The 248,506-nt window shown below is 41.2% G+C and overlaps 8 protein-coding genes and 4 long non-coding RNA genes across 14 annotated transcripts; 8 read left to right on the top strand and 4 right to left on the bottom strand.

Moving 5' to 3' along the window:
• Positions 1–5,688: 5,688 nt before the first annotated feature.
• Positions 5,689–7,300, top strand: LOC306824611 (hepcidin-like). The gene is made up of 4 exons (XM_079344795.1): positions 5,689–5,837; positions 5,919–5,996; positions 6,755–6,829; positions 7,001–7,300. The coding sequence occupies exons 1-4, from the start codon at positions 5,751–5,753 to the stop codon at positions 7,097–7,099; spliced, it is 339 nt and encodes a 112-aa protein (XP_079200921.1). The 5' UTR covers positions 5,689–5,750; the 3' UTR covers positions 7,100–7,300.
• Positions 7,301–15,612: 8,312 nt separating this feature from the next.
• On the top strand, positions 15,613–17,041 carry LOC306824524 (uncharacterized protein). The gene is made up of 4 exons (XM_079344701.1): positions 15,613–15,761; positions 15,846–15,923; positions 16,429–16,503; positions 16,675–17,041. Exons 1-4 carry the CDS (start codon positions 15,675–15,677, stop codon positions 16,774–16,776), a joined length of 342 nt encoding a protein of 113 aa, XP_079200827.1. The 5' UTR covers positions 15,613–15,674; the 3' UTR covers positions 16,777–17,041.
• Positions 17,042–19,642: 2,601 nt separating this feature from the next.
• Positions 19,643–21,007, top strand: LOC306824323 (uncharacterized protein). Its single transcript, XM_079344418.1, has 4 exons — positions 19,643–19,803; positions 19,888–19,965; positions 20,465–20,539; positions 20,711–21,007. Exons 1-4 carry the CDS (start codon positions 19,717–19,719, stop codon positions 20,810–20,812), a joined length of 342 nt encoding a protein of 113 aa, XP_079200544.1. The 5' UTR covers positions 19,643–19,716; the 3' UTR covers positions 20,813–21,007.
• A 6,812-nt stretch (positions 21,008–27,819) lies between these two features.
• LOC306823992 lies at positions 27,820–28,898 on the top strand. The gene is made up of 3 exons (XR_013779080.1): positions 27,820–28,030; positions 28,108–28,359; positions 28,645–28,898. It is a non-coding gene; the product is annotated as an uncharacterized lncRNA (long non-coding RNA).
• A 7,081-nt stretch (positions 28,899–35,979) lies between these two features.
• rspo2 (R-spondin 2) lies at positions 35,980–94,568 on the bottom strand. 2 transcript variants are annotated; one of them, XM_079344430.1, is made up of 6 exons: positions 94,142–94,568; positions 93,577–93,892; positions 68,848–69,036; positions 59,927–60,070; positions 59,474–59,662; positions 35,980–37,449 (listed from the first exon to the last, which is right to left on the bottom strand). In XM_079344430.1, the coding sequence occupies exons 2-6, from the start codon at positions 93,674–93,676 to the stop codon at positions 37,334–37,336; spliced, it is 738 nt and encodes a 245-aa protein (XP_079200556.1). In that variant the 5' UTR covers positions 93,677–93,892; positions 94,142–94,568; the 3' UTR covers positions 35,980–37,333. The 2 variants fall into 2 exon arrangements, with proteins under 2 accessions (XP_079200556.1, XP_079200555.1); XM_079344429.1 differs by having other exon boundaries at positions 93,577–94,568.
• A 3,589-nt stretch (positions 94,569–98,157) lies between these two features.
• Positions 98,158–127,259, bottom strand: eif3ea (eukaryotic translation initiation factor 3, subunit E, a). Its single transcript, XM_079345113.1, has 13 exons — positions 127,114–127,259; positions 125,739–125,856; positions 125,378–125,495; positions 123,174–123,216; positions 121,697–121,801; positions 116,747–116,872; positions 116,277–116,401; positions 112,850–112,976; positions 111,338–111,439; positions 106,698–106,807; positions 101,690–101,792; positions 99,596–99,730; positions 98,158–98,326 (listed from the first exon to the last, which is right to left on the bottom strand). The coding sequence occupies exons 1-13, from the start codon at positions 127,201–127,203 to the stop codon at positions 98,291–98,293; spliced, it is 1,338 nt and encodes a 445-aa protein (XP_079201239.1). The 5' UTR covers positions 127,204–127,259; the 3' UTR covers positions 98,158–98,290.
• A 7,970-nt stretch (positions 127,260–135,229) lies between these two features.
• On the top strand, positions 135,230–161,589 carry emc2 (ER membrane protein complex subunit 2). The gene is made up of 11 exons (XM_079343662.1): positions 135,230–135,317; positions 136,064–136,177; positions 139,560–139,624; positions 140,685–140,770; positions 142,533–142,590; positions 149,346–149,431; positions 149,635–149,694; positions 153,174–153,255; positions 153,493–153,603; positions 155,515–155,619; positions 160,996–161,589. Exons 1-11 carry the CDS (start codon positions 135,278–135,280, stop codon positions 161,080–161,082), a joined length of 894 nt encoding a protein of 297 aa, XP_079199788.1. The 5' UTR covers positions 135,230–135,277; the 3' UTR covers positions 161,083–161,589.
• On the top strand, positions 153,628–154,909 carry LOC306823819. Its single transcript, XR_013779061.1, has 2 exons — positions 153,628–153,780; positions 153,932–154,909. It is a non-coding gene; the product is annotated as an uncharacterized lncRNA (long non-coding RNA).
• An 8,561-nt stretch (positions 161,590–170,150) lies between the features above and the next one.
• On the top strand, positions 170,151–181,574 carry LOC306823984. Of its 2 annotated transcripts, none has more exons than XR_013779076.1 (3): positions 170,151–170,308; positions 177,808–177,868; positions 180,473–181,574. It is a non-coding gene; the product is annotated as an uncharacterized lncRNA (long non-coding RNA). The 2 variants fall into 2 exon arrangements; XR_013779077.1 differs by lacking the exon at positions 180,473–181,574 and adding an exon at positions 178,356–179,791.
• An 11,937-nt stretch (positions 181,575–193,511) lies between these two features.
• LOC306824625 lies at positions 193,512–196,672 on the bottom strand. Its single transcript, XR_013779163.1, has 2 exons — positions 196,547–196,672; positions 193,512–193,995 (listed from the first exon to the last, which is right to left on the bottom strand). It is a non-coding gene; the product is annotated as an uncharacterized lncRNA (long non-coding RNA).
• A 14,398-nt stretch (positions 196,673–211,070) lies between these two features.
• On the bottom strand, positions 211,071–214,767 carry tmem74 (transmembrane protein 74). Its single transcript, XM_079344370.1, has 2 exons — positions 214,589–214,767; positions 211,071–213,919 (listed from the first exon to the last, which is right to left on the bottom strand). The coding sequence occupies exon 2, from the start codon at positions 213,850–213,852 to the stop codon at positions 213,004–213,006; it is 849 nt and encodes a 282-aa protein (XP_079200496.1). The 5' UTR covers positions 213,853–213,919; positions 214,589–214,767; the 3' UTR covers positions 211,071–213,003.
• A 16,442-nt stretch (positions 214,768–231,209) lies between these two features.
• On the top strand, positions 231,210–239,172 carry trhra (thyrotropin-releasing hormone receptor a). The gene is made up of 2 exons (XM_079343404.1): positions 231,210–232,378; positions 237,909–239,172. Exons 1-2 carry the CDS (start codon positions 231,572–231,574, stop codon positions 238,347–238,349), a joined length of 1,248 nt encoding a protein of 415 aa, XP_079199530.1. The 5' UTR covers positions 231,210–231,571; the 3' UTR covers positions 238,350–239,172.
• Positions 239,173–248,506: the final 9,334 nt, after the last annotated feature.

The raw sequence follows: 248,506 nt of genomic DNA, 5'->3' as shown, positions 1-248,506 counted from the left end.
CCTGTCAGCTCAATGAGTTAATTAGGAAAATGAGGCACCACACCTATTTAAGTGTCAGATAATGCTTTACCAAGATAGTGTAAACTATGGAGGAACATCACATAACCATGGATGTAATTGCGGACACCACTGCAATTATACAACTCCATCAAGAGCATCGTCGCAGAAGGCGAGCAAGGCTGCCACACACTATTCAGTGTTTTGAAGAGGTAAGAATCAAGCAAACTTCTGAATTTAAAATCATGTCGCTCACATGCATCTCACACACCACTGTTACCTGTTGCCAGAACAATAACACATCATGGAATTTGTGAAAAGATTACAGAAGTGCATGCTCAAGCATGCCAACACATTGTTTTGCAACCCAAAAAACAGTCCAGTTAGATGGATGAAACAACAATCAAACCAGACACTCAGACTTTGTGTGTGGCTAAACATGGTCACTGCCAGGTTTTTCAGATAAGTGTTGTAATTATTTAAAGGCAGACATGAACATTAAACTTGTATCCTTTGTGTTGTAGATGGAAAGAGAGCCAGTACACCGTTGTATAAATGCCCATGTGCCAGTCCTTGATGTGTACTTTGATGGTCAGGATCCCATGGCCAATTATTGGCTTTCAAGGCCATCCTTGGAAGCTCTATTGAGGATTCTGCCATCAAAGTCCACTCAAGGCTGGTCACATGAGGTACATGTCCTGCTTACGGTTTACTGGCTGGCACACGGCCTCTCGTAAACTGTGGTGTCCCGAGCCTTCCATGTGCCAAAGTCTACAGTCTGCCGACTGGTGCACAGTGGAATGGAGAAGATTGCAGCCCTTCGCCAGAAGGTCATCAGGTTGCCCACCGCTGGAGAACTTGATGCGGTTGGCCAGGCATTTGCACAGCTGGCCAACACACAAGTGTTCTCCAGATGTGTGGGCTCCATTGATGGCTGACATGTCCGCATTAAGACCCCCCCTGGACCCGGGGGCCAGGATTACCTCAACAGGAAGCTTGCCCACTTGTTTATTAACACCTTTGTGGGGTATCCTGGCTCCGTCCATGACACGAGAGTCTTGAAGAACAGCAGGTTGTACAAAGAGGCTCTGTATCCTCCCCCAGGTAAGACTAATACATTTTACTAATGCTATTCCCTATTCATCAAACACATAGTAATGATTTTATTTCCTCTCTCGTTGCAGGGTACTTTATTGTGGGTGATGGTGGCGACCCCTGCACAGAAACACCTGTGGCCATCATCACCCCATATATAGAACCACTGCAAGGGACGGTGCAGAGCCGCTTCAACCATCATCATGCCAAGGCCCGTTATGTCATAGAGCGGGCCTTCGGCATGTTGAAGACCCGTTGGAGGTCGCTGTTCTTCAAGGCTCTAGAGGTCAACCACACCTTTGTTCCCACAGTCATCACTGCCTGTGTAGTGCTGCACAACATTTGCATAACAGCAGGGGACGTCCTCCAGCCTGTGGAACACATTGGGGACATTGGTGTGGGTCCACCACGTCCAGTGAGGGGGCCACAAAGTGGACTTGGCCAGCGAAACCAACTGGAAGGGCTGCTCTCTGCTCCACTTGTGCACCCGGTAGCACTGCAGGAGCATGACTATTTGTAGACTTTGGGACATGGATGGCCTGGGACACAGGCCACCACACTGTATGATAGGCTGTGTGCCTTTTATTTTATGTTTCTCAACCAACTTTTGTTAGTTATGTCATTCCTGAGTATTATTATTTATATTACTTTAGACAAGTGACATAACATCATCTGGCTAGAATCCTTGACAAGCATTTTAATGTGTTAATCTTACAATGTCTAAATGTGTTTAACACGTTTGAATCTGCAAGTATGATTTAGATATTGTGCCCTGTAATAAAGCACTGAACATTGTATCCTGAGTAATTCTTTTTACCATAGCCTTGTTTGTGAAGTAAACCTTTCTGAACCATATGTGCACTACATCATTAAAAGTGATTGACACCAACGTGTGACACTTATACAGTCACACGTTGGTGTTTGTTATTTCTTGGCATCATCAGGTTACATTGGTATGAAATGTAACCAAGTGAAGCACTGAAAACTCACATCCTACCTTCATGCCCACAATAGAGGGGTCTGGACATGGTGATATAACCCTGGAAAGTCTCCCTTTCATCTTCATTGTGCACACTATCTGTCAGACTTAACAAAAATAGCTCACTTACCCTTTGGTGTTGAACCTAATAGCGTTGTTTGGTTTTCTTTCAACTTTATCTATAATGTCTTCGGAATAACTACTGTACTAACCTGCATTGCATAGCTGTAGTCCCAGAATGTCAATTACAGAACAACATGTTTACCAATAGGAAACAGAACCATACGTTAAACAACAATGATGAAATTATGATTTTTTATTAAGATTTTCTGCGAGGAGCAGGAGGAGGTCTGTCTGAGGTTTTTTGTAGCCTCTCATAGTGGGCGTCCTCCTTTGCCTACTCCTGCATGAATGCCAGGAGGTCACGGCGGATTGTCACGGCGCATTGAAAACATACAGAATATATATCTCACCTTATATTTCCTTTTTAAATTGTCCCACTTTTTGCTGACCTGGGAGACCGAGACCTGTCCCGCCAGGTCTAGCAATGTGATGATTTCCCTATGGAGAAGACAAATTGTGTCAGCCTCATCACTTCTTGTTTTGTCAGCCACAATAAAAGTGGCTGTGGAACGCCTGGCCTGCCGGTACCCGTCAGCTGCCTCAGGAGTCCTATGAGCTAGCAACGCCCAATAGGACTCCTCCTTCAGCTTGATGTAAGTAAGTAAGTAAGTAAGTAAATTTTATTTATCTTGATTTATTCTTGAAAGTGTCAACTGAATCAATTGAGCGCAAAGATGACGGAAGTTCATTCCAGAGCCTCGGAGCAACAACCTGGAAAGACCGGTCACCTCGAGTGCGAAAATGAGCTCGAGGGACCTTCAACAGATTGTGATCCATAGACCTCAGCGCTCGCACAGGAGCGTAAGGCTGGATCAGCTCACTAAGGTAAGAGGGAACCTGACCATGCAAGGCTCTGAAAACCAGAACCAGAATTTTAAACCTCAACCTAAAAGGACACTGGCAGCCAGTGAAATTCTTTCAGAATAGGGGATATGTGGGTCCTCCTATTTGTGCGGGTCAGAATTCTTGCTGCAGAATTTTGAACTAATTGGAGTTTCGAGAGCTCTTTCTTGTTTAGACAGGAAAACAAACTGTTGCAATAGTCTAAACGTGAAGACACAAAGGCGTGGAAAATGAGCTCCAAATTGTTCTGAGAAAACCATGTTTCTGAGTTTGGAGATCTTCCTCAGTTGAAAAAAGCAGTTCCTTAACAGCTGTTTACAGTGCTGCACTAAAGACATGTCTTTGTCGAAGATTAGTCCCAGGTTTCTAAGACTAGGCTTCACGGACTGGCCTAGGTCCCCCAAGAACTGCTTAATCCCTGGAATTGAGTCATCAGGGGCGAGAATCAATGTTTCTGTTTTGTCTGCATTGAGCTGCAGAGAATTTTCGCTGAGCCATTGTTTGATTTCCATCAGACAATGACGTAGGGAGCACAGCTTCTGGATATTCTGGATGGCCTCCCTTACTTCCGATGTCCACCACAGGGTTTGGGGATTGTCGCCACGACAGGCACCAGAGACCTTGCGACCACAGCTCAGAGCAGCTGCTTTGACAATGGATGTGGAGAACATGGTAAACTCGGACTCCATGTCTCCAGCCTCCCCTGGGGTCTGTGAGAAGCTCGTCCGGGGGTGGGAGTTGAAGAACCCGCTAACAGAGGGTTCTGCCAGACGTTCCCAGCAGACCACCACTACATTTTTGGGCCTGCCGAGTCTGACCGGCTTCCTCCCCCTCCAGCGCATCCCACTCACCACCAGGTGATAATCAGTTGACAGCTCAGCCCCTCTCCTCACCCGAGTGTTCGAGACAAATGGCTGGAGGTCAGATGACACAACCACAAAGTCTATCATCAACCTCCACCCAAGGGTGTCCTGGTGCCACGTGCACTTATGGACATCCCTGTGCTCGAACATGGTGTTTGTAATGGACAAACTGTGACTGGCACAGAAGTCCAATAACAGAACACCGCTCTGTTTCAGATCAGGGAGGCCGTTCATCCCAATCACCCCCCTCCAAGTCTCACTGTCGTAGCCCACATGAGCGCTGAAGTCCCCCAGTAGAACAATGGAGTCCTCAGTCGGAGCACTGTCCTCCCAAGGAGTCCAAGTCGGCTGGGTACTCCGTACTGCTATTCGGACCGTAGGCTGTGACGAAAGTGAGAGACCTGTCCCCTACCAGAAGGCATAGGGACACGACCCTCTCATTCAGCAGGTTAAACTCCAACACCTGGTGACTGAGCTGTGGGGCTATGAGCAAGCCCAGACTAGCCCACCACCTCTCAGAGTTGACAAATCCCGAGGAATTAAGAGTCTAAACCCTCTCGAGGAGCTGAGTTCCAGAGCCAAAAAAACAGACAATCAGAAAAGGTCCTTCGATCAAAGATTGTAAGTCCCTGTAAGGAATAAAGCAGGTAGACCTCAAATAGACAGATAACCAGATAAGAATATTCCAGTTTAATCTAAATGACCAACAGGGCAACGTGCACAGTCAATCTCTGTTCTCAGGTGCCAGTCAGTAGTAGAAACATACAATGATAAGAATAAGTTAGTGATTAAGTCTGCATGTTGTCCAAGAAATCCATCCCACACGTGCATCCAACAAACAGTGATAAGGGAGGGATTCAAAACAAGATTTACTACATTGTTCTTGGATGTTGACCTTTAATCATCTTCCAAACATCTCATGTCATGACTGCATCTTTTATAAATATCTTTTTCTGCATTCATTAAGCATTTTCTGGGACTATGATGAATCCCAATATCATTGATGATGTTTTGCTGTATATTATATTCAAAAAAAGTTTCAGGTATATGATGGCCCTGCAGCCTGGAATCTCCTGCAGGATGATTTGTGTCTCAGGGATCCTGTCTCTTTAAATCTTTTGAAGAGTGGATTGAAGGTGTTGCAGGCAAATGTTTCAGGTTGTAGAAGCTTTGAAATCACTCTGTGTTTTAGGTCTGTAACTTGTGTATTGTGCTGCTACACTACTCAGCCATGAACGCTCTTGTAATTGAGATTCGTCATCTCAATGAGGTTTTCCTTGGAAAAAAAGAGAGTTAAGAAAACAAACAAACCCTGCACCCAAGTAAAAGCCTGTACAGTTCATTTTATATTAATCTTTTTTATTTAACCTTTATTTATCCAAGATTGTCCCATTGAAGTGAAGTTTTTCTAGAAAGGCTCCCTTCCACTGAATAAATAATATAGTGTAAAAATGTGTTGTTCTCCATACACTCTCACAAGTGAGCAAAGACTGTAAATAAACAAGAATGAAGTCTCAAGGATGTCACCCATTGGTTACTGAATGTGACACCTGATGCCCGTTGATGGTGGTTTTGGTGGAGCAGGAAGTATATTAATGATTAATTGATTCATCTCATATAAACAACAAAACAAGACTGTCCTTATCTTCCATTCCTGGAATTGTTACAGTAGTTTCCTTATTCGTATTCTCAGCATCCCTCAGAGAGTGATAAGCATCAGTGATAAAAAAAACTTCATGAGTATAAATATCAACAGATTCCCATGTAAACCATCAGACAGAAGAAGAACTTGAGAAAGTCAAGAGGACTCTCAAACCGAGTGAAAGAATCCAACAACAGATCAAACCAAGATGAAGGCATTCAGTCTTTTAGTCGTTGTGGCCACTATGCTCACATTTATGTGTGTTCAGCAGAACTCTGCTGTACCATTAACTGAGGTAAGAACTGTTTTTTATTTACTCTTTTATTTGTCATGAATTTTCAACAAACATAATAACACCTGGTTTCATCTTTAACAGGTTCAAGAAGTGGAGGAACCAATGAGCAAAGACAATCCAGTGGCTGAACTTCCAGACGTATCAGAGGACTCAAACACGGTACATTAAGTGAACTGAATGAATGAAACTAATCTTCATGACATTATCAGATACTGGTACACTATTTTCTTCAAATCAGTTTTTTGGTATTTTTTGTGTTAAGAAAAACAAGTTTCAGTCTTTGATATATAAACAGAAATCCTCCATACTAAGGCACAAACTCCTTCTTCATAGAGAGACACATTGGATCCATTCTCTGGGTACTCTCATTCCTAATGGATTGAATGAGGAGATTTGGTTTATTTGTTTCGTATGATTGTTACTGTTGTGCCTTTTCTTTCTGCATTTAGGTTTTGATCACAATTTTTCCATGACATAAAAATGTTAATTGAGGCTTCTCGTAACTACCTCTGTGATTGAAAAAAAGTGTGTGGTGACTCCCCCTGCTGGGATGGCCTGGTATCCGTTTTGGACATGTATACTGTAATTAGTCCAACCTGTGTCGATATTATTTGTCATGAATTTTCAACAAACTTGATAAAATGTGAGGAGATTTGGTTTATTTGTTTCATATGATTGTTACTATAGTGCCTTTTTCTGCTGCATTTAGGTTTTTGTTACAATTTTTCCATGACATAAACAAGTTAATTGATTCTTCTTGTTAACTACCATTGTGATGGAAAAAAAAGGTGTGTGACTCTCCCTGCTGGGATGGACTGGTATCTGTTTTGGACATGTATAATTAGTCCAACCTGTGTTGATATTATTTCTCATGAATTTTCAACAAACTTGATAAAATGTGTTTTAATCATTAACAGGTTGAACTAGAGGAGCCAATGAGCAATGAGAATCAAGTCGCTGAACTTCCAGAGATCCCAGTGGACTCATCGATGGTACATTAACTGAATGAATTAAATTAATTTTCAGAACATAATCACATACGATTGTTCTTATGTGTTTTGACGAGTGCCAGCAGTTGTGTTCATGTAAGCAGAGTGAATAAACTGACTGAGTGATAATGCTGGAGATGAACACTTTCCTCATGTCTTTTGTCTTCCTTGCAGATGCCATATTTCTACAACACACAGAACCGTCGCATTAAGTGGAGATTTTGCTGTGGCTGCTGCAGCAAAGAGATCTGTTGCCTGAAGATCATATCCTAAAGATTGAGTTTGGACAAGCTGTTTATTTGTGTTCAATTATCAGCGCTGTGAATATGTAATTAATGTACCATGTAATGCTCTTATTGTATGTTTTTTTTATTATTATTATTATTTTTCTCTTATTTACAAGACGTACTTCCTATCAGTTTGAGGAAAGTAATGACTCTGAGGGGGAATAACACATGTAAAAGTAAAAATGCTGTTTGTATTGATTCCCTTCTTGTTTGCTGTGTCACAATATCTCCCATTTCTCAGTCGCACACACGCACAATTTCACAGGGCGAACCTCTCACTACCTCTGAAGGTGAGATAATGAGTCAGCACTGGACACTCAGAGTATATAAAACCTCCCCACACCTGAGCTCAATCAAAGCCAATCAGAGCCACACACACATCTGACTGCAGTGAGTTGATTCTCTCAATGAGTAGAAAGAGTGACTGCACTCACAGGTTTACTAATTTTCAATTTATCGATCAATACTTCTTTACACATGTTCAATCTAGTATTGGTCCTCCATGGGACCGCTCTGTATTTGAGAATATGATAAAAAAAAACCTATGGAAGCTTTTTTAGTAACTACAGAGATTCTTCCACTGAGCTACAGCCACCCCATATTGTGCAAGAACAATTGTCCTTACTTTACTCATCTGTATTTATCAGAGATCATCCCCAACAAATACAAGTCTTTTAAACTGGAAAGATGTGGCAGACACATGAGCTTCAAGTTTACAATGATATGATTGTAAACAGAAATTCTGAAAAAAAGATAAAGAAGGCCAATATGACCTGTTAAAAGAATTTAAAGAATAAATACTTCCAAATGCTTAAAACATTTTTGGATTAAAATTAGCATTATCCTCAACATTACCCATTGAAAGAAATCTGCTGATTTACTTATCAATTTTATTAAATTAAATAATGTAACCAGGAAAAAAACTCATTGAGATAAAAAAATCTACTTTCAAACAGGCATCCACACATTCACGTACAAAAAAATATATATTTTTAAAGACATAAAAACTGAAATTCAATGAGCAAATGTTTATCAAGATCATCTGAAAACACATCAATTGTTTTAATCTATTGATTTCCTCTTGAAAGTGTTCAAGAAGTCCAGCTTGTGCAGTCTTGTTTTTTTCCAGGTAAAGATCCAGGTAAAGTGAGCAGCAAACTTGCAAACATTTTTCTCCAGTACAGTTCTGACCTTCAGAAAAGACAGTGAGAAAAGGTCCTGGGATCAAAGATTGTAAGTCCCTGTGAGGAAGAAAGCAAGTAGACCTCAAATAGACTTGCAGATTAGAATACTCCAGTTTAATCTAAATGACCAACAGGGGAACGTGCACAGTCAACCTCTGTTCTCAGGTGCCAGTCAGTAGCAGAAACATACAATGATAAGAACAAGTCAGTGATTAAGTCTGCGTCCAAGAAGTCCATCCCACACGTGCGTACAACAAACAGTGATGAGGGAGGGATTCAAAACGAGATTTAAAACATCATTATTGAATGTTGACCTTTCATCATCTTCCAAACATATCAGTTTTTGACTGCGTCTTTCATGAATATCTGTTTCAACATTCATTAAGCACATTCTGGGATTATGATGAATCCCAATATCATTGATGATGTTGTTTCGCTATATCTTCAGAATCCTGATCAATATTTTCCTTACATATACCTTATTATTATTGCTTCGTCACCTTGGCATTAAATCTGATTCATCATGCAAATCAGAAGTATCGGCCTCATGGAGGAGTCCTCCAAAGCTTGGTCCGATCTTCAAGGCCTTTTGAGCTCTGGCTCTGTAAAAAGCTGAATATGTTACATCATACACATTTGCATAAATCCAGTGTTACTTCTGCAAATATCTCTGATAAGAATAAGTCATTGATGAAGTCTGCGTCCAAGACATCCATCCCACACGTGCGTACAACAAACAGTGAAAAGGGAGGGATTCAAAACGAGATTTACAACACCATTATTGAATTTTGACCCATCATCTAGCAAACATCTCATCTTGTGACTGTGTCTTTCATAAATACATTTTTCAACATTCATTAAGCATAATCTGGGATTATGATGAATCCCATTATCATTGATGATGATGTTTTGCTGTATATTAAAAATCCTGATCAATTTTTTCCGTACATATACCCCAATATTATTATTACTCAAATATCTCCGAGTCCTGACTGTCCACATGACTATGACACCTAAGTCCCGCTGTCTGTTATGTTGTCTGAGCCGTATCTACACCGGGTTAACATGGATTGGGACGGTCAGCAGGCCGGCTCATCCCTTTACTCTTTAACTGACGGACTAGAAAAAAGAACAACCTACTGTACTCACTGCTTATGTGAATGTCACATATGCGTTTTTAGATCAGTCATTTTGTGTAAATTTACACAGATGTGGTGTTGATATTTTTGTCTTTGTTTGCAGAAACACACTCTTTATGTGAATTTGTGTTTTCATTGCAGATAAGTGATGGCAGGATATCTAAAATGCACAGTCAGAGCTTACAGATGGATGCTGTGGTGGGGATGCGTCTTTACAATCAAGGTTTCCTTGATAGGCCCAAAGTCCACCAAGCACATTCTATTTTCTCACTTGCTTTAGCCACGTGGAATGGGTGAACGTGGCCTTTATCATTACTGAGCACAATAACAACTTTCCACTCTTCACACTCAAACTTGCTGCAGATTTGTTTAAATGCCCCTTGTCTTCATCTAACCTACATACCTGAAGCCCAATGGCTACAATCACCATCTGAACTGTACTAGAACAGGATAATTTGATTCCAACTGTCAGTTTTTACGTCCACAGGGCTTAACTCACACCTAGCCACACACAGCTACCTTCAAGGGGCAAACTAACTGGGAACAGCAGGTGCTTATTTACTTTATGATCTGCGTGATTGGGATGGTGGTGGGACAAGATGACAGAAGAGGGGCTCACCTATTAAATATACAAGCACTGAACTGTACTGAGAATTTAAAAAATACAACAAAAATGGAACCTGATAAACTGCAACATGCATGGATTACAGTGTTTTTGTCAGTGTCATCAAACTCAGTAATAAACAGAATGATTTTATTCAGAAAGCTGCAGCAGCTGTATTCTGACGCTCTTGTAATTGAGATTCTTCATTTCAAATGAGGTTTTCCTGGGAATAAAAGAGAGTTAAGAAAACAAACAAACCCTGCACCCAAGTAAAAGCCTGTACAGTTCATTTTATTTTATTTTATTTTTATTCAACATTTATTTATCCAGGAATGTCCCATTGAAGTTAAAAACCTCTTTTTCAAGAAAGGCTCCCTTCCACTGAATAAATGTAAAAGATAATTGTCCTCCACACACTCCTACATGTGAGCAAAGACTTTAAATAAACATGAATGAAGTCTCAAGGATGTCACCCATTGGTTACTGAATGTGACACCTGATGCCCGTTGATGGTGGTTTTGGTGGAGTGGGAAGTATATTAATGATTAATGTATTCATTACATATAAACAACATAACAAGACTGTCCTTATCTTCCATTCCTGGAATAGTTACAGTAGTTCCCTTGTTCTCATTCTCAGCATCCCTCAGAGAGTGATAAGCATCAGTGATAACAAAACCTATGGAGTATAAATATCAACAGATTCCCATGTAAACCATCAGACAGAAGAAGAACTTGAGAAAGTGAACAGGAGTCACAAAACCGAGTGAAAGAATCCAACAACAGATCAAACCAAGATGAAGGCATTCAATCTTTTATTCGTTGTGGCCACTATGCTCACATTTATGTGTGTTCAGCAGAACTCTGCTGTAGCATTACCTGAGGTAAGAACTTTTTATTTTTGTCTTTGCTTTTATTTGTCATGAATTTTCATCAAACATATTAACATCTGGTTTCTTCTTTAACAGGTTCAAGAAGTGGAGGAACCAATGAGCAAAGACAATCCAGTGGCTGAACTTCCAGATGTATCAGAGGACTCAAACATGGTACATAAAGTGAACTGAATGAGTGAAACTAATCTTTATGACATTATCAGATACTGGTTCACTTTTTTCTTCAAATCAGTTTTTTGGTATATTTTAGGTTAAGAAAAACAAGTTTCAGTCTTTGATATGGAAACAGAAATCCTCCATACTAAGGCACAAACTCCTTCTTTATACAGAGACACATTGGATCCATTCTCTGGGTACTCTCATTCCTAATGGATTGAATGAGGAGATTTGGTTTATTTGTTTCGTATGATTGTTACTATTGTGCCTTTTCTTTCTGCACTTAGGTTTTGATTACAATTTTCCCATGACATAAAAAAGTTTATTGATGCTTCTTGTAACTACCTCTGTGATTGAAAAAAAGTATGTGGTGACTCTCCCTGCTGGGATGGACTGGTATCCGTTTTGGACATGTACAATTAGTCCAACCTGTGTCGATATTCTTTGTCATGAATTTCCAACAAACTTGATAAAATGTGTTTTAATCATTAACAGGTTGAACTAGAGGAGCCAATGAGCAATGAGAATCAAGTCGCTGAACTTCCAGAGATCCCAGTGGACTCATCGATGGTACATTAACTGAATGAATTAAATTAATTTTCAGAACATAATCACATACGATTGTTCTTATGTGTTTTGATGAGTGCCAGCAGTTGTGTTCATGTAAGCAGAGTGAATAAACTGACTGAGTGATAATGCTGGAGATGAACACTTTCCTCATGTCTTTTGTCTTCCTTGCAGATGCCATATTTCTACAACACACAGAACCGACGCATTAAGTGGAGATTTTGCTGTGGCTGCTGCAGCAAAGGGATTGCATGTTGCCTGAAGATCAAATTCTAAAGATTGAGTTTGGACAAGCTGTTTATTTTTGTTCAATTATCAGCGCTGTGAATATGTAATTAATGTACCATGTAATGCTCTTATTGTATTTTTTTTTTATTATTATTTTTGTCTTACTTACAAGATTTACTTCCTATCAGTTTGAGGAAAGTAATGACTCTGAGGGGGAATAAAACATGTAAAAGTAAAAATGCTGTTTGTATTGATTCCCTTCTTGTTTGCTGTGTCACAATATCTCCCATTTCTCAGTCGCACATGCGCACACACAATTTCACAGGGCGAACCTCTCACTACCTCTGAAGGTGAGATAATGAGTCAGCACAGAGCACTGGACACTCAGAGTATATAAAACCTCCCCACACCTGAGCTCAATCAAAGCCAATCAGAGCCACACACACGTCTGACTGCAGTGAGTTGATTCTCTCAATGAGTAGAAAGAGTGACTGCACTCACAGGTTTACTAATTTTCAATTTATCGATCAATACTTCTTTACACATGTTCAATCTAGTATTGGTCCTCCATGGGACTGCTCTGTATTTGAGAATATGATAAAAAAAAAACCTATGGAAGCTTTTTTAGTAACTACAGAGATTCTTCCACTGAGCTACAGCCACCCCATATTGTGCAAGAACAATTGTCCTTACTTTACTCATCTGTATTTATCAGAGATCATCCCCAACAAATACAAGTCTTTTAAACTGGAAAGATGTGGCAGACACATGAGCTTCAAGTTTACAATGATATGATTGTAAACAGAAATTCTGAAAAAAGATAAAGAAGGCCAATATGACCTGTTAAAAGAATTTAAAGAATAAATACTTCCAAATGCTTAAAACATTTTTGGATTAAAATTAGCATTATCCTCAACATTACCCATTGAAAGAAATCTGCTGATTTACTTGTTAATTTTATTAAATTGAATAATGTAACCAGGAAAAAAACTCATTGAGATAAAAAAATCTACTTTCAAACAGGCATCCACACATTCACGTACAAAAAAAATATATATTTTTAAAGACATAAAAACTGAAATTCAATGAGCAAATGTTTATCAAGATCATCTGAAAACACATCAATTGTTTTAATCTATTGATTTCCTCTTGAAAGTGTTCAAGAAGTCCAGCTTGTGCAGTCTTGTTTTTTTCCAGGTAAAGATCCAGGTAAAGTGAGCAGCAAACTTGCAAACATTTTTCTCCAGTACAGTTCTGACCTTCAGAAAAGACAGTGAGAAAAGGTCCTGGGATCAAAGATTGTAAATCCCTGTAAGGAAGAAAGCAAGTAGACCTCAAATAGACTTGCAGATTAGAATACTCCAGTTTAATCTAAATGACCAACAGGGGAACGTGCACAGTCAACCTCTGTTCTCAGGTGCCAGTCAGTAGCAGAAACATACAATGATAAGAACAAGTCAGTGATTAAGTCTGCGTCCAAGAAGTCCATCCCACACGTGCGTACAACAAACAGTGATGAGGGAGGGATTCAAAACGAGATTTAAAACATCATTATTGAATGTTGACCTTTCATCATCTTCCAAACATATCAGTTTTTGACTGCGTCTTTCATGAATATCTGTTTCAACATTCATTAAGCACATTCTGGGATTATGATGAATCCCAATATCATTGATGATGTTGTTTCGCTATATCTTCAGAATCCTGATCAATATTTTCCTTACATATACCTTATTATTATTGCTTCGTCACCTTGGCATTAAATCTGATTCATAATGCAAATCAGAAGTATCGGCCTCATGGAGGAGTCCTCCAATGCTCGATCAGACCTTCAAGGCCTTTTGAGCTCTGGCTCTGTAAAAAGCTGAATATGTTACATCTTACACATTTGCATAAATCCAGTATTACTTCTGCAAATATCTCTGATAAGAATAAGTCATTAATGAAGTCTGCGTCCAAGACATCCATCCCACACGTGCGTACAACAAACAGTGAAAAGGGAGGGATTCAAAACGAGATTTACAACACCATTATTGAATTTTGACCCATCATCTAGCAAACATCTCATCTTGTGACTGTGTCTTTCATCAATAAATTTTTCAACATTCATTAAGCATAATCTGGGATTATGATGAATCCCATTATCATTGATGATAATGTTTTGCTGTATATTAAAAATCCTGATCAATTTTTTCCGTACATATACCCCAATATTATTATTACTCAAATATCTCCGAGTCCTGACTGTCCACATGACTATGAGACCTAAGTCCCGCTGTCTGTTATGTTGTCTGAGCCGTATCTACACCGGGTTAACATGGATTGGGACGGTCAGCAGGCCGGCTCATCCCTTTACTCTTTAACTGACGGACTAGAAAAAAGAACAACCTACTGTACTCACTGCTTATGTGAATGTCACATATGCGTTTCTAGATCAGTCATTTTGTGTAAATTTACACAGATGTGGTGTTGATATTTTTGTCTTTGTTTGCAGAAACACACTCTTTATGTGAATTTGTGTTTTCATTGCAGATAAGTGATGGCAGGATATCTAAAATGCACAGTCAGAGCTTACAGATGGATGCTGTGGTGGGGATGCTTCTTTACAATCAAGGTTTCCTTGATAGGCCCAAAGTCCACCAAGCACATTCTATTTTCTCACTTGCTTTAGCCACGTGGAATGGGTGAACGTGGCCTTTATCATTACTGAGCACAATAACAACTTTCCACTCTTCACACTCAAACTTGCTGCAGATTTGTTTAAATGCCCCTTGTCTTCATCTAACCTACATACCTGAAGCCCAATGGCTACAATCACCATCTGAACTGTACTATAACAGGATAATTTGATTCCAACTGACAGTTTTTACGTCCACAGGGCTTAACTCACACCTAGCCACACACAGCTACCTTCAAGGGGCAAACTAACTGGGAACAGCAGGTGCTTATTTACTTCATGATCTGCGTGATTGGGATGGTGGTGGGACAAGATGACAGAAGAGGGGCTCACCTATTAAATATACAAGCACTGAACTGTACTGAGAATTTAAAAAATACAACAAAAATGGAACCTGATAAACTGTAACATGCATGGATTACAGTGTTTTTGTCAGTGTCATCAAACTCAGTAATAAACAGAATGATTTTATTCAGAAAGCTGCAGCAGCTGTATTCTGACGCTCTTGTAATTGAGATTCTTCATTTCAGATGAGGTTTTCCTGGGAATAAAAGAGAGTTAAGAAAACAAACAAACCCTGCACCCAAGTAAAAGCCTGTACAGTTCATTTTATTTTATTTTATTTTTATTCAACATTTATTTATCCAGGAATGTCCCATTGAAGTTAAAAACCTCTTTTTCAAGAAAGGCTCCCTTCCACTGAATAAATGTAAAAGATAATTGTCCTCCACACACTCCTACATGTGAGCAAAGACTTTAAATAAACATGAATGAAGTCTCAAGGATGTCACCCATTGGTTACTGAATGTGACACCTGATGCCCGTTGATGGTGGTTTTGGTGGAGCAGGAAGTATATTAATGATTAATGTATTCATTACATATAAACAACATAACAAGACTGTCCTTATCTTCCATTCCTGGAATTGTTACAGTAGTTCCCTTGTTCTCATTCTCAGCATCCCTCAGAGAGTGATAAGCATCAGTGATAACAAAACCTATGGAGTATAAATATCAACAGATTCCCATGTAAACCATCAGACAGAAGAAGAACTTGAGAAAGTGAACAGGAGTCACAAAACCGAGTGAAAGAATCCAACAACAGATCAAACCAAGATGAAGGCATTCAATCTTTTATTCGTTGTGGCCACTATGCTCACATTTATGTGTGTTCAGCAGAACTCTGCTGTAGCATTACCTGAGGTAAGAACTTTTTATTTTTGTCTTTGCTTTTATTTGTCATGAATTTTCATCAAACATAATAACATCTGGTTTCTTCTTTAACAGGTTCAAGAAGTGGAGGAACCAATGAGCAAAGACAATCCAGTGGCTGAACTTCCAGACGTATCAGAGGACTCAAACACGGTACATTAAGTGAACTGAATGAGTGAAACTAATCTTTATGACATTATCAGATACAGGTACACTTTTTTCTTAAAATTAGTTTTTTGGTATTTTTTTATGTTAAGAAAAACAAACATAAGTTTCAGTCTGTGATGTATAAACAGAAATCCTCCATACTAAGGCACAAACTCCTTCTTGATACAGAGACACATTGGATCCATTCTCTGGGTACTCTCATTCCTAATGGATTGAATGAGGAGATTTGGTTTATTTGTTTCGTATGATTGTTACTATAGTGCCTTTTCTTGCTGCATTTAGGTTTTGATTACAATTTTCCCATGACATAAAAAAGTTTATTGATGCTTCTTGTAACTACCTCTGTGATTGAAACAAAGTGTGTGGTGACTCTCCCTGCTGGGATGGACTGGTATCCGTTTTGGACATGTACAATTAGTCCAACCTGTGTCGATATTCTTTTTCATGAATTTCCAACAAACTTGATAAAATGTATTTTAATCATTAACAGGTTGAACTGGAGGAGCCAATGAGCAATGAGAATCAAGTCGCTGAACTTCCAGAGATCCCAGTGGACTCATCGATGGTACATTAACTGAATGAATTAAATTAATTTTCAGAACATAATCACATACGAGTGTTCTTATGTGTTTTGATGAGTGCCAGCAGTTGTGTTCATGTAAGCAGAGTGAATAAACTGACTGAGTGATAATGCTGGAGATGAACACTTTCCTCATGTCTTTTGTCTTCCTTGCAGATGCCATATTTCTACAACACACAGAACCGACGCATTAAGTGGAGATTTTGCTGTGGCTGCTGCAGCAAAGGGATTGCATGTTGCCTGAAGATCAAATTCTAAAGATTGAGTTTGGACAAGCTGTTTATTTGTGTTCAATTATCAGCGCTGTGAATATGTAATTAATGTACCATGTAATGCTCTTATTGTATGTTTTTTTTATTATTATTTTTGTCTTACTTACAAGACTTACTTCCTATCAGTTTGAGGAAAGTAATGACTCTGAGGGGGAATAAAACATGTAAAAGTAAAAATGCTGTTTGTATTGATTCCCTTCTTGTTTGCTGTGTCACAATATCTCCCATTTCTCAGTCGCACACACGCACAATTTCACAGGGCGAACCACTCACTACCTCTGAAGGTGAGATAATGAGTCAGCACAGAGCACTGGACACTCAGAGTATATAAAACCTCCCCACACCTGAGCTCAATCAAAGCCAATCAGAGCCACACACACATCTGACTGCAGTGAGTTGATTCTCTCAATGAGTAGAAAGAGTGACTGCACTCACAGGTTTACTAATTTTCAATTTATCGATCAATACTTCTTTACACATGTTCAATCTAGTATTGGTCCTCCATGGGACCGCTCTGTATTTGAGAATATGATAAAAAAAAAAATATGGAAGCTTTTTTAGTAACTACAGAGATTCTTCCACTGAGCTACAGCCACCCCATGTTGTGCAAGAACAATTGTCCTTACTTTACTCATCTGTATTTATCAGAGATCATCCCCAACAAATACAAGTCTTTTAAACTGGAAAGATGTGGCAGACACATGAGCTTCAAGTTTACAATGATATGATTGTAAACAGAAATTCTGAAAAAAGATAAAGAAGGCCAATATGACCTGTTAAAAGAATTTAAAGAATAAATACTTCCAAATGCTTAAATCATTTTTGGATTAAAATTAGCATTATCCTCAACAATACCCATTGAAAGAAATCTGCTGATTTACTTATTAATTTTATTAAATTAAATAATGTAACCAGGAAAAAAACTAATTGAGATAAAAAAATCTACTTTCAAACAGGCATCCACACATTCACGTACAAAAAAAAATATATTTTTAAAGACATAAAAACTGAAATTCAATGAGCAAATGTTTATCAAGATCATCTGAAAACACATCAATTGTTTTAATCTATTGATTTCCTCTTGAAAGTGTTCAAGAAGTCCATCCCACACGTGCGTACAACAAACAGTGAAAAGGGAGGGATTCAAAACGAGATTTAAAAAATCATTATTGAATGTTGACCTTTCATCATCTTCCAAACATATCAGTTTTTGACTGCGTCTTTCATGAATATCTGTTTCAACATTCATTAAGCACATTCTGGGATTATGATGAATCCCAATATCATTGATGATGTTGTTTCGCTATATCTTCAGAATCCTGATCAATTTTTTCCGTACATATACCCCAATATTATTATTACTCAAATATCTCCGAGTCCTGACTGTCCACATGACTATGACACCTAAGTCCCGCTGTCTGTTATGTTGTCTGAGCCGTATCTACACCGGGTTAACATGGATTGGGACGGTCAGCAGGCCGGCTCATCCCTTTACTCTTTAACTGACGGACTAGAAAAAAGAACAACCTACTGTACTCACTGCTTATGTGAATGTCACATATGCGTTTTTAGATCAGTCATTTTGTGTAAATTTACACAGATGTGGTGTTGATATTTTTGTCTTTGTTTGCAGAAACACACTCTTTATGTGAATTTGTGTTTTCATTGCAGATAAGTGATGGCAGGATATCTAAAATGCACAGTCAGAGCTTACAGATGGATGCTGTGGTGGGGATGCTTCTTTACAATCAAGGTTTCCTTGATAGGCCCAAAGTCCACCAAGCACATTCTATTTTCTCACTTGCTTTAGCCACGTGGAATGGGTGAACGTGGCCTTTATCATTACTGAGCACAATAACAACTTTCCACTCTTCGCACTCAAACTCGCTGCAGATTTGTTTAAATGCCCCTTGTCTTCATCTAACCTACATACCTGAAGCCCAATGGCTCCAATCACCATCTGAACTGTACTATAACAGGATAATTTGATTCCAACTGTCAGTTTTTACGTCCACAGGGCTTAACTCACACCTAGCCACACACAGCTACCTTCAAGGGGCAAACTAACTGGGAACAGCAGGTGCTTGTTTACTTCATGATCTGCATGAATGGGATGGTGGTGGGACAAGATGACAGAAGAGGGGCTCACCTATTAAATATACAAGCACTGAACTGTACTGAGAATTTAAAAAATACAGCAAAAATGGAACCTGATAAACTGCAACATGCATGGATTACAGTGTTTTTGTCAGTGTCATCAAACTCAGTAATAAACAGAATGATTTTATTCAGAAAGCTGCAGCAGCTGTATTCTGACGCTCTTGTAATTGAGATTCTTCATTTCAAATGAGGTTTTCCTGGGAATAAAAGAGAGTTAAGAAAACAAACCCTGCACCCAAGTAAAAGCCTGTACAGTTCATTTTATTTTATTTTATTTTTATTCAACATTTATTTATCCAGGAATGTCCCATTGAAGTTAAAAACCTCTTTTTCAAGAAAGGCTCCCTTCCACTGAATAAATGTAAAAGATAATTGTCCTCCACACACTCCTACATGTGAGCAAAGACTTTAAATAAACATGAATGAAGTTTCAAGGATGTCACCCATTGGTTACTGAATGTGACACCTGATGCCCGTTGATGGTGGTTTTGGTGGAGCAGGAAGTATATTAATGATTGATGTATTCATTACATATAAACAACATAACAAGACTGTCCTTATCATGCATTCCTGGAATTGTTACAGTAGTTCCCTTGTTCTCATTCTCAGCATCCCTCAGAGAGTGATAAGCATCAGTGATAACAAAACCTATGGAGTATAAATATCAACAGATTCCCATGTAAACCATCAGACAGAAGAAGAACTTGAGAAAGTGAACAGGAGTCACAAAACCGAGAGAAAGAATCCAACAACAGATCAAACCAAGATGAAGGCATTCAATCTTTTAGTCGTTGTGGCCACTATGCTGACATTTATGTGTGTTCAGCAGAACTCTGCTGTAGCATTACCTGAGGTAAGAACTTTTTATTTTTGTCTTTGCTTTTATTTGTCATGAATTTTCATCAAACATAGTAGCATCTGGTTTCTTCTTTAACAGGTTCAAGAAGTGGAGGAACCAATGAGCAAAGACAATCCAGTGGCTGAACTTCCAGACGTATCAGAGGACTCAAACACGGTACATTAAGTGAACTGAATGAGTGAAACTAATCTTTATGACATTATCAGATACTGGTTCACTTTTTTCTTCAAATCAGTTTTTTGGTATATTTTAGGTTAAGAAAAACAAGTTTCAGTCTTTGATATATAAACAGAAATCCTCCATACTAAGGCACAAACTCCTTCTTAATACAGAGACACATTGGATCCATTCTCTGGGTACTCTCATTCCTAATGGATTGAATGAGGAGATTTGGTTTATTTGTTTTCGTATGATTGTTACTATTGTGCCATTTCTTTCTGCACTTAGGTTTTGATTACAATTTTTCCATGACATAAAAAAGTTAATTGATGCTTCTCGTAACTACCTCTGTGATTGAAAAAAAGTGTGTGGTGACTCTCCCTGCTGGGATGGACTGGTATCCGTTTTGGACATGTACAATTAGTCCAACCTGTGTCGATATTCTTTGTCATGAATTTCCAACAAACTTGATAACATGTGTTTTAATCATTAACAGGTTGAACTGGAGGAGCCAATGAGCAATGAGAATCAAGTCGCTGATCTTCCAGAGATCCCAGTGGACTCATCGATGGTACATTAACTGAATGAATTAAATTAATTTTCAGAACATAATCACATACGATTGTTCTTATTTGTTTTGATGAGTGCCAGCAGTTGTGTTCATGTAAGCAGAGTGAATAAACTGACTGAGTGATAATGCTGGAGATGAACACTTTCCTCATGTCTTTTGTCTTCCTTGCAGATGCCATATTTCTACAACACACAGAACCGTCGCATTAAGTGGAGATTTTGCTGTGGCTGCTGCAGCAAAGGGATTGCATGTTGCCTGAAGATCAAATTCTAAAGATTGAGTTTGGACAAGCTGTTTATTTGTGTTCAATTATCAGCGCTGTGAATATGTAATTAATGTACCATGTAATGCTCTTATTGTATGTTTTTTTTATTATTATTTTTGTCTTACTTACAAGACTTACTTCCTATCAGTTTGAGGAAAGTAATGACTCTGAGGGGGAATAAAACATGTAAAAGTAAAAATGCTGTTTGTATTGATTCCCTTCTTGTTTGCTGTGTCACAATATCTCCCATTTCTCAGTCGCACACACGCACAATTTCACAGGGCGAACCTCTCACTACCTCTGAAGGTGAGATAATGAGTCAGCACAGAGCACTGGACACTCAGAGTATATAAAACCTCCCCACACCTGAGCTCAATCAAAGCCAATCAGAGCCACACACACATCTGACTGCAGTGAGTTGATTCTCTCAATGAGTAGAAAGAGTGACTGCACTCACAGGTTTACTAATTTTCAATTTATCGATCAATACTTCTTTACACATGTTCAATCTAGTATTGGTCCTCCATGGGACCGCTCTGTATTTGAGAATATGATAAAAAAAAAAACCTATGGAAGCTTTTTTAGTAACTACAGAGATTCTTCCACTGAGCTACAGCCACCCTATATTGTGCAAGAACAATTGTCCTTACTTTACTCATCTGTATTTATCAGAGATCATCCCCAACAAATACAAGTCTTTTAAACTGGAAAGATGTGGCAGACACATGAGCTTCAAGTTTACAATGATATGATTGTAAACAGAAATTCTGAAAAAAGATAAAGAAGGCCAATATGACCTGTTAAAAGAATTTAAAGAATAAATACTTCCAAATGCTTAAAACATTTTTGGATTAAAATTAGCATTATCCTCAACAATACCCATTGAAAGAAATCTGCTGATTTACTTATTAATTTTATATCTACTTTCAAACAGGCATCCACACATTCACGTACAAAAAAATATATATTTTTAAAGACATAAAAACTGAAATTCAATGAGCAAATGTTTATCAAGATCATCTGAAAACACATCAATTGTTTTAATCTATTGATTTCCTCTTGAAAGTGTTCAAGAAGTCCAGCTTGTGCAGTCTTGTTTTTTTCCAGGTAAAGTGAGCAGCAAACTTGCAAACATTTTTCTCCAGTACAGTTCTGACCTTCAGAAAAGACAGTGAGAAAAGGTCCTGGGATCAAAGATTGTAAGTCCCTGTAAGGAAGAAAGCAAGTAGACCTCAAATAGACTTGCAGATTAGAATACTCCAGTTTAATCTAAATGACCAACAGGGGAACGTGCACAGTCAACCTCTGTTCTCAGGTGCCAGTCAGTAGCAGAAACATACAATGATAAGAACAAGTCAGTGATTAAGTCTGCGTCCAAGAAGTCCATCCCACATGTGCGTACAACAAACAGTGATGAGGGAGGGATTCAAAACGAGATTTAAAACATCATTATTGAATGTTGACCTTTCATCATCTTCCAAACATATCAGTTTTTGACTGCGTCTTTCATGAATATCTGTTTCAACATTCATTAAGCACATTCTGGGATTATGATGAATCCCAATATCATTGATGATGTTGTTTCGCTATATCTTCAGAATCCTGATCAATATTTTCCTTACATATACCTTATTATTATTGCTTCGTCACCTTGGCATTAAATCTGATTCATCATGCAAATCAGAAGTATCGGCTTCATGGAGGAGTCCTCCAAAGCTTGATCAGATCTTCAAGGCCTTTTGAGCTCTGGCTCTGTAAAAAGCTGAATATGTTACATCATACACATTTGCATAAATCCAGTGTTACTTCTGCAAATATCTCTGATAAGAATAAGTCATTGATGAAGTCTGCGTCCAAGACATCCATCCCACACGTGCGTACAACAAACAGTGAAAAGGGAGGGATTCAAAACGAGATTTACAACACCATTATTGAATTTTGACCCATCATCTAGCAAACATCTCATCTTGTGACTGTGTCTTTCATAAATACATTTTTCAACATTCATTAAGCATAATCTGGGATTATGATGAATGCCAATATCATTGATGATGATGTTTTGCTGTATATTAAAAATCCTGATCAATTTTTTCCGTACATATACCCCAATATTATTATTACTCAAATATCTCCGAGTCCTGACTGTCCACATGACTATGACACCTAAGTCCCGCTGTCTGTTATGTTGTCTGAGCCGTATCTACACCGGGTTAACATGGATTGGGACGGTCAGCAGGCCGGCTCATCCCTTTACTCTTTAACTGACGGACTAGAAAAAAGAACAACCTACTGTACTCACTGCTTATGTGAATGTCACATATGCGTTTTTAGATCAGTCATTTTGTGTAAATTTACACAGATGTGGTGTTGATATTTTTGTCTTTGTTTGCAGAAACACACTCTTTATGTGAATTTGTGTTTTCATTGCAGATAAGTGATGGCAGGATATCTAAAATGCACAGTCAGAGCTTACAGATGGATGCTGTGGTGGGGATGCTTCTTTACAATCAAGGTTTCCTTGATAGGCCCAAAGTCCACCAAGCACATTCTATTTTCTCACTTGCTTTAGCCACGTGGAATGGGTGAACGTGGCCTTTATCATTACTGAGCACAATAACAACTTTCCACTCTTCGCACTCAAACTCGCTGCAGATTTGTTTAAATGCCCCTTGTCTTCATCTAACCTACATACCTGAAGCCCAATGGCTACAATCAATCAATCAATCAATCTTTATTTGTATAGTGTCAATTCATAACAGGCGTTATCTCGAAACACTTTACAAAAGCAGGTAAAGGACCTTACTGTTTATACAATCACCATCTGAACTGTACTATAACAGGATAATTTGATTACAACTGTCTTTTTTTACGTCCACAGGGCTTAACTCACACCTAGCCACACACAGCTACCTTCAAGGGGCAAACTAACTGGGAACAGCAGGTGCTTGTTTACTTCATGATCTGCATGAATGGGATGGTGGTGGGACAAGATGACAGAAGAGGGGCTCACCTATTAAATATACAAGCACTGAACTATACTGAGAATTTAAAAAATACAACAAAAATAGAACCTGATTAACTGCAACATGCATGGATTACAGTGTTTTTGTCAGTGTCATCAAACTCAGTAATAAACAGAATTTTATTCAAAAAGCTGCAGCAGCTGTATTCCGTTTATTCAGACAACTACATATCAGGTCACTGTTCTTTGGCACATGCTGGTGTGGAGAGTTTTTGTTATTACGCAAGATATTTGAAGAAACCTGGATTTGTCAACCAATGTAAACTGCACATATTGACTTCCTAATGTTGACATTTTTGTAGTCTTATTTTTAAATGATTAGATTATCAGGTTGGTGCAAACACAGCTGAGAGGGCCTGAAAGCCGACTGATGAGAGTGGAGCTGGAGAAAGTCAAAGTTTATCACATTAAAAGGCAACAACAGAGTCCTTACAGTCAACGATGGAAGTAAGTTGGGATGAAGCTGTGTATGTGAAAAGTGCTAGAAACCATGCTCTGTACCCCAGTCAAAATGTATGGTAGTGATCTGTTCTCGAAGTGTGTATTGAAATGGGGGACACAAGTTTCAGGTATATGATGGCCCTGCAGCCTGGAATCTCCTGCAGGATTATTTGTGTCTCAGGGATCCTGTCTCTTTAAATCTTTTGAAGAGTGGATTGAAGGTGTTGGAGGCAAATTCTTCATTCTGTAGAAGCTTTCAAAACTGGCTTTCCTTCTCTGTGACTCAGAACATGTTGATCTGTGTGAATTCACTCGGTGTTTTATGTCTGTAACTTGTGTATTGTGCTGCTACCCACTAGGCCATGGAAGCTCCTGTAATTGAGATTCTTCATTTTTAAATGATTTTTTCCTGGGAAAAAAAGAGAGTTCAAATACAAACAAACCCTGCACCCAAGTAAAAGCCTGTTCCGTTTATTATACTTTTTATTCAACCTTTATTTCTCCAGGAATGTCCCATTGAAGTTAAAAACCTCTTTTTCAAGAAAGGCTCCCTTCCACTGAATAAATAATGTAAAAGATAATTGTCCTCCACACACTCCTACATGTGAGCAAAGACTTTAAATAAACATGAATGAAGTCTCAAGGATGTCTCCCATTGGTTACTGAATGTGACACCTGATGCCCGTTGATGGTGGTTCTGGTGGGGCAGGAAGTGTATTAATTATTAATTTATTTTTCACATATAAACAACATAACAAGACTGTCCTTATCTTCCATTCCTGGAATTGTTGCAGTAGTTTCCTTGTTCTCATTCTCAGCATCCCTCAGAGAGTGATAAGCATCAGTGATAACAAAACCTATGGAGTATAAATATCAACAGATTCCCATGTCAACCATCAGACAGAAGAAGAACTTGAGAAAGTGAACAGGAGTCACAAAACCGAGTAAAAGAATCCAACAACAGATCAAACCAAGATGAAGGCATTCAATCTTTTGTTCGTTTTTGCCACTATGCTCACATTTATGTGTGTTCAGCAAAGCTCTGCTGTAGCATTACCTGAGGTAAGAACTTTTTTTTTTGTCTTTGCTTTTATTCGTCATGAATTTTCATCAAACATAATAACACCTGGTTTCTTCTTTAACAGGTTCAAGAAGTGGAGGAACCAATGAGCAAAGACAATCCAGTGGCTGAACTTCCAGACGTATCAGAGGACTCAAACACGGTACATTAAGTGAACTGAATGAGTGAAACTAATCTTTATGACATTATCAGATACAGGTACACTTTTTTCTTCAAATCAGTTTTTTGGTATATTTTAGGTTAAGAAAAACAAGTTTCAGTCTTTGATATGGAAACAGAAATCCTCCATACTAAGGCACAAACTCCTTCTTTATACAGAGACACATTGGATCCGTTCTCTGGGTACTCTCATTCCTAATGGATTGAATGAGGAGATTTGGTTTATTTGTTTCTCATGATTGTTACTGTTGTGCCTTTTTCTGCTGCATTTAGGTTTTTGTTACAATTTTTCCATGACATAAACAAGTTAATTGATGCTTCTTGTTAACTACCTGTATGATAGAATATATAAGGTGTGTGGTGACTCCCCCTGCTGGGATGGACTGGTATCCGTTTTGGACATGTATAATTAGTTCCACCTGCTTCAATATTATTTGTCATGAATTTCCAACAAACTTGATAAAATGTGTTTTAATCATTAACAGGTTGAACTGGAGGAGCCAATGAGCAATGAGAATCAAGTCGCTGAACTTCCAGAGATCCCAGTGGACTCATCGATGGTACATTAACTGAATGAATTAAATTAATTTTCAGGACACAATCACATACGATTGTTCTTATGTGTTTTGATGAGTGCCAGCAGTTGTGTTCATGTAAGCAGAGTGAATAAACTGACTGAGTGATAATGCTGGAGATGAACACTTTCCTCATGTCTTTTGTCTTCCTTGCAGATGCCATATTTCTACAACACACAGAACCGACGCATTAAGTGGAGATTTTGCTGTGGCTGCTGCAGCGAAGGGATTGCATGTTGCTTGAAGATCAAATTCTAAAGATTGAGTTTGGACAAGCTGTTTATTTGTGTTCAATTATCAGCGCTGTGAATATGTAATTAATGTACCATGTAATGCTCTTATTGTATGTTTTTTTTAGTTGAATCTGACTTACAAGAAGTACTTCCTATCAGTTTGGAGAAAGTAATGACACTTAGGGGGGAATAAAACGTGAAAGTACAAATGCAGCTTCTATTGATTCCCTTCTTGTTTGCTATATCTTCCATTTCTCAGTCTCACGCAGAGACACAATTTCACAGGGCGAACCTCTCACTACCTCTGAACGTGAGATAATGAGTCAGCACAGAGCACTGGACACTCAGAGTATATGAAAGCCCCCCACACCTGAGCTCAATCATAGCCAATCAGAGCCACACACACACCTGACTGCAAAACAACTACCATTGACAGATTCTTAGCTAGAGCCACCCCATATTGTGCAAGAACAATGGTCCTTACTTTACTCATCTGTATTTATCTCTGACATGAAATGACGGTAAATATTTTAAAGGGAGAGTCAACCTACACATTCCCCACTTGCTACAGTAGTAACACATTCAGAAGCCTGTCAGAATTCTTGGAAACCCAGAGATCATCCCCGACATACACAAGTCTTTTAAACTATATGTGAAAATTTGTGGCAGACACATGAGCTTCAATTTTAAAAAGATATGAATGTAAACAGACTTGATAAAATAAGTTAAAGAAGGCAAAGTACAATGCACACGCTCACACGCTCATCTACGTGTCTTGGACTTTTAACAGTAAACAATATCAAACACAATTGTTCACTTTTTTACAAGATTGCTATGTTGGTATTTAATTAAAGGTCATCCAACACTGCTGAAAGAACTCTAAACTGCATCGTGATTACCCTGGTGCTGAAGAAGCAACACGAAGAATCTTTTTACTGACATTGTTAAGCAAATAGTCAAAGAAAGGGAACAGACAGGTGCAGCAGATCAGAGGCTGATGGAACAAAACAATGTAAGGTTTGCTCATTACAGCATGCAGGTTAATTTGGTATCTGGGTTTATGTAAAACAATACTTCACACAATGCAGAGACCTTCAGTAAGTGTGAATTTGTTCAGGACATTTATTGACAAATAAAAATATGATGTGAGATCATTGGTCTATGTAAGATTGAAACTGTTGTCTGAATAGAACTCAATTGAAATGTAATCTGATATACAGTAACTCCTGTCATTGTTATCATTGCAGTAAATGTAAGAAATATGAAAAGTGTTTGTAAAATCTTCTGTCCTTTATTGACTGTTGTTTGGCTTCTTCAGTCCATTAGTTTAAAACATTTGAAAGTTGATCACTATCAGGAGAGACTGTAAGAAGTGCAATTAAAGTAAACATTGACAGATTCAAAAAGGTAATCATTTATCAGTTGAACAGACAAACAAAGTTCAGGTCCTATCTTCCATCCAGGGTAATGTCCCCGTCCTCATGCCCAGAACCGCCCAGTGACGCACATTTGGTCCAGACAGCAGATATGCAGCTGTCGTATAAATAGATGCAAAAATTTCATCCCAACATTCTGAGAAAGGGAAAAGATAGAGGAACTGAAAGGAGTCGCCTACAAATGCAAACAACTCAAAGATGAGGACAACCTGTGTTCTTGTGGCTGCCATGCTCACACTTAGTTGTGATCAGGAGAGCTCTGCTGCCCCAGCCCCTCAGGTAAGAACTTTACTTTAACTCATACAAGTTTCTTTTTTTCTTTAAGAGATATCAATCAGAGATGTTAATCTTTACAGTTTGGGAGTTCATTTGGTCAAGAAAATCCCTTCAACAGTCCATTTGGTCAACCAGATCCATTTGGCAGTCCATTTGGTCAACCAAATCCATTCGGCAGTCCATTTGGTCAACCAGATCCATTTGGCAGTCCATTTGGTCAACCAGATCCATTTGGCAGTCCATTTGATCGACCAAAGCTCCCCAACCTTCATATTGAAATTCCAGAAGAACCAAAGCCCTTTGACTTTCCATTCATACCAGACGTGTTGAAGGTGGGTGTATTGTTACCATCTTGTTTTGTATTGTCTCATCTTTTTCATTCATTTTTGTGTTCACTTTTTTCTTTTGAATTGTTGTCAGTTTTCATTTTCTTTTTGTTGTCTTGTAAATGTCATTAGGACCCCCTTGACCCCTTACATCTCAAGTGGCTCATCTTATCAGATGAGAATAAACAATAGATTGAAAGTTTTTGGTTGCTCTGATGCCACAAAGCAAAGCGAATAAGTGAGTGAGCAATGACACATGAAGATAAACAATCTGTTTTTGTCTTTGGACAGGATGCATTTTCCAAAAAACCCGGTCGCCCCTGTCGCTTATGCTCATCAGGTGGCATTGGATTCTGCTGCGATTTCTGAAGATTCCTGTCACAACAAGAACTCAATTCTGTCTTTGAGCAGATTTCCTCTTGGTGATGAGTTATTGGGTATCCTCTTTAGATTGTGACGGTGATGTGATAGTATCACCCACAAATTGTGTAATATCACTTGCCACATGAAAGAGCTTGATCAATAAACATTGACAGTTCCATAAAGAGTGTGTGAATTGTGTAGTTGACTTCTTCAATCATTACATTGTCTATACACTGCAAACCCCTGAATAGAAACTTGAGAAAACTATCTTGACATGATTCGTAAATTCATTAGCAGGTTTTTTTTCTTTCCTGCAGATTGTATTTATTATTTTTTTTATAAAAAAAAAATATGTTGCACCTATGCTCAATAAAGCAAAACAATTTCATCATCACTCATGGCTCTTTAGATCAATGATCAGTAACACACAGCAACACAGAAGTGAATAGCAATAAACAGCCACTGATCCTCTGACTTGACCAAATCACAGACAATAGGTCTACTACCAACTTAGCTCTCATGACCTACACACAACTGCTGCTTCAAACATCTTGACATGACTTACTCTATCTCTTATTTCAAATATTGAAGTTGAAAAAAAGAGTAACAGATTGACTTAAATGCAAAATAAAAGACAGACAGAAGACGTAACAATAAATACACACAAACGTTTTGATATTTTGAGATTGTGAAAAAGGCGGCACTGGATTCAATCAGATATGTACTGGTCGATCTTGATCTTGGTAGTGCTGGATCCTGTTCCAGAAGGATCTGGCACAAGTTAAGCCCTAATGACACAACTTTGGAGATTCTAAGAAACTAATCTATTTTCACTTCAGAATGAATCTATTTGACTTAAAAATAGAGCAGCCTAAAAAATGTAAATATAGACTTAATCAAAAGTAATGCCAATTTGTCACGTATGGGTCTCTTTACATGTGTGCTGGTGACCGTCTGCACAGACTCTATCCTCTGAGTGTATTTTGATGTTTTGTTTTGACACAGGACATTTCTGGATGGGAAGTTGGTGTGTTATGACAGCGCACAGGTGAATATGGGAGTGAATACAATTTTGTGGATGAATTGGTTTTAATCCAGCGACTATAGCAGAGTAGCAAAGAAAAGAAAATAATCATAGAGTGGCAAAACACCAAGCAGATATCGCTCCACTTTGAGTATTATTTACATAAAACACTTCCCGGTCACGATGACAATCAAAAGAAGGGAGAACAAGGACCTGACAATAGGAGAAAAGAGGGAATTTGCAGTCACACTTCATATATGTTTCTGCGCAGGCCAAAATACAGTGTTGTTAAGGACATAACATACTCCACTGGCCTCAAACAAACAACACTACTAGAGGCTGCTTTGTATTCAAAGGGTGGTCTTCCGTCTAAGCAAGTGCTAAGCAGGCCCAGCTAAGCAGGCCCAGCTAAGCAGGCCCAGCTCAGCTTTGCTGCTCTGCTAGTTATCCCGTACAGCTCAGGGAGGTATGGCATCCAGCCATGGTGATATGCATGCTATTGTGTTACTTACAGCATGACCATATTGCAGCTCACAATTATAATGGCCACAAAGGTCAAGTAAATGGTCTGGTGTTAAATCAGTGCAGAAATGATTGGCCAACAAACTTGCTCAGATGGACTCTGTGATAGTGTTCTTGTGAAGCAACATCCAGAGCGGTCAACATATTGCAAGTGACAAGCAAAACAATGGACAAACTATGGTTGCTGTTCAAATGATTTAATGACCCACCCACACACAGAGGTGCATGTACACGCCAAAAACTTACACACACACACACACACACGCACACATAAACACACAAACTATAGCAGTCTGGAGCCTGGCGGACGCTCTGATCCCCCCACCCTCATGCAGCCTTGCAGGGGTTGAGCAGCATGCCAGGCCTGCCTCGCGCCCAGACGGATGCCCGTTGCACGCCCCCATGCGAGCAGACCTACTGCCAAACCACACAAGGAGATAGTAAATAGGAGTGGAGGGTTCTGTTCAGCTTCCTCACACACACAACCACACGCCATGTGTTTTGTTTTATCTGAGTCTCACACACAAACACACACACACACACAAAACACAATGAAGGCAGGCACCATTAGGGGCCTGTTCATCGTTGAACTACAGTATACTTGGTCCATAAATCGTCAAGCCATAGCATTGAAATTGACTTAACTAAAGAGGTTGGGGAAGTATAGAGTCGGATGTTGCTGTTCTTTTGATTGGCAGACAGTCCTGGCAACAACATCAGTGCATGGATGTGATGTTGCTTAACCCTTTGCCTCTAATTTAGCTTTTCAATGTTTCAGTTTGACCAAAGGGCTAGCTTTATTTACATTAGTTTTAATGTAATAATAAAGAAATATGATGCACAACATCAGGCATTATGAAGTATATGAACAATGTGTGTGCTGTATGGCAAAGCTGACTACTCCTACTGGGAAACGATGAATTGTGAGTTGTACTCATGAATATCTAACACTGGAGTAAAACGCTGAGATTCATTGATATTTATTTTTCCTTTAGATTAGGTCCAGAAAGCCACACACAATTCAATATTGCCTGTCGTATGTCATTCAAGAACAATTGTTTTATACTTAACCGACAGATTAGTCATCACTTTCTACAGTTAATCATTTAAACCAACAACAGCGGAGAGCAGAGTGTGAACCAGAGGCTCCACCGCAGGTCACACTCCATGGAAAAGGCTGGGAGCCATTCACACACACACATACACACACAGTCACACAAAACAAACAGAAACACACACAATCAAGCCGTGGAACCACTGACATGAGGTCAAGACCTCCCCTACAGCTAAGTTGATTAAACACGTCTCTACAACCCACACACTGGCCAATAAAACATGCTGGGCTAAGGATGATGACTGTGTGGAACACATTTGGAGCATCACCGCCTCCAGCCGTCTCAGAGAGCTCAGCCCAGCGAACAAGATTGCTCTACAACACTCTTCTGCGGCGGCTCCACTTCCACCTACTCGTCAAACCTGGAGGGAGCAATCAACCTGGCTTCTTATTAAGAGGATAATGCCTTTTTGTGCATGTGTATTTGTATGAATGAATATTTCCTCCAAGGACCCTCCAAGTGGAAGCAAAGGTTGCTCCAGAAGCATGGCGCTGCATAATCCGGCCCTGAATGAAGGTGGGGGGCAAGACAAACATTCCTGGACAATGAGACCCTCCTTTACCCCCTGCTGTACTCATACCCACTTAAAATCTGCTTACCCACAATGCAACACTTGGCTCAAGCAAAAAGCCCCCCTGGAAACAGAGCAGTGGCACTACAGAATAACACAGCCCGACTCCTTAGAGCCACAAGTGTCAGCTAAGGCTCAGATACAGTCCCTCTGGGCCCTTACTGGGCACATTATATCCAATTCAACTGGCCTTAATATACTTTAATAAGACCTGTTTCCGATTAATTCTCCCTTGAAACCGGTTGTAACACGGCTACTAGGCCCATATAAAATTTGAATGAATGGAGTTGGGCTGCCAGAGAGTCAGGAGGGGGAAACTAGGAATCCTAGTGGATTTGTCCTCACCAGCTGGCTCTTGAGCCCAATATAATGGCTGTGCCCATAGCTCTCAGAGCACCAGTGAGAGGAAATATTTGCACAGCCTGTAATGCCTTTAAGGTGCGCATTATGAGTCGGTTCAAGCCATAAAGAACTCGTGTGTCACATCCTGCGAGTGAGGACAGAGCTGCTCTGGATATATTCCCCTGAAATGAATGGGGACAATGGCTTTGTGTTGGGTTTGATTCCCAGTGCCAGATATTTTAGAGCAATATTAGGTTAAATCACCCCAAAAAATACTTACAGCACCCTTAGGACACTACACCAAGTTGGAATAGAAATGCCTGTCTGTTCCATGTAATGAATGACAATAAAAAAGCATATGCACTTGCTGTCCTGAATCTGAGCTATACCACAGAAAGTGGATCATAAATATCCCCCATTTGTCACCCAAGTTTGAAAAAATGAACACAGCTCAGTGGTATTAATGCACACAGTGATCATGGAGAACATGAATATTTTTCTGCTTCCTGTCCAGCAGGTGAGGCAGCTGGAGAAAGGCCAAATCACTGTGATCATCATGTATTTTCAGTGCAGCTCCGAATATTTTTACTGTTTCCCTTTTTAAACGTCCCGAAAGCAAAGCAAATAACTGTCACAGACAATTTGCTTTTATTGAGGTACATATTTATTTTTGGGATTAACTTGTTACTTAGCAACTCCACATGAAGCCAAAAGCTGCACTGAGAGTTGACTTTGGATTGCAATTTTGCAATTAGGACCAAGTTTAGTAATAAAAGTCACCCGTTAATGCCACCATTTCGTGGGCTTGTACACACCATGACGGCTAACATATGGCAAACTTGTTCAAAATATTAAGGTCTGCTTTTCCTTTGACACCACTATGTTCCTACTCATTGCCGTTTCGCTCCGTGCCAAACACCATGGCTAACCCATATGAAGATTAATGATTCCAGATTTTCCTCAACTCAAAGGGCAAGTGCTGGCTCATTATACAGTTATTAAAAACAGCACATTACTGCAAAAAGAAAATATCCTGGGTAATCTTATTTGCCCCACCAAAGTCATAACTGCTATTTTGAAGTAACAAATGTATCACATGTGCCACAACTGAAAAGTATCAGCACAGTTTATGAATGAAAGCTAAAAAAAATGAAGACATCTCTGCACCAATCCGTTGAACATTCTAATGTCTTATTAGGCGTAAACTGTGTGCAATGGATACAGTTATGTGCCACAATAACGTGTTTTTAAAGCTCAGATTGGAATCACTGATCCATACAGTGTTGAGCCCACTGGATCATTTCCTGTTGGTGGTTTCACTTGTCGTGTCTTTGAAGCAGACTTTAATAATAGGACCCAACAGAACTAATGAAAATGCTTCTGTCAGATTAAAAGGGAGCTTCAGTCTCAGGCACCTAACCACATTCAGCATGAACATTAAAACACACACGCAGACACTGAGGCATGTGTGCACAGATACACACAGTTTACAGAAGTGGTTTACACAAGGAGGCCATTCTCTCTGATGTGTGTACGACTGTTAGCCCTCTTAACAACACTAAGAATACCATCAGTGGTCTGTTTTCCAAGGCAGTAGAAAAAAAAAAGAGGATTTATGTCGACTGGGAAAGGTGAAGGGAAACAAAGAGACTCATTTCAACAAAAAGCACTGTGATGGTATTCTTTTATACCTCTCTTTGCAGACCCTACAATGTGCACTATAGTGGTGGTCTTGAGCTTAATGAATCCACTTCAGCACAGTTCCTCTCCATAAGCCTTAAGGTTTAATCCCCCAGTCTGGAGCAGTGATAGTCTGGTTTAGGGGATGACATCTGTGAATCGTTCATTAACTTGTAACCAGCAGCAGATGTCTTAAAAAACAACTTTCTACCTCCTCGCCCTATTCCATTTAATGTAAACGTTTTTTTTTGCTTTCTTTCATTCACCAGAAGACTTGTAATACTTTTTTTTTAAATGACAATAATGTCAGGCATTATGGAACATCCAGAATGTTACCAGCTTTCATGCAAAAACGGCATTTTTACTTACACAGCAGTAATTAACAGTATTCACACATTAGTCATCTTCCTTAGACATCAAACTCAGGTTGTGAAGCTAAAATGCTGGAAAAATTCATTCAATTCCTGTCCATCCCTAAAATCCCTAAAGCCTTCTTCTATGCAATAACACTAAATAGATTGTTTTCCTGTTTATTAATCAAAAGAAACTCTCAGTGTTGCCACATTTGTCTGTGTGCATCATGTGGACACTTGTCTGATGATCCCTCACAATATCTAACTCGCTCCAACTAACTTTCTGCCATTCACTCCATATTGCATTAGCTTAAACCCAGTTCACTAAGCCAAGCCCCTGCAGGCCCAGTCCATTGATCCTATGGCTACGATTGAACTGAACCATTTTATTACCTGCTAATTTGTTCCTGTTGATGCTTTTGGTCAAGATTATTACAACGATCCCTTTTTCCATGTTTACTGCATTTCGGTGGGAACACCATCCATTACAATGTTTACTGATTTAGGGTTCATAATGAGGAGTGAGTGGCTTGCTACTTTAACTGAAAGCCAATTAACTGTGCTTAACATGCAAACTAAGCACACTGAACTGTATGTTGCTAGCAAAACATTTCTAACTTTAAGCTAAGACTATAAAAAAGTTGAAGAATAGGAAGTTTTTAAGATTAAAGTTTTCTTTAACTGTGATGCTTATGGTATTCTTGTGTATTTACAGTATCTATTCAGTTATATTTTCTGACTTGTTTGATACTTTTTCCATATTTTAGTATTCATGGTTTTATAATGAAGATGTCTGTCACTTGAAGTTCTAAGGTGTGAAAATGTATGGCTTTTGTGTAAAATATGACGTGCCACTCTGAACACCTGTGACAGATGTTCAGGCATTTAAAACTGCCTTAAGATGTACATGGAGCATAAATACCATGATATTTCAAAACTGACAGCTTCCCTTTGGAAATGTCATGTATGATTTCAGTGGGGTGATCCAAAGCAGGAAGACTGTGCACTGTGTTTTCCAGGGTGATATAACTGTGACAGAATGTGATTCATCGGCTTCTGTGCATCCATAAGCTGTCTCGAAGTTTCTACACTTTTTTTCTTTTCTGGGAAAATAATTATGCTGTACAGTATGTATTTCAGGCTACATTATCCATGACTTGTATTACAACCTTTCTCTATGCTGCTTCTTCGGGTGATTATGTTCATTTAAGATTTAACAATACACTTGGATGTGTTCAATTGGTATTCTTAAGACACTAAAGGTAAACAACTTAAAGAACAGCATCAAATCTTTCCTCTATCGTGGATGCTTGATGAAAGTGGCAAAGCACATTGCATGTAACTTAAGGACTACAGCATTGTATTTTTTTTTAATTGGACACTGATGGAATGCATCACAGTGGTGATTTTCACTAGGATGCAGTATGTCATACTGAATTACAAACCCTTAACAGTGCTGTCATGCTATTGAAGCCCAATCGCTCATATTCGATGCTTTGGCTGGAGGTAGCTCTTGTGCCATGCAGTGCACCATGATGGATTTCACAAATGGTGTAGAAATCACATAATTGCACACCGGAGTGAAACAAGGAAATTACAGTTTTGGTCTTTAGGCACATAAAGCTATAAGCAATAATGAGGGGCTTTATCATACAGTCACATGAAATGTATTTTAATAAAACACAATGTACACATATGCAGTCCTATGACCATACATTTGCTGGATCCTAATCATTTAACCTAGAATACGTCAAAGCATAGTTTTGTCTTTTTTTTCTTCTTCAAAACATTGAAATCAGTAGATTAGCTCAAATGAATGTAACACAACACGGCGTGACATCAGACAGAAATCTTTTCCATGTGTTAAAGATATGCACTGTTATAAGAAACTCAAAGAATATTTCAGCATATAAGAATAACAATATGAGGCAAAAAAAAAAAATCTCACGGAACAAAAAAAAGTACAAAAAAAGAATTAATAAATAAATCAAATATATACCATATAAATGAAATAGCTATGTTGCGGCTATGTTTTTTATTTGTTTTTAATCATTTTACTCTGTAGCTTGGTATTACAACCTTTTTATCTCTAAAACATTTAGAACGGTGAACGAGTCAATACTGAAAATACAGTAATAAGCTTTCTTAATTAGATAAACTATGTACACATGAGTCTTTTGCCATGCTAGTCAAACAACTAAATTTCTTCTTTTTTTATACACAATATACAGTTAGAGCATAAAGCGGTCCCAACGTAAACAGTTTGTGCTGAGAATAAAATACTTTGCAACTATGCATGGTAACGTTTCTTAATATTACTCTCAAAAATGTACAGAACATAAAGGCCACACATGGAAAAAAAAAAAACTTGGTTTCATTTAGAGGGAAAGGTGAGGGTAGTTTTAAATATATAGGAATGAAAGAAAAAAACAGTCTGAGTTCAAGATGCCATTTTCTTGTCCATCAGCATCGTTTGCATTAATTTATCTCTTTTGTCACTTCATCTTTCTCCGTTATTTTCATCCTCCCATGCTCCCACTTTTCTGCAAGCTTATCAGCTTGCCAACTACCTCACCACCTCTCCTATCTACCTCCTGACCTCCTGCCCCTGCAGTCTCTGCTTGCCTCTTCATCTTCCATCACCCTGCTCGTTTAATGACACTTTTAATGATGGGAAATGAGTTCAGTAATGTCAATAGTAAAGATCCACAAGGCTCGGCAAGGGGTGTGGCAGACTTAGAGTCACATGGCTGGTCACTGTAGCAGGGGGGAGAAGCAACAGGTGGAAGAGGCATGAAGAATGCATTTAATGTGGTGAGACCGGTATCAAATGATATACATATACTTTGGAGACAGAGTTGTGAGTCATGGTTCTGTCCAGGTGTGACAGAGAGAGGCCATGGTGAGCTTAGGTGGGTTGTGATAGTCTTCAGATAGATTATGGGTGCAGCAGTGGCTAGCAGCTTTGCGTTTGTTTCTTTGTTCAATGGGAAGTCCGTTGGTTTAGTTTTCACTGGCTGGTGCGTGCAGAGGCCAAGTGATCGCTGTGCTGGTTCTGGGCTCGAAACCGCAGCCTCTGCTTGTTCTTCTTCTTTGGTTCTTTGGGTCGTTGCTTCCCTGAGCCACCTGCGGGCGAAGATAGAGAGAAAAAAAAAGGAAATGGTTATTCCCTTTACAGCCCTTCTGTATTTCTAACAACCTCAGATCAAACACAAACTACTTTTTTCAGCGAATGTCACTGGATGATCACAGCTGATTTACCACCAGAACAAAGATTGGGATGTCGTACCCTGATGGCCCTGAAGACCAAAGTTATTTGTTTGGTCAATTACTTAGTGGTATAATAATTTTGAAAGAGAATAAAAAGTAAATTTTAATGCAATGTTTTTTTAATCCCCGGTTGCATTGAAAACTCTTTATCTTTATGTTGTGTGGCTTTTGTTTTCATCTCTTTAGCTTAAAAGTATATTATTTACCACATTGAATAAGTATAGGTTGGCATCTTTGGCTCTGATTTGGGGGAAATGTTGCTGTGGGGGGTCAACAGGGTGGTCACAACATGCTTTAGCCCATTGGCCCATCATAGTTTAATATGGCCCTGCAGGAAATTTTGCCTGCTTGTTTAGTACTAAATTCCCTGTTTTTGGACTAAGATGTGATGAAGTGTTGGCTAAGTTCTTGTTGGGAGACGGTTAGAAGATGCTCTGCAGAGCACATTTTCTTTTAGTGCATCATTCATGCAACTCACTGCACTCCCCTGAATATTCATCAGTGAGACCAAGAAGAATGGGACATCTTACACATGTTAAGTTAAATACCTAAACTAATCATCCGACAACCACTGATGCAATGATGCAGCACATTGATGGGTGCAACAAGATTGATGAGCTCCATTCCTTTTCCTTTTTTTTTTTTTTTCACTGTAAAACAGCGGTTTGTAAAAGCACATGCATGCAACCGACTACTGTGGAATGCATTACATGAAGTCAACCTGGTTATTTTGGGGCTGGAGTACTTAGGATGAGGGACTTGAAGTCGATTTGATCACACTGTCTACATTTCAAAGTGTGCTGACAGTATTTAGACATATTCCAACTCAGCATTAAATGACGTCTTTCAAATATAGCAACTTCTGCCAATGAGAAAGGCTGCAAATGCAAACTCATCAGCGGGAACATCAGATATATGGTCTTCATTTTCTCCAGCCCTTTCAGAACTAAACCTTGGTCTTTGACAAATATCTACTCAGCCCAACACTTTTCACCGTTGCTGCAATAGATACAGAAGATAAGTACGGGGAGGTTGCATAACTCTATTTTCCAACTTGAAAAGGTCCCCAAGCCCAAGGTTAATCCATCCCAGGCACAGATGGGCAAAGCATGCTGGGAACTTACTTCCCGCACTCATGGAGCGCTTGTGCGGTGGAGTCTCTTCACCCACGGCTCTCTGTGACATAGAAAACTCTGGCTACCGAACCACAAGGCAACAATCTGGCTGCCAAAGGCCGCAAATAAGATAACGAGGTGAGTGTGCAAGATGTATGTGTACGAAGGGGAGTGAGTGTGAGGGAATTTAAGGGAAAATCTAATGGAGGAAAAGTGGAGTAAGGTTTGGATGATGGGACTATATCTGGATTTTGATCTAGAACACAAAGAGCTGTATTACGGTTCGCTGCGTGGAGAAGCACATTATCAAAAAAATCAAGTGCTATTACTTTGACTGATTCTGGGTCTTATTACTGCACTTGTTCCACATGTTAGTCTCAGGGAAAATAGGTAACGGTGTGTAAAATTTGGCATTATCTCTAATTACCTTCTTTGGTGGCATTGCGGTGGCCCTTTAAGCACCCCTACAAAAGGACCTAATTCCCATTCGCCGAGCCACACTATGAGGTAGATTTGAAAATATTCTCTCGTCTAAGTCGACATGCATGAGAAAGCAAGGTATTGCTCTGCTAATAGGGTCTGCCAATGAATAATGCAGATGCATGCAAACATCAAACCATTTTAGAGCTATTTCCTGCAATTAATCCAATCTTGTTATTTTGAATCACATTCCCAATCTGAGCCATGGCTATAAAGTTTCTCGCACAGAGCTCCTAGTTAAAATCACCCTTTGAGAAAAACGTTCACATCTCTTCCATCAAAATGTAATGCATTTTAACAGAAAAACATTACCAGGGTACTTTGAACACTTGCTTAACTGAAGCCACTTTAGATTTGTTTGCATGACTTCCTTAGATAATGTTTGTTAAAGTAAATGTGGAGCTGAAAGGCATTTGGCCTATAGATTCATTTTCCTAATTGCTCTTAAAATGTAGGAAATTTCATTCTAAACAGTGTTGCTAGGTGCCTGATAAACAGGACTTTCGGAACAATCAACTCAAAATATATTACATTTGACAGCAATAAAGTACATGGTCTAGCTTTATGATCCCTCTAAATGCTTCATGGGCAAAGTATTTGAAGCAAATGTTCTTTTAGTGTGAAAAGGCGTCCATTTACAGCAATTGCGTGTAACATAAATATGTGACTGGAGCTGAAGGAGTACTTTACCCAGCCTGTTCAAGACTGGGCCTGCCATCTGTAGTCCAGAGTTTTAAACTGCAGGGAGGAAACACCTTCAGTAGTTGAACATGCAGTGAGCTGTAGAGAAGTTGAAAAGGCAGACCTTTCAAACAGGTTCACTTAAACCCTGTTCCGTTTTTCCCTTTTTTAAATTTGATGATCCTTTCTTCAGTTCTATTCAATATGATGAAAGGTTGAATTCTCTGTACAACAAAGGCAAAACATGTAGTAACTACTTTGTTATTTCAAAAAACTGAGTTAGGAAATATGTCTGACTGACGTATCGTTTCCTGAAACCTAAAATAAAACTCACAATTAAAAGTATTCTATGTAATGAAAAAATAATGAAACAATCGCAAGACTGAGCTTTGCCAAACACGACTCCAGTGAAGTTGACAGCGAATTAAAGCTAGTAATGTCACGCGACACATATTGACTGAGATACACTACTGTAGGCTAAACTTAATGAAAACCCCAATACTAACTTTGCTTGTTGGCTTTTCCCTCCTTTGTTTCTGTAAATGATTCAAATCCATATCAATGAGCAATGAACATGTTGTTCCTTTGAAGAACTAAATAAGGAGTTGTGTAAATCTTGTTATGACAAAGAAATCCCCGGAGTAAAAGGTAACTCTAACGAGCGTTTGACCTATTTGGAATTCATACAATGAATGGTAGATAAGCTTACTTCAAGTCATCTATTTTACTATATTGAGTTGTAAAATATTCATGAAGATTGCTTTTAACTCACATTTTCAAAATGGACAGCCACAAATTAAACAGATCTGAATTTCATCCATACAAGTTGCGTAATCATAATTTATATGTAAATATTATTTTATAACACATGACATATAGAAGAAAAGGAGACTACATGTGAGTCATTTTTAGGTATTGTGTAGGTTAAATGAATTTTAGGATAAGATAAGAAATAAAGTCTTTTTCAAAATCAGTTTTGTTGCATTTTCAACCAGTCTGGTCACTGAAAGCCCATCACCGACTACTTTTTTTGAGGTGTTCTTTTCCATTTTAGGCTGCTTCTAATGCTTTTTTTTTCTTTTTCCTGTCATAATCTAGGTTGAAGGAAATTAACAACAACTGTCAAGACAGCATAGATGTTATCTACAGTATACTGTTGCACATGTAAAATAGTAAACTATTTTTGCTTAAGAAAAGAGAGACATAACTCTTTATACCAGGGATCAAATATTACATAAGATAATCCTTTATTCATCTCACGAGCTGAGAAAATTACATTATGCTTTCAGCAGTTTTAAACTGCACCTTAATGATTGACCAGCTACTAGATATTGGAACAATATTGTTTTATCTAAGGATCAACATATCCAGTGGACCGACAGATCCACTCCATAGTGAAATTTAGCTTTACAGAAACTCTAACACACACAAAACGTGTGTCCATTGGATATCTCTGTTTTATTTATGATCAGTAAGCTAAACACTTAAACTCAAAGCCCCGAAACAAACTAATCTCGCTCTATAAACGGATCTCCACAACAATTCCAGACATATTTCATAACCTGATCTCAATGCTGACAGCTAGAGGGCAACCAATCCCCACACTCGCCTCTTCCTCCAGCATCTGATACAGACAGAGATCTGTCGTATCATATCTATCTGAGATCTTCTATGTAGCCTTTCCACAGGGCGCTGAGCTTTCATCGTCTCATATTTTCAACCGATGTAATCACTTAAGCTGATTACCAGAGTTCACAGAGGAAACAGTTTCATTTGCCTGGAAAGAAATGATTAAGTCATCTCAGTAGCTTTCAAAACCAAAAGCAGATTGATAAATAATACAGCATAATAATTTTGTCCTGGAAGGCAGAGCAGCTCCCAAATCACTCTCTGTCTTTGTTTTGTGTCATAACTATCACAGCAAGGATCAAATCAGAGGAGTATGGCTTTTATCAGAGGATGACTTCTTTTTTTTTTCTTTTTTTTATAGATGTCTGTGTGTTCTGGCTGCATCATCACAGCAAACCACAGATTCTCCAGTGTTTAGATTTCTTTCATAGAGACAATCTTCTTGTTGTTCAGCTGGATGTTTGCTCTCAGGTTAAAGTAAATCAAACAAACAAATGGAGAACTCAAGAGCAAATCAAAATGTTTTGTATTCCTGAATCACAAGCACAGCCTGCGGTCGGATGCTAGTTTACCACAGTCAAAAATGACCTTTGTGGAATTCTTTCATGAATCTGTGTGATTGTGTGTGCACATGTTCGTGAATGATCTAATTGCCCTTTATGCATCTGTGTCAGTGACTGCATCCATGTTACCTATGTGGGCTTGAGAAATACTTAGTGTCATTTCCAATCTTCCCAGCTGCCAAACCAGAGGGTAAAGAAATATTAAACTTCTCTGCACACACTGTGGTGGACGTTCCTCAATAACCTCTCAAAGCCAGTCAAGATCCACAGCTTTTTCTTTCTTTTCCCCCATTCCTGTGTCTCGGTGATGCCATTTGAGGCTCTCAGCAATAATCAAGATGACTGCATGGTGGAGATCCAACTAAGAGTTAAGCGTTATTAGATGTATCATATTATTAAGGCCCACACTCCAGGATAATATCATCTTGTGGAATGCCAATATGACTACTTGTCCAACTGATGCACTGAAAGATAATCAGTCAAATCCATATCCAGGGGGAAGGATGCCAAAGCCAAGGCTCCTTTCATCTGTGTGTCAAAGCTAATATCTGTGTTTTGTTAGAGAGACTAAACTTAAGAAAAAAGAAGCGTAAGTGTAGAGAGAGTCAGCATTATGCAACAGGGTCATATTCCAATGAACTCATTTATCTACCTTTTTGACACCTTGTATGATTTGGAAAGTTTCTGCGCTTGACTTGAAAGTTTCATTTTCACTCAGTGGTCCTGAGGCTAATGTGGGGATATCTATATGTTACCCTATAATCACAGAGGCCATGACCTGCTAAATAAGAGCGAAGCACGAATTGACGGTACAGGCCAAGTGATTTCATCCACATACGGCTCCGGCGGCAGTGCAGAAATCGAAATCCTAATCTTATCTCCATTGCTTGTGGTTTTAGAAGAAAAAAATCAATGGTTGACCTCAAGAAGGCATTAAGACGTACGGTAAATGGGATCCTATACTGCTGAAAACTCTCCTGTTACCCCATCCCTCCACTCAACGCAGACGCTCAATTAATAACTTTCCGAAGACACTGAGGGGGTGGAATGAAAAAAGAAAACATCCAAACAATTTTGAGGAAGATTCACATGGACTTAAGGTCCTTAAGGTAAAGCTGTATTTTTTTGCGGCCCAGCTTTTTCATAAACAGGCCAAAGCGGAGGCCATTATTTGTGAGGGAAGGAGAGAACTACTGGCGCCAGTGAGATTTGATTTCAGTGGCAGAAATTGGATTAGCAGCCATTAAGGGCCTCCTCACACATACATTTATAATGCTGTGAAGGGGAAAGGATCTGTAGCCAGCCCGTGCTCTCTTGACTCACACACCGACAACTCCTCTGTCTGGGAAAAGGTTACGCTGACACTGGTCTATGCTGCTGCTGAACTGAGTTTTCAGTTTGATATATAGCTGGGACATAGTGGTTGTGACCTCTCGTGACCTATAGTTAATAAAGGCGTAGTCCAGAGGTAGGCCAAAACTTTTAATGGTGCGTCGTGCTTTTGTCCGCCTGCAGGGGAATGCCGAGATCGAGCGACTTGGCATAGTCGAGTTAGATGAGAAAAAATGTAAAAAGGCCAAGATTTGTAACAGATTCAGACCTGGAAGAAGTGAAAAAGAACAACATTAAGGCGGAAAACTACTGGGAAATACTGCGGCAGAGGCACAGACGTCAGATGTAGGAAAAAAGAAATCAGCCTTTTGACAGAGAGGACAATCATTTACAAGAAGCTCATCTTGCCAACCAACTGACAAGAGGCTCTCTGCACAGCGTCACTTAGCCCTAACAAGGTTACTCTGGATCACACTCTTTCATTCACTCTTTCATTCTGTCATTCGCTTTTGCCCCATGCTCTGCTTACTATCACCATGCTGCGAGGCGAGAATGATCTAAAACATACGCGTTCTGATTTAAAAAGCTAATGTTAGGATTAGGTCGGTCATTATTTTCTCATCTATGACCCGATAGAGGATCTGCGCAGAGATTAAAAAAGCAGGTTAGCTCACCGCTCAGCTCTTTGATGCTTCGTTTCATTGACAATAAGTTAAAGCGAAAACCCGACTTGGAGATTAACGTCTCTAAGCGGAGAAGTCCCGGCAAAACATGCATGACTGGCACGCTGATTAATATGGCTGATGGTCAGGGGAGACAGCGTGTTTTTTCCCCTCTGGAGAAGGTCGATCACACCAGCACGAAGCAGCCACAACCTGCCCAGCATGGAAGAGCAGAACAGAGGATGACCCCGCACAGTCAAGTTCTTCTGAGTCTGTCTCGTAAGAATTCAAATTCATGCTCTGCTGTATTTCAGGGTAGTGGAACAGTTCCCTTTTGCTGTATTCTTAACCACCTCTGGTTTGAGCGCTCAAAGGCAGGACATCATCAAGAAATCTTCCGTGGATGATTAAAAATTAGGCCAACTGCCAAACAGCTAAAAAAGTGACCATTTTCTTTCCAGAACTATTTCCTCTACCACACCTTCACTTTAACACTAATGAAGGGTTTCAGACATGTTGGAAAGTTTGGAATTACTTCATCTTGCTGTGCTAGGAAAATTTAAATGGAATAAAGGTCAGATTTCCAAATTGGAAACTAAGGGCCCACTTTGATGCTGGCATGTCACCATGGTGATATAGTCTTTAAATAGAGTTGACATACAGCAGCATTTGGTTAATAAAGGTTTTTGTCACATCCCTTCAAACATTTGTCTGGCCGTAGTCAGCATGTTTGTTGAAACATCTAATCATTCAAAGTTGAAAAATAGTCACAGTAAAGCCTTGGTGCTAATGTTGGTGTCACTCAAGCTAAATATCCTAAATCAGCTTGTTGTTGTTGTTGTGTGAAGTAATTTTAGGACGCATTAACACAAGACAATCAATATTGTACAAGTCCAGTTTGTGTGACTAATGTGAGTGCTCCAATCTCTGCTCAAGCACGGTACACTTATCCCCGGCATGCTTGAAAGAGGCGCAACTAAGCATTGTACAGTTCATGCACAAGTCCAAGCATGGGTACACAAAGTGGACAGCCTTCAATTATCGACAAAAAAAAATTATCTTGTATTTTTGAGTCTGTTGAGTAAACTGAGAATTCTTCTTAATTATGTAAAGCCATGCACGTGCTGTATTACCGCGTTATGTACAAGAGGTAACTGTGCTCAAGCACGTTTACTGCTGGAGCACAGTAAGTGCAGGGGAGCGGGGGAATGGGGAGGGGGGCAATTGTACTTTATTACAGTAGGGACAACTTTGCATAGTGTGAGTGTGCCCTTAGTAGCTGTTACCCTGTAAAACCAATGACTTTATAGCTGTAGCATATTAGTGCATTGACTCTTTCTACCTGTCCAATGCAGAATCATGTTTCTTACCAACCCATGAAACGTATGACTTTTGAGCCTCATAGTCAGCCTAGTAATGAAAAACATAACTGACTCCTCAGCTTCAATGGATAAAATTAATTAAAATAAAATAACCTCACTGCTGTTAACTTTTACCCAAATTAATTTCTATTAGGAGCCTTGTCTGTCCTAATTAGCCTCATTCTGGGACAACTAGAATTTGCAACAAGCTAGATTTCTTTATCCCAGTGGTTCAGAGGGAAGCTCTTATTTCTAAAGTTCTGCTGGTACATGACACAGAGAGGACGGAAGTAGTTCTGAGGAGTTAAATTACATTGTCATATGGTTTCTGAGCTATGACCTTCTGCCAACTGTAGCAATTAAACCACATCCAGCCAAAATAAAATAAAAAAAAGGCAGAAATCTTTGAACATTGTCGCCCCCTACAGCTACAGTTAATATGACTCAACCGCTTTATATGATTTAGGATCCTCTGTTTCTTTTCTGTTTTAATTAAGGCATATAACTGATCATTATCGACTTTTCCCTCGAAATGGATCCTTGCTGTATTGCAGTGGCTTGACACAGCTAATGGTATCATGAGGGTAACGTCAGCAGCCAGGCAGTGAACAGGCTTCACGACCAGCCTGCTGAGCCTGATGCGCCTTGAAACCACAGGACTCCGAGAGAAGTGAGCAGCCCCCTCTGCGGTCTGCTATCTCCCGACTGACTCATCGACACATCTGGGCCTAAGTATATGGGGCTCTCCTGCCCCGTGGGCTCTTGGGTAAATGAGGGATAATTAGCTTTAGTTGACTTTAATGAATGGCTTAATGTTGTGTTTCATTTCTGATGAGTAATATATAAAGCTTGGCGAGAATCAAAGGGAGGTTCTGCGCCAATGTTCCTGGAGGCTTGCTGCTGGTGAGGGTCTGTTTGTTTTTGTATTTGTTATGTTCATGGGGGCGAGGCAGAGAGCTGAGCTGAAGATAGCTGCAGGATTCGAGGGAGTGGTTTAAAAATGTGACCGCAGATCCAAAGATCAGGAAACCTGTCGTGGATATACAGTAGCAAATTCATCATTCTGGCAGAGAAGTTTCTACAGATGTGAACTCTGTTTGTCTTTAATCAAAGATATAAAACGGCCATAGATATCCACTTTGATTTTCATGTCTTCGATATGAAGACAAAATCTCTTCCAAGGCTTTGATCCATTGTCTAATTCCCATATGCTGTAATATAAAGCAGGAAGTGCTACACAGAGTTAGCTATTCATCTTAAGTGTATTGGACTAAGCTGATGGAATTAATCATTGCCGACATACACAAGATCCTGCACAGATTTATTTGTTCAATTCAATCTTTGATAACAAGCAGCTCTCCAGCTTTCTGATATAACTGTCATCTAAATCTTCCTGTCTTTACACTGATGTTCTGTTTTCATGATTGGTACAGGTTTTTGTCATTCCTGCAACCATATGGAAGTAAAAGCTAAAGAAAAAAAAAAGGCTTGGCTTCTTTCACATATTCTGCCTTTTCCTTCAGACAGCAAATCAGAATTGGCATATTTGTTTGGTTGATAGAATGAAACATGCTCACTCAAGAGGACAGCGCCAATGTTTTTCCCAATGGGTAAAACAACAGGATAAAGTGTGCACTTTTAAAATCCTCCTAATGCTGACAGTGGACCAAGGCAGGGTAAACTTTGCAATTTGTTTTCACTGCTATTAAACTGCTATTTAGAACAAATACTATTTATCTAAGGATATGAATCTGCATTTCCAGAATTTTTCCAGGATAATATGTCTAGGTCTTCAGGTAAAACCCCCAACAGAGCACCCTGTCTTAAGGATTTACCCCCTACAATTCCCCTGTAGGTGTTTCTGTAGAATCCCTCTGCATAAGAAAAAACCTAACCCGCTTATTGTCGAGGAATAAAATGGTCATTAACCCAGACATGAAGGGGGCTTTTCATAAGGTTTGCTTGGAGTAGGGGGCTCTCTGCAGAGAGATGGGTCTATAAGAGAGAGGAGAAGGGGAGGATGGATGACAGTCAATAATAGTGTCTATAATTAACAGTTGGTAATATTCCATTTCCCGGACAAATTGTGTAATCAGAGCTCTGGAGTCGCAACTATGTACAGCAAGCATTACTTGACTTTGGGTTGATCTGAGTGAGCGTTTTTAGCAAAGGAAAGGAGGTAACCGTCTTTCTGTGTTTTTTATAATCCTAAAATACTCAAAAAGAGTAAAGAATGTATTCACTATTGGTGGCGCCGATAGCGCAGCGGCAGCGCGCGCACCATGTTGCGAGGCTCTGCTCCTCGCGCGGGTGGCCCGGGTTCGCGTCCGGCCTGTGGCCACTTTCCCGCATGTCTCTCCCCCACTCTCTCCCTGTTTCCGACTCTATCCACTGTCCTATCAATAAAGGCAAAAAGGCCAAAAATAAACCTTAAAAAAAAAAAAGAATGTATTCACTATTGCGTTCAATTGATGAGCAGCAAGTATTAGAACAAGCTAACTAACCAGCGACTTCCACAGTCAGGTCACATCATTATTTGGCTGCATTAGTTCTGTTTAGTGATCTAAACGTTAACCATCTCTGATTTACAGTCAATTTAGCACCTCTCTTTTTACGTTTTATAAAAGGTCAATCCCAGCTAGAGTCATAGCTTAAAATAGTATTACATTTGGCACACATGTTAGGTAAGTGATACCAACCGCTTATTATATTGTCAACCAAAAATAAAAACATGTCTGAAGCAAAGTGCCTTGAGTTTTCTTTTTTCTCATTGTAATTTTCTCCTGGTCTTTTTTGTTGTTGTTGTTATTCCTACAGTTTTCTGTTTCTGTTTATTGTTTTTTATTTGCCTTGGTTTGAGCACTTTAGAATAAAAGAGGGAAAACATTTTTTGTGTCAATGTGTATTTCTGTTCAACTTTGTTATCTAAAAAGGTTATATTTCAAAGGTTTTAAACATGCTTGTTATAACTGATCATCTAGTGAGGCTGATAGAAGTTTACATTAATCCATGTTGTAGTAGAGCAAAGTGCATTTACATCGCAGCAAAAGAACAAGGCTGATTTTTTATGACTTTTTTGTTATTGGCCATTCACTGAAAATGATTTAAAGTCATATAAAGAACATATTATCCTCCATAATGAGGCTACCTCACATCGTTCATTTAATTCTCTAAGATTTAAGAGTTCAAATCAAAATCATGAAACTCGTGTGCTGCGCAGAGAGTTTATAGCTACTGCTCATTTCCAACTCAAACACTGATCTGTAAATGTGCGACAGAAATCCAGATAGATTTCGCAACTGTAACACAGAGGGCAGCATGATATAACATTATCAGGAGACAGCAAGGTGACCATATGAGGGCCACACAGTCGCCATCTCCAGCGTGCATTCAGAAAACAAAGGGTGTTCATGCTTCAGTTACGTTGGCATGTGTGTTGATGTGCATGCACACATTCTTCAGTCTTTAATTCCACATGCTCAGCATCCTCTTGGTCTCTGTGGGTCTGTCAGGGAACAGCGAAGGATATAGGAGGAAATTGTCCAGCATGATTCCCTCTTTATATCTCATTTCTGCACAAGTCCTTTTATCCCCCCTTCGCTCTACTAGGAAACCCCGGGAGGAAATCCCTCACATGTTTTGACATGGAGCACAACTGTCCCAAAACAGGACCAGACCCTAACAAGCAGGGAGCCAAGCTAAGTCAGACAGGCTTAGACAATAAAACATAGACAGGGGCTGTCAGGATCATGCTGCAATCCCCATGCAATGGCCAGTGATGAGGGAATCAAGTCTGGCTGGCGCTTTTTTGTTTTCTTTGATTGTTTAACTAACTCTCTAAAGGGCGCTGTCCTCGGTCTCCTCTGATGATCCAACAGGCTGCACAGATTTTTTGATAAAAATAGTTTGTTAGTTCACAGCAGAAGGAAGGGGAGGGTGGGGATGTGTTTGATGTGCTTGCAGGGCTCCTGTTGCACGGGGGCGAGAGGTAAAGCCAATTCAGGAAGGGCTTTATCCTCTCTAAGGCCTGGGCTGCATCAAACACTTGTCAAACACCAGGCAGACAAACAGCTGAATGGCTCTGACAGATCTGATCACAGACACCGGCAATAAGAGTCACCGCCGCTCAGCTCGTCTATCCAAGCACCACTCCCCAACCCCTGTCAATAATCCCCCTTCAATTCACTAAAACACAAACAGAGGGCTTCGAGGCATATGGCAGACATTTTCTTGTTGTTTTTAGCTGTGTATGATTACAGTGCAATTTCAACGGTCATTTCAGGGTCTCACCTCCCAGAGGAGAGGTTTGTGTAGTCCAGAAGGCAGCAGCATCTGTCAGAGATGCAGCTAAGGAAGGAGAAAGGGAATCAAATCAAATGGAGACTTAAGCTCTCACTAATCTGAAAGAAATGTCTCAAGGCCTGTCGGGATCACGGTCCTGAACCTTGCCACCCAGCGGGAAGGAGCGTTTATGTTGAAAGGGATTTGATATGGTACCTGAAATGGATTGAGTTTCAAGACACAGACCTCTCAATCATGTCTTGAGATTTTCTTTTCAGACACATCATGTTAGGCGAGAAGACAAAGCAATATAACATGTTTCATGGCCTGACAGATACCCCAAAAGAAAGATGTGGTATTTGCACAGGGATGACATTCTTTGCATACCAGATAATCATTAGATTGTACTTTTACAGTAAATGGGTTTGAGGGTGTTTAAAGGGTAAGAGGATATGAGAGAATAGTTATTTTATAGCATCGTTATAATTTTTGTGTGAAAAGTGTCACTAAAACACGGTGTGCTTCTTTCCCCTCTAGTAAAATTAGGGTTAAAGGGCCTACCATAATGTAGCATAGTGTAGCCGCTTTTGTCTAACCAGGTTGGTTCATTTTTTTATTTTCAGGGATAATAAAGTTATAGGTAACTGACTTGTGTGAGTATTTACTTTAAAAGTTGTGAACCAATGACATCACCTTAGTATTTTGCTTTTTTCTGTTGACGAGAGTGCTGTTTTGAAGTTTGCCTTGGCCTCTACTTACCACTATAATGGCTGTGCTTTAAGTCTGCATCCCCCCCTGTATTTGTCACTGTTCATAGACACACACACACAGAAAAACACCCAGAAACATACAGCCAAAGGGCAGCAGGCCTATACTTGCTGTTTTGTTGTGTCTGCATCTGTATGCTGGGTCCACACTCATGGTCATGAGTGGGTCAAAAGCCACAGCCTCTTTGAATCACTAGCTGAAATTAAACGCTGTGATGTCTCTATAAAGAGGCCCCACCGAGACAGAGAAAAACAGGGAAGGAGGGTGATGGGAGTAGGAGAGAATAGGAGAGGGAAGGAGAGGCGCTTCTGGTGGCTGAGCCAGTGCAACTGTGCACCAGATGTTTTCAGGCTCACCCCTTCGGCTCCTCGCCCTCCTTCTCTTCTCCTTCAGCCAGACCACTGGAGAGGGGGGGACTCAAGTGCATGCAGCATTCCCCCTAACAAAGTGCGCCACGCGAACACATCCTCTTCTGTGGCATGCACATTGTTCCTCAGACAGCGCTGCATTGTGAGACGTGATACTCGAAGGAGAAAGCGTCACCCGAGTGCGAGACAGGAAAAGAGAATGGAAACACGGGCGAGAAAAAGAGTAGATAATGTAGTGACTTGTTCTGCCTGTGAGGTCTGTTTTATTGTTTGTCGGTGTCTATTACGTGAGTCTCACACTCTGGCTGCGGTAATGTGCGTGTACAAGTGTGTGTGCATGCATCCTCATCTGACTGCTGTGGTGTAAATGTGGAGATTAAAGCATTTGCGGTTCACAGGAGAGCTGGCAGCAGTGCAGGACTGAAGGTCTGGCAGACAGAAAGAAGAGGTGCAGGCATGCAGCACGGTCAAACAGAACCAGCTTGGGTTAACTAAATATGAGGTGAGAAGACATATACAACTTCTACAAAAAGAAAGGCTAATGTAGGGATTGATGCATTTTAGTGACTGACTGAAGCAAGAAAAGGTTAATCGTATGCCTCAATTTATTATGGTTCCACTTTATCATTCCAAGAAACATTGCGAAAAGCCATTGTTTTCCAAGAAGTTTCTTTTGCCAGTATGAAAGAGCCTCTAAAACTACATTTTAAAGCAGGGTTAGCAGGTTTCATGACATGTTTTACAGATTGCCACCCCTGAAGCTGCTCTGTAAAATTATTTCACACCACCCTGTATCATTTTTTGGGGGGGTAAACTTTCCAGTTAAAAAACTGGAAAATGATCACCAACCATGATAAGGGGTGTCCTGTCACATCCCATGACACCATTTCTGTCTGGAAGTCAGATATTTTATAACTGACCTTAAAAAAGCCCCATATACTGTACATATGAGATGAGCCATACTTCAAAGAGCCCATCACAAGCAGCCGCTATCCATCCTTGTAAAGACACATACCGTGTCTCAACCTCCGTTATAAAATTCACAGCGAATAACTGCACAAACTGCCCATCGAGGATAGTTTATTGAAGGTGTGCTTTACAGCTCCAACCATGTCATGGACAATATCAGTCCATATACTGGTGCTCAGTGGGGGGAAATAGCTCCCATTTGTGGGGCATAAAAACATAAAAACATTCCACTTCAATAGAGTATTTCCCCCTTTAACTCCTACTCCTTCCTCTTCTTTACCCCTCCCATTTGCTGCCACTTTGTTTGTTTGTGTACGTCTGTTTTTGATGGGGCTGTTGATGCCGACCCAGATGCCTAATTTCCTCTACAACGGAAGCCTTGCAACAAATGAAGTGTTCCCTTTCTTTTGACAAAGTCAGTGTCAAGGTATTCAAGCGTCAAGCAGACCCATTCAAGTCAGGATTTCAAATGAAATGATCTGTTCAGCATCAAACAGTCTGCAACAATGCCCACGTCACAACACCGCATGTTGTACAAATGCATAGTAGTATGCTATGTGTACACAAGTCTACAAAAGGCAGTTCAGCAAAACCACAACTCAACTGAGCCAAATAGTGTGAAAAAAAAGCTTCACTCACACCCCTCCTTTTTCTTCCTACTTGGAAAAGACCATATGACAATAATGTGGAGTTTGGAGCCCTGTTGAGCACCACTGACCCCTCCTCTTCCACCTCCCTCTACCCCCTGGTCCTTGAAAGGCCTCCACATGTTTATGGTTCATGCCTGTGGTATGACGATGGATTCTCCATATAAAAGCCAGCAGTATCATGGGGTGTTTCAAATATTGCTCTCTGAAGACAGTTGCTGACAAAGTGACAGCAGCCATATTTATTTTGGTCAGAGAGCAGGGGCACTTAGTGGGAAGTTAATCAGAGACCCCAACTCCTCCTTCTCCCAATAGCTTCCAGCATTGCCCTGCCCCCCAAAACAAGGAATGTACCAAGGGTAGGGAAGTCTCAGACACTTATGGTAATGACTTTCTCTGAGGATGGAAGATTTATCACCGCTGAACTGCATGAGACACTGTTTAAAATAATATAGTTTGGGTTGAGAACATTATGTGTTTGACTGCCTATCCAGACACAGGCTGAGATAATCCATTTTTATCTGGTTAGGAGAAGATATGAAACACAAGCATAATGACGGATAACAAAAAAGTATAATCCATGGCAGAGTATTATAAAAATGGGATGGCTGAAAAAGACCTTCTGTTAATTTGTGACTGTGACCGCAGTGGTGCGTTCACACTCACTGGCACTGGGATGCTGGAGACCTGGCCAAGTCAATGACAGGTTGATGTGTCTTTCCTCTTCAAATATACTTTTATCCACTACTGCACATTGCAGTGTTCCAAAAAACTGATCTCAACCCTACAGCTCCATAGTCCATAGTACAATATGAAGAAGTCAACATCCTGCTGGTGTGTTTGAGTTGTATTCATCTTTAAAGTCAAATCCATGCATTATTTAATTAGATGAATGAATGATGCAAGCTTATGCAGCAGGTGGTGGGAGCTGGAGAGGGTTTGGGTGGGGGGATGTTGTCCCAGTAAGACACCAGTCCAGGCCCCGTGTCCGGAGCCAGGCTGTCCATTCTTTCCAAAGGATGCAGGGTATTTCTCAGGCCTTCCACCAGCTACTGTGTCAGCCCCTATGGAGCAGCCTTATTAAATGAAGATTAAGCCGTTGCTCCCCTAGTCACAACAGGCTGCAGTTTGAGGCACACATAATCACTATGACATGGTGGCTGCCAATTAGTGCTTTCCTTCTGTCCTGGGAAAATGCTCCTCACTCTGCTCCTGCTGGCGGGAACAACTGATCCGGATTCTCCATGATATTACCCAGGCCAGAGATTGTTAATCACCACCAGTCCACTGTGACAGAAATCAGAGAGGGACTTGTCATCTGTGCACCATCTCCCCCTTGTATAAGCCTGGACTTCCCGTAGAGCACACCCGGGCAACATGAATTGGAATAATGAGATAAGTACTTGGAGGAACAGAAGTGCAAACCTCTGTTCTAAGTGCCTTGGGTAGTCTTCAGAGTAGTATCTTAAGGAGAGCATGATTGTTGTTTGGCTTGACAAACTACACTATGAGCTCTTCTGCTGAGACATGTAGAACACACTCCATCAATTAGCCACAAGTTGAAAGCTTGCATCTGTTTTACAAAAAAAGCTGGCCTCATAGTAGAAGGCTACATTTGACAAAAACACATCCAGAGATGTGTTTAGATTCGTGTTTCCGAGCCAAACACAGGCAAGTTTCAGATGTGATCAAGCTGAGTGGGTAACTAAAATGCTCAGAAGTGAATGGCATGATTCGCTCGAGCTTCAACCTCTTGGCACAGCAAGTATAAACACCAAAATTGTGTGTCACACGCATGCATGCGCATTAAGTGCTTGCCTTCACATAAAGACAGCCCTACACTGGAATTACTTGGTGTCTTTAGCAGTGCATGCTACACACAAGGCGGTTGGGTTTCCTTCCAGAGCGGATTTGAGGCAATCATCAATGTTCTGTGCATCATTTTACAGAAGAAAAGACTTTAGGAGCAGATGGTTCGCAGACGGTGAGATCCAGGAGGTCTACAGCACAGTGGATTCACCACAGAACCAGAACGACTTCAGACAGAACCTGGCACCATTCCCACAAGTAAGCCAAATCTTCCTGGGTTCTGGTCACTGTGGAGTGGAACTGGGTTTTACTTTGGGCCCCTTTATCAGAGTGTAGGTGTTTGTGGAGTACAATAAACAACTGCTGCGTCATGTTCAATAGCCTTCTTAAATACAAAGACCTTGCATGGCTTTTGGATCTTATTCTACAGAGGAGAGATAAGGTGGAAAACTAAGTCTAGGTGGATTTATCCTCTTCCACATCATACGGATTGTGTAACAAAACCTATTTACCCACGGTTTTAAATTGATGGCAGAGGGAATAGACTGGGCACCCTGGCTGCAGGAGGTGGTTATCACAGTTACAGTATAAACTCGAACTGCACACACAGTTATGACAGACAGTATTAGTGGTGACTGGATCCAAGCACTCAGATGACTGATGGGATGGAGGGCTTGGCCTCAGCTGAGCTCTACAGCAGAAAGGGTTTCTCTGGTTACACGCACAGGGAGATCAATACTCCCACAATGGCCCGTAGCTTTCCAAGTACAGGTACATCATCCAATGGTCAGAGATGATCATGATATGCCTCTTACTGCTTTGCCTCTTTTCTTTCCATGAGGTCAGCAGGGTGGAAATGAGTCATCAGTATGTCTGTTGTGTGCAGTGTATTGCACCTTTGGTACATTTTGTATTTTTTATTATTTTTTTATATTTGACAATGTTTACATTTTATTTTATATCTATATATTACATATCTATAAATACTTCTTACATTTTAATATTTAAGTCTAGCTAGTTCTGTTTTATTTCCTTTGGGAAATATTTGCACCAATACATCAAGTCAAATTCCTTGTATGTTTCAATGTACTTGGCAATAAAAGCCCATGCTGATTTTGATTCTGTTGTCAGTTTCATGATTTGCCAAGCCGCTCCATAACTTCATACAGTAACATTTATACTCTTTTTAGAATTGGTGATTGGCGAGCGCCTGCACTACAAATGCCCCAAAATGAATCTATGTCCAAATCAAGCAAGCACAGCTGCACAAATGTCCCTTTGGCCTGCGAGTATAAAGACTATTGTGTCGTCTGAGAATCTGAAAGCCGATTTGTATAACTGTTGGAAGTCAGCCCCATTTGCAATGGTGTGTTTGTGTTGGACTTTACTCCCTCTTAAATCTTGAACCAGGGAGATTACATTAAGTGTACGAGAGAGATTGAACATTTGAAGTTGTTTATGCAACATCTAATGTCATTGACACTGCAGAAGTGGCTGTTCAAAGATCATTGAGGGGCGGGTGGGCAAAAGAGGAAAGGAGGAATATAACCAGATGGATTGAAAGGCGATGCAGGACAGCAGAATTTTAAAAAAGTGTTGATTCAAACGTGTCATCGACGACTGTTTTTAAACCAGGGAATCTGATAACAGTGGATGCTGGGACATTTCTGTGGAGAATTCCTTAATGGTATCAATGTACAGCAGTGTTATCTCTCTTTTCACCTTTCTTCTCCTTTCCTTCCATCAGCTCCCAAGACTGACAGAGAGAGGAACCCAGTTTGTCAATGCTGATAGTGCCAGAGCAGCTATTAATAAAGTCTCTTTATTGTTTACAGCCTGGTCAGAGCACTACTCCTGGGATCCAGAGGATAGAACTGTCTCCAGAGTACAATGCAAATGTCTGGCATGCTCGCCAAACAAGCGGCCAAAAGACAAAACTTTCCTATCCATCGTGAGATAGTCTACCATATGTTCCCTTAAATTATACCATTAAATGTAAGTCTTGGATTGAAAAAAAATTGATAAAAAAGAATTGATTCAGATTTGTCAGAATTGCACATGCATAATGAAGAAGCTATTTAAAATATCCATCCATATAAAGTTGTCCATTTTAACAGGATCTCTCCTGGAGAATTTACTGAAATACTCCGGTTGCAACATACCAAATTCTCATTTTATTTTCGCCAAATGCCAAGCGTTAGCTTGACATTGGAATGACAGTCAAATTGAAACAGCCCTTGTCAAAGTGTAACACCAAATATGTTGTCGATCCATGTGCACAACACAATATTTCTCTGCCATTTTTGGGACAGAGAGTGTTATCAGGACACTGCTTTACTGGCAAACATGTCTGAGAACAGCAAATGAATCCCAGCAGTGCGAATGATATACGGTGTTTACACTGATCTGCAACTTGTACGGAACACATCAGACACGGTTTACACAACTCTTCATGTACGCTGTAAAAATGCCTCTGCTCTTGACATTATCTGGGCTTTACTTTCTCTGCTTGTGTATGTTTTAGAGAGGGGATTAGATCTTTGCCGACACAGAGGGAAAAAGAAGATCATTTGCGTTGTCTTTGAGTGCAACGGCTAAGCTGGGAGCAAGGGATCTGTCAATGACATCCAGTGTAATTTAAATACGTAGATATGTAGAAATGCAAGCCAGGGTTATCAGATAAGCATTTCCATAAATAGTGTGTACCTACATGCTGCTTCCTCTGTCTCCATTTAATCCACAGCATCTTTACGGTCTGCTGTTATATAATCCTATGCTTATCGCAAACATTGGTGTCTGGTGTCCATGGAGAAGAACTGATAAAATGTAAATTTTTACATTGTCTTAAATTTCAAGTTATCCTTAAAGCACTTCTTACTTACTGAAGATGTCATCATAAGTATTTCACCTCTTTTCTTTACAGTTTACTCCTTTTATGGATTTGATATAATTTCTGGTAATTTGTAATAGTAAATGGCCTGACCAGCTTGTATAGCACTTTTCTAGTCTTCGGACTACTGCACTTTTATCACATATCACACATACCCATTAACACCCAGTCACACACTGATGCCAGAGGTTGCTATGCAAAGTGTCCATCAGAATTATCTAATCCCATTCTTACATATACATAAACCACTGAAGAAACTGCGGGAGCAATTTTAAGGAACAAGGACACAGTGGACCTTCCAGTTGAGAGACGACTGAACCTACCATCTGAGCCAATGCCATCCCCTTTGGCATGGTACGACTTTATTTTACCTTCAGTTGTGCGGTGGGAGACAGAAAAAGATGCTGAGTATTATTTTTTGTTGACCCCCATCGTTTTTGTTATCATAATTTTTATTTTGTCTTAATTTTAGGATTATTTCGTCTTTAATTTTATTAGCATATCCTCAAAATGTATGGACTTTGATATGATTGTGGTACCAATGAGTCACAGTCGCATGCCCATTGAGTCTCTCAGTGGAATTTTCCAATCGTTGGTCACTACAATACTTACTCAATATTATTCATAAATTAAGGATAATGTTTTTCTAAATTGATTTCTAAATTACATTCACAACACTACAATTAAAATATGGTGTTTGAGAATAGTACTAAATATTTTAGTCAACCTGTTAGCAAGGCATTTTATGTTGAGTTCAGGCGTATTGCAGCCTCTTCTTGAACCTCCACTTCCTGATCAACTGCATTTCAGAGTATGGCCTCTCCTTACATTGGAACATGCTTTATTATCACTCACTGGAAGTGATTATTTTACAATGTCAGTCGTTTGCTCATGAAACAGTGCTGGATATCCTCCCACTGAACTACAGCAGCTTATATTTCTATACTGTATTTATTTGAACTGAAGAGTGTTGCATTTCACCGGCTTTTCACGAGTGGGGAGTTTTAACTAGCGGTCGAAGCAGTGGAGAATTAACAACACATGCTTAAGTCTGAAATTTAAGTCTGATTTATAAAAAAGGGCCACCACAGAACTTTCACAAGTCTACAGAGTCCTTAGAAACACACACAGTGACACTTTTACACACAGCTTTAGCCACAGAGCTTTAAGGCCCCCAATATTCCAGATGGATGTAACTTAGTCACGGTATTCGAAATTGTGATGAGAGGTATGCAAAGGCAGCAACCATGTGCAAAAATCTAACATTTTAATTAAAGAAGGTCAGGAAGTTTTGTAGAATAGGTCACGTATGCAGGGCAGTGGCATGTAGAGGTGCATGGGGGTCGAGGAGCCTTTGCCTTGACACACAGGACAAAGCTTTAGGAACTAAATGTGCCATGGAGTCACAGTTTCCAAACCAAAGAGCAAACATTGCCCGGGTAGTGCTGAAACATGAGAAACTATCAGGGTTTAGTTCAAGTTTATTTACTCTTTCACCACTTCACTAAATGATCCTCCCAGTCAACAGTCCATGCCAAAAATGGAGAAAAATCCTCGAGGACTGAAGATTTTCCTCTTTCTGTTCAACAATGTTTTTCTTCTTTTGACAGCCTGAATGGTATCTGCCACTGTAATTGCTTCCCTATTTGGTGAATTAAATATTTGCACTTGGCCTATCCTAATCCACTGTTTATGAGAGACGTAAAAGTACATTAAGGGAAAAGACATTTATTTTGAAAGAGCTGCTAACTGAGGCCATCACCCCAAATGGTGTGTTTGGACGGCATGTGAGCAATGGTTTACTTTCCAAAAAAAAAATATTTCCCCTTAGCTGTATTCAAACACAGAGAAATTCCAGATTTGACTTCTCGTTTAATGCCCTGAAATACATGCTGTGTGCACCGCAAATATCTCTCAAGCTGAAGGGAAGAAACAGAGACGGCCATTGAGGAAACCTGCAGTTCGTACTTTGAAGAATTCCACTGGGGAGAGGAGGGGAGATGGGAGAGAGGGGGAAAAATATACCTCAGAAAAATAGCTGGCTTGAACTCGGCGGCCATGGAAAAATACTGATATTTCATGCACGGAAACGCCAATGTGCACCTCAAAAAATGCAGACATAGAAAAAACAAAGACTGAGTGCAAGGTACAAGGGTTACAAGAAACAGGTGTAAGGCAAAAATGGGGGAGAGTTCCCCAATGGGGTAAGTGGGCTGTTTTCTTTAATATTCACCAGAGTAGTGCAAAGTGAACATGGAAGGAGTCTGGACTGTCTGACAGAAATTCTTTCACACACATCAACATGTGGCTATATAACATCCTTACCTCTCCTGCAGTGCCTCATGGCCATTTTGCACATCCTGGACTCAGCAATGGTGGGACAGGGTATTGTGTCCTTGGGTGGTTTCTTTACAATGTGCCGCGTCCGGGTCTCCAGACCCCACTTATAGCCACAGGTTTTGTTTCTCCTGGTGCAAGCTCCCCACTCGCTCCACTGGCCCACCTCACAGCCCTCTGCAGAGACACACAAGAACAGTGATGTGCAGTGAAACCACAACTCAGAGCAATTTAAAGGCAACTGAGAGACCCCAGGTCAAGCTTTAATAGTGGGTGAAGGAGCTTTACTGCGATGCTATAACCTCTTTGTGTGGTCCAAGATGTTCTACTTGTTTCTCTGTCCATAATAAACAGGCCAATTGAGGTTGCAGAAAACTATGTGCAGGTAAAGAAAGCCATTATTTTTCTCACTTTTTTGGACATATCTGTTTTTGCACATACCTCCACACTCCATGGTTTCCTCCAGTGGGGCAAAGCCCTCAGGGCACTTGTCAAAGCAGCGCCCTTTGTGTAGGTAAAAACCAGACTTGCACTTAGTGCAGAAGTCTTTGCTGAAGCAGGACTCACAGTTCTCTATCCTGCACCCTGGAAGAACAAGGAGAGAAAAAGGAGAGACATCAGGGTATGAGCAACTCTCTCATCTGGAGTTGATCGAAAGCTGAGGGGTTTGGGGAATGGGGTTCTTGAAAGGATTCTACCGTCTATCCCACAGAAGAAAAAAAAAGTGAATGCCCTGTGAATCATTTCTCTCAAGTGTATTTCAGGAAAAAAATATGTGTTGTGCCTGAAAGAGATTTCTTTCATGTCCCTGCTCTTGTTTAGAGTGAACAAATCAACAGTGTGAAAACGCAACAACAGAGACTATGAGGAATTATGTCACACCAGCCTCTTTTAACAGATTGCCCCGACATCCAACAGTCAGGATACAAACACACAAACTCACATGTTTTCAACATGGTGTGCTCAAGAGTACTTCCCATTAATGATTCTTAATATAATTTTTTTATCGCTCCACACTGCACCCTTTCCAAAACTAAGCTGTGGGTTGAATTTAAGTTTTGGCTGTACTATAAAAGGGGGAAGGTAAACGGGGGTTTGGGTGGAGGGTCAACAATAGCCTATGTTCCCCAACCAAACAACTACTGATGTATTTCGGAAGAAAACAAAACACTCCTATCCTGCCACACCACACCCTGCTCTTGCACATTTTGCACAGCGCCGTACTTGGAGTGAAAAGCGGCATGGCTGACGGCAATGTGTCATAAAACCCTTACTCTGCAAATAGCATGTCAGACAGAAATTACAACAACCACACCAACAGGGCGACACACAGGCCCGCATGATTATAAGGAGCCTCCCAGAGCTATCTAATTTACGACCCTCCTCAGAAGCTCTATGGGACCCTCTTGCTTAATATACTTATACTTAATGTCAAAGAACCACAATCTATGATTAACCCAGGTAGGATGTCATCTGCTCCTCTGATTGTGTTGTGCACAGGGACACAACCATCCATTAGTGAATGAGCATTTCTTGACACGTAAACTGACGCGACTGGGATTTTTCCAAATGTGAGCACTATGGACGCTCAGGGCTGCTCTTTTATCTGTGACCCTTGCTGGGCCTGGAGAAGGGAAGGTTCTCACAATCACACCCCTTAATTACACCATCTCCAGCTAACCATCAGGCCTCCTCCTCAGCATTCCTCCAAAACGAGGGGGTCCCTCCCCGCTTTACTTTGAACCCAAAAGTATGGCCTCTGCCCACTCACTCTGGTCTCACGCTTTCCCGACCAGTCTAAACAAACCATAGAAAGACACACACATACCAATCAGATATGGCTGGAGATGAAACTTTGTTCTGGAAAACAGACATACATTGACCATGAATCCCTTGTTTCTTTGGTGATTTCCTGTTTTCTCTTATCCCTGCTATACTATCAATTTAAAAATCTGACATTGTTCAACTGTGGATACATTTTATCTTCCTTCTTAACACGTCTTATATATGCGCAGCACAGATACATTTACCTATTTTTCCTTGCTCTACCTCTTAACCTCTTCTTTCTGCATTAATTTGAACCAGTCAGGCTGGAGTTTGATACAAGACAAGCTCAATACAAGGAGCAAGCTAATAAATCAAAAGCTAATTTGAAAGCACTAAGCTGTCTAACCTACACAATTCCCAGGCCTGTCATCACCTGAGCGACATTTAGCTCCCAAACACAAAAATAAAAGAGGAAGAATGGGGGGCAAGAACATCTGGCAGTACTCTCAAGAACTGGAGTTGTTGTGCAATCCTCAGTTATTGACAGTAAATACGAGCAACACAGATGTGCAAAATACTGTATTCTTGCAGCAGCAGCAACAATTTAGTAGGTTTCTGATTATGGCAGTTCTTTGTTTCAAATGTGCTCAGGCAATTTTGCAAATGCTCGGAAATAGAAGATAAAAAATAATGTCCCTATACGAGATGCAGGAGGTGGATGACATCAATGCAGCTTCATGGGAGTTAGAATGCTGGGAGGCAAAGCTGGGGGGTCTAAGGTCATCAAAGACGGTGGGTCGGAAGGGATCTCTGTGACAGACATTTATCCCGTCGTCCAGTTACTGGCAAAAGGCTATCTTGAACAGTGTGGGCTATCTGTGACACTGAAGATGCTCCCACGCTGATCTGTGGCCAGGCCAGTAGTCAGGCATCTTGTCCAGCAACTCTAGAAACAGATACAGGGGAGCGGGTTCATTCTTCACGCAGGATTAACCTCTGGACCACCTTTAAAGTCTTCATCTAGGTGCCTCTGGGAGACTAATGAGAAATAATGAGGTCATCAGATCCCATTGAAGGTCTGGTGTTCTTGGGACTTAAACGTATTATCATCATTATCTACAAGGCTGGTTCTGGACATGAGTTATATTATGAACACAGGAGGAAAAGCCTTGCGTTTCAACTCTGAAAGGAATTTCAAAAGCTGCTATTAAAGTGGTTGTATGCACAATCTGGAGAGATAATGCAAGCTCTATATCCTGAACCTCTGTTACACTCTTAAGATGTTTGTTTGAATTTCCACTTAGATTTTATGTGGTTTGTATGTCAAGTGTATTTGAAGTTAAGAGATGAGTCACAGAGCGTTACTTGTGACCTAATGGCACATGGTTAGCAAAAATCCAGTCCCTTTGCTGTGGTCAGCGTAAGAAACCGAACGGTTTTATCATGGACACTCAAAGCCACACATCAGCTTCAGTCAACTGCTGTTCCTCCACAAGCTGACAGCACCATGTGTAATCACTCTATTTATTTACATGAATATTCACTATGTAAAGAAAGGGTGCTGAATCTTTTGTTGGAGATTGATGAATCTCTTGCGTTCCATATGCATTCTTTTTACATTATCTAGGCTGAAGTAGGAATGTCTCCTGAAAGTCTAAGCCTCCTAAGAATAGCTAACCAGACCTGATATTGTGGAAGGAGTGTCTATGTTGTAATAGGCCTGGCAAGGAAAATGAGGAAAAAAGGTCTGATTTCAATCCCACATCTCTCAGGTGAGTAGAACAGCTTTGACCTTCTCTATAGCTCCTGGTCTTGGCTGACATCGAAGTTTTGACTTGCTCGCTGCCACCCAGCTATGTCATGTGGAGCTTGGGATGGAAGAAGTTCATTACAAAGGCCAGAGCTGCCATGTTCTTTGCACCACTCTCCATGCTGTTTTTTCCACATGGGTGCTCCACTGCATGCTGGTGTGGAGCTAGCTGAAGCGAAGGTGGTGTTCCTGTCAATCAGCATCTTCCGGAAAGAGAACATCGTTGACAGATGTGTCAGCAATCTTCCTAGCCTTTTCAAACCCAAAGGAATACAATCAGTGATATACAAGGATCTGCTCTTGTATACTCCAGCATAAACTAAAGCTGTTTTCACACATACTGTACCGAAAACAATAAAAATGTCCTGAATCTGTCCAGGTGAGCTGCATTTGTGAACACAAACTTTATCCGGAAAATTTCTCTCCCCTGCTCCTCCATCATCTGACAGAGAAAACTTCCTACTGTGAGGGACATAAAGTAACACAAGAAAATTTAAGGGCCAGAGCTCCTGAAATGTTCAAGATCTTTTCAGGAGTGCATGTGGGAAAGCAGCTATAGACAGCTCAAGATTCAGACAGTGGTCAAGCAGAGACGACCTTCTCACACTAAGCAAATCCAATTCAATCCCTGTCCGGCTGCAATATCATGAGATCAGAGCTCAGTTTGGTGTGTCCATTGTATTGTCTGGCAAATCTAAAAGCACAGTCAGTAGAGCTGTGATGATTAAATGTCCCTCGGTTAACTTTAAGGGCCAAGAGCAACTGGTCTTTTTGTTGGTCAGACTGTGCAATGGAAATACCCACAAACTCAGATTTAGAGCAGGAGAGAACTTGAATGAAAGGCGTGGAGAGCCAGAGCGAGAGAGAGAGAGAGAGATGGCCAGAACTGCCAACTTAAGGTTGCAAAACTCATATTAGTTCTTTTATGTAGCCTTGGTACCCATTTGGCTAACGCCCATGATTCATGGCACATATCCATCTCCAACCCAACGTAGTCCCATGAGGTACTTAAAAAACTAAAATTATCTTGGAAAAGATGTAGCCAATCAACCTACTATTTCCAAACCTAATTAGAAGTGACAAAACAGTGATAAACACAACAATGGGATTTTGTAACAGATTTCCTGAGTCTGACAAATGCAATGAAAAAAGAATTTAAATTAGCAATCCAAAAAAATTACTTTTGACAGGAGAGTCTCTAGTGGCACATTATGCTGGCACTGAATGAGCTGTGATATTTAAACCAGGTTTCCAGGATATTGGCAATCTCAGGCCTTGATCACACTGGTTGTTGGTTGGCAGCAAACAGCTGTTTTTTGTTTTTTAAGGCCTGCTGCAGTGAAGTAAGGCAACTTGGTTTGTAGCTAAAATGTGTGTAAGTGTGCATAGCAGTTGGGGGTCTATCATACACGCTGAGGGGGGAAGTTTTGAATGCTGCATTGCTCCCATGCTGACCCTCTCAACATTTATTGATTTTGAAAGACAGCTCTGATAGTCGCCTTTGAGCTCTTAATTCTTTTAGCGAGAGAGCTTGCTTGTCATAAGTGACAAGATATGCTTTGTCTTGGAAATGTATATGTTAAAATTAGGGTATTATAAAATGTGACTACAGGAAGAGCATGACGGCAACACATTCACACAGATCCAACTATACATAAAGCAGCACACTGTGTGACCATTGCTACAAATCTTCCCTGCAGAGCAGTGGGTTGACACCCGCTGTCACTGGTGTGGGGCCTCTTCTGGGCAGCTGATAAGAACCCTTGTGGATAGTGCTAGAGTTACTGCATATGGTTTATGGTTCATATTAACCCATTCATTAGCTGCTGAAAGGAGCTCTTGCAAAGCAGAAACATTCAAATAAAATGTTTGACCATTGAAAAAGATATTATGCAACAAAAAAGACATTGCTGACGAATGAGCTCCTTCTTGCTACCACTGTGGCCTCCATATCTTGAGCCCCTATGGAATCCAGCTAATGTGTAGCCATAAAACACAGCTCTGTTATGTTGGGAAAGGTCCCTATTGCTGTGGCTCTATTATGGTGGTATTTTCTCTGTAATAAAGCATTTGCTACATGTTTGCAACACAGCTCCAAGAGATCACACTGTGCAGTTTGTCCTAACAGCCCCTATCTGCCTCATTCGGGTTTGTTTTGGCTGTTTGGTTCCATTTTTTTTCTTTTTTGCCTTGTATGTCAAATGTCACATGGTAATAGGCATGTGTTGTGCGTTTACACTGCAAATCTGTAAACACAAATAAAGAGGAAAATGTGATGTATACTAAAAAATGAAAAGTAATGACAATGCATTTGGAAATGAAGTACTGGATGTTTTCTGATAATGTCTTAAACCAATGATAAATGGATTTAAGCTTTTCTCGAAGATATGGTAAACAACTATTAATTACGTGGGTAATATTGGTCATGTGATTGTGCAGTTCCTACTATGTTAAGTTTGGTGAAGGATGTCAAAGTCAAAAGCAGAAATGGTTGATTTATGGAATGGTGATAGACTTAGTTTGGTTGTAAATATACTATCTATTTCAGATGGGCAGAGAAACAAAAAAACTGAAGCCCTTTTATTGGTGTCAGAATTTCTCCATATCATTTCAAAATTGAACACTATAGCATTTAAGGGTGTGTCATATTTATATGGAAAGTTCACTGTGTAAAAATAATATTCATCCCTTCTCTCCTGCCAGAGCTCTATCTGTCACATGCTTCAGGAGCCTCAGTGTCAGAAACCTGACGGTATGGTTCCAGCTAGTGAATGGCGGAGGGAATAAGCCTCTTACTTCTTGTTTTCCTTTACCTATGCAGTCCACTTTTTTTAAAAATAGATAAGATCACACAGGCAAACTCTCGTGTAATAGTAAGCAGCTGCTCTGTAAGTGATTTCAGAGCCTGTGTTTGAAAGCTCATGATAACATAGACGTAATGCCACGTTCCAGGCCTCTTTGGTAACCAGGAGCAGCTCTGACCAGTCTTCCTAGTACCCCTCACCTTCATTTAACAACTGTGCCTTTGAGCTCTTGCTTACCAGTTGCCTTTGTCAGTGCACAAAGAATATTCACTGATCCGGCAATTAGCTTCCAACTCCCTAAACTATCCGTTTATGGATGTTGGATGTGAACTGTTTAGTGAACACAACATGCAGAGTACAGCTGAGAACAAGGGTCAAATGGGAAACTGGATTAGAGAGTCATGACTGTAGCAGTGATCACATCAAAGTGGGTCTCTCTCTGAGATCTGATGATACGTGACAATACAAGATGTTGTTCTTTGAGCAGTTTGTACGAGTGGGATTCAGATTAACTTTCCACAAATCAGAATCAGTTAGAGTCAAAACGCACCCAGCATGAGGATACATCCGTTTGGATAGCAGGGTTAAAGAAAAAAATGAAAAAAAGGATTTTCACCAGAGAACAAGATGTCTTTCTCTTCCAATTTTCTCTGACTCATGAAATAGGATGAAATTACTGTTGTTGGTTAAAACACGTTTCTGTGAGCACATGAATCAAGAGGGCACACATGCTGAAACAGAGGGGAAGAACATGGCCAAATGGAAATCTCGATGGTTGAAAGCAACCATTTTTGTTGAATTTTTGCAAACCATTTTAAGTTACAAATTCGCTCTATCCACACTTTGTAAATGCTATGATCAAATAACTTCTAACTTTAAATATTGGAAAACAGTTTATGCACACTAAGCATGGAAGAAGGACAGCAAATGAGTATTATACTGTTTAAACAATGTTCTCATACCTTTGCTAAGTTAACACACCATTGATCTCAGAAACAAATCGCCTAATATAACAATTAATAGTTAATTTGTGGAATAGGTGGTAATCTACGACTGTAAGTACAAGTGCTTATTGTTAAAGGTGCACTATTTAGTTTGTACAAATTCTGTGGTATAAGTTCATTTCTTTATACTTAAACTTTGGTCCCTGGAACAGATAAAATGCTACACAAGAAGTTGTGGTGTGGAGCCTGCAACAGTGAAACAGTGCACATTTTTGCACTACTGTCCTTTTTTTGTCATGCATATGCCATTTGAAATGAGCTGAAACAACAAGCATACATTGGTGTCCCAGCAATATTCACCAGTCATTGGTGTCCCTTGCAAACATGTGTCACCTTTGACACAATCTTAGAACTGTTTTGGTTTTCTTGTGAGCTGCTTCTTTGTCTGCATTTGGTTGAGTTTTAAATACTATAATAAATAAATAAATAATAAATAAATTGGTTGTCTTGTTTTCTTGTCTTTTTAGTGGTGAGAATGATGAACACAATGTGTTTCAGTTCTTTTGAGGTACCCTGAGTGCTCCAACCACCTCAATGGGTTCTATTCGATCCAACGGACAGACAATACTACTTGGTCCCTCTGCATGTCTACTGCTAACCCTATCTTTAAGACTGTATGCAGTCACTATGGTCACTACTCACATTTCATGACCATAGGTGAGGGATGGCTTGATCTGTAATTTGAGAAACTTTGCCTTCTGACTCCTTCTTCATCTCAACAGCCTGGTGCAAAGCCCTTATTACTGCTGACGCTGCACAAATCAGTCTCACTTTCCATTTTACCCAAGACTCTGAGATATCAGCATTATGTTCCTCCTCTAACACCCACTCTATTTGGATTGATTTTCTAAATTCCAGTTTTCTACTTTGATGTTGACCATCATCTTTAGCTGGGTGATGTACATGCAGTTAAGTTGGCTAAGAAGAGTAGAGTAGTTGTTTTCTTCTTGTTCTACTTGAGGTTGTTACAATGTAAGGCTTTAGGTTTCGGGCAGCTTCCTCTGGGGCTTCATTTTAGTGCATCTGTATGGATTTTGGCCCAAGGAACCACATGAATTCAAGTTTCTTTCTATTTTCATATGAAACACTCAGCCAACACCTCGGGCTCTGGGTAAACCTATAAAGGTTCTGTCTAACTCTTTAACTTTCCCTCTCTCTTTGAGCATACTCCATGTTTGAATAAGGTTGTGAGATCGTGGCACTACATTGGGGAAACAAGTCATTGCAGTAATTGGATTTACTATTTTCTTTTATGAGAATCATGAAAACTTCTATATTTTTCAAGTTAACCAAACAATGCTTTCCACAAAATAATATTATGATTCTTGATTTCTGCTGAAGTCAATGAGAGTAATATGCATTTGTGTTCGATGACTCCTGATGAAATATTTCACAGTAACAATTGTTAAGGGCAGGCTGTTCTGCAGGCGGTCAACGAAAACAGTTCGCTTTACGCCCATTGCTAGTGGTACCACCTTTGTTGTGAGGATGATATTTAAAGGAATACTACCAATAGGTTTGGATTTTTTGGTTCGGATGTTATGGTGATGTGTTAAGTCTCTGGAGTAGGATTTGAAAAACAAGTGCATGTTCGTTGCTGCTGCACCTGGCACAAATGCCTTCAAAAATCCACGAGACTACAAGAGGTTAAGTGATGCATGAGTAAAAGGGTTGTTAAAAAGAAATGAGAAACAGTGCTCTTTCTAGCTCCCAGCTAAATCTCGAGGGAAACACTGGTAAGACAAGGCTTCACGTCTTACATCCACCTGTGTGAACAGATGAGCCGTTCAAATTGTGCGGTATGTGTGTCTCCTCTAGATAAATCATGTTTTGTGGGAAAAGGGCAAGTTGAGGGAGCATGTATGTTTGCCTGGGAAAGATGGGGTGTCAGGGCTTCAGGAAAAGGAGGGGGAAGTCCGTCTGGTGAGAGACGGAAGGAAAGCTGGTTAAGTAAGAGCAAAACTCGACTTGACTTACTGGAGCACATGTTGAGTTCAGGGCTGCGCATGCCGTAGTATCCGGCTGGACAGTCATGAAGACACTCCCCGTACTGCCTCATCCGCTCCCTTCGCAGAAACAGGAAGAGTTTGGGCTGACAGTTTACGCAGCCATTGTCTCTGGAGCACACCGAGCAGCCTTTACAGATGGGGTACGCTCCATAGCTTGCTGTAGGACAAACAGAGAGAGAGGACCAGCAAAGATGATTAAAAGCGTGGAAGAAAACATTTTGATGTTACAATTAAACTCCTTTTTTTGTATGCTGAAATAGTATACAGTATGTCTCCCCCTCCACCAACACATACTTCTGAGGTCTATCAGGGGCTTCATCGATCATATTTGTAACGTCCTGAAGTTCAAAGGAAAGCACATTATTCTTCACACAGCTAGTTCTGTCAGATCTCCATGATCTTTCAAGCCTTTGAATAATGTCTAACTCCCTTGTATTTATATTTATCCATGGCAAATCATATGACTGATCACAGCATGCCAACTTGAGAAGATCCCTTACACGCAATTGCTACAATGTTGATTGGCAGTCAGTTAGTTGAAGACTGTCAGGCGAGTGCTGTAGTTCACTTCTTGAACATGTTTTATCCAAAGGTCTGTCATGCTTCACAAACAGTGCTCTGCTGGCTCAGATCAGTCTGATAAGATGGACCTGTATGCTTGACTAGTACAATAGGTTGTAGCTCATATTCAGAGTACTTAAATTCATTTAACACAAGGTTATTTTTTTTGACTTGTCAGTTTCGTTGTGTGGAAGTTTTCTTTTACAGTGAAATGTGGCATTTCAAAGCGCAGTGTTGTCTTTATTTTGTGTCCTAGTGGCTGCAGAAAGATACTGAGCCAGCTTTACTACCGACCACCAAAAGGGAGCATTAAGGTGCATTAAAAGGACAAAGTAAGGGCAATAAAATATATATGTTTATATTGTACCTTGATTGCATTTATGCAGACAGCCCTAGATTTAACATTGACTTGACAGCAATAGCTTTCCATAAGCAACCAATGAGATGGATGTCATCCATGATTTGACTTTAAAGCAGCCGGCAAATAGCCTGAGAGAAAGTAGTCATGTTTAAAAATTATGTCAGCACAATAGTTAGTTTTTACTAGAGCCGCAGTGGAAGATGCATCAAGCATGGTGGTTCAGAAGGCTATTCATCCTGATCTTGTATCAAAAGACCAAAATTCTTTGAGATACTTGTATTATCCTTCAACTGGAAATTACCCCGACTTCACCCAGTGACAAGGACAAGGGTGAATTTGAGGCAACAGACTCAACTGTGGGAGGGCTAACCAGTGGAAGACAACACAAGTACAAGAATAAAACCAGAACAACCATAATAGATATATCAGCAGGATATTTCATAATTCATAGTAAATATGTTCAATTCAACAATTTGTCATTCATCCAAACTCTGGCTCCCCTCTAAATGTTTGAATGCTGATTGGTTATGAATGTGAATATTGCATTAATTCTGGTCAGAGCTAGCCTTCTGAACGATTGTGTTGAGACAGCCGATGAAAGACCCCAAAACCACATTGCCTCTGGCCTCAGCTCGAGTTGCCTGCGGAAGACAAAGGAGCCAGTTAAGAGACAGTCCATTCCCTAATAAGTGACTTTCAGTGTAAACTTCATAGGGCCCCGTTTACAGGAAAATGTCCTTGGGCTAAAAACAAAATCTCTCAGAACGAAATAGACTTGATTTGACGTAAGCCAAGTCTTAAATATCACAAGCAGGAACTGGGTAGCAGAGCTGCTCAAACAGAGACCTACCACCACGCTTAAATTAAACACTATTCAACAAACTGGACAAACCCTGAGAGACAGAGCACAGCATGTCTACATTACTGGCTGTGGATCAGCATATTAGATTTCTCTGAACAGATTCACCCAGACAAAAATACATGTAAGCACTAAGTGGGCCCAGTGCAAGCATCAGTTAGTGATCATGGGAAAATCCGTCAGTGGATGTCAGACACATCTTTCTTTATTTTCTTAAAGTGCTTTCTTAGAACGACTTCAGAGAGAGCTAAGCTGGCTCTGTTAAACACTCATTCTTCTGGAGCTGGGGTTGATAGAAGGAAGATAAAGTCTTAATCAGAACGTTTCTGTGTTGGTCCTCAGGGATAAGGCTTATACAGCGACACCCCATCGATCACAACAGTGGGTGTGCTCTTTGAGCCTATTCATCCAGTGCTGATTGTCCATGTCTAGATGGCACTTACTCTTAGAGACATAAAAGAACAATTCCAAAATGATGACTTGTGGTTTTAGGCATCTCAATTGTCAGATTTACAAGTGTGACCAACGTTCAACTGTCAGTCACTCACTTCAGGTATAATAATTTGGTATATAAGTGGCAATGAAGTTTGCCTATAAATATAATACTGTATCTATAGAAGCAGTTGCATGTTGGGGCAGTTGTAAGTGATACTGCCTTACAGCGTCAGTGTCAGGCAGTAGCACTCCACTCTGTGTGGAGTTTGCATGTTCTCCCTAGGCCTGCGTGGGTTCTCTCTGGGTAGTCCGGCTTCCTCCCATAGTCCAAAGAAATGCTCGTTCAAGGTCAATTGGTAACTCTAAATTGCCTGTAGGTGTTAATGTGAGTGTGGCCTCAATGTCTGTCTCTATATATCAGCCCTGTGATTGACTGGCGAACCGTCTATGGTGCACCCCGACTCTTGTCCAATGACAGCTGGGATCGTCTCCAGCCTGCCCGTGACCCCAAACTGGAAAAGCGGTATAGATAATGGATGGATGGAACTTTTTCTTGTGTAATTAGTGTTTGCTAATCTCATCTCGCTGAAGAATCTCTGTCGAGAAGAGGTTAAAAGTTTTTTTCTGTAGATTGCTGTAACTCACTTAATCTAAAATCTAACCAGCTGCAGCAGTTTAGACACTGATAATGACTATATAGGAACAGTAATGGTGTAACTAATTGTCTTGTTTGCTTTACTAGGTCACATAGATGAATTAGTAATAATTCCAACTTCTTTAATAGCCACTGAAAAAATCCTCACAGGGACTTTAAAGAAATGTTTTACTCTGATGTAGTTTTTAAACCAAGTGTCCAACATAAATTACTTACATTACATGCAGATATGCCTTGACATACTTGCTATATGTTTGAGTTAAAATATAAATATAAAATTTCTCTTTTATTTAAAGTTTTTGCAGCTGTATTAGAAGTGCTTCTCTTCCCAGTCAGGTAGCACCACAAACATCATTTTCATATGTATCTCTTATATCATTCTGTCATTCCTCCCATTCAGTAAAACTAAACTGCAACATTAGCCCAAACCATATATTTCTGTAGCATATACAGTCTGGATGTGTTTACAGAAAACTGACATTCACATTAACATGGTCACATTTACTCCCTCAGCCCTCGCCAAACCTGAACACAACACCGACAGAAAGGAAAGTCCAACTTGGCAAAACGTGTTGAGGCTGGAAAAGTTTATTTCTCCCACCCCATTTTGAGTGGGCTTGACTCTATAACTAATAACAGGATGCGAACAATACTGTCCTCAAATTATAGAAAAATAAAATCATTGCCTTCAATCTTCATAGTTCACTGGCCAGTCAATCAGCAGAGAAATGAATGTCACTCAAAAGTGTCTTCAAAACTGGCTTGAAAATCCAGCTCCGCAACTTGTTGCCAATTATTTGTTGTGCTGGTTGGTAGTCTTGAAATGTGAACTGATTGATGATAACATAATCACATGCAGTTTGAATACATCTGAAACCACATCCAGGAATTACAATTACAATTGGAGGAAAAAAGGGGGAAAGAAAAGGCGGAATACAGTGGAGAAAAAGTCTTTAAGCGCTTATGTTTGGAGATTAGGTAGCGCATGTGTCTATGTGTCTGTGGAAAGGTTTGGAAGTTCAGGCCACAGGTATGTCAGGAAGGAGGCCACAGTTCACAGTGTCTGGAGCGGCGCTGTCCAACTCACGTTCAACACTACCGGCAAAATGTCTTGCACACTTTACATCAGTCTGTCATCTGCAGCAGGTTTCAGCCATTCTTCACGAAAAAAAATCGCTCCATATGAATGTGATTTTTCATTTTGAGACGAGATGAAATACTGTATGAGTTGTTCTCTACACTCAAACAGAAATAGAAGAAAAAAGTGTTTAGAAGAGGCTTGTGAGTTATACTTCAGTGGGCTTTACTGGCATGCAAATTGAGAACAGTTTGCCAAAAGCATGCAGCAGTAATGTTTTTAAGTGGAAGGAAAAAAAGGGAAAATCAAAGGAAAAAGGGTTAAGCATTACTCTTAAGTCTCTATAGATCATTGCAGCTTTAACTAATTTGGCAGGGACATGAAGCTGTATGTTTAGTGTGCTGGGGATGTGTTCTGAGTAATGGATGTGGTTTCAGCTTTGCATATTGTGTCTTTTGCTTGTTCTCAGACAGCCGATACATTCTAAACCAGCCCATCCAAAAAAAAAGGCTGTCATGTTTCGACACTTGCTTAACCGCCCTTCATGGATTCTTATTTCCCCACAACTTGTGTAATGCCTCAGCACTTCTCATGTTTCTCCTGTTAACCACGTTCAAACCCAAGTGACCCAGACACATAAAGAAGCTATACGTGGTCATCTTGATAATACTGTATGTATGGATATGACGATTACCAAACATGCTTTAAAAGACAGGCGAGCGGTGTACAAGCGATTCAAAGTACCACTCCCTGCACATGATAAACCATTGCCGTTTATGGCTTCAACCACAGAATACAAATTACGTGAAACAAAACAAATCCACTGTTCCCACTTCTAACAGCGAACTGAAGATCCCTCTGAGCCTGAAGTATAGTATTCACAAAAGCTCCAGTTTGTATGGATCTCAGTGAAGAAGACTTTAAAAAGACTTTTCATACAAAGACTTAATAATTGCCTCAATGTGTCATATCTACAAGGCTGAGGGGTTTGAAGTTCCTTCTCAAACAAAGCATGAAGAGTGTCTCTCATATCCTCTTCCTTACCCATCAACAATATATTGTGACAACTTTATTATTGTGACAGATTTCTGTGTTACAAAGAAAAAAAAGCTCAGCAATAGATCTAGAAACAGGGGTATAGCAACTGGCCCGGTGTTCTGTTGAGATGTGCGGCCTTGTCAAAAAATGCTTTCACAGCACAACACTATAGCAGAGGCTATCAATATCCCCTATCAAATAATGCAACCAAATAAAAGAACTGTATATGCGCTTTAATCTCCATATGCATTATTAGTGTATGGGGAACATTTTGGTACTTTATGATTTAAGATTTCAGGGGAAGCAAATCTTGGTAGACTCTCCTATCAAATAATGCTCCCAGGACAGAATCACTTTAGAATACACCTTCTCAATGCAATCGCACTCTAACGAAACAGACACAATACTCTTTAGTAAAACCTGTATTTAAGTCACTAAGAATTCAGGGGCTGAAGGTGGCGAGCTGTTGACTTACATGCAGGCATTTGTGAGCTCAAATCCAACTAAACTTCACTGCACTGCTTAGTAATTCGTAATTCATTTTAACAGCAATATGCAACTTGAAAATCGCCGTTGTAATATGTGTGAATGAGTCCTTAGACACAAGCTAATTTTCCAGTTAAATCTGGTTTACACCGAGATTTTTAATGGACATTTTCCAAAAGTCAGTGATTTTTTTTTAACCAGTTTAATAATTATTTTTAACTGTGGCAATATGTTTTTTAAACATCTTTTTAACGGAGAAATGTAAATAAAGCTAAACAACAACTGGTGTGCCAACTTACTCATACCAATGAATTGTTATCAGTGTACTTCATAACTGTCACACTGTTGCCTGACAATGTCAACCATTTTTCTCATTGTCTTTTAAGCTTTCTACATAATATTCTAAAATCATTATTCGAAAAATGACGTCAAAGTCACATGCTCGTAAAGCTTCTTAAAAATTAATTGATAGGTATCTAGCATGTCCAGGGGAAGAATGACGGCATGTTTAAAGTGTACCATTTTCACAGCCCTGGGCCTGCACTTAGGTTTTCTCTGAAGCAGCTCAAAAACAATTAGCGCTGCAGTGGGATCCAGCAGAAAAGCTAACTCCAGCTCAGGTACATTTTTATGAGTCCAAAGCGAGCATGACAGACTGTTCCGAAGGCTGCCAAAAAACCACCACATATACAGGGGGGTTCCACCCACGCCCAACCGGCTTACTTCCTGCCTTCCACTCACCTCCCGTTACCCATGAAATCATTCACATTGACCCGTTCCAACTTTCTGCAATATGAAACCCTAACAAGGAAAATTGCACATAATTTTGGTGTTTCTTTTAAAGCCCTGAACTTAACATCGGGAAGATGAAGACATACGTATGTTGGATTTCAGTGACGTGGGCTCTTGCAAAGGCAACTTTGATTTTCAAGAAAGTCTTAAGCTTTGCAACTGAAATTTAAAACAATTCATTGTGATGCTCATGATAATTAAAAAAGTATTTCAGTGTTATAGAAATATTATGAACAGTTCACTGCAATCAGAAGGTGGACATACCAAACTGCTTCATTTAGTTTTTACATTGAGGCTTCTAAAAGGTTAACAGATTTTTTTCTCAATGTTCACCCTGCTAAACCCTGAGGAAATCCAAGTGGAGAACCCACATTTAACCACTGGACATAAACCCAATTTAGACAAAAGAATAGTTTTGTATTGGACATAGAGATATATGATGAGACGGTTGGTTTCATAGAACCCTGATTTATCTCACCTGATTTTAACACCACACTTAACTGAAAACAACATTGACCAAGCAACACTATGATGCAGCAAACAGAATTCCACACCCAGCAAAAGGACGACAAGAGATTGTATTAAAACACAACTCTTTCTATTCTCACAGTTCTCCTCCATTTCTCTGAGGGGCCCTGGTATGTAAATCTAATAATACACACTGTGGATGCAACTAACCAGCAGCCACACTGTCCATTGTTTGGAGAAGGCACTTACAGTACAGCCAATGTGAGTGTGGTGTTATCAAGTAACAAGACAAAAAAGTTATTCACTTTACGCTCTCCATCTATACTTACTATAAATGTCATATGTTGAGGAGGGAGCACAGGCAAACCTCAGCTTTGAGAGTTACATTGCTGAAGCAGGTCAAAAAGATGTGCGCTCTCATGTGGAAAGCATCACACTCACCAACAGAATTATACGCTTTCCTCGTGGCACTGAGACAATTATTGTTTGTTGTCCACCTCCCTTGTTCCCCTAAATGATGGTATGAGCTTTCTGCTTCTCCACTTAAGAGAAGAAAGAGAAAGGAGAGCAAGAGAGGGCAGATACAGGACAGAGCAGTGATGCAACCACCAACCGACGGGTGGCAGACCGAAATGTAAGAAGTGAAACAACCACACGCTGAATCTATGGTCAGACCGCGTTACTATCCAGGCTTAGGCTGTGAAGCTGGTGTAGACAAGAGAGCCAACCGTGTCAACCCTCACACTCAGAGTTCACCAGTCGTAGCAACGTCTCAACATTGTTAAACTTCATTAAAGGCTGGTACATGGAAAATTACATCAAACCGCCTACTTTCCAGGCCCGTGACTTTATTTGTCATGGAAGTGGAAGTTGCACTTAGCTCAAAGAATATTGAGGAAAAACAGAAGGGGTAAGATATGGGTAATTCTGGCCTGTGTGCAAAAAGCCCATTTCTGCTCCAATTTAGCAGAAAATATGCTGGACTTGCCTCTGACTCCTTTCCAGCTGGAAACAGTCAGGTTTTAGGATCTACTTTTTCCCCCCAGTTTACTTTAACAGATCATACTGTAAGCACATGTTTATAATTTAGGCCTGTCCTGCTGCTTATAATGATTTTGCAGCACGAGTTGAGCAAACACATTTGCTGTCAGACATATTAGCTCGCTGCTGTGACACAGATCCACCAGGCAAGGCGGGCGGGAAAAAGATTTGAACCTTCACTTGAAAGGGTGGCGGTTTATAAAGTCAATGGGTAAACCAGAGAGCCGTGGTTCAAACAAGCAACTGGATAATGGGGGACAATTTAAGGCTACTTTTTTTAGTACACAATAAAACAGGAGCTGAAGGTAGTTTACTGTGGTATGATTCAACAGATTGAGCCACAGTCACATGCAGGTTGGAAAACTGCGTTTGACTCATTGGATGACAACATGAACATCAAAAGTTTCTTGTTATTAAAGGAGTCTTATAATTGGAAAATATGCGTGTAAGGAGGTCTGCTATGCATTATCACCCAGTGCATAACACCCCCATCCCCACTGAAAAGCTAATCGTCTGGTAAAGAAAAGAAAAAAGATGAATTAAACCACACAAAACAGGTTACTCAGGGACAGGGATGGGGGTGTAGCTACATTTTGTTGACATTTAGAGATCCTGTCTCACATTTTCTAGATTTATGCAAACCTGTGACTCAGTGATAGAGTCAGATAGGTGGGGCCTGCAGTGTAAAAGCACGTTTTGTAGTCAAAAAACCATGACTGGAAGTGGCTTTACACATAACATTACTGGTAACAAATAACATACATTTGACCAGCATGTTTTGTCCATTACTACAAATATCAAATGAGTAGTATTTCTGACGCTTGCTAGCGAGGGTGACAATGTTTAATTGTTTAGCCGGCTCATCTTGCACATCCCCAGTTCAAATGATGAAAAAGATTCCATTTAAATAAATGTAAATTGTTCAGATCATGTGAACTGTACAGTATTAATAATAGTGTTTTCTTGGTTTTGTGAACCTGCAGACAGTGAGATTGGCACACTGTCAGTGTTTTTCTCAGTCAATCTGAAAACGCTTTGTGCACCTTTCATCCATCTGTCCGGCTGAACTCGACATGGCTCTCACCCCTGCGCGCCTTCAAACTCTATATGAAGACCCTAGGTTAGTTCACTTCCTTATGATTATGATTTAAGTCCAATGTCCTGGGTCAAATCCAACATCTGGAGTTCCTGATGTGAAAGAGACCTCATAATTCCTGTTTGGAAAATTAGAGATTAAAGGTGACCTTGCCGACCTGATCTCATGGAATGTGCTGCAGACTTTAACACTTTCTGCCACACTGATGGACACTTAAACCCTTGACCACAGCAGACATGTGACCGCCTTGGAAAGCTATATTCTCACATAGGAGAAAAACAGAAAGAAGGTCCTTTATGTGGTGGTCAAGTAACAGCACAGCCTCTTCACTGTGGCTTGCGGTCCAATAAAATGTTTTACAGCTAAGTCGTGCCTGGAAAACAACGGAATATCTGTTCACAGTCAATTTACACAAAGCTCAAACAATGCCCTGAAACAATGCAAACCCCTAAATCAGGTTAAACTTTTGTTCCAGGGAAGGAAAAATCCTTTGGAAAACAGTCAACACTTTTAAAAATAACTGTTTGTGAAGCTGCATTAAGAGGTCAACTTTATTGTTGGTAACGTTTTCTCCATCAGTGCTATATTCATGACCAGCTATAAAATGGTGACATAAAAATGTTAAATGCATCACTTCATCACAGTGTACTGCATGACCCATCACACTAACACATGCTGAAAGACTACAACAAAAGTGTGTTCACCCAGCTTCAGCTTTTGATTCTCCTGACAGTGATCCTGACTTCACAGCATGGATGATCAGCACAGGTGTAAAATGACTTAATGAATGGAAGCATGAAACGAGTTCTTCGATGAGTCAGGAGGATTGACTTAGTCACTGTCTCGGCTGCCATTGGAAGATGAGCATGTTTCTTGCCAGGTCTTTCCTAGTCATTCTTCCAAAGAAGAAGGTCAATGTTCTTGTTGAACCAACCAATTAGTTTTCAACCAATCTCCACCGTCTACCTTCAGATCCAAAGTTTTCAATTTAGTGTTCGAATTCAGCTTAAAATGGAAACAGTAAGCCACATTATGAGGAAAAGATTTATCAACTAAGCACATGAAGATTGCAGATTAAGACGTCTTTCAGAAAAGTAAAAGCACATTGAGCCTAAACTGCAATACAACAGTATTGAGTATGAACATTTGCAAATTAAACAGTTTTTGGCATTGTGTAGAACTCTACCAAGAAATAGCCACAAGATACTTTTATTGATTTTAACAATGATATTGCATACATCAAGTAGGCACATCTTTCATTTTGTTAAAGGACACTCACATTAACAAAAAATATACTAAATAACAAGAAAATATGTTTTTTTCTGTAAAGGTCATTTTCTGGGCAATTGTGCTGCTGTGCCTTCTATAATCTACAGACTTTCAGAAGATAAATCAATTGTAACCAATCATTTTTGTCTTTTTAAGAAATGATAGGGTATCAAAATAAGAAGCTTTTAGTCAAGCATAACTAGCAAATGAATCCACAAAAAGACAGTAGATTTTCTATAATGATGCAGGGGAGTGGGATGCAAATGCAGACCCCAGGTATCTTTAAATTACCCCACACATTGAATAGGAGGGGAGAAAAATAACCAACAATATTTACAATCAAAATAATTAGGCTGCCCTGAGATAAGGTGAAACTAAATCAAGGCTGCTGAGCGGATTATAAAAAATATATATTCAAAGGGAGAACAAAGAGCTGAGACACTAAGGCCACTTTTTATAAAGTAACCAAAAAGGATGGGCCAAAATTCACACTCCCAACAAACTACTCGAGAGCTGTGGGAAATATCAAGCAAGGGAAGTGATGCCCCAGAAACACAGAAAGACCCCCTCACTGCCTCTGAAGGTGAGACAATGAGTCAGCGCAGAGCCCTGCTTCTCAAGGGACTATATAAGTTTGACACACCTGGTCCAAATCAAGGCCAATCAGTCACACACACACACACACACACCTGACCCTGCATAGAGAGATGATTACCCTCCAACAATCAGTGATAGACTGACGTGATCTCCCTCACACTTTTAAACAAACATTGAAGGCACTGTCTGGGATATATTTCTTGATGAGAGTGTCGGGACAGTGATTCCACTACAAAGGATGGGTGACATGGACTGAGATTGTGATAAGTCTTTTGTTTTATGATCTAGTGCTTCAAAAAGACCTGTTTCCCCTAAAGTTCCTGTAGTTTCCAAGACCGATAACGTCAAAGCAGGGCAAAGTCACAAATGAGTCCCCAAAGAAAGAGAAGGGTTTGGAACATATTGTAATATTTCAATATTTACACTCCCTCAAATCCACTCAAGCTGTGGGAAAAATGTGTTTTCCCCCAGATGGAAAGAAGAAAAGGGAAAAGAGGAAAAAAAAAAGGTGGGTGGAGAAAAAGGTGGAGTGGCTCCAATTAGCCCACATGTTGGTAATTTATCACACATAAACCTCACACCTAATTTTCACACCTGTAGCTCAACGTGCTGGGAGTCTAGTAATTCAATCACTCAAACCCACACGCCCACACTGCCCCCCCCCCACCCCCCCACCCCCCAAGTCAGACCTGTTCGGGGGTTTCTCTTGGTGCGGGGGGGTGGGGCACAAGGACATCACAGACAAAGATGAATGAAGCCAGTGGGCATACTTGGCATATTTACACCCCATGTATTAATGCTCTGTGTCTCCCACCCTATCCCATTCTCTTCCCCATTTGTCATCACCTTGACTAAACTCGTCCCGACCTCCAGCTCACATCTGAACAACACAAGCTCTGTATGTGGACACTTTGATATTTGCCAGAAAGAAGAAAACAGACCGTAGCTGCAAATTCAGATGGGAGATACTCATCATGTGCTCAAGTGTTACACAAAAACAGATTGTAGACTGAAGTGATATAAATTTGTATATTAATAAAATGTGTTTTATTACTTCCTGACACTGCTGAGAGAACAGTGCTTCTTGTCAGGGCTGGAAAAAGAATGTATATTTTCTGCTTTGGCTTCAAGATGGAAAGAGGTATAAATCTAAAGATTTAATGGCATTAGATTTTAAAACTTACATATTAACATTTTGATACATTCTTTGGAACTATGAAGCTAAAAGGATGTCAGCTAAAATTAGCTCAACAAAACATGGTCTAACAGATGACCTTGATTCATCTGACAGTAATACAATATGTCAAGAAGCTCTTTAAAGCCCTTCAAGTAAATCTAACAATTCTATGTCAATTCAGTCATGGTGCGGTCAGCTCTAGGCTTGACTCAGGGAGGAGGGCGACTCTGCCTTGCATAGTACCATGAGCATTAGGCATGGGAGACAAGCTTAGGTATGATCACCCTGTAGCTGGCCACCTTTAAAGAGGGTGTCTAATGTTAAATAGCCGAAACACCCTGTGACTCAAAGGTCCACCACTGAAGATGTGTCCTGTGTTTTATGATTCTTTGGAGTCCCTCACCCTTTCCTTGTTCAGTCCCTGACTCTTATCTCATCGGTCCAAGTCCATGACTTACTTTACTTCTAAGAATGGTTGTTTCTTAACCTTTTTGATCATTTGAGTCCCTGACTATTTTCAGTTTAGATAAGTATCTGTTTGTGTACCTGTAAAGCACTTTGGTCAGCTGAAGCTTGTTGCTATATAAACTTGATTTAACAATGTTTGCTTGGATAATCCGTCTCCCCTCTTTTGGCTTTGAAAGGCCCAAAACACCCCCTAATTCAAAGATGTGTGGTGTACTGTTACAAAGGGGTATTTTTGAGAATAACAGCTGAATAAATGATGGTTAGTGTGATTAAAAACCGAGTGACTAAAGTGTCATATAGTCTTTCAAATATTTGGTTCATGTTTGGTGTGTGACTGTTGCGTCAAATGTTTCTGTATCCTGTCTTTAATTCTATGTTGAAAATGAAGCAGCTGTAATGCAAAACAAATGTAAAACATATGGTTTGCCAATAAAGTTCAATCAATCAATCAATCAACATGAGGCAAATAGAAATAGTTAGTTTGCCAGTGCAACAAAGAAACAGTGATGGATCTGACTTATTTGTGATTTAATCATTTACAGTATTTCAGCAAAATGTTTTTGTTGGACTCAAGGGTGTGACTGTACAAACCCAGACATGACATCAGAGTGTGGGTTGAGAAAATCAGTGAACAGTGGTGTGTGATGTTATGTGTAGATTGTCACTTTATCATCCCCCCCTCCCCCCCACACACACACTCTGACGTCTCTCTGTTGCATGTCCAAAGGATCCTGTTTGTCTGTTCATGTGTGTAGCATGACTCAATAAAACAATGTTATATTGAATGTCCCCTCGCAAGATTAACATAGTATTGTGTTTTTCGTCCGACGAAGCATACTATACCTGTATTTTTTTCATGTGGAATGAATCAGATTTTACATTAAAACTACACAGAAGGTGTAACTTGAATGAATGCTCATAGTGAACAGAACACAATTTTCTCACAATATTAAGTGAAATATTGCATAAAGTTCCATAAACCTTAAATACAAGTAGCGAGCACAATGAATGAAATGAGTTCTACCTTAAACTTTGACTACCATAAAAGCTCCTGGTTTTTAAGATGGAGACAAAATAATAAAACGGCCAACGCAGACTCACTCCCCTTATCGATCCACATTCATACCAATCTCGAGGAGGGGCAGGACGGGGATGTCTGTTACAGAGTTCTACCTCATTAACCTTTTGACAAGATACAACCTCACAGCCTTCGACACCCGCCGATGCAGACAGGGAGATGTGAGGTGATCGCCAGGGTCAAAAGTGGAGTGCACCACAGGGGACAGCTGACAAAGACCTGGTCTCACTTTCACACATGGTGCCTGCCACACACACAAAAAAAACACAAAACCTAAACATCAAAGCCCTTTTTTTTCCTCCTCCCAAAAAAACTTGGTCAGATCCAGTATCTACATTAGGTCTTTCACGGAAAGAGAAGACAGCTTTGAGTGTTTTCTAGCTGAGGTCTGTTTTCTATAGAGACACAGCCACATTGATCAATGGGCGGTAAGATTGTTGACCATAAGATTAATACTCATATTTTTCTTCAGAAGCTACAAACAGAACATATGTTGATCTCACAGAGACATTAGCGAGAAGCTAATATGATCTCTCAGCCCCTGTAGTATACCATTTATTTAAACGTGTGTACTGTGTCCAGATGAGAGCAGCCACGTTCTGCTCCAGCAGGTGTCTGAGTCACATCTGGCCTCATGTTCTCGCACCACCACAAAACTGCACCTGAATGGCTGGCACTGCCCAGGCTTCTTAACAGGAACCAGCTTGTATTGGCTCAGAAAAGGCCAAACTCAGCCCTCAAGAGAACAGTTATTTTCTACGGTGCACTTTGAGAGAAAAAAATGCTTTCATAAAGCGTGAAAGAGAAGTGGACTCCACCTGGCAAAATAGAGAACGTCGAACAACAGCAGCGGTGCAAACATCACACCTTTAAGTAGAAGCGCTTCTGGGTGTGGAAACATGAGGTCTTGCCATGAACAATGCGAGAGCTTTGGTATGCAGGTTTAGCTAGAATCTAAAGGACGCGTAAGATGTTGTGATAAAATCAATTTTGAGATGAAGAACGCAGACTTGCATCCAAAATGTCTGGGTGGCATGAAATCCAAGTGTATCATTACATAGGAGCGTTCCTGTCTTGTGCCTACATGCCACAGTGTTTACTGCAACAGATGAGCAGCAAATAGGCTTGTCATGTCGTGGCTGCTATTACAACAATGCAATAATTTAACCTCAGAAGTTGCCAGAAAAAAATACAGACTTGATGCAGTATGATTCCCCTAAAGTATCCCTCAATATTTGAAGGTGTTTTAAAGATGTTACTCTCCTCATATGCAAATGGAGGTGTGCCCTCATGCTTGATGACGATAAACAGCCCCACGTTGTCACAAATGGCCGCACCCTTTACCATTACCGCACCAAAGCAGTACCATCTCCAAGGCCATTAACTGGTAAACATGTAAACTACATATGACCCCTGTCTACGGATACCTATTAGTTATGACTCCTGCTGGTGACAGCTGTTTACACAGCTAAGGCTGCTACTCCTGGGACCTGGCCCCAGTCCAAATAAAATAATATTCAGTTAAGGAGAACTCCGCCAAGATGTAATACAAGTGTATAACTAGAAGGGGCAAAAGGCAGGAAGGAATCTGAGAAATGTTAATGGATTTCTTTTTCTTCTAAATCTTTATACTTTTCTGTCAAGCATCTTTCCCTACCGCAGCCTCATTCCATTGTCTAAACCCTGAAACAGGATTAGTGAGAAACCCGGAGAAAGAAAGTCAAAACCAAGGCACCACAATTGATGTTCTCCTTTGACAAAGCCCGACATAAATATGTGCTGTGTTAAAATTACAACAAAGCGTACACATTTTCCCCCAAAATTAGAATGCCACACTCTCTCTTTTTACACTTTCTTTGTGTGTGTGTGTGTGTGTGTGTGTGTCTGTGTCTGTGTCTGTGTTTGTGAGTGTATGTTTGTGTGGATCTGTGTCCTGAGACTTCATGGCGTGCATCCAGAGCAAAGTGCAGAAACACTGTCCGGTTTAGTCAACATGGACAAAAAGAGAAACAAAGACCACAACCACTGCACAGTATTACAGCGAACAAGGCTGGGCCCATGCTGGTGGATGTTCAGCACAGTTGTGGAGACACATCTTGGCTAGGAGGAACACTAAGTAACACCTATAAGAAGGCCTTTATCAAATTCAGGTCAACTGCTTTTATACACTGATATTAAATCATGGATATGTATTGGTCTGAGATTGACTGATCGTACATAAAAGCAGCCTGTAGTAGGCTCCATCTTCCAAACCAAATCCCTGTTGATGGGCGATCATCATTGAGCTTCAACAACTCAGGTGGTGCATTCATTGGCAGGCGTAGAGAAAGAATTATCCAATCTAGCGGTATAAAGTGTCAAATAAAAACCTAACAATTTACCTGAAAGCCAAAGCTTGAAGTGAGTAAAGGATAAAGAAGCTTCTTGCTTAGTTGATGAAGTGTATGGTTTATGATTCACAATATTTTAATTGTCTTCAAAAGTTTTTGTAAACCCACAAAAACAGTTTTTTTTATTCTTAACGCACTTATTCAGGTTTGTCCTTGAATTTCTCACTCATCTATATTTGTCTTTTGCAACCCAAATGCAATCGCAGAGCAAACTGTACATTGTAATTGGATTGACAAGATGTTGACTCCGCCCACAAAAGGCTGATTGTGAGCAGCAGCAACAGGTTGGCAATTAAAGTCTGCTTGTAGTAAAAAAAAAAATCAAACTTTTTTTTTTTTTCAAAACCAAAACAAAAAAAAAATCAAACTTTTTTTTTTTCAGTGTTCAGGCCTAAACATGTGCAATCATGTATGATGTTATAACCTTTAAACTTGGGATAATTAATATGTGGAAGGCGTCATTGACGGTGGTTAATCCACAATACTTATTTATTGTGCCTTCAGTTTGGCTAAACTTCTGCACTTTTGAGCATCTTTCAGGCTCATTGTTTTGGTTTTGTGGAACACAACATAACTTTTTGGTCTCACCACTCGCAGGAGTCATGGGAGTATAGATCCCATCTAAAAGGAGGGCACATAATTTTAAGTACAGTTACAACCTGGCAAGAGACACACCTTCAAATGAATTGTTAAAATGCACCATGCTATTCATGGGATGGTTTTATGTCAATGTGATGAATTAGTTTGTTTAAACTGCCCCCAAGTGGCCATGAATTCAGTTGATGTAAGTTTAAAGAAGTGTAACAGGAAGAGCTGTTACTTTAAAGATTAAAGTAGGACAAAACAGGCCAACATCCCACCTGGTGTTTGCACTCTGTGGCTTGTGAGGGGAAGCTATTACAGGAGTTAAAGTAGTAAAATGGGGAAAAGACAATTAGGACAAAAGTAGAAAACCGGTTTGTGTACTTCATTTTTCAAAACAGTTGACACTTGTTCAGCGACACTCATGGGGAAAAATAGCTGCTCGCTTTACACTTCAGGCACAAACCAGCAAGAATTGTCTGGACAGAAGTAAACAACGCTGATTAAGAGAGGTACGAATTAATATGATTTATGTTTTTCAGAATTAAAGTAATACACTCTTCTGCCCTAAATCTAAATGTAAGTCACTGTTGCTTTAATACGTGAAAAAAAACACTTACTTACATACTCTTGTTACAGGCAGATACAGTATGTATCTCCTTCAATCACATCTCCACTGCTCTGTGCATCTTCACTTCCAAGTAACTTTTCTTTTCTCTACCTCTTCCATTCTGACCACATAAATCTTTAGAGTATGACCCTTTAAGACCTCTTTACAGCTGACATGCACGCTATGTTGCCCTCACTGTTTTTTTCCCCCTCACTCCCTGTCCTCCTCTCTCCACAGAGGGAGTTAGAGAGACAATGAGGCCAACACTGAGGCCCAGTAATGACTCCCAGCCTTGTTCTTGATTAAAAACACACTGGGTGCTTCTGCACTCCGCAGGCAGCCATGAGGCCTTCCTCTTCTCACACCACAAGGCCTGAGAATTATGAGATATGAACAAAAGCCAGTCTCAACAAACCTCCATGCCCGAGAAAACAAAAAATCCAGCGTAAGGTTTACCTTCGGTAGCATTCAAAGATCCTGTCCCAATTAGTCCAAGCCAAGGGTGAGACTTCATGTAGTCAAAAGGTTCTGGGTTAATGTCATTAACCACACTCTATTCATCATATCATATCATCAAATCATATCAAAACCTTAACAGAGGTAGGTCCCTGGCTTAAACATCAACGCTGGGGCTGCAATTTTTCTACATCACACCGTGCTGGCAAAAAAAAAGGCAAAAAATGCTATTTTTAAATGACTGATGCATATCCAGTTTACTTTAAAGAGTCACTGAAACTCCAATCACTGTTTAGATCCAGTGCCACAGACAACAAGTAGGCATCAGAGGGGGCAGCTGCACCTTTACCTGTACCTCTCCCACGTCAAAACTTCAACCGCCAAATTACAGGCGAGCTCTGCAAAGAGAGCCTTTATTGGATCTGACCAGCTCACTTCCTCTCCATACCAAAGGCACTGCATGCTGAGCTTATTTTGATGTGGCGTGTAAGTATAATTAGAGGTCCCATAAAAGCAGGGAGGGGGAGAGGGGGGGGGGGTCTTTTTTCCTTTGTCGGGTGTTACAGGGTGGGCACAAGGGGCAGCGATCGGATCCCTATGTCTAGATGTTGTAGAGGTTGAAGCCATTAGAACAGGCATTGATGCACACAGAATTCAGTGTCAAGCTAGAGTCAGTGTGTTTGTGTTTTCTGCACAGGTTAGTGTATTTTCTCAAGGGGCCTCCTGAAGTTTCAGGTTTCCAGGCTTTACAGATCGATGCAAAGTAGATCACCGACGGCACACACACAGAAGAGCACACATAACATGGAAAATGTTTGCACACAGTGTTTTGCCTATTCTATACACACTATACATTAAGGACCCTCCCAAGGACTCTTGGGTACCTTATAAAGGGCTCTTCTACACATTAAGGGAATGTGGCATCAATTTTATAGACTGGTAAATATGCTTTGCAATCGTTGGTATTTTCACACATGCACCAAACTCCTGAAGATTTCCTGAGTCATTGGAAGGTGTATTGCTTGTGCGATCACAAACAGCCATTTATTTTTCACCCTGACTTTTAACTGAATTTCCCTGCAAGCCCCAAAGTAAAATTTCCTTGTGAAGTCTGGTGAGCTGATTCGTGAACACAGCACTTAACATTCAGGAAAGATCACTTTGAGTAAGAGGGTGAGCTGAAACTAATGATGTTTATATCACCCAACCAGTTACTGACCGGTGTGATTGTTGGCACCTAAAGGCCCTGACACACTAAGGAGATCCTCTGCCATCTGTCCGAGTTGGAGAGCAGTCGCCCTTGTTTGCCTCTGTCGCTACCTTTCTGCCCCTACTGCCTTTTTTTGGGGGCTGATTTGACATGTTGAATCAGTGTTGGCGGTCAGTGAGACGAATCGCTGTGATTGGTTGTTCGGAGGTTTCATTTATCTCCAGCTCACGTCCCAGGTTTGAGAAAGCCCCTTAACCCCCCCTGCCTCTGAAATATCCACGCTTTCACCAATTTAATGTGGTTTCTCCTTATTTGCCGCCTTCGCCTCTTCTTTCCTTTTTCCAATAAAAGACCAAGGGCGGTGCTATTGTCAACTTTTTATCAGACATGATTCTAGGCAGTAGTAGGCTTCCGATAATATGGTGTAGAGTGGTGGCCAACGGTGGAGAGAAAATGATCTTCTAACATCATAAGCAGACTACCGCTGCCTGCTGGCATGAAGCGTTAGTTCCGCATGTGCAGGACGTACGTGGTGGTCGGCTGTAGCCTTTGCAGTGTGTTCTAGCACAACTTGTTGGCCAAGACGTGAGGCGGCGCTAAAAAGTCACAGAGCTAGTATAGCAGTCCCCCACTTCTTTCTGTGCAAAGCTAAAATAGTTAGCCTCTGGCACCATGTATTTTCCTCAAAAGTTGATTTACTTTACATTGTAAATCAAAGTGGAAATTGTCAGTTTTTAACTATTCCAGTGGATACATTCATTAGGGAAAAAACACAATGAATGCCTGTTGTATCTACGTCATTACCTCTAAACAGCTCTTCATTGAGGTGTGTATTAGTAATGTGAGAAATAAGTAGTCTGGAAGTGCATTTCAGTGTAAGCCTGAGGGGCTCCATCTCCGGCTCTGGGCAGCTCTCCTACCTGTGAAGCCCTTGTATGAGTCATTTTTTCAAAAAATACTCCTTTTGTGTTGTTGTTTTATGTGTAGCACTTACAAATGATTCCCACATTAGACTTTTACAGCCTAATAAACTTGAGAGAATCGGACCAAATTGGCTGGTCACATTTAGTAGCTTTATAAGGAAACGTATTAAGGTGTAATTGCTTTGGGGAAGTGTGCAATTGAAGGAAGGGGCTAAGGGGTACAAAATCACCCTCACACTCTGGAGGGACACTGACGTTTTTGACTATCGCCTGGAGTAATCACTGTAGGGAAATATGGATTGTATTAGTAGATTTTACACAATGAGTATGTTTTCGTTCAAATTTCCGGAAAAAAAAAAAAAAGAAGTTTACAGTGTGGTAAAAAATGTACCTGAGAAAAAAAAAATCATCTACTGGCATATAACTTTAACAACGAATGTAAACCTTTGATGACTCTTATTATCACTGAGGATAGGAGAGGATCTCCTGGTGTATTCAAGGATGAAAAAAGGAAACTAAGGGACAACATATACTTAAATTGAATGCTAGTTGTGACAAAAAAAAAAAAAGCAGAAGCATTGCGTCCATGTGAAATAGAAATGGAGCAAAAACCAAAGAGTTGATGGATGAATGGATATCTCATCTCACTGACACTGCTCCTTCAATTCACAGCCCACCACATGAAGGATAATCTAGACTATTAGACTGATTAGGATTGATTGCATTTTCAGATACAGGAAAGATGGGAAATTAGTTGGGGGGGTTTTTTCCAAGGGGAAAAGTGAGAAAGAGTGAATCGGATCATCCCTACTCTGTCACGTGGTCTCAAAAAGAATCTCTCTCTCTGTGCCTCTCTCCCTCAAGAAAGTTCATGCCACTGCATGTTTTTTCCTCTGCTGAGCTTTTTCGGCAGTGTAGCATGGCATGAGCGCACTGAGGAGCCTTTCACTGGCTTCATCTGATACCGCTGTGACTCGGAGAAGGAGCTGCGCTACAGGCCAGGATCGACATGCATGGGTTAGTAGGTCAAACAAGGAGCTAGTCTTTCGACAGAGTTCGGAGGCTGGGTCAGACTAATGTGATTTATCAATACAGCGCATAAGTGAATCATTGTCCTTAATGGCCATGATAATCCCCGAGACAGACCGTGGACATGATTGGTGGAAGACTTGTGGGCGGGTGAGGCTGGAGGGGGAGCATGTGTCATTCTGCACTTGATGTCTTGATGAGAGCATCAGCAACATGCACCTGTTATGTATCTGTAAATCTCCCTTCTTCTTCTCTCTTTCTCACACACACACACACACACACACACACACACACACACACACACACACAGGTTTTCACTCATCGAGGCTTGGCTGATGGGGCCTGGGAGAGAAAAGACAGAGCTCTGTTCCTTGACGCCGAAGCTCCAGCTCAGGTCAAGACTCGGCTTGCTGTAATCCCTCTCAGGTGATGCTGCTCACATTCAGCCGTTTCCAGCTGATCTGCTTAAATGCGCCTTCCTCATCCCCTAAAAAGCCCCCACCTCTCCTCAAGCAGCACCGACCCAGAGGATGACGAGAACAGGGGGGGGGGGGGGGGGGGGGGGCATCTGCGGCTGCTGTTGTTTTTCCAAGCTGTCAAATGTCAGGCTTTTCAACATTTCCTCCAAGTGACCAAGCTGGTGTTTCATGTCCATAAATAAAATAAAGTCAGGAAGCAGGGCTCACATCACCTGGATTAGAGTGGCATCATGTGAGAAGGCCTTGTTAACGGACGTGCCATCTGCAGGGCTTTTTCACTTTTTCCAAAGGCAAGAGTGGCAAGGCTTGTGTAAAAGCAGCCTCTTGGAGCATTCCCTCTACTCACTAGGCACTTAATCAACGTATTATATTGCACTGAAGTACTTGGTTCCAACATTAACACTTACACCCACAAACCTGGGATTTTGTGTGTGAGCTTTCAGCACACAGAGGCCTGATTTCCCCGGGCTCAAAAAGAGAGGCAACTGTTTGAATGCTCATGTGCACACAAGATGCTCTGATTCTCAAATGTATACCATCAAAAACTACCGTACATCTAAGTGTTAAATATTTGCCAAATCACGTTATTTCTGTTGAAAGTGACTCAGAAAAGTCAATGTTTGAGGATAAAACTTGTTTGCTGAAAGAAGGGGATAATCTTTTTTTTTGGGGGGGGGGTATGTTTGCATCAAAAACTGTCCACACACACCCCTGCTGCTGACTGTCACCGACTGCACAACAGCTCTGCATCTCTGACCTCACTCCCTCCAACTTCATATGCTGCACTGGTTTCATCCAATCACGTTTGTCCTTCAAAACATCTGGGAACACTGTTAAAGTTACAGATTACACAGTTGAATATGAGCTGAACCATCCCAGCAGCCTGCTGGGAATTCAAATTGGGGATTTCTGAGCGTACACATGGAGGGTTAACCGTATCAGATGGCAACTTTTCACCACTTTTGCCTGTTATTACCCATTCATTACCTGTTTAAACTTCTTAGGGGCCCACTGTGTGCCTCTGTTCCTCCAGGCTGCTTTGGTAGTCCAGCCTGATTTTATGTAGTCAGCAGGTGGCATCATTAGCCAGAGAATAAAAATGAAAAGTTATACCCTTGTGTCGAGCAATGATATCATAGAAAGGCTCATTGGCATCTTGGACAGGATATATGGGTATGGAGGTGTAAATGTAATATGTTTTGTCATCTGTTTTACATGAAAATAATGCATATGTACGGCTACCGCAGCCAAATGGAAGGTTGGGTCTTGCCATGCAGTGAGGGAGCAAGACAAGATCAGCCCAGAAACCACACTAAGATCCCAATCTTGCCTCCACTCGTACATTTTAGGAGACTTGAGTCATAAGCAATGGCTGTTTTTCTCCTTGACATCCCCTAATTATAATGGCATCTCAATCCCTTACACCTCACTCGGTTATGTGGCTACACGCGCGCTGTATTTTAATGGCAGAACTCTTTTTCTTTTTTTTTTACATGCATGTAAAACAATGAAAAACGCATTTGTTGAATTATGTGTTTTGTTACGACTGCGGAGCGGAGAGTGGCCAAATCGAGGTTTGAACATGTCTGGGTCTCAACACTCCTGAACAGTTTGAACTGCTCTCTGTGCATGCCAGAGCGGCTGTGTATAAAGCTGTCACAGGAACCTTGAGGGCTAGAAAAATATTCAAGCATTTCTGGGCCTATTGGACGATGATCTCTTACACATGCTTCTTTCAATATAACCGTGATAAATAAAGGAAGGAAGCAAATACCGAAAACTTGGCTGACTGCCACCACTTGCAAGAATGGCACTTTTGGCCCAAAGGACCATTGCCCCCCACCCCAAACACACATACACACACTTTATCACTCCCAGCACAACTGTAAGGTAAAAACCTGTACACATTTACATGGGATTAGTTTGACAAGTGTAACATCCGGCTGTTACACTGGCTGTAACAATGTGTAGCTTATAGTACTCAGCCTAAAGCTGTTCTTAAGGTCAAATGTGTAAGTTAACCTCCTGATCTGATCTACCCCCCCCCCCCCCCCCCCCCCCCCCCCTCTCTCTCTCTCTTTTTCCAACTTTCCACCTCTAGTCTTCACAAACACAACACATACAGACGCACCTTGGGACAACTGCTAACACTGGGTCTACTGCTGGACCGTCCAAAATACCCTCCGGATTGAAGCAGTTCCAACAAGAAAAAAACATTGATCATACCAAGAAAATTGCATTCCATCCCCTACTATCTAAGATCACACAGTCCTCAGAGAAAGAAACACACGGAGGAGCTGAAAAACGTGTGTGTGCCAGTACCCTGCAGTGATTGCCTGATTATTTGCAGATGGGCAGTGGAGGGCTTGCAGAGTGTGGAGGTTCCCCCTGGCATGCAGCGCATATGATTAAATCTGTGATTGCCGTACAATTTACAAGACCCCCACTCTGACTTTAAATGACTTTTTTTTCTACTGTAGCCTTCTGCCACACTAGGGACGACGTTTCAGATCTGCCTTTAAGACCATTAGAGGGTCCATTTGCGCGACCTGGCTGGAGAGAGCCTCCTATATGGTCACCCTCAGGATCGCTGTGGTGTGTTATGTCACAGGTCTGAGGAATACTCGACGGGGGTTACTTTCCTAATCCCACTGTCTCCTCATTCATTCAGTGTATAGAGTAGTATTTACAAAGGGGCTGATCCCCTCCTCAACCCCTGCACCTCCGCTGAGCGATTGTTATGCGGGTTTCCTACCAACTGTTCAAAGTGGTTATGCGATCAATTAAAACCAGCTTAGGGGGCTGGAGTGGAGATGTGCAATTCATAAGTCAGAGGAAGGGGATTCCGTATCTATTCATTAAATAACTCCCACAATACGACCCCCTACCCTCATATAAGCCGCGAGCTCTCTATAGACGATACGCGCCAGCAGCTTTTTTTTTTTTTTTTTTTTAACCAGTTTCACATGTAAATAATATAGGGAACCCTTTGTTGGGGCCACAGCGTTGTGTGGAAGTAGCGGTAACAGTCCGCCTGACAGCGTGGTTTAAACACTATTAGCCAATACACTGACGCAACATTTTTTTTGTTAATTTTGTAAAGCCACACGCGTGGCCAATTTTGCGCAAATTTTACGCATCAGCTACCGGCTTTTAAATAGTTACACAATACTGAAAACAAGTTTTTACAAGATGTCCATTTGATACTTTAGAAGATAAAAGACTGATTTGTGGTTTGAATTCAAATATTCTTTCAGTATATATTTCTTAAACTAGTCTGAATGAAAATGTGTTGCACGAGAACTTTCAAAATTGAACACATACTAATCAAACTAAGAGAGTTATTATTGGATTATTCAGACTTCCGCCTGCGTTGTGCGCGTTGTGATGTATGGACACATATAGATAATGTATGCACAGAAATGACAAAGGTTAAAAAGCGGACTTGAAATGTGCGAGAAACCCTGTTTGGGGCTGTTGCCGTTGCCTCCCGTGACCCATACTAACTCCCCGAACACTGAAGCTTCTCTTAGACCTGTAGACTGAAACATCGTGTTACCTCTTTTGTTTCTCCTCCAGCGGTGCGAAGGCGCCTGACAGTTGCTGTACTCCATACAGTTCAATACGATCAGGGCAAAGGAGAAGAGTCGAAACTGCATCTGGACGGCGATCTGTTGTTCGGACTCCAGTAAAAAGGTAACAGCGGGGCTCAGGATGAATTATCTGACTTGGTTATGTCCTCCTCCAGTTTCTTTACTCACTCTTCAAACGTGTCAAACACCAGACGAGATGCGACATGTTATCACGTCGCCGATAGGAATCATTTTATGAAGCGCGCGGATCCTCCAGTCACTAAAAGTGTCCGTTTTGGTGCGCTGCGGGAAGAATGACAAAGGAGATTACTGTGATAACTGTAATGAAATCAACACCTTACTTAACAATGATGCTTGGGAGTGATAAAAGGGGATCAAAACAAAATATGCCCAGCTCTTCTGTGTGTAAATGTGGTAGAACAATCAGGATGCAAAGGCTATGCGTACAGCTCAAACGCCCCCTCCAAAAACAAGCGCAACCGTGCGTAATAGTCGCCCATACGCTCCGTGAAATAACGTGTCGGTGTATACCTTGCTCAGATGAAGTGTAATTCCGCTCCGGTCAACTTTTTAGGTTCCGTCTGAGTGCAAGTGCGGCTTGGGAACATGCAGCATCCCTCTTTGGTTGAGGAGCTGTTGTCTCCAGAAGAGAGCAGAGGTTCTCGGAGTAGGAAATAAAAGGATGTCGCGGTGAGTCGAGGGTGTTGGGTTCCTTTCCTCTTCTTAGTAGAAGTTTAGATTCCGTTTATCGGCGCTTCCTCTCTCAAGCTCGCGCTGCCCGTGTCCTGTATACCCGCAGAATCTCACATGTGTTGCTTGATATACAGCGGAAAAAAGAGCCGGTGAGTGAGTGTGTGCGTTTTGCGCGCTGCCGAGGTTGACTGACTCTGGACTGGTCCTGATGCTTGCTGCCTTTTTCCTCATATAGCGCTGAGACGATGTCACGTGTCGAGGTTTCTAGTTTTGTGTTTTGTTCTTATTTAAGATGTTGAGGATGACATTCAGCGTAGTCTCCCCCCACCTCCCCTCAACCCCCGCGTACTCACCCACACTGGCCGCTACGAGGCTGCCTCTGGGTCCTAGCGTGAAAGCTGAAAACAGGAAAGGACTTATTGGGGGTTTTTTGCAGAGGATATGGGACTGTAGCTTGTGTGCAACATTGATTCTACTCGTCCAACTCTCAGATTATTCGATGTATTCAGCAACAAATCAATCAGTTACATGTCCATTATATCATCAAAGATTTTACTAATGTCCCCATACATAATATATTTCTTCATGAGTTTGAAATTAAAGTTTGATGACTCAAATTGAAACGGTAATTACAACATAGTCAGTCTTACTATCTTGGTTAGGCTTTCTTGCACTGATGACAACTATTTAATAATTAGAGGTTCACCAAAAAAAGGAAATGATCTGCATGATGTGCAGAATGAGGCGGGCCTGCAAGTCAACCATCTCATCACGCCTCTTATATTGCGCACCCCTTCCCCTCGCTACTCTGAAATGAATGATAATCGTTGTTGAGGCTGTAATTGTGGAGCATGTAGCCTATAAATCAGTCAATAAGTTCAAGGGTTTTAAAGACTCGGGCCTTTCATGCTGACCCGCGCGACCTCATCAACAGAAACACATGAGATGTTCAATGGAGGCAGAGATTTTCCTTCAGTCTGAACCAACTTCCCCCTTTGAGCTGCTGGCACCCATCCACGCCTCACTGACATTCAAACGCGCACTGCACGTCAATTACAATTACAGAGCCGAGACGAAGTGTGGCAGCAGCGTTAGGGGAGTATAAAAAAAGTCAGGGTCCACGAAAAGAATATGTGGATGAATATAAAGGGCTGAAACAACAGTACACACACTTTTCGGGCTGTTTTTATCACACTTAACCGCTACTCCACATCCTGATTGAAACTTGTGAATGCTCTACCCCCTTCTGCCACTAGGTGTGGCACTTAATCTTTTATTTATTTGAGGAAATTATTCCCATGTGAAGACATTTTTTTTTTCTGCACCCGTCAAACTAATGTGAAGTCATAACACATACCTGGTATAGCCTTGTACAGGCAAGAACACCATGACAGTATGTCTTAAATAATTAATAAATAAACTTCCTCTTCTCACATTTGCATAATGGTTTTTATTCTTTCATTCCCAGACAAACCTTTAAATTAACAAGTGACACCGACCCTCAAGCAGGGAAGCGTTCCCTCACTCAGACAAAGTACAAGTTTCCATTGTGTCACTGCGAGTGATAGACAAGTCTGTGGGGGGAAAACCTCTCCAGAAAAAGGAGGATTCATGGTTGTTTCCTTGCCAAAACCTATAGTGACCTTTGTCCTGACTTTGTTTATTTATTTATCCAAAGAGCAATGACAGACATTGTGGTCGGGAGGGCTGTTAGCCGCAGGCTGTGCTGCTGGTTTGGAATCCTCTCTAAAACAACATGAGAAAGTGCACGGTTAAGGTGAATGTGATAATTTAGGCCTCTGGCACTTTTATTTTCATGATGTGTCATGGAGAAGAGAGCCGGTAAACCAATCACTTTATTCTCGCCATCCCTCCTCTCCTCTTCCCCTCCCTCCTTTTTCTCTTTGCATTGCACATAAGTGAGGTGACGTCAGCATTTGGATTCTTGGCTAGGAGCCCTCAGTGCCATAACAGCAATGAAGGAATCTGCTCTACCCTCTGTGTGGATCACAGGTCCAGACTGGACACTCTTCAGTGTGGGCTGATGTCATGCTTTTGCTAAGGTAGAAAGTCAGAAGAAATGTTCCAGGCCACAGTGGACATTGAAGTCAGGATCATCTAAATGTCAGAGAGTGAGGCATGCTGAGAAAGTTAAACTTAGAAACTTCCCGTTTGTAGCTGGAATGAGACAAATATCAAGGTCCTGAAATACTCTGAAATGACATTTGGAAACAGAACACAATGACAATCCACATGTACAAATACACTTTAACTGTCGCTACACAGTCGGAAAAATGACCTTAAGGGTCAGTTCAGTAGCTGCTCCGGAGCTTGACCCCAAATATGAACTTCAATAAATGGACTTTTTTTATAGGGTGTGTGACCTGAAGTTGTAAATCTCCATCTGCTAATGAAAACTGTGACATCTTTCAAACACACGGCCGACAGGTGAGACCATTTTTAAACTGCTTTGTTTAAACTAATAAATATTCCATATTAACGTGCAAATCAAATTGGCTTGAATGGATTTTGAAGTTCTCAAAGTGAAAGCATGTAATGAAGTCCTTTTAGGTTCTCTAAAAGATATGATTGTAAAATAAAGGGTACATTTATGCTTCTCTTTAAAGGCTCTTAAAAACCTAGCTTCCCAGGAAGTTCCTCCTAAAAGCCAGATGGACACAAGCAGGTCTGCCAAATTTGTTTCTTATTTTTCCTAAATGTGTAATTGCATGGGATGTTTTTGTTTCCGAACTTTAACGCTTGAGTGTTTTTGACTTTAATGTTGAAGGAACCTAAAGTGATGGAGACCAAAGTCTCAGCAACATTAAATCAACACCTAGGTTTGATTTCATCTCTTTTTTTTTTTTTCTTCCTTTTTTAAAACAAACACATCGGGTTTTCTTCCTGAAAAACACATTCGGTGAGGTCAACCATTCAGACACGTTGCAGTAACCAGCTTGAAGGGCTGCGGTTGGCAGCGGCGGCTGACTTATTGTAGGCTCAAACAAAACAAATGGAAACAAAAACAGAGCAGTGCTGAAAGATGGGGACCTTCACGCTCTCCGTCTGTGGGTCCGGAGTAGGTGCATAAATTACACCTGCGTGCCGAACTGTAATGACGGACATCCGGCAGCAGCACAGGGCAGAGCTTCTTTCCCTCCTAAAATATATTTATGACTGGAGCTTCAGTTGAGCTGAAACCAGAGAGAGAAGTTCTATATTATTGTCCTGGATAGAAGATAAGCGTTCTGTTTTAAGAGTCTATTCGTCCATGAGACCCCTCTTTGCACTTTCCCGACTTCTGAATTGGCCAAATAACCGAGTGTATTTGAATATAACACACATGAAGTTGAATTACTTGCGAAGGAATGAAGAGCTGAGATGAGGCAGGTGGGACGGAGGCAGACGACTGAGTTATGAGAAGGTCGAAGGCAGAGAGCAGCGGGGGCGGGGTGGAACATTAAAAAAAGATTGTGTCCGTCTGGCTAATGGTTCTTTATGGCTCCCTCATGTCCTCGGATTGGAAGGATGACTGGCAGAGTGTGTGACCACTGGTCACTGTACATCACCTTTGCCCCCCCCCCCCCCCTCCTGCTGACGGCCCACTCAGCGAGACGTCTGCCACGGTGAAGCGAACCACTAAAACACCATAAAACCGACAGACTAAACAGCCATTCATCATTACAGCTGCACACATGAGCCGCATCACACGCAGGAGTCTTAACTGTCCCACTCAGTGACTCAATGTGCACATTAAAACTTCATCAAGTATTACTGATAGAAAAAAAGGGCTGACCGCTCAAACCTCAACCACTGTTTGTAATGTCCAGAAATAAGGCAATCATGGGTGAGAATGGTTTTGTTGGTCACTTTTATTGAATCGGTGATGACTTGAACCAAGTGCAAAAGCAGCACTGTGCGTCCGAGACAAGTGTGGAAAAAAGAAGTCATGACGATGAGTAAGACGGATCCATCTTCGTTGTGTCACTAAAATCCAGCTTCTTGACCGGCCCAGTTTGGTGTCTGGAAGAAAGAAAGAAAGAAAGAAAAAAAGCAATGAGGGGAAACGTTGGATGAAGACCAGGCGAGATCACGTAGACTGATCAGAAGTACGTTTTGTTGTTGATTGTGGGAAATGTCAAAAAGCAACGTACATGTGCGAGCAGTTAAGTGCTGCCGTTTCCCTTTGTAGCAGTGTGTAATGTGTGTGTGTTCTGCTGGTGAGCTCTGGGTGGCTGTGAGAGTTGACAGGGACTCGGAGCAGTCAGCCCAGATGGTCGGCAGTAAATGTTCTCTATATGTAAGTGATTTGTAGCCTTGAGGACAGCAGGATGTAATGGTGCACTGTGAGTTGTTTGCAGCCTCTTTTGTCTAATTACAAAAACTCCTTAATGAGAGGGGGGGGAGCTTTACTCTGCTTCTTTTTTTTTTTTTTTTTTTTTTACAGGCCAGGGTTATAGCTGCACTCCTGCTGCAGATATTCAAACAATAGGGAGGAGGGTAATTGAGCACTTCAAAAGATAGCCTCTTAAGAGCTGCACAGTTAAAAAGTGAACATTAACATGTCTGTTGTAACTTTGTGGCCTTGGTGCTGTCAGGTGTCCCGCTGAGGGAACCGAGCCATCCGTCTTCTCCGACACGCACGGCGGGTCTCTGCGGCCCGTGTGTGTGTGTGTGTGTGTGTGTGTGTGTGTGCGCCCGCAGCTCGCAGGCCCCACTTCAGAGGACGTGCCTGATTATGACATTGTGTGTAATCGCGGCGCTCGAAGGCTCTACATACCGCGCACATGCACAAGGTCAACATCAAAAACACACTTAAACGGGATGACTGGACCCTGAGCCAGACATCTGCAACGGGTCCTAAGTGCAGGGAACTCCAGGCTTTGAGTAATGTTCACCCAAAGCCAGTGTGAGGGTCCACCTTATTTACGCTGCTGAGCTGAGTCACAGAGCTCAGGCATCGTTTTATGGTTGTTTGAGATCTACCTTGTCATTAGGCCTTTGAAGAGCAATGGAGGGATGAAAGCGTCAGCTCTGTTAAACTTGCTCTTACTGGCTTATTTCGTGTAAAGAGAGCTTTTGTTGATGGCTGTTCATCAACATTCTTTGGCCTTGTTGTTCAGGGCTGATCATTTGAAAAGCTTTGAACTGCCCTGTGTTCGTGTTGACCTTCTAGCAGTCCGATCGTGTAAGGAGAGGAGGGGTGGGGGTGGGGTGAGGGGGTGAGCGGTACATCAGTGCAAAGTGTGGCTGCTGCTTTGTGTGCGTGGATGTACAGTGTGCGCTTCTCACCTCGGCCTTGTTGCTGTGGGCCTGCTTTTTCTCAATATTCATGGCCAACATTTGGCTGCGGAACGAAAGGCTCTTGGTCTTCTCAATCACCTGCTGGTAAGGTGATACGGCGTTGTTTCCCATGACCACATGGCCCTGGAAGTATGAGGGAAACACAGACAAAAACGTTCACAATAAAAACCAAGAGGACCCTCAGAATGCCGTCTTACTGACGCGTCGCCGAGCAAACGCTGCTCAGCTCGCCGTTCACATGTACTGCAGGAACATCTCCATAATTCTATGTCATTCTCCACCAGTGGGCTGTGATTTGCTGATTACAGAGAGCTTGTTGTGATGTGTATGCCAAAACATGCAGGTTCAACGTGATGCCTCGGGAAGGGGGAGCCGAACGAGGGTGAAATATTACGGTAACATGTCCTGAGAGCAGTGATTCACAAAGTGGGGGTCGGGACCCCTTGGAGGGCCGCCAGTCGTCGGTGGACGCAAACGTAAAACAGACGTCATTTAATAATTGTGTTTACATCGCCATCATGGTGTAAAACATACGATGCGGTCTTCAATTTGAAATAAACGCACGTCGTCAAGGGGACGTGAATTCACGTGTAAAATACGGAAAACAGTGTGCGCGGCTCTTCACACATGAAGATTCAGAAAAGTGGGATTCAATTAAAAAAAAAAAAAAAAAAAAAACTACCGTAAATTCCGGACTATTGAGCGCACCTGTATATAAGCCGCACATGATTATAAGCCGCAGGTGTCCACATTGTAACAAAGCGATTTACACAGAAAGGCGTGACACAAAAACGTTGTTTTAACTTTTAATTAAATACGTAGGCTACCGGCTACATCCGCAAATACGAAGCCTAGTGGAAATCCTTTATCGAACAGTGTCTGTAACACGGCTGATGAAAAAGATTACAGTGATACATTTCACAAGAAAAAGTCCATCCATTCACTGCCTCAGAATGACTTCATTACTCACTTCCTTAGTCTCTTTTTAGATGTCGCTGTCAGTTTCAACTTTCAATCAATCAATCAATCTTTATTTATATAGCGTCAATTCATAACAGGCGTTATCTCAAGACACTTTACAAAAGCAGGTAAAGGACCTTACTGTTTGTCTGTTAACATTAACAAAAGGGCAGGTAACAAGACCATGCTCATTGTTATGTTTACAAAAAGCAGGTAAAGGACCTTACTTATGGCTATGTTACAAGAGCCCAGCTTAATCCGTCATGGCGTGGCAAGAAAAAACTTCCTTTTAACAGGCAGAAATCTTCAGCAGACCCGGGCTCATGACGGAACAGCCATCTGCTAAACTGTGCTGGGCTTGAACATGGGATGGGGGAGATGGGACAAGATGCAGAAAGAAGAATAGGATGGGATAGGTTGGGGGGGCTTTACGTGCAGCAGCTCTATTTCCTTCTTTGACAGCCAGCTCGATCGCCTTTAACTTGAAAGCTGCATCATGTGCATTTCTCCGTGTGTTAAGATCTGATATTAAGATCCGATGTGACGAGGTCAAATGTTTTTGCAGCAGAAGCTCATTGTCCCCCAAGAAAAATCCATAAATAAGCCGCATCGTTGTAAAAGCCGCAGTGTTCAAAACGTGACAAAAAAGTAGCGGCTTATAGTCCGGAATTTACGGTACCTGTCCCCAGAGGGCAATTCAAGGGCACACGGAGCAGCAAATGAACGACAGCTATATTAGCAGCTATACTAAATAATCTATACTGTGAGTCTGTTACGACCACTCAGTGCCAACCACGTGTATTCTGCTATGAGACATGAACATTTGTTGATCCTGTGATAAACATCGTCAGGATGGGATTATTAGTGTGTGTGTGTGTGTGTGTGTGTGTGTGTGCTACATTATGTCTTATCACCACCAGGGACAGTGGGGGTCCTCAGTCAAGCTGAAAGTTGTGGCAATCTTCTCTTCAATAATAATGAAAGAGGAAGGGCGACATGAGCTACAAGACTACCAGCACTGTTCCCGATCTGCAACCACTGGCTGCTTAAACAGATTCAAATCAATGTGTCGAGTTATGAGCCGACTCATTAAGAGTGAAGAAAAAAAAAAAAAGGTCTCACCAGTTTGGAGTCTATCTTTGCATCCAGCCGGGCGTTGCGGATGAGGTTGACGATCCATCGCTCGGCTTCCTCGGGAGACATGTTGAGTTTGTCTGCGAGCATGCTGTCAGAGAGAAAGAGGGGACGTGAGTGTGGAGAAGACGGCGCGGGACTTCCGTCAAGACTGCTCGAGGGGCCTCGTCACATTATGGAGGGCAAACGTAAACATGCTGACTGATAAAAAAACGGGAAACCAAAGCTTCACCGAGCTGAGACTGACCTTAAAGTGACGCTGAAGATCAAAAGAAGTTCATAAAGCTCATAAAAAAAAACCCTCAATCTATTAAAAAAAAATAGAAGTGTTGAACGAGAACAAACGAGAAGTGTTGTCCAAGTGTTACTGCAGTACGTTGAATCTGTGCAGGTGGTTGGCTCGAGGTGGTCGTCTACTTAATGTGCTGCTGTATCATTACATGTATATGGAGCCAAATAGCTCTTATTTAACACTCGATGACTCTGTGATGGAGTTTGCTAATCAAAAGCCAAACGACGTGCCGTTTATTGCATCCGGCAGTGTAAATGTGCGGCCGACATGTTGTGTTAATGTAAACGAGGAGTGCACTTTGAACGCATCTCTACCAATGGAAGCTTGATTTACGGACTGAAATGAAAAAAGTCAATTAGAAGTGATAGGAGGGCCCCATGTTGTGAGCCTCGGCGGTCGCTCGTGTGTTTATGAGGTTCCTCCGTTCAGGACACTCTCTCTCTCGCTCTCTCTCTCTCTCCACCTGGCTGTTAAAGGGTTTCAGGACGCGGCGGGCCAAACGACCACTGTCCCTCTAAATGAAAGCCAGCTTTGCTCTTTGATACGGCGAGATGTGGATGTGTCACAGCAGAGGGAGGGGGACGCACGAGGGGTGGCTGCTATTCTTTGATCCAAAGCTTTCCCCCTTCAGTGCAGCTGGCTTCCCTTGTGGCTTTCCAAATAACTAGGACCCCCCCCCCCCAAAATCACCCCAGATATCCCCATCTAGACCCCCTCCCCCCTACATTTCCTGCCCCCTTCCTTCTGTCTGACCCCATCTCCCTCTAAGCCTACCACATTTCATATAAGGGCCCCAATAAATATCCTCAGCCCCTCTGTGCACTACCCACAATTACTACAGCAACGCCCCCCCCCCCCCATAATGAAATTCTGTACGTGTACATTAGTCATTGTATGTTTGTTGAAAATAACAGGTGTTCTAGGGCCTATATAAAAACTATTTACTCGACTAATGATTACTTCCTGGTCCATTCATCATATTTTGTGAGACTCGTTTAGTAAGGGAGCTAGAATGTGCAGAGGCCGCACCACAGCACACCACACTTTCTAAACCGTCGGCCCCACAGTTGGACTTCTTGAGAGAGATGATTTTGTTGGAAAGTAATCTAATTTAGGATTAGTGATAATGGCCGTCTTACCTCAAGAAAAAAAAAAAAAAAAGAAAGAAAGAAAGACTACCACTTTCTAACCCCATGATTGTCGGTCAAATGGTGGCAAAACCACATAAAGAAGGGAAGTGGAATGATGTCAGTGTGTCTGGATTGGGCATTAAAAGCACAAACAACAAACATTACCTCAGCATAATGAGCAAAAATAAGAGCTCGGTCTCCAAGTGACAGTGTGGAGCTCTCAACAACTTTGACCACAGTGAAGTGACGAAGGAGGAGAATAATGAGACGCAAGAGCTGGAGAGGATTCACGAGCTCAGAGGACGACGAGAGGATACAAGGAGACAGATCGACTCGTCACACAAACAAAAACAAACAAACAAACTGCTGCTGCTGCTCGACGGCACATTCTGAAGAAAATGATGCCTGACAATCAAATTGCTCCTATGGATCATTATTGGGAGCCTAACAAGTTTGGAAACGTGTCAGCTGTGTAATGACATGAGTTAAAGTTGAGATGGGGAACACATCGACGCTATTAACATCAAGGATTGTAGTGAGCAGGGCTAAATCTAGCTAATGGAGGGTAAATGTCCATTGTGATATTATTCTATTCAATAACATGCTACATCTGCTCAGAGAGACCCCCCCCCCCATTACACTCAGTGACATTAACAAACACGCTCATGTGTTTGCTTAAGAATCAAGTCATCTAAAACTTGTTAGAATCTAATTTGTCATTTGCTTCCCCTTTGAGCCGCGCACTGACGTGATTGTTTGGCAAATTCGGTAAAAGTGGGGGCACATGTCAGTCAAGTCCAGGTCAGATATGACGATCAAAACAAACATGAGCTCGTTTCCTCGCCGGGTGAGTTGAGCTAACCTCCTAACCCCCCCTCTGAAGGTGATCTGTGCAGGAGAACACGGGAACGCAGAGCGCGCCCCCGAAAAGGCCCGGGGCCCTGACCTGTACACGCCAAATCCTTCTAATCTAATTTAGAAAAGAAAATCTGGCAATGTTTTTCTCCCAGGAAGGACATTTGTATATCAGAGGAGGGTTTAACTTGACTTTATCTCGTGGTCTCTCTGTGAGGTGTACAGCAGCTAGCCCTACTTAAAAGCACTAAGTGGGGAAAAAGAAAGATGTGAGGAGGGGGAGCAGGGGACGGGTCTCACTTAAACAACCTACACTATTGACATCCTTTGGCCCTAAAGCCAAGTAGACAGCCTGTGTGACTGGTTTTGTTTTACACAACCATGATCCTGTTCCTTTGGGGAGAGGGGATCACTTTCATTTCGACCCTTTGCTCACTCTGGCTCCTGAGCTTTCGACTTCAGGCTAGGGGGACTCCTCTGGGTCACAGGACCAACCTCACACATGAAGGGGGGGGGGGGGGGGGGGGGGGGGGGGGGGGGGGGTCACGCACTGAGGTCTAAGTCTGTTAGAGGAAAATTACGGGGCTTCCTTCTCAAAAGTAGACCCCCCCCTTCTGAAGTGAATGCATTGTTAAACACTAACATATGATAGCATTCGGGACTCCGAGCCATTTGGAGCAACCCTCGCGTTCGGCTCGGGGTAAAATTGATTTTCGGGGAAACCGAAATGATCGTGTGGTATTTTTTAATGACTCAATTGTGAGGTGGAAAGATCTTCAGTGTTACATCCAAATACACAGGACGCTCTTTCCAACTACCAGGGAGCTGTTGTGTACAAATAGTACCTTGTGATGAGGGAGAGAAGAAAAAAACAAAAAAAAACTGGCCGAATCATCGTGTGTCTGAAGCGTTTACTCGAAACGTCAAAGGACGAGTGTGTGTTTGAGGTCAAAGCGGGGCCCCTCGACTGAGACGTGCATGCAAGGACAAAGGAAATAAAGCTTTCGAATCAAACACGGAAAACAACGCTCAATTGGAAACACACTCAGGACACTGAAAAGTCTAGACCAAAAGATGTGTGTGTTCAATTACAAGTGCAGGCTGAATCTCAGTCTCACTGCCTACAGTACGTTTTACATAAGGCTTTATTGCATAAAATAACTCAATTACGCCAACTTCTGCTCGACTTTTGTGTCCCCGAGCTGCGGGCAAACGCCGAGCTAAATATCTGTGAAACCATCGTGGCCAACAGCTGTAAAAATGTCCTCATTAAAAACAGCCATCAAATTCATTTGGGTCCACGCTTGGGCGCGGAGGGCTTCGGGTAGAGGACTAATGACTTGGAATTTGGGTGTCGTTCAAAAATAGACATGTTCTGTCCTTCGTCACCACGCTGACGAAAATAAACATGGAAATCCCAGAAACTCCCCCACCTCCTCCCCCCCTCCCCGATATGCTGCGTCTGCATCAGAGAGCTCGGCGACGGAAAAAAAAAAGGTGAGGAGTAGAAAAAAAAAAAAAAAATCACCGTTCGACTTCCTCTTTCTGTGTGACCACTAACCTTTGTGGTCTTTAACAAGTAAATGGATCCAATTGCAGTCAGTCTGCCAAAAAGAACCAGGACTCCTAATCAATTCCAGACAATCTGCAACAGGAGATTTCGACAGGGCCTGATCATGTTCCAAGGTTCAACCTTGACTACAGACCTCCACGCCTCTATTGAACAGTCCATGCAATCATTTTTGTGTCAACAAAAGTAATTCATTCCCTCTTTCCATACAGCATCACGCGCTCGTGGACTGTGTTTCAAATGCTAGAGCTTCCCTCAAATGTTCAGCCGAACGGGCAAACGTACCTTGAAGACGGCGTCCTGAAAGCGGGAGGGAACGCGCTGTGCATTAACAACGAAGTGGATAAAGAATAACTCCTGCGTTACTTTTCATCGGCTCAACGTGAAAAGTCACGGCTACAGAGATGAGGATGAAGGGCTGATATTGATGAGTGCTTTTTCTCCATCTTTGTCACTCTTCTAAATAGACGGAAAAAAAAGGCAGCCAATTCCTATAATCTCTCTTAATTAGAGACAATTACTATAATCCTTATTTTCTTCTCTCCACTATAATTAGCTTTGACTAAATTTCTTGGTTTTTGGGAAGCAGCCAAAGTCAAGTTTTATTTGAATGCAGCTTCACTGGGTTTTAAAGTAGGAGTCAATAAAGACCTACAGAACCCTCTGAACTCCTTTTGGCCCGGAGGAAAGGCCCTGAAAGGTTCCTGCATGATACAGCAGTTGGAAGTGTGGCAGGCTGTCCAAACCCTGACCTCTTCCTGGGAGAAAACGCTGCCTGATTTGGCCTTGGACAGGTGGTCTTAAAAGTTTAGTGAGCAGAGTAAACTGCGGAGACCTGGAAGCAGTTAAAAGTCACACCACTTAATCCTTGAGATGTTTGGGGGGGGTCAGCGTTTCTTTGTGTGGAGGGGGGGCGGCAATAAACAATTATCTGTGAGGAAAATTCCACTTATCACTAAAGCCATGTTCTTTACTTCCTGTCGACAGGCTGCTGACAAAAGTGTTCTGACTTCCTGTCGGTCCTCGGGGGATGGCTGTCTGAGATTGTGCCGTGCAGCATGATGAGGACATGCATGGAGCAGTGAAGTCCCCACATATGAACACCTTGGGAGAAAGGTTGCAGCGTGTCTGGTTGGGCTGATGACTCACTTGATGCTAATGCACTGGTGGATCCTGCAGAAGGTCTCAAAGATGAAGAGGCGAGCGTTCTCAATGAAATCCTCAAGGCAAGCAACCAGGAAGAAGTCGTTCACAAGGACCTGAGAGACAGAAGCATGTCGTATTAGTCGGGCGAACACAGCGTATGATTCCATACATGATACAGACCAGTGACACCAATAACACAAGAAACATTCTGCCACAACTGAAATCTTGCAAGGAAGAATTACCTAAAGAGATCAAGTGCAGGACAAATGTATTTATTCACTGCAGCTTAAAACCCACAATCATGCCTCTTTTTTTTTTTTTTTTTTTAATTTAAATGGTGAATGAACTTCTATGGTGCTTTTCCTGTTTTCTGACTAATCAAAGCGCTCTGACACTACACGTCACGTTCACCCACTGACTCCAAGGACACTTGTGACTGGAGGAGCAGCAGTTGAAATCAACAAACGGACTCGACCACTGAGCCACAGCAGCTCCTTTTGAACACTTATACGGCCGTTTGAAGTGTAATCAGTTCCTCTTAATAATTACCTGATATATTACAGCGCTGTGTTGCTTTAAATTATCGCTGCATCGACATGCTGTCCCCCCCGCCCAATATATTTGCGATGGCAATTTTGCAGATTTTGTTCCTCCTTTCAAACGATTGCCATTAACACGCAGGCAGGGATGAAGTTTTATACAGATGCAGTCATGATAATCCAGTCGTAACTGCTGTTGACTTGATGGTTTATTGTTATGATTTGATAAATAAAAAATGAGAACTAAACAAACCATTTCCAGTGTTTATTTCAGAGTGCTGGTCCTAACATGAATGCTGGTCTGGTGAGAACTGTTTGTGCTCCGCCTACCTGTCCCCCCCGGTGCCTTCAGTGTCCCTTGTGTAAAATAATATGCAAGAAATATCAAAACTAGATAACGTGCCAACATTCTATCTATCCATTTATGCAGTTGGTTCAAATTCAAAGTATTTCTTACAAAGGTTTCAGGTTTAAATAAAAACAGTTCAAACACATACACTAGTTAGGACAAGAAAGCTGAACTATTCCAGGAGAAATACACAGAGAAGTGGTCAATTTGGAGCTGTACGTTTTGAAACGGTTGAAAACAATCTGTTCAATGCAGTTATTTCCCAGTGTCGTACTCGTTTAGTCAGAGTAAGGAAGGATCACACATTGAATGAAAACCTTTTAAAGATGAGAGTTTTATGAAAGAGGTATCAGTTGAAGTAATTCAAGGCCCTGCAAGGTGCTTCAAATCAAGCAGAAATCGTCCAATCCCTGAAGCCGCCACATGAGACGGTACAGTAGGAACAGATCCAGCCACAGAGACGACCACGGCGTCTGTGACTTATCACCAGTCATCTGGTCGGGTGCTTCAGTGTCAACTCCGCTGTGCAGGATCGCCAAATTTCTCAGCTACAGTCATCCAACGGTTGTAGCATCGCCAGTCCAAATAAACTCACAGATGAGAGGAAGTCTTTTCAACCGTCCATGCACAGTATCACCTGTGGCTTGTTACACGAAGAAATACAGCCTCGCTTGGACTCTCTGACACCACTGCATATGGCCAATTCATCTACTGTTAATGTTCGTGACCCAGCCATGGCCCCAGAGGTACCACTGTGTGAAACGCTCCCATTTCTCACTACTTGCTGCATTCCAACTCTCCATTGAGTGCGATTTCACATCGCACGCCTCGATCTTCAAAAGTTCTCTTTGACTGACCAACTGTTTGCTTAAGCTTAGAACGCCGCTCCAGTTGCCGCTCCAATAAATCCCAACTACATGGCACTATCAGGCGCAACGCACAGTTCAACTAAGACAACGCTTATCTGAGGCTGAAAAACTTTGAACAGTTAACAACCCTAATGACTGTCATCTGGGATTCAAGACCACGAAGCTTAAACCGATCCTGAAAGGGGCTTCGACGCTCCTTTTATGCGCCGCTTTATCTGAGCGCCTGACTATAGGTACGCCTATACTGTTATTCTTTGACATGCAAGCATCCAACATCTGACAATGATTCAAGATTTGGGTGGAGTGGGGAAAAAAAATAAAAAATCTAGAACCGTATGAACAGGACAATTTCAACTAAACTACCCCTCATTTGAAAGCACTTGGCCCCAACTGTTGTGAGGGGGTACAGAGATTTGAGGACAGGAGAGCTGAAAACAATACCCATATCTTGCTATTGCAGCAATCAGTAAAAAGATGGCTGCCACTCTTCTCAGTGGCTCAAAATTGATGCAATACAAATGCTCATCAAGACAAGAGCCCATCCCAACGGGGTATCCATTTACCTCCATCTCGCCGCCGTCTGTGAGACACCCGCTTACCTCAGAAATAAATGTGCTTTCTGAAGGCATGCACAGAGGGGTTTTTTTGTGCAATGAACAAAAATGCATTACTGACTTCAAACAAGACCATTTGGGGAAAATGTTTGCAGACCATAACAGGTAATGCATTAAAGGTGGGGTGAAACTTTTTTTTTTTTCTTCCCTGGAACCACCCACTGTGTTAGTACAGCTAGTGAACTGGCGCAGGTCAATAGAGGGCTTTTGTGCCTACTGGACATGCTCTGATAAGACTGACAGGTAGGCCGGTACTAAAAGCACCTGGAATAGCTTGGGCTCTGACCTGAGAGGTAGTTGAGATTGAGCATCTGTTTCAACCACAGTAGAGTCTCTGTAAAGAGAACCCCATGAGGCAAGGTCAGGACCAACCAGGAGAGCTCCTAAAAAAGTGCATGCAAGTGTTTAACAAGGTCAGTGATCGGGGGCGTGTGCCATGTCTTAGCTGTAACAGGATACAAGCTCTAATATTGTTGATAGTACATGTCATCAGTTGGATATGGCCCCTGGAGGCTTTTGCACAGGGAAAAAAAAAAAAAAAAAAAAAACTCCTTTTCTCTTGGACCATGCTTTGAGTTGTGTTCTGACCGTGCCAAGGTTTTAGTAAGAAATAAGAAGGAAAACCCAGCTTGGTTTTAACAGTCTTAGTTCTTAAATTGTGATTTGGTAAGTTGCAGATGACTTTTATTAGCTTAAAAATAGATTGCTAAAAAAAAGAAAGAAAAAAAAAAGGAATCATCACATAGCTGTTGACATGATTTATAAACAATTCTCTTGGGAAAGAGCCATTTGACGGGACCAGATGTTTTCCATTTTGAAGGTTTAACATTGAAAGCCAAATAAGACCGAGATTTCCCTCATATTCTTTTATAGGTTGAATTCATCGAGTCATCTGGGAAAAACCAGCTCACTGTGTGCACCAAAAAAAAAAACTACAAAATATACATGGAGGGAGACAGCGGCCAGAACACCTGCTGTCTCTTAAACCTCTTCACTGACGTGTGTGTGTTGACACATTGTTCACTATTAAGTTATACATGAACTCTGTATCAAGTCCAAACGCTGAAAGTCGCTGAACGAAGACAGTTGCACTGCATTATTGTGAAATATTATGGACAACAAATCATGTTCTGTTACAGTCCTCCTTTCAGAGGAGTGAAGGGCTCAGCTTCTCATCCTGCTGTAGATGCTTTGGTGCCGTTTTACTGTCTAGAATGGATAAGAAATTAGCCGATAGTATACAGTCATCCCCCATTATGGCCCTTCTGCCTCGAGGGAGCAAAAACTACACTATGAAAGTCTTACATGTTTAGTATAGTTTAACCACCTGTCAGCAAAGAATTGCATCATCCCTCTTCGATGCCTCTCTTTGCTAAACCGCTGTCCTGCAAGTGTTTGTTTCTTAGGACGCACTCGCACTAGACCATCTGACCCATCCCGTGTTTAAGCCCGATGCTTCCCCTCCTCGTCCCCACTGTAGCACAACACATGCATGGCTTGATGTAATTATAAAGCGTGTTTAGTTTACAGCTGCTTCGCTGACTTATTTAGAGTCATTTTGGTCAGATACAGACTGAATACTCCAGGGTCCATGTTTTGTACCCGTGCTGGTGCATGATTTTCAAGCGTACCGGAGCCAAGGAGGAAGTGTCCCTCGAGTATGGACCGGAGCCCTCACACTAGTCAAACAAACTGGACTTTGGAGATAAAGTGTGCACAGCACGTGTTGCCAAGTGTAAGAGCGTCCTGATCCTATTTTCTACAAATCATGAAGTAGATGTCCTCCGACTGAAGTGTTTATTTAGGGTTAGGATTTATCAGCATACAAAGAGGACCTTTACTGCTCATAATCCACCGTCACATCAAGGACAAGCGTTACATGTTGCCAATATTAAACCGAAATGGAAATAAATGCTCTAATTGGTGGAGCAGTGACAAATCTTTCTTCTTCAAACGAATGTATTCATGCCTCTGTGGAGCTTCTGGCTCATGAAGCTTTAACTGTTAACTTGTAGACTGATGGGTCAATTACAGGCCTGAAATCTAATAAGAGTCTAACAGTGTCCGAAGACATCCCTGTATCTCACTAAATGATAGAGGACGAGGACTATAAAGACTTAGCCATGCAGTCCAGCAGATACAAACACAGCATGACCAGCGATCACATAATGACTTACTTTACTGGAGTTGGAACTAGAGGTGCTTTAAAAACGTTGTGTTGTTACGGAGAGGAAAGAGGAACAAAGCCGACAGAGGCAGGAAAAGGACTCACCGACTCGCACTCTCTGAGCTTCTTCTGAGCACTGTCGAAGTCAAAGTTCACGTACAGACACTCGACGAACTCCGTAATCGGATCTTTGTAGGTGTAAGATTCCTAAGAAATGAAAGGGAGAGATGCGAATGTTAAAACACACTCAGTTCTTATTGTATCAATAATGCTGTAGCTTTAGTTTTTAATGACTAAAGTGTTTAGCAATAATGTTGAAATGAAACAAACAGCAGACAGAAAAACAGAAATATCATGAATTGTGTTTTTTCCTAATCCAGTTAAAACACACAGACGTGAAATATTAAGTCCCACTATGATTACCGTAAATTCCGGACTATAAGCCGCTACTTTTTTCTCACACTTCGAGCACTGCGGCTTCTACTCCGGTGCGGCTAATGCATGGATTTTTTATGGGGGACAATGAGCTTCTGCCGCAAAAACATTTGACTTCGTCACGTCGGATCTTAATATCAGTCATTTTGCGCTTCATGCACGCACCCTCATGATGGAAAACACACGGAGAAATACATATGATGCAGCTTTCAAGTTAAAGGCGATCGACCTGGCTGTCAAAGAAGCTAACAGAGCTGCTGCACGTTAAGATGACACTGACAGCGACAACAGAGACTGAGGAAGTGAGTAATGAAGTCATTCTGAGGCAGTGAATGGATGGACTTTTTCTTGTGAAATGTATTACGGTCATCTTTTTCATCAGCCGTGTTACAGACACCGTCGGCTAGGCTTCGTATTGTAACGGTTCATGTTGTAAAGTCAGTAGTTGATAATGTGTTCATAATTCCGATTATGTGGAGAGTCAGTGAATGCACCAGCGAGAACGTGTTGAGTGGCTGTATGAGAGAACGCTGGGGGAGAGAGTTGGATTGTTACGGCAAGTTATGTGTTGCTCTCCGCTGTAAACGGCGTGGTCACGGCCGACAGTGATCGGGTTATTAAGTTATTATTTGAACGCTCTCGTCGTCCTTTAACGTCCGTACGGACGCTACAGTATTTGCGGATGTTACCGGTAGCCTACGTCTGTGTAAATAGCTCTTGTTATAGCGTGGACACCTGCGGCTTATAATCAAGTGCGGCTTATATATGTACAAATACATTTATTTACTTATTTTTAGCCGCTGCGGCTTATATCCAGGTGCGCTCAATAGTACGGAATTTACGGTAATTGTATGACTAAGTAGTCAAAATATCTACCTGCTGAGATATGATCTAAAAAAAAAATCTAAAAAAAAAATCAAATTTACTTAGAGGGACTTGAGAGCAAACGCATTGTGATCTGTGAACAGAGTCCTGAGCTGACCTAACACTATGCTCGATGGCTCTCTGGAGTCGCTGCTGTAATTGCTGTAGACTTCGAATCCTACCTTCAAAGAAGTGTCAGCAATGCGATGGGGTTACCTGATCGGTTACTCATCGTTTCAACCTCGTGTGGCCTAAAAGCAAAGTGCTCGTAACTGTGTAGACTCTGTCAACACTCGGGGGAAATAAATCGTCTGGTACCTGCTGTATGACCTTCACCAAATCCTTCAGAACCTGCCGACGCTTACGGACGTCCTTGTTTGTGATGACCGCTGTGGTTAGGTAACGCAAGATGTGCGGGCACATAGTCTGGATGGCATTGAGGTATCTGGAATGAGAGAGGGGGGGGGGGGGGGGGGAAGTAATCAGAGCTATGTAAGCAAAGACACGATCTTTAAGAGGACACACAATCTAACATTTTGACTGCATGTTGGGCTGCTGGCATTTAAGACAGTGAAAGAGCCTTTGCAGACGGAACAGATAGATGTCCTAACAGGACCTTCACTTCTGGATGTGGGTCCCAGCCTTAAGCCGACTCTTTCATTAGTCTCCTGTGAGAGGGAGGAGGAAAAGGAAACCCAGGCAAAAAAAAAAAAAGATATAGATCAGTGAGCAGGGACCTGCCCAGTAGCTGAAACCCAATCCAACAGGGACTGATGTTTGAACCACAGGTCAACTAGCTCAGGCCTGATCACGAGAGACAGGACGCTGTTACAGGCTGATCTAATCCCACACCAACTCTGGAGACAGTGTTCTGTATAATAAAAACCTGTGAAGGCTGCACACACACATGCACAGGGAACAGACAACTTGTCTTATCAAGATGGTAATCACTTGGTATTGCCTGTCGCAAAAAAAAAAAAAACGTCTTATTGGTTTTTAAGTACCTCTGAACTTCGCCCTCCACTCAACCCAAAGTTGACCAAATTAAAACTGAAAAGAGGAAGCTGAGTGGGCCCCTTCAGGTCGGCTGTTAGTGAAGAACACAGGAACACATCAGAGAGCGCTGACTTCAGTTTAATTAGTTGAAACAATTAAAGGGACAGGAGACCTGTGGTAGTACTGATGTCGAGTCTAAAAACAGAAGTGGGCTTTTAGGAGAGCTCGCTCCCTCGCTCCCTCCCTCCCTCCCTTTGTAGTTGTTTGAGTCCTGTGGAAGACCGCAACCGTCTGTGCTGTGTTCCTGATTTACTTACACCTACTCACTCCTCGGGGGGTGCAGTGAGTCACTGTACCTTATCTTGGGGGGAGGGGGGGGGGGGGGGGGGGGGGGGTGTTCATCCTTTTTTGGAGTTTTTTCAAATCACCTGGCGTTGGATGCATCATTTTAGTATGATCCTGTTCTGTATCCGTTCCGCACTTAAAGGCACGGTTATTAGCTTTTGAAACCTAGCATGATTTTTAAAGTAGCATTCTCTCAGTGCTCCATCTACACCCACCCCCACCTCTCTGCGCTCCCTTAAAAGCCACGCCCCTCATGTACATTCACGATCACCATTGGTCGAGAAGTGGACCTCAGCTCATCGCTTGAATTTGTGTAGAAACGTCATCGTCTCATTCAGTGGTAAGTAAACACTAAGCGTTATCATAATAACACTTGTCAAACAAATGTGACTATTTTACTGCTAACAATAGCCAACGACAAACTCGCAGTGTGACTCGCTTTGAGTGTGGAGTAGAGAAGGAGCAGGGAGGCATGATTGGTTCATCCGATTGGTACCTCATGGCAGACACTGGTCATAGTTTACAAGCTTACAACTGACAGATTGTTTTTGTTCCTCTTTCAGAGCACAGGAATTATTACTTTCTGTCAGGACCTAAAGACACAACAATGAAAAAGTATATCTAGAGAAAATGACCAACCCTGCCTTTTAACCCTTTTTACACCGTGAGTCAGTGTCATTATGAAGCTTCACTACGCCTTTGTACTTTTACATTGAACCCTGCTAGGGTGTAAACTAAGGGTCAGAGTGTGATTTACGCTGTGCTCAGGCATGTACGGTTCAACATGTAAACACAGCAGGAGCAACACACACACAGACACACACAGCTGTTTAACTCTGTCTGCTCCCTCGTATTACCATTTGCCGCTTCGGCTCCGCGACAGACAAACAACTGTGTCCCACCACTACACCTCTCTGACATTTACTTTGATGGAGAAGTGTAATCGGAGAAAAAGTTCCACCTTTAACTGGCAATGTGAAAGAGCTTTAATTACTGAGCAGTGTTCCTCCTGATGTCAGTGCAGTCCTGTCAATAACACACAAACAAGTCCTTGGATCAACATCTGCTGACTGCAGGGGTAAGGGAGGTCAAATGTGGAGCTGAAGGCCAGCCACTGGTCAACAACTTCAGCCAAAGGAAGTACTGGTCAAGAGAGATGGGAACCAGGAGCCAAGCCTCAGTGGGGAAAACATGAGGTTTCTAGACTGTGAAACTGCAAAGCACACAAAACTACCTCAGTTTGTCCACACAGACGGCTGGGTGAGCTTTTCATGAGTAATTATTGGGCAGGCCGCCTTAATCATCGGCAATAAAATTAAAAAACCAAGTCAAGCTCGGGGACGCAGGCGTTTGAGCGCGCTGTGTTGTGGTTGCCTATCATGCTGTATGTGACGCTCAGTCGTCTGTGCGATTATACAAGCCTGCAATCAGAACAGGGGGAGGGAGCGAAGGCATCGAAACAGGCGGTGCGCAAATTTGAACGCAGAGTATAAAGTTTCTGATGTGCCGTACACATGGCCTCCTTCTACGCTTGGAGAGTAAAGAGACCACACAAAAAAACACACACTTCTCAAACCACATAAGAAATATCAGCAGGGTTCATGAAGAAGCCCACCATCCAAAAAAACCGTGTTATTCAAGCAAAGGATTAGTGTCTAAATCAAGCCATGTTAAAGAGCGACTGACCATTCACCAAATTCTTCTCAAGTCATATTTATCTTAGAGCTACGTTACCATTTGAAACACAATGGAAGCCCGGTTTGTTTACAGGGAACAATGCACATGGAGAAATAAGGATTCTATCAAAGGAAAAATAAAAAATGAACTGCTTCAAGTTTGGGTTACGTTTAACAAACCACGACATCATTATTTCCAAACCTGTAAACAATCTCGTAAACAATCCCGCCAATCTCTTGATGTTCACATCAAGAGATTGGCGGACGTTACTTGGCAACCACTTTCTCAGTCAGGTATTATACATTTAAACTAGTTCACAGTTAAGAAAAGACAGTGTGTGGCTAACGTTAGCAGTACCAGCATAGCCAGCCTTCCGTCCGCGCTAATTACCGCTCGCCTGTGCTCAATGTGCAGACTCATTGTTGCGCTCATTTGGCCAGTTTAACCTGAAAAGGTCTGCAAGCATTTTTGTCTCCATTTTCGAGAGCAAAAGAGCAACTGTGCTGCTCCCATAACATCTTTCTTATTTTACTGAGTGCGGCTCGAGCTTCAGCAGGAGGCTGCATTACAGCTGAAGCATGACATGTGCTTCTATCTGTGCTATGTGGATCTGAATGTTACAATTACAGCGGCTTCTTTTTAAATAAGTGTGCATGCTAAAGAATAAAGCCAGAAATTTACAAACATCTATATAAATATCAATAACACCATATAAAATGTGACTTACTGTGGCTGATAGAGAAAGAGCTCGATGATATTGTCTCTGCCCTTGGGGTGGTTGAAGAAGACAAAGAGGGACCAGTGGATGAGCCATGTCCTCTGCTGGAGAGACTGGAGAGGGGAGGTGACCGACTGGAACGGACAGAGACAAAGAGCAGCGGAGAAAAGGGGGAAAAAATGATAAAAGAAAGAGAGACCAGAAGAGATGGAAAATTATACATCTGTTTGGAAAGTTGCAAAAAAAGAAAAAAGTTGTCTCATACGTATAATGACAAAAAATTGCCTCTATAAGTGCAATCAATCAAATACAGACAACCAGTTCATACTCTAATCCAAGTTCTTAAGTAGTCAGATGAGCGCTTGTTGGTTAGGAATAAAATGCCAGCGCAGAGCTGTACTCAGAGTGAAATGTCAATATGAGAGTCTATGTAAGGGAATCTAAAAGCCGTATCAAATTCTGAGAAGTGGGGCATTTACGTTGTTATCGATAGTCTCTCTCAGGCGGGTGAGGTCCTCCATGGCTGCCTCCCAGTTCTGCATCAGGATCTCGGAGGCCAGCTTGCCCCACAGAGAGTTCAGGGCATTCCTGTCTGTGGCTGGGACCTTGGGAACAGACAAGTGCACTGTTCAGATGTGAGCAATACAGCACAGAAACAAGAGGACGCGACAGTCTCTGGACCAACACGACACTGATGGGCTCGGCACGTCGTTTAGTATCTCCACGCAGTGACGCCCGAGTGTTTCAAACACTATTCATCTAGCATTTATTATTAGGGTAAGACTGGGGTGGCATAATACACTGCAATGCCGGAATACTGGAATTGATAGCATTTAAACAGAGAAATAAAGAGGGTCTCTCTCAGCACGTCGTACCTGTAGGATAAAATCTGAAAAACAGTTACAGTCATGCAGAGAGATATTCTGGTATTTCCTCACTTGTCTAACTCAGGACCCTGATGCCAGCTCAATGCACATTGGGCAAACACATTTTCCAAAACACAAGTCAACCTGCAGTGATCTCAGACGGGAAACGGCTGTTGAATAATTTCAATAGCGGGACTGATGAGCTGACAGACGGCCGGAGAGAATTAAAAAGATTTTTTTTTTTTAAAAACACCTTCCATGAAGATCCAGCAAGTCACTGATTCCTGAGAAGGATGATTTAATATGTACTGTAAACTGCAACGCTGCAAAATAAAGTTTGGTGAAAAGTTTTGAAAAAATGACCCAAGTACATTCGGAATCCTAAGCACTGATGCCAACTCTGCAAAAGACTGACAAAGGGAGGGCAAACTTCAAAATAAGAGCGGGACTAAGAGAAACGATTCGATATGTATTCCCTGTTCTTAAATGAATTCTCACATTAATGGAGGGTGCGACTGCTCTGAGGGGATTGTCATGCATTGCTACATGAAAGGTAGTCTCTGCACTCAGGCTCCCGTTCAAATGTTAGCATCAGGTCGTTGTGCGAACGTCACTCCATTTTAGACATGAAAGTGATAATTGCAATAATTCCCCACTATTACCTTCAGGAACTCTGCACAGGCCTGTCGTTATCGCGAGGTCTTTAGTCTGAAACATGAGCTCAAGAGACGCATCTTAAGGAGGAGACACAATCACCCACTTAATTGTTGCAGGCTACCGTTTCTGATTTCCAGATCAGACTAAAACAAACAAAAGAGGAATCAGGTAATGAAACGCAGGTTGAGAATGCCTCTGAACCTCAGCGAGGCAATCACTCTCAAGTGGGGACGTTGGGACTACACCCTAAGGCTCATGGGAAAGTCTGCACAACAGTAGTTCACGATAACAGCAAACACCAGATGCATTGACATGAGTCAAGCAGGAAGTCAAGGGTGGGCGTCTGCTGAGCGGCCGGAGAAACAGAGATCCTAACCACACGCCCGGGTTCACCGTCGACAGCCGCCGAAGTGGACCGTGAGACACGACAGGCGTGCAAGAGGAAACACGAAAAAAAATACAAAAAAATGTAAAAAGCTGGTTTCCGCTGGAAGCCCAACGATTGGGAGCGTTATTCATACATGTAGATTTTCTTCTTTATGCTTGGCGAAGAGCCGATTTGCTGTGATAACATTTCCACAAGCTGCTCTAACATGAGGCGAGGGCAGGTAGGTGGAAGATTTCCTCCGTAGAAGAGCACGAAGCCATAATGTGTCCATGCTCAAGTCAGAGCAGCCCAGTTTCTTTGAACAAAGAAAACAAGTCAGGTCCGTCAGGAATGACTATTTTTAAAGTTCAAAAGTCACATGAAAGATCAGCATTGTGACATGGAGGGAAAAAATATATATGGCCGTCCTTGCCAATGTAAAGGTCAGCATTTCATCTGTCGAAGTGTTCTGTTTTGTTTGTTTTGGGGTTTTCTTTTTTTCCTTCTCTTGGAAGTCCCTGCCTGCTACGTTTGGCTGACCTCCAGGTCATTATGGCGGCTTTCTACACACACACACACACGCACACACACACACACACACACACACACAGAGTCTGGCTTTCACTAGTGGCCACGCTAGAAAAGTTTCAGTACCTGGGTTTTTCCAGCAGTTACCTTGAGTTTCCGTTGGTTTGTGAAACGGGGGCACATTTTCGCTGACTGACCAGCAACAATAAATTAACTGTGCTGGGGATCCGACGGGATACTCTATCTTTATTCTTAACATTCAATCCCTGCATTAAGTGATGATATGAATAAGTTGCTCTTTTCGGACAAGGCCACACTGTAACAAGACCTGCGGCACGGATTTTGCAAGGCCGGCTTCCTTCGCTTAATTGACTGGGTTTCCCACGTTAAATGACTTTATGGAGCCTCACCTCGCCCGTACAGGGGAGGGGGACACAGAAGAGGGGCCTGTGAGGATGGGAGGTCCACTAAACACTGAAAAGAAGGAGGGGGGGGGGGGGGGGGACTCAGACTAATGAAATCCATTTCTACCTTTTCCCCTTCCAAAGTGCCTCTTGCATTGTCAGGGGTAAGCAACAGATATCTGGTTTCAGAGTCTGATCTGGAACTTAAAATGAGGGGTCTGACAATTTGAGGGGTAAAGAGAGAGAGAGAGAAAAAAAAAAGAAAACAGCCCTGGACTTCATACAACATACCTCAATTAGAGCAATTTTGGTTTATTTAGAGTGAGCTGCAAAGCCGTAAACAACTGCAGCAGAAGCAGTGGGATGCAACCTCTGAAAGCTTTCGAAGACTTCACTTAAATGTGCGTTGCTTTTTTTTTTTTTTTTTTTGTCGGCATGGGAAGTGGAAAGCTCGGGTGAATTAGCCGTCATCTGGTCTCGGATGGAGCTCTTCCCTTCCCCGAGATTCGAGCAGATGAGTGAAAAAAAAAAAAAACATCAGATGAAGTACCCAACTGCTTTGGGTTAAGAGGGACGTTTGCAGCGCGGAGAGTTCATCATCCCTGAGAGTTGCTGCCAAGTGCTTGGGAGCACCCAGCATCGTGAACGTGCACTACATCGTTGCGAGTCACCGACGTCCCAAAGACGAGGAGCGACGCAGTGCAGTATCAAATGCCAATTAGACTGGGAACAGAAGATGCTCTGGATGTTTTTCGCTCTAATGAACAGACAAAAAGTTGATTTTATTCGTCTCGTTCTTTCAAGCGTGGCTTTGGCACGAGTCTCTGCTTCACCGCAGAGCTAAATGTTGAACCAAAGACACAAAAGCAAGAGCTCAAGTGAGTGACACTTGGAAGCTACCGAGTATGCAGGCTGCTTCCATGGTCATTAGAGGACATTCAGCGGAGTCAAGCGTACTAACACTTGATGCAAGATAACGCTAAAAGGGGTCAAAGTAGAGTTAATTTCCCCCCTGGAAATATGGTTTTCATTTCACATAGAGCAGCAGGGGGAGCTACAAGCGTGATAACGACCTCCATTTGACCTTGAAGGCAAAGTAGACAACTTACAACTCTAGCAGCTTTATTCCACTTCTGTAGTTCTTACTTCCATTGACAAAATAGCTTCATGAAATGTATGCATTTTCTTAGTAAGAAGCCCCACTAGGGTCTGACATGAACACCCACCAAGTCAGCTGAGCTAAATACGTGCAGCTTTTCTGTTTGAAGTACATCTCAGTGAGCTGTGGTCCAAATGTTTCGGCTAAAATAGTCCTAATCTTAATAAAAAAACATGCTGACTCTAGTGTCTTTGGTTAAACTATAGCTTCTCTGCAGTCTACATGTTGAAGATCTCAAGGCCAGCTCTGCCGCTGGCTAGCATTAGTGCTAGACGTTCATTCTGCTAAGACTTCCTTTGCTGTGATCTTAAAACAGTTCCAAAGTAAACGCCATCGCATCTTCCTTTGTAAGATCCCTGAGTAGAGCGTGTTCATCTGATGAGTCAGGCGAGCAGTGATATAAAGTGAGTGCGCATGAGTCACTGGTGAGCAGACGTTTCCTTCGAGGGATTCATCACTGCAAAGATGGCCGCAATCAAAGACTAGTTAAGAAGGTGAAGCCAATGACAGTGACTCAGGCCAAGTGTTTAGTCTTAGTACTCCGCTGTCTTTCAAGTCAAGCAACCCATCCACCAGCTGTTCATCTTTCACTCATTTTTTGAGGGCAAAAAGGGAAACAAGCCACAAGTGCCCGAGCCAAGGCAACAAGTCTGCATGTTTATAGAGGAAACAGGGAGTGTGCATATGCACTAACAATAACACTCTGGGAGCTGTAATTATCTTCCTCTGCAAAACATTTGTTGGCAATGCTCAATGTTAAAACACATTGTGTCTCTGGAAATACTATGATCAATTCTTTTATTGTACCATCGTGTGATCGAGCCTTCCTCGCCCAGCTCTCATTTTAAATTCAGGAAAGAAGAGCAGACTGGTCGAGACGGCCCTAAATAATCCACACGCGCATCCTCTCTTAAATCACCTTGCAGAATGTGCATAACTCTCCCGGCTCTAACTCAGAGATGCCTCGCATAACTTAAGCACGCCATAAGCTCAGAAGTCGTGACAAGGAACTCTCTGGCCCGAGCACTCAAATCAATAAAGTGTCTACCGAGGCCGGCCCCGCGAAGAGACTAGAGACAGATTATGCAGTCCGCCGCTGATCACTTGGCCCAGTAAAAGATCCGACTCAAGTCTTCGAGCAGCAGTCTCTTCTTGATGCAAAAGACGTGCAGAGAATTGAAGAGGCAATGACGTAAGCTTTTCACATTCAATTACTTCTAAGTGTTCTCTTCCTCTCCTACGCAAGCGCCGGCCTTTTGAGGAATTAAAGCAATCTGGCCAACATAATGTGATGTTCAATTTTAATGTCAGAGAGATGCCGGGAGCCAGTATATTAAGAGGACAGTATAACACTACGGACACTCTGTAAAGTGAGGCAAGGTGCGGAGTTATCAGTACACATCAGCATGAGTGTGAGCTGCCGTCGGTGACAGAGGTTGCAAACTTACCAGGACGCGGAAGAAGTAGAGGTACTCGGCAGCGCCCGAGTAGTTTCCACACTCGTACTGGAACTTGGCATATCGGTACAGCGTGTCCAAGTACTCCTGACGAAACTTCAGGAGAAACATGAGAAATATGTGAATTGTTGTCAGACCAAGGGAAACGTTACGTCGGGCATACTTTCAAATCAAACATTTTGCTTGCTCTGTAATGTCAAACAGCTGTGGTGCTGGAGGGAATCACACTTCTGTGTCGCCTTTTTTTTTTTTAATCCTGAAGATGTTACTCCTCACATGCTAAACTCTTTCAGAGCACAGAAATTATGTATTACTGTCAGGACCTGAAGAGAATTTCAACCAACATACTACCCTACCTTTAATTTCTACTTATAAAATGTGTGGGTTTTCATTGGGAAAAAAGGCGGCTTTGATTTCAGTTCAAACCATTTAACAAATAATCAAAAAACTGTTCATCAGATATCAGCACTGTTTCATAGGAAACAATGTTCACAGTAGAGAGCGTATCAGTGAACCAAGAGGGCAAAAAACCAAATTGTTTATTAATCATGATGGAGGTCAAATATTCAATTCATAGTTACACTGATATGAGGTGTAGCCCTCAGCGTCGGTGGCCTAGCGGTTAGTTTTCCCGACCCATGTACAGATGCTGCAGCCTTTGAGGCAGTGATCTCCCACAGATCATCCCCAGCTCAATATTAGACACCATACACTGCGTGTGTGTGTGTGTGTGTGTGTGTGGTGGGGGGGGGTCTTATAATCAGGGTCATTTCTCTGCTATGGTATAGCACAGCTTCTGAAGTCATATCAGTAAACACTGCTACATTATAGAAGGGGGGATGTTTTCCGATGAGGAGTGAGAGAATATTGAACTTTTCTGACTAATCAGCCAGGAAGTGGTCATGTGAGCTAAATTAGAAATGCATTATGTAGGAACAGAGCCGTCATTGGAAGCCTTCAAGCTTCCTATATATAAAACTGTATTTTCTGCAGTCTGGTGTCTCACAGCAGCGTGCACTGACGTCACACTGTTAAAGGCAGCGGGTGCTCTGGGCCGCCCGAGCCTTTCCCACAGCCTGCTGCAAGGCGGCGAGCCTGAGCTGTGAGGAGGTGCACTGAGGACAAGCATGCAGGTCAGCGGGATACCAAAGTGGGCGGGGACCCGATGGAGGGGAGGGTAAGAAGCCAAACATCATGGTAAATATAGAACCTCCGGCATTTTTGCGGCTCTATCCACGAGTCCCGAGCTACTCCGTTTATTCTTAACTATTCACCGCAGAATGTAAATGTCCGCAGGATTTGTGCAAGCCATACAAACCCCCTCGAAAAATGAGTTAAGGGTTTTTTGGGAAGCAATTCTGCGTCTCCGTGCTCAGCGTTGCCCTCCCACTTTCACCCCTAAAACAAACGTGGGTTCACACAAGAACCATGGGAAAGACATGAGGAAGTGAGATGTCAGCAAACTTACGTTGTGTTTTTCTGCCAAATAGTCAAAGAGCATTCGTCCGTCTCTGAAAGAAAGAAAGAGGAAGACAGTTCCTGTAGTTAGAGGCCATTAAACTTGAGTCACCATTTGGCTGACAGCCTGGTGTTTGGAGTCCTATTCAGGTAGATTTTTCCACTTCTGGTCTAGATCAGGAGCTGCACAGAAATGAAGACCACTTGACTTTTTAAAACAGTGTGATAGCCTGTTTATAACATTCAGCTTGGCTCCTCTAAACGTCTTACAAATGATATCTGGAGAGAAGGGAAGTGAGCCCGTTAGAAGACATGGCTTCATCACAACAAAAGGACGGCACCAACTTTTGAACTCAAATCTTAACTACATTTCACAACGCTGTCCTTCATGTACAGGACAGTATATCTGTGGACACTGAAGCCGAGCACTTTGACGGTTTATTTCTGTACTGTGAATGAATCAGTGTTCATTTGTTGGCTGGCACATGCTTCAAGGGAGTGAATATTTGTTTGGGCTACGGCAGGACTCTTCACTGCTTCAGACAGGTTGTCTCTGCTGATGGTGAGTTCCCTGTAGAGAGGAATGTCCGCCTGCTGTTCATTACTGGAACACAGATCCTGACAGTAAATCAGAGCCACTGGCCATACCATACATGTCAGTCAAAAATGCCCTCTTTTTTTTTCTTCTTTTTTTTGGGGGGGGGGGGGGGGGGTGGCTTTTAAACCACATGTCTAACTACACAGCAGATGTATCGCTGTGCACAATCACAAAAAAATGTTATCCATACGTCTGAGGCTATCTTTTGCTTTACGAAACATGACCGGCGTAAGACCACAGGCAGATGCTGAGATGTCCCAGTGGACAGTGTTCGTCGTGATAAGGTCTGCACTGCGTCACTTTCACCGCTAAGAGTCAAGGAGCCGTCAGAGACATGCTGAGTTCAGCTCCAAAAAGTGACAGTAAATGCCTCAAGTGTGTCTAATCATAACACTTTATGGAACATTATTACTATGAGCTGAAGCTGGACTTGGTCTCTGGCTGTCGTTATTACCTAAATATGCTGCTTCAGGCAAATGTGCAGAATAGCCAACAAGCTGCAATAAGACGAACAGCTTCTACTTTGCTGTGATAGACTCGGATCTGTCTATCTGTTCTTATCAACATCAACAGTGAAGAAGTTCAAATTTCAACCATTGCGTGATCCCGAAATAATGATGACAACAAGCAACTGCATCACGCATTATTTCGGCCTCAACAGGAGAATAATCCTTCTGCAAGTCTGTTGGCTTCACAGCAAATTTTTTATCCACCACAGATGAGCTTCCCATTGTTTCACAAATTAAGTGGCATGACAGGGGAAGAAAAAAAAAATACAACTTCAGACAGACTCATGATTCTTCATCCAAAACGAAGAATCCTTTTTTTTTTTATTAACTCTACACTGACAGAAAACTTAACAGAACACTGACAAGCTAGGAATTAAAGCTGCCATCATTGGGCTTCAAATCTCATAAAACAGATCCTACAGATCCATGTCTTGAAGAAACAGTCGAAACGGAGAAGAGTTACAAATGGAAAAAGCTCTTGATTGTCCTTGGACACTCTCGCCAAGAACCAAAGCAAAGGATGCAGACTGATTGTAACTATTTCAATCACTGTAGACGACAAAACTGTCTTAAGAGAGTTAACCGCAACAGCTTGTGTCCCTTTTTTTTGCTCCTCTTTACTGTCTTCACTTTGCAAAAACACTGAAAAAGACGTTTCAGTTCAGAGGGATCTGCAAAATCTTGTATCTTATGGCTTCCTTCATGTCAAAAGGTTCCACATAAGAAGAAGATTTACTTTATTGATCCCCGAGAAGAAATTTGGTGTTTACACTGAGTGAGTGAGCTGCCCTCCGGAGCTGCTTGGATGGGGGGGTTAAGTGTCTTGCCCAAGGACACACCGGACATGTTGCTCGCAGGTGCTGGGGTTCAAACACTCGACCTTCCGATTGAGAGACAACTATCCACTGAGCCACAGCTGCCCTAAGGTGCCCATCCAATCTTGAATTTCCCTCGGGATCAATAAAGTATCTAAGTATCTATCTATCTATCTATCTATCTATCTATGATTTAGTCCAAAAGAAGTCCAGCAACTGTGCATGGCATCACATTGTCCATGAAGAAAAGAAAGGACTGCTTTTGATTCAAACATCATTACAGCTGTATTACCTGGTAGACTGCATCTGCCTTGTTGTCTCTGGGTCCTCAAACATTTTCACAATAGGTTCGGTCTCTGACTGCAGCTGTTTGAGCTGGGCCACAACCTCCGTCCTTTTCTCCCTCAGAGCTGACACAGAGAGGAGAAAGAATGCTGTTAGGTTCAGCAACAAGACAAACCATAACACACAGTTTCACCTCAGCACTCAAAACACAGTAAAACCAAGTTTACTAAATCCACTCTGAATGGAGTGAGGGAGGTAGCATAGTCAGCCTTCGTGATTTCAGTGAAGTGATGCGAGTCTTCCTTTGGTTCTGTGTATGTTGTTGGGGATATAGGCAGAGGTGTGTGATTTCAAGACTAAAAACCTACTATGGGGAATTTCCTTATCAAGGAAGAGGCTTCTGTGCACATCCATGGCGAAGTCCACCATGTTGGTGTCACTGAGGAGGTCCAGTTTTCCATTAAGCAGCTCCTGTTCATTGTAGATCTGAGGATGAATGTGTGACAAAAACAGAAAACAGAGGTGAGAGAGACGTCTGTGTACAAAAACAAAACACAGACTGATATTTTATGTTTTTAATTCATTGACTGTTAAGATACCTAAATTAATTACTTGATAAGACGTAAAGTTTGTTGTTTGTATTAGAATTTTAAATCAACCTTAGCAGCATACAAATTACTGCAAAAACAATGTTGACCAATAAAAGTACCAAACAAATCAGAAAAGTGTGCTGGATCGTGTTCACATTTCTAAAACTACATTTAACTTCATTTGGCAAACATTGTAATGTTCACCTTGTAATGAAATAATGAAATGACTGAAACTGAGTTGCATCAAACTTAAAGGTTATCCGACATTTAGTTAACCTGGTATTTGTCCGTTTCCTGTAATAGTCATATATCTCGAATTTTAATTTACATTTACAATGTGTAAAGCGACACACTGAGCATCGCAATGCGTAGACCTATTCTTTAATCCGTATTTTGTTTTGGAAGTGGGCCGTTTTCTGTAGATGCACGTGTGCAAAGTGTATAGACTCATGTACAGTATACATGCCAAACTTTCTTTTCTTAAACACTGGCTACTCGAAACAATTGAAACAAGCACATCATGGGCCGCAGATTCACTTTAAGGTACAAGCCTAGCCTAGTGAATGTTGATTGTGGTTTTAAAACTGTTCATAGACCCGTCACATTTATTTTACGTCGGTGCCCTTGGTTAGTCATTGAACAAAAAAACAGATGTTTCGTCTGTAAATAAAACGTAGCAGTCTAAAAATGATAGTCTGTGCAATCCCGCGTGGTTGAGTTAGCATTTGTAAAGCTAGCCATGATCACGTCCTGGATTTCCGCTACTGTATTTTCAAATATACAATTCAATTCAGTAATGACGGTCTCAAGCGTTAGTACTTGATAAAATTCGACAAGCAAATTCCTCAAATATTGTTCATACTAATTAAGTTATTTCACTGCGCACAGCGATTTATTCCCGTACACGTTGCTAACAGTATTGTTTTTGTGTTTATTCGTAATTATTTTGAGCCTTAATTTTGAAAAGAGGAAGTCAAATGCCGGTTGCGTCATGGTGAATTGTTGCCACTTTACAGAGCTACAGAAAATGTGGTCAACACCTTAGCATGAACCGCTGCGTACAACCACTAAAACGACGAATTAAAACACATAAAACACTCTTGAAATGTCTTTAACAAGCAGCGAAGATATTATTCCTTATTTTGGGTCGTACCTCTTTAACAGACAGGAACTCCAGCAGAGGAAAAACGAGATGACGGTCTAAAAAGTGAGCAATTTTGGTAGTGAGATCGTATTCCGCCATTTTTGCTCCGGAGAAAAGGAAGCTACCGGAAGTTTCCGGTTTTTACGTCACATGCTGACGACCAATCGGAGACATCTCAGCATCTCCTGTAAGAAGAAGCGTTTGGATGCTGATCTAGAACATTGACATGCGACTATGATTACAATGAATACTTGCCTCATTAAACAGACAGACAGACAGACAAAATAATTTGGCTAGAAAATTAATTTGAATGACATTAATATAGCAGTTAGTATACAGCTTCCTGTTGGGTAGAGATTGTAAGAATTGTATTCATATTTTACCGATTATACCCTTTGATTCCTGCTTATGACTAGAAATGTTAATCTTTCTTTTTCTTCAATTGCTTCTCAGAAAGATGCATGACTGTGACTTGTAAACCTTTCAAAATTCCCATAATTTCCTTGTGGTGTTGACACAGTGAAACATTTTATTTATGAAGAGGGATCCATGTGAAGGTTTTGTTGATTTTGAAAACATAGCTCCCTGCCAGTCACCACCAATATTTCCTCCTAAAAGTCTGTACAACTGTGTATGACTTTTTTTATGCAACCAAAACCATCTTAGGTCAAATATAGTCACAATGAACCCCTGAATTTAATGTGAGAACCATTATTTCCAATCCTTTTACTTTTCCGCAAGGTTAGAATGTCTTCACTGTGCTTCTGAACCATCCTTCTCTCTGCTACTTTCCTTCAGCAGATACCTTATAAAGGTGCTCCTCCGTAAACCATTCTAGGCCAACGACTGCCAGAAACAGCTATGTAACTGCCCATTTCTAATAGGTTTACTAGAATCTTGTTTTCTTGACAACCACAAAGAACTGTCTAGTATCCTGACACAATTATTCCCTTGTTACCTTTGGGCTCTCTCTCTCTCTCTTACTCCCACTTCTCCCTGTCGCTGACGGCAGGTATGAGTCATAAACAGACACCACTCACCATGGCCAATTGCTGTTTTACTGGGTGCTTCTGACACAGTCAGCTCTGGCTCAATGACAGCCTGCTTAGATTTAAAGAAAAAAACACAGCTTTTACCCTGACTGCTGTAGCCTATTATGCTCCACATGCCAAATTTCAGTAAATGTTTTTTTCTGTGGAAAAAAAGGTATCAAATTGTTTAGTATATCATTCCATGACTTCAATCCAATTGTTGAAAGCTCCAGTCTGGCTGCCACTGAGTTGGCGTTATAAAGTCAAACAGAAAACTTCCTCTGTTACTGTTTTCACATTGTTCTTTTTATTTGAAAAGTCATAAATGGACTCTTCGAATTTCATTATGGTCATGTTTTTTTTTTGTTTGTTTTGTTCAAATAATTATTTTCTCCTCTTAAAGCATTACAAATAATGTTGACAAATCTTGGATTTAGCTTTTAAGTATTTCAAATGTAAACTAGTTTTTAAGAATGCAATTTGATGTAACATTTTTAATATATCAAGTTGACATTTGGTTAGGTCAAAGATAAAAATAAAGGATGATTTTTTAAACTGCAAGTTTCTTCTCTTTCAGGTTAGCCTTCTATTCTTTGTCTCATGGTGGATTAATGTTGGGGGCTTGCAATATACTAAATACCTGCTCTTTTGTAAAGTGTCTAGACATAACATTTTTTGATTAATTGACGCTATACAAATAAAGATTGGCAAATTGAATCTTCTATTGACTTCCATCTCATTATTATTCACTCTGAGGTTTTATCAAAATTAAGGTCAAAAGCTTTAAACACAGTTAGACAGCTTGGTAAAGTACAAGTACTTTTGCTACAGTACTCAAGTACGTTTTGAGATGATCCGTACGTCTGTATCAGAGTATTTGACATTTTTTCAACTTTTACTTTGCTACATTTTATCTTCAAAATTTAAACTTTTACTTTACTAAATTAATATTGGACACGTCTATAATATAAAATCTCAACTTAATAGTCATAGTCATCTGTATTGATTATCTGGACTATGCATGTTCGCACAAGATCAAATGAGAGTAAAACAAGTCACAGCATATCCTGCCATGTCCTCAGAACTGGACACCATGGCTGCTGCCTCATTTGTCACAGCTGCAGGTGAGACAGCAGAATGTGATGCTGCTACACTGCAAACCTCTAATGAACAATACAATCTGGCTGTCTTGTATCTGGGTGCTTTTACTTTTAGTTATGTTAGTGTTTTAACACCTGATACGTATGATACTTCTGTACATTTGAATTGGCCACTTTAAGACTTTGACTTTTTAGCTATGTTATTAAAGGCTTTTACTTTTATAGCTTAGTAACTTTCAAGTGAGGTATCTTTACTTTTACTCAAGTCTGGTTTTCAATATTACTTATTCTCATATTCTTTACTCTATAAACACATCAGGCTGAAATCTAAACAGGAAAGGGAAAGGAATCGTGTTTTCAACTGTAAATAATCATTATTAAGGGTCAATTAAATAGGCTACATTTTAAAGACAGTTAAAGACATATACATTTCGAGTTGGACTTTCACAAAACAGTGTTATTTAATTCAAAAACTGGTGCTTTATTATAATTAAAGCAGCATTTTCAAGCTGCTGCAAAATAGAGTACTTGGCAACTCTGAAAGTGAGCATGCCTCTATTGTGAATTACACTCAGGTTCACAGTCATGAGCTGTAAAATTACAGATATAATTAATGCATTCTTTGAGCAAGTTAAGGCACAACATTGTGAACAATAGTGCTTTAATTAAAAAAACAATGTTAGTGTTGATGTTAAAGCAAATATAAATAGCTCGTTGTTTTCTGTTTTTTTTTTTTTTAATACCAAGATCATCATGATCCTAGTAGTTTGATACAGTCCCTTGCCACGTATTATAACCCCAATCTTTCTGGACTGCCAAAGGATCATTACCCCATCATTGTTCTTCCAAACAACAGAAACATGTGCATTATATTGTCAATTTTCAGTGTAATGCGAGTTCTGTGCTTGCTTTTTATGTGCAGGCAATAATACTTGTTATTACACAATATTGAATTAGGAAGCGGCGGGAAAATCTTTACCAGTCTAAGCAAAGCCAATAAGCATTTTAAGAAAGGTTCAACACCACAAACTAAATCCAAAATGACAAGAAATCAAGTATTTTAAACACTGATGTGAAGGCCAAATTGCTTTGGTTTCTCTTGTTTCAACCAGCAAATATACTTGAAAAGAGAAAGGTGCTTGGAAATAATAGTATATTGGAAAAACATGTGCCGGGGATTTTTTCTTTCCTTTCTTCACATTTTTCTAAGTTATATCTTGCTGCACTTATGTTATTTTGTTGATCACATACTGAACTCAATAAAATGTTTAATCCTGCCATCACCCCTTGAGTAATTGTGGAGCAAAGAATTTCTACTTTACAAGAAAGGTACTGTCTCTGGATAATTATGGTCCTCACTATCTTTCAGTGCAAACTCATCTTGTGATTGCTTTGTACATTTGTTTATTAGAGGTCTCTTGGCCTATGTTTTGTATATGGTCCTGTTCCAGCATGCGTATCCATACCCTTGGGGAACAGCAAAAAACTTGAAATTGGTAAGGGTTGATTGGGAAAATCACGAAGACAATTTGGAGGGATTGATCAGTAAAAGTTGACTCAATCAATGATTTGATAAAGATAAAGATAAACTGCAGAAGAGGCAATCAGAATGGAAGTTTTAGGTTATAATAATAATAATAAAAAAGCAGATTGATATGGACAACAATGAGAACCAATCAAACTCAAAGTAACAATGTTTAAATTCTTTTTGGGAAATACATTTATGCTGATATTATTATATTATAGTATCAGAGCCACCGTCATATATGTGCTATAAGACTCTGAGAGTGAGACAGAGTTTCTAGCTGCTGACGAGCCTCCTTATAGTCCCCCGCTGTAAAAGATGGCTGAAATCACGTCCATTAATATTTACAGTCTATGGTACAGACATACTATAAAACTCTAAAGTTGATCTTCTCATGTAGACAAGAAAGCTAATAAAATAATCAAAACATATGTTTGCCAATTGAGGCAATTGTCTTTCAATAAGTGGAAACGTGGTCCCTTACTTTGATCACGTAGATTTAGTTCCCGGAGGTCTGCAGTTACATAAAACCGTGTTTTGGCAACGTTTCTACAATTCTGTTATCTCGTCCTGCCAAGCTGCTTCTTGGTCAACCAAACCAACAGAGTGAATTTAATTAATGATTCGGGATTAAGGCTTATCGAACATTTTAAACAAAGACTCTAAAAGTGGGGTAAATATAAACAGTCATCCACCATTTCTGTCTCTACAAAATCAAAGCATGTGTGTGTTGGATGAAACAGTGATGGCTTTGACCACACATGATAGCCAGTTTCAAGACTGTGATTTTGTAGGGAACACAAACACATTTCAGCAATCAGTTATCCATCATTCCACGGGTATGTCTCGTTGAAACTCCTCCTCACCCTTAATGGGATCAACTTAAAGGGTGCTGCAGGGAAGGGCCAGATATTCCATGAAAAACCTCAGCTCTCCAGTTCCCTGAAAGCTTTCATGGTCAACAAATGAATCCAAGAGAGAAAGAGGAGATGACACTGCCAAAGACACCCACCATTGGCCCTGTTCTAATATCTGTCAAAATATAAATCAATAAAACCTGAAGACAAATGACCGAGCGCTGGATGTTGCAAAGCCAAGCATCTCTGTTCTGAATCCGAATCACAGCATCTCATATGAATTTCAATGATTCTTTTGTAAACTTTTTAGATATGCATCACCTCGCTCAGTGTGCGTGTCAGGTTATAAATCAGCGGCCCACTCCTGATTCGAAGCCCAATGCTGACTTCAGCACTGTCACGCTCAGTGGCAACAGGATGAACGTTATCGACCGGGCCTATGAGCCAGAAAACAATGTAAACTTCAAGTGAGCACCAATGGTACCAAGCATGGCAAACATCTGTGCAACACATGTCTGCTGCACAAACAATGACTGACTTGTGCTCACACACTTCAGCAATATCAGAAGGCAGCATAGTAAGCTCGATCAATATTTGAACCATCTAATCCTTCCTCAGTAAGCTCTGCTCCATTGCGTCCTTCTCGTTATGCCTTACTTCTTTACCTTTTGCAATATCTTTGAAAACAGGACACAGTGCTGTCTCCAAACGTGCATTAGTGAACATTCTGAGCAAAAAGAAAGTGAAACCTAACTCTAGATTCTTCTGTCAAGTCACATAATTCGTTTGCACAGGGCATTACATTCACATATTCATCTTTCTGTGGATTTAAAATGTCTCCTGTAATTGCTTGTCTGTATATTGATGTTGTTAAGTGGATGATGATGCTGCAGAAATGTGCTCCTGAAATAAAGTGTAGAAAATAAGACCCGTTAGAAAAAGCTCTCACTATTTTATTTCTCAAACCTCAACCTGGAGAGGGTGTGGAAGTGTTTTATGATTACATTTGGAATACTATTAAAAGAAAAGAAAGGAGAAAAAAAACACTACTTCAATGAATGAATCTAACCAGCTGACGCAACGAAGAATGAAGTTGATGTGATTCTTGGATACGTCAGTCAGTATTTGGCTCAGAGGACTAAAAATTGCAACACCACTGCCAACGACTGTCTCATGGACCCACTTTCTCTTTAATAAGACCCGATGACTGTTATGTAAGATAAGGCTCAAATGTATGCACAGCTTTTACTTTCCTTCAACAAGTTTTCAGAAGGAGCAGAGAATTTTGCTCACGTGGGGATCCAATCAAGATTTCAAAACCTTGCATGAATATGTTTTTCTTGTACGATTCAGCATCGCCTCTTGTGATAAACTTAGCCCCCACCTACGGCACAGCCTGAAGATGATCTTATGGCTGTCGATGTTCGAGTTCAATGAGAACAGACTATGGGCTATTAAAACAAATCTTGCAACACATAATATACTACATGTGGTAATACTCCAATCCACAATAAGCAATCACGCTACTATACGAGGTGTCAGGGGAGCAATACATCCTACTGTAGCCTTCATACTGTGTGAGTATCATCAATTACCAGCGTGGTGCTGCTCTGACATGGCGCAGAATGTTGTTCTTGGCACAGAAGCCAAGAGAGAGAAGAGCAGGGGAGTGAGGAAGCCTAATTGTGATGTGCCATAATTTGCCGCTCCCTGGCCTCTCACTCAGGATATGGGCGAGGTCAAAGGTGATGTGGCGCAGTCCATCAGAGGCGAAGCGTGCTTAAGTCATCTGTGCAAAGTTATTGGCGGTGAGAGCAACTTGGTCAGACAGGGGACCTAATCGGATTTCAAAGTAAACATGGTGCCGCCGGCTCCAGAAAGCTGAGGCCAAACATTGTTGCTAATTGCATCTGTCTTCATTTTCCGCAACTCACTGTACAACACCAATGAAAGAGAAAAACTAGATGGAACAGGAAATGTGTAAAAACCACCAAGAGCACCTCAACCTTACCTCGATTTTTACTCGCTGTTCATTTAAGGGATGCCAACTGTGATTGCTTCTGTCAAAAATCAAAATATCACGCCTGTGAAGTGTTTCTACTGGAATATTTCTCTTCTTTCATACATGGAGAGTGAAAAGGAAAATATATAAACGCTTGTCCCATGTGCCATATGGGGGGGAGGGGGAGGGGGGGCTTCCAGAGCATGGAAACCTACGCAAGCACCAGTCAAGTAGCTCAATTTGGGTTTTCAGATGGCTGCAATTGATCTCACATACAGTGACATTTCTGTACAAGAGAGCAGCTCCAAGTTAAACAGGCGCCTCATGTCAAGAGGCTTTTTTCACCACCACCACATCCAGCTGCATCTCAAAGTTATGGACAGCTTGTTCACAGAGCGCTTTAACCATCATGTCCTGAAATCCCAGGAGTCACAGCTGCTGCATGGTGTTTATTGCGGGTCACTGTTAGGGCCCAGGTCTTCACTGGCACCTTGGCAGACAAGGGAAAGCCCTCTACCCCAAAGGACAGTGTAGACTTGTTTTAATGTGGTTTCTTTGGTATTTTTGCTCCAGCAAAATCCCAACCACATATCAAGTGACTGCCATGTGCAGACTTGAAAATTACAAGTTCACAGATCGCCAAAGCTAAGTGTAACCTAAACAGTACAGTGTTGCTATTTATTATTCTCTCACAGAGGACGACATTTTATCGTCCCCTAGTTCACTTGACTTGACCATTATTGATAATGCCAGGCTACTTAACAATGTCCTTTAAGTCTCCTTGTTGCCCTTTCAATTATAATGTAGACGAAGTATGCACTAGTTGGTTATGTGCAGTGAGAGGCACTGGATATGACATCAGATCTCTGAAATGTCTCAGTAAGCAAGTTTGTGCTAAGCCCACATCAACAAGTTATGCGGTAAGAAAGAAATGTGTAAGCAGGCATGCACGGGGAGGGGATGAGATTCCCAGAGGCTCCTGAGGGAAATCAGGATATAATGGTCAAAGTGCTTGGAAGGCACATTTCATATTTTCAGATGAAACTGATAGATTCTTGACTCGACTGACTGTCCTACCAAATAATTAGAAGGAGATTATATAACAAATGAAGGCGTGCATGAGAATGGCATCATCTGGATTGTGAATTTTTGCTGTAGCCTGGGAACCATCATGCAGCATGTTGCTGACTGCTGCAATGAGTATGCAAGTTTAGGTTTACGGTGTTCTTGTACCACTGACATTTTCAATGCGTTATTGAAGACATAATGAATGTTTTTGAGTTATGACATTTTCAAGCCTGAGAATGTTCAGTGTGTGTTTTGAAAGTCAGAATAAACCATGAAGACACCATGAATGCAAACTATGAATTACATTAAGAGTTTCTTTTTTGTATGCCATTTTTTTTATAGCCACATCATTTCTTTAAAATTGTCAATGGCATTGTATTATGTTCATCATAAATATTATAACAGCTTATTGAAAGTGAAGGCATACTCTAGTGTCATATAAAGATTCACATTTACATAATAATACTAGAAATTGCAGCAGAGGAAAAGTAGTTTAGTGTTTAAAATTATGTTTTTAATCATCCTCAGGCACGCCTTCAGAGGTGACGTATCGGTGACGTAGGCACGAGTATGTTGTCAGAAGAGAAAAGATGGCGTCGGTGTCAGACATGTACGATGTTGGATGGGAAGGTAAGACTAAAAACAAAAACAAAATTATTCTACTGACTTGTCAACGAAATGGGTTTTTAAAGTGAATCTTTAGAGTTTTCTTAGAAGAATATAAGTAAACGTCGTCATTTCCTCGGACTGAAAATATGTCACCGTGTCAAGGAGGAAGCTAATTCTAGTTAGCATGGTTAGCGCATCGTTTGCTGACATAGCGGATGTATCCCTCCACTTTATCCATACGCGATGGTCATTTTTGGGATTTTCAAAGTGCTAAAGTTAAGTTTCGTGTATAAATGTCGGAGTTGTCTGGTTCAAGATATCCCCCTCATGTCTTTTGTTGGCTTTATGGAAAGCGATTGTAAATCATTCATGCTACGGCTAACGTTAGCTGCTAGCGGCTCTTCTGTAAAATAAACATTACACGATGATATGATTGTTCTTGTAATTACAACACGGTGTCCTGCCTTTGTAAGAGCAGTAATAGGAGATTTTAAGAAAACCCAACATAACTGTAGCAGCAGAGTGAAGCGGATAATCTGATTTAAAAAAACAACAAAAAAACCCTAAAATGTGACATAAAGTGAATCGCTGATCGTTTTGTTTTACAAGTCATCCAGTCATTTCAAATGTGGAAATTCAGTATAGAGCAAGATATAGATGCGTTATGCATCTCGTTTTAACACTTTAATGCTCAGACATGCTTTGATCAGACTTGATGCACTTCTTTAGCTCATACTTAAATGTCCTGATGCTTCATTTTTCCACAGAAATGAGAGATAAGTTGCGTAAATGGAGAGAGGATAACTGCAGAAACAGTGAACAAATTGTGGATGTCGGCGAAGAGCTCATCTGTGACCATGCATCAAAACTGGGAGATGACAGTAAGTGTGCCACGATCACATAAATCCCAACACAATTTTAGATCAGGCAGCACCCTTTTTTACACATCGTGTTGAGTTGTGTAATATAACAGCAGACTGTAAGTGCTCTGAAATGAGAAGATGAACTACTGTAGTTGTTGATGAGGATAACCAGACACCTAATGGAAACTCCCTCATCATATTAAAAACACTAAAAGATAAATACCACTTATTGGTCTGTTTAAAGTATTTTTGAACAAGGACCTTCTGCTTTTTAACATCTGAAACCACCAAATGTCCCTCTGTAGAATCAGTCAGGTTCATCCGTACAACTGTGAGAGATATTATTGATCTAAGTGGGTGATTTGCTTCCAGCACGATTTCTTTTCCCTGTCCTCTCTTTAGTGGTGTATTTTTCTCTTTTGGATATGTTTCTGAACAGGATCATAGGTTTCCTGTAATGTGGAAAACTCAGATAGATAAACACTATGCCTTAAACGCCAAGAATACCAGTCAGCACAAATTAAACATGTATTTAGGAGATTTCAGAAGGAAAGGTAAAACACTTAACTTGTAAAAAAAAACACACATGGATCAGCAAGAAAGGACACATTTTCATATTTAATGGTTTGGTGACCTAGATTGTTTGTCGGCAATGACACAAAAGATAGACCGATGGATTATCAGGAAAAGCTAAAGAGTAGCTTTGAAAGATGACTAATAATTGTGGACCAGGAATGACAGTTTCAAATTGTTTTAAAATAATGGAACACTTCAAATAACTTTAGACCGATCAATAGTTGTTCATTTTGATTGCTTTTAATTCCAGCTTGAAAAAAATGCACATCTGCTTGTAGAAGTCTTTTTTTTTTCATCCAAGTTTAACAGCACCACCTCTGCAGGGTTTCCAAGGCGAGCTTGCCTGTCTTCTCTGTGCCTTGTGTTACAATCATTTCCTTTACACTGTTGAAGTACTCCCAAACATCACTGCAAAAGCTGCAAACCCTAACCCTTCACGAGAACTCAAAGTCGTCGTGCTCACCTCTATCTAAAAGATACTGAGACATAGTTTACAGTTAACAGGGCAGGGAAGTAAATACAGTCTCTGTCTTTGTGCTTCAAGATTTAAAAATAGTCAGCTTTCAACATTTGAACAGTGAGAATCGACTCACAGTCTGTATTTCCCCATTCAACCCTCCTCCCCCTCCAGTCATACAGTCCCCCTCCTCCACTGAAGAGGAAGGGAATAAACACTCTGCATGCCATGCTTTTATTGAATCCAGCTCTTAAATTGGCTGTGAAACGAGATGGTAATTATCAAAACAAGACTTGGAATCATTAAAGTCAGGAAAACTGAGAGCCATTTGTTTTGGCATCGCCATCCTTTTTTCTTTTTTTTTTGGGGTGGAGTTGGCGTTTCTAATTATTCTCAATGAACAGGGCTTGTTCATTTTGCTAAACACGTCCAGCGACATCGTCCAAGCTGTCTTTCAAACATGTTGTATTTATTCCATTAATTGGCCTCTGTAGCCAGACTGTTAGTCAGTATGTTAGAACGTTCCAGTTCAGTGCATGTAAAAACATCTTTTTTTTTTATAAGCAGGAAGGAACGGCTGTGATTGGTCAAAATGGTGCTGTGCCTGCTGTTCTGCAGCCTTCATGAGTATATCTATCAGACTGATCACAAAAAGAGAGACCTGAAGAGATCATGGACAACGCAGAAAGATTTGATGCAATTGATAAAAAAACAAACAACAACCATTCCCAGATATACTTTCCAGCACACACACTGGTTTGTAGTCTTCAATTTAAACATTTATTCACCATTCTAATTAGCTTAAGAGGTCTGGAATGAACATCTGTGCATGTTCTCACATCTGCATTGCCTTAACATTCACTAATCAGACGAGTGAAATGTTTAGCATGTCCTGGCCCTGGTGTGTGCACATGTTTGTGTTTTCAGTGAAGAGACACAAACTCAACCACATGAAGCTGCTCACTGTTTGTCCAGCCTGTGAAGTTGGGCAGATGTTAACACAGTCACTCTCTGCAGAGCGCGGGATGACAAACAGCAGCATCACGTGTCCTGAAATGTTAGTTCAGAGACTTTTCTTTTTTTTCTTCTTTTTTTTTTTTTTAATAATGTCAGCAATGTTTATTTCACTAATGAGTGACTTTGCTCTCATTTAACGGCCCAACTTGTGACTCGTATGTTTTTCCCTTCCGTCCGTGTCTCGTTTGTCATCTTAGGACATATTTTCTGAGATAATGTTCCACTTAATTCTCTCACATTTAACATCATTACGGAGACTGAATCAGCGATGTATCATTAAATCACTGGAGTAATGAATAGTGTTACTGTAACACCATTCACAAAGTCCTTTTACATGAAATCTTCCCACATTTATCACCATGATATTATTTTAGTGCTTTCCTTTTTATGTATGGTTTGAAGGCCCCGACACACCAAGCAGACGGCGAAGGACGAGTGTGGCGTTGCCTTCTGTCTTTTTTCAAAAAGTTTCACGAGAACAAAGCGCAAAGACTAGAGTGGACGGTCAACCACCATACGAGGCAGCGCTCGTCCGTTGTTTATGACACGAGAAGACAGTTTTCACCCGGCTGTCGCTCACTGCTCGTATTTTAGAGTCTTAACGCTGCACGCTCATCGAGGAGAATGTCGCCACTAAAAAGCGTGGATGTTCCACGGATGACATCCTCAGTGGGCTTTCTTGAACCTGTGTCGAGAGCTGGAGATAAATGAAACCTCTGAACAGCCGCTCAGAGTGATTGCGGATGGCGAGAGGAATCGCTGACAGCGGAGCGGCACACGCGACGACCGCTCACCATCGGTCCGACGGCCATGAGTCAGGGCCTTTAATCCATTTCGACCCGATGAGACGCAGGTGTGCTTCTGCCTTTAAGACGTCTCATGAGTGCAAGGGGAATTGTAGTTTAAAGTTAAAGTCAATAGTATTAAGCTTTCAAATGTTCTATTTGTACGTCTCTTTCTCTCTCACAGACAAAGATCTGAGTAAACACTGAAATCCTTGGCAGGTTTTTGGAGGTGGATTTCAAATGTTACTTTGGTTTTTAAAGGGTTTCTTTTAGACATCCTGGGGTCTAAATGGGTTAAACAAGTTACCTGTTTGAACGTATTCCAGTGAAGTCAGAAACTCTGAATGTAGCCTTCAATATGAAGAGAAAAGGGAAAGTTCTTCATGGAAGTCTGGCACATGGGTAGAAGTTTTTTGGGTTAGAAACGTACGTGCAGCTAATAAGTCAGGGTGTCAACTGTACGGATCATTATACATCATCTTTTTGGTTTTTTTCATGTTACAGCAGAGAGATGAATGGAAAGGGCGTTAACAGAGTCCTCTTTGTCTGTGTCTCCTCTGTCCAGTTTGGATTATTTATGAGCAGGTGATGATCGCAGCGCTGGACTGCAGTCGGGACGACTTGGCTCTGGTGAGTCTTCTACCGCTCTTCCTCACACACCCAAGAGCTTCAAAAAGCCATCCTTCACTCTCTCAGCCAGTCCTGCTTTGCTTCACCTCCTCTGCTAAACGTTGAAAATCTGCTCTTTATTCGGCCAAATGCTATTACTGTGTCTGTACTGTGGAAAAACAGCTTTCTGAACGTTGGGATTAGACGGCGTAGCAAACAAGTGGAGAAGCATGTTTCAAGCGTTAGCTCAACTTGGCCTCCAGTTAATGGAGTTCAACTGCTTTTTTTTTGGTTTTGTTTTTTTCACTCAGGGCTTTATTTGCTATGCTCAAACTTAATTAGATGTTTCTGAGTTCATGTTGAAATATTAACACTCTAAAAATGTTCAAATCTGCGAAGGGATACATTTAAAAAAAAAAAAAAAAAAAGTCCAGAATTAATCAGTAGAGATGAAATGAGTCCTTTGGCAAAAACCAAAGACTCATTGATTAAAGAGAAGGCAGAACTCAGTCATTACAATTAGATGTCTGTTGGCTATCCTTCCAGCCCTGCTGCCAGATACAAGAAAAAAAAGAAGCAGAAGGCGCAGACTCCAGCTGATGGATAGTGCAAACGATACAAACCACACTGCAGATGTTTCTCATCTCATTCAGACTAATGCTGAATGTGATTGTAACCATTCCTCACTCCTCTCCTCGCTCTAAGATCAGCTCAGCGTCGAGCAGAAGGAGGCCGTATCATATGTCATTGTCTTTTTGACGCGCATACAGTACTCGGAGCACATGTTCAAATTGATCTATACGCAGCTTCTCAATTGGTCAGACGTTTTCTGTGACAGCTTTGTGTGTGTGTGTGTGTGTGTGTGTGTGTGTGTGTGTGTGTGTGTGTGTGTGTGTGTGTGTGTGTGTGTGTGTGTGTGTGTGTGTGTGTGTGTGTGTGTGTGTGTGTGTGTGTGTGTGTGTGTGTGTGTGTGTGTGTGTGTGTGTGTGTGTGTGTGTGTGTGTGTGTGTTACAAGAATGTATCAAAGTTAAGTAACAGCCAACTGTAATTGGTCTCTCTCCTTTGCCCACATCCTCGCAGACCTGTCTACAGGAACTGAGGAAGCAGTTTCCAGAAAGCCACAGAGTGAAGAGATTAACGGGCATGAGGCTGGAAGCTTTAGAAAGGTAAGCTCCCCCCCCCGTACCAAGAGGTCCCAAACGAAGAGGAGCGCCTCACTGTCACTGCGCCGTCGAACTCTCAGCTCAGGGCGTCGAAACTGTGGTCAGGGCGTGTAAGTAACAGCTCCTGTGTGTGGGGTCGTGTTTACGTTAGATCACCCAGGATTCCTTTTGGGGGAGGAGGGAGAGGAAAAGTTCAGAGCTGGGTAGCCTGTAGCCCTTAAGTCGGAGTTTAGGGATTCCCGAGGAGGAAGTGGTCAGAAGCCACCGTTATTCTGGGGGTCCCTCAATCTTCTTTGGTTTTGATTCCTCCCTTGTTTTCTCTCTCTCTCTCTCTCTCTCTCTCTCTCTCTCTCTCTCTCTCTCTCTCTCTCTCTCTCTCTCTCTCTGTTTTGATGCTTTCTTTTCCGTGGTAAAGAGACTAAAACAGGAGTGGGAAACTGCCTCAGTGCTGTAAATATTGACATGTCAGCACAGTGTCAACATTCTTTCCACCACTTTCAGTGATGCGTTTACTTTTTGAACCTGCTGTTTATAAAAAAAAAAAAAAAACAAGAAAAAGAGCAAAAAAAAAAGATTCATAAGAAGGAGTCGAGTCTTAACTGAAGTGCAATAAGGGGACTTCAAATAGTTTCATACCGTACTCACATATCCCACCCGGGTTCTCGTCGCTGGTTTATCGGTTGTGTCAGTGTTTATGTGATAATGAGAGTGATTGCTTCAGCACTGTCAGATTAAATAAACTACACACAGGGATCTAATTGGCAGCAGACAGAGCTACACTTGAATGACCTAGCTTCAAACAGCGAGGCCCTTCTCCCCCACATCAACAAACACACACACACACACACACACACACACACACACACACACTTGGTTCTTAAATAAATAAAGCGAATCAAAGTGGCTTGTGAGTGCTCGCCTGGTGCCATCTGAAATCTCCCCTAAAGTGTGGCTGAGTAATAAAGTGAATGTGAGGGAGGCAGCAGTGCTGGAAGTGGGGCTTCTCGCTGCTAATGGGAACCAGAGTTGCTCCTGTCTGTTGCAGACTTTTGGGGCGGGACGCTTTCTGATCACCGATCCTCGCGTTGCAAGATCGCCACTTATCGGGAAAAAAAAAAAAAGAAATCATCCTTCAGCGGCTGATTTGACACGACAAGTGAAATGCACATGCCTCCTGTTCCCAGATTTCTTTACCGGATGATTTGATATTTACAGCTCATAAATTTCCTCTTTAAACAGAATCATGTGGGCACAGCCCGGCAATTCAGGCGCGTCCTTCTGGATATTGTTGCTTATCAGCTTCATATGTCTGTCTCGTGGTGCAGCATATGAGCCAAGAGACAGACAAGTGAACCGACATTTCAGCTGCAGATCTGGACCCATGTGAAAGCAGCAATTAGATTTTGTTTAAAGGTGAATCAAAGTAGATACAATCAAATGAAAATACAATCTTTAACATCCCAGCCTTTGTTTGTATTGATTTCATGAGTCATTGTGAAGTGATTTAAGCGTCTCTCGATGTCTGCTGTGCGACCAGTAACCTTGACTTAAATGAGTGTTTATTTCTCCCCTCAGATCACCGCTGATTTCTGTTCAGCTTCACTGTAATCACAGGAACCTGCCACGATATATACACAAACTTGATTATCTTGAACTTTGTTTGATTTCCCCACCACCTCCTCTCACCGGTCCTCAGGACTGGGATTGGTTAAAAAAAAAAAAAAAAAACATTTTTATCCACTTCTCTTCCTCCTCTCTCCAAAAGGTACGACGAGGCCAACAAGCACTATGAAGCCATTCTCCAGGATGACCCCACCAACACGGTAAGACAGCGGAGCCGGGGGAAAGCCCCCTCTGCTCCGTGATGTGCTTTGCTTGACTTTGTGGTCTCAGCTTTTCGGAGGGCTTTTAAATCTTGCTGAGGCACTTTGGTGTTAGCATTGTGTTTGCTCAGTTGAACTCCCCTCGGCCTCTTCTACCTTAACCACAGTGCTGAGCACCCTATCACCCACACATCTGAAAGGAAGGGGGAGGGGGCTGATTCACGATTCCCCCGGTGAGCGGAGCTGTGCTCATAGCCCACCTTCTCCTCGCCGCCTTTCGGCTTTCAGGTGCAAAGACTGCTGGGTTTCTCGGTCTATCTTTTCTGTCAAGGTCAATGTTCATCTCTGCTCAATGACTTGCAGAAGCACGTCGAGCCAGTGTTCTGCCAATCCTACACCACCAACCCAAAAACATCATGTACCTGCTGTTAATTGTTTCCATAAGGACGTGTGGCCAGTGGAGAAAATAAATCTTTTTAAAGGGGTTTCAAACAAAACCTTATTTATTTTGGATGTTCCCTCCACCCCTCACCCCAAAGATGTTCAACAAGTTTCCTGTGCCGAGCGAACATACGGATTGCTTTAGAAGTACCAAAACATTTAGTTTCAGTGCTGCAGAGACGACGCAGACGTTTGTGCTTTTGGTTACATGTTGTGATTTTAATGCAGAGATCGAAATGGTGTGATCGTATGACCATTATACCCAATATAAGAAAGCATTGCTATTTTCTAAATATAAACTCTTGCTATGCGTTTATTGGGAATATTGCAGTACTGATGCAGTTTAGATTTTTGAGCAGCCCGACCTGGTTTGTACACGATCAAAAAAAGCAGATTCAGCCTCAAACTCGCGCTTCAAAAAAAACAACAACAAAAGGTTTGCTGACTTAAGCCCCGTTTCCACACAGCAGTCCGGTACGGTTTGGTTTGATTAAGCCCGATCCCATTTGCGTTTCCACAGCCACCCGTGCCCTATTTGGTAGGTGGCGTGTAAGCCGGATGACGATTGCCGCTATGTAAATAGCGTCATATGATAGCAGCGAAACGCTAACAGCTAACCGCTAACTAATGAATTCAACAAAGGAGGAAAACGCGACACAAACAAAACCAACGCTGGAAGACATCCAGCATTTCATCCACTTTGTCATTGGCATGTGACTGTTTATTACAGAAACTCGATCAAGCTTTGTTTCAGAGAAGGCTGTGTGCCGCGAGGAGAAATCCAGACGTAAACAATCAGCGGTGTGTTACAGTCAATGGTTTAAACACGGCGGAGTTTTGTTTTTCCGATGTAACACGGGAAATAACGATTCTTTCAACTAGTCAACTTTTGTTTAGCTCCACCTTTTCGGGTCGGCTCCACATTCTTGGCACCCCAACAGAAGGGTCCCAAAAAGTGGGACGGTACAGATCGGTTATTTGGGAATCTTTCCCAGGATTAGTCGATGGAAACGCCGCAAAATGCGTGCCGTACCGACCGCTCGGTGGAAACGGGGCTTTAGCTTATTATTGTTTGTCAGAGTGACTGTGGCTCACTGGTGAAATAGGTACCGTAAATTCCGGACTATAAGCCGCTACTTTTTTCTCACACTTCGAGCACTGCGGCTTCTACTCCGGTGCGGCTAATGCATGGATTTTTTATGGGGGACAATGAGCTTCTGCCGCAAAAACATTTGACTTCGTCACGTCGGATCTTAATATCAGTCATTTTGCGCTTCATGCACGCACCCTCATCATGGAAAACACACGGAGAAATACATATGATGCAGCTTTCAAGTTAAAGGCGATCGACCTGGCTGTCAAAGAAGCTAACAGAGCTGCTGCACGTTAAGATGACACTGACAGCGACAACAGAGACTGAGGAAGTGAGTAATGAAGTCATTCTGAGGCAGTGAATGGATGGACTTTTTCTTGTGAAATATATTACGGTCATCTTTTTCATCAGCCGTGTTACAGACACCGTCGGCTAGGCTTCGTATTGTAACGGTTCATGTTGTAAAGTCAGTAGTTGATAATGTGTTCATAATTCCGATTATGTGGAGAGTCAGTGAATGCACCAGCGAGAACGTGTGGAGCGGCTGTATGAGAGAACGCTGGGGGAGAGAGTTGGATTGTTACGGCAAGTTATGTGCTCTCTGCTGTAAACGGCGTGGTCACGGCTGACAGTGATCGGGTTATTAAAAGTTATTATTTGAACGCTCTCGACGTCCTTTAACGTCCGTACGGACGCTACAGTATTTGCGGATGTTACCGGTAGCCTACGTCTGTGTAAATAGCTCTTGTTATAGCGTGGACACCTGCGGCTTATAATCAAGTGCGGCTTATATATGTACAAATACATTTATTTACTTATTTTTAGCCGGTGCGGCTTATATCCAGGTGCGCTCAATAGTACGGAATTTACGGTAGTCTCTCAACTGGAAGGTCGAGGGTTCAATCCCCAGCTCATGCTGTCCGATGTGCCCTTGGGCAAGACACTTAACCCCAAGTAGCTCCCGCTGCTAAGTCTGTGGCTTGTGAATGGGATTAGTGACTTCTGATGGTCACTTCACATAAAGCCATCAGGGTGTGAAGTCCGTTTAATCCATTAAATGTCTGCCAACGTCAGCAGCAACAGTCAACCTTCCCTGATTCATGTCGAAGGCTCAATTCATGCCACGTCTGATGGGAAAATACCACCGAGATGATGACAGTCAATGTTCTTTAAGTCTTGCTGTCAAACAGGATTAAACAGAAGCCACAATCCTGTTGTTTGCATGTTTGACTGTTATTTCACAAACAAAACTAATATATTTTTTAACAAGTCTTTGTTATAGTAACTTAAATAATATTCAACAAAATGTTGTATCTACCGTTCCTGTCAAAGGGGAATTGGAAAAATCGATGAATCCCAGGGCACCTCGCCCTCCTCGGCACAAGTCTTCTGGGGATTTGAGTGACATCCTGGGAAAGGGAACGGTCCATTTCCTGCTCTCTCCTGCTGGGTATTGCCACCCTACCACCCATCGGCTGTCAGTCAAACCCAGGGCTGGGAATGGAACAACAACAAAAAAAAGACAAATAGGTTTTGCGTCCCTGGGATTTTAACCTTCAACCTTTCCCCTCTCAATCCTTGTCCTGAGTGACTCGGGTGGAGCTGTGTAAGGTGGGGGGGGATGACATCATTTAGGTCACCTGTCTTGGGTTCAGAGCTATCTCCTTTCTTATACGTTCCCCAGCGTACTCTGAAGAATCAGGCAGTGGATGGCGGAAAATTGGCGACCACAAGGAAGACTTGCGAGGCATCCCAGCATGCAAAGCAGAGATTGGAAACTGAGCTGTTGTAATTACAGGCTGTGGAATAGATGTGGTACCCATTAACCAAAATTGTTGAATCAACAAAAACTGCTCAAGGTTTTTTTTTTTTGCCATGGCGGTGTCCAAAAAATGTTTCAAACTCTTAGCCCTTCCATTGCTTGTTATGTTCCAATACCTACAGCAATGATCTGGCAAAATTCTTGTCTGCGTGTAAAGGCACTTTTTATTTCCACCTTTCTTCGTACGACTTCTTATGACTGGGATGAGACCAGAACACTTGCTTATAAGCGCATACCGACTCGTCCTCATTTCATCATTGAGTCGCGGTTGTATTGAATTCCAGCCACCTCATTTTCGCCTGTTTTTTTTTTTTTTTTTTTTTTTTTCATGTCAAATGTATTCAAAGAAGCCACTGGGGTTTGTTTACATGCCCTACCCACAATCATCGTCACAGATTGATTGTGAGAGCAGGCTTAATGTGAGCGGCTAAATTCATCTGAAACTTAAAGGGGCTATGTCTAACTGTGTCCCATTTTGAACGGAGCCAAACTAGAATCTGACCGGCGTCGGGCAAACACGCGAGTGAACACGTGAGAGCTTTTCAGTCATGGAGGGATAAAAACCTTCCCCAGAGATTGCTTCACTTCGTTTGAAAAGGTAAGATAGTTCCCTTAGACCAGGTGAATTTCACGGCCCGGATGAAGAGACTCGCTCGTGTACGTACGAGCATGCGAGCGAGCAACAGGATGCTGGTGCAGTTAGCCAAACGCAATGTTTTTGGAAGTTCCATGTAGCCCCCTTTAAAGCCTCTAAACAGGTTTTTTTTTTTTTTAACCACTAAAAGGTGAAACTCCCTGACTATGTCATTCTCTCATCGATATTATGGATCAAGGTTTATCATGACTCAAAAAGCAGTACCTTTCCTACCTTGTATATTTGCATCTATAATGATGACTCAACATTTTATCAGCAACTTCCGAAATTCTAATAATTGTGTATGAGGAACATAAATCACATAAAACCCGATTATTATATTATTCATTTACCCTGCTCAAAATCCAAATCAATCCAACATCCAAGCTAGGAATTTTTTTTAATTATTTTTTCTTCTAGCAGAATAGTTGTGCATCAACACACCAAAATACCTTCCATGTGTAAACTTGTTTTTATTAGTTTATTATCAGTCTTGTTTTCCTTCTATGGTTGTTTTTTTTAGGTGTTGGCATTTCAAAGCTCTGAATCGTATTACAGCGCTGTTACCGAGATGCGATGACGCAGAATATTAAAATGACAATATTTACAAAGAGAGCGCATTGACACGGATAGAAGGTCAGACACGAAACCAAATCAGAACGTCTCATCCTGAAGCGTCGTCTTACTCAACTTTTATGAAAGCCTCCCCCCCTGCAGTCTGGAGTCTCGGGTCACAGCTGTGTCGAATGAACCATCCCTCCTCAGGCTGAACACACATTCACAGGTCCGCGTACGTGTTCTTCCTTTTCACCACAAGGTCATCGGTTGGGACAATCCAGGGGTGGGAGGATATTTTTGTCGGGGATCCCTGTACAGCTGAAAAAAACAAAACTTAGCATCTTCCTCTTTTTGACTTTTTGTCCTCTTTGGTAGTTTGGCATCATGTTTACATCTGCACTGGATTGAATGTGGGACCTCTCCTCCTCTATATTATTTCACCACCTTAATTGTAGGTGGGTAATTAGGCGTAGACGGCCGCCTCCAACTTTCAAATGCAGGAAATGTAGAGGAACGTTTAAAGACTCGTAAGACATCTATATTTAATGATTCCACTGTTTCTCTTCCCTTGTCATTTTATTCTCTTTAAAATGTAAGCGTGAAGGCCGAGTGTGACAGGTCGGCTGTTCTTGCTGCGATGTGTCTTATAAAGACAGGTCAAAGCAAAAAGACATGGGTGAGCTAAATAATCAAGCCTTCACTGCTTTGGTCTGCTCATAGCACTAATTAAAAAAAGAAAAGGAATCCCACCAATGAGGGATCAAACCCACTGCCAGGTTTTTTTCTGGATCATTAGTTGGACAAAGGAGGAGAGAGAAAAGTGGTTTGGAATTGCTTCTTGTTTAATAAAGTGCTGTGTGAGTCCTCGGCTACCAACTTCCATATGTGTCTTTGAGCCCCAAGTGTTCTTTATCGAGGAGAGAAAGGAAGGGGCGGGGGGAGGCGAGAGGTGGGTGTGGTGATGGCGGGAGAACTCAAGTGCAAAGAACACATTCGGCATCACTGGAGTGAGTTTTAGTTCTCGTCTGTTTTCCTTTTGATTTGCAGTGGATGAAAACCGTCTCCCCCTACGCGCTCGCCATTTAGTCTCATGTGACACGTGATACGTTCCCGAGTCTCGCAAAACCTCCCGTTTGAGTGAAATGCACTGTGAGTGAAGTAGTGTGATCTTTCCTTTTTAAAGCCACAGGACCTAAAAGAAGGAATAATAGATGGGCTTTACAAAGCCCTTTGTTTTCAGATCACTTCAGGCTGTTAACTGAAAACACACGCTGTCCGTATCGATGTGAAAATCTTTGAAGATGTCATCCTGTTGCCTTCCTCCTCTGATAGGCTAAGAAATCCAGTCTTCCGATCCTCTGCAAGTCCCCGTCCTAGCGTGATGGATAAGTGGATTTCTTGATGGTAGTGTGAGAAGAGGCCCCCGATTTAAGGCCCCTTAGACATGAGTCATGCGCGGCCCTCAGTAGCTTTGGTTAGCAGCGCGGGAGAGGAAGCCCCACTCAATCAAGTGCCAGCCCATAAATAAAAAATAAAATAAAAAAAGGCTGTGGCAGGGCAGTGCACTTCTAATGGAGCGGCAGCCTTTCACTGACTACCTAAAGGAATGAGGAGGACTGGTGGGAGTCTAACATTTGGAAAAGTTGGAGAAGCAGGAGTAATACTTTGTAATTCAGATTGATGACAGCCTAATCCACCTTAAGGTCACTTCAACATCAAAACCAAGCGGAAAGCAATTTCCAGCTGATGGAAGTGGGGCTGGTGCAGCGCTAAATGCGTGCCGTGCATGCAGGAGGACAGGCGTTGGGGTTTCGAGGAGCGTGCCATTTTCCCCACTTGGTTAAAGGATGACTCACCACTTTATCGCAGCCACTGAGCTCACTCCAGCTCCCAAACATTGACTCATTATGTGTGTCCATCTCCTGTCCCACATGGCCACTAAGTGTCTCAAGTTATGTCTACAGGCTCATTTTCATTCAAATATCTCCGTAGGAAGCAACATTCACTCCACAAAGGGCCTTTTTTTCCTCCTTTATTTGAATTGCTCTCATTGTAATGGATCATCTAAATACATGTTGCAGACTGAAGTGAGATTGTGGAACACTTCAAAGACTCAAATCTAAACAGTCACAACTCCTCCACCTCGTCTGCAGACAAACACTGGAGGAGGCTGAGTTCCTAATCCTGTTTTACTCTCTGATCCACAGGCGGCAAAGAAGCGCAAGATCTCCATCCTTAAGGCCCAGGGCAAGACGGCTGAAGCCATCCGGGAGCTCAATGAGTATCTGGAGCAGTGAGTGTCTCTTTAAGACGGGGGAGTGGCTCCTCTTACCCCCCCCCCCCCCCCCCTCCCCTCCCCTCCCCTCCCTTCAATTTAAACTTAACAACTCAGATTGCTTTCAATTTGAGCTGCCAATGAAATCACTCTTCTGCTTTAGGGGAACATTCATGAAAAATGTACAAGGTGGAGAATTCATCTGGACTTTGTGTTCACAGGTTCGTCGGGGATCAAGAAGCGTGGCACGAGCTGTCGGAGCTTTACATCAACGAACATGAGTAAATACATTTTTAAGATGTGTTTTTTGTGATGTTGGGAGTTGATAATGTTTGATTCAGTTTGACACATTTATCTGAAGGATTTCAATTCCATCTCCAAATCCAGAAAGTATAAAGCAAGAGAATCTCTGACTGAACTCTAAAAAGATCATTTTTACTGTAAAAAAAACAAAGAGAAAGAAAGCTGGATCACTTTGTGTTTCTGTTTTTTTAAAGTTCTAAAGTTACGCTCGACTTCCTAAGGTTGTTAAAATGTTCAAGGCTCAGATACTTATTGATGCCGTGATTAGATAAAAAGTACTGAAGCTTTAAAAAAAAAAAAAAAAAAAAAAACCCGGCAGATCTTCAGACATTTGTTCAGAGCTGCCGTGAGAGAGAAACACAAACACCGACATTATTTCTCTAAGAAACAGGAAGTGACAGTGTCTGGCTCTTAGAAGCATCATGTCAAAGATTGAAACGATGGTATAGTGACAATCATAGACATAATATACCGAGACGCCTCATAGAATGACGCTGTCTGTTGGAGCTGACGTGTCAGCGCGGCCGCCATCTTGGATGGGTCTCCAATGCGCCCGCTCTGTATTCATCTTTATCCTCAATTACAATAATCATCACAACTCCCCCAATTTCTAACAGATTTCTACATGGTTTGGTTTGTTACAAACGACAGAGATTTAGCTATGACATGACATGATATTGTAATTGGTGACTGCACTGGTTATTGTAACTGTAAACTGAACACAATACCTGCATAGTGACTCGCTCTCCATTGCTTCCTGTTGACTCTGGTGCTAGAGTAGAGCGAGGAGACCTATCCGATATGGCGGTGACGTTTCATGTTTTCCAGTACGTCATGAGGCGTCCAGGTATATTATGTCTGTGGTGACGACCCTACTTCCTGTTCAACACAGCTTTTAACCTCTATCCCGGTTTTATTTGTGATTAAAACCTGTTAAAGCTCACAGATCAGTGAGGCAGGCCATGCTCAAGATCTGGAGTCTTAACTGAGGCTTCAACTAACCAGATAATCAGATTGCTTAGAATATATATACTGTATATGTACATACATAACAGAGACGAGGCCAAATTCTCTCTGGGAAATAAGAATGTTCTTTAACTGTTTGTCATGATAATATCAGTCGACATGCAACACTATGTGTGTCTTCTTAAGAACAACCGACAGGAAGCAGACTTTGTGCATTTTTGTCGTGAACAGACAAAAAGTGAAACGTGCGTGTTCTTATCGATGAGCGTGATGGAGGTGTGCGGCGTGCAGACGCTTCCGTTGACGGCAGATGTTTCAGTAAAAAAAAAACCCAGGTGTTCAGTGTATTAGGCAGCCAGACAGCCAGACGAGGTGCATCTGTCAGTGTAACAGCTGCACATCAGACTGATGGCTTGATCTCCATTGGATGAACACAATGGAGGCGGTGAGATACCAAACTGAGCCAGAGGTCTGAATGGAGCCCTGTCAATGTTTGTCACATAAGAGTTGTTTAATTGGATTTCAGTCTTAAGCCCCCTCCCCTACATACGAGGGCAGAAAGACTTGCTGGCTTCCCGCTGATATCTCAGTTGCCAAGGAGAATGTTCAGACAGACCAAAAAAAATAATATTGTTTGTGTCTCCCATTATCCCTCCTTAATTGTCTGGGGCTCAGGAGTTAGTGAAGCGGTGTCTGCAGTTGAACGATGGGTCATATATGTGTGTGTGTGTGTGTGTTGGTACATTGTCTCTAAGGCTGCGTGGTTGCTCTGGTAGGAGGGCAGCGGCAGCAGGAATGTGTGGCGCGGTGAGAAGGCTACTTATTGGATATTTCTCGCTTTTGTCCGGGAGCCTTTATTGCTGTAGTAGCCAGAGGAAATCCAGGGGTGAGCGGATTATCTCCCAGCTTATCCCAACACTTCTAATATCAGCCCATTCACTCCCACAGCCCCCTTATCTACAGGCGTGTCAATTTCTTTTCTTTGTTTTCTTTATTTTGGGTTACAAACTCCCTGTTTCCCCTCCTCCTCCTCTTCCGGACGGCCCGGCATTATCAACACTCTTTTCCAGAGAGGATGGAGCGAGGGAGGGAGAGAGGGAGGGAGGGAGAGAGAGCACTTGCTGTGGGATTCCCAGGAGAAGGTGGTGGCACCCCCCTAACTACAGAAAAGACAAATAAACTTTCCTTCCCTCACTGCACCCTGGGAGCGAAACATAAACAAAGCAGTGTCTCTTTGCTGCGATGGTAAAGGCTGGCATCAGTGTTAACACATGAAACTGTCATTAATGGCCTCTGAGTGTTAAAACACAAGTATTGTACCTGTGTGTGCCAGGGTTGCACATAGTCACTGTAGGAATGTGCTGTTGGCCTCCTTTTTCCAAGATTTGAACAAAATTAGACTGCTCATCCAGAATTACAGGATATATATATATATATATATAATTATTTTTTTAACACAAAAATCTTTCACACGTAGTCTGAATCCAGTTTTGTCTTCTATGCAGTCCGAGTGTGGTATTAAATTAAACTGGGGGGGGGGGTTAAGTCACTTCCAAAAAAGCAAACAGTTCTTCCAGTGGTGAGCATAATCGTGTCTGCAGCCTTAATCAAGCAATGTGGTGAAGAGTCCTCTCAGCTCAGTGATGGGTCAGAGGAAGAGTAGAAGAGGTAAGGCTCTGGCTGCTGTACAACACCACTGCTGGAGCACATCTGAAAGTCTTTATACAGAGGAAGTGGTAATCGTAGGCCCTAACCCCCCCGGCCTCCCAAGCCCTCTGATCTCCCCCCCCCCCCCCCCCGGCTGTTAATCTTTCAGCTAGTTACCTTGGTGGACTTTACATAGACTGATCTCCATGTTGTGGCGGGAAACATTTGGATAATCTGATTCCTGCATCCCAGCATTTCCCTCACTTATCACCAATGATGGAGTTCCTCAAGTCACATCCGTCCCAGTTTGGAAGGCCTTTGACCCACACAGTGGTCTCAGTCTCTAAACTTTCACTTCACGTCGGCTGCGTTGAAAGACTCTCAGTGAAGCCTCGTTTTCAGTTGGTAGATCTCTGTGTGTTTTGGCCCCTGTTTTGCGAGGTGAACAGATGTTTTATGGCTTTGCGTTCGATGATATACTGTATCTTCACTCGTCTTGGCCTGGGTCTCTGAAGGGGAAACTGTGTATTAGAATTGGAGTGGCAGCAGATTAGTGTGAGGTCAACAGCTCAGCAGTCTGCTGCTGAGAAGTGATCTCATCTGAGTATATGCACTTTGTGCCAGCTCTCACTGTAGTGCTGACCTCAGGAAGGTAGTTAACTACACATTAAAGGCTGAAAAACACACACGCATGAATCTCGACCGATCTCGCTAAACCATGCATGTAATCGCGTGTAAGCCGACCCCGATTCATACCTGTACATTTATTGGGCGTGGATGTTGTGCTTCACAGTTGAGCACGCTGAAAGATCTGCTTACTGTTTTCTTTGCCCCTTTTCCACAGCTATGGAAAAGCTGCGTTTTGTCTGGAGGAGCTGATGATGACCAATCCTCACAATCACTTGTACTGTGAGCAGTACGCTGAGGTAGGAACCCGCCTGGATGTCCGTCAACAAGCATGGGGTGGGGGGGAGGGGGAGGGGGGGGTAAACGGTGGAATATCTGTGAATGGTGAGTCTCTTTACATCGAACGTCACGGGGAATACGTGCTCATGAACGTGAGATGTGTTTACGTGGGGCTCGTCATGCTCGGACGTCACGTCATTGCCTGAGCTGCCCTTTCGCTCGGCTTATTGGTTTGTGTTTAACGCCTCCTCACACAGGTGAAGTACACGCAGGGGGGGCTGGAAAACCTGGAGCTGTCCAGGAAGTATTTTGCCCAGGCGCTGAGGCTGAACAACCGGAACATGAGGGCATTGTTTGGTTTGTACATGGTGAGTATCGCTCTGCATGGAGAGAGAGAGGGAGAGAGAGAGAGAGAGAGAGAGAGAGGGGAAAAAACAAAAACAGAAGAACCTTTTTTTGTAACCCTGTGGTTTGTCAAGGTTGAGGCTGGCCTCTAAGTGTGTCAAGGAAGGCGTGTGTGTGTGTGTGTGTGTGTGTGTGTGTGTGTGTGTGTGTGTGTGTGTGTGTGTGTGTGTGTGTGTGTGTGTGTGTGTGTGTGTGTGTGTGTGTGTGTGTGTGTGTGTGTGTGTGTGTGTGTGTGTGTGTGTGTGTGTGTGTGTGTGTGTGTGTGTGTGTGTGTGTGTGTGTGTGTGTTAGGGGGGGAGAGGAGAAGGGGCTCTCAGACAGGTCAGCTCACTGCTGACTCAGACGGTGAACTCCAGCATTGGAAAACTCTGCCCCTAAGGAGCTCTTTATTTTCATAATAATACCCCTTTGGTGAGACTTTTTTTTTTTGTGTGTTTATGACTAAAATAAATAAAGAAGTCACGGAGTGAGAAGGAGAAAAGCGCAAGAAAGAGAGCAGTTGGACTGCTGCAAGCATTTTGTCAGTGGCAAATTATCCAACCAGGTGCCTGTTTGATTGTAGTCTGGGCCTTTCATCTACACATTTGTTTAAACAGGATGTTGTCTGCTAGTGCCAATGCATCATATGTAAGTGAGACTTGACATAAAAATACAAACGAAGCAGTGCAGGGAAATGAAATGTGGAGAGGGGAAGCAGGTCTAACACAGAGAGCGCCAGTGTTTTTCTGCGTGTGCTGCACTGGGAATCTTCAGGTAGTCCAAACGCCTCCCAGCAGGCCTGGAAAGAAAAAAACCAACAAAAACAACAACGCTGCGTGGCGTGTGCAGAGTACAGGACGAGACCCACACACCGGCTTCTGTTCATGCTCACGTTTGTCTGGAGACGAAGCAGGCCCTCGACTGCTTCCTGACAAGCCATCTGCTGACACGCGGGTCTCAAACGGATGCTTTGTTCAGGTGGGACTTTCTCCTGATCCGTTCACGGATAAGATCTTCTCCACGGTCCACATCTTGACAGGTGTGAGAAGTTCGGTGAGAGGGCAGGAAACTTTCACCGTTTTCTGCCATCTGAGTCAGTCGAATGGAAGAGGTAGTAGCGCTGACCACAGTTGGGTTGTGGGTTAGTTACTCACAGTGCTTGAATGGGGATTCCCCTCCATAACTGGGCACACTTTAATTCAGGGAGAGCCTGCCTGGGTTGTAATAATCTAAATTAAGGTTGTTCTTTTTTTCTTGAGTTAAAAAAAACAACAACAAAACAAACAAAAAGATTCTTACTAAATAAAGCAGAAGCCTAACCATGTGATAGGAAAAACAACAGGGTCAGGTTGATTGGTGTGCAGTTGAAGTTTCAGCGCCCTGGTATGGAGGGCTTTGAAGTTGCAGGCAGTGTAAGCCCTCTGGGGTTTACTGCGTGGAGACGATGGCAGGAACATGGGAAAGACATGGGATTTGTGGTACGTAAGGGGAGCTGTCGGGGCAGGCAGGGTCCGTGATTCACACACTGCGCTCGTTCACTGCGTGCCGGAATTTTTATTTTTTTTCTTCTTGAAGACACACAAGGCCCTTTTCATCGGCGTGAATCGACGGTGTTGGAGAAATTAGGCCCCCGTTAAAGTGACAATTTACGTACGAAGCATTAAAACGCTCACTTTTTCCCCTTCCTATAAATGATTTCTCCCGTGTCATCAGGCCAAGGTCTGTTTTTTCTCTTCGCTCTGCCACAATGACTAGTAGAGTGGTAGATGGGGCTGAGAGTGGGTTGCACATTCATCTCAATTACGCTTTTTATTGCTGTTTCACCAACTTTTGATATAAGAACTTCCCTTGTGCTCTCCTTTGCGTCTTCTTTCCGTTTTCTGTTTTTCCTCTAGTCTGCAAGTCACATCGCTGCCAGTCCAAAAGTCAGCGCCAAGGTGAAGAAGGACAACATGAAGTACGCTGCTTGGGCTGCCACACAGATAAATAGAGCCTACAAGGTAAGAATGAGAATCCATCTTCACTGAATGTTCTATCAAATCACTTTTGTTTTTGTTTACTCTTTCCCGCGTCTTGCCGAACACCCCACCCATCATGTGACCGTGTGATTCTGTTCAGTGTATTTACACTCCATATCCAGAAATCTCCTCATTTGCATAGTTAGCGTTAAATATTCCCCACCAGATGACCCCCTGAGTGCACAGCAGTCCTGAAGGGAGGCTTGCAGCGTTGTAGTAACCCCCCCCCTGGTGTCTTTTCACTGTGTCGGGGTACATTTACTTTGAACGTGTTGACTTACGGCCACAACGTCTGCTCAGACTTTCTATTCCACACCCTGATGAGCTTCTCGGGCCGATTCTCTGTGGACCAAAAATCACGCCTGTCGCTGAGAAAATGTTCAGCGATTTTCAAAGAGCGCTCCACGGATCCTCGTGTGCGTTTGCACATATCGGATTCTAATGATAGGTCTGAATGTATTTTGACTTTCGAAGACTCGTTGTCTTGACAGATGATTGTCCCTGAGCTCATTAAACCCATCTGTTGTGATATGAAAGAATCATTTCATAAGCAAAGTGGGTAACCAGTAGAGATGAAGGATTCAACGTTGGTGTGTGCATTAGCACATTTAAAAGTAAGGAGAGCAACAACGTGAGGCTTCTCTTCTGTTGCTATCTCAGAAATTGTTTATCCCGGTGTCATGGCAACCCAAATATAAAGGCATATTTAAAAGCCATTTTTCCTTGCCATATGTGTTGCTTATTCGGGCAGCAACAGTAAAACAAGTAATAAGCGGTTTGTAGCTCAACATGTGTGGGTCCTGTTGAGAGAGCGAGGGGGCTCCCCGCTGAGCCTCTTAAGACCTCATCTCACCACAAAGTCGGCTCTCCGCGCCTCACCGACACATTTCACATGTCGAGCACTCAGACAAGTGTGACGGCCCACGTCGGGGAAGGAAAAAAAAAAAAGAGCCCGCGAGTCACGTCACTGCGAACGGCGGTTCTGTTTGTCACTCGTAACACGTGTCATCGAAGAGCTTCCAGCTTCCACCAACGATCCAATCAGGTTGAAGTTCACGCGGGATGAACTGTCATCACCGAAGAGGCGCAGCTTGTTTTGGTTAGAGCAACACTGTGTATCTACGCAGATATTGATCTCAGGAAGAAAGAAACAAAAATGTAGAGGTGGGCGGGTCAACCAAATCAGTCAATCAAACGTCTCGATTGATGTCGAGCGCACACTACTCGTTACTTTGATCAGCCTGCTGGCTCACCTCATCTCGCTGCCCCTCAAAGTCTTTGATCCCAGCAGGGGACAAGAAGAATACCTGAAACTTGTATCATAAATCTGAGGCCCTGAAGAAGGAGAGAGAAGTGTGTAAAAGAAAAAAAAAGAAAAAAGAAGGGAGGAACTTAGTGTCCAAACGTCAGAAGAAAAAAAAAAAAAAGCATGTTTCTTAGATATCAGACTGTGACGGGACGGATGATGTTTTTAAAAGAGGGCGATGCATCGTTGCAGGTATGATGAAGACCGTGGACCACTGAGTCTGTCAGAAGAAAAACAACATTCAATAAACACATCACACCTCATTTCATTTTTATTTTTATTTTTCCATAAAAACCCCCATCGACTTATTCGCACCAAGATGTATACGAGCAAATCAAACAAAGTTATACGAGACTCGTGCAAAGAGGACGTCGGGGCAGCATCTGATCCTTGTTACAGGGATTAAACGGTAGCGTAACCAGTCATGTAGCACATGATGTTTGACTCGCTTAAATATTTTTCTTATTGCCAAGGAGGTGTGGGAGAGGGTTTTTACCCACAGACAGACACACATCTGTGTTTGGTGATGTTGGCTGTAATGAATCAAATAGACGGCTCTTTGCTTCCCAAACACTGCCTTAAATATGACTGAAGCCTCTCTTCACCGACTGAATCACGAGGCTGCTTGACAATTAAAGCGAGCGAATAAGCGATGGGTTTGAGCAAGCGTTTTCTGCTGGCGCGTGTTGAAGCTGTCTCGATGTTGATGAATCATGAGCTATTTTTCCCTGGTTGGATTCTGTCAAAATCAGACCTTCTTCTGACTGATTTCTGCACAGTTGCCACACACTGATATTATTTCTAGAAAAGCCTTGGAGAAGAACAGAAAATGGCACGGAAAAACCTGCTTATTTTCACTGAAATCCAATCTGCAGCGTGTTTTGTTTTTTTCTTTCACGTTGCTAAAGAAATTTACACTAAAGTTAGATTCAGCCAAACTTTGAGAAGCAGAGTTTGATCTGAGCTGCTCTGCGGTTTGACCCCCTGCTGATCATAATGAGACACCTCGGTTAGTCCCACCTTTGTCCTCAGGGAGCATGATTTAAGCTTCTCTGTTCCTGCCCAGTTCCACCCTGAACTACTTGTTTTAGTTTCCTGGTAAAAGTCCGATCTGCAGTTTGGATTTTTTTTCTCTCTCTTTTTTCCCCCGTTGCTGCGTGAGACGAGTTAAAATGACAAGGTGTAAGGCTGCCTCCTTTATGTTCTCACTCCCCACCTCCACTTAAATGACTTCTGAGCTCTTTAAGGGGGCTCGTGGCGGTGCGGGGGCCCCCCCTCCGTCACACAGCTGCAGGCTGCTGCGCGCTCTTGTGCGCGCTGATTGATGGCCCCCTTTTTTAAAGCGTCGCTCGTGTCAGTGGTCCGCTTTTATTAGAGCCCGGGTACCTGGTGATTGTCATACCTCAGCGAGGGGGGGAGGGGGGGCAGGTGAGTGCAAGTGGGAGCAGACGTCAGCGAGAGGTCACACCTGAATAAAAAAAAAAAAAAAAAAAAGCAATTACCTCAGTGTGGTGGGTTGACATGTAAAGGAGCTGGAGAGGTGTGGGATACAGGTGGAGGGGGGAGGGGGGGGGGGCTTCAAAGCAACACTCCATGGCCTGCCCTCCTTGCCCTAACTTTTGCAACAGATTCTCTGATTAGCTCCTCTGTCACGGACCACAGGCTCCTGCTGCGTCACGACTCTATTATCAGAAGCTCTAAATAGATGCGGATCCGTCTGCTCTGCTCCTGCTGTTGTAGAACAGGGCAGGAGTTAATGTGGTGGTCTCACCTCAGGCTGAGGAGATAATTGACCACCGGGCCCGGGGTAATGGCGCATTAGGCAGCAAGGCAATGAAATGCACTGATCATTATATCTACCCCAACCACACACACACACACACACACACACACACACACACACACACACACACACACACACACACACACACACACACACACACACACACACTCTAAATTGAGAAGAATGAGTCACACTTGGAAATTACGTCGCTAATTGAACACCTTCGCCAACTTCCTTCTCCCAGTTCGAGTCTGGCTGAAGAGGAAGGAAAATAGTTCTTGCCATGGAAATAGAGTTTAGGCAGCAATTAGGGTACAGTTAGTTCCTGTTTGTAGCCGCCTGAGCGGGGCCAAAAGGTGACCGCTCCACGAGCATCCACAGGCCTGACTTTATGTCGAATAGAAGGCTGAGTGTTGTCTCTTTTTCTCTCTCCTTCCACAAATAATTTGAGTGTCAGCGAAGGGCTTTTGTGCGTTTTTGAAAGAACGCCGAGGCAGTCGGGCACAAAAAGGAACATCTCCGCAGCCAACTGTTTGTGTTTGTATGATGGAACTCCTGTATGAGGTGCATACATGCTTCTGTCATAAACACTCTTTTCATCCTCTCACCTATGAAAGGAGACGCAGGAGTCTGTAGTCCAGAGCTGCGTTAAAACAGACTCTCGTACGTGTTTGGTGGCGTGTTTTAAAAAAACAAAAAACTACAACCTGCAGCGTTATTGCCTCCACCTCGTCCTTTCAGCTGCTTTCTTGTTGACATATCTGCAATGCTTTCACAAAGCAACAGTTGCACCTCCTTTTTAATTCTCCTCGAGATTCGACTTTCTCTGTTTTGGAAACTCTGTTTTGACTCTTAGGGGATAGCTGGACTTTTTGAATCCCCCCCCCCTCCCCCTTGTTAGTCCTTTAAATGTGTTCTCCCATCATAATACATCGCGTGGTATCATTCATCTCAGCTCCTCTGAGTGATTGATTGAAGTTGGCCGACATCCTCGTTCTCCCTCTCCGAATCGATCTGAATAACTTCGGCGAGCGGCTGTCTTCATGTGTAAACGTTAATTTGGTTAAAACCAAATAACTTGACAAACTAAAGGCCTTCAGTCTGAGCTCATCGCAGGCCTGTGTCCTCACGGCGATGCTTTTATTATTAAGATTTCATCACATTACATACATATTACACGTTGTTAGCGGTGGTTGGTCATTTATTAAACATGTTACAGTGTAACAGTGTCCCTCCTCTGCTCTGCTGGATTACATAGGGAGGAGGCTGCAAGCTGTTAACTCCAGTATGGAGAAGAAGGTCGTGAGATGTCTTTGATAAAAATAGTGTTTTATTCACTCGGCACCATCAAATCACAAGACTGTACTTGAACCTGAGCGTACTCGAACTATGTCTGCTGACGATTGTATCTTTAAAAAAAAAAAGAAAAAAAAAAAGCACGAGCTTCACTCTGAATGTGTTCAGTCCTTTGACTTGTCCTTTAAACACACGCAGGGGAGCGTAGCAAAGACCAAAGACAACACTTCATGGACTCGGATGACTCTTTGTGGGTAGCCATTACTTAAAAAATAAATAAATAAATAAACCCTGAACTAGTTCATCTAAACCGCTGTTTCTTTGCTCTCTTTCACTTGCACCCCGGTGATACATTAAGCGTAAAGCATACTTCCTTAAAGAGTGTGAATAATGGGCGTGAAGTGAGGGTGAGTTGAGACTGACCCTGACTGTGTCCCCGCTCCCCTGCCCGAGGTGAAGGAAGTTGTCTTTCTCCTTGGTATTTTCCGAGGGGATGCCTTTTTTCTGTTTGCCGTTTAATTGGGCGCCAAACGTGTGTGTCCGTATGTGCATGCGTGAGTAATGGTGGACGTGTTTGTGGATTCTAATTTGCGGAACTTCCTGTGAAAGCCTTTGGACATGGAGCAGAAATTAGAGAGCAGCGTTATGTACTCTTGTACGAGAGGCCATGGAAATTGACTAATCATGTGGGCATCCTGTCTTGGAGCGCTCATACTCGAAGAGAACAAAACTGGGACTTATTCAGCAATTTAGGAGTAACCCCTTTGATTAAAGCTATTATTTTACTTTTTATGACCGGTCCACTAACACTAGTGTCCAATGACCGCTGATGCCTCCTCCCCACTGATTGTTTTCGCTTCTCGCTTCCTGAGTTTTTCTTTGTCAGAGCCCGTTTGGCTTCTAAGTTTGTGAATAGACGGAACAAAGTTCACGTTCTCATGTCTCTCTCCACCTTCCATTCTCTACCATGCAGATGGCCGGTCGTGGGTCCAAGGAGAATAAGTGCTCCATGAAGGCAGTGGAGGAGATGCTGGAGTCGATGCAGATCACCATGTCCTAGATGTCCTCGTCCATGCCTTTCTTCCACTGAGAGCTCCGAACACAAGCAACATTCGGAAGACAACACGGCAGCTCAAACCTCGCCTTGTGACCAAGAAGGAGATCTTTAGAATTGTTCTTTTCTTAAAACCCTTCACGTTTGGTTCTCTAAATGATTGAACTTAACATGGACATTTTGGGATACATTTCTTTCTCTTATGTGCAAAGATTCCCCCACCCATCTAGAACCTTCAACAGTGAATTCCAACTTCTTCATAGCATTAACCTAGCTGTGATTTCCCCAAGCCTGGATTATACGTTTTCCCAATCCTAGGCTGTCTTTCAGCTTAGCCTTGAACTGATATCGCTAGTTAGCATGTCCCCATCGAGGCTATAACACTGCAACCAGGAGAGATAACAGGCTGTACAGTAGATGCTATTTATAAAGACAGTGTGGAGAATCCTACCTGTCTGCACTGAAGTAATTCAATGTTTCTGTCTGTAAATTAAACATCTTTAACTAACTCAACTTCTTGTTTCCTCGTTTTCTCTGGACCAATCAAAATGTGTTAATGGAAGTGAGCCTGTTCGTCAAGTCGAAAACACATTTTTCTTCATGGGTGTGGGAGCTTTTTTAATATTTCCATGTCTCTCAATGGCCATGTTGTACCCAGCAGTTTGACTCTGGAGAAGCATGAGAGACATTTGTCATTATGGAGGCACCAGCGGAACAGCAGGGGCATATAAGAGGGGGGACTCCTCGTGCTCGCTGGGAAATGCCTTTCAATTACCCCTGACAGCAGCTGAACCAACTTCAGCACATTAAGAACACCTCTGTCATTTTAGTTTAGAGAGCCTCAGAGAAGGCTGCCAGTAATTAATGCGCCACAAGTTTGAGGGGAAAGAAAATTATATTCATGAATCTTGGAAGTTTCTTGACAGGCGGGGAGGAAAGACATCAGTGCTGTGAGAGGCTGTTAGAGCGCTACACTCAGTTCACTCATTAAACATGAGTTGATCCCAATGATCATCTTTAGGTATCACTCACCCATGCAGGGTCAGCTGTTACTTCCATCTTTTTTGTTTATTAAGTTACGGCAATTGTCTCGTTATTTCACTCTCCAGCTGATGGAAAACCGGAGTGTTGAGTTTATGGTCTTCGGTTGGACAGGCCCTTCGATTGAGAGAGGTCACCCGCTCATGGATCGGATGGTGGAGCAGTTTCCTCAAGTTGTTTAATACTCTCTGGCCTTGGTCAGTGGATAAATGTGTCTGCATTTGATTTGCCTCACCAATCTGGCGTAACCAATGAAACCCGGGGAACGTTTGAGGATAAACTGTCTCGAGGTATTTTTACAGGAAAAGGGCTGCGGCGAGATGAAGCTCCTTTTGAAGAGTTACAGGGTGAAAGCTGCTTGATTTAAAGGAGAGTGGCTCCTTTTTTGTTGCAGCTTCACATGTCAATACTGCTGTACTAGCAACGGTTTATGAACTTGTAAAAGGAGAATAAAGGTTATCAATCAGTTTGATGAGCCATCAATGTGATATATGTGTCCCCTGAAACCATACTGAGGCAACAGTGCCATCTGTAGTCTGGAAGAAGAACTCATGACTGGGGAAAGCCTCGACTATGCAGCGATGTGTGATAGTAAGCACCTGACAGGAGGCTTTTACTGTCATGCAATAACACTGAGAGAAGCTTAACTGGTAATTGTAACACTTGGTTGAACGCCATTCATCTGAGACATATTTTCCTTTGGTTCATCTAACATCAGAGGCAGTGCTATATGTAACAGTCAAGAAAAATTAAACCGACATTTATTGTAGAATCTGAATAAACGACAGCGTTACATCTCACCGGACCGTTTACTGCGGCTCAAACTCCTGACATCCTCCTGACTCCTTTCCACCTTTGCTCCAGTTGTTCTGATCTCCCCAACATCGCACCAGTCCATACCTGGACAGCAGAGCCAGACCAAAAGGGCAGAGGGAGCCGAGGAGAGAACTGTGTAACCCCACTAATCCTTTAGGCTCAGCATAGTGTGTGTAGGGGATTCACTATTAGTGCTGCCCGTAATCCTGGATTCCCCAGAGATTAGCTTCCAGAGAAGGTTTGCTTGTCCTCCACTGCTCTACATTGACCAGGTTAGCAGAACAGGATGAGTTCTCGGATAATAGGCTTACACTGGGATTGAGCTGTGCCTGATCAGCCTATTCATCAAAAGCCCGGGTGATGACAGCGCTTTACAGCTGTCCCAAATTTAAATATTTTTCCAATGGTGTGGTAATTATTTGAACTGGAGTCTGTCCTCTACGCAGCAGACTATTAATATCTAACTATGAAATGAGACACAGCAAGAGTTCAACACTGTCTCTGGTTGTGTAATGACTGCACACTGTGCGTCATTCAATAGAAACTTCATGAATTGATTAATAGGTCCGACAAATGTACAGCTTGGCTTCTGCAAGATCTACAGTGTCCTGTTGATTTCTTAGACCGCAACACTGTAGCATTTGAAGGGGAAATATTGTGATGAACTATTTTCAGCTCTGCTAGAGATGCACCAAGAACTGGATTTATCATTGTGTCCACTGGACTGGCCACCACTTTAGTATTTCTACAGCAATGTGACAGATCTCCATTTTTCACTGAGGATGAAGCCTGACTGACATTAGTGATCACCTTATTTGTTTTGAATTATTGAAACACCTGTAAAACATTGAAGTGCTTAGCTTCCAAATGATACATTTATGTGCCTGCCCCTCAACTTTTTGCCAGCCCTGCGTGAGTCAGTACCCAGGGTGGGCCACCACTCTCAAAAAAGTGTGGACACACTCCTGATAGGAGTAGAGTAATAAGGACTCTTAAAGATAAAGCTTTTGAGCTTTGTATGTCAGAAGAAGGTATATTGCACGGGGAGCAGTGTCTCTTTCTTGTTCCTGTTAGTAAACTCGCCCAGCATTTTGTAAGCTAAAGAGTCAATAGCTTTATTCAGACATTGCTGTTCATTGCTGTTTATTTTTACAGTCTATGGTTCATACCAGCGACGTCTTGCCTGTTATTTGAATGTCACAGTGGCGTGATGGGTGGACGAATTGATCCCCCGTCTGTGTCACATGCGGATCTAGTAACAGAGGCGACAGGAGCAAGAAAGGCACTGTGTGTGTGTGCATGTGGAGAGTGGTTGTACAGATTATGTGGAGCTCCTGTGTTTCTCTGCACATCATGTTTCTTCAACGCCATGACGCCGTGTGAATTCACAAACTGGGACCAATATCATGCTGAAGTGTAATGAAAATACAAAGACGTAATGGCAACGTGTCCTCGTTACTTTGCAGTTGCAGAAAAGGGCGTTTGGAAACGTTTTAGAAAAGTCTTCATTGGTAGGCATAAAATTGACTTTTTTCTGCCTTTTTCTGAAACTGGTTCTATGTGGGAGTTGAAAGACATATCTTCATGCTAGCTTGTAAAAAAAAACAGACAAAGGCTGTAGAGTTGGATGGAGCAAGGTTTATGGGGGATTGAAGTTAAAGTAAAGGTAGAGGTCGAAAGGTCGGAAAATCAGTGAGAGAACAAGACAAAAAGAGGGGCAAACTGTTCCAATTATTCTAGGGACACGAGAGGAAAGGTGAGAGACTGAGTGGATAAGGGGTCAGGGCTCAAACTAAAGACATTTATCTCTGTCCATTTTAGGGGAGAGGTTGAGAGAACTTAAGATGGATGAGGCATGCAGGACTAAATCCAGCCCTGTCTAGTCCCTGAACCTGACCTGGTGATGAAATCATGTTTTGGTTACAAGTAGGGGAACCTCCCCTTTTATTGGGTAATACAGATGCCAGAGAAGCAGAGTTGGGCCAGTATGGATGGATCAGTCAAACACCTGACATGTAGAGGAGTGTTGTAAGTAGATGTTTCCTCCAAAACTCACTGAAAATGCAACTACGAAGTGCTCACAGGTTTTTGATCATTTCAAATCATCTGGTGAACACGTACTGTTACAAATGCACAGTGGATTACATGCCCTTACTTGCTTGGCTTATTGTGTCACATTAATGCTGTTTAAATGATTATATTAATTTATTCGAAAATATTATTTACAGAACAGAAAGTCGCCATATATTAAGGAATACACTTCTGAAAGTGAACCACATCTCTATCTATCCAGAGCAGCACAATCATGGTCTCAAGCGCCCTCACTACTGTACTTACTGAGAAGGGGATGGGAAGTTTGTCAGAAGAGGGAGGTTTGTGTTGCATAATAAGATATGATAATTGCATGAAGAAGTAAGGTCATCTGGCGAATTGTTGTTTGATTTCTGGTCGATGCACAAAATCTCCTTTTGATCCTGAGCTATGTTTACCCAACACAATTGCACCAGCATGAAAGCGACTTAATTTTTTCTCCAAGGGCATCGATGCTGGGAAATCATTTCCTCTCAATACAGGAAAACATATCTGAGAAAAGCATTTGTGTTTGTGTGTTTCCTTGACAAAAGGGAGGCAGAGAATGTGTGGTTATGAAAGTGTGATTATGAATGTGCAAACATTGTTCAGACATGCCTCTGTGTCAGCCTGAGTTTGTGTTGTGATGTGAAACGAGTGTGTGAGAGACTTTGTGGTAATTTCAGGAATATGAAGCGCTTATGCCGTTGGAATTAAAACTATTGGCTTCAGGCAATGCTTGTACTTCTAAGCCTCTTGACCAGGAGGCTCCAGACTGCTGCAATCTTCTTCCAGGGGATATTCTGTGGCCTACACTGGCCGTTCTGGTTGTAGCGCTGGCTGTTTAGCTCCAGGCTCTCTGACAGAAGCATTGCCCGTGCACATGCCGGGGCTGCATCCTGTCTGCAAACTCTGTCACAGTGTAAGGCATGTGTCAGATCAGGAAGGGGCAAGTAGCTGGCTCTAATAGACAGTTGTTCTTTCCAGCTCAGGCTTCCCAAACCGCAAATCCCCTCTCTGTGCGTCTTCTCAGCCAGAATGCATAGGCTTACCCCACACAGGGCCTGGGGCCTAATTACAAAAAGGAGGGAAAAACAGAATTGGCTACTGATTGAGCTTCCTGGGTGAACGTTAATGACAACCGCAGAGCGACATTTTATACCGTGAGAGAGATGCAACAGAGACTGGGAGTGAGTGGAAGTATTGGCGGTTTAGGATCGCACGCACAAAGCTTTACAAGGGTTTATGAATACAAACAAGCTATAACAACATCTTTTATCCCTTTGGCATTGTGAGACATTTCATCCACGTACACTGACATGATGTGTCCAGAAATAGTAAACACAGTTTAACTCCGGTGCTGGAGTCACAGGAGTTGCGAGGCATCGTGCCAGACCTCATTCCAACTGGGAACAATGGGACACATTTTCTTCCACGTTGCAGCATTCATGCGGTTTGATCACTTCCATGTCTCGATTTTCTCTACCCACATAGCACAATGTCAATGGCTTAAGCTTGCTTAGTGAATATGAAATAGTAAATAGTTCCTTTTTTGAGGTGCTAGCTCTGAACTTGCATAGTTTCATGCTAATGAACGCTTCCACTTGACATCTCTTTAGAGTAAATGTAGTAGAGAAGGCCAATAAGCACATTTTTTAAACGGTTGAAAAGAGGCACTACTTGTCAACAGGCAAGGCAAGGCAACTGTTTGGGGCTCCAGACCAGTAGGGGGCCCCCTATGGCTGACAAACTTTGAACCAAAGCATTGCCTCAAAATGTGCAAATTTTGTAGGAAACCTGCCTAATCGGGCCCCATCTGACAGCACTTATGCCCTGCTAATGGTTGCAGCATTATTCCTGTGAAAACCAAAATGAACTAAATCAATGAATAGGAATTATCTGTCTGGAAAATAATGATTAACACTAGTTGAAGGGGGGTCCAAAGAGTTTTTGCCTCGGGCATCAAGAGACCCTAAAATTGCCCCTGCTGGTGTTATACAGCTGCATATGAAAGGGGGTAGAATATGGCTTTTTTGAAACTATCGTGGTAAAATGTATTTTTAATTGGGAAAGTAACTTCTTAAATCACTGCTATGTGCTGTTAGCTCCTGACTCTATTGCTTTTAAATCTCATGAAGAATCATATTTCTATAACTCAAGCTAATTGTATTACATTTAAGCAAATTCCAGCAATTGAATTATAACCCCATCCATAGGCCTTCACCAGAGCAGCAGCCATGCATGGTTTCAGTTGGCTGGTTCATCTTACCTCGCGGTAGTCATTTGTATCTCCCACTGTCTCTGGGTTGGCTGGTCACTGTTAATTTCCCTGAATGTGATAACTGTAAAACACAGACAGGTTAAAAGTAACATAAGGATCCCCAAGGCATAGCCTGGCCCAGTCTGGTGTCGTTTCATATGTGTAAGTTATAGCATCACTGAGAGATTCAAGCCTACATCTGCAGAACACACTGACATGCGATGTGGTCTGCTGACTTGCTTTGACTGTATTCCTTTCCCCACTTTTCATGTGCTGTCTCATTTTGCAGCATTGTATGGTTACCCTATTACATCCTCTTTGATATAGGGTCAAGAGCCATCACTCACTTCCTTGTGACATGATCTGTAATAGACACGCAAACTTATGGTATACCCTATGTTGTGTAAGATAAAGGAGAATTTTTAAGGAGTCTTTCGCGACAGATTGGAAAGAACTCTACTGTGTTATTGCCACGTACGATTTTTATATGCGGTCACATGCACACACGTATATGCCAATGAATACTTGGGTCACACTTGAACACACACATTCTCAACAGTGTAAACTTGGCAGGCTAGCGATGCTACCATCTGCTTGTGGGGAGAGGGATATGGCAAGCGGACAACCACAAATAGCCAAGGTAATAGTGATGGATTCCACGCAGTCTCTATCTCGCAGACAGCACTAGACTCCTTATTTCACAGCGATTGGACCTTGTACAACATGGGCCACGGCATAGCGACAAAGTGTTTCTCCAGTTTGCTGGCAGTTACAATTGCCACAATTTTTTAGACATTTTTGTAGAACCAAACAGAATGTCTTATTCATACGGTTTTTACCCATGTAAATCTTGGAGCCAGTTTCAGCTTACACTTCCAGGTAGGGATGCTAATTGGGGGAGAGATCTGGGTGGATTTTGTTGCTCCTGAAGACACATAAAGTAGGGAACAGAAATACAGAAAGAGCTTCTGCTGGCCAGCAGACTTATAGAAAAACAGAATAACAAAATAAAAATATGCAGTTTATGACTTGGGTCTTCAACCAAATGAATAGTTTGAATCAACGCCAGGGTATTAAAGGCTTAGGCTACGAATCCATTACCTGTGGCAACATTTTAATGGACAGCAAAAAAACTCTTACTTATGCATTTTAGGAAAAGTCAAACTTCCAGATATTCATGGAGCCACTAATGATACATATTAAACTTGGTTTTGTGTGATCATATTAAAGTTACAGGCGTTCATCCAACTTCATGAAGCTTTGATCTAATACACAGAAGGTGTAAATTCTCACATATATATCATTATATTTCCTTTATGAAATGACAGAGTTCATCAGCTCAATTGCGGTTGCCCCCGTGACCTACCCTAAGTATTAGTGTTGGCTAAAGTTTGCATGTTCAGTTTCTGTCTTAGCCAAACCATGGAGTCTAATTTCCCCACATAGTCATCTTAGGTCAAAGTGGGATCTTTCACATAAAAACACATTTTGAAGTTGCTGCGTGGAGGATTTGGCAGTCTGTATCATTGTAGCTAATTGTAATACATTTGACATTGAAGATTGTATTGCATTGTGCAGAAAGAATAATTCAATACAATCAACATTGGCAGTGATCCACTTTGTCCATTCTTAATTATTTATCAGCATCAAAAGCATTACAGTGAGGGAATGATTAAATCCAACACCATGGAGGCAGGCAACAAACATCATTCACATTAAGTTTGTGAACATCAGGAATGCCTCCAAAGGTTATCCTTGAAAACGCAATGTGAACATAGCGTGTCTACGTTAAAGGGGACTTTTAGTGGGGAACAAACAGAGACTTATTACCAGCGTTTACAGCTCTTTTGAGTACTACAGAGTGTTATTGTCTGCTTTGCCTCATTGTTTCACTGCCCTGCTGCTATTTTACTGTCGGTTTCCCCCCAACCTCCTTATCCCTCTTATATAGTGTGGTGTTTGTTTCAGCAGGGAGATTTTTTGAGAGAGTATCCCTTAAAAACCTTTAAAAAGACTTTATCTGCTAAGCATCATTAACAGACAGGCACCATAACAGACATGCTAGTGTATATGGTTGAGTATTAAACGTATCAAGAATGGATTAAAATAACTAAGTATTATACTCGTGTTTTATTTATGGATCCTCCTCAGGTCTTTTTCGCCGATCAATATTGACAATTGTCAACTTCGAGTTCATTTTCAGTGGTGTGTCATGATAGTGTTCTCCGGCGATGGTCTTACTGATTCCTCTTCCTGGACTTTCATGTGTGGTTCTTGTGATTGTGAGCTGCTCTGCGTGCCTACTAAGCCTCCAGGCCACTATCTGGAACTGCATTCCCTGTTTGGTCATCCGCCTGGCCCTTCTCTAGATCTGATCTGTCTGTCTAGCCAACATTTTAAAACCTTTTAATGAAAAATTAACATTTTATAATTTACTTGTGATACTTTAATGTGGCAGTAAGCAACATGAACATACTATTAATAAAAAAAAAAAAAAACTTACCTCATTACACTCGACTAAGCCAGACCACCAAGTGAAGCACTAAACATGCCCACAAACTGTTGTCACTGCAAACGATCGGTTCCCCTCAGTTTATTATAACAGACTCAGAAGACAGATATACTGACAACCTATCAATACATCTGTCAAAATAGTTAAAAAAGTAGCAAGTGGTATGTGCCGCACAGCCTTTGTGCTCTCTATTATGGTTTTGGTTTTGTTTATGTTTCATTTCAGTGTTTTTGAGTTCTGTTTTATTTATTCCCTAGTGTTTCCTTATTCCTAGTGTTTGAAGTTGTATTTCTGGTATTCAGTATTGTCTTGTTTCCTGCCTCTCTGTGTTTTCCTCCTGTCTTGATTACCCTGATTGTCCTCACCTGTTTCATTAGCCTCACCTGTGTCTGATTACCCCTTTATTTAGTCTCTGTGTTTTTTACCCTCTGTGTTGGTTCTTTGTCTTTTGTAGTTTGATGGTGTGTCTCCCTCTGCTCCTGGATTTACTTTGTTTTTCTCCACATGGCTTTTTGGACATTTTTACTATTCAAGTGAGTTTTGTTTTTGCCTTTTGTTTTATTAACCCTTTTTTCATTTTTACCTGCTATTGGGTCCTCCTTACGTGTTTTCTACCCGTGTCCGTGACACTCTCAGCACCACCACAGAGAGAGGGAGAATGTAAGATTAAGAGAGTAGTTGACATAGGTCACAAAGAAGACAGATAATTCTGGTTTGTGAAGAGTCCCAAGGACGACGCTTTTATTTCATAAAGAAAAAAAAACAAAGGGGCACATGCCCACAGATCAAATTATCAACAAAAAGGTTTTTGTCGACAGTAAAAAATGTGGATGACAAAACTTGCCTTTTTTATTTACATTGCTGATTAATTCTAAGTACTCTTATCCATGACAGTAAAATAATTTAAAGTGACCTTCTCAACTGATATTATCCCACAGGCTTCAGGCAGAATTACTTACATGACACTAATGTGGATATTGTAGCTGTGTATCAGCACATCAAAAGAAGCATCGGCGACACCACAGTGAACAGGGAGAGAAGATCAGGTTCTTCTGTAGGATATCAAATTCTGCAAGGTCCAATAAAGTTTATCTTGTCTTTGGCGACCGAGACACTTAAGTCCAACTCAATATTCTCAATTGTCACTGCCTGCTCACATTAAACGACAATGCAACAATTTCAAGCTGTGAATAAGTCATTCATAAAGCAGGCTGTATGATGCATTGTCATGGGGAGGCTAAGGTTACCTCTGTGGTGACTTGTTGTCAATAATCACACTGTGTATACTGCTGGAAAGATTCTGCAAGACGTTTCCCCCTTCATGGAAAATAATCTTTGATGCAAATTTGTTTTGTTGCTGAGACTCTGATTCAGTCCAAGACCAAGACTGTTCTGGTTTCCTCAAAGTCCGAAGTGGGCTCATTTTTACCTACCAGAGGTTTCAACAAGTGGGATTAAAAACCAAAACTATTTAGTTCCTTGACTGAGAACATTTCTGTTTTGCCATGCGTCAACACTTGCTGATTGTTTTTCCCTTTCTTTGAAAATATTGTTGAAGTTATATCAAGGCGTTGTATAATGCTTTCCTAGTCTTCTGACAAAGTTCTTGTACACCACAGGTCACCCACGACCCTCTCGCAACCATTCACACACTCGTGTAAGAGTTTGGGATGTAATTTCTATTTGTACATTTACATTGGATCCCCATTAGTAATTATTCTTCCTGGTCCAGAATGAGCTAATCACATTCATACACTGATGACGAAGCAATTGTGGGTTAAGTGTCTTGCCCAATTACATATCAGACATGTAGCTGCAGGAGCTGGGGATCGAATCCCCAACCCCTCTATTGAGAGATGACCGACTATCAACTGAGCCACAGTCATCTCTCATAGTTCAACTTCAAGCTTGGTCAGCGTACTTGAACAAGGAAAGACAAAAGTGATATATTCTTTTCAATAACAATGAGAAAAGAAGACAGCACCAGCTTGGATTGGGATTGATCCACATTTTAAAGTTGATCTGTCATGATCACTCGTACTAGTTCAAACGTTAGGTGTGGGGAATGAGTAAGTGCATTGTTGCTTTCAGTTTGACTTTACCTTTTCCTCTGAAGGAGTAAAGAGACCGATGCAGGTCTCTGTGGGTTTGGTCTAGTCGCTGGAGATTTATGATAGAGGCTATATTTAGACTAACTGAGGACACCATTATTCAAAGTGACAGATCAGAGGTTGGCACTTGAGTAATATTTCACGTGAATAAATAACTCTCCTTGGCGATGCATACCATCTCATTACTTATCTGCTGCTGATGTCATTGACTCTGTCAACCATTCCTGAAGTAGAAATACAAACTGTAGGGGTTAAATAGTACCAAGTTTTCCTCTGGGGTAGGATTGACCGTTCCTTGTCTGTTAACAGTAAAATAAGGAAAGCAAATGATCCATCATCAAGAGACAGAGAAGCAGTGATTTATTAATGGCCGCTCAGTCCAGTCTGTAGCAAATCATCCAGAACAGATGCCCTGATCCAGCTCACTGGCATCTCAGCCCTCCCTCTTCTCTCCAACTCTGTAGTCTGGGAGTCAAGGAAGCTGTCACTCATCATCAGGCAGTCAAGTGGGAAGCCAGAGCTTTATATGGATGCCGAAGTAGAGAGGGTTACAACGACGCCAGCGGCTTTGAATCTCCCAAACCATGGGCTGGTGGAGTTATTTTTAGTAGAAGTAAAGAATGTACAGTAGCAGTTGCAGATTATTCTAAGTAATTCAACACTTCTTCATATTGTGTTATTAGGACCTTTTGATATTTCTCATACATTTGCATGCATAAATTACAGTGATAAATAAATGGCACTTAACATTTCTAAAAATAAATCAGTCTTGACAGTCATGAATTAATTTAGGCTCGTGTGTCTCCTGGGTAACAGTACAGAGCAAGAGTGCCGAGTGTTGTATATTTCCAATTTGTATTTTCTCCACTGAAATCAAAAATAAGCCCAGAAAAATTGCGAGCTGGCAAATTTTCTAAGTTATGCAGTGGATGGTTCAGAGAAACAATAAAGTCCCAAACATGCTTGTGCAATTACCTTCAATCCTCTGGAATTTCAGACCACTGCAGAAGCTGAAAGAACGTATAAAGCGATGTGACAACTATTGATTATCTTTAAAAATACAACTATTATGGTTGAAACAGTAACATCAATCAATATATATTTCACTTAAAGTATTATTCCTAAATTAATAGTCTCTGAATTGCTACATTTTCCAGTTAAATATAACTTGCTGATGTCAAATAAATTGCAGTACGAGACATGCCAAAAAGCAACATTTAACCTTTCACAGAAAAAAAAGTACTTTCTTAAAATATGTTGTAAGTTTATTATTACACAGCAAAACCTCTGGTCTTATGAGACAGTCTAGATAGGCAATAATTGTATTGTTTTTCTCTTCTTGTGAGCTATGCTTTTCTCCAATGTCCACAGCTGTAGTGTTACAGGAGAAATGTACTGAATGGGAATGCGAGCAAAATAGATTACATTTGCACATCAACAACAAAGCTTTACAGCTTGTGCTCCTTCACTATTTTCAAGTGGAAAATACAAACTATTGTCAGAAACATGTTTTCCACAAGAGTTTAACTCATACACTAAGCATTCCTACTTGTGTTATACCCTCTACCAACAAGAAATCTGAAAGCTCAAGAAGTGACAACCAATAAAAAAAGTGAAAGCATCTAACCAGCTAAAGACCTCAAAAGACTCTAATCAGACTCTTGTTTCATGAATTGGTTAATTCAAAAGATTGAATTGAAGAAATTTTTCTTTTATTTCTACAAAGATGAACTACTAATAGGCAATGATGATTTCTGTCTCAGTAATCTAGGTATGTTTGATTTGTCTGACTCACTTCCTGACCACAAAACCCAATTCAACATTTTTTTTATAGCTGTTCAATGTATCTGATTGCTCAATCTAGGAAGTGTCAGAGTGTTGCCTGAGGATCCAACATGAATTCACTGTTAACATGTTCCCTACAAACGGAGTCAATGCAAGTCCAACTTGAGGACATTGTAATCATCATCTTTCAAGAAAGCATTTCCCATTTCTAAGAATCATTAACATTGTTGATTATTTGAATTGTGTTCCTTCTGTATTTTAACTTCATTTTTCCACAATGCATGTCCAATCCCTGATTGTCAGACAAAAACATGGTCCTTTAAAGGCTCATATCCAGAATCCAGAACCCAGGATCCAAAGTCGCTCATCAGGCTTTCTTCTCTCTGTTGAGCCGGAGGCAGTGCTGTCACAAATGTTTTTAACAAAAAGTGGTAATTGTGATAAATTGGGAAGACTGACTCACTAATAACGATAAAAATATCCATGGCGGACAAACAAAGAAAGACATGAATGTTATATAGGTCCAGCTTTAAAAAATAGCCAATATCTCAAACTCAGTTCAGCCTTTTAAACTGTATATGTCAGATACTGGTTGCAGTAACATACTGAAACAATGTAGTACCCTTACCCCCAAAAAACTCCCTTACAAGCATGTATGAGAACCATATACGGTAAATATTAATGGACGAAGCCTGAGTGACATCACCCATCTGTTATGGCAGGAGGCTCATCGGCAGCCGCCATCATGATGGGAATCCTGTCTCAGTCTCACTTTCAGTCAACCTAACGACAGGGTTAGAGCCGCAGCTGGGGCGGCGTTTAAGCCTCTCGGCTAACCATTGCATCGAGCCCAACTGTCAATCAAGTCAGCTAACAATGGATAACATGTATCTTTTTCAAAATCATAATAGAGCCATTAAAAACAAAACCCCCCAAAAAACCTGTCGTGTGTGTGCCAATTTTGACAATGACTAATCAGACCTATTTGTTTTTTTGTAAACATGGTAATTTATGCTGTAAAAACTGCATTGTTGCCTGATGTGTGTATGTGACTTCCGGTGTTCCTGGAGCTAGCCTCAAGAGAAAACTTGATGTACTGCATGATTTTGCGCTTCCAAAAAAATAATGTTGACAAAATAAGGAATTACTATCCCTTGCTCTGTGAGTAGATTGCAAACTCTTTACATTAGGTAATGTTGAGTAACTTTGGTAAAAAAGATGGAGGGATTTGACCTATTCTATTGTTAGGGAATCTGTGAGAATGTGCTCCAGGTCTCCATGCCAAATTTGACTCCTGAAGAGTGCTTGGCTCAGCAGCTAAAATCTCCAAGTTTCTAAACGGAGCCATTAGTGTTGGGTAGACGATTGGTCTGGCCTCAGGGCCTTGTTGAGCGGCAGGGGTCTTGTGGTAGGAAGTTGTGGTCAGTAGAAGGCAAGAAAGGGCTTGGGAAGCGTGAAGTACAAAACATAAGGCCTGCTGGCTGGACCGGAGTGTGAAAGAGATAGGGTGTCTGGGAAAATATGTGGATATTTTGGATTCATCCCATTTAGAGACCACAGAGGACACAAAATCTCAGTGTCCATCCTCTCCAGCAGTCTCCTGACAAGCATACGCATAAGCATAACTTGTTATTGTATATTAAGCAAATGTTATTTCATTCTGTCCTTTTTGTTTTGTCTGTTTTCCATGGAGGAGAGAAGTAGACTTTTGAGGGCTGTATGAATGTACTGTATGTACAAGACAACTGTTTTCCAGGGTGCAAATTAAGGAAACAATGCACTACATGTGCATTTTAAGGGTATGAAGGCCACTGAGTTGTACAGTACTTTGTTTTTAACATTCACAGGTTAAACTTTAATGAAAAGTCAGTTTACCTTGTGCAGTCTCCTTTATGCTGATGTTAGGGGTGTAAATTATTGAAAAACACATTGGCAGTATCACTTCCACATTCCCATGCTTTCACGCAGCAGCAAAGCCTGCATTTAGCCTCTGTCTAAATCTTAAAAAGTATAAATGCCTTGCAAAGACTGTGTACAACTGCAGAAAGCCAACCAAAACAATTAACATCAAAGAAGACACCCGACTCTCAGATGAGCTGCAGAAGACAGGCTTCCTCCTCTCTGGCTTTATGGATGTTCTAACCAGGCAAAAAAGATCGCCACCCTTAGCATAGCCATTTCTGACACAGTCCTCTGGGATCCCTCTACCTGTCCCCATCCTTCCTCCTGCTCAATGCACAACCATTAGTGTTCCTAGCCAGAGGTATAGTGGCCTGTGGCAGAAGCCGGCAGGCAGCCTCGCCACCTCGTCTGGATATCTCAAACAGCTATGCGGCCTCATTGGATGAGGTCCCCGATCAATGACCCAATAGTTTGCCTGGTGGGATCCCACATGTGCGACACCCCCTGCCTGCTGCCGCCGTACCTGCTGCGTATTTGCCTCCTGTGAAAAACAAGCAGACTAGCTGCCAAGGGACCTCCCTCCTCCAGCTGAAATTTGGTAAGAGAAGCAGTGATCCGACATTCTGGCTGTCTTCCTTCCCATGATACACCTGGACTTCACTCAGCTTCCGAGAATAGTATTACATCTCTAGGAGCCGTCTGCTCATGCAAGAATCATCCACATGGCCCAGACCAGCTAAACAGCGGACCCTGGAGCTCTCTCAGTGGCCCCTCATCATGAAGGCAGCAACAAAAGTCATCTGCACATTTTTAGTTCAGTTTTACATCTCTGGACCTATTCCCACATTTTGCCGTTGTATTGGGAATTTCAGCAGGCTGCTCAGCCTGAACACCTGGCTGTCCTCTGCCGACCCCACTCACGGTTTGAATTTTATTGACAACTTCAACATTTTTTGGGAACAAGAGGAGCTTTATGGTCCGGATGGGCTCTGCACCACCTCAACTGCGATGAATCCCGGGTCCTGTCAGATAAAATAGTGTGTGAAATCTCTCTTTCACCAGCTCCTCCCAGGGTTATTATTTCATGCCCAATCTCGTCTTTATATGAACAGAAATGACCAAAATAGTAGAAGATGACGCTCGCTAGGACCCTGTTCCTCTCTTTACAAGTTCATGCCGCTCCACTAAAGGGGGCGTAATATTTCTGAGAATCGTGCCTAACGACTGACCAATTACAACAGAGCAGACCGGCAAACCAATCAGACTTGGCACATGTGGGGACCCTGATGTGGGGGATTCTGAGTATTAAAAATACAGGCAGATGAGATGGGCTGCATTGAGCGGCAATCCACGAAAACAGACATTTTTTTTTTAATATTAGCGATAGTGAACATACCTTTAGTCTGCACATGAATTAGCTATATGAACCCCCAAAAGGCCATAACATGGGAGATTTAAATAAAACATGGACTCAGCCTATGCTATATATTCCTTTAGTTGAGCACTTACATTACCTTAAATATTTCCAAAAGTTACCTTGTAAATCATACTTGGATACATCATAAGTACTCGTCTTTCTCAGGTCAATTTCATTCATTGATTGTATTGATTCAACAAAGAGTTGTTGTTTTTTTTTTGACTGTGGGGGGCGGACGGTATAGAAAATCATTCCCATGATGCATCCCGTGAGCCTCGACGTCATCTATTGTTATTGTTTTGTTTGAAAGCCCCCAAGTAGCAGATTTTCCATACTGTACATTTAAGTCCACATTGGATTTGATGAGTTGGAGATCTGTAAATCACTTTGACAGTTACAGCGAATGATTATAAAAACTGGCAAACTCACAAGCTACCTATACCTGTCATGTTATTCTCATGGAAAAGGTGTTTCAACATAAAAAAAAGAATACACTGACCAGGGCATGCGGAACAAGCAGCAAAGCCTCAGTAAAGCTGTTTATTGACTGGTTGGCAGTACATTTTTACCAATACAGGGCGCCACAAAAAAATGACCTTTATTCTTTAATGTTAAGATCAGTTAACGATTTGTATTGGTCAGTCGTTACATGCATACCGGCGTGTCATCTTCTTCTTGTGTCCTCTATATATGAGCTGTCTGCAAAGAAAACTTTCACCCGTGGTTGCACATTCATTTATTCAACTACAAAAAAATCCCACAACCTAAGGGCAACATAAAAAGCTAACCCATAATTTGTTTACTTCTAACACCAAAGGTTCCTCTCATCTGATCTCAGTTTGGGAAGCCTCTGGAACATGAAGGGGGATTTCTTTGAGGTAAGGGTTAGCCAAACTATCCCCACAACTCATGTGGCTCACTTAACGTACACTGGACTGTACTGAGGGAGAGCTGTGGTTCTATTTAATGTCTGAAACAATGATACCTTGGAACAACAGCTGTGATTAGCAGTATAATGGGTGACCATGCATCTAATCCAGACTGATTTCAACACACATCAGTCATCCTGTTTTTTTTTATTGTCAACTCACAATGAAAGCTCAACTATTTATTCTTACCACACACTCGCACGCGCACACGCAGACACAGACACACACAGCCTTTTAGACTAATTCAAAACTGGAGCGTGAATAAGGCATCCCTGAAGTGTATCTCTACCTTAGACAAATCAAATCAGCCTCATTAGATCAGGAAGCAGTGTATAAAATGAAACACCCTGGGCCTTCAGGAGATGACTGAGATCTCCTGGTTTCTCTTTCCCTTTCCTGTTATCCACCCTTTGTGTTCCCTGCGTGCTTTCCTCAGGGAGAGACGGAACATCTGAAGACGATCAGAGAGGATTGATCTTAACCTTGTCTGAAGGGAGCCCAACACATGCAGCGACAGTAGGCTACAACAAAGATGGTCATCATGTCTGTGAGGTCTTGGCAGGATGACTCATGCTGGGTTATATATTGGTCACAGCAGAGCTTCTGTTCTGGAGTTCGCCACACTTCTCAGAAGATCATCTTTCCAACCACCAAAGGGCTAAATTCCACAAGTTTGGTTTAACTCATGTTACTTTCACCTTAAGCAGAGGGGGGACAGCAGAGGTGGAGCAGCAGGTGTAATCTGCTACTTAAAGATGAAGGTGGCTTTCAGGCCAAACATGACAAAAATAAATGGTTTGGGGCAACAACAAAAAAGAGACCAAAACAGGGTTAAGAAAATAAACATGTTTCAGCTGTTGCATATGCTCACGTTATGATAGAGAATATAAACATATACAGATGCAAACTGTGAATTGTAATATCCCAGAGGACGTATTTTGCCTTCATTATGTGTTCTTTGGTCCTCATATATCAAGCCAAATCCTCCAAGTACAGATAATGACTACCAGAACAATCTTCATTTGTTTACTGCACAAGTTTTCAACCTGAACTCAGAGCACTCAATTTGAGCTGGCTTTTCATCATCCTCCACCTATCATTAGTTCTCTGATACTTTACTAGCCTTCATTATAATTGCTGTCTTGGGAAACACTTGCTCAAATCTTACCAAATCAGTGAACCACTTACTGAATGTATAATATAATATGATGAGTCAGCCTTCAATAGTATCAATACATTCTTTACTGAAACACCAATATGACTCATAATCTATGTGCTCTATCGTGCTTTCCTTTTTTTAAAGGACATGTTACAGTCTTCTGTCTGAGCATTATCTTTGCAGTATATTGCAAGCAAATGGGTTGTTAATGAATGTCAAATGACTGGAACACCTCAATCCATCCTAAAGTATTTCATGAGTTGGACCGAAATATGGTTAGCTATTGCTTTTTAAATCCAGTCCGGACAAACTGTTCGGTTCGTGATTTGACTAGGCTATTATAGCTTGTTTACAGTATGAGATGATTGTAGAACCAGTCCAAAATTGGTTATTCCTCGGCACATGCTCCAGCATTTGACCAAGTTCAATGAAAACCAATCCAGCAGCTTTTCATAACTCATCTGACAAACAGTGAAGCAAAATCCTTGGCGGAGTTACAAAAGTCTTCTTATTGGTAGGAGAAGTGTCGACAGAAGAACCACGAAGGAATGTTGATTTGTAAGCAAATATAAATGATTCTTGTTGGACTTGACAAATTGGACTATGAAAAAAAAAGATTGGTCCACTAATTTAAACATCAAATCAAAAATTGAATCAGATTTTTGATATTATAGTTAACACTATGTTAAGTTAAACTGAATGTTAAGTCTGTTTCTTTAGATTTTTGTGCTCTTTTCAGTTTGTCATCAATGTAAACAGCATAACAAAAAAATGTAAACAAATTTAAAACACTGAAAAGAACAAACAATTGAACTGTTTATCTAGAAAATATTCATTAGATTTATGAATATTGTTATTGTTATGATATTGTTTATTTGTAGCATCATTACAAAAGGAGTGAAAGACTGAGACCATTATGCATGACTACAGCTCGGGGTTGAAGACAATGATTTTTGTGTAGAGCTTATTAACAGGGATATTTTTCATTTTTGTACTTCATTTTCTCTTACTCTGCCACACTGCACTCTGCACACTGTATCCTCTCTTCAGTGATTATCATTTAGCACTCATTGATTTTTACTAGCATTTTATATTGCTTGTATAACACCAGAGGTGCTACAGTTTAATTTTCCAGCCAAGTGCCAGACACTCCTCAGAAACTCTTCAGTTCCATACATTTTGTCATTTTTGTAGCTTCAGCTTTAATGTCCTGCCTTCAGCACTTGGAGGATTTATGCGGGAGTCATTCTAACATCCACAAGAGGTTTATGAACCCCAGTAAAATGTTATTTTGTTCGGTCTTCCAAATGGTCGGACCACAAACCATCCAATCACTGCATTAACAGTCAGTATTGACCTGTTTTTCTGTTGCGGCCTGCTTCCATGGCATCCAGTCAAGACTGTCGAGAAAGGCCTCCAGCCCAAACCTTTGCTCTGATGGAGTTTGCAAACTGAGCCAAGGACTTCATATTCTACAATTGTCCAGAACTTTTGGACATCTTCCATGGTCTTTTATTGGCTTTGGTCCTTTGGATTCTTTCCTTGATCGCAGCATCAAACCCTTGAGTATCTGGGATGTTTCCGTGTGAACCAAGGATCTCATGAGGTCAGATTTTTGAAAGCATTCCATGTGGTGTTTGCCGAAAGTGTTTGTCTGATCAGATCTCTGTTTGATACGCTGCATTAGAGACATGTTTATTCTGACTGAGGTGTACATTCATATCAGCAGGACATCTTGGCTAACCTGCTGAGCTTTATGATTTTAACATTGAAAAGATGAGTATACTAACCAAACCTTGTGAAATTCTCAGAGTATTATATTTCGACTAGTGAAAAACGTCTCTTCTTACCATCAATATCCAATTTAAGTGCAATGTATTATTAGAGTGGACAATATTTATCATTTATACAACTTGTCCATTTGAAGTCCTGCATGAATTTCAAAGTTTATGAGTTCTTATGTAACTCATTTTTATAGCCTCGCATTTGAAAACTATAATTTTAAACTAATTTTAACCTCAACAAGTACAATCTTTGGACACTTCTGGCTCATCTAATAATTGGAAATTGCATAAATGGAGACAACATACCAATGTGTCTCCATTAATATGAATTAGGATCATAGTCATGTGCCTGTATTTTAAAACCATCCCTGTTTTACAAAGACTCATTTGGTGTAATTACTCTTGTTTTTGACTCGTGATCAAGGTTTGTGTATTTCATACTTTTGACTGGATGAATGTAATGTATTCAACTTTACAGTAATTTTGTGTTGGGGAAAATCCTGGACTATTTTTGTTTCATTTAAAATGGCATTGACAGCATATGCACTGTTATCATTTCCAATGAGAAATAAATCCTGTACTCCTATGAGTGTGGTGTTCCTACATTTGGCGGAAATAGCACAACATCTTAAACTGTACAAGTGAGAAGTACATTTTCCCACCACAAAAGCATTACATGAAGGAGACTTGACTCAGAACAGGCAGGGAATTGACACAGAAATAGAACAGTGGAAAGTAAAACTGTTGGGGGAGCGTGCGTTGCTTTTTCTTTTGACTGTAGTGACCCAGGTTCAAATTGTCAACTAGTAACGCGATAGTGTTAATATTTGTCATAAAGCTGTGTTAACCTACATTAATTTGTTTATTTATTTCTGTATTTTCTCCAAGTGGAGTACTTGTTATATTCTGTTGGAGCTGCAGGACATGATGATGAAAATGATGAAGGGCTTTCAAAAGGCCCGTGTCCCTATGAAATACAAATACCCTTTTATTGTGTTGGCCTGGCCATACTGTGCACAATTCTTTTGGGCTTTTAGTGCAGGAGGAAAAGAACATTAATACATCCTTATAGTACCCTAGGGCTTTAACTATTAATAATGTCAGATATAAAACAATAAAGCCCAGGGAAATTATGGCCCTTCATGATAAAAGGTACTTGGCATGCTGCCTGAACTGATCATTCTTTAACTGGAAAGCTATAAGATGTGATCACAAAGGTGTCTGTGACTGTAAACACCCAATGTCTGTTTACAGGAGTTTTTCTGGAAGAGACACAGATCACTAATATGCTCAGAATGTATAAGGTGAATTTAAAAAAAGTTCTTTTTTATTAAGAAAGTTTCCAGTTTCAGTATATTTTATGTAAAATTACAGATGTCAGTAGCTTAGTTGTGTCCGTATTCCCTGCAACTACACAGCAACAGCTAGCGGACAAAGCAACAGCATCAGCTATTATATAGAATATATGCTTTTATATAAATTTTACATGTAGTCCAACATCAACAAAAGAGCGGAGAACAACATTCTGGCGAACAGCTATTTCATTTACAACTTCACTTATACGTTAAATAAAGTTATTAACTAAGCGCAAATGCATGAACTGACTATTGTACACATGCTTTTGACACTGCTGTAACTTACTTCTGACACTGGATAAATGCTATGGTTCAGTTCCCAATGTATACGTATCTGTCGCCTTCCCCCCTCATGGCTCTGTTGATGCCATCCTGCTTTCCCCAGCATACTCCTGTTTTAAGGAGGGCAAAGAAAGTCAAGCAGATCACTGCAACACTCCAAAGATTCTTTGAATCCACTGCCTGGGATAACCTCTTAGCCCCCACTGATGACATCAATGAACATGTGGACACTGTTTCATTGCACATCTCTTTCTGTGTGGACAACATAATCCCCTCCAAAACAGTCTCAATCTTTCCCAACAATAAACCCTGGATCACCAAAGAGCTCAAGAAGATTCTCAACAGGAAGAAAAGGGTCTTATTCTCCGGCTCCCTAATGGAGAAAAACAAGGTCAACAGAGAGGTCAAGCATGCCATAAAAACTGCCAAGAACAAAAAGAAAGTGGAGGAGAAATTAACGCAGGGTAACCTCAGCTTAGCTTGGCAGGGCCTTAAAAACATGGCTGCTGAGCCAACAACACCACCCAACTGGAAGAAACAGTATCCATGCTCAAGCCCAGTGACTCTACAGCTCTTACCTTCAGCAAAGAGGATGCAGAGTGAGCCCTCAGGAGGACAAGGGAGAGCAGCACCCCTGGTCCAGACAACATGAGTGGCCGCATCCTGAGGGACTGTGCCAGGCTGACGGGGGGCGTGTTTCAGAACCTATTTCAGAGAACTTTGGACAGCAGTACAGTACCCCACCTGTGGAAACACTCCACAGCTATCCCGATCCCCAAGAAGGACCTCAGGCCTGTGGCCCTCACCTCTCTTGTGATGAAAGCCATGGAGAGGATCATAAAACAACACATTCTCAGAGAAACTGAAACACTGATGACACAGTTGTCCTGCCTCTGCTGTCAGGCCACTCTCATCACCACGGACCAGCTCTTTAGGAGTTTGTGGAGTGGTGTGACCGTTGCCTAGACAAATGGCGGTGACCTTCCCCAACAAAGCAGAGGGATCTGGCTGCAGCAATAAACGCGTTCATCCACGGGAAGCCTGTTGAAGTAGTCAAGGAGTACACTTACCTGGGTACCATCTTTGACAGCCTGCTGAAATTCTCCTCCAACACAGAGGAGATTCTCAGAAAATGTCAGCAATGGAAATACTTCTTCAGGAAACTCAATTCCTTTGGAGTCAGCAAGAACATCCTCCTGACTTTCGACCACTCCTTCATCGAGAGCACCATTATATTCTCTATAACCAGCTGGCTCCACTCCACCAGCCTCCAGAACAGAGACTGCCTGCCATCATAGCAATACGGTCACTTTATTCTTTCAGTATTCATCTGTTTATATAGCTCTAGTATATATTTATTCTGTTGTTCTATTGTTTGCCATGCACCACTATCACTTTATTATCTGCTTGGAATGCAGATTGTTGCTCTAAGCTGAGGAGCATGAGCTTGTGCTTGCTACAAAAAGCCAATGGGGTTTGGATCAGTAACATCATCACAGTGTGATATCACACTCAATTTTTTAACGAGAGGGGCTAGGGACCAAGCGTTTCATGCGGCTACTGCTAACAGAAGGAGGAAGGAGAAGCCGCGTTTCCACTGACTTTTGAGTGTTTTGCACAGTGTTTTGTCTTGTGCCTAAACATGCACAAGACACTAAAGAGCATATACAACCAGAGAAAGCATAATAAGGGACCTTTAAGTAACTGGTAGCATCAATCACTACACTTTACAACACTGCCCAACACTACCGAATACAAACACAATACTCACACACGTGATACTAACCTTCCATCTTTCCTTCGTTCACTCATTTGGCACTGCACGAGTGAGGTAAGTCCTTGAAAACTGCGCACACACCAGAACAACTACATTTCCATGTGTTCTCTGAAGGCAATGAATCCATCAAGCCTACATGCAATAAAAGGCAAAAGGGGGTGTGATTATTATTGCACTAAATACAATGTTGTCAGAGGGCCATTTTTTTCCTCTGCTGCTTCTTTTACTGCTGGTCACAGATGAGTGTTTTATGGCCCCATGGCCCCTAGTGCATGGTGCTGTGCAGTAATGGGGCCCTCACATTCCCGTAAGACCTCTTCTTTAAACAGACTGACATTGTAATTATGCTAGCACAAGGCTATGACGCAGCATTAGGTGGTACAGCTATCTTGGTGAAACCTACGTCACAACTTCCTGAAGACTTGAACCACAAAACTGGAAGACAGTTCCTCACCAGAGCTTGCACGACCCTCGCTCAGGCTCGGCCAGTGAAAACCAACCTCACTGTGTTTCTTTCTCGAATTTTAGGTTCTGAAATAGCAATGCAGAACAATGGAGGCGCCGAGCTGTATCCCACGCCAACAGAGAAGTGTCCAACTCACGCTCGACACCCTACTTGGATTTACTGCACATACAGTATGTGGTGTATATTCTAAATGAGGAAGTAGGCCAAATGAAAGGAGTGTTAGCAAGTTACGGGGTGGCTTTTTGGACCCTGCTTTTCAACCCTGTCCTGAAAAAGCTGGTTGGAACTATGAGATCATACAAACAGAGTGTAAGATTTTACGCGCTAGCTGATGTTGCTCTGTGGGTGGTTTAAGCAGGGACAGGGGCCAAGTTATTAACTGTCATTCTTGTAACCACATATTGGATTTCTGTGAATTGGGTTTGCTGATCACTCCTTCTCCAAAGTGTTTGGTCCACACTGTTTTCTTGGGCCCAATACAAAAGTAGAAGCATGCCGAAATCTCTAAGATAGCACTGAAAGCCAACGAGAATGTGTAACAATACCCAGAGGCCAAACTTGTGTTTCCTTCCATTTCATTCACTGCATTTCTCCTTCAGCCTGACAGAGTTGATTTATCTGTAATTTGTCCAAAAATAATTTATTTTCTTTACTAAGTGAAATAAACCATGTCAGGGTGAAAATTATGAATGACTTTCATAGAAGTTACTTGGGGATTAATATATGCCTGACCGCAGTGCTGCAACCATTGTGTAAACTTTCTGCAAGGTTCTTGTCCTCCTACCTTTAGGAGTTGTTTATGGGGAGGATAAAGTGTAAGCAGAGAACTAAAGGTGATGTATGAGGACTCTTCCTCTGAGGCGTAAGAGTTGCTCTGCCATAACTCTGTTCCAGATGTGGTCGAGCATATTTGGGCATTCACATATCATCTCACAGCTTCTTAATGCTGACTTGTCTGAGGGAGGGCGAGGGACGTTGCTTGTGAAGTGAGTGTTCTTCTTTGCCTTTCTAACTCCCAAGACACTGCAGAGCGCAGCCAAGGGTCACTCCTCACGAAATTGTAGTCACTTCACTCGTTAAGAGCAGCAGGATTGCCTCTAAAACTTTGATGATCTATCATATCCTCCACATTGAAATTCTGCAAGGGAATGTCAAGTTGTTGATGCTACAGCACCAATCTTGCCCTTACTTTATGTGCTTTTAAAGTAATGATGAATTTAGTAAATAAAAATGTAGTCAAGTTTATTTGGAAACAGAGGGCCATGACTTCTTACCCTAAGGAAAACTGACTGCCAGTATTATCAGAGTTCTCTACATTTTTTCATTAGTTCTGACAATGGATAAATGACGTTTATTCACTCATATAAGTTACTCATCAGATCTTCCGTTTGTTCAAAGGTAAAATCTTTACAACAGCTGTGCTTGAAAAGTTTTATTTTAAAATCTACAGAAAGTGCTGCATCACCAACATATTGATGATTCACACAAATAAAAAAATACATCCATATTAACATCTGATCATTACTTGGAAAAAAAAAAGAAATTTCATAAAGTTCAGAGTTCAAGAGAATGGGCATTAAAACTCACCAATCATATTTTACTGTTAATGGTCAACTAAATAAGAAACAAAATTGATGTGGCTTGGCAGTATCAAACCACAAAACATTTAAAAAGTAGTTTTAATTATGGTCGGCTTATTGCTAAATGTCGATCCTGTGACGTGTCCCTCTATTTAAAGCTATTGGTCCTAAAAATACTGACAACTGCTGTTCTTGGAAATAACATCACCCTCATTGGGACAGTCTTTTGTCCCCAGTACATACTGCACATTCAATGAAATGATTGACAATTTGCCGGTCTGGAGCATGAGATTTTCTAAACCTATTTTGCTCGTTATTGTTACTCGTATTTACAATACAGAAGTGCAAAAGCCAAAACGTGAGGTCCTGGACAGCAGTTTCCTCCTCTGCTGGAGTCAACAGCAAGATCCAGAAAAAGTTTACATATTTTCAGACATTTTTTTTGTTAATGCTGCCTAATTAGCGCTTGCTTATTCATTGGAAGAAAATCCCCTAAACATGGTCCTGATTTCTTTTATTTGACAAAGCACCACAACACAGTAGATAGGCCTTACCCCCCACACTGTTACAGTATAATGGAAATAACCACATTTCTAACTGTCACAAAACAGTCACGGTTAGCAGTTGTACCAGAACAATAGCAAACCTCCACAGTCATAATTCTGCCTTGGAGCCAACACAGGCACTGGCACGAACACAGCCACTGAGGTTGAGTAAAAACGGAACACCGTCAAGGTCACAGTGCCACAATCCACTCAAGCACATTGCAATGGGAAGTGGGAGATGTTGAAACAGATGTTTTTCATATTGGCTTTGTGGCGTGGAGTTGATGAGCGCTCTGTTACATTAGCGCAGCATGCTGTACTGCAGTAGGAATCGCATTCAATTTCATCTCTCCCTAATTACTAACAATAAGCTCTCACTCTCTCAGCGTCCATTTACACAAGTCCCCCTCAGGACCTGCACTGCCATAAGAGTCATCGGCCACCCAGTACCCCTTTCCGAGCTCATAGCCTGTTCCAGTATCCTCTAAAGGCCTGTTAAAAAGCCCCTTCAACAACATCATTTAGACAATTTACATTTGTGGATCAAGCAAAAGCAGCATGAGTTTTATTTTTTGACCACGGATCTTTCCCACGAGAAATAGAAATGGGAACCAAACACTGAAACTCTAAAATAAATAGCCTTTTATGATTAAATTTATTGACCTGAAGCGTAGGTGGGAATATTTAGGACTTTCCAACCTGGACATCATCAAAAACCTCTCAGCTCTTGATTGCCGGGATATTTTATAGTTGCCTTGCTGTGCCCTCAGTGCACCTGGCTGTGTAAATAAGACAGGATTTGTTCTGGGTTTGTTAATGATGTTTGGACGCATCACGGTCATGAAAGCAATTGGAAAGTAATAAATAATGAGTAATTCTTTTCCAAAGTATGCACTCTCATGTGGATGGAACTGACATTGTCCAGCTGTCAGATACATTCCTGTTTGTCCTCTGTCTCCTTTTTCTACCCCTTTTATAATATACACACACACACACAGACACACACCCCGTCCTAGCGCTGGAACAAATGAAAGTGGACATGCAGTTAATGATATTAAACTGAGTCCAACGTTGGCTGTCTCCATTACCCTATACCTCTGTCTCCAACTGTCCTGTCCCTCAGTTTCAATGATAAAGTACGCTGTTATGCCATTACAACCAGTACATTCAGTGTATAGAGGCCAAAGAAAGGCCCTATCCGCGTTGATCATTTGTCCTAATCAGTGTTTAGGGGCACGCATGTAATACAATGCTTGGTCTTACAGTAAGAAGACCTATTAAGTTAAATAATTTTGTTTTTTGTCGGACAAATGTATTGCTGCACATGATGTGATATATACTGTTTGTTGACTTTAAATACAAAACACAAAGTCACAACATGATAACCAAGCCTACTTTTGTCACAAATGAGATGTAAAGAAGGGACACATGTTATCAGTAGGGATTGTACAGACTATTGGGGCCCTCGGCAAATAGTCACTCGGGAGGCCCTTTAACCAGCATTTATCACCACACAGTGTTGCAACACTTGCTCTTCTTCCTTTTTGTTTCTTTGTCTTTGGTCTGCAATGTATAGCAGGGTACTGAGAGTGAGTACTGTGAGATGGGGCAGCCTTAGGGAGGCTCCTCCTGTCATAAGAAAATATGCACATTTTGAGACACTGCTATGGTTTAAACCTGTCAGCCCTGGAGGCCCCACTACTGGCTTTGGGCCCCAAGCAGTTGACTGTCTTGCCTGTTGACAATCAGCACCTCTTCATCTTTTTTTTCAGTCTAGTTATGTAAAGATATATTTTTTTTACCTGCAACCAGGAGAAAAGTTGGCAGGGCACTGTCCAGAGATAGATAAAACCCTCATATGAGCACTTTGAGCGCTATGAACACCTGTATCTTAGTTTGGGCAAAAATGGCCAGCCGAGAAACATAGTCTCTCCAGCGTGTCCTAGGTCTACCCCGAGGCTTCTTCTCGGAGGGACATCCCCAGAACACCTCCCAAGGGACGTGTCTAGGGACCATCAGGAACAGATGCCCGAGCCACCTCAGCTGAAACATTGCGATGTGGAGGAGTAGCGGGTCTACTCCAAGCTCCTCCCTGGTTGCAGAGCGACCTGTGGAGGAAGCCCATTTCCGCTGCTTGTATCCAAGATTTTGTCCTTTTGGTCATGACCCAAAGTTCATGACCATAGATGAGGGTAGGAACGAAGATCAACCAGTAAATCGAGAGCCTCTCCTTTCGGCTTTCGGCTCCTTCTTCACGATGACAGGCTGATACAGCGACCACATGACTGCGGATGCCGCCGATCCGTCCGTCAATCTCAAGCTCCATCCTCCCCCCACTCGTGAACAAGACCCTGAGGTATTTAAACTCCTCCACCTGGGGCAAGGACTCCCCACTGACCCAGAGAGGGCAAGCCACCTTTTTCGGTTGAGAACTATAGCTTCAGATTTAGAGGTGCTGATCCTCATCGCAGCCATTTCACCTCTCCTGGTGACAAAGGGCAGCCCTGCCAGAGGCCAACGCACACCGGAAACAGGATACTGCTGGCAACTGCTAGGCAACCACCTTAGTAAAGGGCCCTCCATACTCTCGGAGCACCCCCCACAGGAAGCCATGGAGGACACAGTCAAACGCCTTCTCCAGATCCACAAAGCACATGTGGACTGATTAGGCGAACTCCTATGAACCCTTGAGCACCCGATGGAGTGTAGAGCTGGTCCAGTGTTCCGCGGCCGAGATGAAAACCGCATTGTTCTTCTTGGAACCAAGGTTCGACTAAAAGCCGGATCCTCCTTGCCAGTATCTTGGAATAGACTTTCCCTGAAAGGCTGAGGAGTGTGATATCCAGGTAGTTGGAACAGACCCTCCAATCCCCCTTCTTGAAAAGAGGGGCCACCACCCCGGTCTGCCAGTCCAGAGGCACTGTCCCCGACCACCACGCATTGTTACAGAGATGTATCAACCACGACAGCCCAGCTGCACATCAAGAGACTTAAGCTACTCATACTCGTCAGCTGCCTCAGGAGCTAAAAATGCCTGATAGGACTCCTTCTTCAGCTTGACAGCCTCCCTTACTTCCGGTTTTCCCCACCGGGTTCAGGGATTGCAGCCTTGACAGGCACCAGAGACTCTGCGACCACAGCCCAGAACGGCAGCTTCAACAATGGAGGTGGAGAACATGGTCCACTCTGACTTAATGTCTCCAGCTTCCCCCGGGATCTGTGAGAGGCTCTCCCGGTGGAGGGAGCCCACACCAGCCCGTCACCTCTCACCGCGGGCAAACATGACTCTAATTACCAAGCGAGCAAAACACACCCAACAAAAGTTATAAACAATAAACGGTGCTGTTATTTGGTCTAATTTTGATTACAAAGCCAGTGGAAACCAGAGACTTTGGACTTCCAAAGATCCCAAAGAAATAAAGCAGCCGGAAACTTCAGCCAAACAAACTATAATCCTAATGTGTTGCACTCTTTTTATTGTGTGTATTTGCATTATGCATGGGTAACTGTTTTCCCATAAAGCTTCCCCAGCAAACATCAGCGCTCACCTACCCTCACTATCACCCTTCAAACCTTAGATGTGGGTTCACACTTCAGTTTAATTTTTTAATACACCAGCAGCCTTAAATCCTCACAAATGTCTCTCTGTGTCTCATTTATGAGGGTCTGCCAAAGAAGGATGGGTCTTTGGTTGAGGAAAGAAAAGACATGATAGCTGCCAAATAGGATCGATTATTGAGAAACAATGGCAAGCCCGATGTGATTCTCACTGCTCTTAGGACCCCAGACTTTCTCCTCTCTGTAATTCTCTGTTCCTTTAACATGTCAGATCATCGTTGTGTCCTTACATTGGTTGTGTCAGTTTTGGCCCAAGAACACTGAAACGACCAGACCAACATGGTCATGCCTCCTGCCAAAAAGACAGTGAAGAAAGGAAGAGAGAATGAGAGAAATGCTCTAATTGCTGCAAGAATGTAGTCAGTTTTTGAAAAAATTGTTGGAAAAATGTGCAGTTAATAAGACAGAATGAAAATGAATAGGAGTGGTGTGATCCAGCGGACTTGAGTTTGCCGCACTTCCGCTTCAACTTGTGTGGCAGACACTCTCGGCTGAGCCCTGGTCATGCTGGAACAATGGCAGCGCATGTTGAGCAGTTATTAAAGTGCGGGTGAATGTGTTTGCCACAGCCATGGGGATGGTGGCTCTTTTGTAAGTGCGGAGGGAAGCCATGGGTAAATGATGTTGACAGATGTGGAGTGAGTCTTTAATTCAAGATGCAAGTCGGAACAGTTGAGAAAAGATGATTGACCCTAAACCTTCCCACTGACAAGAAGTCAACCACAGCCTCCTTATATCACTCAGAAGTAAGATTTTTCTTTAAGGATTGCATTCAGCACAATGTCACTCAATAAAAGGGCCTGACCAAGCAATCTCAATAAACCTGTATTGTTATCGTAAAACTTCCCTTTAAGAGGAAGAAATCTTGGGCAAAACCAGACTCATGATGAACAGCCATCTGCCAAATAACTGGAGCTAACAAGTAACTCTATTATTGCCCCATGCAGCCCTATCTATAAGCTTTAATAAAAGGGAAGTTTTAAGTCTAGTATTAAAAGGAGAGCGACTGAACCTCTACCTCCCATAGTATTTATAGACTGTAGGTACTATGAGCAGGCCTGCAGTCTGGGAGAGTAATGTTCTCTTTCGAGGCTTTAGAGACTAACCAGGGCAGCCTGATAAAAGAGAATTACAGTAATCCAACATGGAGGTAACAAATGCAAGAGCTAGATGTATTACAAAGGTGAAAATAGGCTTCTCATGATATATATATTTTTTTGTGACAGGACATATCTTGAACAAATTGAACTAGTTGATTCTTAATAGTGGGGCTAGATGCTGATGCCATTGAGGAAAGTTGTGCTCTTGGAAAACGTCTCTCTGAGGTTTTAGGACCAAGCATTATGAAAAAAACTATTGAAGTATTTCTTGCTGTTTGAAATAATATTGGTCATTTTTAAGATCGTTATCCTGGGATACTTATTTATATAGAAGCCATTAATTCATTGATTTCTAAGGAAAATATTCAGAGAGCTGCATCAGTCTCATTGCTTTGAGTATAGTCTAAGAGCTGTAAAAATGATTACGGTCGTGGGTTTCGTCTGCATTTCAAACGTCTGCAGCACTTTCACTCAGTGTTCCATTCCGACATCAAATATTTGAGTTAAGCACAAAATTGTGTCATCAAAATACCAACATACTCATTCACTTCAGAAAGGTTCAGGGCAGGGATAAATGTACGCCAATTTCAGTGAGTTTATTGGAAGGGACACATAGGGGAGAGCAAGATTAATGGCTTTAACTTTATCTTGGCAAATCATATTCCAATAAAGCTCAAACAAAAATTAAAATCTGGCCAGTGTGAGCACTAAAGTGTGACTTGATTGATGCATTAGGGTAAAATGATTCCAAAACACTGCAGGTGATTCTTTTACAGGCATGATATCCAATTTAAACTGGAGGTTTTATTAGCAGCCGTTTGTTGATACAGGGACGCTCAATTCCGAAACAATGTTTCTGCTCACCTGGACGTACCTGTCAGAATGAAAGATTTATATTCTCCTGGTTTAAAATGTCAATGTTTAAACTGCTGGAAATTTAATTACAACTCTTTATTGTTTGTTTAAACACAGATAAATTGTGGACAAGTGATTGAGCTGAAAAATGATCATAAGATCCCCCTCTTTGGCTGAATATCATAATGTCTTAAACAGAGACAATTTTATTTCTAGAGATTGAGTAACACATACATAATAGCTGCTTTTGAGGATTATGAACATATTTCTTTTTCTAGAACGGTCCTTTAATGGAATATTTCTTACAATACTTTTAGCTTTGACTTCTCTTTAAGGAAAAGAAGAGAACATTTACTTACGACAGATAGATGTCTTAGACTCTCATATGTGAGAGTTTAAGACATTATGTACTGTAAACTGGTTGGAAGGGATAAAGTCAAATGAAGTCGCTTTTTGCTTTTTTATTGGTGTATTGCACCTCATGTTGTGGGGGCTGTGTTGGTATTGGTTGTATATCTTACCTCTGTTATTATTTGGAGGATGGTCAATGGTGCTGTTGATGTTGGTCACATGACATGCTGAAACATTTGATTGACTATTAGCTACTGTAATGTGTTGGATTACGTCCATGTGAATGGTCTTGTACTTGACCTGTCATATAATCATTTTACATGTTGATTTTTTAGTCTTTGTTGCTGACTGTGATTTATCTTTTTTTTTTTTTCCTGCTCTTCTCTTTTAATTCTGCTGTCCTCCTTGTACCTGTCTTACATTTAGCTCTATTACATTTGAGGTTCAAGCGACTGTCCTGGAGGTACTGATTTGCTGAGGCTCAGGGCAGGTTAGATGGATGCCTGTGGGATGGAAACCATTATCAGTGTTGGGCCCTTTTGGGCCGGGGTCAGAGAGGGCCGACTGAGAACCAGACTAGATAAATATGGATGACCTGACCGGAAAATATAATAATAACCCCTTTAACTTGACTGGGACCTTGGACCAATTTCTTTTTTTCCGGGGCGGGTATCCCACCAAAGTCTTCAGATCATTTAAATCAACATACCAGCCAGTCTCTTATAGCTTTAGCAGCTCTTCAGTATATTTATTTATACCCATTAAGAGCAGTTTTGAAAGCATATGGCAGGGCAAGGGAGAGGCGAAGTGTATGCTGATGTGGTGGCCTGTGGTCGGGTGCCAGTCAGGCCATCATCAGGAGAAGGCCATCCCTGTGAGAGAAGATATCACCATAGCCTGGTTGGCTGACAGCTTCAGGGCCCTTATTGAAAAATCAATGTCCATTTGTGCGTCCAGCTCACCTGGCTGTCTGCCAGCTCGGCTGAAGTCACCTAATGAAGCCTGATCCCGTTACCTGATTCCTGATTCACTGAGTCAAAGTGACTTTGCAGCTGAAGTCATCCAACCATCAGGGACCTCGGGGTGGGGGGAGTTCAACATGAACCCTGCAGCATGTTGTTGTTGTTTCTTTTGTTGTTTCAGTTTACCATCTGAAGGTGTTTTCATTGTCAGGCAACATCCTGACATGCTGTTCGGCTGGTCTCTATGGCTGCACACAAGTAAGACACAGGGATGGTTGTTAGAAGTTCCTGCAATTTATAGGCGATATTGTATATAATTTGAAAACATTTCCGTTCTCCACACAATTATAGTACAGAGAGTTACTGACATAGTTCATGGTTGCATCATGGATATAGCCTTCAGTGGATCAATCAATCAAATGTTAGTTCCAAAATGTACTCATGAAATGACATTATGTCGATTGTTCACTCATTTTGTGATTTTATTTTGAAATAGTTGTTGGATTTAAGAGGACCCCTAATTCAAGAACTGAAGATTGTCCTATTGTCTTACAAAACATGTGAAATATTCATGCCTCGAGGTCCATCAATCAAGATAATTCAAACCCTATTTCAGTGGAGTGAAGTGATTTTACCTCACAAGCCATCCTGTTTGACATAAACGTGCCCTTATAGACTGAATAAGACAATATTGTTAAATCACATTTTCTCGAGGTCCTGCTTATTCATTGGTGTCAAGTCAACTCACAGCCTGTAAACACAAAACAGCCATCATGACCAATGAATAACCTGATGGCAAATATAACAGAATAGTGAGAATATAGTGAATTACCAATATTTTACTTGAATAAAAATGGTTTAGGTAATGTTAGATATGCAATCAAACCATTACTGTATATTGTTTGAGTGATAAAGGTTGAATTTAACATAACATTTGTATAAAAAATGAATATAATGAAGGAAGATTTTGCTATCATTCTGTTCTTCTAGAATTGGAAACTTGGGTAACCTCTCTGTTTAATAGCCTACAGTAAATGACTCATGCCAGGATGGATTGCTGAAACACAAGTGCTGCCTGTATCCCAGACTATACACTGTGCACTAGATTGCAACTGTGGTCATCGCTTCAACCTTTGTGGAGAAACCACGGTAATATCACAGCTGAGACTGAGGCTTTTCTTCCAGTCACTCCACTCACAGTTTACCATTAGATGGAGGGAAAGGACTACGCTGTTGTATTGTGTTTTCGGATTCATTTTTAGCTCATGTGAGGACTGAAGTCTAATTGCGTTCGGGAAACCTTTCCAGTGTGTAAACGCTTGGCCACTCTGACTGATCATTATGTTAAATGTCAGGTGGCCTTAAAGTTGTGTCTGAGTACGCTGACCATTGAAGCCACCCTTCTTCGATGGATTACTGCTTTCTGTGAAGTTTCATCTGTTCAGAGGCAGCAGGCTGTCTTGGGGCCATAACAACAGGGCCTTATCCAAGGTGGAATGAGACATCCAACTGCAAAACCCCAATCAGAATTACAAACCCAGTAACTCATGTGGACTGGGGCAGCAAGCTGATCCGGCTCCTGGTGATTACTATATGATGCAGATATACAATCCCTCTCCGTCAAGCTGAGCACTGCGTTCTTCCCTCCAGACTTGGAGAGTGAAAAGGGCTTTTGATGAAGAAGTGTTTAGAAAAGCATTTTGCTGTACATTGTAGAAATGGTGAGTCATATTTTGGGGAAGGAAGGAAGGGAGGAGGAGGAGTGAGGTCAGTGAGGGTGAGGAGGGGAGAATGATGAGGAGGAAGTAGCTTTTAAGGAAGGAAAGGAGGAGGGAGGGAAGGCACTGTTGAGCGTATTGCTAATAATAAGGGACACGATCATCCAGGATGGAGTGTGCTCTGACTTTAAAGAAGTGGATGCTCTAAAAGTTGAGCTGGCATTCATAACCACATTGACGTAGTCTGTCTGTACACCTTGTCTGTCCTCAGTCTGACCCTGAATTCACACTGACTCCTGCTTCTTCTCAATAAAGGGGAAGTAGAGGAGGAGTGATTTTAACTGTATTTACGATAAATTGCCTTCATACATGTAACGTTAAGGTCCTCCCCAAAATTCCTCTTGAAATTGGGAATGCCCTCCCTGTTGTGTCCCCCCCCCAGCCCACACTTACACACAATCACACAAACAGTCTCTAACTGTCCTGTACCCCGTTCCCCTCACTGTGGAGCCTCGTTGAGGAGGCAGTGTGTAATGCAATTTAGTTGATTAAAAGAAAACATTAAAGCACTACCTTATTGAATTTGACGGCACGTACGAATCCGGATCTCACCGGCCACTCTGTTTTATTGGCTAGGATAAAGGGGATCACGTCATTCCCCACCAACCCCCCGCCTTCACTCCTCCCACCCCACCCAGCAGCCCAGCCTTCCTTCAGCTCCTCCAACCCGAGACAAACCTTGGCAGGAGGACGTCCTGGCAGGACAGACAATTTTTTGTCTGTCCTGCCCCCCCCCCCCCCCCCCCCCCCCCCAGGCTTTTCTGACTCCCCGCCCTTTCTCGTTGCACTCCTCTAACCTTGGCCATGACAGAAGAGAGAAAGGGGGACAGAGTGACAGGGCGGGGACATTACACAGGGATGGAAGGAGAGGGAGCAGGGAGTAGGAGAGACCCTTGGCATAAGTAAAGAGGAGTCATTTTGTTTGTCTCAATAAACAGGCTGATAGGTCATTAATCTCATGAGCAGACGGGTTAGAGGTAGTCACCTCCGTCATTGTCTCCCCAAGATGACTCACCATAGTCCCAAACAGGTTCCAAGTCTCGTAGTCTATAATTTAGTCTCAGTCGTGCCTTTTTGGGGGACGGAGGGGGGGTTGCCTATCCTGAATATCAAACACCTGCCAATCTCCTCAGCGAAGGCCAAGTGCTCTTTCAGCTCGCAGTATCCAGTCCATTTGTTAGAGTTATGGGGATGGGGCCGGTCCGCCTGGAAATAGTCGTGTACGGCAGAAACAAAAACAACTTCTGAATGGAAGTCCTGTGTTTAGATGACATCATCTGCTGCTGCTTTAATTACGCTGCAAGAAATGAATAACAGCACACCAGGGTGACGTAATGTATCAGCACTATATTGAGCCACTGGATTTAGACTTTTAATCCATATTGGCCTCAGCACATTGTTGACTCCAAAGACTTCATTACATCATTTGAAGTTTGTCTGTAGCACTGAGATAAGAGGAAAAACTTTCTTTGGCAGCAACAGGGAGTCGGCTCTCTGTGCAAAATTTGTGGTGAGAGTTCACATTCAATTTAGCTAATCAATACATCCACTGAATTACGATATCTGTGGTGCTTTTTGGTTAAAACAGTGTCTTTAACTTAATTTTAAAGTACATCTGCAGAAGCATTGTTGTTCAACATGTCCAACAAAGTAATTTGTAAAATAGCACCAAGCCTTAATGGCATCTAGTATGTCAAACTTTTTTCTGTAACCCCGTACTAGAGGGGACCCTCCCTTAAAAAAATCACTTATCAAGCTCTGTGATATGTCATCTGGGGAGTCATCTTGTTCTTGTTGGATTGTCAAATAGCACTAAAACCTCTCACCCTCTACTCCTTTTCTATGTTGAAAATGGAAAGGTTGCATTTGACGATTCTTTATGCAGTAATTCACAAGCCGTTCAGCTGTATAAGAAAGACCGATGCCGACTTAAGACCTTTCTCGTGAGTTATCGTTTTTTTCAAACAACGATGTGTCTATATATCTTTGTATCAACAGGTGCAACACAATGATTTTCTTTAAGAAAAGTTTATTGAAAAGTGTACACAGTTACATTTGTAGGATTCCATCACAGAAGTCTTTTGGTCTCACCAAAGTTATTGAAACCTGTTGATTTGGACTTGGCAGAACCCCAAGGACTACAGCAGATAATAATTTTATTTGTACTGTTCCATTTGGCCACTGGAGCCACTTCATTGTTTGGCATCTCAATGTAGTTTATTAATGTTTGTACCTTGAAATTAGTTTAAAGGGGATATGTTATGAAAAAACGCTGTTTTATGAACATATATTTGGGTAATCTGAGTGTATACTAAAACATAAAATATTAAATAAAACCATCCATCTGCATAAATCTGCAACACAGAGAAAAATGCTCTCAAATTTGCTCGTAAAAAATAACCTCCCCTCTTTTCTCCACCCATGGACTCCAAGCCAAGGCTAAATCATAACTTTTTCACAGGTCCGCCATTTTTATTCTAGCTAGCGAAGGAGTGATGTCTACCAGGAGAACTCACACACATCAAAACAGAGCGTTCTAAAACAACTGGTTTATTACAGGGTCGCAAATCTCATCTGGAGCTTGATTCATGTTACAGTTTGACTAAAGCACCCACACAGGTATTTTATTGAGACCACTTTATTTAAAGGTGGAAAAGGGGTATAATATGTCCTCTTTAATACTGTCACAAAGACCCTCAGCCCCTTGAGACTTTTTTGCCATTGTTGAGCTTTTTAGGAGATGATACAACAACCAACATAACTTATAGGGCCTTAATTCACACCAAATTCCTCATCCAAAACAACTTAGCAGCTCATGAAGAACACACACCTAATATGCACCAGATGTTTTCAAGCAACGCTTTCTTTTGGCGTGGCATAGGTTCTAAAGAAAGGACCCTCCTGTACTTTCACTAGAACCCGTGCTTGCATTCATCAAAAGATGAGAAAAATGTTTCTTAAGGAAAGCGTTTGAAATGAGGGGGTTGCTGTGTAGTCAAATATGGTGAGCGGTAACTTCGTTGGTGCATTTCTTCATGATAGCTTGCCCAGACCTTGAGGACCCCAAGCCAGGTCCCCACAGACTAGCTACTTGCCTACTCCTTGTAACGTAGATGTGTTAAATCCTACAGTCAAATCTGGGGCTTTTCTCAAGCTTGTTAAACATAGGCAAACTACTTAATAAACATCACCATACTTTCTATCTCTACATGATAAAGAGCATGAATTTTGGGTGAGGTTTTGGGGAAATAAAACACTGACCAAACAGAATTCTACTTAAGGGGTGGCTGCTCCTTTAAGACAGATGTTCAATGTGTCCTTGGGCGTGAATGTAAATGAATAAATTAGTTAACCCTGATGGACAGTTTACATCAGTGTGTGAAAGGGTAGGTACGACCTGCAATGTAAAAGCGCCTTAAGGAGTCAGAAGTTTTTACCATTCACCATATACTATTGTGTAATTAATAATTCTTTATTAAACATTCCAATGCTAGTGAACCTTACTCCTCGTACTACAAAAGAAAACAAGACATCCAGTTCCAAAATCCGGTCCCATGCCTGTAAATTCTGCAATTATATGCTCATATACAGCAGCTGTAAATAAAAATTTTGTTCATAAACTTGAACAATAATTCTTTTTGTTGTTTGTCTCTGGGGCAATTACTATGAAACTGCCAGTAACAGCTGTTACCAAGTAAACTGTCATGTTTTGCATTGTCGAAGAGAAGGAGAGGATGCAGTATCAGAGAGGAGGTATCACTTGCAGTTTAGAAACCTTAACAATTACCTCCCTGTCTGACAGATATATTGGCTACATGGTTTTTGTTTTAGGTTAAGTGAATACTTGCAGTAAACTCTTTCTGGCTCATTTGTCTATGTACAATGGGTAGATGGAACATGAGTTGGACGAGTGAGGGAGAAGGAAACTTGAGAGAAAATGAGGGGAGAAAGGGGTTTTAGAAGGATGGGAAGGATGAGGTGGTGATAGAGGGGGAGAAAGAAAAATTTGAAGGTTCAGATGATGGGAATGCACGGCCATGATCAGTTCGCTGTGCCACTGAGAAACTTGAGACGCTAGCAGATACGCTTGGATGCTAGAGTTTCCCGCAAAGAGCCCCCTTCACGGCAGAAAATCGAGGGAGGAGGGTGGGGAGGCTCGCAGGGTGAAGGTATTATTACGTTAAGATATCAGATCCAGGGCATCATCATCCTTATATCAGTTGCATAACACTTTTGGTGCCAAGGCGGAAAGGTAAAAAAAAAAAACTGTGAGATTGAAAAATGAGAGACAGGGACGGCAGAGAAAGAGATAGAACAAACTAAGGAAGTGCAGAAGGGAAAGGGTGAGAGTTAATGGAAAGAAACAGCAGGAGGACAGAGGTTAGAAGGGAAAGTCAATGAGAAAGTAGAAGATCTTTGGAGGTAGAGGGGAGGTTTATAACCTCTCATCATACCAGACTCCTTGTGTTCTGAGGAGGCCTAGATGAATTATTCAGATCCTGGCTGGTTGATCTCCTCTGGGATCAACGTTCACTCTCCTTGAACGTTAGAGCACCACTTGACGGTAAATGCTCACTGGGACAAACACGAGGTCCTTAAAAAAGACCCATGCACTTAACCCACACTACAACCCCCCCACCCACACACACACTCAACCCCCTCATCCTTCCCAAGATCAATACACAGCCATTGCCAGATGTTGCACAATACGCCACTGGGGAGGGAAGGTTTCTAACCTGGAACCTCCAGAGGAAGTTGTGCTCCTGCATTTATAAATTTACTCACAGGCAGGCCAAAAGATTGTATGGAGTGAATATATTGACAAGAGCGGGTAGAGTGGCTTGTTTGAAAAATCCATGTCATGTTTTTTAACCATGTACATTTATAAAGAACCACAGTGATTTACAGAGTGTTGTTCTAAGGGGATTTTACAAAGCCTATTCCCAGAGCATCAGACTCTCAATGCTGACAGGGCAATAAGTGCAACGCGTTGAGTTCAGTCTGCCATTTTTCTTCTGAGGGCTAATGCTGCCATCTTCAGGTTGTTCTCAGCAATTAAAAGGAGACAATCTAGTTGCAGTATTGCAAAACTACTGTACATGGATGAGTATAAATCCAAGTACAGGAACTAATCAGTGTAAAGGTCAGGGAATTAAGATATTAGCACCTTAAATAAAAACCTGACTTGACTGCCTGCTGAACACCAAAGACTCATGCTCCAAATCTGACAGTTAATGTTTTAAATAGAATTTCTGTTTTATAGTTTTCATTTCTTGTTTTTGTTTAATCATGAATGATTTCTTATTTCCCCATCCATGCTTTAGTAAATGTCTTTAATATTTTCAGAGAATTGAAGTTGTACTTGTTTTCTGTTGTAAACTTTTCGTCCTGTATTTTGTATAATAGGTGTGCAGTACAGGAAGTTTAAATGCATACTCACAATTATCATTGTTACAGGATTAACCATTGAATTGCAATTTGTATTTTGTGCCCCGTTTGTACAATATTGATTTTCAAAATAATTATTCCATTAAAAAAATCAAAAATCTGAGTCTTATGTCAATGACCACACACAGCTAGCTGTGTTCACATTTATCATATAGCTAAACACCTTAGCTTATTTCATAAGGATTGTGGAAGATTGAGGCGCAAGTGTTAGAAATCCAGAGAAAAACGTGAAAAGGTTCAGCGTTTAAAATAAAAGATTTGCAAATGATCATCATGTTGCACCATTATTTTATTATTATTATTATCATCCTTTATGGACAGAAAGTTTGTAAAACTGTGAAAGATGAGAAAAATAAACAAAACGTTTTGATTTCTTATCTTGTTTTAGTTCCCAATTGCATTGCTTGTTTCCCTTGTGTGTTAATATTTCCGTGTTTGGTCTTAAGTGTTTTATTTTGTAATTTCTTATTCTTGTTTCTCTGTGATCATGTGTGTATTGTTTTGTGTGTCTTCATTGTTTCATGATTTACTTTGTAGTTGTCCTCAGTGTTTTTGGTGTCATGTTTATTCCTGCCTCTCCGTGTTTCCCTCAGCCCTGATTATCCTCACCTGTGTCTTGTTGGTCTCACCTGTGTTTGATTACCCCTGTGTCGATTTACTCTCTGTGTTTCTTCCCCTCTGTGCCACATCATTGCAGTTTGTCAGTGGATCCCGTTTGTCAGATGTTGCCCATTTCTTCCTGAACTTTCCTTTTTGCTTTCTGTGATTATTTTTAGTTGTACTTTTTGGGAAAGGTAAGCCTTGTTTTGGCATTTGACTGCTTATTTAAATGCATCATTTTTTGTCACTTCTGCACTTGGGTCCACCTCCGCCTATAGATCTAGGGAGATCTTTTAATTGTATATCTTCTTTGTGTTTTTTATGCCAGAAAAGCTTTGATTTTATGAGGAGGGAAAACCCTGTGAAGTTATCTAAGTTACATACCAGTTTAGTTCTGTGTTACCAACTTAAACATGGCTGGACAGGACAGGACTGAAAACCTGCTCTGTAATAGAAAGCAAAAAAGGCATATCTGGTATTTTTACACATGCTATATTCATTTATAAAGTAACAAATATCTGCTCAACAGTCAATGATTAAAGTCCCTAGTATTGCCACAGATCAGTTCACTTTAAGGTTTTGCTGTGTTTATCACATCTGCTAACAATTTGAATGAAGGCTACCTTTGTAAGCTAATAAATAATGTGATTAAGCACAAATACCAAGAGTTCAATTGGTCCGGATGAAAACTTTCTTAGATCCATGGAAGAGGTTTGAGAGATAGTCGAGAGGCTCTTCAGTGGAGGTGCCAGGTGTTGATGAGATACTTCAGACTCATTGCTGACATAATAGTTGCTGTATGTTGCATGAAGGCCTGGGACAGTGGATAGCAGATTGTGGTGGTGGTTCTCTAATTTTTAAAAAGGGAAGCAGTAGGTGTTATCTAATTGTCACTCAACTCAACCTCACTGAGAAAATGTACTACTAAATTAAGAACATATGATAATGCTGTTCACACGACAAAATAAATTAACTTCAGTGCTGCTGGTAACACCTAAGGCACTATTATTTAACCTTAAATGTTTTCAGTGACCGGGACAGGTTTTTTTTTTTTTTTTTTTTAATACACACCCATGGTCATTTTTCTCCATCTGTGAAGAAGTGTAGTTTGACATCACAGACACTAAACCCAAACAGCTGTTCTTTGGTAGCCATATACCTCATGTCATTTATCGTATAGCTCCGCCTCACACCAGCATTTTCTACTTCCACAATTCCACTTAACCCTTTTGCACATACTGGTCACTACAGGGGACAGCGATTCAAAAGCTGTTTTCTCCTAAATGCACAGGTTTTCATGGAATGGTTTTACATTAGTCACTCCTGTGTACTTTAGAAAGTCAGCCCATATAATACACTGCCACCCATTGGCCAGCAGTTGCAAGTGTACTAAAAATATGTCTTCAATAAAATGTCTTCAATATCAAGATGGCCAATGTAACTCACAGATGCCATGTGGTTCAGAAATAAATTACAAATCCAGGTTCATAAAACATTTGCAGGTGACTTCTTTTTTAAAGATCAAGTCACAACTATTAAACGATGTAATCAGAAAAGTTCATATTGATTTTAGTTTTGGAGAAAAACATGATCAGCTGTCTCGAAATTTTACATTATGCATTGTCGGCTATATTTCAATGACAATACTGAGACTTTGATGATCATGAAAAATAACTAATGTGGACATATTTTTGGTTGCAACACATCAGTTATATTTCTCAAATTAGATGTCTGTTGTTATGCTGTTCTCATCAAGCTCAGGTTGTTTCCTGTTTTAAACAGGAAAACTCAAAAAGAGTCATTCTTCAAAACTAAAAGAGATGTGAAAACAGAAAATTTATTTTTGAAAGAAAATAATTGTTAATTAAACAGTTAATTTGTTTATGCACTACACAAAAAGTATATTTTTTATGCAGTAGCATAACACACAACACCATCCAAGTAGGCCTATGCAAATATTATTTTTATGCACTTGCACTAAAAACATCTATGAAGCTTTCGTCCTGTAATTTCACTTACCTTATCGATAAAAAAATCCTCAATCAGTAGAGTCACTTCACCCTGAGCTAGCAGCTGGATAACAGTTAGGTTATCCAGTCAAAGTCACTTAAGCACCTCACGTACCTTTCATGGAGCACTCTTTGCCCTTCAGCCGTTGAGGTTGTCGTCATCTTGTCCTCAATGGTTCTTTTACATTACCAAACATGTTGTACTTGTTTGCAGTTGCTGTCAAGTTTTTGAAAGCAAAAGACACCATTCACAACCCTTTTATGCATCCTCATCAAAGTGAATCCAAGCCAGTATACAATGAAGAAATTGAGGGGAGATATTATAATCAAGTTTCCAAATATGTACAAATATAAAAGGTTATACGATTCAAGCTGCTCTGGGTTTAACAAAAACGTGTGTTTTACTTTCACAACTAACTGAAGTTCTGATGCTTGCAAAAATAAATTTCACATATTCATCAGCAGTTGTAAACATTAACATTTTTAGCTTTCCATACAACAGCCTACATTTTTATTTTCCCATGTCATGACCAGCTCCTTCCCTCGTAGTATTTCCTGAGTTACTTACCTATGCTCTCATTTCAGACCCTTCACTTCCTGCCCTTATGCGTTTCCTGCCTGTGTGATATTTTCCATCTGTATCTCATTGTCTCCCACTCTCTTTAGTATTTAGTCATCTCTCCCTTCTATGCCAGTCCGTCTTCTTCCTTTATATATCTATATAAGCATTATCTCCTAGTGTGTTACTTCCCAGTTTCTTTTTCTTTTTTCTAGTCTGCCTGCTCCCTTAGGATTTTGTCTGCAGTTCTTGCAAAAAAAAATGCAAGTAAAGACAGTTTTTCTTAACATTAAGACTGAGTGTGTTGTTGTGCTTGTGAGCCATATCCAGTGTTTCTTTTTGTTTATTACAAGTACTCAATGTCCTGCTTCTGAAAACAACAGGCCGTGCCCCACTGAGGTTATACACAAACTATAAATTAACCCGTTCAAACCCTCCTCAAAAAAATCTATCTCCCCTGAAGTATGAACATGTTTTGATGTTTGCATCAGTTCTTCAAACCCATAATTTTAGCAACAATATAGAATATTTAATTCTTCAAACTAAAGCTTACTCGTTATAAGATCTTTTTTGAACATATTGTGTTAACTGTCTGACTGTAAAAAAGGTATGAAAACAGGACTGTTATAGATTAAGTTCTCTATTACTGATACTGTTTGTGTTCTTTTGTTTTGTAGGACCCTATCCGCTTGCAATATAGCCTGCCCATATAAATCAATGAAATGAATCTTATCCATTTGAGCAGCTACATGTGTGCATTTGTGAATGTTTGTATATGTGTATCTGTATGTTCATGTGTGTGTGTGTGTGTGCATCCTCTCTCTGCATATCCTGCTGGGTCACTGCATCGGTCAAGTATCATCTCAGCAGAGTTTGCTGTAACACAACACTGAAGAAAAATGAAATGCAGCGCAGACAATCCCCTCTACAGAGCCTGCCTCTGATCTCTGCCTCAGACCAAACATTTCAGCTGGCTGTGTCCAGAGCCTCTCCTTTATCTGACTGCTGCTGCCTCTTTGTCTGAACAGAGCGGTCTCAAACTGATTTCCCCTCCTGAAGCCGAGGGTAAATCAGACTCATGCACATATGCACGTATACACATGGGCAGATAGGTCAAAAGAGGGGTTTTTTAATTTTAATTTTTTTTTTACGTTTTGGACCAAGAGGCACAGTAATTTCATTGGTTGAGTGAAAACCCAGTGGGTGGAGCTAAATACATACATATAAGCAGGCTGGATAAATGGCAAGTTGAGAAACAAACCGAATCTGATTAACAATGCCAATGGCATTTCCCTCCTTCCATTACAATTTTATGATCATGGAACTGTCAATTTCAAACATAGAGGTTGCCTTTTTGATATATCAATATGCCATTGCTAGTAACATGGCCCTATGAATGGCAATGCAGGTCTAAAAGTCTAGGTCGACTCGTACACCACTTTGAGCCAGGCTGAAATAATTAAAAATATGATTCAGTCCCAATTTCCCCACAAGTCTAAACATTCTGAAGCCAGGTGAACAGAAGAGGAGTCGTTTCACCTCACACAGCTTCAATGTTTATGCCCAGCATGCATGGGCCAAAAGTCAGTGGTCTATGTCACAAAGATGAGCATACATGAACTCCTAATTGGGCAACCGGAACTTGTATTTTCAGAATTGGCATGCTTCCCCCCCACATCTTTTGTCACCTTTATATAAAGTACATACCTTACAGCAGAGGCTAAATTGGGGATGTCACAATAAGAGGAGATGCTCACCACTACCTCTTAGATGTCTGCTTTGCCTCAAGTAGATTACTGCTTGAGCCACACATGGCCATAACTCTGAGACAGACGCCAAGCTGTCCACCATGTGCCCTCACTCCGATGTGCATTCTAACACGCACAGAAGCACAAGCTCACACGCTCTCATGCTTATAATAATTATTTTACATAACTTTGAGAGCCACAGGCAATCAAGCCAGCTAATATTAATACAGACTCTCCAGTGTCCATTACAAACGCACACAAAGGGAAAAACAATGGTTTCCAGCCCAGAAAAAAAAAATGCTTTCAGCATGAGTTTGTTTGATGTTAAGCATGCGGAAGAGTGGTTAACATATCTTGTCCAATCCTATAAACGTGTACGGAGATTTTAATAATCAGGCCAATGAGAATATGATTTTGTCCTCATGGGGGAATGTACTCTGTGTCTCTCCTAATTTGGAAAGGCACAGATGTTTCTGATGTAGGAATGCTTCAGCGAATATATAACTCCATTCCTCTGTCAACATATTTCATACAGTGTCCAGTGTTTGTTCTGTGTATTTAGAAGCACAATGAAAGGAGAGATGTTACATTGGCCATCTGGAGCTGGGTATGTCAAAGACTAAAGACTGCAACCCGCCATGTAAATATCAATGCAACAGCCTGCAGGTGCACATGGATATTAAGGGCTTTTAAAGAGATAGAAAACTTACACTGAAAACTTAAGATTGATGGGTTTGATTCATGTTTTACCCGATACATACCCGTCTATAACCGAACAATTTAATCCAACACCAATTTGCCCTGAAAAAAATTGGGAAATCTAATCAGACACACCTCAAAACCACATTGGAGATAGTGCGTCTCCTAATTCAAAAAGTGTCTGAGACCTTCAAGTTGGGCCTGAAGTTTCAACACCCATCAAATCGACTGGAATTCAATTTGTTGCAGAGGCCAACACTTGCTTACCTTTTTCAAGACTGTTATATCGTTACAGCTTTGGTGCGCCCCTTTATACTGTAGTTTAAGTCTCACCATCAGATCAAATGTATAATTCTCCAATGTTCTGTTATTTTCAAAAAATACTAATGACGCTCTTCCAAGCAAAACAATTGAATGAACGAATGAACCGAAAATGGACCAAAAACAAATGTTTTTGAAAATGCTAAATGCTACTATCACATCGGGGACAGAGTCTTTGCCTTTTACCAGCTTGCCAGGAATACAGAGGCTCTGTTTTGCAAATGTGTGCACACATGAAGTGTTTTGTTAAGAAGCTCTTTAGAGGCAATTCACAGATGACAATTCAGCACACTTCCATAATCTGCGTTGCTCTATCTATGTATAGCTTCCCAGAGCTTCATGCTCCATTGAGATTTAACTCCACCAATGAGGTGGTTGTCTTTGAAGACATGTCTATTGAGATGCAAACACAGGAACACATCACAGTTTGTTTTTATTTCAGTATACATTTCTCAGATTTCTCTCCAGACTTTCCATTGTCTTTTACTGTTAAGATGTTGTAGAGGGAGAAAAACAAGCTGTTTTCTCACTCAAGCCCATCTAACAGAATTTACTGCAGCAACTAGAAAGTAGTCATTATTTACTGTAATTGGAGGTAAATGCATAGGCATAATGAGGGAACAAGCATACAAGACTACATGCATGATGAATAACTGCATTAGCAATTTGATACAAATTAAATCAATGGAGCCTAGAAAGACTGACTCTGATTTACAGCAGAAGCAGCTTAACGGCGAGGTGATCGAGGGGTGAAACAAGCCTGTGATTTGTGTCTGTAATCTGTCTACACTACCTGCATACAAAGCATTCATCTTATTGAAAATGATGAGAGGAATGCTGTTGTTTAAGCAGACTGTGTAACCACATCAGTGGCAGGGGCACTGCCTCTGCCATGTCAAACAGCCTACTTTTAAATTGACTAGTGGATGCTGAGACAGACAGAGAGGGATGTAACTTGTATTGCCTTTCTGCAGTGGTTGAGTGGTTTTACAGTAAGATTGATCCAACCGATCACCTCATTTCCTCTCTCATCTACCGTAACAGCCAAAGCACTGATAGTTTATCCATCTGAGAAAGTGATTTCAAGGTGCCAAGTACAACACAGGAAATGGATCGCCAGACGTTCCAGTGTCTGGTAATAGCAGACCTGATTGCTGGCATCAGCAAGGTTGAGCGGTGAACGAGTGACAAAGCAATTCTCAGGACGTTTTTAAGTGTCAGCCATGCAGAATCCAGCTTACCAGAGACGTAAATCGATTTGACACGGAGTAGTGGTTGTGGTCCTTTCTTATTAGAAGAGGGTTTTGTTCAGTCTGGCTATGCAGAAAAGGGATACTGCTGAACTGCTGTTAAGGATTTTAGAAAAGTTTGGCACCATGGACAGGAAAGGACATAACAACCCTGATGAATGTCTATTAATGGACATCTAATAATAAACTAAGTTGAGAGAAGCGCATACGTGGAATTAGTTTCACTTTCGTGAGCTTTAGTGTCTTGTCAAATTGAAACCTGGTAAAGGTCTTAGATGGAGACTTACAAGGATATTCTGCAGTCTTTTCAGCTTTGTGGACTTCATTTACAATACAATAAGCTTTCCAAAAATCCAATATGCACACTGACTAAAAATATCTTCTGTCTGAGTTGGGCTGTGGAGGGAGCAATCAAAAGTATAGTCATATCCCTGAGTAGTTTCGGTTTAGTCTTCCTCTTCAAAAGAATCAATCAAAGGCAAATATTTTTGACCTTACTGCCTGATGGAGGGCAAGCTCATCACATGGATGAATGTATGTAATATCTACAAAAAGAGAGGCAGCTCTTTCTATTTTCTGTTAAAAGCCTTATTGTGTGTTACCACGCTTCATGCACACTGCACAAACTAAACTCAAGTGAACTTGGTATTAGCTGCTGTTTTTTTTTTTTTTTACTTTGGCCTTTCTCAACACTGTGTTCTTTGGATTTTGACCACTTTGAGGCTTGGAACGCTGGTTTACTGGTAAATTGAAAGACACACTCTCCAGGTCAACTCCCTCTTTTCCATGATGGTATGTCAAGAGCCATCCTGACTAACTTAACTATATTAACTATAGCTTAACTATATTCCACTTTTTAACTTGAACCTGTAACTAGCACCCCACAAGGAGGGAACACTTGATCAGGTTTTATTTCAAGGAGTAGCAAACAGAGTTCTTCTTACTTTCAAGAGGCCCAAACTAACCGTTTCCCTGCTCCCACCTGATAGCTGTAGTTTGACAATCACAGCCTCCACCATCAGGCTTGGTTGTCACCACCACCTCCGGACGTCCAGCCACTAACATAGGACTGTGCCGTCCCCTAAACCATCGCCGTGAGCTTTCATACACGGCTTGCTACAACCCCACCTCAGTAGCAAGGAAGTGTGGACAACAGAAACACGAGGGATACAAAGGACAAATCCTTCCTGCTTCTTATCCAAAATGCTCTTTTAAAAAGAGTCTCGAGATAGCAGGAATTGGTGCTATACAACAAATGATTGATTCTATGATGGTTGCCGTGGTGTTAATCTTTTCCTTTCTTGGACAGGTCTCCCTTGACAAAGAAATCTCTGATCTCAATGGGACTAACCTGGATAACTAAAGGTTATATAAATGCATAAATGAATGTAACTTTATGCAAGAAAACACATTTCCAAATATACTTAACAATCCCTTTAAGTCATGCTCTGTGTGTCTGCCTTCTCCAGAGACATGTATTCCTCTCGTGGTTGCAAAACCTATTTAAAGGATCTTTGTGCGCTCAATGTCACCACAAAAACAGTATGAAATGAAATGTGAGGGTCAGCTACTTTTTGATCTAATGCGACATACAACACCTCTGCAAAGTCATAGACACACACATGTACTCAGACACACACACACACATGGAGTATTATCATTGACATGGCAGAGGAGTGTTATAACACCTCTGGGAAATTAGCTGATGGCAGCAACTCAGCTGCTCCTCTGCCTTACCTGGAGGGATCGTCTTACAGAGGAGCCAAGCAAATATCAATAAGGGTGATTTAGCTGTGCACAGCTCAAGGATAAAGAGCTTATGCATGAAACCTCTGGAAATACACTTGAGCTTGGCATGTAAAATGCTGTCGCTTCAAGCAAATCCCTGATTAAATCCCCCAAACACGTTTAGTTGGCTGTATGAGGGGAGGCCTGATGCTGGCTGTGAGGCACGGTGCCAACCATGGAGGAGGACAGAGAGAGAGAGAGAGGTGGGGAGGACAAGTATGTTTTAAAAACATACAATGTAGTGCATTACATCCTGCAGATGAGTCTGTTTGAAGTCTGCAACTGTCGTCTTCCCTTAGGCCTCTCTGTTACAAGTGTGTCGCTCTCACAGATGATGCCACTACTGAATGTGACTCTGACACTGAATGGAAACCACTGATGTACTATGATGTACCCGTTATTCTCCTCGAATTTCAACACAATACTTGATATTATGGCACTTTACAGCCTTTTGCATACATGCACTTGAAATGAAGAAGAGGTTGCCCCTAAAATCTTCCTGAGTTGCCTGTTCACATGTGAACCACACAATGGGAGACTTTCCCTGTCAGACAGAAGGGGGGAGGGGGGGGCTCTCAGGAGGCAGGACATGACATTCAAATGGACAAGGCAGCAATGGCAGGTGAAGCAGTAAATACAGTCCAGCATTTTAAAAACAGTTTTTGCCTTCATACCAATGTTTTGTGGAATCTGATTTCTTGCAAGCATAAACAAGTATGTAGCACAACAAGGTGGCTTGAAAGAAAATCCTCACACGGAATTTTACCTACTGCTTTTAAACATTGTCCCACCCGGAGTTCATGTAGAATTTTTACTTTAGGATGGCAGGGAAAATTCAGTAAAGATTCTGGGTAAAGTCAAGGTGAAGCAATTGGTTGTTTGCGTTCAAACATAAAGCTCACCTCAAACATTTCAGGAAGTTTGAGGAACGTGTTAAAACGGCAACATCAACAATCTTTCGGAAAATGTCACATTTCTGTTGGTTTTCAAGTGTAGGAGAAGTTCAATTGTACGTCAAATATTAGTGTGAGAGAAAAAGAGGGTGCCGCGCATCGTTTTCACAGCCAACAGCATGAGAGCCCGCTAAATGAAATATCACTGTGACATCTGTAAAAGTGGTTGTGGATTTACAGCTTCTGCGAAGAGAACGGGACGACATTGCCTCATAAGGATCATTAATTTTTATAAGCTTTCCTGGAAATCATTTCATGGAGCAATTTATTGCCAATTCAGGAAGTAATGGCTGTTTTGCAGGGATGCAAACACTTGTCAGCTACAATATGTGGTCATAGAAACAGAAAAGGAAAAGCTGCAGGAACACAAACTCGCTTTATTCCATTGCTGCAGTGGATCATTTTAAAAGGATAAAGCTGTCTGAATGCCTCATACTGAGTCTCCAGTGAGTCAGTCCTTGCACTTGTTACAAACTTCTCCATCTGTCTTTTCACTGACTAACACTTAGAGCCACAGCACATCAACAATATGGCCTTGAGCTGTTTACCATAGAATAACCAGCCTACACATCTCATTAATAGGGGCTGACTCATGTCATTTTGAAATAGGGTCACGTGGTTGAAAAACTGAAAGGATGAGATACCGAGGTATGAGTGACACTGCATAAGAATCACTCACACCTGCATGTGTTTATGAATGCAGATTGGGATGATTTTTGGTTCATGAATGATTTATGAACCTTCCATTGTACCGACATAAAAAGGGACTGTTTTTCAAGAGAAATAATATGGCATCCTTTTATTCTTTTCTGCAAAGCATTAACAACCATTAGGGGAGAGGAAAAAATGGTTACTTTAACAAGGATTTAGCTAAGACAGAAAAGAACATCTTCTCAAACCTAGAAAAGAAACTTGGTCTCTGACTTGCCCAGACACCTGGGCATTAACATTTCTAGCAAGTCGGCACATGATAAACCCCTTCTCCTAAGCTTTTGGTGTCATTTGCGATGCTTTAGTCAGCCAATCACTACGATAACATCACATATAACATTCTTAAAAGACTGATACCAAACTCCGAGAATGTAATTAGCTCTTTGAAGTATTGAAGGCTTAAGGTTTTGAAGTAGGGCAACTCTTTCATGTGCGATTAGGAGTTCTTAAGTCCATCCTCAGGTAGAGAAAAAAAGAAATTGAAAGTTGTGTGGTAAGGAAAGGCTCATCTACCTTGAAATGTCACAGGCACTTGGCTGTGGTCTTCCCGGACCCTTTTCATATGCTTACAGAATTAATTTACAGTGTTGAGGAGGGACTGACAAACTGCAGGGGAAAAGAAAGTCTCCTGTGGCAAAGGGAAGGTGGGTGGAAACGAAGAGCAGAGGGGATCAAGTGAGAGCAGAGGAGGGTGCACGGAATCAGAGCTGTCGACTGCAGTCAAATTGCTCACTCCAATCAAACCGACGTGGAGCTTTGGCTCTGATGCACGAGGCTGGGCTTACTGGCTTACCTCAGCACTGCACCAGAGAGGGACTGTCACTGGATATTACCATGTGGACCACTGAGCTGATTCCCCCCCCCCCCCCCATGTTGCATCACAGTGCACAGTGGACAGGGGCAGCTTTACATCCATCCTTACTTCCACTCTCTTGCCCTGGGGACACACACACAACCCTCACTTCCTGAACTGTGTCTGTGCAGAATTTTGCTGTTGGAGACACTCACATTAAATATGAATAGCCTTAATAATAAATGGAAGCTCTCAGAGATTGCATCCTGGGTACAAAAAATGTTGTTCAATGTTGTGTTGTGACACGAAGCTCTGAACATTTTTGGCCAGTTTTATGGTTTAAAATCATTGCGGGACAATGTGATGCCACTTAATGTTTTAATTGCTACTGCTTAGTTTACATTTAAATGCTTTCAGTGTCTTTTTGCACTCTGTGGAAATGAGATGGTAACTATTCCTATAGTTTGAGAGCAAACATGTTGCACATTTTGAATGATCGAACACTGTTTTAAGCTACAATATGTTAAAGAATGTGTGTGAATGGCATTATTTCCTTTGTAATACAAAAAAAGGTTCATATTCAAAGCAGCATTTTAAGCCAGTGTTTCCTCAATGTCCTCCTCAAGGGACAAGTTATGCGCAGAGGAATGGCTGGGACTGGATCTAGTTTTTAGGCTGATAGAGCCATACTGTTTGGCTGAACGCTTGGTGTAAGCGATCACCTTTCTCCTGTACATCTCCCCTTTCCACATGGAGATCATCAGCAGTGTGGAGAGAACAACGCCGCCCAGCGTGAGAAGGCACAGTCCTGCTATGACGCACCTATCCAGGTGGGCACCTATCCGCGCACTCTCCATCTCCAGCCTCTCCATCTCCCTCGCCGACACGCTGTCACGATCCACCTCCACATCCCGCGGCACGGCATAGGAGATGATCACCAAGGAGATCCCGGTGACTAAAAATGTAACTGCACTGATAAAGCCATAGTCTATTGAAGACCCGGAGCCCTCTCCAAAGGAGAGATCATCCTCGGACATAAAGGAAAACTCTGGTAAAGTCTCCGAACAAGGCTCGCCATTGCGCATTGGCCTGAGAGCACTTTTGCAACTAGTCTCTGGGCTGGCCAGTCTAAGGTTAACATTCTCATCTATATAGGTAAAGGATGTCTCTAATTCCTCGTCGCAACAGACCCGGACTTTTTCTTCACCAAGTTGACTGAGTTTAACCTCCGGGCCCCCCTTGCGCTGCGCCGTCCTTTGTGCTGAACGACACCGGTCATGGCAGCTGCGGGCAGGGTTACAGTAGCCTTCCCCCGAGGGTGCTCCTCCTGATGATCCATCCAATTTTCGGGCATGGAGTGTAACTGGAAGCCGGTCAAGGGCGTCCGGTTGATCAGGCTGATTGACTCCCTCATCTGCAGGAAGCAGCTTTGGAGAAGCCATTCGTGTTTCACCCCCTGCTGGTTCACTCTGAGCCTTCCTCCCACGGTGTGTTCACTCCACTGCATCCCTAACAAGAGGACACACACCAGCTCTAAGTTAAAGGGTGCATCTTAATCAGATTACCCTTCATTGTTAAAAAAAAAAAAAACACACACCTTGTAATTACAGTGCGCAACAACTTGTGCGTGATTTGGAACGGTGCGCAATGACACATATGTTACCATAAAACAGTCAACACAGGGACAATTTAAAAAAGGACACTTTTAAGTTGATCAGATTGTTTAAGAAAAATCAGCGGACCTTTGTCCAAAGGCGCTTATGGTGGCTGTGATTAGCCAAATACCTCCATATCCAATTAGCGAAGCAACCCACGTATAAACCGAGATTAAGCTACATTCTTGTTTGAAATGGATACGACCATTGAACAGATACAAAAGCGACGCTGTTCCAAAACTAAATCACAAAACTAAAATACAGCTCAAAACCACAGCAGGTCTTATACTAAATCCATCACAAAATACTTTCATACTAAGACTGGTTAATGCAAAATACATTCAGTACTCCCAGAACATGCGTGGGGATATCGCTGCACTTTATTTGAATCCAGCCGAAGATGTAAGATGCTGCTCTGCATAAGGGTGGAACAGTCATGCACAGAATCCGGTTTCATTTTTTTTCTTCTAATCCCTCCCAAAAAAAGCCCTCCTCAGATACACAAATAAAGAAACACACTTACCGCGCTACTTCAGCATCCCTTCCGCCTTCTCCTCTTTACAGACAGTACTGAGGGAGAGGGCACATTACGAGGACAGATATGAAGCCTTATCATTGAATATGCCCTCAATAGATCCTCTCTCTGCTCGGTGCTGTGGCGGCAGGCTGCACGGAGAAGAGCTCTCCGTTAGTCCCTCCCACGTCCCACACACACACACAGATCGTCAGCTGCTCGCGCTGTAGTGCTGAAAGGAGCGCCGCTATCTGTGAGCCGATTGAATCATCCCCAGCCAGTCAACACACACACACACACACACACACACACACACACACACGAGAGGATCAGATATGAAGGGCGAACATTGGGACCTGACCATCATAGTTTACTGTCTTGCATTTAGGGAACCATTTAGGAAGAATCTGATACCACAGAATACCACCAAGAACTGAAGGTGGCAAATAAGTGTCCATGGGAGAATTTAAAAGAGAGCTTAGGTGCTATAAAGTCAATAGTGACCACTATAAACACAATTCAAATACCTCAAGTGAACATAAATAAAAATAAATGATGCCTGAGATGCAAATTATGAACAAATAAGCACCATAAATTCAATGATTAACATAGACAAGCAACAGCATTGGCAATATAAAACTGTTTCAGTGATATTAGAACAAAATACAAGATTTAGCGTGACATCTATGAAGAGGATTATTGACATAAAAGCAACAGTCTGCACTGTATACAATATTTTCATCATCATATCAGAACAATCTTTCCAGCGGTGCTGTGCAAACAACAATGTTAAGCTGCATTTATCATGCACCATCTGTTCTCCTACGCTCTCTCAGAAGATTACTGTTGACTATGTCAAAGCCATCTTAATCCACACGTCATGTGTTCTGTGACTTCATGTAAATCTTTGGGAGTGCTTTTGTCATTCATGCCACTTCTTCAGAACTCTTTGTGTCCTGGATGCATCTTTCAGGATAAATGAAAACAGATTAATGCAGCAAATGGCTTTCTGAAAATGTCATATGAGATGTTTGGTGCATCTCACCATCAAGGATTTAATCCAACACACATTAAATTTATTATTCATTTCCTGACCGTCCCACCTCATGTAGCACAGCCACGCAGCAGGCTATAAATATAGTTTCTGCTTTCCCTGTAGTCCTGTTGGCTGGTTGAACGCAGCCCTGGCTCATTTCCCAACAAGACTCAATTTAACAGATGAGAAAAGAGAAAGGGAGGAAGAAGAGGGCAAGGGAGAGAGAAAGTATAGGGAATCAGAGACAAAGACTTATAGGCTCCTTTTGTTCCACAACTGTGTTTTGCGCATTGGGGGGATCTGCATGTTTGATGTAGGTTTGATGAGAACAAGTCTCACACAGAAAGATCGAGAGATAAAGCTTAGACTGACTGTGCGCTTGTGTGAGAGGGTAACAACAGCCAACTATCAGATGCTATCTGTCTGCAACAGTGCACCACTTTTCCTTCTGGCAAGGACATTAGGCCAGTTAGAGGAGGGGGCTGCAGGGGAATCTACACTTCCAAAGGCTGTAAATCCTCAAAGTGTCTCTCCTGCCAAAGGCACACCTATAACGATTATGGAACATGGATGTAGCACTTACTTTTTTTTGGTCATTCTTAAGCATGATATAAAAAGGTGATAGAGAAGGGGGAAGGTAGAGATCTCTGAAGCACAGTGAGAAGAAGAGCATCTGTGTGAGGTCTGTGAATTATGAATTGAATTAATGAATGATGGATTGAGTTCTCTTCACCTGCAGCTGGTCAGTGTTCCACTTTAGCAGTGAGGAGAATATATGACTAAGCAGAACTGTATGAACACACTGCTGCTGTTCAGACAAGCTCAGAGGACCTGCGCCCCAGGTCATATTAAGTTCAGACTCGGAAATGCATACACCATCAAATCTGTCTTGATGGTGAGTATGCACAAAGAAGCTTTTAAAAAACCTTAGTTTTAATACATTTTTTAAACAAACTACCTTTTGTAATCTAGATCAATTCCAGTAATGTAGTGTATGCTGGGGAGGGGGGGGGGGGGTGTCATGGATAAGGGCACGGGGTGGTCTTGGAACCCCTTAAATCCAAACGGCCAGCACAGACACCACTTTGAAATCAAGCTACATATGTTCTATTTTTCGACAACAGTTTTTGAAAATCCACAAATTGGGATTTCTTTTACTTTTTGGTGGATCAGAGCAGACAGAAGACAGCTAGCATGAGATCCAAACTAAGACCCGATTACATTCAATTTTAAAAGGCAGAGAATCCTAATTTGTCAAAAGGTGTGTAAGACTGTATGCTGAAATACAATTTAAATGATGTAATGAATATAAATTGCTTTGTAAAAAAAAAGAGTGATCCTGTGAAATAACTCCACAAAGTAACACTTTGGATTTAGTTCTTTTTAAAAACGACAATGTTCACACTTTAGATTTTAGTGCCTGCTATGAGTTGCCTGCTTGGTGTCATCTCAGCCAATTCAGTCACAAGACTGAGCCTCTTATCTGTGTTTGTGTTGGAGGTACCTTTTGGAGAATTTTTCACGGAAATATTTGATAAATAAGATGTCTTCCTTATCAGTTTTTTGTACTAACAGATCATCAGAGGTTTTCTCCAGCTTTTTCAGTTCTATTTGTCTCTGTTATATTAATGTCTGCACTCACAGTACAAATCTTATAACTTGTTAAGAGCAAGATTCATTTTTGTGTGACAATGGTTTTTGGGAGTCAGAATTGCTGTTTCCACGTAAAGTCAATGACGGACCATAAGGAAAAGCATAGACTATAAAACAGGGCTGTAATTCAAGTGAAGTCACCCATTAGATTCTGAAGCAGATATTGAGGCCCAGCCATGGTGCCAAATGGGAAATGTTCTCTGAAACTACGATTTTGTCAACCATGTAACAGACCTTTACCTTCTGGCAGTCACATAAACCTCCTGCTAATTCTGCTTAACTCTTAGCATGAATGACATCAAAACAGATGAGTTATATACAAAGTCATCCCCTGTGTATACCAATAAAGACATGAGCTATTGGTAATCATTGTTTCGACTGTGACCGTAAGGGAGTGCAGATGTAAATTAGATTTTAGATGACTCTGGTACAATGCATCAAATGACGACACCTCACATTTGTTTTTGAACCAGGCTTTAATAAAATTTATTTATGCTGTCAAAATGAGCATTTTAATATGGGAGTTAATGGGACGTCCAGGCTTTTCCTGTCAGCCTCAAGCAGACACTTGATGGACTGCTTTTCTTTTTATACTACCACATTTGCTTAGTTTTTCCACACTGTCGGTCCACTTGGTATTAAATTGACAAGGTCTTCTAAATGACTAGGTTTGTGTCGATAACCTTTGTAAGTAACGAGTTGTCTACGTTCCCCAAAAATAATTGGGGATTATTTTGACAAATGAGCAAAGAGCTCTGCTTTAACTACAAATAGAATACTATTCTGTTGGAAGCACAGAGCACAGTTAACTTACTACTAAGAAAATTAAATAGCCTAAAGCACTGACTCCAAGTCTCCCTCCACGCTCTCATGAAAGCATTCCTCAAACCAGCCAGACATCACAATGACTACTTCAAAATTTTATGCTGCCTTTTGGTGCAAACCATTAGGGTTGAATAATGGACATATTTTCCATTTAGTAGCTTTATTATACATGGATAGAAGTGTGCATGTATGTCAAATTTAACTTTCGGTACAGAGCATTCTGGGGTCTCTGACAGGGTAGTGGGCCAACACAGCAGGGGGCTGTAGATTATTAATAAGTAGCTGCAACACAGTCCTCTGACTTTGGTTATGAAGGTGGCACGCAAACCCTCCAGTAGCTCTTAAAAAAGCCTTCCAGGCAGGAGACTGCACGCAGGAGCGAAGCGAAGCATGAGACAGTCTGACTGAGGTGTTTTGATAGGCTGTTTTTTTCTCTCTTCTTTTTGACAGGGAGTGTGGCGTTAGAGACAGACACTTTATAAAATATTTAGTGCATGGAACTTTAAGTTAATTTAAAGAGGCTGTCCTGATTGAAGTGGTGTGGCTGGCTGACACAGACATGGTGGGATAATGGAAGGAGAATAATGGCTTTCCAAGTGCATCGTGTGTGTGGGTGGGTGTAGACGAGGGGATATACAAAGATTTATGTCTCATCTATAGATAAGGCATCACATAAAAGAATAACAAATCTTGCGGTGATTAAGTATTCTAACTGGGAAAATTAATTCGGCCATTTCATCGACCCTTCTTCTCTTTATCGTCTCTTTATCATAATGAATATGATGTTATCCCCCCTGCCACGGCTGCTTTTGCATTATAATGTCCTCAATAGCTCCTGATGATTATTGTCTGCCTGTTCTTCTGCCTCTCTGTCTCCAGCTACAGCACTGATAATATCTAACGGCTTTTATGATGTGCCCAGTTAGAATGGGTTCCTAATTATAACTCAGACACACACATAAATTGTTTTCAAGCTGGATCACACAAGTCTTGACAAATGCACAGTCAAGTTCAGTTAATCTCTTGGTACCCGAGTGTGCATGCTGAATGGAAAGCAAACGCCAGAGCAGCTGTTTAGTATGGATCAGGCAAACATTTTTGATGAGAAGGGAAGGTTTTTTTTCATTAAGTAAATGTGAAAGTCTTGAGTTCAGGCCAAAGGTGTTATTTATATTCTGTGTATATGGTGAGCCAAGCACTGAGTAGTCTGCTGGCACTGCTGCCTTTGGTACCATTTTGCCTCTGAAGTTCTGCTTCTGTTTACCTTGAATTTTCAATTCGGAAGAAAAAGGACCTGTTCTTAAAAGCTGCAGTTGATGAATAATTTATCATATAACACAGAAGGTCACTGCTGAAAATGTGTGAATTGTGTTCCAATAGTAAGATATTCAGACTGAACATAAATTCATATTCTCCTATATCTGTAAAATCAGAGAGCTTCCTGTTAAGGTCTGCAAAATACTGCACACTCCTGGAAGTGGATTATGAAGGAACTACTGTTTCAAGGCAAACTGAAGGGATCCTTTTGCACAAAGCTGGGGTAAAATGGTCAACATTCAAAGATGTTCAACTGCCGGAAACAAAAAATAGGCAGTGAATTCAAGAATGTTTCTTCTCATTGTTTTTAAGGGCTAAAGCATTTGTTTGTCTTTACTCCAGCATACAAGAACAAGTGGCTTATGGAGTCTAAAAACTACAAATGTTTAAACAAAGCTAAATGGATTAAATCTCTCGTCATTTAAGAGGAGAGGGTTTGCCGGAGTTGATTTTAATATACAGAGGGACTATATCTTTAAGAACTGTGCCATGGTTGACATATTTCTAGCAACTCATTCTGCCTTGTTCAATGTGTCAGTAGCAGAATGTGACCACAAGGTGGCAGTGATGACCTTCTGTCAGGGGACAGGGAAAGCCTTGTGCAGTGATTCAAAGAACCATTACCTCAGGAAATCTTACAGTAGGCTAAGAACACAACACATCTGAGGAACTTGAGTGCTCCAATCATTTCAGAGTGAGATTCTGGGTGCTCTTTACTCATCTTGTTACAAACCCTTACCCTGAATTGCCCCCCGGGGACAAATAAAGTTTTTTGAATTGAATTGAATTGAATTGAAAATATATTGGTGTATATGAAACTGTCCATCAGTATATTACTTGGAGGGAACTTCACCTGAACCAGCTTCAACATAAAAAATATGTATTCACATTACAGATTAAGATATCGATAAAGAATAGCACTACAAAAGTTAGTCGGCCATTATGCTTTAAGTGTATTTTTTTTTTATATAAAACGCCTCGGCCTGTATTCACAAACATTCTGAGAATCCTCTTAGAGAGCTCCCAACTTATCTTAAAAATTCCTAGCAAGGAGTCTTTGTCTAGAAGTGATTTAGGAACATCCTCAGAACAACTGTGAGTGAGGGATTGACAGAAACTGTTATCTTAATGAGGAGGCATGTTTGACCCCGTAGCTCGGTATGAGACATTTTTCGGAAACTCAGAATCATTTCTATTGGCCTGGTATGTTTAACACACAAGGGATTTAACTTTGGTAGACTGTGCTCTCAAATCTTAACATTAAATATGTACACAACTAAAAAAGATAATAGTGCAGTGATGAGTAGTGCAGAAAAATGATCAAGTAAACATGAGGCTGTGACTGTTTAGCGTTTGTCAAAGTGACAGCCTGGGAGAAGAAACTGTTCTTATGACAGGTTGTTTTGGTGTACATCTATCATGTCTACTGAAGGGGAGGAGTTTGAACAGTGTGTGTGATTGGTTAATCAAAAAAAGGAGCAAAAAAGTCAAATATAGAGTCTCGTCGGACACTGTGTAATTATTGTAAGACGTTCTTTAAAATCATATATAAGCTGTTTGAAATTACACATCCACTTGTGCAGCAGCTTCTTCACCTGCTGATCGTTACATCAGCAGGTATGGTTCTTAATGAGTGACAGGATACACCTGTGGAGCTGACCATATGGAGAGAAACACAACATGCATGTGTCACTTTGCACTGAGAAAAGTCAGAGATGGATTAAAAAGTCTGCTTAAGCCCGTTAGAAATCCTCCTCACTACTTCTAACAGTTTGACACCTTAGTGGCTCTTTTAAGGGCTAAGACACTTTGTGAATAACTGTCATCTTTACAAGGATCTAGTCTAAACTTTGAGGGGGGATTTTTTGAAAATATCCTGATTCTAAGGATTTTCTTACATTTTTTGTTACTAGGAGCAACTGTTAGTCCTGCTGAGGCTTTGTTACTACAGCCACTGTACTTTTTGGTTAAGTTTTGTTTGATAAAAGACAGCGTTAAATCTGCCAGACTATTTCTTGGCAGTATTTGGTCTTAGTTTGGATTAAACACGTTATATACACTGCTCCAAAAAAAAAAGAAGGGAACACTTAAACAACACAATGTAATTCCAAATCAATTTCACTTCTGTGAAATCAAACTGTCCACTTAGGAAGCAACATTGGCTACAGTTAGATGGACACAAATAATCGAAATAAAAGCCTGATACGAATAAAAACGCTGCATGTAAACATGTCAACCAGAACAGACTGATTCGATCAGGCTCATTCTGAAAAAAAATCTCAGTCCGATCGAGAGGAGTGTTTTATCCCGATCGTTGTTCGGATCAGGATCCATGTACACACTCGATCTGATCTTGTCTGCCTGACTGGGGTCAAACGGTCCTGACTGTGCATGCCTGCCCCAGTAAAGTGACGTGTGTCCATCAGAGCCTGCTTACAGTCTGTGATTAGAGCGCACAACTTCATAAATGATCGCCGTGTCATTTAAAAGTTTCGTCTCCACCCTTGATCAGACTTGACAAGCCTACTCTCTCTCACCTGTCTCGTTTGGATCATATTTGTGTTTTATCTATTAATGTATTGTATTAATGCCTTTCATAGATACGATTTCATACAACCTTGTTTTATACAAATATTACATTGCGGGAAAAAAATCCACTTTGGAGTGATAGTTGGCGTCTATCCCAGCGACATCATCATTGTAAACTGTTCATTCATATGTCAACGTTGTCGCAGGAGCATTAAAACTGATTCCGCCACGTCTGCCTAAAAAAATGAAATTTTTGTACCGTCAGCTGAGACAAACAATAATGCAGTGTTAGAATAATAAAAGTGAAATCAGAACTGACAAGAACTAATACAGCCTGATTTTAAAGTAGCCTAATATTGAAAAGTAACTCATTCACATTTAATTTATGTTTACAGTTGATCAGTAATGTGAGTAGAATGTTTAATTAATCTAACCAATACGATCACGTTTAGACGTGAACAAAAAAAGTTAAACAATACTGCTGGAAATGATTCAAATGTCTGAAAGGTACTTATATTACAAAGTTTAAATTATTTTTAAACTGTGAGGAAATAAATGTAAGCTATTGTATTATGTTATGCGAGTTAGCTTTTATTTTGTAAAGGTTCAAGGAACGGAAGTGTGTGATTGGGAACCCGTGCGGGGTGCTCCCGCCGTGTGCGGCAATAAAGGAGGAGACGAATGTTCAACTTAATAAAGACTCCGTGCTTCTTTATTTTATAGTTTTACAAGTTCATGCATCGTCAACCCGCTCGGTTACATAAATATATCTTCCATTTTCAGGGTGTAAAACAAAGCAGAGTTTAACGTTTTTACGGGTCATTTGTGATGATTGTTTTCAAACACAGGCTGAGGTGTCACTTCTTCCTTAGACAGGTAGGACCAGTCTGCGCATGTCACAAGGGTTTTATTCTGATTAAATGCCAATGCACACGCACGGCATAATCTGATCATGTTATTTAGCGTCCATGTAAACAGTGAAATCGGAATGATTTCAATCAGATTGAAGAAATTCTGCACATGTAACTGTAGCCACTGATTGACAATTAATTTCACATGCTGTTGTGCAAATGTATTAGACAACAGGTGGAAAATATAGGCAATTAGCAAGACACCCCTAATGAAGGAGTGGTTCTGCAGGTGGTGACCCCAGACCACTTCTCAGTTCCGATGCTTTCTGCCTGATGTTTTGGTCACTTTTGAATGCTAGCGGTGCTTTCACTCTCGTGGTAGCATGAGACGGAGTCTACAACCAACATGAGTGGCTCAGGTAGTGCAGCTCATCCAGGATGGCACATCAATGCGAGCTGTGGCAGGAAGGTTTGCCGTGTCTTTCAGCATACTGTCCAGAGCATGGAGGCTCTACCAGGAGACGTGGAGGAGGCCGTAGGAGGACAACAACTCAGCAGCAGGACTGTTCCTCCGCCTTTGTTCAAGGGGGAGCACTGCCTGAGTCCTGCAAAATGATCTCCAGCAGGACACAAATGTGAATGTCTGCTCAAATGGTCAGAAACAGACTCCATGAGGGTGGTATGAGGGCCCAACGTCCACAGGCAGGTGGGGCTTGTGCTTACAGCCCCACAACGTGCAAGACGTTTGGCACTTGCCAGAGAACGCCAAGATTCTCCACTGGCACCCTGTGCTCTTCACAGACGAAAGCAGGTTGACACTGAGCACATGTGACAGACGTGACAGAGTCTGGAGACGCTGTGGAGAACGTTCTGCTGCCTGCAACATCCTCCAGAATGACCGGTTTGGTGGTGGGTCAGTAATGGTATAAGGTGGTAATTCTTTGGAGGGGCCTCACAGCCTCCATGTGCTCACTAGAGACAGCCTGACTGCCATTGAGTACAGAGATGAGATCCTTAGACCCCTTGTGAGACCATATGCTGGTGCAGTTGGTCCTGGGTTCCTCCTAATGCAAGACAATGCTAGACCTCATGTGGCTGGAGTGTGTCAGCAGTTCCTGCAAGATGATGGCATTGACGCTATGGACTGGCCCGCCTGTTCGACAGACCTGAATCCAATTGAGCACATCATGTCTCCACCATCTACCAACGCCACAATGCACCACCGACTGTCCAAGAATTGGCGGATGCTTTAGTTCAGGTCTGGGAGGAGATCCCTCAGGAGACCATCTGCCACCTCATCAGGAGCATGCCCAGGTATTGTAGGGAAGTCATACAAGCACATGGAGGCCACACACACTACTGAGCCTCATTTTGACTTGCTTTAAGGACATTACATCAAAGTTGGCTCTGCCTGTAGTGTGTTTTTCCACTTTAATTTTGAGTGTTACTCCAAATCTAGACCTCCATTGGTTAATAATTTTTGATTACATTGATCATTTTTGTGTGATTTTGCTGTCAGCACATTCAACTATGCAAAGAACAAAGTCATTCAGATCTAGGATGTTATTTTAGTGTTCCCTTTATTTATTTATTTTTTTTGAGCAGCGTATGTTCCTTGTTAATCAGTGAGCTTTGTAAACGCGCTAGAAGAATAATTTAGTTAATTCTCAGCTTTAGAACAAGGCTACCTGTTGCTTCCTGTTCAGTCTTTGTGCTAAGCTAAACAGCTGGGCCCATATTCACAAACATCTCAAAAATCCTCTCAGAGAGCTCCTAACTTAGACTATAAATTCTATGCATGGAGTCTTTGCCTCTGTAAGATTTAGAAACATTCTCAGAGCTGCTTAGTGAGGAGGTGTGACACATTTTTTTAGAAGCTGTTTGGTCAAGTCAATCATAGAATTTAATCAGACACGGACACACAGATGCTAATCTGACTACACAATTTTTAAGATGTTCTTTTAAATCATATAGCCTACGAGATGTTTGAAATCCCACACCCACTTATGCAGCAGCTTCCTGCTGATCGTTACATCAGCAGGTATGGTTCTTAATGAGTGATTGGATACACCTGTGGTGACCACATGGAGAGAAACACAACATGCATGTGTCACTTTGCACTGAGAAAAGTCAGAGATGGATTGAAAAGTCTGAACAAATCCTTTCTCTTCTGCCCAACTATGACTCAAAATTCTATATTTTCTCCTCAGATTGAAAACATCTTAAGCTTGTTATGAGTCCTCCTGACTACTGTGAACAGTTTGACACCTTAGGCGCTCTATTAAGGGTTAAGACACTATAGGGCTTTATTCAGACTGCTGCCTAAGCTTTTTCACAAATCAGACCAAAATGTGATCTAACTGACTGACTGTTCACATTAAAAATTAAAAATGACTAGATCAGGTATGTGTCCGTGTTGTGTCCAGACTGGGGAAAAATACAAACTAATCTAGATGTGCTAACAATCAGATTTGGAGGTACAATGTAAACAAGGCCCTGGTGAATATCTTTCATCTTTACAAGCGTCTAACTTTGAGGGGAAATTTTAAGAAAATGTCCTGTGCTTTAGAAGTTTCATAAATATGCCCCCAGGCTGTTGCTTCATATTAAGCACATAAAGGTTGAAGACTGTATCATTTTCTTTAGAACTGTATGCTGTAATTCCAATTTCAGGAGTGTAATACTTTTAATTTGACCTTCTAAAATGCTATAATGCAGCATCCAAGTTGTCAGGAAAATGTTGAGATAATCTTCGTAGATGATCTTGTGAACCTCAAAGCAATTATAACATCAAGCTGTAACAGAGTAACGTTATTGTACACATTTTATGTGGACCTGGTGAAATTCAGTCCAGTATTTACTTTCTTTGCACTCTTTTTTCGTCTCCACCATCTCCTTAAGGAAATCTCTGCTGAATGCTTCACTTTGTTCTTCAGACATTTGCCAATTTTCGATTAAGTTGAATTGAAAGGTGTGTGTTTTGTATCACATGTATCCATACTGTTCATACTGCAATAAGAAGAATGCAGCCACGATGAAGTTAGCTAGCCTCAGGGATTCCATGTGTAACTCTTCATGAAATATCATTGCATCTCTAATGCATCATAGCAGCATGACCGTTCTAATTTTAAAAATCAATATTTGCTCAAAATAACTTGACTTGCCCTGCTGTGTCTGACACGTCTGATGGATACATTCTACAGGCAATTTTAAAATGTCTTGCTCACATGTGAATTGTGTGTTTTTATCCTTCGACCCCCCCAGCTGTGAGGAGTGATGCTTTGTCATGGTGTTTTACCTAACTAAAACAATTCATTTAGCTCCCCTGTGAGAGTGTAATAGACAAAGAGGGGAATCAATACGGAGGTGACAAAAAATTTATAGCATGTGGTAAGCTATGTGTCCACTGTCTTCGGAGGGTTACAAAGACAATCACCTCTGGAAACACTACCCACAACAGTTCACTGCTGACCTCTAAAAAGACTGCCACTTAAAGTTAGATAATGTTAGTTTTTATTCACACACTCCCCACAATCTGCCCACGGTCTATGAAAGTATTGTCGAATTTTGTTTGCGTTTCTTTTTCCGTCAGTTTTCCTGCAGACACCTGAGCACACATTGCTATTGCAGCCTCCAGAAAAGGTTACACACAGTGATATCAAGCAGCAGCATCGCCTACTGTGCTGACAGAGTAATTTTCAACCTATGTCCTTCCCCCTTTTTACCTCGAGGCCATGCAGCTTCCCCGGGAACTATACTTACACTAATCTGGACTGGTGTAGAGCACCTGCCTGAAACCGCAGACAGTTTGTTTATATTTTTGGCCAGTGGACCTAAAACACCAGAGGGTGGCAGAGTCCTAATCACAAACAATCAAATCACAAATGTGCGTCTGTTCTTTGTGTTCCATAGTGGAAATCCTGCAGATGGAGATGTGCACAGAAAGTGTAGGACTTTCTCTTGCACGTATCTCTCACCGTCTTTGCCGTGTCTTTTAGGTGGTTAACCCTCAGGATTAGGATCAGGGTGGAGGAATGCGAGAGTTGTGATAGCCTTTGAGACCCCTCCCCTCTGTTTAGATGCTGTAATCTAAGTGAACAGTTTGTATCTTTATTTCGCATCTAATGTCAATGAGGCATGAGAAGACATTTGGATACATGTGGAAGAGAGAAACAAAGAAACACAGAGGAAACAAGACAGGTAGACAGGTAAGAGGACGCTCACTTTCCCTGCTTCATTAAGCACAGTTCGCATAAAAGTCAGCCAATTTAAAGAGTGACACTCCACAGCACTTCAGTGCTAAATTGCAGACCTGCAGAGCAGAACAAGTCAAACAAAAGTAGTGCAAATAGTCACTTGTCATTTGGTGCCAAGTCATGCTGGAAGCATTTTAGGGGCCAGCATATGAAATGACACAATACTGAACCAAAATGTGATATAAAAGTGGACTTGCCTGTCTATGTGACATTTATTTTACCTTCCATCTTCATAATAGTCCTATAACATCATGCCTGTAGGACTCAATAAGAGTTTCAAAATGATGTTATTGTGCTTTATCTCTCCTTATAGCGACATCTTCTTGTTGTACTTGGTTAATGAGAAAAAATTAGAACTTTGAGGCTCTTTCAGGTCTTTTTGTCACATCCCCGGGTTAAGTTTTCTGTTTATTTCTGTTTACTCTCATGTTTCATGTCTTGTGTTTGTGTTTTACTTTAATACTTACCCTGTGTCTCGTTTCAGGTCTGTTGGCTGCATGCCCTTCCCCCAGTGTTTCCCGGTCTGCTGATTACCTGATGTGTCTCACCTGTGTCTTGTTAACTCCACCCCCTGTTCAGTATTTAATGTCTGCCTTCCCCTCACTCTGTGCCAGTTCGTCTTGTTCCTTGTGTCAGCGGTCCAGCATTATTATCTGTCTTGACCTTGATCTCGTTAGTTTTTGGCCATGTCCTTTGCCTGCCGACTTTGTACCTTTGCCTGGATTTTTGGATTTTGTGTATCAACCTTTGGACCGAATAAATGGATTGAAACTGCCTGCTGATTTTCAGTCATTGCTTTTGGGTTTTCTGTGTCCAGCCGTGACACTTTTTTTTAATCTCTCATTGGATAAATACAATGAATCCTTGAGGTATAATGAGTATAATTCACCTTGAATTGAAATGATATATCTCTCATGTACTGTACTTATATATATATATATATATATATATATAAGCTTCATAAGGTTGTAAAAACGGCAGTATCATTTTTTTCGATCGTTATTTGTACAGCACCAAATCACAACAACAGTTCTTTCAATACACTTTACATAAAAGCAGGTAAAAGATGTTAAAATATTGTCGACAAAGAGCCAACATGAATCCATCGTGAGCAGCACTGAGCAACATTTAGCCAAGTTACAGTAGCAATGACAACCTTCATTTGAGAGACAGGAACCTTGATTACAACCAGACTCATAATCAGCCACCTGCCCAAACAAAAAAGTGAAAAAAGTGATAGAGCGAGATGCAGAAAGAAGCATTTAGGGACAAACTGAGCAGCAGCAACAACAACAAGAATGGATGAGTTAGATTTGTAGCTCAATGTCAGTTATAATGGTAAATGTCTAGTATTAGCAGTGTAACAGCTAAGTATGATTCTAAAATGATCAGTCTGATATTAACATTAGCAACTGTAATGATAATTACACAGGAAGAACTAATTATGATAATTACAGATGTTGAAGTTGAGCAGTTCAAAGATTCATTTTAATTTATATAGTATGATCATAAATTGAAGGGCTGATTGAAGCTCTAACATTCACTTTGAAAGTTGTAAACATGATATCAGATGTAAGGCTGTTAAAAATAGTTGTAGCTCTTAGATTTACTTTAATATAGACGTGAATGATAATAGATGTACAAACTAAATAAGTATCAAAAGGAAAGTACTGGGAAAGGTGGATTCTGTCTATGTGACATATCTTAAAATATGGCATTATATTCGCATGCAGGTGAATCATATTATCACATTGATGGTGGGGGTAAAGATGAATAAACTCAAATGATATATTATAAATGAAAACTCTTACCTAAACCTGTAAAAAAACACTTTCTGGAGTCAAATAACTGGAGAAGTGTAAATTATCAGTGTTTTTTTAACGTGCCAGTTTCCAATGACTCTGTATTTGATACATCTTATGATTCCCTGATAATTGGAAGTATAAGCCCCATCCTTACACTTTTTTGTCCAACAGGCAACATTTGATACTCTTTTTTACAAGTGATTAATTTAGTAATGAACCATACATAATTTATCAGCTGCATGACAATTAAAACTCATCAGCATGACTATGCCATTTTGTGAATTAATTACATGCGCGAAAGACAGTCAATGCTTACTACTGACTTACAACCAATCATTTTTCCATCATGGAGCATGTATAACTGTAATTACGATATACAGGTCCAAGCATGTGGAATTGATTGCTGCCTGTCTTAGCAGTCATTCTTCTGTTTTGATATTTTCTAAAATACTTCAGAAACAAGTTCTCTTCATATGATATTTATGCAATGAGATGTATAAGATAAAGTACAGTGTATTCAAACTATTAATATTATAATATTATTGCAGAACTTTCTGTTCCTTCTTTTTGACATTGGCGAAACACCAAAAGGCTGCATGCTTGTATTTGAGATAATACTTTGCAGATACTTTACATTTCTATGTTAAGGGGATTTTTGTAGGAAATTGATTTATTGTGATCATGGAAAGTTATTAAAATGAATTCACAAATTCAAGAGAAATATAGACACTTAAAAATGTGCATGTCATAGGTGTGTACAAAACAGTTAAAGGACTGCTTTGTTAAACTGCTTTATTTTGTTTTTAATCATATATCAAAGAGGACATATTATGAATCTACTTTCACAGTGTTTTTGAACATAAATTCGGGTAACGTGAGTGTCTACTGACCCACAAAATGTGAAGAAAAAAACCAAAACAGTCCTTTGTTTGTTGTGTCTTATCACGGAGAAAAGTGCCCCGTTTCAAATTATTTTAACATTTGACAAAACAAGTTGGATTCTGGTAAGAACAAAACAAAAACAAAACCCTTACCTAGTTTCTCCACCCATGGATTCCAACCCCAGTCCAGAGCAAAACTTTTAGCGTGTGCAGGTCTGTCGTATGCTCGCCACAGAAGACAGATGACGACCGGTAAAACCAGGGGGACCTCATTGCATTAAAGGTCCCATATTATGCTCTTTATGGGATACATATATCTATTCTACTTGAGTACTAAAGTACGTTCAGAATCGCTAATGTTCAAAAACAGTGTCTGTTTTCATGTACTGCCATTCCATGCAGGCTTTCTTGTCTGCCTGTGTTTCTAAAGCTCAGAATTCCCAATGAAGAGAAAAAAAACAACAATAAAAAACAAAATGAGCAGGGTCCCCACATGTGTCAATAAGTCTGATCTGATTGGTCGGCCGATCTGCTCTCTCATAATTGGTCATTCTTTATGCTCCGTTTGGATATGTCCTGCCCCTTCTACCATATTGGGAATGCTACAGTCTCTCGGAGAGGAGATTGTGCTTGCTATAACACCCAATATGCTTGGATCAGTCATATCTTTGTCTTGTGATGTCACAACATACATTTTCAACGATGGGGCAAGAGATCAAGCGTTTTATGTGGCTATTGCTGCTAACAGGAGGACGTAGGAGAAGCCACGTTTCCATGGACTTTAAATTTTTGTACATAAACGTGCACAAGACACCTGAAAATACACTAAAAAGCATACAGACATACACCAAAACAGAGTTTTCTGAGAGAATTGGTTTCTTCAGGGTCACAAACCTCCTCTGGTGCTTGATTCATGTTATATTTTAACCAAAGCACAGCACTGATATTTCATTCAGACCACAGGGACTGCTTCAAAAGTTGAAAAAGGGATATTTTTAAACTCCTTTTATTTGATTAAAACTGCATTCAATAAATTTGTAATTGTATCTATCTTTATAATGTCTGTCATTTTTATTGTCATTTCATTGTTCAGTAGTGTGAAAACAATGTGCTTGACTATACAAAATATCAGGATGACAGCAAAGATGGTTGCATAATTGCAGACATATTCTTTGCAGATCGAATGAAAGAAGACCAAACTAAAAATACAGAGATATAAAAAAGACAAAGAGAAAAGATGCAGATTTTTTTTTTTTAATATTAACATTAAATGTATTTATTGGCCTGTGCTCCTCCCAACATATATTTCAACGGTTAAAAACCCATTTGATAAATACAAAACGTCAACCCTATATAGCATAGCAATGCTTATCTGCATTATATGGGGAGGGAAATGTGAACTGTGTGCGTGTGCGCGCGCGCGTGTGTATGTGACGGTGTGTGCTTGGCTCATAGGAGCAGAACTGCAGGAGGCTCTGAGTCAGGATTATAAGAGCAGAGAGACAGGAACAAGGCGCGGAGCTGCTGCTTCATCTTTACACTGTCTGAGAACTTTACACAGTCAGGGCTCAAAGGACCTCTGGTCATTTTTGTATGGAAAACGATTTGGAGTTCCATTGGATGGATTTGCACGATCCAAAATTTGAATTTGAATTTCGTACAGGGGAAAGGAAGTTTGATTGGATGTTGTGTGGTACTGATGAAGTTTTTGGAGGATTTGCGCTTTTTGGACTTTTGTGTCAGTGCCATGCAGTTAACTGTAATGATTTTTCAGGATTTTCTTTGTGAATCCCTGATGTAATTCTCCCCAAAGCGCACAGAAAAAAGCTGTAGCTTGTCATGGATTACCTCGCAATGGATAATATGACTATGGAGAATGGCACTTCGGTGCCGGACAATCAGACCCTGGGTGTGTGGACTGACTACACAGTCGAGTACAAGGTGGTCAGCGTGTTCTTGGTGTCCCTCATATGTGGGGTGGGGATCGTGGGCAACGTGATGGTTATACTGGTGGTCCTGACCACCAAACACATGCGAACTCCCACAAACTGTTACCTGGTGAGTCTGGCTGTGGCTGACCTGATGGTGCTGACAGCCGCAGGGCTGCCCAACATCACGGACGCACTGCACGGACAGTGGGTGTTCGGGTACGTGGGGTGCCTCGGGATAACTTATTTTCAGTATCTGGGTATCAACGCTTCCTCATGCTCCATCACCGCCTTCACCGTGGAGCGCTACATTGCTATCTGCCACCCCATCAAAGCGCAATTCCTGTGCACTTTAACCAGGGCGAAGAGGATCATCATGCTGGTGTGGACGCTCACCTCTGTCTACTGCGTCATGTGGCTCTTTCTGTCAGACACTAAACACTTGGTTTATGACAACGTTGTTCTTCTCAGCTGCGCCTACAAAGTGTCTAGGAATCACTACCTGCCCATATACTTCACAGATTTCGCAGTTTTTTACGTGCTGCCTCTCATGCTGGCCACCGTTTTGTACGGACTGATTGCCCGGATCCTGATTCTGAACCCGCTGCCCTCAGACCCCAGAGACAGCACCAAAAAGTGGAAGAAGGGCGCAAGTCAGGGGGGGAGGATGATGGGCTCCAGCTCCTCCAGCAGCACCACGGCTGCCTCCCGTAGACAGGTGGGACACTGTTTGTTCATTCACATTATCACCGTGTGCTCAATGTATTGGTACGTGTGTCTGCGCCCAGCTGCTCAACAGGTCAGATAAATATCTTCCAATCAGAGTCAGCTTTGAGTGATGGCATTCACCCCCTCAGGCTCAGCTTTAGAAAAACGTTATTTTGTTGTACAAAATAAATAAAGCAATTTGGGAAACAAATGCTATACTTGCCTACTGCAATTACAAGGACAGATTTTTATTAGCTCTATAAAATAGTCATCTACCTGCATGGGAGTGTAGTCTGAGGTGAAAACAAATATTGTTCATCCAATCGTTTTCCCCAACACTTGTATTGTAATTCGTTTGTCCTTGATAAAAACATGTAAAGAAGTGAAGTGTGACAAACTGAGTGTCCAATGTTGAAACAAAAAACAGAAATGAGCATCCAGCATTATAATTAAACCAAACAAGGGAAACTCCATGGTTGTGCTGTTTTTGTAGGATTTACAAATTATTTCCCCTATTCTCATGAAAGTGATGTGCAGATAAGCTTATGATTACTTATGTGTGGGATAAATCCAAACACAGGGAGCTTTACCGTCTGATAAACCAAATCAACAATAACATAATTGTAATTCACTCATTTCATATGCAGAGGGTAGTGCTGCTCAAATAGAGTAAACACTGCTGTAAGATAAAGAGCTTTTGGAAATGTTTTGTATTTAGTCCAGCTGGAGTCTCTGAATAATTAACATCATTTTTTATTAAAGTACCATTTTTATCAGGGATTGTGATCCAAACCAAACATTAGGGTGAAATATGTCGAAGTGCTGACGGCATCAAATCCTGTGTGAAATAATCCTAACATAGACCTGGTTTTACCAACCATTGGTACATGAACTCTGTTTGAAGCTTGAGTTTTGGTGACCGTATTTAGACAAGAGGGTGGATCCTGGTAGACGCAACAAACTTGTGTTATTAATTCTACACTGCCATGTTGCACAAGGAAGACAAAGAGAAAAGGGTGATTTTGATCGTTCGGCTATTAGGAATTTATTTCTTATGTATGAAATAAAGTAAAAAGCGAGGCCATCCTTCATGGCATTGATTAATTTTGGCCTTTTTTGGGAAGCAACTAAGTCTCCATCTGCTGACCATGAGAAGGAAAGTAGATTTAAGGAAATTTCCATTGGCAAAATACATATATCTATTTCTTTTGATTCTAAAGTCTTGCTAACTATAACAGAGGTAGAAGTTGAACTTTTTTATAACCATGTTGTGATACCACTTTGTATCTCCGCCAATACTCAGTACCAATCCAATGTAATAAAAAAACATATTTATTATTATTAAAGAGCTTAGACGTTTTATAATAACAATGCTGTAACCTCTGATGGGAAAAATAAACCTTTGTGGAACAAACTGTAGTTCCTCGACTCAGCACATGAGGTTGGAGGCAAAAGCCAGTGATTCCCATCAAGTCCCATGTTAAGATGTCTATTTTTAAAGCAAAATAAACATGGTTACAGCCTTGTCCAACAAATGTTTTTGGTGTCAATATTCATCCATTCGTAAAAACTAGCTGTGTTCTGATTGTATTATCATCATAACTTACGCTCAGCATCACCATTGTTAAGCTTCAAAACATCTCTTCAGGAATAAGTATTGTGTGATGTCACTGGGACTACTTCCATGTTTTATGCAGTTGAAAAACCCTGTATTGCAACACTCCAACAAAACTTGTAAAACACGGTATGTAAAATCCGCCGCCAGGGTGCTCTCAATCAAAACAATAACAAAAGATGACATTGAAGCGTCATGATTTCCATCTTTTAATAGCTTCTATGGATCAGTCACCTTTGAATATTGTTTGTGTTTATGAAGATACAATAAATAGTACTATATTTTTTACTTTAAAGGACACAAGTTCCTTACACAAATTGTATTTCATCCCCTGTAACAGCGTCGTTCTTCATTAAAAAAGAACTTCAAAGACCTCCTACTTGTAAAGCTAAAACATAATCTTCTAGAGACACTGCAGTAAACAGACAGGTTGCTAGCAGAGGTAGATGTTTTTTTTTTTTTTTTATCAGATTAGTGGGAGAAGCCTTGCTGGAATGACAAAGGGTGTGGTACCCTGAGGGAGCTTCATGCTCTATCGGTTAGTTTAATCAGTTAACCCAGAGTCAAATAGGCTCTGAGCTTTTTCTCCATCAGTTTGGTTTGTTTTGTTTCTCTAAAAAACACAAACACACAATCACATGTTTCTTGAGGTCAGCAATAAACACGTCGCTTACTGAATTACCTATAGGTCAGGGAGTAATGAGGATCCAGGATTAGGTGTTTCACTCAATGATGACACCACCAATACCCCTTTCCAATCCAATTACACTCACCTAAATTTTTATAGACAAGATTCACACCAAAAATATCCTCTGGTAATTATATTAACAAATCCAAGCATTGTCAGGTTGTGTATTCAGATTTAAAAGCAGCTGATCTGAATAATTTAAAAGGTTTTATCAGAAGGTTCCATTACAAATTCTTAACATGGTTGGTTTTTAAAATATTGGGAATCAAGCAAAAACGGCTGTAACATACTTCAAGGTTAATTGTATTGATTATATCAACTTGTTCAAAAAGAGTTCAGTATGAGTGAATAACAGAAATATATATATTTTTTACCCTTATATAATGAAAACATTATTCTCACTGTTTCTTTATAATTTTAGCCTTAATGATCAAGAAAAAAAAACATGACATTGTTATTTTGGAGAATTACAAATCCAAGTTCTTTCTGCAAAACAAAGCATGAAGTAAGTCTATACATTTCTCCCTTTGCCTTGATTTTGGCATGATTCATTTTTTTCATTTTCTGCAAAGTTAACTTTAAGCAGTTAGATTTAACTGACATTTTATAATGTTAAAGATGTAAGACTTAATATTAGCAGACAACTCGGCTATTGATACCTCTTACTGAATAATCAACAGTGACTCTATTCTCAGAGTTTGAAGCTGCAATTGATCTTTGACAATTCAGTATTACAGGAGAGACACTTGCTGTACTAGTGGTCAGATACAGTACACTATCGAAGTACAATTAAAAACAACCTTGGCATTCAGTACATTCACTCTGTCCCAGAACATTCGGTCTTTGGACACTGGTCTGCTCACCATTCCGAACACCACCTCCAGACTGTGTGTCCCCTTAGGACCCCACTCCCTTTAACTCTGTCAGGAGATATCAGCAATGCTGCATCCTTGGACATTTTCAAAACATTCCTGAAAATCTGCCTGTTCAACTCAGCATATCGTTATCTTGGGCAAAAATGACTATCATTTTTATCTTATTTACATATTGAGCCATTCATTTATTTTCTTGTGTTGTTCCTTGAAATGTGCTGTATGAATCCAAGCTACTGTTATTATAACTTTTAAATATACCCCTGTATTTTGTGACCACGACTGCATTTGGCTCTATTCCATGCTGTCACTGGCTCACTTGAAAGTGACTTAGAGCCCCTAAAACAACACAGGAGGCTTCTCTTATTCTTTGCTGGCTCCTCTTAAGGGTCTGGAGTAGCTCTGGCTTCTTTTTGCAAAAGTTCCTCCAGGCTGGTCAAACCTGTGTCTTCTTGATAGAAACTTTTGGGTCTTTGACATTTAGGTCAAATGTTGACCTTGTCTTGAGCAATATATTATGGATGTTATTGGGATACATCACAAGTGGTCTTTAAACTCTTATGTATCCTATGGGGAGCTTTTTTTCCCAACATGGTTACAGAAATGAAAAATGTTTTGACTCAATTTGCACAACCTAATTGTCTGATATTCACGTGGCTTTTAGCATGTACAAATCTGGCTGCAACCTATCTAAATCTCGGCTAAAGAAGGGCTTCCTCCTCTGTCGTTGTTCCTCTGATATATGAACCCTCACACCTCCAGTCACACCATCAACACTTGAGCGGCAATGTAAATAAAATGTTTATAAAACATACTCAAGCCAAGTGTTCCAGTTGAGTTGCAGCTGCGAACACTGACAATATAAAATATGCTATTTGGTAAAAAAACAAAAAAAACAAAAACAATCTTAAATCCTGAAGATTTCAGACTGTCTATAACTGTGGGGGGAGTTAGGGGGTTACTGCAGGTCACATAATTCACTCACTCACAGTGAATGTATTTATTTAGGGTGTAGCCAAATTAAACTGAGCCACCTCTAGCATATACCACTTGGCAAAACACAAATGGATGCCAATTTCCAATGCAAGAGCATTCCCCATGTCAGTGAATACTTTCAACATGAAGCAGAAACAGGACATGTTCAGGGTAAAGGTTGAAATGATGAAAAAAAAAAATTGAGGCAGATTACAGTGATGGATCATGTTCTGTAAAACCATCCAGTGTGGCTGAATCCGCACAAACATTTTGGAATGACCATGAACAATGAATGTCCAAACAAACACATTATAACAGAAACTAACAAAATTATATCTCCATCTCGCTTTTGATTAATATAGTTACAGGCAGGGAGGTGGAGTTCAGGCAAGTCTCTAGTCAAATGGCAACGTGCCCAGCTGTCAGTAAAGTTGATCGCACCCCAAATTCAGTAAATTTAGGCTTAGACTCTTTGCCATACTTTTCAATCAAAAACAAATGAGTTTGCAGTGTCCAGCAAAAAATCAGATATTGATACCAAAATGTGTTTATGAAACCATGTTTTATATGTTTATTTCTGTTTTTAAAATATTCATTTGTCTGTTAAAGAAATTGTAAGCCATTCTTTAAAAGACAATAGTCTTCAAAATGTATAAAAACATGCCCTAATTTTCAGCAGCTGCTTCACATGCTGATAGTAACATCATGAATAGTATGAAAGTATTTCACTTTCAGGCTCCATGACGCTAAACTTGAGAGCATCTAACTGCTGAGTCGTGACTTGTTACACAGTCTAAATTGATGACATTTATTTATAATCAGCGATATAGTTGTTCAATAAGTAGTAAAAGGGGCTTTTACAGGACACTTGAGGAACTTTGATTTTCTTGTACATTTGCATTGGCTTCATTCTTTTATCTTGGGGGTTGTTGCTTGGTATTGTATATTGAAAGATCTGCTTCTGAAAAAGTGGCAACGATAGTTAGTTTCAACAATTGGTTTTAATTCTATGAATTATCCAGCTGACGGCTTTGGGAGCAGGCCTTTTCAGTTTTATTTAAGACAATTTGACATTTCAAAATCCCATTCAGCTGCTTCCTATTCTGGTTCATAGTGTTGTTCATCCAGGTTGACTGTCAAACTGTCAGGACTTACTGGGACTGTTCAGTAGGATAACGCCAGTGTTACAGTTATTTATAACACCTGCATTTTCTCTACTATGACAAGTGAAAAGTATGTTTTGAAAAGAGCCTTTACTCCACATGTCTTGAACAGCGGCCCACACTACAAAGACTTCATGTGTATGAATTGCAATTTAATCTTCAATGGTCTATCAATTTTTCTGTGATTTCATTATTTTCTGACACATTTTTTTTTTTTTTTTTATCAGGTGACAAAGATGCTAGCTGTTGTTGTTATCCTATTTGCCTTGCTTTGGATGCCCTATCGGACGTTAGTGGTGGTCAACTCCTTCCTGGACAAGGCCTACCTGGACACATGGTTTCTGCTCTTCTGCCGACTCTGCATCTACTTAAACAGCGCCATCAACCCAGTCATCTACAACGCTATGTCCCAGAAGTTCCGCGCAGCTTTTAAGAAGTTGGGTCACTGCGGTCCTCAGCGGATGGAGAAACCAACATCTTACAGTGTGGCACTAACCTACAGTGTCATCAAGGAGACGTCCAATGGGGAAAGTCCAGACCACTTCACTACAGACATAGATGAGCTAAACACACCAACAGATCAGTACTTACCCAACAGCATCTTACCAAGTGCCAAGAAGATGCCATTCGAGAAGCCTTCTTTACCTGAAAGTGATGTTGAAGCCTAATTAAAAACAAACGTTTCCAGCAAAGAGGATTGCTGAGATTCTGACAGCTGCTGTATGGATTCAGCTGCCCATGGGACATATTAGATATGTGTTAATTCAAAGTGTCCAGACACTTCTTATGTAATAATATTCAGCTTCTTCTCTCTGAAATGGTTTTTATTTGGTAAGACAATTTTCTTACTGCCAAACAAGATGCTATGAAATGAGCTGACATGGGCCTTATTTGTTTTGTTTTAATAAAACAACTCAAGCCTTCATGAATCTACAGGTTAGATTATACAGGTTATTAATACAGCGAAAGAGCAGGTATTCAAATTCTGCAGAGGCGCCTGTGCTTTTTGTCTGAAGAAGAAAGACACAAATGGATATGTGCGCTACCTTAAAATGTAAAGGAGGAAGGTGCATGAGAGAGCAGTTATTGTCACATCATTAAATTTGATTAATACTTTGGTTGAAATATTCCCATCCAAGCTAAATCCTCTTCCCTGTCTGGTCTAAACAGAAACAGACCTTGTCAAACCAAAGACACTTAACAACATGAAATCAAGACATGTATATCATACAGCTGAGTATAGCTTATATAGCATTGAATATATTATTGTTCATTAATGTTCTGATATCATAAAGTACATTTTGGGTTACTAAATCATTCTTATTTCCAGAACCACACTTTTTACCAGTATTTATGCAGGTGCAGTCAAAGTATCCTTTTTCAATTAGTACATTGTTATGAATTAACTCAAATATTGTGTCCGTATATATTGCCTAATCCCACAGTAGTGTGCAATGTTTACAGCCATGGAGTGTATATCGGTGAGGTTTTGTTTTTTGTTTTTAACACTATCATGAACTCATGTTTAAGGCTGAACTTGGTTCTTTGTGTCCTCTTGCTAACTGTATCCACAATATTTGTTTGTGATTGACTTTAACTTTAATTTACCCAGCGTGTTGCTAATTACGATGTCCTTGCAACTTCTTAAACCAGATAAAAAGTGATAGCATGTAATATATGAACTGACCTCTTCAATGGTACAGTAAAGCACCTCTATGTGAACAGTGCTTTCTCTGTAAAAGTTACACAAGTGATCCATTTGAAAGTCCTTTATAATTTATCACAATATTCAATCTATGTAACACTCTTGGGGGTTGATCTATTTGCAGTGTTCCCTTGATCTTCGTGTTTGGTGTACTGGTCTGGTCTCTCGAGTTGTTTGGATTGAAGGTGAAGAAAATTGGCTAGTCATCAAAATTAACCCAACTAATAACAGTAAATTTATTATACATGATTTCAAATTTGCTCTGTTGCAAGCAGGATTTAATGCAGTCAATATGACAAATTGACTGCATCTGTTTAGATTGTAAAGGCCTCCAACATTTTAAAACCATGATGCCTTGTTTTCTTACTTTTCACATTTTAAGTACATCAAATGTGCCTGCTGACGCCTTGAAGATGTACCAGACCCCAAATTGTGTCAGTGCAATCATATTTCACTTTTATGTATTGAGTTAGATCTTTTAGTTTATTTTCCAATGTCATTACCAAAACACTCACTTTAGTCTCCACATGTTTTATGCATGATTCCAAGTACATTTAGTCTGATAACTAGTCATTTAAATGACTTATAACTGGTCGGACAGGTAAAAAGTCTTGTGTATCAAAGTTTATACAAGGATATTTTCTTTTGGAACAGCCATATCAGCTCTGTTTTTTTATTCAGATTTAACTTGTTTCAAGAGTCCTCTTTGTTTATGTATTTCCCACTAGAAACATGTAATTCAAATTAATCTAAAAGCATAACACCATGACGTGTCCCCGGTTCCAGAGACAAATCCGAGATATGAAATTACATGACCTTTTGAAAAGGTTCAAGGACAGACTGCTAGATTAGATTATTTTCACTTATTCATGCCATGCCAATTCGTAATCTCCTAAACTCTGATGATTTCAGAAGAGAATTCAGTCTTTAACAGTGAAAAACACGCTGCCTTATGTATGTTTAGCCACTTTTCAGATGGCCTTGGTGGACTCTGCAGGGAGACTGTGAAGGTCTGTGGGTAATATATACTGTAACAAAGAAGAAATATGTAACCCTGTTGTGCAGACATAGAGGCTATTTGTCAAAGGGTCAGATATATGTCATGGCAGTATTTAACTTATATTGGCTTAGACTGCAGAGTTCAGCGCTTTTCAGTGATTTACTGTATCTGCTCAGGAAAACCTACGGAGCAATGACGAGATGCAACAAGGTGCCATTCTGGAGTTGGTGTACTGCTCACTCGGCTATTTAAATATGATTTTACTGCTGTTTGAACTGTAAATGTATAAATTGAAGAGCACTCTGAGGGAATGAACACTGAGTAGACTAAAACAAAGGGATTTGTTCCATACTGAGCAGCAGGCTTTTTTGTCTATACTGTAAAGTTGCTTGAAGTTGATTGTGCAGTGCAATGTGAAATTTATTCAGTATTGTATTTTCATGTTTGCAAGTGAGTGTTTTTTTTTCTTCTTCGAAATAATAGCTTGTTTTGATCCATTGATCAAATGGTGTGTCTCTATCATTTGGAGCCAGGCAGAGGAGGCTAATCTTCTCCGTAATGGAAAAGTTTGGAGGACAAAGAAATAAAAAAAAAGGTTTAAAGTCTGTATTTTGTTGTGTGAAGTACCAGTCAGTCATGCACTTTTATTGTGTTCTCTCTTTATTCTCATTTGAAATGCATTTTGTTTTTGGGGAAAATACAAACAGATGTGATAGAGATGTTTTCCGTCCTGCACAGTGAGCGGTCTGTCGCATGTATGTAAGCTTTTGTGATGTGAGCACAAAGTTGGCAAAATGTGATGCCTTTTGAGGCAATGCTTTGTGCACAATCCTCTATCACAGTATCTTTTTCTGCTATTGCTGTTTGATGGATCGTTTTGTACTTTGTATTGTTCCCGGACTATAATAAACAGAGACAGTCATTGCAGCAACTTGTTGATTACGCATGATTACTGCACGTTATTTTCTTGTAAGTTTATTTCTTAAACCCCATCTTCAACTGATCTATTACTAGCAGCCATCGAAGAAACGGCCTCATCCAAGAGTGCTATGAATCAGCACAGATACCCTCTGTATGAGCTACGACCACAGTCACAGACCATCTGTCAAAGGGTCGATGGCTTAATTTTGAAGCAATCAGCTGTAGCTGCCAGCTATAAGAGTCTGTACTCTCAACACAAACGATATGACACCCCACATAATTTATGTTCAGGGACTGTAGGTAATGTCACTCTAAATGTCTGAGTCATCAATCCTCCTCCAATGTAATGCTTACACTGCAAGCACTGTACTATAGCAAGTATGCATGCACTGTTGTGGAGCTTAAAAGAGCTATAGTATTATGTGCTGGGAGATAATGTCCTTGGAACACAAAAGCATTAATTGGCAATAAATCATTAGCTATATGATATCAAGGTGTAAAATGTAATGCCACACACATTCAGGGCAGAACCAATTAAAACTAAAAATAACATAATAGTAATGTTTTTATGTTCTTTATAAAGGTAAGCAGTGTTTTCTAGACTTAACTTAATTAAAGGTTAAGGGCTATATGAAATTTAAGTCCCATGTTTCAAATACTGAGGGGTTTCCTTAGCTATAAGGGCATTGATAAAAAGGGATGACAACACAATAACAATCAGCCCAATGACATACTTTGTTTACTGTAGGGCATGGAACCTGTTTTTCCTTGCAGCTCTCCTCCTACCTGTAATTTAAATTCAGTTCAACTCAAGGTGCTTGATTGGCATGAGTGTATTAAAAACAACATTGACCCAAGCAGTATCACAAAACAGGGAATACAAGAACATTAGTGATAATAAATAGTACAGTAATGATAATGAATTTCTGGTGTTGTGATATTATTAATAATATAAATAATTTAAAGTGATGGTAAAGGGCACAATATCAGAAGAGGAGACACAGCCTTTATTGCCCTGTGTGATAACGGTCATTTTTTAGTTTAATAATTTGTGACTATACAGAATTCTGCGACAATCATTCTCTCTGTATATTCTGTTTCCATGTTTGTGGGGCTAAAAAGTGATTCAAATCTCCTCCAAGTTTTTGAGCTATGTGATGATTGCATGTTTAATTCTGTGGAAATGATGCTGCCATTCAGTGGGAAAGTATGTGTCCTCAAGAAGCAGATTTACTCTCAACCTCTGCCTGACCTTTTAATCATACGTCCACTTTGGTTCGCATTGCACTCACACACTCACACAGCAATGATTGATTCATTGGATGAACAGCTGAGTAAGACTTTCCTGTGGGTATAAAGGACCAACTAGAACATGTTTTTGTCTCATGAGAAAGAGTAAAATACAAATTTACAAGCCAGAGAGCCATAATTTGGATCCCTGACTTAGCAAATAGTCTGTGGTTCCCAACTGTTGAAATGAGATGCTGAGAAGGTCTAAGAAGCCGAAGAGTGAAGATGTCAGAAAAAAAGTCTCAGCAGTGGGCAGCTGCACCAATGAAGTGGCCGTGACTCAACAAGCCTCATTTATTTTCCTGCCTCTGCCTTCCAGCTCTATGAGTTTAAAGTCCATTGTTATGTTCATTTAGACAAAGTTGAATGATGCGACAGCCTTCAGCAGAATGCCACTAAATTTGCACATGTGCAGTATCACTGCAATGAAGAACATTTTCCACAAGCATAGATTTGCCTCAATAGTTAACTTTTTTTTTCTTTGTAAAAGTTAATCTGCATTTTTGTCTATTAATTCAGTTTTATTACACTATATCCTTAAAATGTGAAGTAAATCTAATATATTCCAAGCTTGTTTTTCTTGTACTTAATGTATTAAATCTAGCCAAATGTCAGGCAGGTTGGGTCTTGATGTGCATTCATACAGTAAGAGAAGTACGATTCCTCATGTCTGACATTTCCCTCAAACTTAGTCAGTCAATATTCATTATTCTGCAGCCCCAAGTGCATTCATCAGCTCAACCCGAGCCAACTCAGGTGGAAATGTTGGCTGGAAATAGTTGTTTTAATGCCGTTACTGAGACCAGCAGACTGCAAGAAACAGTCTCACAAGAAATCCTTGTTAGAAACAAGAATAAAGGCTTGACTTCACCAGCACACAATCATTACTTTGGGAGGAGATATTGAGCCCTGTCTACATACATTTGTTAAAACAACATGAAACAGTCAAAGTGATTTATCTGATATCTGAACAGTTGTGTCCCTTTAGGCATACTTCATTCTTAGTACTATTGGATTTAGTTTAGTCAAAAAAGGATCCTTGTTATGAGCATTTACTTGTTCTGAGCACATTCAGCAAAACGAGACAAGTGTTTGAGTAAAACATTTGAGATACTGCCAATATCAGAGCAGACATCAGTCAAGCAGTCAAATCTTTTTAATCTACACCTTATCGAATTTCACTAACAAAGACCACACCAAGATATAGATTTAGAATAGTTTATTACAACATGCATGGCAGAGATCGAAATGATAAATGAGGCAGGATGATTGGAAGATTGAGGGTGGATAGATGAAGGGATGAAGTTTAGGATGGAGGAAAGGGAGGATAAAGGTATGGGTCAAGGGATGTGGGATGAAGCTATGAAGGTAGGGTCAAGGGATGGAGGTACTGGGGGAGTAAAAGTTAAGAGATGAAGAGAGGGAAATGATCGAGTGATGTAAGATGAAGGCATAAATGTTGGTGGATGAATTGGGATGAGAGTTGAGGAACAAAGAGATGGAGGTAAGGGTCAAGAGAGAATGGATGAGGGTACAGGTAGAGGGATGAATGGAAGAAGGACGATGGACTTGTATCAGCCGATGTAGGTAAGACGGGAGAAAACCAGAGGGATCCAGACTCTTTGTTGCTGTCTATATGGACCACCATGGTTCCTCTATTTAGACAAAGAGAGAAGTTGAGATACACACACTGTAAACCCATTTCAGTTGAGTCTACTTAAAAAATCCGAGGAAACCGGTTGCCTTAAAAAAGAAAGTACAATGGACTTGAAGCTTGAGTGCATTTAACTTAAAAGCTTGAATTCAATACACTGAATACCAAGTTGACTTCACTTAAAATCATCTGTAGTATCAACTGCTTTGCACGTTGATTACACTTAGTTTTATAAGTTCAATACACTGAATACCAAGTTGATTAAACTTTAAATAATGTATTATTTCAATTGCTTTGTCCAATTACTCCACTTAATACCTTAAAGTACATTTATGATTATATTTGTTTAATTAACCCAGAAAACTAAATAAAGAAAACATCAAAACACTAAATACAGAAGTACATTCTTTTTATTTCCATATTTTAAACAGTGGAAAAATGTAATTTGCAACAGAAGAATGTTTTTCACAAACGTAAGTAAGTTACAAACGTGAACATTGAATGCCTGTTTTAACAGGTGCACTTCAGCATGCGAGCAGTAATAGTCAGTACTGAATAAAACTTCCCAGCACTGGGTTTTACTTCACATAAAAATCTTAAAAAAGGTAAAACAAGTTATGTCGCACCATTTTTTTTTAAATGGGTTAATCACTACCAACCCATCTCGGTCTGTAATTTTTCAGTGGATTTGTGAAGACGTTTGTTAAGATACAGCATTATGTGTAACGGCTCTCCGTTCAAGTAGAAACTAGACATCTTGAACAAGTATAAATGATGGGACCTGCCCTTCTGATGCAACTGTTAAGAAACTTTAAAACTTACAATGCAAACAGTGCACAACAGCAAACATAAACATGTCATAAAATGCCTACCTGGAACTTACAAGGTAAGCAGATTTTTCAGTGTTTGAATTTTTGGTGCCAGCTCACTTTTACCCAGGTTGAGTAGCACTTGCTGGACAAAGTGGAAAGTGTACTTCATGGACTTTGGGTAGTCCAGGTGAAGGGCATAAATCAGTCCAAAAAGGATGCAGAAGGCCTGAGGCAGGTTGGACAGTTCATTCATGACAACATTTCCTTCCAAGATTATGCCCACTCTGGATGGGTTCAGCTGATGATGTTCCTCATCTACGCACAGGATTCCCACTGCAGTCTGACTGAATGATTCCTAGTCAGCGACAGCATAGCAAAGAAAGAGAGAGATGGACCAGGAGAGAACATAATCATTAAGCTTCATCCTATATAAACTGTACTTTAAGTAATTATCCCCCCCCCTCCCAATCTTTTCAGCATGACTGGGACTGTCCCTAGCTACAAAGCCAGCAAACCATATTGTATACAATTTAAAATTAAGTTACTTACTGTGTTGGTCCTGAAGAAGTCTGAGGGATCATCCCCCAAGATAACTGGCAGGCCCCGAACACATATGCATCTGGTCTCAGTGGGCTCAGTAGTCTAAAATGTACTCAAAAGAACACAAGTTAGCTGAAGATATTTACATGTATTTGTCAATAAAATGCCAGAACTTTCACCACAATTTTTAGAACATCATTTGAAATTTCCTGGCTAGGCAGACAAGAGGACACAATATGAAGGGAAATGAAGGAGGAAGAAGATAGACAGATGAGAAGAACAGAAGAGAAGATATGAAGCAAAAAAGGAGAGGAGCAAAGCACAGGTTAAGATACAGGAGATTCAAGAAAAAGGAGGACACTTAAGAATGTACAGAAAAAAAGACAGGAAAGAAGAGCGGAAAGGAGAAGAATAAAGAGATGACAAAAAAGGTTCCAGGGAAAAGATAAAGAAACGCTACCCCCACCCAATAACATTTATGTTCTTAAAACTGTACTTGGGAAAAACAAATAAAACTGTACTTTTCAGACGAGTAATAGTAGATGTTTTTTTTACCTTGACATGTTTCGACCGTCATCTGCAGTCTTTCTCAGAGGCGTCATCCTTATATGTTGTTCTTCCTAGGAGTGGTCAACCTGACGGATCTCACAGGTCTATCAGGCTGGCCGTTGAACTGGTTGAAACAGTTGTCCAGAGCTTGAAAACAGCCTCTCCAGTGAAAAAGTGGCGAACTGCCACACGAAAAACTGTCCTCTGCCAACAGCCGAAAATGTCCGCAAGTTGCAACCGAAAAGTCCGCGAGCTAGCAACCGAAAAGTCCGCGAGCTAGCAACCGAAAAGTCCGCGAGCTAGCAACCGAAATGTCCGCGAGCTAGCAACCGAAAACGTCCGCGAGCTAGCAGCCGAAAACGTCCGCGAGCTAGCAGCCAAAAATGTCCACAGTTGCTAAGTTCAAATAAGTTTCCACTGCTCATAAATATCCTGTGAATAAAAAGGAAGGAACCACATGGCAGGTAGAAACCTCTCACTGAGACAAGTTGCAGCCGAATGTCAATTTAACCTGTCAAACATGCAGCAGGTAACCGTTGTGGGGGAGGGGCGATGTTAAGTTCAAGTGTGCAGTAATTATAACGTGCTTTCGGTTGTTTTCAAAATAAAGGCTCATTATACTATAAACACGAGTTTGAAACAGGATGTTCAATGTGGTCGGTCTTGCACATGCCTACTAGCTTACAGGGGCTGTGAATTCAGAGTCACAGTGTGATATAAAAATCTAAGTAAGCATTTTTACTGGGTGCAAATCTAGTAAATACTCCTGAGTGCAGGATGAGCCCTAATACATACGAAACTGGAAGAGAATAAACTGGTTTTAATGTAAAAACACTCAATAATCAATTTTTAAAACTTATATTTGGCAGATAATAAAAGATAAATTAACAAGCAACAACAGAACACAGGTTTAAAATTTCAGTACATTTCATGAGGCCTTCTGGTTGTGGTTAGGGCTAAAACTTAATTATTTGAGTGCATTAAACTTAAAGTTATTCACAAAATCAACTTTTTCTGCAGATCAGTAGAACATACTTAATTTTTTTTAATAATGAAACAAAATTTTCAAATTTAAGTACATTGTACTTCATATTTTTTTGTAGATATGACATCCGGGCTTACAGTGCAGAGGGGCTTGGGGGGAGGGATGTAAAATCAGCATCAGAGGAAAAGGAGTGATTAAGGCGTGCTTAAATACTAACGAAACAGAAATAGGCTACGTCTGAGGCAGGGTCTATGTTCCTGACACAAGTTGGGTATGCATTGATTTTGCCTCATGTCTGCATCCCACCTTTGGATCCCATTTACAAAACAGTCTTTTCCAAAACAGAGCTTGTAGGATTTACATTTAATCCCCCCTGATGTAAAGCAGACCAGCGGAGCAAATCCTACACAGAACTCACCTCAACTTCAATTAAGTTTACCATCCTGAATGAAAAATGAACCTTAAAAAGTAATCTCTGTGTATGTGTACACTTTTACTGTGAGAAGCAAAACGTTTTTATTCTGTACTGTGTGTATTATATACACACACAAACATATTGGAAGACAGAACATCGACAGAACATTCCCAGTTTTATTGATGCAATAAGTCCCTGTAAAATTACTTTGTGGTTAAAAGGCGCAATAATCTCACTTTATTGTCAATAACGTTGCTTCTACAATAACAGCTCCAAGACAAAAGCTGCAAATGCAAACAAGCAGCAAGTGGGGCATGAAAAATCCTGATTGAAAAACAGAAAATAAGACCATGCAGGCTTATGTTTCCAGCACCTCAGCCTATCAAATTGGGAACGGAAAAGGAAAGACGATAGCATGAAACAAGCCATGAAATCATAACTTGTTTATCGAAGCCCCGGGACATCTGTCACAGGAGTGCAGGCTTTATGAATAATGTGAGCAGTCGATGAGAAAGCAGGGAAGGGCACAGTTGTCAGTTAACCTTGTCACTCTTTTAACTATAACACCACTATGTCACTTTAGTGATGTTTGCTTATACTTATACAAGAGACCCTCTCCTTAAAGTCTACAAAAGTACGGACAGCTTCATGTATTTTTGATGTGGCTAATTCCCCTTTAGGAGGAGAAGGGCAAAAATGTGTTATCATCCAAGTATAAGTGAGTGCTAATTTATTACATTAGTTACTATTACCTTTTTAAATATCATTACCATTACCTTTTTATTCATGCTTCTATTTATTATATTTTATATTGTGTTTCCCTTTTTCTGTTTTTATAGTTTTTTTTTTGCTTGTACAACACTTTGGTCAACCAAGGTTGTTGTCAATGTACTATAGAAATAAAGATTGATTGATTACCTAACAATAGTATCAGGGTTCATGTCAGCTGTCACT

This window comes from Symphodus melops (assembly GCF_947650265.1).
Source record: "Symphodus melops genome assembly, chromosome: 5".
Lineage (NCBI taxonomy): Eukaryota > Metazoa > Chordata > Actinopteri > Labriformes > Labridae > Symphodus > Symphodus melops.
This window is presented reverse-complemented; position numbering and strand designations above follow the sequence as displayed.

Coding starts and splice junctions, on each gene's coding strand:
- trhra (XM_079343404.1), top strand. CDS start 231,572: ATGGATTACCTCGCAATGGATAATATGACTATGGAGAATGGCACTTCG. Junction 232,379..237,908: donor CGGCTGCCTCCCGTAGACAG/GTGGGACACTGT, acceptor TTTTTTTATCAG/GTGACAAAGATGCTAGCTGT.
- tmem74 (XM_079344370.1), bottom strand. CDS start 213,852: ATGGCTTCTCCAAAGCTGCTTCCTGCAGATGAGGGAGTCAATCAGCCT.
- LOC306824323 (XM_079344418.1), top strand. CDS start 19,717: ATGAAGGCATTCAATCTTTTAGTCGTTGTGGCCACTATGCTGACATTT. Junction 19,966..20,464: donor TATCAGAGGACTCAAACACG/GTACATTAAGTG, acceptor AATCATTAACAG/GTTGAACTGGAGGAGCCAAT. Junction 20,540..20,710: donor TCCCAGTGGACTCATCGATG/GTACATTAACTG, acceptor TCTTCCTTGCAG/ATGCCATATTTCTACAACAC.
- emc2 (XM_079343662.1), top strand. CDS start 135,278: ATGGCGTCGGTGTCAGACATGTACGATGTTGGATGGGAAG. Junction 149,695..153,173: donor CTTTACATCAACGAACATGA/GTAAATACATTT, acceptor CCTTTTCCACAG/CTATGGAAAAGCTGCGTTTT. Junction 153,604..155,514: donor CATTGTTTGGTTTGTACATG/GTGAGTATCGCT, acceptor TTTTTCCTCTAG/TCTGCAAGTCACATCGCTGC.
- eif3ea (XM_079345113.1), bottom strand. CDS start 127,203: ATGGCGGAATACGATCTCACTACCAAAATTGCTCACTTTTTAGACCGT. Junction 116,873..121,696: donor TCTACTTCTTCCGCGTCCTG/GTAAGTTTGCAA, acceptor TCTGTTCCCAAG/GTCCCAGCCACAGACAGGAA. Junction 98,327..99,595: donor CCCACAGCAACAAGGCCGAG/GTGAGAAGCGCA, acceptor TCTTTCTTCCAG/ACACCAAACTGGGCCGGTCA.
- rspo2 (XM_079344429.1), bottom strand. CDS start 93,676: ATGCAGTTTCGACTCTTCTCCTTTGCCCTGATCGTATTGAACTGTATG. Junction 69,037..93,576: donor CTGGAGGAGAAACAAAAGAG/GTAACACGATGT, acceptor TTTGTCCTACAG/CAAGCTATGGAGCGTACCCC. Junction 60,071..68,847: donor TGAACTCAACATGTGCTCCA/GTAAGTCAAGTC, acceptor TTGTTCTTCCAG/GGTGCAGGATAGAGAACTGT.
- LOC306824524 (XM_079344701.1), top strand. CDS start 15,675: ATGAAGGCATTCAATCTTTTATTCGTTGTGGCCACTATGCTCACATTT. Junction 15,924..16,428: donor TATCAGAGGACTCAAACACG/GTACATTAAGTG, acceptor AATCATTAACAG/GTTGAACTGGAGGAGCCAAT. Junction 16,504..16,674: donor TCCCAGTGGACTCATCGATG/GTACATTAACTG, acceptor TCTTCCTTGCAG/ATGCCATATTTCTACAACAC.
- LOC306824611 (XM_079344795.1), top strand. CDS start 5,751: ATGAAGGCATTCAGTCTTTTAGTCGTTGTGGCCACTATGCTCACATTT. Junction 5,838..5,918: donor CTGCTGTACCATTAACTGAG/GTAAGAACTGTT, acceptor CATCTTTAACAG/GTTCAAGAAGTGGAGGAACC. Junction 6,830..7,000: donor TCCCAGTGGACTCATCGATG/GTACATTAACTG, acceptor TCTTCCTTGCAG/ATGCCATATTTCTACAACAC.